General features: G+C 54.8%; 17 protein-coding genes across 59 annotated transcripts; 7 read left to right on the top strand and 10 right to left on the bottom strand.

The window, feature by feature from the left end:
* Positions 1-19,665: 19,665 nt before the first annotated feature.
* On the bottom strand, positions 19,666-27,153 carry CYP21A2 (cytochrome P450 family 21 subfamily A member 2). Of its 7 annotated transcripts, XM_085080551.1 has the most exons (10): positions 26,890-27,141; positions 26,497-26,586; positions 25,741-25,892; positions 25,194-25,289; positions 24,810-24,917; positions 23,748-23,834; positions 23,213-23,398; positions 22,240-22,400; positions 21,004-21,107; positions 19,666-20,381 (listed from the first exon to the last, which is right to left on the bottom strand). In XM_085080551.1, exons 1-10 carry the CDS (start codon positions 27,074-27,076, stop codon positions 20,134-20,136), a joined length of 1,419 nt encoding a protein of 472 aa, XP_084936677.1. In that variant the 5' UTR covers positions 27,077-27,141; the 3' UTR covers positions 19,666-20,133. The 7 variants fall into 7 exon arrangements, with proteins under 7 accessions (XP_084936677.1, XP_084936673.1, XP_084936674.1 ...); XM_085080547.1 differs by having other exon boundaries at positions 23,748-23,849; positions 26,497-27,145; XM_085080548.1 differs by lacking the exon at positions 23,213-23,398 and having other exon boundaries at positions 26,497-27,146.
* A 51,063-nt stretch (positions 27,154-78,216) lies between these two features.
* On the bottom strand, positions 78,217-88,425 carry LOC146428158 (peptidyl-prolyl cis-trans isomerase A). Of its 7 annotated transcripts, XM_085080883.1 has the most exons (21): positions 86,714-86,895; positions 86,386-86,500; positions 86,092-86,294; positions 85,817-86,009; positions 85,479-85,733; positions 85,229-85,402; positions 85,073-85,138; positions 84,827-84,998; positions 84,095-84,239; positions 83,434-83,644; positions 83,251-83,356; positions 82,933-83,090; positions 82,779-82,846; positions 82,529-82,597; positions 82,169-82,413; positions 81,922-82,088; positions 81,592-81,804; positions 79,173-79,203; positions 78,978-79,066; positions 78,624-78,796; positions 78,217-78,518 (listed from the first exon to the last, which is right to left on the bottom strand). In XM_085080883.1, exons 1-21 carry the CDS (start codon positions 86,761-86,763, stop codon positions 78,383-78,385), a joined length of 3,039 nt encoding a protein of 1,012 aa, XP_084937009.1. In that variant the 5' UTR covers positions 86,764-86,895; the 3' UTR covers positions 78,217-78,382. The 7 variants fall into 7 exon arrangements, with proteins under 7 accessions (XP_084937009.1, XP_084937008.1, XP_084937005.1 ...); XM_085080879.1 differs by lacking the exons at positions 78,217-78,518; positions 78,624-78,796; positions 78,978-79,066; positions 79,173-79,203 and adding exons at positions 81,018-81,478; positions 87,511-87,602 and having other exon boundaries at positions 86,714-86,835; XM_085080878.1 differs by lacking the exons at positions 78,217-78,518; positions 78,624-78,796; positions 78,978-79,066; positions 79,173-79,203; positions 86,714-86,895 and adding exons at positions 81,018-81,478; positions 87,511-88,425 and having other exon boundaries at positions 84,827-84,979; positions 85,057-85,138.
* A 312-nt stretch (positions 88,426-88,737) lies between these two features.
* OGDH (oxoglutarate dehydrogenase) lies at positions 88,738-117,178 on the bottom strand. Of its 4 annotated transcripts, none has more exons than XM_085080676.1 (23): positions 116,957-117,178; positions 110,652-110,840; positions 106,990-107,080; positions 102,155-102,199; positions 99,695-99,810; positions 98,424-98,578; positions 97,863-98,009; positions 97,313-97,403; positions 96,247-96,426; positions 95,083-95,211; positions 94,353-94,532; positions 94,032-94,184; positions 93,229-93,331; positions 92,892-93,020; positions 91,810-91,960; positions 91,587-91,714; positions 91,322-91,500; positions 91,099-91,170; positions 90,490-90,612; positions 89,879-89,951; positions 89,279-89,442; positions 89,027-89,181; positions 88,738-88,943 (listed from the first exon to the last, which is right to left on the bottom strand). In XM_085080676.1, the coding sequence occupies exons 1-23, from the start codon at positions 117,176-117,178 to the stop codon at positions 88,823-88,825; spliced, it is 3,096 nt and encodes a 1,031-aa protein (XP_084936802.1). In that variant the 3' UTR covers positions 88,738-88,822. The 4 variants fall into 4 exon arrangements, with proteins under 4 accessions (XP_084936802.1, XP_084936805.1, XP_084936804.1 ...); XM_085080679.1 differs by lacking the exon at positions 106,990-107,080 and adding an exon at positions 106,769-106,871; XM_085080678.1 differs by lacking the exon at positions 102,155-102,199.
* A 3,512-nt stretch (positions 117,179-120,690) lies between these two features.
* On the top strand, positions 120,691-123,598 carry LOC146428156 (interleukin-1 beta-like). The gene is made up of 7 exons (XM_085080649.1): positions 120,691-120,817; positions 121,913-122,104; positions 122,190-122,238; positions 122,321-122,510; positions 122,615-122,785; positions 122,895-123,040; positions 123,127-123,598. The coding sequence occupies exons 2-7, from the start codon at positions 122,064-122,066 to the stop codon at positions 123,337-123,339; spliced, it is 810 nt and encodes a 269-aa protein (XP_084936775.1). The 5' UTR covers positions 120,691-120,817; positions 121,913-122,063; the 3' UTR covers positions 123,340-123,598.
* Positions 123,599-124,127: 529 nt separating this feature from the next.
* Positions 124,128-134,549, top strand: CKAP2L (cytoskeleton associated protein 2L). Its single transcript, XM_085080488.1, has 9 exons — positions 124,128-124,446; positions 125,418-125,484; positions 126,708-126,774; positions 127,987-129,098; positions 129,537-129,729; positions 130,305-130,460; positions 130,820-130,922; positions 131,193-131,340; positions 131,432-134,549. The coding sequence occupies exons 1-9, from the start codon at positions 124,128-124,130 to the stop codon at positions 131,673-131,675; spliced, it is 2,409 nt and encodes an 802-aa protein (XP_084936614.1). The 3' UTR covers positions 131,676-134,549.
* LOC146428154 (cytosolic purine 5'-nucleotidase-like) lies at positions 133,111-137,432 on the bottom strand. 5 transcript variants are annotated; one of them, XM_085080668.1, is made up of 18 exons: positions 137,084-137,239; positions 136,536-136,609; positions 136,331-136,448; positions 136,157-136,252; positions 135,981-136,072; positions 135,833-135,890; positions 135,623-135,716; positions 135,459-135,512; positions 135,271-135,354; positions 135,092-135,133; positions 134,898-135,005; positions 134,674-134,740; positions 134,416-134,586; positions 134,188-134,239; positions 134,036-134,096; positions 133,750-133,926; positions 133,517-133,618; positions 133,111-133,416 (listed from the first exon to the last, which is right to left on the bottom strand). In XM_085080668.1, the coding sequence occupies exons 1-18, from the start codon at positions 137,170-137,172 to the stop codon at positions 133,369-133,371; spliced, it is 1,587 nt and encodes a 528-aa protein (XP_084936794.1). In that variant the 5' UTR covers positions 137,173-137,239; the 3' UTR covers positions 133,111-133,368. The 5 variants fall into 5 exon arrangements, with proteins under 5 accessions (XP_084936794.1, XP_084936791.1, XP_084936792.1 ...); XM_085080665.1 differs by lacking the exon at positions 136,536-136,609 and having other exon boundaries at positions 137,084-137,432; XM_085080666.1 differs by lacking the exons at positions 135,833-135,890; positions 135,981-136,072; positions 136,536-136,609 and having other exon boundaries at positions 137,084-137,432.
* Positions 137,433-138,182: 750 nt separating this feature from the next.
* Positions 138,183-146,606, bottom strand: SLC20A1 (solute carrier family 20 member 1). Of its 2 annotated transcripts, XM_085080663.1 has the most exons (11): positions 146,432-146,604; positions 145,826-146,286; positions 145,598-145,738; positions 145,413-145,498; positions 144,124-144,220; positions 142,429-142,548; positions 140,691-140,939; positions 140,049-140,598; positions 139,624-139,809; positions 139,286-139,370; positions 138,183-138,835 (listed from the first exon to the last, which is right to left on the bottom strand). In XM_085080663.1, the coding sequence occupies exons 2-11, from the start codon at positions 146,133-146,135 to the stop codon at positions 138,674-138,676; spliced, it is 1,986 nt and encodes a 661-aa protein (XP_084936789.1). In that variant the 5' UTR covers positions 146,136-146,286; positions 146,432-146,604; the 3' UTR covers positions 138,183-138,673. The 2 variants fall into 2 exon arrangements, with proteins under 2 accessions (XP_084936789.1, XP_084936790.1); XM_085080664.1 differs by lacking the exons at positions 138,183-138,835; positions 139,286-139,370 and having other exon boundaries at positions 139,792-139,911; positions 146,432-146,606.
* A 4,496-nt stretch (positions 146,607-151,102) lies between these two features.
* Positions 151,103-154,368, bottom strand: LOC146428152 (uncharacterized). Of its 2 annotated transcripts, XM_085080648.1 has the most exons (5): positions 153,858-154,168; positions 153,660-153,764; positions 152,259-152,351; positions 151,465-151,714; positions 151,103-151,200 (listed from the first exon to the last, which is right to left on the bottom strand). In XM_085080648.1, the coding sequence occupies exons 1-5, from the start codon at positions 153,952-153,954 to the stop codon at positions 151,173-151,175; spliced, it is 573 nt and encodes a 190-aa protein (XP_084936774.1). In that variant the 5' UTR covers positions 153,955-154,168; the 3' UTR covers positions 151,103-151,172. The 2 variants fall into 2 exon arrangements, with proteins under 2 accessions (XP_084936774.1, XP_084936773.1); XM_085080647.1 differs by having other exon boundaries at positions 153,660-154,368.
* A 4,897-nt stretch (positions 154,369-159,265) lies between these two features.
* NUDCD3 (NudC domain containing 3) lies at positions 159,266-190,147 on the top strand. 2 transcript variants are annotated; one of them, XM_085080453.1, is made up of 7 exons: positions 159,266-159,295; positions 159,388-159,453; positions 162,353-162,645; positions 177,804-177,936; positions 182,151-182,294; positions 188,298-188,486; positions 189,060-190,147. In XM_085080453.1, the coding sequence occupies exons 1-7, from the start codon at positions 159,281-159,283 to the stop codon at positions 189,168-189,170; spliced, it is 951 nt and encodes a 316-aa protein (XP_084936579.1). In that variant the 5' UTR covers positions 159,266-159,280; the 3' UTR covers positions 189,171-190,147. The 2 variants fall into 2 exon arrangements, with proteins under 2 accessions (XP_084936579.1, XP_084936577.1); XM_085080451.1 differs by lacking the exons at positions 159,266-159,295; positions 159,388-159,453 and adding an exon at positions 159,905-160,236.
* Positions 190,148-191,649: 1,502 nt separating this feature from the next.
* CAMK2B (calcium/calmodulin dependent protein kinase II beta) lies at positions 191,650-212,223 on the top strand. 10 transcript variants are annotated; one of them, XM_085080441.1, is made up of 21 exons: positions 191,650-191,807; positions 194,506-194,600; positions 196,493-196,552; positions 196,931-196,985; positions 197,085-197,150; positions 199,331-199,403; positions 200,065-200,167; positions 200,508-200,591; positions 201,054-201,148; positions 201,372-201,494; positions 201,580-201,663; positions 202,283-202,325; positions 202,772-202,846; positions 204,925-204,962; positions 205,050-205,121; positions 206,667-206,711; positions 206,952-207,000; positions 209,893-209,968; positions 210,047-210,141; positions 210,491-210,725; positions 210,795-212,223. In XM_085080441.1, exons 1-20 carry the CDS (start codon positions 191,743-191,745, stop codon positions 210,721-210,723), a joined length of 1,629 nt encoding a protein of 542 aa, XP_084936567.1. In that variant the 5' UTR covers positions 191,650-191,742; the 3' UTR covers positions 210,724-210,725; positions 210,795-212,223. The 10 variants fall into 10 exon arrangements, with proteins under 10 accessions (XP_084936567.1, XP_084936566.1, XP_084936570.1 ...); XM_085080440.1 differs by having other exon boundaries at positions 204,922-204,962; XM_085080444.1 differs by lacking the exon at positions 202,772-202,846 and having other exon boundaries at positions 204,922-204,962.
* Positions 212,224-212,336: 113 nt separating this feature from the next.
* On the bottom strand, positions 212,337-222,500 carry YKT6 (YKT6 vesicular SNARE protein). 2 transcript variants are annotated; one of them, XM_085080454.1, is made up of 8 exons: positions 222,357-222,500; positions 221,805-221,926; positions 216,474-216,556; positions 215,685-215,785; positions 214,234-214,338; positions 213,984-214,049; positions 213,458-213,559; positions 212,337-213,057 (listed from the first exon to the last, which is right to left on the bottom strand). In XM_085080454.1, exons 2-8 carry the CDS (start codon positions 221,906-221,908, stop codon positions 213,022-213,024), a joined length of 597 nt encoding a protein of 198 aa, XP_084936580.1. In that variant the 5' UTR covers positions 221,909-221,926; positions 222,357-222,500; the 3' UTR covers positions 212,337-213,021. The 2 variants fall into 2 exon arrangements, with proteins under 2 accessions (XP_084936580.1, XP_084936581.1); XM_085080455.1 differs by having other exon boundaries at positions 222,361-222,489.
* A 206-nt stretch (positions 222,501-222,706) lies between these two features.
* GCK (glucokinase) lies at positions 222,707-231,448 on the top strand. The gene is made up of 10 exons (XM_085080450.1): positions 222,707-224,231; positions 226,621-226,783; positions 226,904-227,058; positions 227,273-227,392; positions 227,495-227,590; positions 227,926-228,025; positions 229,669-229,852; positions 230,068-230,223; positions 230,857-231,090; positions 231,191-231,448. The coding sequence occupies exons 1-10, from the start codon at positions 224,187-224,189 to the stop codon at positions 231,333-231,335; spliced, it is 1,398 nt and encodes a 465-aa protein (XP_084936576.1). The 5' UTR covers positions 222,707-224,186; the 3' UTR covers positions 231,336-231,448.
* A 2,611-nt stretch (positions 231,449-234,059) lies between these two features.
* On the bottom strand, positions 234,060-236,682 carry GNLY (granulysin). Its single transcript, XM_085080823.1, has 5 exons — positions 236,043-236,682; positions 235,379-235,503; positions 235,155-235,301; positions 234,904-235,076; positions 234,060-234,172 (listed from the first exon to the last, which is right to left on the bottom strand). Exons 1-4 carry the CDS (start codon positions 236,527-236,529, stop codon positions 234,909-234,911), a joined length of 927 nt encoding a protein of 308 aa, XP_084936949.1. The 5' UTR covers positions 236,530-236,682; the 3' UTR covers positions 234,060-234,172; positions 234,904-234,908.
* Positions 236,683-236,733: 51 nt separating this feature from the next.
* POLD2 (DNA polymerase delta 2, accessory subunit) lies at positions 236,734-243,401 on the top strand. Of its 3 annotated transcripts, XM_085080822.1 has the most exons (12): positions 236,734-236,864; positions 237,488-237,737; positions 238,218-238,332; positions 240,272-240,393; positions 241,257-241,380; positions 241,458-241,572; positions 241,738-241,936; positions 242,029-242,109; positions 242,417-242,574; positions 242,691-242,818; positions 242,896-242,997; positions 243,096-243,401. In XM_085080822.1, exons 2-12 carry the CDS (start codon positions 237,666-237,668, stop codon positions 243,251-243,253), a joined length of 1,374 nt encoding a protein of 457 aa, XP_084936948.1. In that variant the 5' UTR covers positions 236,734-236,864; positions 237,488-237,665; the 3' UTR covers positions 243,254-243,401. The 3 variants fall into 3 exon arrangements, with proteins under 3 accessions (XP_084936948.1, XP_084936945.1, XP_084936947.1); XM_085080819.1 differs by lacking the exon at positions 238,218-238,332 and having other exon boundaries at positions 236,735-236,864; XM_085080821.1 differs by lacking the exons at positions 236,734-236,864; positions 238,218-238,332 and adding an exon at positions 236,892-236,937.
* Positions 243,364-251,817, bottom strand: AEBP1 (AE binding protein 1). 8 transcript variants are annotated; one of them, XM_085080811.1, is made up of 21 exons: positions 250,689-251,817; positions 250,187-250,561; positions 249,860-249,931; positions 249,285-249,371; positions 249,094-249,180; positions 248,376-248,492; positions 248,182-248,271; positions 247,624-247,698; positions 247,474-247,548; positions 247,271-247,380; positions 247,056-247,210; positions 246,881-246,965; positions 246,662-246,809; positions 246,495-246,583; positions 245,936-246,059; positions 245,660-245,856; positions 245,144-245,323; positions 244,717-245,056; positions 244,488-244,627; positions 244,315-244,414; positions 243,364-244,234 (listed from the first exon to the last, which is right to left on the bottom strand). In XM_085080811.1, the coding sequence occupies exons 1-21, from the start codon at positions 251,368-251,370 to the stop codon at positions 243,684-243,686; spliced, it is 3,879 nt and encodes a 1,292-aa protein (XP_084936937.1). In that variant the 5' UTR covers positions 251,371-251,817; the 3' UTR covers positions 243,364-243,683. The 8 variants fall into 8 exon arrangements, with proteins under 8 accessions (XP_084936937.1, XP_084936938.1, XP_084936939.1 ...); XM_085080812.1 differs by having other exon boundaries at positions 246,662-246,806; positions 250,689-251,816; XM_085080813.1 differs by having other exon boundaries at positions 247,056-247,195; positions 250,689-251,816.
* A 2,705-nt stretch (positions 251,818-254,522) lies between these two features.
* On the top strand, positions 254,523-258,340 carry CAPG (capping actin protein, gelsolin like). The gene is given in 9 exon segments (XM_085080487.1): positions 254,523-254,674; positions 254,676-254,761; positions 254,846-255,032; positions 255,396-255,539; positions 255,960-256,113; positions 256,457-256,549; positions 256,990-257,122; positions 257,198-257,296; positions 257,379-258,340. Coding segments are annotated over 9 exon segments (1,113 nt in total). The 3' UTR covers positions 257,444-258,340.
* A 678-nt stretch (positions 258,341-259,018) lies between these two features.
* On the bottom strand, positions 259,019-270,884 carry DBNL (drebrin like). 2 transcript variants are annotated; one of them, XM_085080739.1, is made up of 14 exons: positions 270,731-270,884; positions 270,087-270,142; positions 268,116-268,228; positions 267,796-267,870; positions 267,369-267,515; positions 266,694-266,771; positions 265,928-266,112; positions 265,199-265,253; positions 264,556-264,630; positions 264,346-264,448; positions 262,995-263,105; positions 261,508-261,611; positions 260,402-260,507; positions 259,019-260,084 (listed from the first exon to the last, which is right to left on the bottom strand). In XM_085080739.1, exons 1-14 carry the CDS (start codon positions 270,811-270,813, stop codon positions 259,945-259,947), a joined length of 1,431 nt encoding a protein of 476 aa, XP_084936865.1. In that variant the 5' UTR covers positions 270,814-270,884; the 3' UTR covers positions 259,019-259,944. The 2 variants fall into 2 exon arrangements, with proteins under 2 accessions (XP_084936865.1, XP_084936867.1); XM_085080741.1 differs by having other exon boundaries at positions 265,928-266,079.
* Between the last annotated feature and the right edge of the window lie 2,972 nt (positions 270,885-273,856).

Below are 273,856 nucleotides of genomic sequence, written 5' to 3'. Positions count from 1 at the left end.
TGTGGTAGGAGCAACTGCCATTGGCTTAGACTTCCGCCCCTCTGGCTGCACCTGCAGCCCTACAGTATCTAGTACTATCTGATCAGCATTAGCCAGGGCCCAGCATATTGCAATGAGCATCTTCTCAGCAGAGTTGCCATTGCAGTTCTCTTTCAGACATTTCCTCACCTCAGCTGGGTTCTGAATTTGTTCAGAGGAAAGGTCCAAGCTATCAGGGAAGAGAATTCCTTCAGAGTTTGGCCTATGTTCTCCCATACTCCATACCACTCAAACTTTTCCACGACTGGGTCAGGTGTCTCCTTCTGCCCAGCCCTTCTGGACATCTCAGCCCTCATTCTGGACAAGCTGAAGGCCGTATAAAGAAAACCTATCAGATTAAACACCAGGAAAGTGGTCTCTTTAACATCCAGGGGAAACTCAACATTCTCAAAAGGTGACATGCCTGGTTCAAAGGAGAAGAGATAAAGGGCTGGGAAACACCATCCTCTGGTTCTTCCCTAACAGACTGGGTGTCATTACTAACAAAACCGCAAAGCAGGCTATTGAGATTAAGATGGAAAAACAAAAGAACATGCACATTTTTAATAGTTTCCAGTACCTCGGTGTCCTAGGTTGCAATATAGATGTATTTAAGTATTCTATTACTACCAGCTGTGGGCCGTTAGCTGCTATCACCTGCTAATGACCCACTCCTGATGACAGACAATGGGCCATCAGGGACCCACCACATGACTCATGGATTTACCTCATCCCATTGTGAGATGCTCTGCCCAGGAGGGAGGAGCATATAACCTGGCCTTGGAACTGCCTGAGCTAGCCCTGTCTACTGGGTTCCCAGAGGACAAGAGCTACTGCTGGACCTTCAGCTGGAGACCAGACCTTCACAGGATCACCGCTTCAACTGAACTACTTGAGTTGGACTGCTACCACCACCCTAACCAGGTGTCAGGTTGTATCTGACTTTGTCAGCGCTTTTCCTTGTATTATTTCACTTATTTTTAATTTCAATCTGGACTTGTGATCTCCCACTGGTTTGTTTTCAAACCAACACACTCGGTTACCTTTTTGTAAATCCCTGCTATCAGACCTGCCAGTATCACAAGCCTGTTTAGGGTGCCCGCCCAGTAAAAGTTCCATACCAGGGACAAACTTGCCCCATCTTTGGATAGTTGAACAAGCTTTGAGACCAGAGACACAGTATTATAATACACAGCATAGTGACCGCTGACTGCTGTAACCCAGTACAAAGTGTCTAAACCCAAAATGTAATTATTAGGTCTTTTTTTCACTTTCTCTAGCTCCACAAAAGGTGGGCACCAAATTTTGTTGAGCCTATTTAAGTTGAGCACCAGATCTTGTCTCAGATTAGAGACAAGTCTAAGAGGAAAGTGCTCTTAACAGCTTCTCACCGCTGCCACTGGAACAGGACCCAGGAGTGTGTGTCTCGTAGTCTGGTTACTAACTGTGCAGAGAACAGGCACAAAAAGAACCATTTAAATCGCATTATCCTGATTTGGATCAGTCTGTTTCCCAGTTGTTTCAGGAGCAAAGGTTTTCTAAACTGTGGAGCAGTGAATTCCGGGTTCTCTGCTAGGAACTTTGGCTTTGGTGAGGATAATTAGGACTTGGAATGGTCCTTTTCACTTAGTTTGTAAAGTCACTGTTTCTTCATTTAGCATAGATCCAGCCTCCAGGCTGGAACAGATGGGCTGGTGCGTCTGGAAAATGTGACGAATCCCCGGAGCTTCTGCAAAGTGGAACTTCGAAGTTGTTAAATATCTCTGCAAGTCAATTTACTTCTTCATATCTGAATTTCTCCTGTAATATATACAATTTTATATGGCCTGCTGTGCAATATTTCATAAGGACTTCTGTTGTCTCTCCACCTTGGTTGTATACAGATTCTCAGGAAGGCTATAGGCAAGGCCTGAACCAACATCCTGGATGTTTCTGACAAATTGGACTCATCTGTGTTTTGAGGGTTCCATTCACACATTCAGCCATACCACTTGTCTGGGGTGTGTAGGGAATTGACAGATCTCAAGCAATTCCCACAAGTTGATGAACTTTTCTGATCACTTGGGGACCAAGCCCAAACTTTGGAATGATATGATTGAGCAAAACTTTCAGCACCCCGCTTGCTGCATCAGTGTGACAGGGGTGAGCTTCAGACCATCTACTAAAATTGTCGAGCTGACACCAGTACATACCTGTATTTTTTTTACATGGTAACTGAGCAGAATCTATTTGCCAATAAACTCTGGGAAGATCCCCTACCTCTGTTATTTCAAATGCAACTCTTTTGCCCATGTCTTGGTTGTTTCTATAGTAGGTGTCACATTTGCTTGTTATAGACTATGCAATATCAATAATTTCCCTTTCTGTTACTACCTTCTTCAGATGTTCCAAAGGTTTTTCTGTTCCCTTACGCGTGCCTTCATATTCCTGCTGAGGTGGGACTACAATTTGTCCCTCTGGTGTAATTGTCCATTCACCTTTTTTGGTGTCAGTCTTTGTGCCAGAAAATTTATGGTCTTTCTGAACACACCTGGTGGCAAACTTTGACAAATTGATTTCTTTTTGCGGCACCACTGTTAAGATGCCCTTTTTTTGCAGCCTTTTTTGATATTTTATCAGCAAGATGATTCTCTAATTTGGGAGCTGTTTCTCTGTTTCTATGAGTTTTGAAATGCAAAAAAGTTGATTCTCTAGACTCTCAGATATATAGCAGTGAATGGATTTGTTCAGTGTGTTCAATTTCATTACTCTGAATAGTTGCCAGTCCTCTTTCCCTCCAGATGACTTTGCTCAGTTCAAGGTTTTTCACTGGTATAATCAGTTCAGCTCTCTGCAATGATGCATCTAATAGCAAGGCTTTTGCTTGGCTTACCTGGTTTGTAGTTGTCACTGCATAACCTGTCATCTGTTTGCCATCTTTTATGAAGCTGCTCTTGTTGGCATACAGCTCCCAGTCTGGATCTTCTGGAGGCATGTCCAGGACTGGTCTGCTGGAATAGGCTTCTTTCATGGTCTGCAAACAGTCACACTTAAAAACATTATCAGTTAGTGTCAAGAACAGAGACATACCAGGATTGGCAACAAACATTTTCAGAGTAACATTACCCTGTTCCAATAAGATGGCATGAGGTACCTCTTGTCGGTGTTGACAGAAAAACTTACGGTGAGGCAACACTTACATGAAGCAATCCTTGGCTTCTGGTTGAATGCAGCAATTCTCAGTTGCTGGTTGGATGCAGCAATTCTTAGCTGCTGCCTTCTCCAGTTTCACAGTTCCTTTGCCAGCTATTTCTGGATATAGTTGGGCTGTTCTTTAGATTCTTAGATAAGACTGTCTCAGCAACACAGTCTCCTTTTCCTTGTTTTAGAATTCTTCCACTGAACAGCAAAGGTTCCTTGGCCTTTCTTATTCACAGGGATGCAGGAGAGGGTATTTTTAGAATTTAATTCAGTAAACCATCTTAAACTATCTGCTATTTTCTTTTTTTGCAAAATTTCAATGGATCTTTCTTAGGAGAATTTGGCAAATAGACAAACTGATGAATCACCCAGTGTTTTCCCAATCTGTACTTCAAAGGCTGGAAGAAAGGTCTTATTTCTCTTATCCCTGTGGCACTTAGGTCTTACAATAGTTCTTTGACTCAATTATCCTTCTACGGTGTTTATTAAAACAGTACTCAGTTTGCTTATAGCCTGTTTTAAAGGAGCCTGGAAAATGGCTCTTTTTTCTCATGTGTTTCCTTGTTGGGTAGCGAAGAGGAGAGGGGCAGTTAGAGCAGCCCCACTCCCGACCCGCATGGCAGGGTGGGAGATACGCACAGCCGAGGATACCCCCAGCGAAAGCACTGAGCCGTGCTGGACCCATGCTGGCCCCTTGCCAACTGCTCACAGCCATTTTTGTTTCAGTGTCACTCCAAAACTTGTTACTATCAAAACCACCATGGAGCTGCCAGTAGAAGCTGTGTTCCTGCCTGCACAGGTGACATGAGCTTCTCCGAGTGGCTCAACCCCACCTCTGCCCTTGCCCACTGCAGTGGCAGAAGTGGCGCTGGCTAGGGTGATGATGTCACCACCCTTGGGTCCTGCACCCCCTGCCCCTTCTGGGCCAGAGCAAGTGGGCAGACTCAGACACTCAAACCCAGTGGTGGTGGGGAGGCCGGGCCATGGCCATGCAGTGGTGGAGGCCCCCTCAGCTGCCCAGTGGCGAGCTGCCATGGCAGCCCTGGCCCCTTGCTGGGGCCCAATGCCATCACCACTCTGGTGCTTCTCCCGGCCATCACCAGGGTGATGGCCAGGACCACCTTAGCTGCAGCTGTTATGGCGGCTGTTCGCCTCCCTCCATCACCGGGGGTGCAACCTCCCACTTCTCGGTGCCAGCATGGCCGTTCAGGAGCCACCTCTGCTCCAAACTTTAGGATAGAAGGCCACAAAATCCCTTCCTTGCTCACAGCAACACTGGGTCCTTCTCTGAACTGGTGCACTTCAACCTCCCAAAGTCCAAGACCTCACTGTCCACAGATGGAATGTAGGAAGTGGGGTCCATCCCCCATCTCCCACCATGACACGATTGGTAGCTCTGTGGAACCTGTAGGAAGTGGGGTCCTCTCCACTCACTTCTCCCATGGAGGAGCCATGCCCAGGTGTCCCCAGGGGAATGCCCCATTCAAAGCCTGTGTGTGTTAAACATGAAAGAAAATTTTGCATTGTGATTTGCTTTCCTCCACCAATGAGCTGGTGGCACACACACACCCCACCTCCCCCACAGCTGCGCTAAAGATGGCTGGAAAAGCTGCAGAGAAAAAACTTTGAGAAATTACTCCAAAAGCAGTCTCTCCCCCTCTCACCACGCCGGGTTTTCTTGGGACTAACAATTACCGACCTTACACAGACACAATACACAACAGACACACAATATACAAGACACACTAAACACTATACAATGAAAATAGTTACCTTTATATTACCTCCTGCGGGGTCTTGGAACTATGGCTTCCTTACCCCTCAGGCAGTTAGAGGAATTCTTAGGACTTCCAGCTGGAAAAATTCCTAGCAGGATGTCTCAGGTCCTGTCCAGAGGCAAGCTACCAGGTGCCTTTGTCCCATCTGAGTCACCAGAATGTAACTGTTGCCTTTTTCAGCCTAGAAATGAAACTTGAGATCATTTTAGTCTAGGAGGTAACATAAAAGTGGATCTTTATTAAAGCTCCAAAGGCAGTTATGGACAAATATCCACAAAAGACCACCCCAACAGGGGCTCCTCCCAAATTTGCCCTGCCCAGATGACACAAGCCAGGACACAGGCTGGGAGCGGGGAGAGGGGCTGGCTCACCCTTGATCTTGCCTCTGCATGCCATGAGAGAGCACAAAATGCGCCTGCAACCCATGCAAGGAGGGAGCCATCCTGGAGCACAGCCATTCCCCAGGCAAGCTGTGAGCCCCTGGCAAGCCAGCACATGGGCAGGATCCTGCCAGGACCTGTGCAAGCCAGGAGAGAGGAGCCCGCCTGGAGCAGGTTACTGCTAGCATGCGTGCTCCCACAAGGCTCTCCCAGCTTGCAAAAGGCCCCCCAGTGTCCTTCTGTTTCCTTTTTCTGCTAGTATGTGGGCTCCCACAAGGCTCTCCCGGCTTGCAAAAGGCACCCCTGTGTCCTTCTGTTGCCTTTTTCAGCCTAGAAATGAAACTCAAGATCATTTGAGTTGAGGAGGTGATAGAAAAGTGGATCTTTCTTGGAGCTCCAGGGGCACTTCTGGAAGAACAGCCACAAAATCTCACCCCCACAGGCCTGAATACAGTCTTCTACGTTTTAGGAAAAAACTAGGAGAATTGATCAAAAGTACCAATTTGGAGGACAAGTGGTGATGCAATTCCCTCCAAGTTAAGCCACTTCTCTGGAGCCCCTCCCCCCCCATCCTTGGTACTAGTTGGACTTGTTGATGACAATGTATCTTGAAGATTTTGCTCGTAACCTTGGTTCCTGGGAAGAAGTAAGATAAGAGAGGGCCCTCATGGCCCCAGGGCTTGGAGCTCTGCAATGGCTTTGGTCTTTCTAGCTAGGGAAAAGGGTAGGAAAAAGTACTGGCAAGGTTACAAAAGGAAAAAAGGAAAAAGGCAAAACTCACTCGGGCGTCAGTCTGGTCCCTCAGTTCCACCAGTTTCTGTAGCTTGCCAGTGGTGCCCTAGCTTCTGTCAGCTTGCCTACTGTTAGCACCCTGTCTCCAGGGTGCCTGCCACAGGGTGACAATGCACCATGGCTTGCGGGTGGCCCCACTGTTGTGTCACAATGCCCCCTGGTTTGCATGGGTCCCAGTTGGCCCTTGGCTGCAGGAGCAGGTGGCTGGGAGCTCCTGCCCAGCCGGTGGCTGGAGGAGAAGTGGCAGGGCCATTGCGCACACAGTGCCATGGTCCCTTCCTGATGTGCCTATGAGGCCTGAGCCTGGCCCTGTGTCCTAAGTTACACTATAGATGTATTTAAGTATTCCATTACCACCAGCTGTGGGCCATTAGCTGTTATTACCTGCTAATGACCCACCCCTGATAACAGACAATAGGCCCTCAAGAAACCACCACATGACTCATGGACTTATCCTATATAACCTGGCATTGGAACTGCCTAAGTTAGCCCTGTCTACTGGATTCCCAGAGGACAAGAGCTACCACTGGATCTTTCAGCTGGAGACAAGACCTTCCCCAGGACACCGCTTCAACTGAACCACTTCCTTTGGACTGCTACCACCACCCTAACAGGGTGTCAGGTTGTATCTGACTTTGTCAGTGCTTTTCCTCGTATTATTTCACTTATTTTTAATTTTTCCTATTAAATTTTAATCCTGACTTGCAATCTCCCACTGGTTTGTTTTCAAACCAATACATATTTTGGCACCCAATGTGGGGCTCGACCTGAGGGAAAATCAGAAATATAACTTTTCATTACAGAAATCTTATCACCATGATGCTCAGCCTCTCTATGTGGGTACTATATCTTGCTCTCTGTATTTTTCCACAAATGGGAAACTATCTGCCTGTTGTACTGCTCCTGTTGCAACCAGGGAATGGCATGAGAATTGCTTTATTGGTTTACCATGCCTATTGCATGATAACCTGTGAGGCAATGAATGCCATTCGGAACATATACTCAATTTTGTCTCCCTGGCCTAATCTGAGCTGCTACGTCCCATGCACCCTGCCACAGGTGTGGAACGCAAGGCCTTTGGGGCATTCCACATGCCAAGGGAAGGGGAACGGGAAGGTTAATCAAAGCAAAGCAAGTGAGAGGTAGGAAAGGCAAGGCAAGGGAGACATAGCCAGTGCAAGGAATGGAAGAGGTCCGCAAGGGAAGGGAAGGCTAGGCGAAGCAAAGCAATTGAGAGATAGGCAAGACAAGGTAAGGCGGAGTAGGAGAGGCAAGGCAAGGGAGGGAGAGGCATGGAAAGGCAAGGGATTGGGAGGCAAGGCAAGACAAGGTGGGTAGTCAAAGGAAGGCAGGGCAAGTGAGAGGTAGGCAAAGCAAAGGAGGGGACAGCAAGGCAAGGGAGGGGTAGGCAAGGCAAGGCAGAGGTGGAGTAAATAAGGTAAGGAGAAAAAAGATGCAGTCAAGGAAAGGGAAGGTAGGTAAGGCAAAGCAAGGAAGTCCTGAGCTAGGAAAGGCAAGGGAGTAGACAATGCAAGGAAAGGCAAGGCAGTGGTAGGCAAGACAAGGGAAGGGGAGGGCTGACACTGTGAGGCAAGACAAAGTAGGAGCCATCAAGGAAACAAAAGGCAAGGGAGACAGGCAAGGCAAATGAGGGGTAGGCAAGGCAAGAGAAGAGAGGGAAGCTAAGGCAAGGGAATTGAAGGGCAGGCAAGGCAAGACAAGGCAAGGGAGAGGTAGGCAAGGGAAGGTAGGTCTTGGCAATGCAAGGTGTGGGATGGGTAGGCAAAGCAAGGAAAGGCAATGGAGGGGCAAGCAAGGCAAGGCAAGGAAGTGAGGGGTAAGAACGGCAAGGCAAGTGTTGGTAAGGCAAAGAAGAGGTCCAAAATTCAAGTCTCAGGGGAGTGGTAGGCAAAGCAAGGAGGGGGAGCGGTAGGTTAGACAAGGAGAGAGAAGTCAAGGCTAGTAAGGGGTAGGCAATGGCATGGCAAGGGAGGGGTTGGCATGGTATGGAAAGAGGAATGGCAGGCAAGGCAAGAAAAAGGAGAAGCAGGCAAGGTAAGGCAACAGAGTGATACTCATGGCAAGGGAGTGGTAGCCAAGGCAAGGTAAAGGACAGATAGGCAGGGCAGGTGAAGGGAAAAGCACAGGAAGGCAAGGCAAAGGAATGGAGTTATTGGTAAAACAGAGGGGAGAAGGGGTAAACAAGGTAAATCAAGGCAAGTAAGGGGCAGGCAATGGAAGACAAGACAAGTGTGAGGCAGGCAGAGAGACAAGGAAGTGGTAGGAAGGAGAAGGCAAGGAATGGGGTAGGGAAAGCAAGGAAAGGGTAGGCAAGGCAAGGAAGCAGTCAACAAGGCAAGTCATGGAAGGAAGGGGTTATGGAAAGCAAGGCAAGGGAGGTGTAGGCAAGGCAAAGGGAACAGTGGTTAAGGCAAGGGAAGTGATGGGCAGGCAAGGCAGGGCAATGGAGTTGTTGGTAAGACAAAGGAAGGGTATGGGGCAGCAAGGAAAGCCAGGGGAGGAGTAGTTAAGGCAAAGGATGTGAAGGGCAGGCACAGCAAGGCAACGAAGGCATAGGCAAGGAGCAGCAAGGAAGTGGTATGCAAGACAAACTAAGGGAAGAAAGATCTTGCCAATGCAAGGCAAGGAAGTCTACACACTGGGTGGTTCAGAGAGTGTCTTAGTGAACTTAATTTCTTTTTGTAGTATACGGAACTAATGGTTAGAGCTGTTGAACTGCTACATTGAGAATGTAAAAACCAAGCTATTTAGCTTTTTGTCCTGGTACCTTTAGTTCCTGACTAAGCAATTTCTCCCTTACAAATGGTCATAGAACAAAAAGCCAGGGCTGATTTTGGATTTCCCCTTGCAACTTCTAAACTGAACAATACCATAAACCATAAACAGTATGCTCTTTCCTGTGGTGGTGCATGATACCACCTCAGGAACTGCTGGGGAGCCAAGTGGTTCCAGTTCAGCAGGGCTTCACTGGTGGGAAACATCCTAGTCCGAATAACATAAGTCCCTCCCCAAATTATGTAAATCCCCCTGGCTGTAACCTAACCCCTGACTCCATCCCTCCCTTCTCCCATTGGTTGTGGTGTTCCCCCCACCTCCTCTCCCCCGATCCCAGGTGATCCCTATATCTAGGGACACGTGGGGTTATTCATTCTCTTTCACCCTGGAACCCTCTGGAATAAACTTCTGGAATGTCCGGCTGATTGAGCCTCTGGATTCTTTGTCTCTGGTAACGCATGAGCTATCCGGCTCTCTGGGTGAGTGAGAATCTGTGCCTTACACCGGCACGGGTGTGAGAAGGGTCTTTCTGTACAGCACCAGAGCAGTGCTGGCTGGAGTGATCTCTCGATAGCCTTAGAGACACTTTTGGTAAATGCAGAGGCCTGATTTCCACCCCTCCTCCCCCCCGCCTTACTTTCCTGCTCCTGTGTACCTGCATACACTTTCAGTCATGAAAAAAACAGGCATAAAACTAAAAACATTCAGTATCTGAGCCCACAGAAGGTTCTAAAGAAAGAGCCAGCACTGAACTTGATCTTTCTTTTATGCCTAAAACTATGCTGCCAACAATGAGACAATTTGCCTTCCTTCCCAGGTATATGCAGGATCACGTTCTTTCAGTCTTGCAAAGCTGGGACCCAAAACTGAATCCCTACACTAGCTGCTCATGCACTAATGATGCCCAGACAAAAAGTTCTTGATGGCTTATACCGTCGCACTGTCACCGTTCATAAACACCACACGATGGCAGTATAGATTTGGAAAAGAAGTAAATGCACCTCGCCCATCACAGCGCAGCTGCAAATTGCAAAATGTCTAGTCACTACTCTCAAACAAAATGTGTCATGACAAAGATTTTGCTGACCTTCCTGTTTCATTTGAAAACTTTGATTTGCATCACACTTAAGCAGTAACATGACCTCCTTCTCAATTATATGTATTAATAAATTCACTCTTGCAGGGTTCCAGCTACAAAGTAGAAAACATCTGGCAAAAACATAGCTCACAAAAGTACAAAGTGAGAAAGCTCTTGCTGTCTTCACCTCCAACTGCACCCATTGAACTGCAACACACACCCTGGTATCTTCACTTTCCTTCTCAACTCTATGTACCATCATAACCCTTTAGTGTCACAGAATGAGAATCCAAAACTGAACATCACCACTCACACCCTAAATGTACCAGGACAAAAAGCTCAACAGCTTGGCTTTTGCATTCCCAATGTAGCACTTCTACAGCTCTAACCAATAGCATTGTATAATAGGAAAAGAAATTAAATTCACTAAGATACTCTCTAAAACACCCAAGGTGTGGATCCAAAATTGCTTACCTTGCCAAAGAGAAGAGCTATGACCCCATCTCAAAAGAAATGTGATCTCCATCTCCAAAACAGAATATATGTCAGGATTGTTCTCATACAAATGTGCCAGATTACTCTCACTGAGCACTACCTCCCCATAGCAGTATATCATCTGCACGCCAAGACTCGGGACAGCTGCCCCAAAAAAAGTGTATTGCCAAAAATTTCAAAAGAGCATCTCTGAAAGGTGGAGATGACATGCCAAACTGAATACAGTGGCAGGTTGCTACTACACAAAAGGTACCAGATAAAAGAAATGGTTGCTGTCCCTTTCATTCCCTGGGCACCTGCATATTTGCAGCACAAATACTAGGACTATGTGCTTTCGTTCTTAAGAAATAGTGCCATCATCCCTTTTTGGAAGGTTACCTCCAAAATTTGGATAGCAAATCAATAATTGCAAATGTCAGGGGATTGCTCCCACAGAAAATGTGCCAGGATAAAAACTGCTCCTGGTTTCTGTGGCCTATAATCTCTACCTGAAGCATTGGGCCTAGCTGCATTCCTTCCCATGTAAAAGCACTGTCACATGATTTCAGGAACCCACAACTGAAAATTGGATACCACCTCAAATATTGAATGTGTCCAAGGATTGCTGCCACACAAAAAGTGCCAGGGGAGAAAGGTTTTTCTGGCTTTTACCTTCTCTGAGCAGGTGATCATCTGTAGTAGTAGCACTAGATGTTTCCCTTTCCAAGGAAAAGTACTAATGCATAGTCAGGATCACAGCTCTTACATTTAGAGAAGCGCTCAAAACTTTAATATGTCCCCGGATTGCTCCAGGACAAGAGGTGCCCAGAGAGAAACATGTCACTGTCCTTTATATCCCTTGGGCAGCCTATCATCTGGACCTGAAACAGCAGCACCAGGTGCTTTTCTTCCAATTTAAAAACACTGACAACACCTTTGGGGAGCCCAACACTTCAATTTGGATGCCACCTCCAATACTGAATACATAAAAGGATTCCTCTCACATAAAAGTTTTCAGAACAAAAGACTCTTGCTGGCTTCAACTCTGCTCCTCCCTTGCCTTGTCTTGTCTACTCTCCCCTGCTTTGCCAAACTTGCCCCTCCCTTGTTATGCATTGTCTTGCCTACCCCTCCCTTACCTTACCTTACCTTACCTTTCCTAGTTGTTAAGATCCAATTAATGAGAGATGCCTCTGCCCAAATTAAGATGCAAATGAGAGCATATGCCGAAGTCAATAGTAACAATTTTTCTCTTATTCTATTGGTTAAATTATTCCCTTGCTTCCAATTCTTATTAGCTCTTTTGAGTCGGTGTGTTTCTTGTTTTGAGTCGGTAGGTTGTGGTCTTGCCTGCCAGAAATACATTTTACCCAGTCAGAGCTGATTTTCAGCACAGTTGCTGAGTTGGTTTTCTTTGTGGATTATCAGTGATACATTCTCCTGCCAAGACTTTGTTTGCCTCATTCTAGGCCTGAGGTAACACTCAGACAACAGTATCAACTTTATCTTATCTCAAGGTCCCATCAGGTGGCTTAAATTACAGTCCAAGTTCTAGGAATCCACGGAGGCATGTGGTCATTGGTGGTCACAGATGCCATCTGTCGCATAACTCGGAGTGCTTTGTTTGATCAGTGATATGCATATGGGCCCCTCCACATCGTGAGAATCCTTGTTTGGGTGCATTGTCAGGGATGTGCCAGCCAGACCTTGCCATGTCTGGAGCCAGTGGCATCCTGCCATTCCATTCTATATTTGTCTTATGGCAAAAACCTTCTGTGATCTTCACAGAGTTTGACACAAGCAAGGGTGAAGTCCTTACACTAGCCCTCCATTTCCTTGCCTCATCTCACCTTCCACTCCCTTGCCTTGCTTGCCTTCCATTGTCTTGCTTAGCTTGTCCTTGCCAACATCTGCCTTGCCTTTTCTTGCCTTGCCTTCCCCTCCCTTATCTTGCTTTGCCTTCTCTTCCTCTGCCTTGCCTTTGTGTTCCTACCTCTCCTTTGACTTGCCTTGTCTTTATTGCCCTTCCCTTGCTTAGCCTTGCCTACCTCTCCCTTGCCTTGTTTTCCCTACCTTTGACTTCCCTTGCCTTGCTTTTCCTTCCTCTCCCATGCCTTGTCTTGCCTGGTAGTATTTGGAGAAGTCCATCCTCATTGTCCATGGCAGTTAAGGTGAACACCGGCAGTGTCATTCAGTAACCAATGTTATACAATTCAACATTACAGACTGTTCTCACCCAAAAAGGGTGTTTAACCCTTGAGGGACACATCGTATTTCCATGTCCCTCTGCATTACCCACCAAGTGTACCCAGGTTCTAGACCAAAACAATCCCACAAATGGGTTTGCCTTTGCTTGAGGCAGGACTAGTCCAAACTGTCTTCCCTGACACATTCCTCATATGCACCACAGGGTCTTTTACCCCTCCTATGAAAAAACTCTGTGGAGGTTTTGATTGGGCAGGGCCAGCTCGATTGCTAGGACCTTGGGTGTTAGCTGACTTGGTGGCCCTCACTAGATGTAGATCCCAATGTTTGAAGATCCCACTACCCATTGATTTCAATGTGTTTTTTAACAGACTACTGTACTGTTCAACTTTCCCAGAGGCTGGTGCGTGGCAGGTAATATGGTACACCCACTCAATCCCATGTTCTTTGGTCCAGGTGTCCATGAGGCTGTTTTTGAAATGAGTCCCACTGTCTGACTCAGTTCATTCTGAGGTGCCATGTCGCCACAGGACTCACTTTTCAAGGCCCAAGATGATGCTCTGGGCAGAACATCTCCAGCCATTCAGAGGTTGTTTTCCCCCATTGTGAGCAAGTAGCACTTGCCTTGATGGGTTTGCAACAGTAATTGCCTCAACAAAAAAATTAAAGTCTGCGGATGTAATTGATCTGCCAGGCCTCCGCATATTTATATTTTGACCGTTGTCCACCAGATTGCAGCACATGTTTCACAGTTATCCATAACTGTGTCCAGTTATGGACACCAGGGAAATGGTGTCCATAGTAAAGTCCACCCCCTTATCACAAGCCCATTCATATGTAGCATCTCTTCACTGATGATCTGAGGTGTCATGGGCCCAATGAGCCAGAAGTAATTCACCCTTATATTGCTCAGTCCAGATCCACTGGAGACATTTTAGTCTTGGCTGCTCGATCCACCTGTCCATTGTTGTGATGTTCTTCGTTAGCCTAACATTCAGGTACATTTGCATCTACACAATGGACTTTTACAACCAACTTCTCTACCCTGGCCGCGATGTCCTGCCACAGTCCAGCAGCCCAGATGATTCTCCCTCTGTGCTGTCAATTGGTCTCTATCCCTGGGTCTAGCCACTCCCACAGAGCATTTGCCAGCATCCACGAGTCAGTGTAGAGGTAGAGGGTTGGCCATTTTTCTCATTCACCAATATCCAAAGATGGATGGCTTTCAGTTCTGCAACCTGACTGGATTCACATTGTTCCTTGGCATCTTCTGCAACTCGCTGTGTAAGGCTCCATACAGCACCTTTCCATTTTTGATGTAGCCCTACAATCCAGCAGGAACTGTCAGTAAAGAGAGGGATTCCTTTTCTTTCTCTGGTAGTTGATTCTTCAGTAGGGCCTCCTCAGCACATCACCTTTTCCTCACTGGATGATGATGACAGTCTGAAATGTTGGCCTTTGGGCCAGTTCATTGTGACTTTCAAGATCCCTGGGCGATTGGGTATCCTAAATGAGGTTGCTGTGTGATTAGCGTGACCCACTTACTCCATGCAGCATTAGTGGCATGATGTGTGGAAGGGACTTTCCCTCTGAACATCCAGCCTGGCACTGGCAGTTGGAGTACCAGAAAAAGCTGTGTTTCAGTGCCAATAACTTTGGAAGCATCTTGAATCCCTTCACAAGCTGCCAGTATCTCTTTTTCAATTGGGCATAACAGGCCTCGATACTTTGTATCCCCATCTCCAGAACCCCAAAGGTTGCCCTTGAGTTTCCCTGGGTAATTTTTGCCAGGGACTCAAGGAAGGACCATTCTCCCCAGATGCTGTATAGAGCACATTTTTCACATCTTATCCTGTCCTGACTGTCGCAAGGGCTGCTGCATGAACAATCTCCTCATTAATTTGTTCAAAACCTTATTGTTGTTCAGGACCCTGCTTGAAATCACTCTTCTTCCAGGTCACATGATAGAGGGAGCTGACAACATGGCTGTACTTTGGAATACACATCCTCCAAAAAAACCCAGTGCCTAGGAAAGCCTTTGTTTCCTTCTTCCTGGTTGATGGGGACATAGCTGCTATATTCTTGAGCATATCCATTGGAATCTGATTACATCCCTCTTGCGATTTTACTCCTAAAAACGGAATTTCCCATGCAGGTCCCTTGACCTTACTTTGTTTTATGACAAAACCACCCCTCAAGAGGATTTGGACTAGATTCTTCCCTTTCTCAGCTTCCTCTGCTCTGTTGCCCCACATGATGACGTCACCGATGAATTGCCAAGTGTTCCGGAGCCTCACCCTTTTCCAGTGTCGTCTGGATTTGAACACGGCAAATGGTGGGACTATGTTTCCTCCCCTGGGGCAGTCAGTTCCAGGTTTATTGCATGTCCCTCCAGGTGAAAGCAAACTATGGCCTACACTCTTCTGCCAGAGGAAAGGAGAAAAATGCATTTGCAATGTTGATGGTCAGCATGACTGCCTTGGCCTCCAGATTGTATTGAAGTTCCAGCATGTCTGGCACAGCAGCACTCGGTGGTGTGACCTCATTCAGGCCACAACAGTCCACTGTCACTGTCGTGGTTTGACCCTGGCCATATGCCAGGCACTTACGACATCTGCTATCTCCACTCTCTCCTGCCACAGTTGTGCAGAAGAGAGGAAAAAGAACTAACACATACTCACACCAGACTCATGAGTTGAGATAAGGAATTGGTGGGAGGACACACTGAGAAAGGGCAAAAACAGGCTCAAAACTTAAAAGATGCAAAGTGATTTATTAACTGAACAGAGTCGAAGCATAAATGAGAAGTAAAAATAAGCTCTTAAGACACCATTCCTTCACTCACCCCCCCTCCCTCTTAAGATGCCGTTTCTCCACTCACCGCTGCTCCCTCCTTCCAACCAACAGCTTGGGGGGAAGGGGGGCTGTTGGGCTGTTGGGTGAGTTTGGGGTTTTTTCTTTGGTCAGTCCATCACCAAGATTTCAGAGATCTTCTTCTGCTCCTCAGGGAGAGGGGTCATCCTCTGTGTAGCCAGGGGTCCCTCCCACAAGAGACAGTCCTCTGCGAACTTCTTTGGAGTGGGTCCAATCTCACAAGTAGCATCCCATCCAAATTTCTGGTGCAACACAAGATTTTGTCCATAGAGTGCAGACTTCCAAGCCAAGGCCAGGCTGCTTCCATCCCAGGAGCAAGGCCTTTCTCTCTCTTGCAAGGCCTTTGCAACTTCATCTCTCCATATGTGACTCCCACTGGATCACAGCTTCCTCTAGGCATCCACCTGCTCCTGTGGCGTGGGTACCTCGCCACAGGCTGTGGGTGGATCCCTGCACCCCCGTGGACTCCATGGGCTGCAGAAGGACCACCTGCTCCCCTCCTCAGGTTACATTGTGGCCAGCATCAACTAAAGCCTTACACTCTTGTGGGTCTGGTGTGCCAGGCCACAAATCCACGCAGTCCAATATATCAGATTGTCCCTTTCCTCCAGCTGGCTGGAGCCAGGGCCCTTCTACTTCTGGTCCTAGTACTCATTGCTCACTTCTTGTACATATGAACTGCTGGTCCCTTCAAGAGGATTGGAAGTAACATCAGTCTTTCTATTCTGTCTGCTGGACCTGCCCACTGGAAACTGGAGTGCCATTTATTCTCGAAGAATTTCCTGCAGTGGCTGTTCTTCCTCTCAACTCATGTACCTGTGCTGCCAAGGCAGAGGTGGATTTTCCATCCTGCTTCCTCATGTCCTCTCCATGGTCATACAGTTAAAACCACAGGTTACCTGGTGGAGTGCACCCTCTCTCTTGAGCAGAGGGGTGCCTGTTCCCAATAGCAGAGATTCTGGTCCATCCTGCTGGGACATGGGACACTTCTTTATATTGCAGGTCTTCATCTGTAAAGTACTGGAGCTCTTTGGACAGTCTTTGCATGGATAAGATGCAGGCCCACAGGGTAGGGAAATACACTTTCTTCATATAGCTGGAGTTCGGCAAACAAATTATCCACTCTTTGTTCTTCTTCTTTCTAGGACAAGACTGTCAATATGGCTATGGTATGCTCCATAGGAACTTCCACCACATGGTTTGCATACATTGGACTTTATCTTGATTTTTAAGGGATTGCTTGCCATTTTAGTCCTTATGGAATACCTCCAGCACAGATAGTTCTCTCAGGTACTGGATACCTTGCTCTAGGTGTTCCACTTGTCTAGGCACATAAACAAAACATCCTTGAAAAGATACCTTTACCTCACACTTGATAGGAGTCACCTCCAGAGGCTGAGAATTTCTGTCTTTTTCCCATTCCCTTTGCCAGTGCTGCATCTCAGGACAGAGACTCTAGTTTCTTGGCTTCACTAACAGTTTATGGATTCCCAGAGGTTGCACTTGAGGTAGGGGGAATAGAGCAGCACTAAAAACACATCCCAAATGACCCTCATTGCCCTTGATATTACCATGTCCCAAGATGATATCCCACAGTACAGCATCAAAGCAATCCTGATTCCCCGACAATTCTGGAACACTCCTCTGCCATGCTACCCTGACTCAGAAGCAAGACTTTCCCCCATCCCTGGAAAATTACACGAGGTGATATAGAATAACCTCTGTGTCATAGCCATGCTCCCTTCTGGCTACTGCAAAAATTAACCCTGTCCTAGCCAGAACCAGGACACCTGACCTTGGCTTTCCTTGCCCTGCTTTACTTTGCATTGCCTACCACTCCTTTACCTTGCCTTGTTTCCTAGGTTGGCTTGAAGGGGGTAAGAACCTAGAGTTATGTGGGCACAGCTAGGTTGCTATTCTATATCATGCACATCATCACTGGGGGAATGTTTTTTTGGGGGGAAGAAAAACCCCAAATGCAAAAAACAAAAAACAGGTGCACCACTTTTTGTTCCATTTATTCCTTGGGGAAACTTCTAGTACCAGCACTGAGGACTCTTCCACTGCTGCCCATCTCTTCCCATCCCTCTGAGATGTGGCTCTGAAAAAGCAGTGAACACTGGCTAGAGGCAGCTCCAGAAGTGATGAACACAGCTGAAACACAGCTCCAGAGCAGTGATATATTGGAAGCAGCTGTGAGTAAAGGAGCAGCAGCCAAATCAAGTTGAAAGGAGCCAAGCCTAAGCTGAGCTGAGAGAAGCCAAACACAGCCAAGCCCAGTGATCCAGAAGTGGGCGATGCAGCACAGACAATCCAGTTTTTGGGTGTTTATCTGTCATTGGTTTTTGTTGTCTTGGGCTCGGGAATGGGGAATGCCAGCTGCTATCATGTCTTTGTCTCAGGGGGGCCACGTGGCGCTAGCCACAGGAATGTCCACCATCTTGTCTTCTTCTCAGCAGCCACACAGAACTGAGTTGAGGTGGTGAGCCCCTTTCTTGTGTGTAAATCCCCCTCTCTTTCGTTTACTTTTGTTATTAATATTGTTGCTGCTACCATTCTTTTCTCATCCTATGCCTGTTTCTTTTCAGTAAATCATTACCTCAGCCCATAGTTTCTGCCTTCCTTCCTCACCAGAAGGGGCGGGGGGAAGGGGAGCAGCTTACTTGAAGTTTAATTCTCAGCTGGTGTTAATCCACCACACCATACATTGCCTTGCCTTTACCTCCCCCTCCTTTCCTTGCTTTCCCAACCATGCCTTGCCTTTACTGTCCCTCCCTTGCTTTGCCTACTCCTCCATTAACTTTCTCTGCCTGGTCCTCTCTTAATTCCCTTTCCTTGCCTTACCTTGCTTCGCCTATCCATCCCTTACCTTGTATCGCCTACCCTGCCCTTGTCTTGCCTATCCATTCCTTGCCTTGCTCTGCCTGCCCTTTCCCTGGCTTGCCTTTTCTCTCCTTCCTACCCCAGTCTTGAATTGCTGTGACTTGCCCTCCCCTGTCTTGACTTGCATTGTCTTGCTTACCTCCACCTGACCTCCGTTTGTCAACCCCTCCGTTTCCTTGCACTGCCTTGCCTGGCCTACCCCTCAATTTCCTTGCCTTACATTGCTTTCTGCTGCCTCCCCTCCTCTTGCCTTTCTTTTCCTTGTCTGCCCCTTCCTTTCCTTGCATTGCCTTTACCACCCCTCCCTTGCCTTGTCTTGCCTACTCTTCCCTTGTCTTGTCTTCCCTGACCTTGCCTTCCCCTCTGTTGATTTGCCTTTTCTAACCCTCCCTTGCCTAGCCTTTCTTACCCTTCCCTTTCCTTGCCTTACCTACCCCTCCCTTGCTTTGCCTTGTATTGCTGGCCCCTTGTATTGCCTACCCCTCCCTTGCCTTTCCTCACCGACCAACCCTTCCCTTTCCTTGCCTACCCCTCCCTTGCCGTTGTCCACATTTGGACATAAGGCTCGGGGGCCGGGCGTATCCCTTCCCCTCCTTGCTGCTCTGTCCCTCGGGTGGTCGCGTCGGGAGGAGCGCTCCTCGCCTCCTGCTCCTTGATATGGTGGTTCGGGGTGGGCACTCTCCCCTCCAACCTTCACCAATTCTCCGCTCCTCGCATCCTTCTCCCTCGGAGGATTGCTCTGCGGACGGCGCTCGACTCCCCTCCCGCCCTCGACAGCTCTAAGCTAATCAGAAGTATCGGGTGCCAGGCACACCGGGCCTTGGCCAATCAGGGCGCTTCGTGCTGTAAGTCATCTGTTGCCGGGCAGACCAGCAGAATCCGGCGCCTTCCACGGCAGCCAGCCAATCAGAGTGCGTTCCACTGATGACTCATCCGTTGCCGGCCCGCCCAGCGCTCCGCGCGGCACAGACGAACAGGCCGCGCCGTGTCTCGCAGGGCTGCGACCCCAGCCTGGAGTCCAGTCCCCTCCGGAAGGGCTTTGCGGAGGGGGGAGGTGGAGATCGCCCAGATCGGAATCCCCCAGTGCTGTCCCGAGGGTTGCGGCTGTGGCGGGTGCCGAGTGTGGCCAGTCACGGTAGGGGCGGGGCTCGGCTTCGGGGGTTCCCGAGGTTTTGGGGCGTCCGTGGAAGAGCCGGGACTTCCGGGATGGGGTCAAAAGTATAAATTTTATTGGGAGGAGGTAAATGCCCTCCACCCCCCTTCCCCGCATTGACCCTGGCCTCGGGGGGAGACCCAGGCACCCAGGGGTCAGGCAGGGACAGGTAGGATCAGGTGGAGTCAGGCGTGGTTAGTAAGGGTCAAGTTAGTTTGGGATGGAGTCATGCAGGGTTCAAGCAGGGTCAGATGGGGTTAGGTGGGGTCACAGCCGGGGTCATAGCCATTGTCCAGGTGAGGCATAGGGCTGGCAGGGGTCAGGCCGAGGTCAAGTGGGGTCAGTCAGGGGTTCAAGGTCAGCTAGGTTCAGGCAGTGTCACACACAGTGTCAGGTGTGTTCAGGAAAGGTCAGACAGGGTCAGCTGAAGTCAAGTATATTCAGGAAGAGTCAGAAAGAGTCACGTGAGTCACAGAGTGTTCAGGAAAAGTAATAAAGTGGTCAGGTGGAGTCAGGCCAAAGTCACAGTGAGCCCAGAGGCTGGCAGGGCACCATGCGCAGGCGAAAGGGGGGGCAGCGCAGCACGGTGCCCGGCGACCCTTTCAGCCCTGGCAGTCCCTCCGGGCCCGGCTCCAGACGGAATTCTCGCAGGATCAGCCCCAGGAACACGAAGAGCTCGGCCCGCGCCAGCCCCTCCCCCGGGCACGATCGCGCCCCGCAGCCGAACGGCAGCAGCGACCGCGAGGGGGCGCCCGGGGCCAGGAACCGCTCTGGGGGTCGACGGGTCAGGTTTGAGGGGGTTCCACGGGGATAGGGGGACCCACAGGCTTTCGGGGGGAGCCGGGGCGATGGGGGGATCCAGGATTTTGGGGTGAACCCGCAAGTTTGGAGGGAACCCGGGGGTTTCAGGTTGCACCCTGGAGTTCAGAAGGGAGACATAGGGGTCTGGGGCTTGGGCTTGAGACCCAGGAGCTTGGGGGGACCCTGAGGTTCGGGGTGACCCCAGGGCGTCGGAGGGGATCCACATGTTTGGGGAGAGTTCACACACCCGAGGGGGCTCCCAGGGGTTTTGGGGGGAGGGGAATAGGAGGGGAGGAACAGAGAGACCAACAGGTTTTGGGGGGTAACCAGATGTTTGGGGTGCTCAGGAGGTGGAGGGGGACCAATAGGGGGGGAAAACCTCAGGTTTGGGGGAGGGGGTGTGGGTTTGGGGTGACTCAGGCATTGGGGGGGGGGCATCCATAACACCAAAGTGTTCCCAGGACACCCAAGCATCAGGGGAAACCCCACAATAGGGGGAACCCACCATTTGATGCTTGAGGAGACACCAGGATTTGGGGGTGACCCCAGGGGTTATGGGGGGACCGACAGGGTGCAGGAGTACCCGCATACCAGGCAGGAAGGCCTCGGGATGCTGCCAGATGTCAGGGTCCTGTTGGGCTGCCAGCAGGTTGGGGACCAGGACAGTGCCGGCCACCACAGGTAGCCCCCCAAGACTGGAAGGGGATAGGGGACACTGAGATGGACTGGGGTCTGCTGAGGACTACTGAGAGCTACAGAGGCCATACCAGGACATACTGAGGCCATACAGGGGCACTCCGGGAGCTACTGGGTACTACTGGATGTCTATTTGGATCTGCAGGGTTCATACTGGGATCTGGTAGGTACTACTGGGAGTTATTGAGTTGGAGTCTGCTGGGGCCATACTGGGGCTCTCTGGGGTTGTCTGGTATCTACTGGGTGCCTGTTGGGGTTTTACTGATGCCATACTGGGATCTACTAGAGCCACACTGTGACCTACTAGAATGTAGTGAGGGTCTACCGGCATACTGGGTGGGATCTACTGGTGCCACACTGGGATCTGCTATGACCTACTGGGTGTTGATTAGTGTTTATTGGAGCCATGCTGGGATCTGCTGGAGTCCTACTAGGGCCATACTGGGGCTCTCTGGTACCTACTGGGTGCCTGCTGACATCTACTGGAGCCATACTTGGGTCTACCGGAGCCATACTTGGGTCTACCGGGAACAGCTACAGCCATACTGAGCTTTTCTGAGGGCTACTGGATGTCTATTAGGGCTTAGTGGGGCCACAGTGGGACTTACTGGGACCTCATGCTAGGATCTTCTGGGCTCTGCTGGGGCCTGCTGGGGCTATCATGGGGTTTACTGGGATCTACTGGGTGTCTATTAGGGTCTACTGGGGTCATTCCAGGACCTGTTGGGGCCTAGTGAGATGTCCTGGGCCCTACTGGGGATCTGTTGGGGTCTACTGGGACCTGATGGGTCTTACTGGGATTTACTGGGGTCTGTTGAGGCCTACTGGGTCCTACAGGGATTTACTGGGCTGTACTGGTCTGTTGGGGTCTTCTGGGATTTACTGCCACCTACTGGTCTATTGGGGTCTTTGTAGGGCCATACTGGGACCTGATGGGTCTTAGTGACACTCACTGGCATCTAATGGACTCTGCTGCATTCTCCTGGACCCTACTGATGATACCAACTAGTCCCTGCGGCTCTGTAGTGGTTGCTCTCAGTTCCCCCTCACCTGTACTGGTCCAGACTGGTCCATAGGGGTTCCTCCTAGCATCCCTCCCCCACAATGGCCTGTACTGGTCTGTCTCAGTACCTGGTATGGCGCAGGGCGCAGTGGGGCAGCCCCAGGGGCGCAGGGGGCCGCAGCCGCAGGGTCTCGCTGATGGTGGCCTGGAGGAGGGGCAAGCGCCCTATGTCCCCTGGCCCAGGGGGGCCTTGTGCCCCCGCCAGCTCTGCCTGCAGACGTACCTGCAGCTGCACGGGTGGGGCACAGGTGTGTCATATCTGTCATGGGGTATCAGGGGAGGGGTTGCATCCCAGGGAGCACACAGTGGGAATGGGATGACAGAGGGACCCCCCCCAGAACCCCAGACCCTCCCAAACTCACAAACTTGACCCTGGGACCCCAAACCTGGCCCTCTCCCTTGGGGATCCCCATGAGCCCCCCGATTATTCCAAACCCCCAAACCTGCCCTGGGACCCTAATCCCCCTCCTGCCCCAGACCTGCCCCTCCCTCCTTCTTTGGGACACCCCTGAGCCCCCAGACCTGTCTCTTGGGACCCTCTGTCCGCACACCCTGAGCCACCTCTCCATGGAAAACCCAAACCGAGACACGTGGGGACACAGACACAGCCCTGATGTGTCTGTTACATCCATGTGGCACCTCAGGGCAGGGTGAGGTCATTGGTGGCCACAGGGGATGCATGGGACATGGATGGGGGACATGGGACCCCCCTGGGGAACACATGCAGGGACATGAGACCTTTCCAGAAACATGTGTGGGGACTTGGACATGGCTGTGACATGCCTGTGGCACCTCAGGGTGGTGCAGGGGGATGGTGCCAGCCATGGGGAGGAGGACACGGGGCACATGTAGGACACAGGTGGGACACAGGACCCCAGGGACACACATGGAGACACATGATGCCACACATGTCATCTGGGGCCAGAGAAGTAGGAAGTCCATGGAGAATGGAACATGGGGGACATATAGAACATGGGACCTCTGGGGACATACAGGACCCTCCAGTGCTGCATGGACAACATGGAGGGACATGTGTGTCACCTCAGGGCGGTGCAGCAAGAAGGCCACAGCCCAGGCTAGTGCAGCCGCTGTGGTCTCGGTGCCCCCAATGAACAGGTCGACCAGTGCCATGTGCAGCCGGGGAGGGCTCAGCGGGCCCCCCTGCACCCCGGGATCACGCCCCAGCAGCACGCCCAAAACTGTGTTGGGGGGAGGGGAGGGGCACTCCTGGTGAAGGAATGACACATATTGGAGGGTTCCCCTGATGCCAGGTTGCCCCCAAACATGGGAGTCCCTTCCAAACCCCTGAGTCCACCCAAACCGCTGCTTCCTCCCCTTGCCCTCATATCTCCCCAACCCCGCATCCCTCCCAGCCCCTCAGGTCCTCCCATCCCCTTGGGTCCCCCCAAAATATGTGGGTCCCCCCAGCCCCTTGGTACCCCCCAAACTCCTGGTTTCCCCCCAGCACCTGGGTCCCTCCAGACCCTCAGGTATCTTCTAAACACCTGGGTCTCCCCTGACCCTCTGTTGCCACCAGACCCCTCCTGGCCCCTGGCTGCCCCCCAGGACTCTGCACCTGGTGCCGCCGGATCTGGGCCTCCACAAAGGCGTCACGGTGCTGGACGAGCTGCAGCAGCTTTCTCAATCCTGGGTTGGGCAGGGCCTGGGCATAGGGACTCTGTAGGGACCCCCAACCTCCAAGGAACCCTTGACCTCAAAGAGCCCCTCCCCCAGAGGTGTGGCTAGCACAGGTCTTTCCCATGAGAAATCCTTTTGTGTTTTATAAATAAAGATAAGGTTTGGATGTTATTAAAAACAGTGTCCCAAGACTTGGACGGTGCAGACCTGGCCAATCAGGCCTAGGGGGAGGTTTTTGACTGACCAATCTGGGTGACTTTTGAAAACTCTATATATATGATGAAATCAAAACAATAAAGGCCTTTTCCTTCTTGCCACTGAGAACTGACTTCCTTACTCTGCTAGCTGCTCAACAGCGACACAGAGGTGCCCAAGAAATCTCCTCAGCCCCAGAGAAAGCCTATGGCTGCCTCCCCATGGCCATACTGACCCTGTAGGTGCCCTCTTTGACCATACAGACCCTTCCGATGTCCCATAGGCACCCTCAGCTTCACAGAGATACTTTACCCCATGTAGACACCCCGACCCTACAGAGCCCCCAAAACTGCCCCTCCTAGGCCCATAGAGCTCCCTAACACCATATAGACCCTGTAACACTCCCCCTAGCCCCATATAGGCACTATAACCCATGTCCAGTCCCACAGAGACCCTATAAATCCCCTCCTAGGGTTACACAGCCCCTTCCCAGACCCATAGAGACCACCCAAGCCCCATATGTACCCTATAAGCCCCCGGTCAGCCCCACATACCCTTCCCCAGCCACATACAGACCATATAATCTCCCTCCCAACCCCATATAAGCCCCCAAGCCCCATAGCCCTCCCCAGCCCCATAGCCCCCCTGAGCCTCATAGCCCTTCCCAGGGCCCTATAGCCCCCCAGCAGCCCCCCATAGTTCCCTCATTACCCCCACAGGGCTCTATAGCCCCAGGTTCCATAGACCCTCATGCAGCAAGAAGGCCATGGCCCCATAGGCCCCCCAGAGGCCCCACCATGCTTACCCGCAGTGGAGGCAGCAGGTCAAGAGCCCGTACACTGCTGCGCCCCCAGACCTGCAGCAACTCCCCCAGGCAGTGGGAGAAGGCCCGGAGCTCCCCTGTGGGGGGCACCTGGGGGAGGACACACCTCGGTACTGTCCATTACTCGAGTTCCCTCTGGATCACCCCAGAACACTCCCACCACAGTTTCAGACACTTGTATCCCCTCAAACTCCTTTGTGCTCCGAAACCCCTGCCACCCCCCCCCGCAAATTGCTCAGTCCCCCCACACACCTGGGTGTCCCCTCCACAAACTCCTGGGTCACCCCCAAACCCCTGGGCCACTGTAGAAACCGGGGTACTCCCCCAAACTCCTGTCTCCATACTGGGGTCCCCCCAAATTCCCACCAGGTCCCCGAAGAGGAGGCGTGCAATGGTGCTGCAGGTATGGAAGGTGAACACCTCAAAAGGGTCCAGGGGGGCCCCCGCATGGGAACGCAGCTCCTGGGGGAAAACAGAGGTTAAGGGGAGCCCTGGGGGAAACAAGAGGGTACTCTAAGGGTGGTTTAGGGGGTTGCAGGGGAGAAGTGGAGAGCTCTAAGGGAGATCTGGGGACTCACAGGGATAATGCCCTTTTGGGAGGCAGAGGGTGGGGTTTGGGTGGGGTCAGTTTTGAGGGACAGGGAGTGTGGCATGGGTGCAGTGTTTGGGGATCAGGTTTGGGATGCAGGGGGGTTGGGGGGAGCAGTTTTCAGATGCAGGGGGCATGGTTAAGGTGCATGGGTGGGGTTTGGGTGAAAGGAAGTTTAAAATACCAGTTTTGGGGTGCATGGGGCAGGGTTTTGCTGGTCAGTATTGTGTGGGGACCTGTTTTGTAATGCAAGGAGGATCAGTTTTGGGGGTGTCAGTGTTGCAGGGGGAGCGGGTTGGGGAGAAGTTGGTTTCAGGGTCTCACCTCACACAACTCCTGGCCCTGCAGCCAAAGGAGGGGCCCGAGATGCCCCCCAGCCCGTGCCAGTGCCCCCCGTGCTGCTCCCCGCTGCTGCCGCCAGCTGGGGCAGGGGCCTCCCAGTGCCAGGTCCTGGCCCCCCTGTGACACTATCGACCCTGGTGTTGGGCAGAGAGGGTCAGGGACCCCCAGAGACCCCCCCCAGACTCTATAGGGACCCACCTCCATCACACCAGGCGTGTTCTTCAGGGCCCCTGATAAAGCCTCCTTCATTATCACAGCCACATCCTCCACAGGACCCCCCCCTATTCCCACCAGGGACCATGGGGGTTGAAGGGCATGTCTGGTGGGGCAGAGACCCCCAGAGACTGCCCTAGCCCCTAAAGACAACCCACCCCTCCAGAACTGTCCCACCCCCTCCCAGCACCTGTGTCCCCAACCCCATAGGGGAGCCCCTTCCAAATCCCATAACAACCCCCCCAATCTCATAGGGACCCTTTCAAACCCTATAGGGACTCACCATCCCACAGCCCCTTCCCCAAGCCCCTAGAGACCCCCTAAGCCCCACAGAGAACTTCACAAACTCCATAGTGACTCCCTTCAAATCCCCCATAGGGCTTCCCTGCACACACTCCACAGTGACCCCCCCAAACCTCACAGGGACACTGCCAGCTCCCACAGCGGCTCCCCAAACACCACAGGAACCCCTCCAACACCTCCCGCCCCCCCTAGAGCCCACCTGGCCTCCCCTGCCCCCCATACCCAGATAACTGGTGGGGCGCCCCAGCCAGTCCCCCCAGTGCCGAACCAGCGCCTCACGTATGGTCCCCACTGAGCTCAGCACCAGCACGTCTGGAGGGAAGAGAAGGGGCTGGGGGTAGGGGGAAACTGGGGGTGGTTCCCAAACCAAAGGACGAGTCCTGGGGTGGGATTTTGGGGGTAGCATCGGGGGTTTGGGGTCCCAGGGAAGGTTTGGGGGGTGTGAGGAGAGGTCTGGAGTTTGGGGGGTACACACAGCAGGGGTAAAGGGCAGGTTTGGGAGTTCGGAGAGTCCCCAAGGACAGGGAAGAGGAAGGTTTGGGGGAGATTTTGGGTCCCAGGGCAGGTTTGGGGGAGGTTGGGTAGGGGTCCGTTCCGGGGAGCCCCCCCACTCACCGCGCCCCCCCAGGCGCAGGCGTAGCACGGGTCCGCGCCGCCGCGCGAGGCGGCTAAGGTGCAGCGCCCCCTGCGGGTGCAGCAGGTGCAGCGCCCCCAAGCGCGGGCCGTGCCCATCGCCCCGCCGCAGCAGCAGCGCCAGCGGCAACAGCAGTAATAGACACAGCAGCAGCGCCACACACGCCATGGCCCACGGTGGGCGTCCGGAGAGCCCCTATATTGGGGAATCACGAAACCACGCCCCGTGGAGCTCCACCCCTTAAATCCTGCCCCTCGCAGGCGGCTCACTCCCTTGTCCCCCAGGCCCCCGCCATTCCCCCCGCCCTGTGCCACCATAAAAGTGGGCCCAAGCCCCGCCCCATAAAGGAGGTCCCTTAAAACCTCGCCCCTTGAGGCTCGGCCCTTAAATGGGGGATCTGGAATTCTCGTTTGTCATTAAGTCCCACCCCTCACTGGTCGCTCAGCCTGTATAAAGGGGAACCCTGACCCCGCCCCTGCAGAAAGCCCCTCATCCTCTATAAAAAGGCCCTGCCTTGAGAATCCACCCCCGCTGATGCATTGACTCCTCCCATAAAGCAAATCCCTAATCCCTGCCCCCAGGTGACCCCCACCACTATAACTGCGGCCCCTTAGGTAGGTCCCGCCCCTCAAACACCACCCCATAAAGCGGTCATTTTAAGCCTTGCCACTTCGAGGCTTCACCTGCAATTATGGGGGTTCACCCCTGAACCCATCAACTCCCCAAGTGGCCCCACTCATTCCTCCCCCTTGGGGACCCCCTGAACCCCCTGTGGGTGCCCCCTGACTGAAATTTCCCCAGTAGCACCCACCCTGGGGATGCCCCACCACTCAAATCCTGTCCCCTGGATGTCCTCCATCCCAATACCCTCAGCCTTCCTGGGTATGCTTAAGTGCTGTGGCTAGCACAGGTCTTTCCCATGAGAAATCCTTTTGTGTTTTATAAATAAAGATAAGGTTTGGATGTTATTAAAAACAGTGTCCCAAGACTTGGACGGTGCAGACCTGGCCAATCAGGCCTAGGGGGAGGTTTCTGACTGACCAATCTGGGTGACCTTTGAAAACTCTATATACATGATGAAATCAAAACAATAAAGGCCTTTTCCTTCTTGCCACTGAGAACTGGATTCTTCTCTCTGCTAGCGGCTCAACAGTGACAAAGTCCCCTTACCCAGAGCCTCCTCCATGGGTGTCTGCCCCCAATTCCCCCCACTCTGGCAGCAGCATTTGAGGATCAGAGACTTTTACTGGGGTGCAGCAGCACTGGAGGAGGTCCCAAATAGAGTGTGAGTCCTGGGCGGGTCGCCTTGGTGGGTGGCATTCCAGCGAGTGTGTCCTGGGAGGATCATAGGTGAGGACCCACAATAATCTGAGGGGTGCTGAAGTCAGGAAGGGGACCCCCACTCTGGGATGTGTTGCTGGGGAAGTTGCTGGGGACTCCAGGGGTGGGGTCCTAGTGGGGGTCCTTGGGAGGGGTATTAGGGAAGGTGGGCCCATGGGGGGTGTCTCAATGTGGGGATCCCATAGGGTCCCCGAAAAGATTAGGGGTGTGAAGGTGTCAGGAGAGGGGGCCCAGGGTAGTGGTCCCTGTGGCAGAGTACCAGGGGTTGGGTCACAGTGCAGGGATCCCAGGGGTGTCCCCCTTCAGATGCTCCCCCCCAGAGCCACTGCAGGTGTCAAGCCAATTGCAGGTCCTCGGGGTACAAGATGATGCAGTGGGCAGTGAGTACAGGTATGTGTCCTCCAGTAGCCACACAGTGAATGCCTCCATCACCTGCACTCTGAAGCCCCTCAACACCCCCTGACCCCTTCACAGCATCTCCTGGTGTAGCAATCCCCAAAACACATTCTCAGGGCACAGGGTCCTTTCAAATCCAACCACAGGCAACTCAAACACCCTGTGCCCCTAAAAGTGGAGGCTGGGCCCCAATGCCCAGTGACCATTCCCCCATACCCTGACAGACCTTCCCCCAGGGGAAGGGTGCCCCCCGTAGAACTCCCCCCCTCACCCCCCATCCATGGAGGCCATAGACTCCCTGCTCAGGTCCCATAAGACTCCCTCCACAAACATCTCAGCCCTCATGGGCTCTCCCTTAGCCCACATATCCTCTTAGCACCCATAGAGAACCACCTAGACCTCCCTAATCCCCCAGAACCCATAGAATCCACCACAGCCCCTCTGGAACATCCCCCCTTTCCCCCCCAGTACCCACAGGATAGAGAATCTCCCTTGGACCACCCTTGTCCCCCCTGGCCCTCACTGGCCCTCCTGCAGCACTGGCAGGGCCATGCCAACAGTAAGGGGCCGCCTGGGTGGAGAGCAGGCAGAGTTCCTGCACCTGGGACAAGGGAAGGGAGCAGGGGATGTAGGGGGACTGGGGGACATGGGGAATGTTGGGGGACATAGGCGAATATGGGGTATGTGAGGACATGGGAAGCCATGGGAGGACATGGGAAGCCATGGGGGGCCATGGGGACATGGAGACATCAGGGGTCATGGAGTGCACAGGGAGTGGGGATGACATGAGGGGACATAGCAGATATGGAGGGGGTCTATGGAGGGGGTCTATGGAGGGCATCAGGATACGGGAAGACATGGGGACATCCTGGTCTGGGGCCATCACCCTGAGGACACTTTGGGGACACCCCAGGGACAGGAACACACTTGATGGGGACACCTTGGGGACACCCTGGAGGATGGGGATGTGGGGATACCATGAAGATGTCCTCCCAGGTAGGGGGACAAGGGGGTAGTAACACCCTGGGGACATCTTGGGGATATCCTGGGCGTGGAGATATGGAAGGCATCTCCCTGGGGACACCCTCTGTGGGGACAGAGGACACAATGACATCCTGAGGCCATAACGACAGCCCTCTAGGGACATTTTAATGGGGACAGAGAAACAGTGCCACCACAGGGGAAGTGGCACAGGGGATGTCCAGTCTGGGAGGCCCCTGGGGGATGGGTGGACACAAGGACATCAGGAGGCACACAAGGACGCTGAGGGAGGACAAGGCCACCACGTGATAGGGGGAGAGCAAGGACATAGTGGTGCTGGAACAGTGTGGAGGGGGGAGGTCTTTGGGGGGGGGGTGGTCCCAGGGGGTTCAAGAGAGTCCCGGGATGGATTTGGGGGGCGTCCCAGGGGGTTACCAGCAGGTGTTTGGGTGTCCCAGGGTGGATTTGGGGGATCCAGAGGGGGATGAGGGACCCCAGAGGGTCCTGGGAGTGTTTGGGAGGATCCTGGGGTGGATTTGGGGGCATGTGATTGGGGTTAGAGGGTCCCAGGGGGGTGCCCAGGCACTCTGGGATGTTCAAGGGTGGATTAGAGGGTCTGGAGGGGGTTGGAGAGTTCTGAAGGGTGTTTGTGGGGATTTTGAGGGTGGAATTTGGTGTTTCAGAGTGGATTGGGGGCGGGGAGGAGGGCAGTCTGGAGGGGTTTGGAGGGTCCCAGTAGGTGCTTGGGGGAGTCCTGGGGATGGGCGGGGGGGGAGGGGAGGAGGTTTCCAGGTTCAATTTGTGGGTTGCCTGAGGGGTCCCAGGGAGTAGAGGGTGTCAGGGGCGGGTTGTTGGTTCTTGTCGTGAATTTGAGCGGTCAGGATGTCTTTGAGTGGATTTGGAGTGTCCCTGTGGGGACTGTGTCTTGGATTGATGTTATGATAATCCTTTATCCCCTATCGTTGGCTTATATGCCCAAGAAAGAAAAAATGTGTAAAAATTGTGTGGTCCTGTCTCTTTAACTACACCCAGCCGCAGAGAGAAACGCGGGTTGTTTTGAAAACATTTTCCCCAAGCCTCGCTCCGGGGGAGGATTCATCGCCCGGCAGAGACTGCGTGCTGGACGGGGGTCGGAGTGAGCTCTGTTCCCGTTTTTTTCCCCATTTTTTCTTTTTCCTCGTTTGGACCCCTTCTCTTCGATCTGCTTTGCCACCCGGAGACCCAGGAGGGCCAGAGGACAGCAGAGCTCTCCAGGGAGCTCCACCCGGCCCCGGGGGGAGGCGAGGAGGAGAGGGGCTGCGTCTGAGAAAAGGACTTTTTAATCAGGTTGAATAACTCCTTTTCACCTTGGTTTTCCCCTTCCCCTGTGCCTTGCAGAGCACTCTGCGTGGTTTTGTCAAATAAATAGTTTTTTCTTCACTTCCATCTAAGAGGTTCTGTTGTGGGTGGGGGAGGGGGTGTCGGGGCCCTTCGCTCTCGGAGGAGAGAGAGTCTTATCATTAACCCGGGACAGTATTTGGCGCCCAACTTAGGGGGCCTTGATTACTTGTTCTACACATTTTGTGGGGTTAGAGAAAGTGAAGAAAAAACCCTAATAATTGCATTCTGGTTTTAAACACTTGGTATTGAATTACAGCCATCAGTAGTCACTATGCTGTTTGATGGGAGGTTGTTTGATGTAATACTGTCTGTTTGGCACATAGGTTTGTTTCCCTACCAACAGGTAGGGGCAATCTTGTCCCTAATGTATAATTTCCACCAATCAGGGACACGACTCTGGCTTGTTATAGTAATGTGTGTGATACTGACGATCTGTAAGAAGGTATGGGACACAGTTAAAGATGTACATGCTCTGTTGGTTTCCTCCTCTAGTTTTAGTAACCTGTTTTGGAGTTTTGTTAGTAATATTACCCAACCTGTTAGAGAAGTAGAGGGTGAAGCTTCCTGGCTCCTCACCCATCTCTTTCCCTTTAAATCTGGTATATCATCTTTTGCGAATATTCAGTTTCCCCTGGATGTTAAAGAGACCATTAACTTGGTTGTACAGGTGCTTTACCTAGGAGGTTCCATGTATATGATGTTTAGTTTTACCAGAATGAGGGCTGAGAAGTCCAGAGGGGCTGAGCAGGAGCAGGCACCTAATCCAGATGTGAGGAAATTTGAATGGTGTGGAGTATGGGAGGACATAGGTAAAACTTTAAATAAATTCTCTGACCCAATAGACTGGGAATTTCCCCCTGGACAAATCCCGAGACCATCTGAGGTGGGAAGTATCTGAAAGAGAAGTGCAGAGACAACTGCAGTGCAATATGTTGGGCCCTGGCATATGCTTATCGTACACTGTCGGATATTATAGAACAGGAAGTAAGGGAGCCTAAGCCAGTGGCAGTTGCTCCTATTACAAGGAGCAGGAAAGCCCAATTTAAGACTGATCGCCCAGATGACAGTGGGGAGGGACCCTCAAGGTCAGCAACTGAGTCAGAGGTCATTGTTGAATCCATGAATGTGAGAGACCTTCACAGCCTAAGAAAAGATTATGTCCAACGAGATGATGAATCTGTGATTAGTTGGTTAGTCCGTCTTTGGGATGCTGCAGGCGATGTTACACTCCTAGATCCTACTGAGGCAAGGCATTTAGGGACTGTGTCACGTGACCCAGATATCAACCAAACTATACGAGATGGGCCTGACTGCAGCAGCCTCTGGAGACGAGCTATCAGAGCTGCGAGGGAAAGATACCTACATCCCGACGATCTCTATTCGCAACAAACCCAGTGGAGAACCATAGAACAAGGGATTCAACGCTTGAGAGAAATGGCGGTGGTAGAAATTGTCTTCTCAGAGGACATAGCAAACCCATATCCGATTATAGACCCAGATAGGATAGAATGTACACCTGTGATGTGGCGGAAACTCCTAAAGCTTGGGCCATCAGGGTATGCTTCTGCTTTAGCCATTATGAAGCAAGATGACGGGCATGAGACTGTGCATGATATGACAAGGAAACTCCGAGCATATGCAGATGTCGTGCATAGCCCAATGAATGCAAGAATCTCAGCTGTGGAAACAAATCTGCAGAAACTAGAAAATAAGATAGAGAAGAATCATGAGAAACTCAGTAAAGAGATTAAAGACAGCCTTCTCCAAATCTCAGCAGTACAGACCAGAGGTTCTGCTACCCCACGTAGACGCTCCTCAGCTATGAGAACTGGATATATCCCTCGACATGAGTTGTGGTATTTCCTGTGTGACAGTGGAGAAAACATGAACAGGTGGGATGGACAACCCACTGCTGTCCTGGCACGACGAGTGCGTGAATTGAAGGAGGGCAAGACTCAGAGAAGGAACTCCACCAGAAGGGAAGTAGCTCTACTCAATATGTCTGATTCCGTTGAAGGAACCTCTAACACAAATACCCACCATGGTTGGAGAGGCCCTGCCTCTAGCCAGGTAGAGGCCAGGGAAAACCAAATTTTTTGGACAGTGTGGATTCGGTGGCCTGGCACATCAGAGCCACAAGAATACGAGCCTTTAGTTGACACTGGTGCACAATGCACGATAATCCCATCGAGACATGTGGGGACTGAACCTATTTCTATTTCCGGCGTTACAGGAGGATCACAAGACTTGACCCTGGTGAAAGCTGAGGTGAGCCTGACTGGAAGAGAGTGGAAAGAACATTCCATTGTGACTGGCCCAGAGGCTCCATGTATTTTGGGTATAGACTTCCTCCGAAATGGATATTTCAAAGACCCAAAGGGACTCAAGTGGGCATTTGGGATAGCTGCTGTAGAGACAGAGGGCATAAAACAATTGAACACCTTGCCTGGACTGTCAGAGAACCCATCTGCAGTAGGACTCCTGAAAGGGGAAGAGCAACAAGTCCCAATTGCAACCTCGATTGTGCACCGCCGACAGTACCGGACAACTCGTGATGCCGTGATTCCCATTCACAAACTAATCCGTGAGCTGGAGAGCCAAGGGGTGGTCAGCAGGACCCACTCATCCTTTAACAGTCCCATCTGGCCTGTGCGAAAATCTGAAGGAGAATGGAGATTGACTGTGGGCTATCGTGCCTTGAATGAGGTGACTTCACCTCTGAGTGCTGCTGTGCCAGACATGCTGGAGCTCCAGTATGAGCTAGAGTCCAAGGCAGCAAAGTGGTACGCCACTATTGACATTGCAAATGCGTTTTTCTCCATTCCTCTGGCAGCAGAGTGCAGACCTCAGTTTGCTTTCACTTGGAGGGGCGTGCAGTACACATGGAACCGACTGCCCCAGGGGTGGAAACACAGTCCCACCATTTGTCATGGACTGATCCAGGCTGCATTGGAAAAGGGTGGGGCTCCAGAACATTTGCAATACATTGATGACATCATTGTGTGGGGGGACACAGCAGAAGAAGTATTTGAGAAAGGAAAGGAAATCATCCAGATTCTCCTGGAAGCCGGTTTCGCTATAAAAAAGAGCAAAGTCAAAGGGCCTGCCAAAGAGATCCAGTTCCTAGGAGTGAAGTGGCAAGATGGACGGCGTCAGATTCCTACTGAGATTATCAATAAAATCATCACAATGTCCCCCCCAACCAACAAGAAGGAGACGCAAGCTTTCCTGGGAGCTATAGACTTTTGGAGAATGCACATCCCTGAGTACAGCCAGATTGTGAGTCCTCTCTACCTGGTTACCCGTAAGAAAAATGATTTCCACTGGGGCCCTGAACAGCAGCAAGCTTTCACCCAGATCAAGCAGGAGATTGCTCATGCAGTAGCCCTTGGCCCAGTCAGGACAGGGCCAGAAGTAAAGAATGTGCTTTACTCTGCAGCTGGGAGCCATGGCCTGTCCTGGAGCCTTTGGCAGAAGGTGCCTGGTGAGACTCGAGGCCGACCACTGGGATTTTGGAGCCGAAGTTACAGAGGGTCTGAAGCCAACTACACCCCAACAGAGAAAGAAATCCTAGCAGCATACGAAGGAGTCCAAGCTGCCTCAGAGGTAATTGGCACAGAAGCACAACTCCTCCTGGCACCTCGACTACCGGTGCTGGGGTGGATGTTTAAAGCAGAGGTTCCCTATACTCATCATGCCACCAATGGCACATGGAGCAAATGGATTGCCCTTATCACACAGCGCGCCCGTATGGGAAATCTGAATCGCCCTGGGATTTTGGAAATAATTACAAATTGGCCTGAAGGTGAAAATTTTAGTCTGATTGAGGAAGAGGAGCTGGAACAGGTGACCCGTGCAGAGGAAGCCCCACCATACAACCAACTGCCAGCAGACGAAACACGCTACGCTCTTTTCACAGATGGTTCCTGTCATCTTGTAGGGACAAAACGAAAATGGAAAGCAGCTGTGTGGACCCCTACACGACGGGTTGCAGAAGCTAGGGAAGAAGAGGGTGGATCGAGCCAATTCGCTGAGCTCAAAGCCGTTCAGTTAGCCCTGGACATTGCTGAAAGGGAGAAATGGCCAAAGCTCTACCTTTATACTGATTCATGGATGGTAGCCAATGCTCTGTGGGGTTGGCTGGAAAAGTGGAAGGAGGCTGGTTGGCAGCGTAGGGGAAAACCAATTTGGGCAGCTGAAGAGTGGAAAGACATCGCTAGCCGAGCAGAGAGACTACCTGTGAAGGTCCGCCATGTAGACGCCCATGTCCCCAAGAGTCGAGCTAATGAGGAACACCGAAACAACGAACAGGTAGATCAGGCTGCAAAGATAAAGGTGTCCCAGGCAGACTTGGATTGGCAGCATAAAGGAGATTTATTCCTAGCTCGATGGGCCCATGATGCCTCAGGCCATCAGGGCAGAGATGCCACCTATAAGTGGGCACGAGACCGAGGGGTGGATCTAACCATGGACTGTATCTCTCAAGTTATCCATGACTGTGAAACGTGTGCTGCCATCAAGCAAGCCAAGCGGGTGAAACCTCTGTGGTATGGTGGAAGGTGGTCTAAATATAAGTATGGAGAGGCCTGGCAGATTGATTACATCACACTGCCTCAAACCCGCCATGGCAAGCGCTATGTGCTCAAAATGGTAGAAGCCACCACGGGGTGGCTGGAAACCTACCCTGTGCCTCATGCCACTGCTCGTAACACCATCCTGGGCCTTGAAAACCAAGTCCTGTGGAGGCATGGTACCCCTGAGAGAATTGAGTCAGATAACGGAACTCATTTTAAAAATAGCCTCATAAACAACTGGGCTAGGGAACATGGCATTGAGTGGGTGTACCACATTCCCTATCATGCACCAGACGCTGGCAAAGTGGAACGGTATAATGGACTGTTAAAAACCACCCTAAAGGCATTGATGGGGGAACTTATAAGAATTGGGAGCGACATTTAGCAGAGGCCACCTGGTTAGTCAATACCCGAGGCTCCATCAACCGAGCAGGTCCTGCCCAATCTGAGCTTCTACATACAGTGGATGGAGATAAGGTCCCAGCAGTACATGCCAGAGGCTTGTTAGGGAAAACTGTCTGGATTGATTCTGCCACACATGAAGACAAACCCATCCGTGGGGTTGTCTTTGCTCAGGGACCAGGGTGTACTTGGTGGATAATGCAGGAAGATGGAAAAACACGATGTGTCCCTCAGGGAAATTTAATTTTGGGTGAAGGCCACATGTAAGGTTGGGATGGCAACATACCACCTTTCACCGAATGACATTGGTACATAGTTATGTGTATATATGTATATGTGTATATATGTATATGTGTATATATGTATATATGTATGTGTGTATGTATGTATATATGTGTATATATATGTGTGTGTGTTTAAAGTTGGAAGATGTTAGGGTGGGCCTTAAGCCAACGCTATGGAATAAGGGGTGGAATGTCTTGGATTGATGTTATGATAATCCTTTATCCCCTATCGTTGGCTTATATGCCCAAGAAAGAAAAAAAAATGTGTAAAAATGTGTGGTCCTGTCTCTTTAACTGCACCCAGCCGCAGAGAGAAACGCGGGTTGTTTTGAAAACATTTTCCCCAAGCCTCGCTCCGGGGGAGGATTCGTCGCTCGGCAGAGACTGCGTGCTGGACGGGGGTCGGAGTGAGCTCTGTTCCCGTTTTTTCCATTCTTCTTCTTTTTTTCCTCGTTCGGACCCCTTCTCTTCGATCTGCTTTGCCACCCGGAGACCCAGGAGGGCCAGAGGACAGCAGAGCTCTCCAGGGAGCTCCACCCGGCCCCGGGTGGGGGGCGAGGAGGAGAGGGACTGCGTCTGAGAAAAGGACTTTTTAATCAGGTTGAATAACTCCTTTTCACCTTGGTTTTCCCCTTCCCCTGTGCCTTGCAGGGCACTCTGCGTGGTTTTGTCAAATAAATAGTTTTTTCTTCACTTCCATCTAAGAGGTTCTGTTGTGGGTGGGGGAGGGGGTGTCGGGGCCCTTCGCTCTCGGAGGAGAGAGAGTCTTATCATTAACCCGGGACACACAGGTTGTTTGTGAATATCCCAGGGCTGATTTAGGGGGTGCAGGGTGGATTTGGGGGTCAAGGGGAGGTGCAGTGTCCCAGGGGATGTTGGGGGTGTGGGGGGATTTGGGGTTTCCAAGGCTGACTTGGAGGAACCCTGGGTAGATTTGGGGGGCCTGGGAGGATGCCAGGGGTTGACTTGGTGGGGAGGGCCTGATGGATGTTGGGGGTCCTGAGATGAATTTGAGGGACTCTGGAGGGGCTGTTGGAGGCTACCAAGGCATCCCTATGGGACTGGGGAGATCCAAAGGCATCCTGGGGAACACTGGGAGTCCTGGGGTGGATTTGGGAGGGTCCCAGGGGCAGTTTGGGAGGGTTCTGGGGGTATTAGGGGGATCTGGGGGGTTCCCAGGGTGGATTTAGGGAAGTTGTTAGAAGATCTGTGGAGTGCCAGGGGAATTTGGGAGTTTCTGGAGGATATTAGGGGGTTCCAGGATAGAGGAGGAAAGAAAGGGAGGTGTCACAACCCACCGGTCAGGAGTGCAATGCTCATTGTAAATTCTCATCGGGCTGAAAAAGACCCCAGACGTGTCAAGGAACTTCCGTGCTTTATTGTGCAGTCACCTTCGCTTTGGCAATCAGACACTGTTTAGACTCAAAAGATGTTGGCCAACAAGCCCTTAAATTTTACAGTACAATCAATAAGCTCCCAAACCCCCAAAACACCACATCTCAAAGGTCCTGGCTACCAAGCTCAACACACTTCTCACAACAAAATTCCCATACAGAGTAAGCAGTGGAATATGATAGCTGCACTTTGCCCAAACAAAGCAAGGGAGGAGAAAACAAAGGCAGAAGAGAGGGAGAGAACAAAGATCGCCAGTCTTCAGACCCTGCATTGGTCTTTCTGCATCAATTGTCCGAAGCTGCAGTGGTGAGACAAAGCGAAAAAGAGGAAAAAGAGAAAAGAGGGGAACTGATCCACTTCCTTAATCTGGCATATGCCTCTTATGTAAACTAGATTTTTTGCTGTTTTGTTCAGGCATGAACAGCCAGCCCTTTGAGCCCTGCAGGACATGAGTCAGGGAGAACTGAGACTCCGTCTTAAGGTGGAGCAGGCAGCTGGGTCATCACAGCACAGCCCCGCCTCTATGGGACCCTTTCTTGCAATCACAACTTTCTTGTCTCAGCAGTTAGAATGTTTAAGACTAAACAGGTGTATGTCTGGTGCTCCACACCCATCCATGGCTCAAACATTCCTTACAGTTGGCTGGACACAGGGGCTCATTTATTGCTGCAGTGGTCCTTATGCAGTAGGCAGAGGGAGGGAACTGGGAGGAAGCAGAACACAGCAAGCAGCTATATACAGCAGTCATATACAGCAAGTAGTGGCCACATCCATCATTTAAATTGAATCTGACCAATGCCACACTCCCAGTTTGGGACAACCACTTTCCCCACCCTGAGAGTCCCAAGAATTTCAAAAGAGAAGAAATCTGTGGTCCAAGGTACAATTCATTGAATCAATCTTTTGGTTGCATTGATGAGAGTAGTTCAGCTGTCTGGGCAGCAACTTCCTTCATCTTTGCTTGGCCATCTGTATGCAGGCCAATTCCTTTCATGGGGTACCACACTGAGAAAAATATAAGGTGTTGAAGACATTACCATTACAGCAAGTACACATAATTTTATTCAAAGTTCTATTACCAAATATAATCCATGTCTCAGGCAGGGTGTCCTCAAGTTGAATGTTGCAAGTAATAAACATCAGAGCAGACAAATTTACAGGCAGCAGAAAGAATCTTATTCCTTCCTGTGCAAACTGGGGCACGGTAAGGCAAAGCCCTTGGCTGTGAGATCCCCATATTCTTGCAAATCTTTGCACTAGCTCTCAACCTAAGTTTGGAGTCTTATTACAATAGTTCACATCTAACAGGAGGAAGGCACAAATGAAACATTACCAAAACATCTTGATCAATAGTGATAGGTACAAATTATAAAACAACCAGGCAAAAAATAGCGACACACAGTCAAAATTCCTGACATCAATATCAATCTACAGTACAAGGTTAATTGCTCCATTGTTGGTCCTGCAGGAGAAGAGAAAGGGAAAAGGCCCAGTCCTAAACTGGTGCTGTCTTGGCTTGAAAGACAGATGTCTGTTAAGGAAGGTGAGAACCTCCCTTAGAATAGAGAGTATGACCCCCCTTCCCACTGAATTATTATAACTTTGAAATCAAGGGCTTTCAGGCAAAGATTTGGGAAAAGGAATAACAGTTCTTTACTAGTATCTATAATGAGGCAAACAAGCAGCAACAACAAACAAAAACCAGAAAACTCGGTGGCAGCTTTCTCTGGGCTGCCAGGCACTTTCCCCTTTGGTGCAGTTACAGTCACAGCCAGCAGGGGTGCTGTTGGGCACCCAGCCAGTTAGGGCATGTGTAATGACTCCCAAGCAGCTGTAGGGGGCGCTGTGGCGCGAGGCAGGGTGCGACTCCTTCAGGCAGTAACAACAGAGGAGCTAGACTTCGGGAGTGGGGGGGGGCAGCGCGGGACGATGAGCTGCAGCAGGAGACTTCTGAGCAACAGGCTGGAACAGCAGAGCTGGTTCACCCGGGGTAGCAAGCAAGAGGTGGTAGAAACTCTTCAGCTGTGGCAGGAGCTGCAGTGTGTCTGGGTAGGCAGGGGGATATGGAGCCCCAGTGTAGCAGAAAAAGACCTGAGTCAGCGGCAGGAAAGCCGCAGGGCTAGGGAGTGGCAGCTTCCGTAGGGGGAAGGGCCCCCGGGTTTGCCCTGAGGCACCCAAGTGCATGGTGACAGGAAAATTAATCCACAAACGCCAGAGGTTTATGTCCAAAAAGGAGACAGAGGAGTCCTGTGATTTTATTCATGAATAAAAGGAGAGGTCATGGGCATTTCCCATGGGGTGTCTCTCAAATTGCTAGAGGATGCAGCCTCTTCTATCCTAATTCCCAGCTGCAGTTGCCCTCTCTCCTTCCCCATTGGCTGAGGTACTCGAGAGGTGCAGACTTCCCGGAACGCCTACTTAATTTACATCCCCCCCCAAATACAGACACCCCCAATACACATTCCCCTTTTCTTCTGATACAAGGGAATTAGAAGTTAAGGAATAACTTGTTAGAAACTGCTTGCTGAACAATGCATTGCTTACTTAACATTCATTGTGTTTGCCAAACAAGGACTGTGACCCAGTTGGCACTCATGGAATCTCCACGCTGGCAAAAATCAGACCGGTTGTTTTGACTTTTGGACAGAGACTCAGAACGCATGCGTAAAACAGAAAGGTGAAAAGGTCAGTGAAGAGGACCTCCTGTCCTTTTTCAAAAAAGACCCCTGAAACCCCCCCCACCAATGGGAACTACACAGGTGCAAGGATATGGAAATTACTTTTAAACTCATCATAATACAAAGTGGGGATAAATTAGGCATACCTATAAGCGGATTGAGAAACTCTATGAACGTGTAACATGTAACTGCATATATACCGAGCTATACGGGACTGGCGTGCATGTCTTTGGAGGGCTACCTCCCACATGCCTAGCACTGTAATAAACATACTGGCTTTACAACTTAAAATTATACAGGTTGTGAAGTCTTGCCTCTTTTTCCGTAAACCACTTCTTCTTGTGTTCTTGTAGTTTATTAACACAGTCTTGGGTAAGTCAAATTAGGGAAATTCCTACGAAAATCCTACCCATTGTTTCTTCCATCTCTCAATATCAATGTTATCTTACCAGCAGACTCAGGTCTTATCTTTACCAGTCATTAGTTTGTAAAGACACTCCCTTATTCCTTTCAATGGTAAAGGTCCTCCCCAGTCAAATTTGGTGTTAATAAGGTCCCAGTTTTAAATGGCTGCTCTTACAAACAAAAGCTTACCCAGTAAGGAAGAAATGCCAAGCTGCTCTTTGGCGGTCACAGAGAACCCTCTCCTAGCTGTGGAAGTTTGGTTGCCTCCCCCAGTGCCCCAGAAGCAGGAAGAAGCAGGGGCTGCCCCCAACTCTTTTTCTTAGCCCAGGTCCTCCTGATATTTCTCCTCCCCCTAGAGAAACCCTGGGATATGAGGAGTGCAGCCAGGTGCCCTCCTCTCCTGAGCCTGGTAACTTCTTTGGTCTCTTAAATACCAAGAGTCAAGGTGTTTTAGCAACAGATGGGACAAAAATTCCCGAAGAGAAAGAAAACAAAAGGAACAAATCCTACCCTCCAACAGGTAGTTAAAAAGAAGGCACTATCCATTTGATGTGGATATGATGCTCTTTATCATGGGCATCAGAAGCTACCCACAAATAACTGCTCAAAGACACTGCTCCAATAGTGAATAAATCCACTAACACTGGTCCTAGGTGTTGCTTAAGCTTAACGGGATCTTTACTTTCCCTTTGTCGGAGGTTGGGGGGCATTGGGATTTTTTATCCATCCCTGTTACTAAGCACCATATATCTGGGTGATTAGGGCCATCAAATCTTTTGTAAGAGACAAAAGGGTGTGCTGGGTGGGGCAAGGGGAGAGGCAGACAGCCGTTGGAACTGGCACTCATTCGTGGGACACCTGGGGAAAACTGACTGCTCTTTGCTTCTGTCTGCGACCGCTGGAGATCCAACTGTGCTCTGCCATTTCCTCCTGGCTGGGTGAGCTTTGATTCAACCTCTTTCCCACTGGGAGTGCACGCTTTCCCAGCTGCGTTTTTTGCAGCAGCTGCGGGGGAGTCCGGCTGTCCCTGCCGCCCACCTCGCTTTTCGCCGCACGAGACTGTGGCGTCTGCTGTGACTGCAGAATCCTTGCTACTTCTCTGGCTAGCCTGGGAGAGAGCCAGCCCCTGCCCCCCTGCTGCCCCACTTTGCCACTCTGAGCTGCCTGCCTGCCTGCTTCTCAGCCCGCCTGCCACTACCAGCTGCATGAGGCTGACCTGACCCTGCACCACAGCGCCAACCGGCAGCCGCTCAGCAGTCATCGCACCTGCCCTGCCCGGCCAGGAGCTCAACAGCGCCCCTGCTGCTTTCAACCATAATTACACCACCCGGGAAAGTGCTCACCAGCTCAAAGGACATCTGTTACTGGTTTTTCTCTGGTTCAATTTGTTGTTGTTATTCTTGTTATTGCTTGTTTACTCTGCTGTAGATACTAGTAAAGAACTGTTACTCCTTTTCCCATACCTCTGCCTGAAAGGCCTTGATTTCAAAATTAAAATAATTTGGAGGGAAGGGAGATCACATTCTCTGTTCTAAGGGAGGGTTCCACCTCTCTTAGCAGGCACCTGTCTTTCAAACCAAGACACTTTTTTGTGAAAGATCCAATTAATCCCTTCTCCCCTGGCCAACACCTTTACCTCCCCAGCAGTGAAGCAGTTGCCATTGGAGCTGGATGAAAGTGGGCTTGGATAAATAACCGAATGACCTTTTTAAAACTCTTTGTGTGTTTTCACCTGTGGCTGGACTAACAGACTCTGCTTGGGTTAGTCCAGACACAATCTTCACATTCAAGGTGGAAATACTTATAGGGTCTTCCCTCTCCTCAGTTAACTGATCCTGCAATAACTTTGATATCTCAGTCACAGTATAAGGCACTGTTTTGGTAGCAATTTGCTGACCCTGATCATCATCTCTGGTTTCAGTTTTAATTAGGGGTCCAGATTCTACATCCTGCAATTGCTCATGTAAGATTCTCTCTCTCATACACATCCCAAAGCTCCACCAGAAGCTTCCTATTATTGCACTCAGCAGCAAGCAGCCACTCTGCCTGCAGCCTCTTTTCCTTTTCCTTTTCCTTTGCAATACCTTCTCCTGAAGCCTGCTCTCTCTCTCCAGGAGATCTAATCCCCCAACCAATAGGCAGCCTTCTGGGTGAGAAACAAGGGTTCATGAAAACCATTTACCCTTAGGCAAACAGCTGGATCCCATTATCCCTGGGCCTCCTCTTTTCAGCTTCTTTCTGTTCCACAGCAGCTGCTGCCTGCCTTTCTACAGCCTCTACCTTTTCCACAGCTGCCTCTTTTTCTGGTGCTTCAGCTGCCTGCTCTCCTGTCTCTCTGTTCCACAAGTACTGCTTTGCCCTCTTGTCCAACACTCCTGTTTCTCTCTCTTTCTCCTCATCCTCATTCCCTACTGCTTTCACTTCCCCCGCTGGGTATATAATTTTCTTCATTTCTAAAAGTTTAGAAGCCTGATTGGTCCTCTTCCTTTCACATGCTGAGTAGCTGACCTTAATCTGAGTAGCTGTCTTAAGTCGTACTCCCACTGCTACTCCTCCACTAGCTTCTCATTCCTGCCAGGGTACCCAATGCCTCTCTCAATGTATTCTCCCACTCCTCAGGCTTGCAAAATTCAAGGTGCATTTGTTTGGTATGATCTTTCTATATGCAGCAAAGATTCCAATCTCTTTTGCTCTCCATCTATGCATTTTTTGTAGAAATGTGTCTCCCTCATTTTGCTCTCTATACAAACATTTTAGTAAGGAGTCCTTTTATCCTTATGTGTTACCATAAGCATGACACAATACTTGACATATTAAGACAGATGGGCATACAAAGAGGATGGGGCAAGCATGGTCCATATGGGGAGAGCAGCCAAGGCTTGGAATTTTCTGGGCTTGCTCCTTCCCATCCCAGATCCATCCAGTTCCCCAGATGAGGATGGAGAGATCTTTATCCCTATAAGTAGCTAAAGAGCTCTTTGGACCCTCTCAGACTTACAAGAACTCTGTCCATGTGCCAATTTATTGTTACAACCACTTAGTAGGGATCATGATGTTATAAATTCTCATTAGGCCCTTCAAAGACAGTGGACATGTGGATGCTGCATCTCAACAGTCAGATGTAGTCAGCAATTCATCCAGAGACTCACAGAGAATGAGAAAGCAGTGGGCAAACAGGGTCCTGCCTTATCGGTGAAACAAGCCTTATATCTTAAAGGAGGGACCCTGAATGAAGGACCACGGGGCTTTTATCCATAGTCAGGGGTCTTCCTGTCAAGCTGTCAGATACTGCTGGGTCACTTAGCTGTCTCTTGTCTCCTGCTGTGTCTCTTGTCACTTGGCTGTCACCACAGGTCCCTGTGTGTTGCGGTTTTAGAGGAGGTTACAGCAGACTTTACCCTAGAGCTTCTCTACCCAGCCCGGTTCAGCGCCTCAGTGCTCCAAACCCTCTGTCCCAGGGCTGGACACTGCGCTCTCACTGGCCGGGGAGCCATAAGGCTAGCTCTGGTTTGTCTGCTTCCACAACCGGCGGTGATAAAGGAGACGAGGAGTGTCTACACGTTGTGTCCATGGAAGATGTTTATTCGCACGGTGCAGCAGAGGCCAACGACCTCCCCGAGACAGAGATGCCTTGAGGGCGAAGGCCTCACATGCACAGCCACATGTGGAGCATAAACACACGTGGAGCATAGACAGCAAGATCGAGGGGGGTAAGGGGTTTTATAGGGAAACAGAGAGGGGCAGGGACAGCACACAGGCCCAGTGACCTCTGGGTACAGGGGAGGTACAGGGGCGGAGTTAGGAGTACAGGAACCAATAGGGGAAACATGAGGGAGTGGCCAGGGACACGTGGGGTTAGGGTACAGGAACCAATAGGGAAAACTGGGGGCGTGGCTAGGACTACATGGGGTGGGGAAGGCAGGACAATAGGTGAGAAGTACAGTCATTAAGAAAGGGGGGTGGGGAACTTGCAGCTATTATCACAATACCTGTGCACTTAGTAATGCAAGGGATCAGTGCCAGTTCATGGCCTCTTGATCAAAACCTCCACAGAGTTTTTTTGTAGGAGGGATTAAAGACCCTATGGTGTATACGAGGAATGTGTCAGGGAAGACAGTTTGGACTGGTCCTGCCTCAAGCAAAGGCAAACCCATTTGTGGGATTGTTTTTGGTCTAGAACCTGGGTACACTTGGTGGGTAATGCAGAGGGACATGGAAATATGATGTGTCCCTCAAGGGTTAAACACCCTTTTTGGGTGAGAACAGTCTGTAATGCTGAATTGTATAACATTGGTTACTGAATGACACTGCCGGTGTTCACCTTAACTGCCATGGACAATGAGGATGGACTTCTCCAAATACTACCAGGCAAGACAAGGCATGGGAGAGGAAGGAAAAGCAAGGCAAGGGAAGTCAAAGGTAGGGAAAACAAGGCAAGGGAGAGGTAGGCAAGGCTAAGCAAGGGAAGGGCAATAAAGACAAGGCAAGTCAAGGGAGAGGTAGGAACACAAAGGCAAGGCAGAGGAAGAGAAGGCAAAGCAAGATAAGGGAGGGGAAGGCAAGGCAAGAAAAGGCAAGGCAGATGGCAAGGACAAGCTACTTGCACTTGATCACAATTTAAGATTGGCGGACCACTCAAAAGATTCTTCAACATAACTCCTAGTTGCAGTTAAACTGAGGAATGAAAAAGTACAATTTTTAGTAGACACAGGAACAACCTGGTACTGAATATGTGTAAAGGAGTATTAAGCAAGCAAACCATGCCCATAATTGGAGCTACAGAGCAAAAGGAAGTAAGGACATTCTTCCAGCCCCTAAAATTTGGATTTGGAAAGAGAGTTTTAACTCACAAATTTTTGTATAAACCTGAATGTCCAGTGCCATTATTAGGTAAAGACATACTAAGTAAATTAAATATACAAATAACATTTGGGAAAGGACAGATTCAAGTATACATACCTAAAGAAAAAGCCTTGAAAGTGCAAGTGTTTCTGTTACAGGAACAAGACTCAGATTAAATAGCTGAAAAAGTGGAAAATTCTGTAACTCCTTTGTTATGGCCTACTGGCTTTCCTGGAAGATCACAGGAAGCAGAACTGGTAGCAATTCAGTTAAAACCAGATGCCAGACCAGTAAGGTGAAAACAATACCCCAATAAATTAGAAGCCATAAAAGGATTAGAGAAAATAACTGAGAAATTTATAAATTTTTGATTACTTTGAGAAATGTCAGTCCAAGTATAACACTCCAGTTCTACAAGTTAAAAAGCCACTCAGATGATTACTGGCTAGTCCAGGACCTAAGAGCCATAACTCAAACAGTACAGGATGTGCATCCAGTGGTTGCCAGTGCATACACTCTTTTAAATACTCTAATGGGAAATGACAAATTGTTTACTGTATTGGACCTAAAGGATGCTTTTTTTGCATCCCACTGAACTCTGGAAGCCAGGAGCTGTTTGCATTTGAATGGGAAAACCCTAGAAAAGGATGAAAAACTCAATTATGTTTGTTTTACTATAGGGATTTAAGAATAGCCCTAACAGTTTTGGAAACCAGCTAGCCAAGGAACTGAAGTACTGGCAGAAAGAAAATATTAAGACCACCCTGCACCAGTATGTAGACAACATTCTACTGGCAGCTGAGACTCAGGAGGAGGCAATCTCTCTGATCATGAGCGTTCTGAACTTCTTGGGACAAGCTGGGTACAGGGTACCTAGAAGCAAGATTCAAATAGCCTGACAAGAGTAACGCATCTGGAATTCACTATCATCCAGGGGCAGCAAAGCCTGGGAATAGAAAGAAAGGAAGTGATTTGCCAGATACCAGAACCTCAGTCTACACAAACTCTATGCCTTTCTCAGAATAGCTGGATGGTGTGGCCTTTGGACCGTGAACTTTGGATTGCTGGCTAAATCTGTATGAAGCAGTGCACGGTGCAGGAGAACTTGTGATATGGACTCAGGTATGCACAGAAGCCTTTTCTAAATTGAAGCAAATATTAATGAGGGCTCCTGTATTAGGGCTCACAAATTTAGAAAAACCATTTGACTTATTTGTTTATGAAAGAAAACATACAGAATTAGGAGTATTGATATAACAGCTTGAATGCTGGAAAAGATCAGTGCAACTGGATCTAAAAGATCTAAAAGATCTAAGCAACTGGACCAGGTCAACCTGCATATTTGAGGGCAGCAGCAGCCACTGTACTCCTTCTACAGGAGGCTCAGAAGTTAACACTGGGAGAAAAATAATGTCCAGGTGCCCCGTGCAGTAACAATTGTCTTGGAACAAAAAAGGGGCCATTGGTTATCATCCAGTAGGATGATGAAATACCAGCAGTGCTGTTGGAACAAGATGATATCATAGAATCTGTAGAGTTGGCAGGGACCCATCAGGATCATTGAGTCCAACTCCCTGCACAGGACACCCCAACAATCCCACCATGTGCCTGAGAGCATTGTCCAAACACTTCTTAAACTCAGACAGGTTTGGTGCTGTGACCGCTGCCCTGGGGAGATTGTTCCAGTGCTCAAACACAATCTGAGTGAAAAACTTCTTCCTGATACCCAACCTAAACCTCCCTGACTCAGCTCCAGCCATTTCCTCGAGTCCTATCACTGGTCACAAAGAGCAGAGATCAGTATCTACCCCTCCACTGCCCCTCAGGATGATGTTGAAGATGGCAGTGAGGTCTCCCCAGTCTCCTCCAGGCTGAATACACCAAGTGCCTTCAGCCACTCCTCATATGACTCCTCCAGACCCTTCACCACCCTCATGGCCCTCCTTTGGCTCTCCAATTGCTTAATGTCTTTTTTACATTGTGGTGCCCAAAACTGCACACAGTACTCAAGGTTAGGCTGCACCAGTGCAGGTGCAGAGAGGGACAATCACCTCTTTTGACTGGCTGGAAATGCTGTGCCTAATCCAACCCCAGGCTGGCCCTCAGCTAATTACAGGCCTGAATTCTGCGACTCTCCTACCTAGGTCAGGGGAAGCAGAACTGACACACAACTGCCTGAAGACAATCAAACGAGTATTGTCCAGATGAGACCATTTGAAAGACACTCCTTTTAATGATGCTGATTTAAATATTTTTCCCTATTGCAGTAGTTCTATGGTCACTGGAGAGTGAAAAAGCAGGATATATCATAGTGACTCCAGAAGTGGAACTGGAAGCTGCAGCATTGCCTCCCAACAGCTCAGCCCAGAAGGCTGAGGTGATAGCTTTGATTTGCGCTCTACAGCTAGCTGGAGGAGAAACTGTCAACATAGGGACAGACTCCAAATTTGGTGTTTTGAATAGTGCAGGCTCATGGGGCCATTTGGAAAGACAGAGTATTGCTAACCTCGTAACTGTCACCTGTTAAGGATGGAGAACTGATACAAAAACTATTGCAAGTTATGGATTTACCAAAATAGGTGGCAGTAATGCACCGTAAGGCACATCAGTCTGGCAATAGTCCAGCAGTCACCGGAAATTGATTGGCTGATCAAGCAGCAAAAAGAACAGCCAAAAGTAAAGTCTTATTAGCAAGCCCAGAGAGATACTAGGAATTAGAAAAAGCAGTAAAGAAGACAATCATCTAGCAAAATTACTAGAAGCTCACAAAAATTACGAAGGATGGTGGGTAAAGTTGTAATACAATTGTGGTGCCCAAATCAGTCCTAAAGGAAGTAACAGAACAAGAACATAGGAGCACCCCTTGGGGTGCTGAGGCACTAGTAGATGACATAAAATTACCTATCCTTGGTATTGGAATGGGGGGCATTGCAAAATGCATAGTAAAAAAATGTGAATTTTGTCAGAAGAATAATCCACAGATCCAGCCTTGGTCTCCTCCCAGGACAAACCAAAAAGGGGAACACACCAGGAGACTACTGGCAAATAGATTTCTCTGAATTACCATGACAAAATGGATATCAATACTTATTGGTGCTAGTGGATACATTTTCTGGATGGCCTGATGCTTTTCCCTGTTGAATGAACCAGGCTAGAGAAACAGGCAAAATACTATTAAAAGAACAATTCCAAGGTATGGGATACATATAGGTATGTCATCAGACAGAGGGCCTCACTTCACAGCCAATATCATAAAAGAACTGTCAAGGACATTGTCAGTTATGTGGGATCTGCAGACACCATGGTGACCACAGTCTAGTGGAAAGGTAGAGCAAATAATCCATAAAGAGACAATTAAACAAATTTGCCAAGAGATTCAGCAGAACAACCTGTAAGATTAATCAAGTAGTGAAATCCAGTAGAGATTTAAAGACTGCAGTGGAAGGCGGGTGGTTAAATAAACTTGTGGAAAGATAGCTAGGGGTAAAATTAGAGGAAACTGAAAATTTATATTCACATCCCAACAGAAGTTATAACAGTATGGAAATTAAAGGGTAAAATACACTTGCTGCTCCCTGGATGGAATGCAGTTGGCATGCTTGCGACCACGATGACTCTCCATAATCTGCAACCATAGGACCTGCCAAGTGGGATGGAATAGAGGGCTGAGCAGAGTGGAGACACTGCAGCCAGGCTCTGATGAAATCCTTGCAGAGAGGGGAACTCAAAGATATTTTGCAGCTGAGAAACTGCATTCCACCTGTCAACAAGAGTATATAGGGGAAGATGTCCTGCTGCTGAGCCAGCAACTGCAGTGAAATCCCTCTCCTCCAATGAACTTGGTTCGTTATAGCCTGTCGCTGTTGAGCCGCTAGCAGAGTAAGAAAGCCCGGGTTCAAAAGGTGGCATCCAGAAGAAAATTTTATTATTTAATTCCATTTTATATAGACTTTTCAAAGGTCACCTGGATTGGTCAGTTTGAAGCCTCCCCCTAGGCCTGATTGGCCAGGCCTGAACTGTCCATATCCGACAAACTGTTTTTAATAACATCCAAACTTTATCTTTGTTTATAAAACACAAGAAGAAAAAAGTTCCCATGGGAAAGGTCTGTGCTAGCCACAATAGCCTAATTGTAATGTTAACGCACACCTCCATCCCAAAGTTACCTGCCACCGAGGTACAAGCCCCCCTTGCTGGGCATGAGCTCTCTGTTTTGACTGTATCTTTAGAAATGAAGCAAGAGAATTTTACACCTATCACTAACAAAGTCGTGTCTGACTCTAGTCACTCAAGCTCCACTGAAAAGCAAAGAAATAGTATAAAAGTAAGTTGAGAATGGGGTAAAAGTTAGGGAAGACTCCATCATAACTTCTGGGATCAGTCGAGGGGCTGAACCTGTCTTCTTCCCCCGCAAGGATGTCTATTGGGTAACACTCATACTCTGTGTGCACTGAACAGTTTATTAGGAATTAGAACTTGTCTCTGTATTCCTTTAAGTACTATTTGCAGTCAGACACTATCACCAACAGGCTTTGAACACGAACATGTCACAATTTCATATTAATAAAGAGTGTTATTGCATAAACTGTCAGTGTGAATCCTTCATGGGTGCTGACAGTCACCAGCAGTGGGGAACACACTCAGATAAAGGAGAGGAGCTGCTGAGGGGTCTCTTTGTGCTGTTGGTGTTTCCATGGCTAAGCCAAACACTCCCTGATCCAGCAGGGCAGCTCAGTGAAGGGTCCCCCTAACGAGACACTAACAAACTGGCATAAGGTCAGGCACAAGGGTCTTGGCTTTCCTGGGGTGCTGACAGACAAACACTAAGAGTCAAGTAAACCTCCCCATGCTAAGAGTCAAGGAAGCCTTACTTTTTGACATGAAAACACCTACAAGGTTTTGGATTCTCCTTAACAGGCTGGCATTGCAGTCTGCTTCAACGTGTGGGTTATGTATTAATTATTATAGTGATTTTGTGCTTTATTTTAAGCTATGTTAAACAATTGATTGTGTGCACAAGTAAAAAAATACTTTATTTTAGAATCTACATTAATCAGCAACATCAGGGAACTCTTTATAATTGCTTGCATAGTCACCTTAACTCCAGCAACTAGCTGACTAATTTCATTGCCAATTTTAGGAATTCTCAAACATGGACAGTCAGGTTTAGAAAGGAGACATTGTTTATTCTGTGCAGGGTGCAAGATGGAAATTTTCCACAAATCAGGCACCCCAATGCTAAAATATATCTACAGTGTAAAGTTTTGAGAAAACAAAGAAATTACAATTCATTGGCTCCTAGTTACCTAGTTCTCTTATTTATTACCTTCTATTAGTGAAATGATTCTCTCGCTTCCTATGTAATTAGCCCACATATTCAGTCTTTCTCTTTTTGTTAGTCAATGGGTTTCTTGATTCAGTGGCCACCAGCTCCCACTGTCAGACTCAAGAGGCCATGAACTGACATTGATCCCTTGCATAACAAAGGGCACTGGGACCTGTGGTGACAGCCAAGCTGATGCCTAAAACAGGCTACTTGAAACAGAGGCCAAGACAAATTAGGAGTATAACAAGCGGACAAATTTATTCGAGGTCTTCTTGGGCAAGCAAAGTCCCCCTCGAGGGACTATGCCCAAAATGGACACCGACTAACAAGCTCTTCACCTTTTATAAGTTTTGTCGTATTAGCATATTGGTCTCTAATTTTCCAATCACACCTTCCGGTGATGATATTGACCACCTCAGGCCCTGCTTCCCCTTTGCACCATTGTTTACATATTTTTGGGCCCCAGGGTAATGAATGCGTCCTTGAGTCTCTATCCAGAGAGCTTTGTTTTGGCTAAATGTGTTGGGAACAGAGGTTTTCAGCATTCTGTAAGAAGCACAGAACTACACCAAGTTACAAATACATGAAGAGAAAAACCCCCCAAAATTATTAAGGCATCAAAGTGACAAGAAATACAGCAGGAGCTGACAATTTAACAGAAAGACCCCTGACAAACAAGGACTTCCCTTGTTTGAAGGTTAGAGGGTGGAGGACCCCAAACTGGAGATGGAGGATCCCAAAGTGAAGAAAGACATCCGAAGTGGAAGGCAGAGATGCAAAATGGGAAGAGGACTCCAAAGATGAAGGGAAAACAATCAAATTTGATAGAAGACATCCTAAGATAGAGAGGGAAGATCCAAAATCAGGATGGAGCCTCAAAATGGGAGTGGAGGGACCCTAAAAGGGACAGGAAATCTTAAAATTAGGGAAGGGACACCCAAAAGAGAGAGGGGAGAACCACACAAAAATGAACAAGGGGCAGGACCCCAAAGTTAAGGGGGAGACACCCCAGTATCAAGGAGGATGACCCCAAAATGGAAGGACAGAAATTAAAAACTGAGGGGGGACAACATAAAAAAGAATGTGGAGACTTCCCAGAATAGGGAGAAACCACCAGGAAAGGCATCAGGGAAGTCAGCTGCTTTTATCTTCAGTGCCCTTGTTTTAAATAAGGGTCCTGATAAACTCATAGGTCACTGCTAAATCCAGATTACAGCCCTGGTTGTTTGCATTAAATATGCATTTCCCTGTTTGGTTCATGGTGAGGTTGGTCTTAGGCTACATCACCCTAGAAAGACAAGAGCTCATTATGGCACAAGGTCCAACAATGCATACATTAGAATGCTTCTTCACACCATCCTGCTCCAACAGATGAGCTCCCCAATACTCCATTTCTTCCCCTTTTCATTTGAAAAACTTTATAGATATTTAATTTTGCAGAAGAGCAGCATCTCACCCTCCACCCCACCCCCCTTCCCCCGCAAGCTTATCTATTGTTTGTTAACCAGTCAGGTAGCTCAAACAGGACAAGCTGTCTTGTAGTGAAGTTATTTTGGTGCTGTGGGGTTAACACTGATCTGGCATGTCCCAACTGCCAATAAATATCTTACTGTTGAAGTGAGATCTGACAAGATAAACTGGTTTTCTGACTGACAGACACCTCACTTTATGACTATAAAAGCAACACCAAACTTTCACAAAGCAGAAATCTTCTATACATTTCCCTGGAAATGTGTGGAGTTTCTCCTGGAGTAGGGACACCTATTTCCTGGTTACTCCTCAGGAGTTAAATGAAGGAACCTGTGTACATAATCATTCTTTCAGTAGGAGGTTACACTTGCCTCCTAATCACTACTATTTCTTTTGCTAGCTTTAATACAAGTACCTTGATATAGTGTTCCAATTTATGGTGTGCTATAATCTACTAGTAGTTGTTTCGTTTTATATTCTGTAGTAAGTAACTCTGATTAAAATCTTTCATCTGTTATCTTTTGTCTGTCAGGGTTTGACCCTGACTAAATGCCAGGCACCTCGACTCTCTTTTGCTGCAACAAAAAAGCCCTGCAAAAATACACACTAAACTCGTGAATTAAATGAGATAGGACACTGGTAGGAGGACGCATGGAAGAAAAAAAGAGGGCAAACAGGCTCCAAACTTAAAGTTGCAAAAAAGTGATTTAATTACCTAACAGAGTTGGAGGATAAAATGCAAGGCAAAAATAAACTTTTCATATACTATTTTGTTCACTCACCCCCCCCTCCCTCTTATGAACACATTTTATTCACCCCCTTTCCTTTTTTTAACTAACAAGCCCGGGTAGGGAGGCAGGGTGTAGGGTATTCTCTCAGTCTACAGAGCAAGTCCATAAATTTATTCATCACCACGATTTTTCTACTACAAATACTCTTTATCTCTACTTATTTCTCCCTCTCCAGACAGTTTTTCTGCTCTCACCCCCCACCCTCTTAAGAAGCAGTCTCTGCACTCACCCCCCTTCCCTCTTTCCAAACCAGCAACACAGACAGGGAGCAGGGTGAGGGGTTTTCTGGTCAGTCCAATCAGGGAGAGAAGTTCTCTACTTAGCCACGGGGTCCCTCCCACGAGAGACAGTCCTCTGAGAACTTCTTTGGCGTGGGTCCAATTTCATGAGCAACATCCCACCCGAATTCTGCTGCAACATGAGTCTCTTTGTCCATAAGGTGCTGTGCAGACTCTCCCAAGCTGAGGCCAGGCTGCTTCCGTCCCAGGAGCAAGGCCTTTCTCTCCCTTGCAAGGCCATTGCAGTTTTAACTCTTCGATGAGACTCCCACTAGTTCACAGTCTTTTCCAGGCATCCACCTGCTCTTCTGGCATGGGCTGTTGGTGAATTTCTGCACTACTGTGGACTCCATGGGCTGCAGGGGGACTTCCTGCTCCCCCCATGGCCTTCACCACAGCTAGCAGAAGATTTTCAGCTCCGGCACCTGGAGCACCTCCTCCCCAGCCTTCTTCACTGACCTTGGCGTCTCCATGCTGTTCTCCCTTCACCTATTTTTACTTCTACCTCTGTGGCTAGCACAGGCTTTTCCCACGAGAATTCTTCTTGTGTTTTATAAATAAAGATAAAGTTTGGATGTTATTGGAACAGTGTCCCAGAACTTTGACGGTGCAGGCCTGGCAAATCAAGCCTGGGGGAAGGCTTCTGACCAACCAATCTGGGTGACTTTTGAAAACTCTATATATATGATGAAATCAAAACAATAAAGGTCATTCCTTCTTGCCACTGAGAACTGGTGCTTTCATTACTCTGCTAGCTGCTCAACAGCGACATACCTCCTCCTCCTCTAGCTACAAAGTGTGTGCTTACCTTGTTTTAGTTTCTTCTTAAATATGTTTTCACAGATGTGTAACTAGCACCTCTAATTGGCTCAAACTTGGCCAGCAGCATGTCTATCACTCTCAGAGCCATCAGAGATTAGCTCTGCTGGACTTGATGTAAAAACTTCCAGAACTTTCATTCAAGACACACAAGAGCCATCTTTGTGCCACTCCCCACCCCTCAGACACTTCCCCAGGCCTACCACAACAGCTTCTGAGGGGTCCAAATTTCTCTTAAATGTTAAAAAATACTTTACTGATGTTTTGGGCCAATCAAAACCACCACACTGTTTAATAAAGAATTCATTTTTATAAATAGATATGATTTGCCATCATTAGAACTAGAGGGCAAGAGTGATTCCTTAAATTTAAACTCTTGTCAAACTTCGAGGCTAAGGCAGGGCTTGCCTGAAGCTTCCACTCCTCCCATGACAAATTTCAAAGTCCACACAAAAAAAAAAATTAAGCATAAACAACAAAAAATCTGCCTTTCTGGTTAGCTCAGCAGGCCCAGAGCTGGGTCTCCAGTGGTGGTGGTGGGAAGAGGGGGGAAATCAGCCTCTTTTCACTCAAGAGCAGCTCACCAGCATCCCATCAGGAGCTCGGACAGCAGATTGCTTGGCACCACAGGTGCGCAGCCCTCACTTCTGAAGCACAGCCAGCAGCTGTGCCTCACAGCCCTCCTGCAGCGCCACCATCGTTCCAGCCCCACCAACGGAGCCTCTGGGAGCACCTCAGCCTTCCCCTGCGCCAGCCTCACGCAGTTATGAATCCCTGAGTGCGCTCTGATTGGCTGCCGGCTCCCCAGCGCCGCACCCCATTGGTTCCTCCTCCTGCACCAGCCCCAGCCGTGACCATCGGCAGGAGCAGAGCTAAGGGAGGACTGCAGGTCGTCTGCCAGCGCGGGGATGTTAAACAATTTAACAATTTAAGTGAAAAAAGTGGACTTTGAAACCAGACTTGTAACAATTCAGGTTAATAATTGCCAGGTGTTCATAAAAATTGGGCTCAAAAGGCACTTTTTAAAACCACCAGCTTATTATATACAAGAAACACCAATTTGGGTGTATTTTGCCTGAAACACAGGTCTGGTGCAAACCAAGGGGTGTCAGGATTTTTAATACTCAGTTTTTAAGGACATTTGTCCTATTTGGGGCATTTTTCCCCAAGGGTGCAGCCAGTGTGCTGGAAAATGGGAATTTTTAATCTCAGAATGGTGCCCACAGGGAAGAAAATTCCAAACTGGGGAGAAATTGCTCAAGAAAAGGGGGGTGCCTGCACTTGTGCCTTGAGGAGAAAGTGCTGATAAACCCCCTGTTTGGGTTTGAAAGACAGGTGTCTGCTAAGAGAGGTTGAACCCTCCCTTAGGACAGAGAATGTGATTTCCCCTTCCTCCAAATTATTTTAATTTTGAAGTCAAGGGCTTTCAGGCAAAGGTATGGGAAAAGGAATAACAGTTCTTTACTAGTGTCTATAAACAAGCAATAACAATAATAGCAACCACAAACAGAACCAGAAGCCAGTAGCAGATGACTTTTGAGCTGGTGAGCCCTTTCCCATGTGGTGTAATGACGGTTGAAAGCAGCAGGGGCGCTGTTGAGCTCCCAGTCAGGCTGGGCAGGTGCGATGACTGCTGAGTGGCTGCAGGTGGCGCTGTCGAGCTCCTGGCCGGGCAGGGCAGGTGAGATGACTCCTGAGCAGCTGCAGGTGGTGCTGTGGCGCAGGGTCAGGTCAGCCTCAGGCAGCTAGTAATGGCGGAGAGCTGAGAAGCAGGCAAGGCTGCTCGGAGCAGCAAAGCAGGGCAGCAGGGGCAGGGGCTGGCTTTCCCCAGCTAGCCAGAGAGGTAGCAAGGATTCTGCAGTCACGGCAGACGCCGCGGTCTCGTGCGGTGAAAAGCGGGGTGGGCAGCAGGGACAGCCGGACTCCCTGGCAGCTGCTGCGAAAAACGCAGCTGGGCAAAAGTGCACTCCCAATGGGAAAGAGGTTGAATCAAAGCTCACCCAGCCAGTAGGAGAAGGCAGTGGATCTCCAGCGGTTGCAGCCAGAAGCAAAGAGCAGTCCATTTCCTCCCGGTGTCTGACGGACAGAGAGAGTGCCAGTTCCAACAGCCGGCTGCCTCATACCCTCACCCCACCCAGCACACCCTTTTGTCTCTTACAAAAGACTTGAAGCTCTAATCACCCAGACATTTGTTGCTTAGCAACAGGGATGGAGAAAAAATTCCAATGCCTCCCAACCTGCAACACCCCTCTACCCATTTTGGTGAGAGGGGGAGGTTGTTGAGTAGACTGTCCTCTTTAAAGTGAAAATGAAAAGATTTGGTGTTCTCAGCACTAGCAATGGAGTTCCAAAAATATCCCTAAACCCACCTAGAATTAACCCAAATCCTGCTTGACAGGGCCATAAATAGCTCCCAGTATCACCAGTTTGCCCAGGTCCCTGCTCTGCTGGCCTTTCCCCCTCTTTTTATATAAGTCATCAGATTAAACAGTTTCATTTGCGATTTCATTTAATTTCTTCTGTTTCATAACTGCCCTTGCTCAGAAAAGATGCTTTTTCTCCCCAAATCAAAGCCAAGCAGGATATTTCTCTCCTCAAAACTTTTCATTGCCCTGCAAAAGCCCCCAAAGTGTAAGATTTAATTCTGCAGGATTTGGTTATGAGGATGGAATGGAGAAGAGAGATCTCTGAAGTCAGATCTTAGAGCATGGGGTTTTTTGTGAAAAGGTGTGGGTGTAGGAGACCTGCCAGGGGCTGCCACGCAGCCCAAAGCAGGTCAGGGAAGCAAGAGAGAGAGAGAGAAAAAAAGAGAGATTGATACCAAGAGGGCGAGCTGCCATTTACAATACCATAAATCATCTTCTGTGTTGAGTATTCTAATTCTCATTAACCAATCTAGAACAAGCTACAAATCCTACAACATTTACATACAACCTGTAAGAATTATCGCATTACCATATGGCGTTATATTTTCAACCCTAAAAACTGCTTTTTGGACCCTCTGCCAAGCGGGCAGGGTCTGCTTTGACCCTTGAACCTGGCTGCAGGCAGAGGGTATCGTTTCATCAAGAAGGGGGATTACCTTCAGTCGACTGTACCATTGTTTTCTAGTTGTTCAGTAACTGGGGTTGGTAACTCAAAGCTCATCTTCATTTCAATCTCCATATTCTCAGCATCTTTTGCCAGATAATCATATTTATAAGGCTTTCCTATTTCATCTTCCCCAACACAAAGAGCCACATCTGAGGGTTTATGTAAGCTAAGAGGGGCCTTTTTTAGTAGCTGAATATAGGGGATGAGACCCTATAGAGCATTATAAGGCCTGGGCAGTGTGGAGGGAGCTTGCAGCTGGGCTTAGCAAAACAAATCAGAATTCTGAGGGATTTTTAGGAACTTCTTTTCCTTTTATTCTCAAAAATAATTTCTCCATTCAAACACACTTTAGACCTGAACTTCCCCCATGATGGCACTAGAGCCACAGCATGCAAGTGGTGCTTCGCTGCTTTCCAAATCCTCCTCATGAAAACACACCAATCCCAGAAAATTACGAAAATCCGGAGAAATCCCCCCAAAATCACTATGAGCGGAACGAAGGCAGCTGCTACCTCCTGGTGGGATTATAACCCATCTAGTCCAAGGGAGATGCAAGGCAAACGTGCCACCCACAGTAGACAAAGCTGACCATGATCTGGTAGCCAGCACAGGTGATGCCAGACTTGAGGTCATCCATCAGCCCCGAGGCCTTGGCAGAGGCTTTAAAGGAGTCATAGCCATTGTATTGCACCCATACGGTGCCCAGCTCCTGCTCTCAGTTACCCAGGAGCTCTTCCACCCTCATTTCCCATGCTGTGTAAACTGTGGGGCAGAACGAAATTTCATACTCTTTCTTTTTGAGGAAAAGCATGGGAAGGGCTCTAGATGAGTCTGGGCTTAGGTCTAGTCATGGTTCTGGTTGTGGTCCTGGCCCTGATCTTCATGCCAGTCCTAGTTCTGGTCCTGGTAATGACCATGGCTTACCAGTCCTTGGGGGATGAGTGGAGCATATTTAGCAGGGCAATGAGTAACAGAGTGCTCTATTCTCTATTCTAATTTATGGAACTGCTCACTTACACCCCTTCGAGGTCTCTGTTGCTTTTCTTCTTTGGTGCGGGTGGCGCACCACCTCGCAGGTCTGGCGGCGCCTGGATCTCGCTTATACGGTCGTCTGGTGCGCTTCTGCGCTGCTTTGACTTTCTTGGGTGTCCGGAGCCAAGTGCTGGGGTTTTTGGCCGTGGTTGCACCTCTACCTGAGCGGGGAGCGGGACCTATCACGTCGGGGTCACTATTTGCTGAGATAAGGAAGATTTGATAGCTTAATATGAGTTTGCAATAGGCTTCGTTTATTGGAGTTTTAGTATACATACTTATAGTGTGGTTAATTAGATAATGCATATTCTGTAACTGTGTATTATTATTGGTTATTTGTTTTAACACCCTAAGTTTGGCTGCTTGCTCTAAGAATAGATACATATTAACTTTATGTTTGGTTTTCTGCATTCTTGCTGGCTATTCTGCATTCTTTTCTACTACAGTTATCTTAATGTTGCAGCAAGGGCATCATGTCTTTGCTGCTAATTGGGCGTAGGGTTGCTTATTCGGATAATAGTTAACTGCTGAGTTAGTTACACTAGCTGAGTACGACTGTTGCTAAGAGACAGCCTGTCTAAGTCTACATGTTCCTTTTCTATTAGCCATTCTTCAACAATTCCCCCGTTTTCTTTACGGGTCTGCGCAAGCCAAAGTTGATTTACTGTCTGTGATAACGATTTTTTTAAGCATAGCAAAGCGCAAGGTAAGATGACAGCTATGCCAACAAAAATAAGTAAGGTTACTAATCTTATTTGCATAATATAGCGAAGCTATCTTGTGATACTTTAGTCACCTTAGGGAATTTCAAATAGGCCATCGTTGTCTTGCACGGTCATCTTTGTTGTATGTTCTTTAAGCTATTGTAGCTGTCTATGTATTGACTCACTATGATTGCTGAGGTTAAAGCAACACATGCCTTCAAATTCATCACAGCTATGCCCCTGGGCAAGGAGCAGAAAATCTATGGCAGCACGATTCTGCAGTATGGAATGCTTTAAGCTATCTATGTCTGGGGATAGCTTTTCTATTATTTTTGTGGTAACATTTGATTGTTTGCTTACCTAGCAGGCCAACTTCCCTATGGTATTTAATGCATGTGCGACTCCGACGTGTGGTATAATGGACGCAAAGACTCGAGACGTTGGATTCTACAATTCTACTTCGTCTTTGCAGTTTGCGTCTAAAGTAAGACTGCGTCTCTTTTTGGAGTGTGCTAAGTTGGCTGCGATGGTTTTGTTCATGGCAAGTAAGGTGAGTTTGCCCAAGTAACATGGTCTTCCGTGAGCACCTTTCCGGATTCCTTGCCATGCACGGTCTCTACAAATGAGAAATATACCCGGGGGAAGGGCAAGGGCGCTTTTATTAGCTCAAATCTGTACATGACTGCTGCCCCAGCTATAGCTTCTATGTTGGCCACATTGGACAGAGATGTTGGCAAATATTGTTGTATGGGGAGTTAGCTAGGTGCTGTTAAAAATTACTGTGGAGCTACCAAATGATATGCAGTCCGTTTCATTGCTACTTACATTAAGGGCTCGGCTTCCCAAGATATCTAGCTCTTGAGGGTCTTATGGCAGCGATGTGTTGAGACCAGACAGCAAAAGAGCAGTACAATGGCTAACATTGACAGCTTGCGAGCAGTTGTTAGTTGAGTACTGTGTAAAACTAGTATTGTCAAAGCTTGGGATACCGATTAAGCATGTGTGAAAGGGGTTAGTAGCTGATGCAAGCGCAAGGCAAAAAGCACCAGTATGTGTCTGATGTGCTCAAGTAACTCACAAATTTTTTTGGGCTCGATTGAATGGAGGGGGCCGCTAACGGTGGCAATGGTGGCATCTGTTAGAACGACTTCTAGAGTGCACAGGAGAGTGCACAGGAGCAAAACGCCTTTTGGTGCGCTCTTAATTATTTTCCTCAATAAGCTAATACTTTGGGATCTTTGCCAAAGGTGATTGAGAAGGGGAGCACACTGCTCTCAAAATTTGGGACTTAGAATTTGATATAGCTTAATCTACAGCTTGTTGGGCCTCCCAACGTATCTAGGCTACAATTTTTTGCTCCTCAGCTTCAAATAATTGATAGCCTTGCCAGTCAGGCAGCTCTGTAAATGCAGCTAAAGCTCGTTGTAGTCCAATAGGTGACCAATTAATTTGGGCTGTCCGTGTATGGACACAATGCATACAACAAATAGTGTACACCTCCTGATGGACTCACCAACGTTTTTTACAAATACCACACTTAATAAGTAACCACGCTTGACACCACGGTCTAGTACAGCTTTTGCAAGGGGATTTGGTCGGGGTTGGTAGAGTGCCTAGTTTGTTTATGAGTTGTACCAACTCCAGCAAGGTTTGCCAAGGTCTGACTCGAATCCCAGCTCGCTGCAAGATTGGATCGATAGCACAATGTAGAAGTCGGAGCAGTCGTGGCGTCTCAACGAGCAGTGGTATCGGGGGCAGCGGTATCTGTGCCAGGTTGATCAAGTGCAGGCTTCACCCAGCGGCTAGGAACCCAAAGGGGGCCTGTAGAAGAGGACACACAAAAATAACCTCTGCCAGAATATATGAATATATGACCTCTACTGGACCCTCCCATATTCCTGTCTTGGGGTCCTTATACAGGACCTTCATGCGTGGTACTGGTGGCTGCACCACTCCCTGGTAATGCATTGAGAAGGCTCGCCACGCCCATATGAACTTCCATCAGAACGCAAAGGGTCTCCATCAGGGTTTTGGAATCGCACTGGCAAAAGCCAAGGCCATCGTGCGAGCCTGCCCTATCTGTAGCTTCCATAAACAGAGTGTTGGCTTAGGCATGAGAGTAAACCCCAAAGGGTTACAAGCTAATAAGCTATGGCAAATAGATGTAATCATGTCTTTGATCTCATGGCATCATGCCTTTGCCGCTGATTGGGCGTAAAGTTGCTTATTCGAATAATAGTTAACTGCTGAGTTAGTTACACTAGCTGAGTACGACTGTTGCTAAGAGACAGCCTGTCTAAGTCTACATGTTCCTTTTCTATTAACCATTCTTCAACAACAGAGTACAGTTCTCATTAATTAATAGAGCAATTAGGGAAGGCCAGTTGGGACACTGAATGAGCTTTCACCTGTCCCTCATTTTGCAGGCACATGGGCCTAGCAGAAGGTGACAGTGACGATGCAGCCCATGGAACAACTGGGTGCCAGTGGCAGAGGAGAGATTTAAATCAGCATTTCACTGATTTCACACTTTAAACAATGTGTTTTTAAATCAAAGCAGGAACTCAATGCCTGAACACCCATATTTCTATTTTTATTGGGGGTGCTGAGAGTCAGGGTGCCATTGGTTTGGGACACCCCAGGCCCTGCTCACACCACTTCCCCAGGAGTGATGGGTGCCTCCACTCTGTCTCATGCATGGGTGTTCTCCCTCTACAACCTCTGCTTTTGGTGCTCAGATTATATTTTTGGGGTGCCTTGGCACCTCCCCTGGTGGTGACACCACATGGCACACCTTCCCCTCATGCCACTGAGGTCATGGTAGTCCCTTGGGTGATGGGTACCTCTCCCCCCATCACTCCCCCTACCCAACCACATTGTTTGGGGCTCATCATACCTTTTTGAGGCCCACCTGCCCCTTTGGGAGTGTACTCAGATGCACAGTGCAGGAAGCAGTGAGAGGATGCATTGGGGATACACAAGTGCTGTCTCGTCAGTGCCCCCTGTGCTTTGCAGGCTGTCACTGCCAGGTAAGGTGGACAGGAGCCAATTGCAGTCATGACAGTGTGGGGGACCCTGCCTAGACCTCACAGAGGGTTTCCTCTGCTCCTGCCTCCTGCTGGCACTCTGGAGATGGGGAGGAAGGAGGTGCCCTTGTGTGTGTGGGTGATACTGGTGAGGGTTCCCCTGTGTCCCCATATCCCCACCCCAGGGTGCCTGCAGTCAGGGTTTCAACCCCAAGGTGACACTGATCACACCCCCACAGTGGACATGGGCAGGATCCCCACCTCATAGTAAGGCCCAGTAGTGTACCCCCAACACAGTAGCACCCACCAGAGTCCCCACCCCAATAGAAGTTCATGTCTGCTCTGCTTCCTTCTGCAGCCCCTCACCTTTGGGAGAGACATGAATCCCTCTCTCAACTCCCTGTCATCTTAACACCTCTCCTGGGCTACCCATAATTCTGGCTGAGCCTGTGGTTGCTGCTGCTGTACCCTCCTTTCAGGGAGTTGTAGAGAGTGATAAGGTCACCCCTGAGTCTCCTCTTCTCCAGGCTAAACAATCCCATCTCCCTCAGATTCTCCTCACAGGACATGCACTCCAGATGCTTCACCAGCTCCATTCCCTTCTCTGAACCTGCTACAGGACCTCAATATCCTTTCTGAATTGAAAGGTCCAGTACTGGACACAGTACTCAAGGTAGGGCCTCACTAGTGTTGAGTGGAAGAGAAAAATCACTTTCCTAATTGTGATGATGACACTATTCCTGATACAGGCCAGGATATTATTGGCCTTCTTGGCCATGTGGACACACTGCTTGCTCATGTATCACTGCAGGTGGTTGTGATTCACCCAAGCGGAGACACTTCAGAGACAAAATCAGGGAAGTGGGTATTTGCTTTTATTCGGTGCACCAGGTGTGGGGGAATTCACTCCTCCAAACACACACACCTCGGTACCTCCAAAGACACAGTGTTATAGGTAGAATTCATGAATAATCATCACATTCCCCAGGATGGGAGTGGTTATACAAATAATTTCTTGGAAGTCATTAATATCACTAGCATGTGCATCACACATGCTCTGTATGTCCCAGTGGTCTTTGGAGACCCCTGAAGATAAAGACCCCAAAATGTCTTCATCACAATGCAATTTTCATCTTTCTGCAGCATGCATAGTCCTTCACGGGATGATTCAGCGATTTCTTGTGCTGGCTTCAAACGGATTCTTTTGTCCTTCTTATCTTGATAAGATTAAGGGAATCCTGTTTTTCTAGGTTTTAGAATTCACGTATTCGGTCTCCCAGTAATTAATTTGAATTACCTATTGACTACTCCCTTCGCAGTTGTTGTGGCCAAAGTGTAGGATCTGGCACCTGGTCTGGTTGAAGCTCATACTGTTGGTCTCGGCCAGTCTAACCAGCCTGTCCAGGTCTGCAGGGCCTTCCTGCCCTCCAGCAGATCAACACTCCAACCCAACTTGGTGTCTGTGAAAGACTGAAAAAATTGTCGGCTCAAAACATTTTGGGTACATGTGGGGGAAGGGGCAGGTTGGGCTTTGCCCTGGTGAGGTGATGACCTGCTACACACATCCCACACCCCTGGGTCTGTAGCCCAGCCCCACAGTGGCCACCAGTCACAGGCACATCAGAAGCAATGCTCCACACCCCAACCACAGAGGTCCTGACTTAGAAGTCACACCTGGGAGAAGCGTACTTAACCCAGGACATGAAGCAAGCACGTGTCTTGACCCTACCTCCCTTAGATTTTCTATCTGTTGAACACAGCTGGAACCACTAGTAGCTATATCCATTCTTCCATACTTTTTGTCTCTGTCTTTCTCTTTCTTCCCCTTCTAATTCCCTCTTCTTGGAGCTTTGAGTAACTTAAATTTGGGCTTGGAGTTTGCCATGTTGAATGGGCTAAGTTAATGCTTTGTGAACTCATTTATGTTGATTGAATGCTGCTCTAAACTTTCGCCAAAGTTGTCTGATTTTCTGAATTTGCCAGTGAATTTTTTTGTTGTTTTGACCTTTTATCTAGTTGGTATTTCTCCTGTGCATCTAACTCAGCATACATAAAAATCTGTAGGCCTCTTAAAAGAGAGTCTTGTCAAGTGAGTTTTGTGGGGTCTTACAGTGTCATCTGCAAATTTGCTAATGTTAGACTCAAAACCCTTATCCAGATCATCAATAACGATATTAAACAGGACTGGGTCCAACACTAACTCCTTGGAGACACCACTAGTGACCAGACACCAACACGATGCAGCACTGTTCACCACCACTCTCTGGGTCCAGCCATCAGCCAGTTCTTAACCCAACAAAGATGCACCTGTCCAAGTCGTGGGCTGACAGATTTTCCGGGAGATGCCATGGGAGACAGCGTCAAAGGCTTTGCTGAAGTTGTCAGAGGTTGAGGGACATTGGAATTTTTTCTCCATCCCTGTTGCTAAGCAACAAATGTCTGGGTGATTAGAGCCATCACCTCTTTTGTAAGAGACAAAAGGGTGTGCTAGGTGGGGCAGGGGAAGGAGGCAGCCGGCCGTTTTGGGACTAGCACTCTCGTCGTCAGACACCAGGAGGAGAGGCGGCTCTTTGCTTCTGGCTGGGACCACAGGAGATCCAACTGTGCTCTGCCTTCTCCTCTTGGCTGGGTGAGCTTTGATTCAACCTCTTTCCCATTGGGAGTGCACGCTTTCCCCGGCTGCGTTTTTCGCAGCAGCTGCCGGGGAATCCGGCTGTCCCTGCCACCCACCCTGCTTTGCCGCACAAGACCGCAGCGTCTGCTGTGACTGCAGAATCCTTGCTACCTCACTGACTAGCCGGGGAAAGCCAGCCCTTGCCCCCCTGCTGCCCTGCTCATCGCTCCAAGCTGCCCTGCCTGCTTCTCAGCCTGTCTGCCATCACCAGCTGCCTGAGGCTGACCTGACCCTGCGCCACAGCACCACCTGCAGCTGCTCGGGAGTCATCTCACCTGCCCTGCTCAGCTGGGAGCTCGACAGCGCCACCTGCAGCCACTCAGCAGTCATCGCACCTGCCCAGCCTGACTGGGAGCTCAACAGCGCCCCTGCTGCTTTCAACCGTCATTACACCACATGGGAAAGGGCTCACCAGCTCAAAAGTCATCTGCTATTGGTTTCTGGGTCTATTTGTGGTTGCTATTATTGTTATTGCTTGTTTACAGATACTAGTAAAGAATTGTTATTCCTTTTCCCATACCTTTGCCTGAAAGCCCTTGACTTCAAAACTAAAATAATTCGGAGGGAGGGGAAATCACATTCTCTGTCCTAAGGGAGGGTTCAACCTCTCTTAGCAGACACCTGTCTTTCAAACCAAGACAGAAGTCCAGGTAAACACATCCACTGCCTTAATTAGGCAGGTCACTTGGTCATAAAAGGAGATCAGGTTGGTCAGGCAGGACCTGCCTTTCCTAAACCTGTGCTGGCTGGGTCTGATCCCTTGGTTGTCCTGTATGTGCCATGTGTTTACACTCAGGATGATCTCCTCCATAACCTTGTTGGGCACCAAGGTCAGGTTGATAGACCTGTAGTTTCCTTGGATCCTCCTTCCAGGCCTTCTTGTGGATGGGCATCACACTGGCACCTTCAGTCATCTGGAACATCTCAGCGAGCCAGGACTGATGATAAAAGATAGAGACCAGCCTGGCGAGCTTGTCCACCAGCTCCCTCATCCCCCTAGGATGGGTCCCATCTGATCCCAGAGACTTGTGAGCATATAAGAGGCTCAGTAGGATACCAACTACTTCCTCCTGGATTACAGGGGATCTATTCTGCTCCCTGTCCCTGTCTACCAGCTCAGGAGGCCACTTGTCTTGAGGATGACCTGTCTTATCGTTGAAAACAGAGGCAAAGAAGGAGTTAAGTACTCAGTCTATCCTTCATCTTTGGTGACTGTATTACCCCTCATATCCAATAAAGAATTGAGGTTTTCTTTCCCCCTCATTTTGCTATTAATATATTTATAAAAACATTTTTTATTAGCTTTTACAGAAGTGGCCAGATCAAATTCTAACTGAGCTTTCACCTCTCTAATATCCATTCTGTGTGACCTAACAGTGTCCTTAAACACTTACTGAGTTTCCTGACACTTTTTCCAAAGGTAATACACTCTATTTCCCTAAGGTCCTGTGAAATCTCTTTGTTTAGGCAGGCAGATCTTCTTCCCTGCTCACTCATCTTTCAGTACACACAAACAGGCTGCTCCTGTGCCTTCAAGATTTCTTTTTTAAAATAGGTCCAGCCTTCCTGAGCCCCTTTGTTTTTAAGGGCTGCTTCCCAAGGAACTTTCTAACCCAGTGTCCTGAATAAGCCAAAGTCTGCCCTCCAGAAGACCAGGGCAGAAGTTTTGTTGATGTCCCTCCTGACTTCACTAAATATTGAAACCTCTATCATTTCATGGTCACTGTACCCCAGACAGCCTATCTATGATCACCACATCTCCCACCAAGGCTTCCTCTGTTTGTAAACAGCAAGTCCAGCAGGGCCCCACCCATGGTAGACTTGCTCACCAGCTGTGCCAGGAAGTTCTTCTACATACTCCAGGAACCTCCCAAACTGTCTCCTCTCTCCTGTGTTGAGTTCACAGCAGACATTTGGCAGGTTAAAATCTCTCACAAGAACAAGGGCTTGCAATTAAGACACATCAGCCAGACACAGAATAATTCATCTACCTTCTTCATCCTGATTGGGTGATCTCTAACAGACTCCCACCAGGGTGTCACCCTTGCTAGCCTTCCCCAGTTTTCACCTGCAGGCACTCAACCTTATCATCACTATCCTCAGGCTCTAGACAGTCAAAAGATTCCCTAACATACAGAGCCACCCCACCACCTCTCCATCCTTGCCTGTCTCTTCTGAAGAGCTTGGGGCCATCCATTGCAGCACTCCAGTCATGGAGCCACTCTACCATGCTTCCATGACAGCAACTATGTCAGAGCATTCTTCCTGCACTACGGCCTCCAACTCTTCCTGTGTGTTACCCACACAGCTGCATTGGTGTAGATGCGCTCCTGCTGAACTGCCAATTTTGCCCCTAATTCTGGCTTGCCACCCCCACATTTATCTCTAGTGAGCCTGGTCTCATCCCCTTCCTCCTTCAAATTGAGTTTAAAGCCCTCTCAATCAGCTCTGCTAACTCATGAGCTGGAATCTTTTAGTCCTTGCCAGAGAGGTGAACACTGTCTCCAGCAGGCCTGGTGCTGTATGAACTGCCCCAGGATCTAAACACCCAAAATTCCACTCATGGCATCAGTCTTTACGCCACTTATTGATAACATGGGTTTTCCTGTCCCTTTCAGCATTCATCCCAGCTATTGAAGGAATCAAGAATACCACATGTGCTTCTGTCCTTTCAACCAGGCAACCCAGTGCCTTGAAGTCCTTGAGGTTTAAGGAGGCTCACAGGGTTTTAAGGGGGCTCAAAGGTGCTTAAGGGGATTTAAAGCATGCCTCCTTTCCTGCTGGGACAGACCCCAGGGCAGCGTGTGGGGTGAGGCCCCAGTTGGGGGTTGGGGCAGAGGGAAGGGGCCGGTTTCCAAACAGCCCTGCCTGCCCACACACAAGGGGTAAATCTAGAACAAACAGTAACTCCTTGTTCCTGCTGGGTGATTCCCGTTGACATCCCGTGTCTCTTCCTATCAGGAAGATCTCACCACAGAGGCAACTAAAACCCCGTGGAAACAGAACCACTTGAATGGGTCAAGATCTTTATTCTCCCCCTTTTTTCATTCCCACAGACTCCACACTCCCTCCTAGTTCTGTGCACTGTGCCTTGTATCCCACAGCCAGGTCAAAACCCTTGCTGCAGAATGTGGCTCTGGCGGCTCCATCCCAGCTGGGATGGATCCTGCTGTGCAGGCCCAGGTGGTACTTCCACAGTAAGCAAAGAAGTGACAGGATTTATTGTATTTTTACAGATGTTACTATTCCTGATGCAATCAAAGTCTGTTTCTGCCTTTATGTTTTGTTTGGGGTCTTTTTTGTTTTTTTCTGGTTTAATCCACATTTTTGCTGGCTCCTGCTCGATCCACGCTCCTCTACAGTGCTACCAAGCTCCTCTGCTCCCTAAAATCTAGGTGTCCCCTGTCCTATTTAAACAGTGACTCTGCATCCCCCCCAAACCTCCAGGCTCACACCATATAGTAACTGTTGATTTTTAATTTTCCAATGGGAATGTAAAGCTTACCTTTAATATTTTTTCCTAGACTTTTCTGCTCTTTTCCTGCAATAACACAATATTTAAAGAGAATATTTAAGGGGAAAAATAAATGGTCAAACTTGGATTGTGAGTTAAAGGGTGTTAAATCCCCCCACAGTGAATTCCTCATGGTGGGGACCCCAATTCCCACAAAAACAGCTAAGGGAGGGCTGGAAAAGTAGGTTTTCTCCAAAAGCTGACCTGACAGGAGGGTTGGGGGGGGGGGGGGGGAGATTCTACCCCTTTATACCCAAAAAAATGCTTTTAAAGGGCTGTTTTCCAGGTGTCACCATGCCACTCATGCAGATGAGGAGCTGGAGGTGGGACACAGAGCATTCTCTGTCACAGGAGGCACTGAGGGCCCCAGAGAGAGACACTGGAGCTGTTGCTTTGTTTGGACTTCAATAAAACACTGAAATTTGGATTAAATTTACTTTACAGCAGGAATTTCTCATGCAGGGAGGGGACACAAAGGGTAGGACTATAACCCAAAAGCTGCACTGGAAGCGTCTGAAGCTCATGCTGCCAAGTGGGAAGCATGGGGAGAAAAGGTCTTATTACCTCTAATGAGGCTGCATTTGGCAGATGAAGCCCCTGGCCCCCATTTGGCTTTTCCAGCTCCCTTTGTGTCAGTGGCAACCTCAACCTCTTCCCTCCATCTGCTAGTTGCAAGGTGCCAGGAGCAGGATGGTTGCAGTCAACCAAATCCCTGGGAACCACTGCAAGGCTCTCAGGAATGTCTCACAGGGATTTGGGGGGTTTTCTGAGCCCCTCGGGGAGGTTTTTGTATTTAAGACTATTCAGTGGAGTAAAGAAGCAGAGGAAAACCTTCTAGCATGGAGCAGAGCAACAGACCCAGCAGGATGGAGCCCACGTCCACGAGATACTCCAGGAAGCATTGACAGGTTACTGAGATGCTCATTCTCCTCTCCCATAATTATCAAGATGCACCTAATCCCTGTGACAGTGAAGCCACCTCTCCTGGAAGCTGATGGACAGGGCTTGGCCCTGCGGCATTACTGGACTCTCCAACAGCTCAAAGGGAAGAGAAAATCTAGCAACAGCACACAAAAAGTCTGGGTTTTGGTGCTGCCAGGCTGGGAATTGTCAGGTTGGGGTGCAACACCAGGGGGAGGGTCATGAAACTATCACTCTGTGGTCCTCGAGTAGTTGAGGCACAGCAGGACCTCAACTGTTGTACTGAGGAAAGTTGGTACTGCTGTTGGTACTGAGGAAAGCTTCTAAAGCTGGAAGAACACAGGAGTGGGGTCAGAGCCATGGCCTGACCACTCTGGACATACTTATCGTTGTTCCAGGGGCTGCAAGGCTCTCCTTCACCCCAGTCACTCACTCCAGGCGCTTTTCCCACTGCTCTGGTCCCCCATTTGCCCCACACTTCTATTTTCCTTCCCCCAGGGCTGCTGTGGGGCTTGAATTTGCCACCACAAGGTCTCTGCAGAACAGGGACACCCCAACATAGGCTGTTCCACCCAGATATGGTGCTGGGGGGACAATGTGCCAGCAAATCAACAAGGCAGCCCAGAGTAGGACAAAGCCCCCATTCACCTCGTATTTCCCCAGGTTCTATGCTCCTTGAACCCAAAAAATTTCGGAAGGCTCTCAGGTCCCCAAAACCCATCAGATTTGTCCATGGCCATTGGTACCTTGTACTCACAGGAGAGCCTCAGCCAATGCTCCAGCCACACTCTGCACTCATCCATGCCGGGTTGAGTAGAGTTCAGCTCACACAGGTAACACACCTGGGAGAAGAGAAACAGACAGTCATGGATAGGCACTCTGGGTCACATGAAACACAGGGATGGCCCAGGATCCTTCTCAAGTATGAGGAGGGGCTGAATGATGGTGAACTGTGCTCCAGCATGGTCCTGGCTGGGAAAACACCTTCCCAGAGGAGAGTGACCACAACCTGCCTGGAGGTGGGTCTGGGGAAATCTGCCATACCTCACACCACTCTGTTAACATGACCACAGAGGACAGGTGTGCTGAGCTGTCCTCACCACTCTGAGCTCCTCTTTAGGGTGCTGCCCCAAGTGCAGCATGGCACAGTCCAGGTGCTGGATCTCCAGGACGTGGCTCTGCAAGCAATACTTCAGGAAAAAGGATGGTAAACTGGGGGGTCAGGAGCAGAACTTGGCTCAGGACTCTCTGAGGAAGAAAAGGGACACCACTGGTATATCCAACCCCTCCAAAGAGGGGTGTCCAACTGATTCAAGCACCACTTAAACTGTAAGTCTCCCGTTTCAGACATTACCCATATTTTGATCCATTTTAATTACCCTGTCCATGCAAGGAACTGCCCCTGGCACTTCTTGTTATATCCAGCCTGGCTGCCCAGCCCAGTGCAGAGCTGGTAGCAGCAGTCCTGTGACAGGAGCTCCATGTTGGACTGGACATGGTGTGCAGGTGAGTTCAGTTGTGTGGGACAGCTCAGATGTGGCTGATTGTGCCACCACGTCAGGGACAGACAGCCATTTGGCAGCTGTTTTCATAGAACCACCAGATGGTTCGGGTTGGAAAGGACCTTACAGATCATCCAGTTGCACCACACTGCCATGAGCAGGGACACCTTCCAACAGACGAGGTTGCTGTAAGTCCCATCCAACCTGGCCTTGAACACTTCCAGTAATGGCACAGTCACAACTTCTCTGGGAAACCTGTGCCAAGGCCTTACTACCCTCATAAGGAAGAATTCCTTCCCAATATCCTATCTAACCCTGCCCTCTGGAAGTGGGAAACTATTCCCCCTTGTCCAAAGTCTCTCTCTAGCTCTCTTGGAGCCCCTTTATGTACTAGAAGGGACTCTAAGATCTCCCTGAAGCCTTCTCTTCTCCAGGCTGGACACCACCATCTCTCCCAGCCTGGTTCCAGAGCAGAGAGGTTCCAGCCCTCGGAGCATCTTTGTGGCCTCCTCTGGACTTGTTCCAGCAGCTCCACATTCTCATTATGCTGGGGGTCCCAATTCTGGACATAGCACTGTAGGTAGGGTCTCACCTTAGCAGAACAGAGGGGCACAATCCCACCCCATCACTCTGCTGGTACACCTCTGATGCAGTTCAAGACACAGGTAGATTTGGGGTCTACCAGTGCACATGGCTGAGTCACGTCCAACCTCTCATCCACCCCCAGCACCCCCAGGTCTGTCTCAGCAGGGCTACTCTCCACCCCTTCATCCCAGCCTGGATCCATCCAGGTGTGGCCCCAGCTCTAGTGCAGGTGATCCCACAGAGCAGTACTGGCACAGCCTCAAGGGTTGTTATGTCCCTCACCTGCCCCACCAGCAGGAGAGAGCTGGAGCTGGGGACTGGAGCTGGAGCTGGAGCAGCCAGGACTCCAACTATCCCCCAGGATGTCCCAGACCACAAGACTTCATACTCACTAATGAAGCCCTGGGGAGAAAGAGTCTGCCGGGACTGACAGGAGCTGAGCAGTTTTTTTATTGTATCCCCTGGGTTCTTGGGTTTGTTTTTTTCATTGTTTCTTCCTTTTTTCTCCCCACCCATATATCCTCAGATTCCAGGCATCTGGCATATATTGAGAGTGTCCTGTGGATTCTCTCCAGCCAGGGTGGGCACAAGGAGCTGTGTCCACCCCAACCTAGACCCCACGGGCAGCCCTGGTGGGCCAGATGACCCAGAGGAGCAGGGCTGGGGTCTGGAATCACAGTGATCACCCTGCCCCCCTCCTTAAATCCTTGCTGGGGTGCATTATGTCAGGGGGCTTTGCTAACAAGGCCAGGAGGGGTGCGGGAGGCATAGTTTAGCATGGGTCAACACAGCTTATCCAAGTGTTGCACAGTGTGAGTCCCTGGAATGTTCATAAAGTACATGTGATGCCAGGGATGGCTGTGCAAGTGGAGAATCCATGGGGTGCCTTCATTCCCACATAGCCCCACTAGCATACCCCAAGTACAGGGGGATTGGGCACCCCTTCAGTGCACCCCAGATGGGGGAGAATTGAGTGTGTGTGTGTGAGGGCACACAGGGGGGAGGGTTGAGGGTACAAGGGGGGGGGGTTGTGTGTGTGCGAGAGCAGACAGGGTGGGGGCAGGGTGAGGATACACAGAGTGGGGGGTGTGAGGGCTGAACATGGGGCCTTGCTGGATAATGGCTGCAATAAAGCAGCTCTCAGAAAGCATTGCCCAGCATGGCCCCAGGTTCAGAACTGCACCATATCAGGGGCTGTTTGCTTTTAGAAAAGGGGCGCAATATCCTCCTGCACCCCAGCTCTGCAGCCAGACATGGTTTAACCTACCATCTGACCAGCCAGGTCATCCTTATTGTCCCAGAGATTGTAGGCTCCTCCAAGGTGGAACATGGGCCTCTGAAAAATCACAATGTTGTTCCCCACCTGGATCTGTGTGGGGACCACCTTAAAGGAGCTTAGAGTGTGAATTCAGACCCCTGGAGCAGAAGGAAATGGCGCAAGTGTGAGGAGATGAGTGAGCAGTCAGCTTGCCTGAAAAAATCTCTGATAGCAGAGCACCTGGCAGCTGGACTGTTGGGGCTGACATGCTTCCCACTGTGACAGAGGGGTCACCTGCACCAACACGGAGAAGGCAAGACAAGTATTCTCATCAGACTAGCTCAGAACCAACCTAACTCATAAGTGCATGAGGAAATGGGTCTTTGGGGACTTAAAAGAAGGCTTTGAGCCCTCCAAATTGCAGACTGAATCCCAGAAAGGGGCCTTTAGTCCCCGGCAGATGGCTGTGGAAACTAAAAAGAAACATTTGGGACCAAAACCAAGTATTTGGACACTCAAAAGGATTCAGACTCTACAAATGAGGCTCTGGACCCACCAGATGAGACTTTGGGTGATACCAAAATTGGCTGGAATAAACTTTCTAACACATTGGCCTCTTTATTTGTTTCTTCACTCGTTCCAGCTATGTTTATTGTCCTGCATGCATACCTTTGGATCCTTTTATCTTTTTTGCCAGTGAGTCTTTAAGCTTTATTCAGGGGAGCCAAAAATTTTCATTCTCTATGTTATTTATCAAGGGCCTTAAAAATTATGGTCTTGGCCCTCTCAATTACGCTTGGAACTTGTACGTGTGGTTTTGTAACCCAAAAATTGCACATTTGGACCTAAAATTTACCCTGCTCTCTCTAATGTGGGCTTTGGGGATTTAAACTTATGCGGGATCTGCTGCACCAGATGGCTCCCTGTACGTCCATGCGGCTTGATGGCTAGACATCTAGAGCTCACAAGCCGCTGTCGCGCCACTTCCGCTGCCGAGGGCGGCGGCTAGGCCCTGGCGCCACCTGGAGGTTCGGAGCAGGTTCTGCAGCCGCGCCCCCGCCCTCCTCCGCTGCGGAAGAGCCGGGAATGGCGAAGGAAGGGAACATGGGGGGAAGGGGAAGGGGATGGAGGGGACAGCATGGAGTGGGGCCGGGCGATGCTGGTGACAATGCCAGGGTGCGGGTCTCAAGACGGAGGAGCTTCCCAGCCGCGAGAGCCTGAAGGACCCCATAGCCCCCCCAAGCCTGGGTGGGTGGAGAAGTGGATGCCAGTTCCCCCAGGGCATCCTCCCACTGCTGGGGGCAGAACCCAGGTCATGGATGTCTGTCCCAGCAAGCTGGGTGTGGAACAGTCCCCGTCAGGGGTGATGGTGGGGCGGCTGAGGAGGCAAACTTGCTATGCTCCACAAGGACCCTCTGCTGGGACCACACAGAGCCAGGCCAAAAAGCAGCCCCATGTCCCCTCCACTGTCTGCAGTGGGGCTGAGTTTACCAGGGGATGCCACAGTGGGCTAAGGATCACACTGCCACTCTTGGGGGGCTGGGAATCCCCAGGGTACTCCAGCACAGGCAAGGGGTCACTGATGCCACTGGGGTCCGGGGGTCCCCTGGGAACTGAAGTGGGGAGCGACATTTGGTGCCATTGGTGGACTGGCGATCCCCCACTGGTACTTTGGGGGGCCTGGGGATCCCGTGGGTACTGGAGGCGAACAGGGGGCTATCAAGTGACAAGGGCTGAGTTTGGTCGTTCCTTTGGTGATGACATCTGGAGAGTGCTAGTCCCAGCTGGAGATGGGCGTGCCCAGGGAGAAGCCATCCTGCATTTCCTTGGCTTTCCTAAGGCTCTTGGGGATGGATTGGCTCAGATGATCTTTGATGGAGCCAAAGATCTCAGGGAAGACTGCTGCGTCTGGAGCAGTTCGAGTCACTGGAACAGTGACTATTGTCCTGCTCTCACCATGGGCAAGCACTCCCTGAGAGACACAGCCAGGTGGTCTAGAAAAACGCAGCCCCTTTCCCACAGGCACAGCAGCTCCCTGATAACAAGACACACACAGACAGGAGCTGAAACTTCCCCTTTTCCACGAACTCTGGAAGCATGAGGATTTTCCTGGTTCAAGTGATTTTGCAGGCAGCAAGTCCTGGGTGATGTCAACAATGCTCTGAAAGCTGCATCTACCAGGCAGGTGGTGGTGGGTCTCCACTCCTGGTATGGCAGGATTTGGTGTCAGGAGAATGAGCCACGCAAGGGCCAGAAGGGGGTGCTGTCCCTGGAGCAGAGAAGCAGCTGCACAAAGTGCTGGGATGGGACTGTCCCAGGATGCTGGGACACCTTTCACTAGACCAGGTTGCTCCAAACCCCATCCAGCCTGGCCTTGAACACTTCTGGGGATAGGGCAGCCACATCTTCTCCGGGAAGCCTGTGTGTTTCACCACCCTCAGTGTAAAAAATCTCTTCTTTATATCTGAATGTAGATGTCTGCCATATATCTGTATTTCTGAATCTTCCCTCTTTCAGTTTAATACCATCACCCCCTGTCCTATCACTAAGGCAGTCCCCTCTCTGTCCTGCTGCTAATGTTGCTGGGGATGAGCCAAGGACAGACCCTGTAGCTGAAACAGAGACCCAGCCCATGCCATGACCTGTCACCCCCAGATGCAAGAAGAAATGGACACACGTCAGCCCATTTAGGAAAGGAGGACAAGGAGTCTGAAGCAGGGTCATCACAGGAACAGGAGGAACAGGCAGACCAAGAGGTAACCACTTAACCCCAGTACGTGAGTGAGCTGTGGAATATGTGAAAAGATTTCAGCTGTCATCCAGGTGGGCTCATTATCACCTGGCTGCTCAAATTCTGGGATAACCAAGTTAGTATTCTGAAATTAGACTAGGGAAGCCAAGCAGCTGGGATCACTTTCTAGGGAAGGCATTATTGACAAGGCCTTGGCATTGGCATTGGAAGAGGGACACAATCTCTGGAGGCAACTCCCACCAAATGTGAAGAAAAGGTATTCCTTCAATGGAGATGTGGTATGTTGGACCCTGATGGAAACAGGTATCCAGTATCTGAGGGAATTGGCTGTGCTTGACATAGTTTATGATGACCTGAATGATGCACAGTTACCCACAGATTCAGACAAAGCTCAATGCATATGACCCATGTGAAGGAACTTTATACAGAGCATACCTCTGCTTACCAGTTCACTGGCAGTAATGTCTGGAGAGAAAGAGGGGCACTGAGGGTGGATGAAGTGGCTCACCAGTTCCAGGAGTACAGACAATCTCTCTTGCTCCCTTGTATTGGTTGTGGAGAAACTATCCTGGGAGTTCCAGCAATTCAGCATCCCAGCATTCCAGAAGAATGTCCCACCCCCACCCATTTGGACCAGACTCAGCTATCAACAACCATCCTTTCTTCCTCAAGGGAGTATGGAGAAGGTGCAAACCACGGGGTACCAGTCTGACACCAGCAGCCATCCCTCGAACCTGAGCAGCTAGGCTGCTTGCCCTAGCACCTCTAAGAGCTGGACCACAAACCAACAGCCATTACCTGTGCCTGGAAAACCAGTCCATCTCTCACAGAGTACCAGGGAACTGGCCCCTCCCAGCCTAGGTAGATACCTAGCATATCTGCCTCCACCTGCTCCCTACGGCTGCCCAACTCAACAAGATACGCACTGCAGGACCAGACAGAGCCCTTTAGCCCACAGAGGAAGAGAATCCACTCATAGACAGTTTCAGGTGGCAATTAGCGGTTTCAGAATAAAGGCAGAATGATAAACACAAACCAGGAGCACAACCGTCTGAGGGTTGTAACAGCAGGAAACCCAGGAACGCACCTGGTTCCTGTGTGAGGTGGGGGATGCGGATACTGGGAGTGATGGTAGCACTGTGTGGGGCATGAAATAATACTGTTCCTGGACACACTGGTATGAGGATGAGACTGGGGGCCAGGCAGGCTGAGGGACCACAGGCTAAGGAGGAGGTAGTGCTCTGTGTTCACCTCCACTTAAGCTGAAGGCCATACTATGGCCTTGGCCCAACAACTTGAGTTTCTGGGCACATTTTGCAGCACTTTGTCCCAGTCTCAGGTTTTCACGCATTTAATGCTGCCACTCAACATTCTTTCCCACAGTCTCCATCCAAAGGAGAGCTGTTCACCTCATGAAGAACATGTAGGAGCAGAAGAACTGGGCCTGAATGTGGATCCAATGGCCACGACTCACTGCTATGGGCCAGAGGTCACTCTTTGTCTTGCTGCTGGGGAGGCAAAGCTCCCTGACGTTCACATGCCCCTTCCCAGGGAACAGCAGCATGGCTGTGCCAGAGATCTATCCCAGGATGTGAAGTGTTGTGGGGCAACAGGTGGGTGTCCCCTGTGGGGGCTGCCAGCACAAGGGAGATGCCAGTGGAGAGGAAGAGCTGGGGGGAGCCTTCCCTACGCTCCAGGTCAGCCAGGGTGCAATGTCCTCAAGGGGTGTCTGGACCCCAAGGGTCAAGGGCTCCTGAGGCAGGAGCTAGAGGGAGGCACTGGGCACGGGGCCATGGAGGGATGGCACCCCGGACACCATGGGGAACGGGGCACGTCTGCCTGGTGCATCACAGAAAAGCTTGCCCCACGCTGCCTCGCAGAAAAATCTCCCCCACCTTGTCTCAGTGTGTCACTGAAAGGCCTCCTTACACCTCCTCTACTCTGCAGTCCAGGGCCAGGATGCCCCTCCACCACCGCAAGCCCAGAGGACACCACCCCACCCTGTTGGCTCCCAGGCAGGGGGGGTGACAGAACAAAAGCTGCTGCTGGCTTCATCTTCCCCTCGGATCCTGTGTGCTGTACTGCCAGCAGTTGGGGTCACCTCATCCACACCAGGGTCTCATCCAAGGCAGATCCCACAGGTGGGTTGTGGTGCAGCTCCAGGTGCAGGGGATGGGAGTTTAGTGCCCTTCAAGTACTGCAGGTACACTGTAAAAGAGGGTAGGGGGCCAGACCTTGCCTTGCTTGACCCACAGGGTCCAGGAGTTTATTCCCACCCCGGCACCCGCAAACCAGAAGCACTGGAATGACCCTGGAGCTGTGCACCCAGCCTTAAAGTGGGCACATCAACCACCCCATTGTCAACTGGGACTGTGGCAAGCCTAGAATTTTAACAGAGCTGGGCACCCCCAAGCTGGGACCACCATCCCCCAGTAAGGACCACTGGGATCCCTGTGAGAGAATCACCTCCAAACCAGGTTGTCTTAACAGGTCCCAGACTGGAACTCTCCCTTACTGGAAGTGGGATGTTTTTCTTCCCAGGACAGTCCACACTGGCTCTGCCAAATGTCACCTGCTGAAACGGACCCGCATGGCACCCCAAGGTGCAGGTCACTGCCCCTCCCATACTTGCTACAGCCCCACACACGCAGGGCAGTGGGTAGAATAGAACCTTTCCCCAACTGAAGCACTGAGGATAATCCCCATGAGTCAGCTCAGTGCCAAGACCAGCTAAATCTGTTCACTCTGGACCCTACTGGGCACCTGGTGTAACCATCCCACTGGCAGGGGTCCTCCTGCCCCCTTGACACCCTCTTTTTCCTCCTCCACCAGCTCCACATCCTGCCCTCCCCAGCTGGGGGACAGAAGGGGACTGCTATGGTGTATGTAGTTTAACTCGTTTTATTTCGACTTGAAAGTAACTGCGGCCCAGTGGGACCGTGACCCAGTAGAAACGCAGCAGTACATCAGGAGTGGGGTGGGAGCGGGTGAGCTGCAGCAGGGTGTGGTGCCCGGGCTGCCCAAGGAATGGTCAGTTGGTGAGAGAAGGGTTTACGAGAGCTGCCCGCAGTCAGTGATGGTGATCTTCTTGCTTGTTTTGCCATCTTTGGAGCCACAGCGCTCCATGGCCTCCACCACATTCATCCCCTCCTTAACGCGGCCAAAGACAACATGCTTGCCATCCAACCTGCCAGAGAAGCACCAGTCACAGCTGGTCCCCGATGTCTCCCCAACAGAGGACATCTCCCAGCTAGAGATCCCCAAGCTTCTCCTCCCACAGCCCACAACTCACCACTCGGTCTTGGCAGTGCAGATGAAAAACTGAGAGCCATTTGTGTTGGGGCCAGCATTGGCCATCGACAGAATACCAGGGCCTGTGTGCTTCAGGATGAAGTTCTCATCAGGGAACTTCTCCCCATAGATGGATTTACCTCCAGTGCCATTGTGGCGCGTGAAGTCACCACCCTGTGAAAAAGCAGCATTTCAGGTCATGGGTGCAGGAGAACACTCTGGAACTGGGTGCAGGTAAGAGGCAGAACCAACCTCTCCCCCTAAATCTGCCAGCATCCAACTCCAAAACCCACAGGAGTGCCAGATCGCCTCACCCACCCACCCACCCACCCGCTCCAGCAGGAGAACCACGCACCTGACACATGAACCCAGGAATGATTCTGTGGAAGCACGACCCCTTGTAGCCAAATCCTTTTTCACCAGTGCTCAGAGCACGGAAATTTTCTGCAAAGGAAATAAAACCCCACCATGTACAGCTTTATTTGTCCAGAATTCAGGACACTACTAGGACTTGGTAGAGTTGCAGTGGAGCCAAAGTTGCTTTACCAACCTGCTGTCTTAGGGACCTTGTCTGCAAACAGCTGTGAAAGGAGGAAAGACATTTGTTAGTCTGGGCTGGTGACTGGCTGCAGACCCCCAACTCCCCAAACCACGGCAATCCTCCCAGGCACTGCTTGGAGCCCAGTGACCCCCTCTGGGTAGCAACTTCTCGGCCATGCCAGCAGATCTAGAGCCCTCCCCGCCTCACACCATTATCTGGAAGCTCTGAACTAACAGCTGCAGCACCGCACGTCTCACCAGCGGGGTAGAGGAGCATTCGTTCCACTGGCCTGAATTAAATTAAACATTACTATGCCTGAAGCCTTCCTGGGCGGGGCGCGCGCGCCACCTCCCAGCGCTTCAGGAGGATTTTAGGCTCGATGCGCCACCCCTGCGGGAGCGTGGCCCCGAATCTACAGCAGCCGTGGCGCCCGGAGCCGGCTCAGCCGTGCCAGGGATGCTCCGCGCCCCGGGCGGGGTGACAAATGCTTTGCCCTCCAGCGACAATCCCGCGGTGATCGGGCTGCCGGCGCTCTCCGCCGGCATCCCCAGACCCGGGCAGCATCGTCCGGGAGTTCGACACGGCTCATCCCGATGCTCCGGGGGCCCCGCGATAAAATGGCGGCGAGGCAGCCACGACCGCGACCCGCAGTGGGGGGAGCTGCCGCGCCCCCCCCCGGCGCCGGGGCGGAGCGGAGCCGCGGCGGGAACACAGTGGCGGCGAGGCCAGCGGGGGCCAGCGGTAACCTGGGAACCAGCGGTACCCAGGCCAGGTACAGAAGGACTCCCATGGGCGATGGCGCGCCCTGGGCTGCCAGCGCGCCGCCGCTCTTCGAGCTCCCCGAGCGCGACACTGCGGGGCCGGCGGGGCCCTTTGTTCGCCCCGCCGGGCCAGGAGCGCCGCAGCTCCGCAGCCACACCAACGCGCCCCCGTCGCGCACGCGCGGCGTCTGCTGGCCCCCCACCTGCCCCGCGCGCCCGGCAAGGAAATGGCAGCGGCGCCCCCCGCCCCTCCCCAGTCGCCATCCGCGCCCACCTCGAAGGTAACACGACCCAGGGGCTCGCCATTGGCAGCGATGTCGAAGAAGACGACGGGGTTGGCCATGGCGTGACACGAGCAGGGCACTAGGCACTCCTCCGGGCGGCGGGCGCGGCGCAGCAGAAGGAAGGCAGCGCCCCGCCGCCCGTTATATAGGGTCGAGGAGGACCCACCTCCCCCGCAGCGCCGGCCAACGACCGCTGGTGGAGTGGCGGACTGACAGAGCAGACAACCAATCGGCGGGGCCGCGTTTGAAAGAGGGGGGAAGGGGAAAACAGCGCGGGCGGGGTGGGGGCCGCGGCCCGGCGCTGGGCTGGGCGCGGCGCGCATGCGCTGTGCGGAGAGCAAGGGAAGGCGGGATGGGGCGAGGGGGGAGGGGGATAGGATGGGGCGGGCGCGGGACAGGGATGGGGTAAGCGGGTGCGGTTCTGGGTGGCCGTGCGGGGCAGTTTCGGGGGGCAACAGGGAAGCGGCGGCACCAGGGCGTGTGGAGCCTGGAGCTGCGGCCCAGTTCTGGCAGCCTTGCGCCCGACATGGGGAAACACCCGATTTCCCTCCTCCGCCGTCGGACTGCAGCACCGCCCGACCGGCTCCGGTTAATGATTGACGCCACAGGTCTGGTTCACCGCCCGGCCGGGCCGCCGCTGCTCGGAGATAGGGCAGGATTTCCTTGCTACTCGGTATACCCCCTCCCTCCTCTGCTCGAAGAGAGGGCTAGACCCCCCCCAGCACTCCAGGATCTCCCCTGCTTGCCCGGAGAGGGGTCGCGAGGCCAGCCCCCCAGGGGGATGACAAAAGATGGGGGGACACGCGTGACCCTGTAGAAGGATCCTTTAATAGCCATCGGGGACATACAGGGCAACTTGGTGAGGGGGCAGTGGGAGCTGAGCCCCGCACCAGACCCCTGCGGTGCAAGGGGCAGCAGCATTTGCACATTGATTGGGGGGCACGGGCAGCCCCGCAATGACGCACTTGCCTTTAAATATGGGGGGGGTCTCAGGGGAGCAGTAGTGCTTCTACACTATATACAGTCTTGTGCTTCTGGGGGGGCTCAGCCCTTCTGTCCCATCGCAGCCCTTTGAGAAAGCCCCCGCAGTGGGGGGTCCCAGCTCTGCAGCGGGCAGGGGCACACAGTGCTGCCCCCCAGCCCCGGGGGGGCCGAGGATGGCTTAGTTATTCTCGAAGAGGGAGAGGAGGTCATCGTTGCTGCTGCTGGGGAGGTCGGGGGGCCCCAGGTAGGAGAGCAGCTCGTCGGGATTCGTCAGCTCGGGCAGGAGCTGGGGGCGGCAGTGTGTGATGAGCAGTTCCCCACAGCTTCTGCCCACCCTCCTACCACAGCTGGGGTCCTGAGCCAGCAGCAGAACCCTTGGCCACCCCCCTGAGTACTCACGTCGAGGGTAGGCTCGGAGCCATCACCCGGTGTGGCCATGCTGGATGTTGGGGGGAAGACAAGGTCAGCAGTGTGGGCCGGGGGTCCCAGGGGTTGCCGTGCCACTGCGCTCCGGGAGTGTAGCGTGGGGGCCGGCTGGCTGCCCGAGGGAGTGTTGTGCAGCCCTGTCTGCACTGTAGGGTGGGATGGCTCCATCCGTCCTGGCGGGGGAAGCTGGGCAGTGGGGGGAAAGAGCACAGCTATGAGACCCTCCCTCCCCAGAATCCCCAGCCCTGCCACAGTGAGACCTGGGGGCCTGGGGCGAGTCCCCCCACCCTGAGCTCAGCTGACCTGTACGGACAGAGGGGGCACAGGAGGCTTCTCAGGGGCCAGAAGGCCACCTGGGATGTTGGGCTGGTAGGAGATGGATGGGGCACCTGGAGTGAAGTCACTCAGTGCTGAGGTGCCAGGGGCAGCAAAAGGCTCTGGGAAGCCCCCAGGTCCCAGAAAGCTGGAACCTGTGAGAGGAAATGCGGCAATTGGGGGACACACACACAGGGATGAGGTCCAGTCCTGTCCCCCATGGATCCCCCCGTACCCGGGGTGCTGTAGTCAGTGGGAGCCCCCACTGGAGGTTGTGACAATGCCGGGAAGGGCACAGAGCCAGGCCCCAGGGCTGCGATCATCTCCATGATGTTGGGCAGCACCATGTGTGCAGGACTGAGTGTCCGGCACCGCTTCAGCGCTGGCCCCTCCGGCTCCTCCTTGATGTGGACATCAGGTTTGATTGGGACGGGTTTCCAGCTGCAGGTTGGGTCAATGGTGATCTCCTCATGCTCTGAACTAGGGGCAGCAGGAAGGCAGGGGAGGTGAGGCTGGGGGCATTGGCTGTACAGCCCCCCAGGGGTAGCACAGGACCAGACATGGATGTTCACACAGTCCAAGTGAGGGCACTTACTTCTGGATGTAGATCAAGATGCCCAGCATGTACTGGTCCACCTCCAACCCCTCCAGCAAGGCTGTTTTACTGCAGGCAGGGTAAAGGCACAGTGAGATAAAGGAACACCCACCAGACAGGAACCTCCCCCCAAGGCAAGAACCACCCTTCTCCCAGGGCAGGAAATACATCCCCCGTATGTAGTGAAACACATGCTGCTGCCCTGCACACAGGGACACCTGGACATGGCCCCATTGTGGCCCCCACTTACTTGCAGACAGGACACCGCCATGTCCCCCTCTCACAGTTGAGCTGCAAGTATGACTCCAGGTCGAAGCACTGTGGGGGAGGGCAGCAGCAGAGATGGAGGGAGGCAACATATTGGGTGGGGGACACCCTCAGCACCCTGCTATCACCACTGCTACCTGTATGTGCCGGCAGTCATGACCCCTGGCTGGAAGCTGGATCCTCCGGAAAGTGATAGGGCACTTGAGGGACACCTTGATGGCCGTCTGCTCCACACCGTCCTCACCATTGGGCCCTGGTGTCCCTGGAATGGTCCCACTGCTGAAGTTACGCTTGACTGGAGAGGTGGGGGCGAGGAGTACCAAGGTCAGAACGAGGACACCGGGATGGGGGTGGCACCGTGGTGGCACCTGGGCAATATTGCACCATTACCCCCATCCTGCTGTGGCTGCCCTGCCACAGCGCATCCTCCCAACCTTCAGGACCCAGGTGCTCACTTTTGGTGATGCAGTGCTCAGCAGGGAGCAGGCGTTTCTTGATGAGCCCCTGCAGCACTGAGCGCACTGAGGGCCGATGCACCAGCTGCAGGACGAACAGATGGGACTACGGGAGAGATGGGGAGGCTGAGCTGCAGCCTCAGCCACTACCCTCCCTCTCCTGGTACCCTCCCCGTGACTCACACAGCAGCAGGCGGTGACAGTGATCTGGATAGTGTTCCTGCCTGGCTGGCAGACGTGCTTCAGGTAGAGTGGCTTGTGGGAGGTCTTGTTGTCACCACGCTCAATGGTGAGTGGCGTGGCGTTGACGCTCACCTGCACGGAGGCTGGCCAGTTGGTATTCATCTGCCGGTCCTCATGGTGGTAGCACTTGAACTGCAGCTCTAGGTCAGGCCTGGGGGCAAGGCAGGGTGTGGGCAGGGGGTGTGTCCACACAGGAGCCACTGCACCAGGTGTCACCATACTAAACTGCTCCAAGCCATGTAAAACCACACAGTGCTAAGCCATTCCAAGTTACACTGTGTGATATGACACTGTGACAAACCCCAACAGTACCACAGCATAATGCTTAGCCAGGCCACACAAAATCCCGCCATGCTGCGCCATGCTACGCCATGCCCCAAATCACCACGCTGTGCCACAAGATGCCAAACACCGTGACACCATGTTGAACCATGGTAAGTACAGCTGCATCAAGCCACACTTCGCACCGTGACACAGGATAGCATCATGTCAAGCCATACCAGGCCACACAGCAACATGTGGTGCTCAGCTCAGCCCCATGTCATACCACATGGTGCCATACAGCACCCCCCGAGCAGCACTGGTGCCCCAGTACCCCCACCTCATCATGAGGGTCTTGTAGACAGAGTCACGGAGCTGGAAGACATGGTTGCTGACAGCCAGGTTGTGCTGCAGGCGGAAGGGCTCCAAAACCACGCCATCCCGCACCGGGAAGGTCAGTCGCAACTCCTCGCCAGGGGCCGGACCTGCGAAGTGCTGCCATCAGGGAAACCGACACACTCCCCCAATCCCGGCCATGCCCCAGCCGCGCCCCGCTCACTTCACAAGGATCCACCTCGCAGGGAGCCCCACCTCCACTAAGCGGCCCTGCCCACCCCGGAAACCGCAGCCCCGGTAGGAAGTACCTCCCACCCAAAGTGGCCCCACCCCTGGGGGTGGGCACGGAGGAAGCCCATCCCACCGAAGATTCCTCCCATTGGCTCTGGAAAACCCCACCCAATCCAACGCCCTCCCAGTTCAGATGGCCCCAACCTAAAAACATTAGCCCCCCACCAAAACCACCACTCCTGATAAAGCCCCTCCCCCGAGGCCACACCCTTTTAGCAGGCCCCTCCCACTACCCTGCCCCACCCTCACAGGAAGCCCTACTCCCCTGCTGCAATCAGCCCCCAAACCCTGGCAGTAGTCACGCCCCCTTCTTTGAAGTTCTTCCCACCCTTCATTTTAAAGGAGCAAATGCCACAGGGCTGCCAGAAGAGGCCCACACCAGGCTGCTGGGGCATGGGGGTGATATCTGTGAAGTGCCTTCCTCACCCCCACCAGGGACACCTACCCGAAGGGGATGGGTGGAGGGGGGCAACGCTGGGCTTCATGTCTGCCAGGAAGGGTGACTTGACATCCTGACCAGGGGACGCATAGGTGGGGATGCCGCTGCCTGGCGTCACGGGTGGTGTGGGGTTCCTGGCCAGTGGCGAACTGGGGTACCCTGGCAGCGACCGGCCCGGCTGTAGAGGCACCATGCACTCTCAGCGTCCAGCCAGGCCAACACAGCCCCCACCCTACCTGCTGCCAGATTTACCCCATTGATGGCTGCTTGGCTGTAGGAGCTGAAGCTGGTGCTCTGCCCATTGAACTGGTCAGCTGGCTGCAGGAGGAGGAAAGGCTCCAGGGTCTGGCCCTGGGCGATGGCAGACACCCAGACTCCCCCCCTTGCCCACCATTCCCCCTGTGGTACCTTGTAATAGGGTCCGGCATTGCCTGAAGCGGAGAGGTACTGGCCCATGCTCTGCTGCAGTCTGTGGCCAGGGTATGAGGGGGACGGAGCGGAGGACTGGGGGGCGCTGGGGGCATACTGGGCACCAGCTGCAGCATACTGCCCACCCTGGAGGTACTGCTGGGCTGGGTACCCCTGTGGGGCCAGGGAGTCAGCACCAGGGGGAAAGTGGGTCCCCATAAGCCATAGCCTTTGCCAACACAGCACTCACCTCATGGGAGTATGCCCTTTTGAGGCCCTGGCGGGACAGTTGCTGGCTCTGGGCAGGGCCAGGGTAGGTGTGCTGAGGCATTCGCTGTCCACCATAGAGGGGGCCAGTCCCAGCTGCCCGCACCGGGCTCATGCTCACAGGGGAGACACCAGAGGGGGCCACAACACCTGCCATGCCAGCCGGGCTCATGCTGGTGGGGCCACGGGGCCCAGCATGGGGCAGGAACTGGCTGCTGAAAGACTGCCCCGTGCCCATCTGCAGCAAGAAAGAGAGGGGGAGGTCATGGCAGGGCAGGGGTGGCTGTCAGCTCCCCAGTTCTGCCACAGCCTGGCTCTTACCGTGCTGTACTGGCTCAGCTCCTGGCTCTGCTTCTCCTGCAGTGCTGCCACTGTCGCCGTGGCTGTGGCCGTGGCTGTAGCAGCAGCTGCAGCCACGGCAGCAGCAGCTGCTGCTTGGGTGAAGTCAGCAGTGGCCCGGCTGGCATGCGAGGGCAGCCCCATCCCTCCAGGGCCGCTCGGGGCACCATTGTAGCTGGAGAACAGAGGAGGAAGGGGCATGCAGTGGCCCTGCAGCAGAGCATATACCAGGCCATGGGGCACAGGACTGGCCTTACCTGGCAGTGAAGCCCGGCCCACTGGTGTAGGCATTGCGGCCATAGACACTTGGCTGCACATACCCCTTCCCTGGTGCCCCCTCAGCGAAGGGCTGCTGTGGCAGGAATGGCGGCGAGCTCATGCCTGAGCCAGTGCCTGCCACGCCAGGCAGCAGCGGGGTGCTGGAGCTGCTCCCCCCAGGCCCCATGGGGCTGCCAAAAACCTGGGGGGTGCAGTGGGAGGCAGCGGGTCAGGCAGGGGCATTGGCATCCAGGTGCAGGAGGGGGTCTCTGCGGGGGCTATGCTGCTGGTACCTGGCTCTGGGAGGGGCTGCTGACACCCCAGACAGTGGTTACCACGGAGAGGGATCCCGGTGGCTGATTGGTGCTTGGTTGCCAAGGAACAGCCTCATATGCAAATGAACCATCACTAGAAAGAAAAACAAATTAATGAAGATGAAGGACAGAAGGATGGAGGGACAGAGGGGTCTGGGGGATGGAGGGATTGAGGAAATGGAGAGATGAAGAATGGAGGGGATGGAGGAACAAACAGACAGGGGAGTGTATGAGTGGTTGGATGGATGGATGGATGATGGACGGGTGGGTGGATGGGTGGATGGAGGGACGCTGCCCCGACGCCCACCCGTGGGGCGCAGGCGGCAGCGAGGGTTTCATGGGGTTCATGGAGCTCATCAGCGGGTGCGGGCTGGGTCTTCCGAGGCCGCGGCGGGCACTGCGGGACAGCGGCACCGTCTGTCACTGGGGCTGCGGGAAGCAGTGGAGCGGCGGGTGAGGGGCGGCCGCCCCCGGAGGGACCGGGGCGGGGGGGGGGGGGAGGCAGCCGGTAGGCTTCATGACCCCCCCAACCTCCACGGCCGGGACTTGGCGTCCGGCCCGGGACTGGCACGGGGCGCCGGCCGGCACGCGCCGCCCCCGCTCCGGGCCGCCCCCCCGCGCCCGCCACCGCGGCGTCAGACCCCCCCGGGGGCGGCGGACTCCGGGGGCTTCCCCCGCGCCTGCGGACGGGGGAAACCACGGGGACTTCCCGGGGAAAGGACGCGGTCCCCCGCCCGGCATTGCACCCCGCTGCCAGGGGTATTTCCAGCCGGGCCCGGCAGCAGGGGCCCGCGGGGTCAGCGGCGCTTTCGGTTCCTCCCGGCGCGGCGGGAGGGCGGCGGAGACGGGGTCACCGCGAAGAAAGACACGGAGTGGGGGACACACTCGCGGTGGGCCTGCCCCGGCTGCCGGGAGCCGCCACCACGGAGACACCGGTGACAGCCCCATCCGCTCCTTCCCCGGCGACACCGCAGGGCCAGGCCCCCCCCGTTGCCATAGCAACTGCCCCCACCGCCCCCGGCACGGAGGGAGGGGGCCCGCGGGGGCACCGCCAGCCCCGCCCGTCCTTCCCCTCATCCCCCCGCCCAGCGCTCCCGCTCTCACCGCGGCGGCGGCCCAAGATGGCCCTGGCGGCGCGGGGAGCGCGCGGCTGCGCGGAGGCTGCGCGGGATCTTCAGCCGCGCGCGGCCGCGGCTCCGCGGGGGGCGGGGCCGGGGGGCAGGGCTAGGCCGCCGCCGCTGCCGCGCACAATGGGGCCGCGCGCTCATCAGGATGCAGGCCCCGCCCCCGCTCCGCCAGGCGCTGGTAGCCGAGCGCCGAAGAAGGGTCTGGGCTGCGAGGGGAGCTGGGAGGGGCAGGGGAGTAGAGGGGTGCGCCCCCGTGTGCGGGGCGCCGGGGACAACACGCGTGTGGCAGCATGACGGGCGCTGTGACTGCAGCGGCAGGACAGCGAGACGCGCGTGCGTGTGGCACCGTGCACGTGAGCGCGCGTGTGATCGGGTCGCACGAGACGCGGACCCGCGCGCGCTGCACGGACAGTGTGCGGTGACACGATGTGCAAGTCGGTGTGTGACAGCACAGCCACGGTAAGGAGCGGAGGTGTGGCATGCGTTCCCCTCCGACCTCGCTCCTGCAGCTGAAGGACCCACGTCCTTCAGTGGCCCCCGAAACGCCGAGGTGGGTTCTGGGGACACTGAGAGTGAGCCCCAGCTGCGGTCACCCCCCTCGCCCCTACTCCACAAGGACCTCCCATGGGGGGATGTCGTGGGCTCTGGAGATGCCAACAATGAGCCACATCCGGGAGATCGCCTCCCTCGACCCCCACTCAGGATCTCCCAGGAGAGGACACATCACCCAGCACCAGCTCTGTGCCCACGGAGACTCAGAGCTGGAGGATGGTGCAGATGCAGGGGGAAAAGATGCTACCCAAGGACAGGTAAAACAGACGGGCCCAGCACTCTCACACTTGCCTGGACCCTCAGGGCACGCAGATGCCTAGCTCCCTCCTCCAAGAGACAGCAGCTGGGAGTTCCTCCCGAGAACTCGGAGTTCCTCCCTGAGAACTGGGAGTTCCTCCCTCAAGTTCCTCCTGAGACTGGGAGGAACTTGACTCATTGCACTGGACACCCCCATAGAAGAGCCCTGGGGACCAGCCCCTGTTGGGGGGTATGGGACATCCCCAGAGAAGAGCCCCAGGGGCCAGTCCTTCTAGGGGTCTGGGGGGCCATGGGTCTCACCCAGCATGGCAGTGGGCAGACCCCCTCTTGCTCCCAGGGTGGCTGCACTGGTGCCACCCTGGCATGATGCAGACAAGGACTCCAGCCACCAGTGTGGGATTGACAAGGTCTGTAGTTGGGGGGGAGGCGAGCGAAGGACAGACAGACAGACAGAGGAGCATGCTGCGCCGTGCCAGCGCTCAGGCCAGGTCCTTGAAGGCATCGAGGTTGAAGGCCGTGTCAAGGAGCCGCTGCAGCTCTGTCAGGTGAGTTTTCTTATTGCCAGTGGCAGGGGCAGCTGCTGGCTCCCGCCCTGCATACCTGCCAGAGAGAAGGTGGGGCATGAGAAGAGTCTGTACCGACCAACTCACTCCCAGCCTCACAGCCACCCCCCGCATCCTTACCAGACAGGCTTGGCGCGATTGATGGTGGTGCGGAGCCGGGGTTTGACGTAGTCATAGTAGCCCTGGTTCTTGTGCTCCTCCTGGCACCACACCAGCTCAGCAGCTGGGTATTTCTGGGCTTCCCGCTGGAGGAGGTCAAAGGGGAACGGGGAGAGCTGCAGGGAACACAGAGCAGTGTCACAGGGGACAGGGGGCAGTGTCCCAGGGGCTGCAGGCCCATCGCAGGCATGGTGGTGGCAGGACCCTGCTCACCTGTTCCACCCTGGTGATGGCCACGTCCGCCTCCATCTGCCGGGCCTTGCGCTCACGGGTCAGGTCGTAGTACACCTTGCCAGTGCAGAACAGCACCCGCTTCACCTGCTCAGGATTCTGGGCTGCAGGGCCACTGTCAGGGATGACACGGAGGAAGTGGGTGCCTGCCAAGGAAGACAATTGCACCCTGAGCCACAGCACTTCACAGCACTGTGCCACCAAGTCACTACACTCACATTCCATGCCAGCCCGTCTGGGACCCTGAGAGGCAGTCAGGCCTCTCAGATAGTCAGTTGAAGCAGGTACAGGTACAACTCCCACTACAAACCATCAACACATGTCACTTGGGGCTGCCAAATACCAGCAGCACGTGGCTGCTGATGGAGGAAACACCTCTGAGCCACATCTCCCGAGGGTGCCAGGCTTGGCCTTGATGAAGGGGGGCTCCTGTGTGCCAAGGAGATGGCCCTGGCCTCACTCAGCCACTCTCCAGAATGGGGAGGCTCCTGCCAGGTGGACTTTACCCAAGGCCACAGACTCCTGCCCTTCACCCTGTGGAGCAGCGCCGGGCGAACACAGGCAGCTCTGTGTTGTTTGTACCTGGCAGCATGTCGTCGAAGCTGGAGCGGGCTTCGGGGTGGCGGAGCAGTGACTTTGGAGTGAAGATTATCAGCTGGAGTGGGGGATAAGAGGCAGAGCAAGGTGGTCAGCCCTGCCAGAAACACCTCCCCTGCAAGCCAGTGCTGGAGCAGCAACCTGCCTGCCCTCCCCCACCCATCCTGCCTGAGCACAGGAGCAGCTGCAAGAGCTTTGCTTCTCAGTTGCGGTGCTCTGCCAGATTGGGCACCCATTCGTGACATCCCAGTCGGGGTGTCCCCTGGGGAGAAGGTTGAGGGGCTACCAGGGACCTGCCTGTCCCATGGTTGGAGCTGACTGGAAGTGGCTAAATTAGGTTATGTGTCAGTGTCTACTGGCTCCAACAGCCCTGACCTCCCTGTGGAGTTTGGGAAGGGGTCACAGTCCCAGCAGCCCACATGAGCCAGCAGCTGCACATCAAGTGCCAAGCCAGTCCTGAGCACCATGAGGTCCTTGGCCAGGCAGAGGCCAACTGCCTGTGTTTGAGGTGCAGGAACAAGCTGCCCCTAGCCCCATCCCAGGGACGCAGTGCCCTGCCTGGGCACCAAGCTGGGCACGGAGCTGCTGGCACTGACCGGTTTGCGGAAGGGCAGGAGGATCTGGCGCCGGAGGACATGGAAGAAGTTGGCTGGAGTGGAGCAGTTCACAACGATCCAGTTGCACTCATAGAGCTGACGCACATCAAAGTCATCCAGCTTCTGCCTCGGCCAGCACAGGGAAGGAGAGTTCAGGAAACACAAGGTGCCTCTTGGCCTCACGGTTCCAGCAGCATGGAGAGGAGCGGTCCCTAGACCTCCCTCCCTCCCCTTCCTTCCCTCTTCTGACCCTCTCCACCCTCTCCAGAGCACACAGAGACCCACAGAGACCTGGGAGAGGCTTCAAGGCTGTGCCCTCCACCTTGGTCTGGCCATAGGGGTACCCAGCAATCCCCCCTCATGCCACTTTCAGGGCCATCTCTGCCTCAGACTATGCCGCAGCCCCAGGATCAGTGGAGGTGCAGCCTGGGCACCAGGTTCAGGCCCTTTCCCCAAACCCTCCAGGCAGCATGAGCCTGGGGCATCCCATGCCTCCTGCCATCGGCTCCCACTGTGCTAAGCCCACATGGGTGTTGTGCCCCTCCACCCAGCCCAATCCAGGGCACAGGAAGGCCAGGCTGAGCACCACACATGGGGGCCACCACTCACAGGGAAGACATCGGGATCGTCGTTGCACATCTGCAGGAATCGCTCCGGGCGGGCAGAGGAGTGCTCTGGACCCTACGGGCAGCAAGCAGGGGGATGGTCATTGTAGAGCAAGGCAGGCATGAGAACCTGATGTCAGGCACTGCCATGCCATAAGCAGTGCTCCTCCATCCATGCCACTGCTGTCCAGGGCTCTGCCTCTAGGGTGAGCCAGGAGAGTCCTTACCATGCCCTCCATGCCATGGGGAAGCAGCAGGACAATGCCATTTTGCCTGACCCACTTGGCCTGCCCGGGACAGATGAACTGGTCGATGATGCACTGAGCAGTGTTGTGGAAATCCCCAAACTGTGCTTCCCAAAGCACCAGGGCATTGGGACTGGCCATGGCAAAGCCCAGCTCGAATCCTGAGGGATGAAGAGCAGTGAGGAGGTTGGGTTACCCTCCCAGAGTGGCCTCACCCTGGGCAGTGAGCACAGACCCAATCACTCACCCAAGACACCGTACTCTGACAGGGAGCTGTTGCAGACAGTGTACGGAGCCTGGTTGGGCCAGAGGTGGTTCATGGGAATACAGGTCCTCTTGTCCACATTCTGATCATGCAGGACATGGTGGCGATGGCTGGGAAAGGGGGAAGAGTTACTTCATCATCAGCCTTTGGATCCCTTCCATAAGGGCTGGAATTGCCTCTGAAGCCTCCAAAAGCAGGGCTTTACCTAAATGTCCCCCTCTCAACATCCTGGCCACTCAGGCGGATGTGGATTCCCTCTTTGAGCAGGGAGCCGAATGCCATATACTCTGCCAGGGCCCAGTCAACCGTCCGGTTCTTCACCATCTCTCCACGGGTTTTCAGAATGCGGCTCAAACCTGCCAGGACAGGAGCCAGTTCACAGCCAGAATGGGACAGAGCTCCAGTGACACTAGTTTTGTTCCACAACCAGCCCACAAACTGACAGACTGCAAGTGCAATGGGCAGAGGAATGGATTCACCTCTACTGGAGAGCTGAACCATGGATGAGGAATCAGGACTACAGGAAAGGATCAGCTCCAAGGAAGAGTTATTCCTTGGTTCACTTCACTTACCCACAGCTCCCTCGTAAACAAGCTCTTATAGAGTCAGTGTCTGGGTGAGAAGGAAACTTAAAGATCATCCAGCCCAACCCCTGCCATAGGGGTTTCTTCCACTAGAATGGACACCTTCCACTAGACCAGGTTACTTCAAGTCCTGTCCAACCTGGCATTAAACACTTCCAGGGATAGGGCAGCCACAACTTCTCTGGGAAATATGTGCCAGGGCCTCACCATCCTCACAGGGTGAGGAAGAATTCCTTCCCAATATCCCATCTAACGCTGCCCTCTGGCAGCGGGAAGCCATTCCCCCTTGTCCTGTCACTCTGTGCCCTGGTGCAAAGTCCCTCTCCACCTCTCTGGAAGCCCCTTTAGGTACTGGAAGCGTCTGTAAGGCCTCCCTCAAGCCTTCTTTCTTTCAGGCTGGACACTCAGTTCTCTTGGAGTTCCTGCAGAGGGGCTCCAGTGCTGGGATCATTTTCAAGGCCTCCTCTCGACCTGCTCTAACAGGTCCAGGTTTTGCCTGTGCTGGGGCCCCCAGAGCTGGACATGTGCTCCAGGCAAGGTCTCAACAGTGTGGCATAGAGGGGGAGGATCCCCACCCTTGACCTGCTGCCCACACATATTGAAGCAGTACAATAAGTCCCTTCCTTCCAGACCACATCCCAGCCTTATCTCACACCTCTGTGGAACAAATGTCTAGTCTGGCACAGCTTCCACAAGCTCCTACCTCCATGGATAGTGAAATCCTCCACTGGCACTGAGCTGGCCACTTGACCAATGTGTGTCAGGTCCTCTTCATTGAGGCCAGTGGAAGGGCAGGTCATGCTCCGGGGCTGCCCATCCAAAGTGAAGAAACCTGTTGGAGAAGGAGAGACACCATGCTGCAGGAGCCATGCCAGATTCATGGGGAGAGCTCAGGCCACAGATACACTCAAGCAAAGGTGGGGACACCAGGAATGGGGAGAGCACTTCTCCTCCGGGGTGGTTTACTACAAAATCTCTGCCATGGCTCTAGAGAGGCCAGCTGCTTTGCTATTGCCTCCAAATTGCTCCTAGTGCCTTACCTGGCCAGGGTGAGTCCAGCCAGTGCTTGATGTGCAAGATCTTCTCATCCTTGGATCTGGCATGGGCCTCCTCACAGATCTTATCGTATTTGGCAATTTCCTCCTGAAAGGCAAGACCAGGGGGCAGAAAAACATTAACAGGGAATCTCCAAACAAGAGTGTTGAGCCTCAGGACCTGAGCCTTGCAAGCGTAAGCTTGCAAGGGTGCTGGAGGGCAGACGTGATCCCCACAGCAGGGGAGCCCCAAAGCTGTGCAGTTCACCCTCAGAGAGCACAGCCACAGCTGAAACCCCTGTTCCCCAAGAGACAGTCCTACTACACTCAGAGCTGACATCTCGTGTTCAACCCTAGTGATGCTGGAAGGTGGTGCCAGGGCAAGCAGGGCTGGCAGAGCCTCTGCGTTGTGAGCTACCCAAGCAGCAGAAAGAGGACAGGACCTGCCCCAGATACCCATAGCCACAGCGATCCTTAGCAATAGGACCCATCTGCCCTGCAGAGGCCCAGAGCTGCATGGCCTGTTCCACACTGATCACAAGGCAATCCTTGAACTAGATGTTCCTGCGCTTTTCAGAGCTAGCACAGTCCAAGGATGAGCCTTGGCTCCGAACTCAATCGCTGCCAGGTCTGCAGTGCTCGCCCAACTCCAGCACAGCTCAGCCACCTTTAGGTTACAAGCACAAGCACATAGTTCCTGTGGGCTCATGTGGGCCCTTCACATGGTTCACACCCAGGTCTGAACCACACAAGTAGTTTTCCCTGGAGATGCCACCTGCAGTTTTCCTTTCAGGCCCCACAGATGGTACCTCATACTCTGGCTGATTTACCACCCCCTGGGAAATCAGCAGCTCTGCGTATTTCTGCAGCACTGGCTTCTGCTTCCGAATCTGTTTGTACATCAAGGGTTGTGTGAACATGGGTTCATCCATCTCATTGTGCCCGTTGCGCCTGTAACAAACCTGACAGGAAAGGAAAGAGCCTTTGAATGCAGCTGCCTGTGACCTACCACTCCAAAACCACTCAGGGGCTACCTGAGTCATGTGAGGGAGGGTCCCGAACAGCCCAGGAGAGACCCAAGCACTCCCTGGCAGAGTAGCAGCTTCAGGGACTTGTGCCACATTCCTTACCAAATCCACCACCACGTCCTTGTGGAAGGTGCTTCGCCATTCTGCTGCCACGTTGCACACATAGACAACAGCCTCAGGGTCATCTGCATTGACATGGAAGATCGGAGCGTTGACCACACGGGCAACGTCGGTCGGGTACGGGGAGGAGCGAGCCATCCGGGGGTCTGTTGTGAAGCCAATCTGTAGCAGGTGAGGGGGAAACAGGATGAGCACAGTGTTACCAGCTGGACTTGGGACACAGCTTTGCTATGCAGCCCCTTCTTTGGACACTGATGTCACAGCTGGCTCGGCTTGAGACAGCTGCACTTTGCTGGCCCAGGAAACTGTCCACACAGCTCCAAGGGCAGGTCAACTGCTGCAGCTAAGCTGTGGATGCACAACCTGCTCATCTCCTGTGTCTGGACACAGTGGCACATCCTGGTACCTGTTGCACCTGTGGGGAAAGGCTGGTCCCAGCGAAATGCCTCTGGTTTCTGTGGCAGCAGACAGGATCAGCCCTGTCCGACCTTGCACACTGAGCATTAGGTTGTATCACCTCTGCACCAGACTGGGCTCAAAAGCTACTGTTGTTGAGCAGCTGGGCGAGAACTCCCTGCTGACCCCAGGTTAGGGCTCCTGCCAGGAACACTGGCAGGGAAACAGCTGCTGCTGGTTCCAGCTACTCCCTGGCCCAGAGCCTGCAGAGACAGCTCTGCCAGGGACCCACAAGCACAGGGGATATGCTCCTCACCTGGTTGTTGACCACAACATGGACAGTGCCGTGAGTGGTGTAGGAGGGAAGGTCGCTCAGGTGAAATGTCTCATACACAATGCCCTGCCCTGCAAATGCAGCATCTCCATGCAGTAGGATGGACATCACCTGGGAGGGGGGAAGCCATGGCAGTCATCAGGGACAGCGAGCAGGGCACCACCAGGAAAGGGCCCAGCTCTCCTCCCCATGAGCTTTAAGCATCCTGGAAAGGATATAGAGCAGCTCATCAACACATCCAATGCTTTCCCAGGGGCTGGGAGTGGAGTCAGCCATGGCTAACACACTGCTGGGTAGAGGCTGTGGCCACCAGCCCTACCCCAGCAAGGGCAGCACCCGTGGGGCACCCTGAGCAGACAGCAAAACAACACCTGGTTTGCCCCAGCTGGGCAGCAAGTCCCATTCCCAAACACATAAATCCCAAAGCAAAGCCCTTTTTTCACTGGGAGAAGAGAAGAAAACCCTGCTTCCTCACACTTTCAGGCCAGAAGCCCCATAGGCAGGAGCAGGCCCAGGAGCTTCAGCACTACCAACGTTGGCACCATCCCAGGGTCTGGCTGAGGACACCACCTGCCAGGCGAGGACAGGATCTGTCTATTTATATCCAGCCCTTGGGATGTAGGAGGGAGGGAAGCACTTTGGATCTCACTCTTCCACTTCTTGGGGATGGAGACAGGTCTGCAATGAATCACACAGCAAATAGCTCCCCACAGCCCCTTCCCACTGGGGTGTGGAGAGCTGCCTCCTGTTGCCAGCTCCAGTTTTCCCAATCCTGGGAGTGGTTATGTCTGGTCACATTGAGACCCTACTGCCAAGACCCTCAAGATGTAGTGCTTGGATTGCTTTGGAGTGCCCCTCATGTCCCTGTCTTCCAATCAGGGGTTGTGCAACTACTGTGCCTACAGCCCAGCTTAGTCAGTTCAGAGATGAAAAAAGCAGCAATGGGAGCTTAGGGTGGGTAAGCCCCTCCTGAAGTTATCTCCAAAGATGGAGGGGAAGGATGGGGGAGCAAAGACAGGGTGACAGCAGGGGAGGGGGCACATCAAACAAACACCAGACAAGTTACTTCATTTTCCCACCAGCCTGTCCCCACCAAAATCCATCCAGCCTAGGCCGCTTTACTGCACACACTTGAGCATCACTCACCTTCTTCCCCTCCGTGTCCCCACAGTAAAACTGCTCTGCCTTAGTCTTGCCTTGAACAACAGGATCAGCTGCTTCCAAATGAGAAGGATTTGCCACCAAGGAAAGGGTAATGTTCCTGTCAGTAACACGGTTAATCCGCCGGTGGTACATTCCCAGGTGGTATTTCACGTCACCGGAGCCCTGGTGGAGGGGAGAAGAGAATCATCCCCAGGAGCATGAATGGCTTTTGGGGCGTGGAAGGATACAGAGGAGTGCTGATCCCAAGGCTGGAAGACAGGGGCATTTTTTGGAGGTACTGTCACAACACAACAGGCACTCACTGCAGGAGCTGAACTGGTAGCCAGGAACGCCTGTCCCAGGTGCCAAACCACCACCAACTTCAGACATGCATCTAGCCCATCTAAATAGAGCTGAAGGTACAGGGGATGATGCAAGTGTGGTGGGTTGGGCAAACACCCTGGATAACAGGTAACTCCCATCTGAGCTCTACCCACACTGAAGCAGCATGGCCATCCATGGCACCATTCCCAATATGTTGCCAGGTACCCCGTCAGGGCACCTCAAGGCCCCAGGCTGCTGCTTTCTCACCTTGAAATTCTACTGAAGATCATGGCAGAATCAAGCCAGCCCAGCTTCCCAAAAGCCAAATCACCCCAGCTTATGATGCTAAAGTTTTGGAGCATGAATTTTTTGCAGCAACAGGGCTTTTGGAGCTGCTTTAGAACCCCAGATGGGGATGCCCAGGGACACAAATTAACTTCTGCTCCTGGCTGCTTTCCCCTCATCTCAGCATCCACTCCAAGGCTGCTTCATACCCTGGAGAGCTGCCAACAGCCCAGCCTGTGCTGGAGACACCTGCAGCAGCCAGGGCACACCTCACCCCCAGGACAGGCAAGGGCAGACCAGCACTGGCACCTTTACAAAGGCTCCCATCACCCAGGAGTGCTTGCAACATGGAAATCCTTTCAACACCAGTGCCACTGAGTGGCACCAGAAGCAGTGGCACAATCCAGCCACAGCCTCCTAGGGATTCCTCCTGCCTGCTGCAGTCAGGGAAGAAGCTCACCTCATCAGCAGCCTCCAGCTTGGAGTCAAACTGGCAGAAGATCTGCTCCAGCTCTTTCCTGATCACATTGGCAAGAACATTCAGGCGTCCCCTGGAGAAGCAAGACCATTGCTGGCAGCCAGTGAGTGCTGACAGTGGTCTACAACCCCCACTGCCACACCCCCCGCCTCCTGCAATGGCTGTAGGGTCACCCAGAGATGGGGGCTCCCCAGAAGGAGCCTGAAGATCCCTCAGCACAGGGATGGTTTGGCCAACGCCACATCCTACATACCTGTTGAGATGCCCCAGAGTGGGAAGGTGCTGGGATTCCAGTGTGATTCCAGCTCTGCCCTCAAGCCACCACCCCTCTCCACATGAATTTATTAACAAGCTGAAAAGACCCTGATGAGCAGAGAGCAGCTAAGGCCTGAGCTCTCCAGCTGAGGTTCATCACCAACCAAAACCAGTTAGGTGATGGCAGAAACCAGTGTGCCCTCCAGTACCAAACCCTGGCAGCATCCCCCCACCTGCTCCCTGCACCAAGCAGTACCACGGCTTGAGGCAAGGTTACCTGTGGGGCATCCCCATGATCACATAATCCACTCCCTTCTCACTTGACTTATCAATAATGGTCTTTAAGGCTGGGATCAGCACTTCACATCCCTCCAGACCAAAACGCTTCTCTGAAGACCACTTCCGATGGAGGAACTCCTCAAACCTGGAAGGCAAAGGGAGGGAGGGATCAATGCCAGGGCTACAGCTGAGGGTAGAAACCAGAGAACGGACAGGGGCTGCACCAAAGGAGCCACAGCACCAACTGATGCTCAAGCTAGTACCATGCAGCACACAGCAGTCACTTCAGTGTCTTCCCACAGAGCTCAGCTGGCCATTTTCCCCCACTCCAACATCGTGCTGCATTTAATCCTTATTTTTAGACCTTTTTTTTCAGGATCATCCACATTTTTGGGTTGTTTGACAGCACCTGAGTCTGCCAGGCTGTGACATCAACCTGCTCATTAAGCTGATGGCAACAGATGATGTCAAGATGTGACTCAGCTGGTGACTGCATTGCTCTGACTGGGAGCAAACCTCCTGGGGAAGATATGGAGAAGGTGAAGCCTCCCCAGGGTACCTGGTAGAGCGGACCAGCCTCGCCAGCAGCGTGCGCTTCTCTTCATTGGTGAACTGCATGATGCCTGGGGTCTCAAATTTCTGCCGGATCCACTGACACTGCTCCAGGTCATTGATGAACATGAACTCCACGCCAATGTGCTGGCAGTATGCCATCTGCTCCAATGGGAAATGAGTGCCCATCAGACAACAGCCAGGGCTTCAGCACCTCAAGCCCCCAAAGGATGGGCACTTGCAGCACCCAGTTGGATCACAGGATCAGGGGCTCTTCATTCCCCCCTTTACCCTTTCAACCAAAGAGCCCTTCTATGCCAGCAGAGACACTGACCCTCATGCCTGGCAGCTGGAGGGGGATCCTGGGGGGACCCCAGCTGCCAGCCCCGCCAGCTCCTCTTTAGAAGCCTTGTTTGAGTTGTATTCCCAGGAAAAGGGACGTGGCAGGGCATGTTCCAGGATGCTGCAGGGCAGCTCAGACCATGCACATGGTTAAACAGCATCAAGCTGTTTAACTCCCCTTCCTTGAGGGGCCCACAATCAGCCCCTCAAATCTTTTACATCCACCTCAGAGGAGAGATTTTCCTTATTGGTGACATCACCTGTGAGCAGTCCAAAATCCCACGTCACAGGGCAGAGGAGAATCAGAAGCAGCTCCTCCCACAACACGTGAGGCGCCTATTCCTGCAGCTGAACTAAGCCCAGTTTTGCTTCTTCCCAGGTCAACCAGTCTCAGCAGAGACCATCTGAGCAGCCTGCAGTGTGCCTGAGAGCTGCCTGTGCTGAGTCCAAGCACAGGAGGGGATAAAATTTTGAAGAAAAGGGGAACTGCCTGCGTGAGTTGGAAGCCTCAGCCCCAGGGGTCTCAAACCAGCACCAAGACCCTCTGACAGACCCCTATGCAGCACAGCAACACTGCTGAAGAGCCTGGAGAGGGGATCACTGGCCTCTAGCCCACTCCTGTGCTCTGCCAACACCAGCTGCTGCTTCAAACTGGAAAGCATGGCTGGAGAGGTTTCAAAAAAGTATCTAGTTGCCTGGGGTTTGCTCCACCTTGGGCAAACCAAGTGTGTTGCTGCAATGCAGCAGAAAGGTAGAGGCAACCAGAGCTGTGCAGGTTACTCAGGGTAGCTCTTGTGAGTGGGGCAAGTGCTGCGAAGCAGTTCCCAAACTGAAAGTCCTGTAACGTGCAGGTTGACCCAGGACTTTCCAAAGACAACTGCTCTGCCTCTGGCCCTGGCTGCACATAGGTCTGGCATAGACCCCCACCCTCCTCACCTCCAGCCGACGGATGATTTCCCGGAGTGGAAGAGCCGATTCATTTCCACCGATGAAAGTGGTTGTGGGCAAGTGGAAAACCTTGTCGAGGTCAGATTCATCCAGACCATAAAATCCTACAGGATTTGTTATGGGTGGGACAAGCAAGAGAAAAAAGGAAGGAAGAGGGATGGGGATGCCATTACATAGGGATTGGGTGCATTTGGGAGAGGTGGGGAAAGGACAAAAAAAAGCAACATAAAAAAAAATAAAGCATGAAGGAGGCTTATATGGATCAAAACCAAGCCATAATTAAACAAGAAGACATTAAGCACAGAACAATGAGTTATTATGGAAGGCACCACAGGAAATTAACCACAAAGCAATGTATATGCATGGAAATGGGCAATTAAAATCCAAGGTGAGTCAGGGAGTTTGGAGCCCCAAGAACACAAAATATACACCACGAATTATAACAGAAGGGAGAGAAAAGAAACAGGAATTGAGGAGTCACTGAGCACACCGGAGGTATTGGCACACGGCAGGAATTAAAAATGGAGAGTCAACACAGAGGAGAAAACGGTTATAACAGACAAAACCAAACAGACCCCAAGAAGGGAGAGACAGAGAAGGAATAAAGAGAAAAGGCAACAGGGCTCTGACGGACTCTCCTGAATAGCTCAGACCAGGAGCAGGGTGGCCAGCAGCCACTCAGGGGTTTGACTGCCCAAGAACCCCCTTTCACCACAATCAACAGCTTTTTAATTAGAGCTTTTGCCTAGCCCTGCTCAGCAAACCTCCTCCCTTTGGCACTGGCAGCTGATGGTTTGGAGGCAGCTCCTACTCATGGCATGGGGACTATGGGGAGCTGGGTGAGGCCTGGAGAGGGGTTGAGCAGGCCCCAACAGCTGGAGGTTGGTATTTAGGGCGGCAGGTGAGTCCCACTGTACACCAAAGCCATCAGAGGTGCCTCACTACTCACTGAACCTCATGGTTGTCTTTGAGGCACAGAGGAGGAGTAACAGTGCTGACCTCACTAAACTGATGCAGACAGAAGCAGAGCCAGGAACTGGGGAGTCCCAGGACCCTTGTGAAGCAGGAGCTTGGATGAAGGAGTGGGTCTACAGCACCAACACCTCTCTCAGGCTGCCTCCCACACTCCCAACAAAGCCTGGTCCCAAGGTGTTTCCTAACCCCAGGGGAGCAGCTGCACAACTCCTCTCAGCTTCCTCCAAACCTGCCTAGGACCCCAGCTGGGGGTTCTTTCCAAGAGGGGATGGGGAACACTGTCTAAACACTGGAAGGCAGTGTAACCCACCCTCCTCAGGGCAATGGGATGCAAAAACTGGCCCCTCCTGAGCTGGCTCCCTCCTTGAACTTCATCTTAAAAGTCTATCCCTACCTGTCTGGTCAGGAATGGATGGTGAGCTGTAGACAACCCAACCCCTGGAAGTGTTCAAGGCCAGGTTGGATGGGGCTTGGAGCAACCTGGTCTAGTGGACAGTATAAAAGGCCCCTTCCAGCCTAAGCCAGTCTGTGATTCCATGATGACAGGGCTGGTCACGGCTCATCCCTGTGCATCCTTGAGGGGCAGTTTCAGAGACTGGGAACACTCCAGTCAGCCTGCAGTGGACACATTCTTGGCTCCTACTGCTGTCCATCCCATCTGCTGCTCACATCACCCTCCTGAATACTGGAGTCCCAGGAGAGGGAATGAAACCAGGCCCCAGCAGCTCTGCTCTGGAGCTATGCCTAGGAACACTGAACCAGACAGAAGTTGAGGGTTTGGCCCCATGTCTCTGGGGCTTGTCTTTGGTTCCCATTTAAACACAAATCCTGGAGAGAGGCAGCATTAGCAGGGAGCATCCCAGACAAACTGCCTGTTGAAGTGTTTCACGGAATCCTCAGTAATTTGCTGAGGCTTCCAGCCTTGCAGCACAGGGCTTTGGCTTGTTGTGCTGTGATGCTTTGAAGACACTCTGGCAGTATCAGGTTTTAAAAGGAGTTTTAGGACATCTAAGCATCTTTGCTTCTGCTTTGCTGCAGCCTGCCAGCTCTGACAACACTCAGTATTTATAGGCAGCAACACCATCAGATGGAGGAAGACAAGGGATAAGCTGCCAAATTTTCCCTGCGAGAAAACCAGAAGAAGGCTTGGATTTTTAGGATCCTTGAACCAACGAGGGAGATTGAGGCCTTGTAAAATTAATGTTCACAACAAAACACGTACTCTAGCAAGCCAGGCATGCAAACATGGTACAGAAAAAGCCAGCAAGGCTCAAACTGAGGATTTCTACAAGGCAAAGTGTCACTAAGCACACACCTATATCAAGACTTTGAGAACAAATTAAAACATATCACAAAACTCAGAACTGGTGGGAGATGGGAGGGGTCCACTTTACCAGCTCAGTTCATGCCCAGAATAACCTATTCAAAGAGAGTCCTGCACTCCAGAGGGTTAAGGGCTTATTAATTGCATACCTCCTACTGTTAACACTCTCAGCCGCTCCTTGAACACTGCGAGGTCTGGGGCGGGGCAAGGAGGGGGGTGCAGAAAGGGAGAAGATAGAGAGACGCAGTCAAAGTTAGTAAAAAACACCTCGAACCGTGAAAACTAGTCATGGAAAGCACAAGTCAAAAAAATACAGTATTTAAAATACAGTCAAAACCCATCAGAGGCAAAAGGGCTGGGATGGAGGATGACTACACACTAGGCAGAAGAGAAATCTTGGTGGGAAGTCTGATGAGAGAATGGAGGAGGAGGGGAAGGGGGGCATCAGACACTGGGGAGCAGTTGAGCTGCATGGTTTGAGATCTCCTCTCACACCTTGATGGGAGAGGGGGTGGCCTGGCATCTTCGTTTGCCATGACCAAAAGCATCCTGCCAAGCTGCATAACAGGAAGTGGGACCCTCTGCAGAGCAGGGAGCTGCCTCCCACCAACACCTGCTCCAGAAGGTTTCCTTTGCTCATGCTACTGGGAGGATTTCAAGGTAAACACAAGAAGGCAAGGGTGCTGCCTTGCACAGAGGAGGATTGGGGTGTTAACAAGCAGTTAGTTAACAAGCAGTTCATGAGGAAGACAGCGATGAGGGTGGTGAGGCAATCATGCACAGCTGTCTCTTCTGGAGCATGCTTGGTGCAGGCAGGAGCACCACCACACTGGAGCAGTGGGCAAGCATGCAGCACCAGAGCTGCCTGCCTAAGCTAGGTGAGGTGACTCAAGTGCCTCAATCTCACCTGGGTTACAAAAAAGGCCTTAGAAACACTTGTCCTTTGGGTCAGGAGGGAAAATCAGACACTTCCCCAAAGTGAGCAAAAGGAAGGTGGGAGCACTTCAAGCCCAGCTCCCCACAGGGGCTCGCCAGACTTCCTGAGCTGGAGGAGGATTTCCATCAATTCCCCTTGGCATGAGGCAGAGGCAGCTGCCTTCCACAGGCAGAAAAACAGACAGACAGACACTTAGACACACACAGCCTTCCACATACCACCCAGACCTCAGTGTGCTAAGGTACTTTTTCTTTCTTTCTATTTTCAGGGTCACACTGAGTTCCTGTAGTCATCCTCTCCTTGTTTTACACACTTACCATGCCAGACCAGCTGCAGTGGAAGACCAGGATGAGATTACTTTGTTTTTTAAACAGAAAAGACAAGAGAAAGGGGAATTTGGTGGCTCCAGCCCCACCACTCCTCAGACTGCGTAGCCCTGGGCAGGTTTTCTGCCTCTGACATTTTCCCCAAAGATTGCAGTGCTTAATCCAAAGATAGCTTCCAAACCAGAACCAAACCAGTTGCTAAACAAAAGGCAGTTGAAAAGAATGATCAATTTCTGAGATTAACCATCCAACTCCTTTAAATCACAGCACTGCCACTTAAACTGTTGGCAACAGTGCTCACACCACAAAAGCTGACCTTTAAAGGACTTCACTGTTCAGAAAGAGGAAACAAGATTGTTTCCAAGCTTCAAAACCAATCCTGCTGTTAATCACCCTGTCAAGTGCTACATATTCTTTCAAAGCAAAAAAACCCCAGCAGGATCTGCTTAGAAATTGGTTTTCTCTGCCATTAGCAGGCAACATCCAACCTTAGGCCCAGCCAGAGTTCTGTGTTCTGCACTACCACTGCTCCTTCCCCACTTCCTGAACACTATTTGCAAGCTAAGTTCAGCTGGTTACAGCTAGGATTGACCAGATGAGGTTTTTTAATATGAAAGCCACAAAAGAACAGAAATTAAGCTTAAGGGCTTGCTCAGAATTAGAGAACCCATGCTGAGATGCCCTTCCAGCCCATGCCTATGGACTGGCCTCGCCCAAATGCTTCCCACCACAGTGAGCCACACTGCGACACACTGCTTGGCTTGTGGCCACTCACCCTGGGGAGGCAGGAAAAATGGAGCCTGGACTGCTTCCCCCAGATGTTGTTACAGCTGCAATGCTGCCACCAGCCCAGCAGGCCGGCTGGTGCTGCCAGGGAGGACTTGCTCTTGGATCACATTGGGCTCTGCATCCCCTGAAGCCAGGACACGGCTGGAACACAGCTGTCTCCTGAGGAACCAGCAGACTCAGCAGCCCTCTGAGCTGACTCTCCCTCTGAACTGACCTTCACCTGAAGCAGATCCGTGAGTTTAATGTACAAGTGGAGAGCAGCCAGGAGCATTGTCTCTCAAGGGCCTCTATAGGGACCAGTAGGGTTTAATTGCTCCATCAATGACACGGACAGTGGAATGATGGGCACCCTCAGCCAGGTGACACCACTGAGTGTTAAAGTGACATGCTGGAGGGACAGGATGCCATCCAGAGGGACTTGGACAGGCTGGAAGAGAGGAACTGTGTGATCTCCATGAAGTTCAACAATGCCAAATGCAAGGGTTGGGGCAATCCCCAGTCCCAGCACAGACTAGGGAATGGATGGATGGATGGATGGAGAGCAGCTCTGTAAAGAAGGACTTTGAGGTCCTGGTGGATGAGAAGCTGACCATGAGCCAGCCATGTGCACTGACAACCCAGAAATCAATACATGTCATGGGCTGCACCAGAAGTGTGACCAGCAGGCTGAGGGGGGCATTCTACCCTTCTGCCTCACTCAGGTGAGACCCCACCAGTGCTGCCTCAAGCACTGGGGTCCCCAGGGCAAGACAGATGTGGGCCTGCTGGAGCAAGTCCAGAACAGGCCACGGAGATGCTTCAAGGCCTAGAGCCCCTCTGCTATGGAGATAGGCTGGGAAAGCTGAGAATGTCCAGCCTGGAAGAGAGAAAGCTCTGGGAGATCCTGCTGTGACCTTTCAGTGTACAAAGGGACTTATGGGAAAGGAGCAGACTTTTTACCAGAGTCTGCAGTGCCAGGACCAGGGACAAGGGTTGCACACTGACAAAGGGCGGGGTTAGATCAGACATAAGGAAGAAATTCTTCCCTGAAAGGGTGGTAAAGCCCTGGTACAGGTTGCCCAGAGAAGCTGTGGCTGCCCCATCCCTGGAAGTGTTCAAGGACAGGTTGGACAGGGCTTGAAGCAACCTGGTCTAGTGGAAAGTGTCCCTGCTTGTGGCAGTGGAGTTAGACTAGGTGACTTCTTAAGTCTTCCAACCCACACCATTCTGTGAGTCTACGACTTCCTGAGCAGCACGGTAACTCCGTTCCTCACACCTGGCTCCCTTTCCTGCCGAGGGACAGTTGTCACTGCCACCACTCACAGCTGACTTGCTCTAGGTTTCATCCAGACCCTGCTCTACTCTCAAAAGGGATACACATCCACCAGGCACAAGGCTTCAGGACTCTCCTCTCCTGCTCTGCTTCAGAATTGTAGTGCCCACAGCAGAGGCCAAAAACCCTGAGCTGGAAAAGCCTTTTCTCATCCTCTCCACTACCCAGCCACGGTGAATGGCTTCAAGGTCCCCTAAGAAGTCTTTCTGCTTTCCTCGCAGTGCTGACTATGAGCACGTGTGTCTTCTCTCACACCTGGGTTCACAGCCATCATCTCCCCACCTCCTGCCATCAAAATATCTCAGGCACAGGACATGCTCCAGTCTGGAGCTGGACAGCTCCTGAGGTTCAGCCAAAGCTTGGTCCTCCAGAGAAGCATGTCAGAGTCCAGAGTGTGGGATGAAGCAGCTTCCTCATCCTCCAGTGAACTGGTCCAACCAAAACCTACTCCCTTCCCTACTGTTCCTGGTACAAGTAAATCCTCTCGGAAAGTCCAGCAGGTCCACGGCTGGTGTCCTTGTGCTGGTAGATGAACAAGGAATCAAGGTGGTTTACATGCACCATGCGTTCTGATCGGCTGTTTTGATTGGCAAGGTTAGTAATCATCACTGCTGCTCTACTCTACGTTAGGAGCATGAGCATGCCTCTGGAGCATTCAGAGTACCAAGGAACCACCCTGGGAAGTACCAGTGAGGTAACAGCAATCTCATCCTGTCTAGGAGAATGGTAGCAAACTACAAAAATCAGCTCTGAAGCACATGGAGAGGTGCTGGGTTTAAGCACTTTCAGAATTTCAAGTCCTGGGCACCACACACACTTCTGTACAACATTCATGCAGCTCTCACTCAAACGCATTGGGATTTCCACCTCTCTACTTGGCCAGGAATGCATCCCAAAGCTTCCTTGTTATGATCACCATCAGGAACTCATAAGTCAGTCTTGGAAAAAGGGTAATTAAAGGATTTACAGATGCTGGGGCAAGCTAGAAGTTCAGGAGGGCAGCCTCAGCCCTGCAGGGATGAACCCAGTACATTCATCCCCAGCTTTGAGGGTCCCCAAGCGCAGCAAGAGGAGCTGAGAGAACAGACTTCCAGCTCTCACCAACACAAAACCTCTCTGCTTTGCATTTCCAGAAGATGCAATTGCTTCCAGCCCTGGGTGAGCAAGATCCGTGAGATCACTGATTGGCACTGGTTGAGTACAGTACATGAGCTGAGTACAGGGGTGACAGCCGGAGGGTGGCAGGACTGTGCTGCTGCTGCTGCCGGCAACTACAATTTTAGAGTGATCATTACTAAGGAAACTTCAGACCCCCAACCTGTGAAGCAATCTACCTACGAAGCTGTGAAAGAGAGGGGAGCTCAAGCAATGCAGCACTAACTGCTCTCAAAGCCCTCACCCAGTTTGTCTGTGGATGTGATAATATCAGCTGGAAGGGAGGAGTCCAGATCTGCATCCAAGATGCCCAGTGGATCGAGTTGTGCTACATGATGCCCTCGAATCTATGAAATGCACCAGGAATGGAAAGGAGAACAGGAACCAAAAGGGAGAGAAAAACAAAAGAGGGGAGGGGTAAAAAAGTTAAATTACATTAGAATTAATTTGCAGAGTAATTCTCACCGACGTTTGGAGAAACAGTTACTGGCGCATCATCAAAATTTACACAACTAATGCCGAGAGGATCAAGCTTTGCAATGTGGTGACCCCTGACCTGGAAGCAACAACACAGATTAGTAATTAGAACAAGTTAATTGAAGAGACATTCCCTAAAAAAAACCACAAGTTAGAAAATTTCTTTCAGAGTTTCCCTCTTTACATTTTCTGCAGAGGCACCCCAATTCTAGCTGCAGCTGAAGCCTGGAGAAGTTGAGTTTACTGTCACCTACAGCACACAGGAGAGTGCCAGCAGCCATCAGGACTGCTCTGCTCTACCTGACACCAAGTTTGGCAGGGGTGCAGGGGGATGGCAAACTCCTTCACAGCAGAGACAGGGTCTAAGGGTCCCCTGATGTTCTCCCAGTGTCCAACTCAAGCAGCTCCTCTCTACAGATGCAGTACCTTCACACTGATGGTCTCCTCCTAAGCATCACAAGCACATGAAGAGGCAATTTGTCCAGAGAAGCTGTGGCTGCCCCATCCCTGTCAGTGTTCAGTGTTCAGGTTGGATGGGGCTTGGAAGATTGTAGTAGGTGTCTCTGCCCGTGGCAAGGGGGCAGCAGGGTGGAATAAGATGAGCTTTAAGGACCCTCAGGGATTATATGAATTTTCCAGATTTTGGCAGATACAGGTGTCAAACAGAGCAGAGAAAACAGGCATTACCAGCAGCAGCAGTAGCTCCTGAAAAGCCAAGGAATGCATCTGAGGAACATTCGCTCTGCTGTGCAGCAGATCACAGCATCCCTCCGGAGAGAGGAGCCCACAGCAGAACCTGGAGCACTCTCCTGTGAAGGGCCAGGTGTGGAAGTAACAAAGGGCTTTTGCACCAAGGGAGTCCTGACAGCTCCTGGCAGCAGCAGTCAGGCCAGGAATTCCTGTGCTGGGTCTGAATCCACATTGGGTGCCACAGAGAACAACAGAAGGTGATGAGGAGTTCTGGGTTTTTGCTGCCACAGGAGTAGGTACCCATGGACAGATCCCAGCACACCTCACTGGGCTAACTCAGCTCATCTTGGAGCCCAGGACTCTCCAACTGGTGAGCCACAGGTTATTCCTTGACAGCTTCAGGTTTAGCGATGCTGGGAATGGGGCAGGAAATACAACTGCCATGGTATGGGATGCAGAGCCCTTCTTGAAGCAATACCCTGGGCATCAAACCTGCTACCAGTTTGGAAAAGCACTCCAATATAAGTGGATTACTAAACGTCTTGTACAAACCAGACACACTGATCTGACCTTATTTACCACAAGGCATTCCTATTGAGAGCATCCCATGGGGATTTTAGGATGGGAATTGTATGGTTTCACCAGCCAAGGAGTCTGAAATCAGCCATCAGCATTAAGGCAAACTGTGAAGAAAGCACCATTACCCGCTGCTCTCTGCATGGCCAGGTGGCACTGTAGCCCTGAGCACTGATGGCTACAGGAATGTTCCTCTGGGCCAGCTGTGTCTGTGAACTATTTGCTTGTCCATCTTGCAGCAAACCACAGGGGTGAGCCCATCACATACCAGTTAGCAGGATGGAAGCTCACCATGCTGCTCCCCATGGCCAGGACACTCTCAGTGGGACCAGGAGGCTACTTAGTCCAGCAAAACAGCTTTGAGCTGAGGACACCTGGTGGCTTTCAGATTACCTCAGCAGTTTGCAGGCATGCAGAAAACCCTCAAATCAGTGTGAGAGCAAAGAAAGCACCTCTTTCTCCACAGGAGCCATGCTGCTTCTTAGTGTCCATATGCAACACAAGCCAAAACAAGGAACAAGAAAGATGCTCCAAGGGATGGAGCCCCTCTGCCCTGGAGTCAGGCTGAGAGAGCTGGAGGCGTTCAGCCTGGAGAAGAGACAGCTTCAGGGAGATCTCAGAGCCCATTCCAGTGCCTAAAGAGAGCTGGAGAGGGCCTTTGGACAAGGGTGTGGAGGAACAGGACATGTGGGAATGGGTTCTTACTGCCAGAGGGCAAGGTTAGATGGGATATTGGGAAGAAATTCTTCCCTGTGAGTGTGGTGAGGCCCTGGCACAGGCTGCCCAGAGGAGCTGTGGCTGCCCCATCCCTGGAAGTGCTGAAGGCCAGGCTGGTCCAGGCTTGGGGAAACCTGGGATAGTTGAAGGTGTCCCTGCCCATGCCAGGGGTGTTGGAACAAGATGGTCTGTAAGGTCTCTGCCACGCCAAACCACTCTACAACTCAAAATTAGTAATGACTTGGCCGTGCAAACACAATTGCAATTAAGGAGCCATCACTGATGCCACAGCAGTGTAGTCATTGCTCACCTACAATTACAGGGAAAACCAAGCTTGATCCAAGTAAGAATTGAATTGTGTGGTGTTTTAAGTAGGTTACCAATCACATGCAGGCCTTCCTTCACCTACTCTTTCATACCTCCATATACTGTCCTGAACCTCCCCACCTGGACATCCCACTGCAGCTACAGTCCTGACACCAGGGCAGGGAGGGAGGTGAATTTCTCACTACAGACAGCTTAGGAAAATACATCCAAGAGCCACTGTCTTCCTGTGCTGCCATTCAGAACCTGAAGAAGAGCTGAAGAGATTACAGATTTTGTGTTCAAATCACCGAGTTCGAGCTTCTGCCTTCAACTACATCAGCCACCACATGTTCAAACTTGGCTTCTGCCCGCTTGTTCCACTGGCAGGAGCTGCCCAAGACCTGATAGGGTGGTCATCTTCCATGGAATCAGCCATGCAGGTCCTCACAAACAGGTCCCAATGCTGACATCAGCAATGCAGTTGCAGAGGCAGGCAGGGCAAAGGCACTACCTTGGAGCCAGAGTGTAGGGCCAAGGCTGGGCAGACCTTTGGACTTACCCAGTGCTACATTTCCCGCCTTAACTCATAGCCTTTTATGTTAGATTTTCCCCATACCTCAGCAGGAACACAACTACACAGCACTGCAAATGCTTCATCACAGGAACAGGTGAGAAGCTCACAGTCACAACTGCACAGCATCTTGGGTTCATTAACTTCTCACCACAGCCATAACTACAGCCCCCATACTTGATAAACCAGAGCACGACCAAAAGTAAAAGGATAACAGATGTAGAAACACAGTTAAATGTTCTCCTGAGTTAAAACTCGCTGGCCTTCCCCCAGCCAGAGGATGTTTCCCTCCTGCTCCAAACTCGTTTCTCCCGGAAGGCTGACTTGGCAGCACTGGTCTGAGCTGCAGGTCATTAGCACCGCAGGCCTCTTCCAGGTTGCAAATCAGATGGAAATGTTTCCTAAGCTTTTATTTTGGGACCTCAGAAGTTCTGTCAGCAACAGGGGGGAAGCAGAATGGATGCTCCATACCACTGATAAGCATGGCAGAAGCCCATGGCACAGAGCAGCATTCCAGAAGGCAGCAAACCACCCCGTGTGGAGAAGACCTCCCCCTGCCTGCCACCCTGTTTGGATGACAACAGCTTTAATCTTCCTATTGTTCAGCAAAGCATCAGCTGAGCTTCTGCCCCAACAGATCAGCTGCTCCTATTCCAAATCAGGCAGCCCAGTTCATATCTTGCATGCTCTCCATGCAAACACATGCATCATTCACATTACCTCCAGCCCACCTCAGCCACTGCAAGCCCCTCTACAAAGCACACGACCCTCTTTGGCACAGTCTCCTTACCTGATAAGCCCTGATGAGAGATTGCACTGCAAGATGGTCCTCCACCAGTTTATCCACGTTAGGCTGTGCCTGAACCAGGAACTGGGCTTGGGACAGGGTGGAGAGGCTGGTAGTCAATGGAGGAGGGCTTTGGTAAGCAGTGCCTGGAGCAGCTCCGGCATTGGCATTGCGAAAAAAGATGTCCCATGACTAGGAAAAAGGAAAGAAGATATGTGACCAGGGTCATCACTTGCAGCCCAAATACCTCCTCAATCAAGGTTACAAAGGTCTCAGCTCTAGTGCCAATGCAGGGACAGAGCTGCCTCCTCCCCTGTACCTCAGTTCCATGCAGCTGCTGCTGAAGGCACCCACCTGCCTTGAATAGAAGAGCACTAAAGCTCTCCCACTATTCCAGCTACATCACAATCCCACTTCCCATCAATCTGGGTTGTTTCTTTTGGCATGAGGCAAACCCCAAAGCCACCCCTCCCTTGGCAGTGGCACCCAGGACAGCACACAGTGATACGCCATGCCTTGGCTCTGCTCTCGGAACCGCCACTCTGAGCAACAGGCCTCAGCCTGGACTTCCAGCTCCTTTCCTTCTCCCCAGGGGAAGCCACTGCCCTCTAAATATCGCCAATATTTTCTAAAAAACATGTTTGCCCTGTAATTAAATACACCTCTTACTCTTTCTATGGTCTGAGACCTAAATCCCAGCATAAGCTGTGTTGTTCAGCCCTCAACCAGTTTTTCTATCTCTTCTTCAAATTTTCCCCATCCTTTTGGTGACACCAATACCAGAACTCCAGTACTCTCAACCAGCTCTCCCATGCCCAGAATGAGGCAGCTGCCACTTCTGCTCCTATTCCCTCTGCAGACAGGCATTTCTAGGTGTTAAGAAAACAAATTGAAACACTGGGAAAAAGCCCTTGAGAGACTTGGTGTACTGTCATACTTTTCCAGCACTGTCTGAAAAACCTGGAAGTGTCCCAGGCCAAACCCAAGTTAACCTGTCTCCTTGTAGAGGCACCAACAGATTTGGGGGAGAGGCTGGCCAAACAAAGTCCAAGCCACATCCTCCCGTCACGCTTGTTCCTTGTCCTACGTGCCACCAAGTGATGGCAAAGGTGAGGGCACTGCAGAACAGCAGCTGTGTGCCAGCACAGATGCAGGAAGCTAGCTAAACAAATCCCGTGGGATCTGCATGCTGGTTTCAGCCCAAAGGTCTCTCCACCGACTGGGGAGCTTGGCATCCTGCACCTTGGGAACACCAAATACAGCCTTGGTGATTGGAGATGGGCAAAGCCCAGCCATCAGAGTGTTTCAATCAAGTAGAAAAGTGCCCTCAAAGCAGGGGTTCTTTGCAGCAGAAAACAGTTTTTGTCCCCTGGACGCAGGGTGGAGAGGACTGAAAACCTGCCCTTTACTGGAGTCGCCCCAGCTCAGCTGTCTCCTCTGGAGCTCCTCCAGTTGCAGCACCCATCACATGCCCCAGGAAGGTATTTCCAGCCCCAATTTACCCAAACACCCCATTGCCCTATCACATGACTACATGAGGTGAGTAACTTTAGAAACAGGTCATGCTGAAGGAACATAAATAAAATCTGGAACATTTTGACACTGTAACTGATCAACAATCACGTCCCGAAGGGGAAAAAAAAGGGAAGACAGGAAACACCCAACCCTGTTCTGACTGCTAAACGAAATTTCAGTAGGAAAAGAGGGAGAGCTGCTTTCATTTCCATCTCTGCTCTTCCCTTCTCCAGGCTCACAGAGCCTCCTGTGTGCCCCCAAAGCCACAGCTTCTTCGAACAGAAGGACAAGTACCCAGGGATGGGCTCTGTGCCCTTGGGATGGAGAGGAACCCGGCTGGCTGCTTTGCTCCATGGTTTAAGGTTGTTTAATGTACTGGCAAATAAAGACAGGTAAGAGAAAAGGAGCAGCTGTCAATCCGGGAGGGGGCTGGGGACAGAGCCAGAGGTGTTGCCTTTATAACCTCCTCCCGTCTGCCATTCACACCTCTTGGGAGTAGCAATTTGCTTCTGCTTTGAAAGAAAAAGTTCGCTTTAAACCCTGCAAACAACAGGTGTGGCACCGGCTGGGTCATCTTACGCACTTTCACTGACTGCTTTATTGCTCCACAAAATGATGTCCGGATGGCACAGGGCAGGCTAAGGCCCTGGTAATTGCCATAAAAACATCGACTTTCAACCTGCAGATGTGGTTTCGAATTCAAGAGTATCCAAGGTCACCCCATGGGTTTCTGGAGAGGCACAGAGGTGCCTCTAGAGCTCATATCTCCCATGGGAGAGGCTGAACAGCCCCATCAGTTATCCTGCTTTATCACAGGAGGGAGAACCTTACCTTAATCCAGCACTTGCCAAAGTTAACAGTAGTGATAAACTCATGGGGTTATTACCCTCTGACTTCTCTGTGCCCGTGGCAGTTCTGTGAGTGGTCCACTCACTTATATACCCTGTATAGATGCATACAGGATATGATACATAGATATATACATTTTGGGTACAAGAGAGCTCAGATTCAAGGCATTTTTAGACAGTGCCACAGCCACAACACAAAGCATTAGCCTGGGTTGGCTTTCCCAGCGCTCCTCCATGCACCAGCAAAGGGGGATTGGTGATCAGCTACCTGCCACACACCAGGACAGTTCAAGCTTTAGAGGGATCCTGAACTCAGTTCTGTGAGTTGAGCTCAGGGCAGGCTCCTCTATTTGGAACAGCCCCAAACCAGCTCACCAAGCCAAACCAGCACCTGCTACCAGACTCAGCTCCTGAAGAACGGTGTGGGTTCATACTGTCATGTCCCAGTTTCCCAGCTTGGAGGTCAGGCATGCACAGCAAGGGGAGAGGGGTGACATTTCCTATCCACCGCAGGCATTGAGGGTGCTTCAGGCTAGGAGGCGCATAAGGGACACAGAGCATCCATCTCCAGCTCAGGCTGCTTCCTGCTCCTTCCCCTGCATGGGCTCCAGAAGCACCAACCCTGCTTGGCATGGTCCGCAAGTCTGGCAGCATTCCCTGCTCCAGCAGGGAAAAGAGGACAAACATCAGAACTTAAGGCTGCAGGAGGAGGAGGAGTAGCCTGAACCAAATTTAGGGCAGGTAATCTTTGCTGAGAGCAGGCAGTCAAGCAGCAAAGCAATGGGTTCATGCTATGCACATTGCTGTGTCCCTTATCAACCTAGACAAGGACCTTCAGTTTTCCAAGGTGTGATGGGGTCATCAAATCCCTTTCAATTTAAAATCCCAAACACTGGCATGTTAAGGAGTCTGTGTTAAGGGCTCTTTCATGTACAGATCCATGGGGAGAGCTGCATCCCCTTCCCCCGGTTCAACCCAAATTCCAGGGCTGCTGCTTAGGGAGGCTGAACCTACCCCAGGTGTATGCAGCTACCACCCACCTGCAGCCACAGCTCTTTGCCCACCTTCCCTGAAGCACCCATGATGCTGCTTAAGGCATGCAGAGACAGTGTGGACCGTGCCAAGCACCCAAGCTGGCCAAATGGAGGGCAGGAGGATGGTGTCCCCACTTCTGGGTTATGCGGTCCTAGAAGCAAGCAGCACTGACCCCGTGGCAGCCCACTGGCACTCATCCCCCATGCCCTTGCCTCCTCTTTCTCCCATTTTGCTCTAATTTTTATTATTCTATTGCTATTATTATCCAACTCTGCTCATCAGACTTTAAAAACTGGAGTTCAGCCAAAGGATTCCATTCAGAAAACTCTCTAAAATAACCTATTTTTTAGCTTCCCTGTTTTAAATAAGCACTAAAACTTGTCCTGCAGTTTAAACCCCTGGTGTCTACGTGGAGGAAATGGATTCACTGTGCTCAGCTAGGACCATTGCACCAGCTGGAAGCCTCAGAGGTTTTTAGTGACAACAGCAAAGACACCCCAGCTCTTCCTAGTTGAATGTATCCCTCCCTAGTGGGACACAGCACAGCGAGGAGCAGCTGGTCTCTGTGCTACACAGGGACAGATAAACCTCAGCCAGGTCCCTCTGACAGCCTGACTCCTTCCAAGAGCTCTGCCCTAGCATCTGACCCCTCTATCTGGCAGGATGGAGGCCAACACTTATCAAGGACCGGAATGGCACTTTACTCCCCCAGGAGGGGACACAGGCTGATGAAGACTGCAAGCCAACAAGATCAGAGACGGCTGCAAGCCCAGCCCAAACACAGTGGCTCAACATCCCAACAGGAACAGGGGACCCATGAAAAAGTGCAGAGAGGACAAAGGACTCCAGAGAGGAGCCAGAAAGCCAGGAGCTGGATTTTGTAGGATCACAGAATGGTTTAGGTTAGAAGGGACACACAAAAGTCATACAGTCCCATCTCCCTGCTCCAATCCCCTTCTGCCAAGCAGGACTCCAGCTTGGTTTTGTCAGAAAAGCAGTACCTAACACTTGCTTTTTCCATCACAAGTCTCAGGGTTGCTTCCTGGAAATGGCAAGACCCCATTTCATTGCATTTCATACACTGATATTCCTCCTGTCACAAAAGAGTCCCAGCCATGCAGGAGGAAAAATCCTATGTCAATTCCTGCACTGCTCTCTGAGCACTGGAAGTACTTCCAGAGATGTTGACTTCCAGGGGTCAGTCACCCAGAAATCACACATTTGCAATTCTTCACCATAAACACTGGACTGGGAGCCTGGAGAGGTGGAGAAAGCTCCACCCTTATAGGGGCTCCACCCTTATAGATTGCACAGGGCCCCAGGTGACCTGGTCTAGCCATGAAGGTGGATGTCATCTGCAAGCTAGAGGCCACCTCCAAGCTGGATGCCAGGGCAGAGGCTTCAGAGTCTCCTTCCAACCTAAATTCTGCTCCAACTTCTTCAGCCAAGTGTGCACATGCCCTGCCTACCTACAGACAGGCTGATGAGCCAAATTAACGAGTCAAGACCAGAAGCAAACCAGAGGTCTGGCCACAGGACCCAAACTCACTTCCCAGCCAGCATCTGTGGTCAGTCCTGACCTTTACTCTCACATCTGCTCAGAGTGATTTTCAAGACTGTCCAGAGTCTGGAATCAATGAGCTGGTATCACACCATGACTCTGCCAAAGACATGACTGTACCTGTAGCTGGAACAAGGTGGTGTAACCCTCACTTGTTTTTAAATCAAGCTACAGTATTTAAGCTCATGGCTTTTAATTCAATATCCCACCTCTGAAGGAGGGGTTGTATGATATGCTTGGGCAGCTTTCAAGTCACGATTTGGAAAAGCGCACAACCCAAACTAAGATGTTTTGTGATTTCCAAGTCTGTAGTTTGGCTCAGCTGCCTGTTTCCCTGCAAAGAAGCATAAAGTCAACATTTTTGTGAAAATCCTACATTAACAACTTTCTAGCACCTTCATTTTGGATGGGTGGGATCAGTGCCATTGAAAACACATCAGTGCTGCCACGAGTGCTGGGGCATCGGATTCCTTATACGCCTGATGGCTCATTCACTCATTCTACCCTGGTCTGCACATGGCTCATGAATAAAGTAAATCCCTGCTCCACATCAGGACATGTTTAAAACTGTCCTAAAAATCCCCTGGGTAATGCTGAGACTTAGTCACTAGAGGAACATTTTCCTTGTGAAACATTGGGGATGGGGGAAAATGCTGTCAGGTTTCAGAACTCCTCCTCCCAGCTGAGCCCTCAACTGCTGGGCTCAGCCTTGCTGGAAGAGCTTCAGGGATCCAAATCAGGACAGACCTCTGCACACAACTGCCCACAGTTGGACTGTTTCCCCAGTTTTGAGTTCAGGAGCACCTGATGGGAATCCCTCTAGTCACCAGACCCTATACCCCTTCCCATCTGTAGATCAGCACTCTGGCTTTACACACACAAGCTCAAAGCCAAGCTTAGCTTCATCTGCCCCAACACAGAACACCAGCTGTGCCTGAGACAAAAAGGAAACCAGTCATGATGTGGAGAATACCCTCCTTGCCCCTTTTCCCCATCCTCCACTCCAGAATAAACCCTCTTGATGAGCCATCAGAGATGGAAAAAATACAGCATAGGGAACTTGCTACAGGTGGATTCCCAGAAGCCATTCCTTGTATCCCCTTGTGATCCAGGATGGTGCCCATGTCCCAGGCCCACGGCGTTCTCTCTTGAACAGAAAAAGCTCTTCTTGGCTCTTGCTCAAGGAATCACTGCTGTTTCTTTTGGACAAAGTGAGGCAGAAGGACAGTCCACAAACATCCAGCCCCTACAGATGAATTCACTCCTCCTCAAGAGGTGGCACTTACCCGCACCCACTGCTCAGACACACAGAGAAGCAAAGGTGACATCCTGGCAAGGTTGATCCTTACCTTATGTACACTTTTGGGATTTTCCAGCCAAGCATAATACATTTCCTCCACATAGTTTGAACTAGTCCCACTCAGAAATGGCTCAGCAGCCACTGGTGCACTGTAGCACCTGAGCTGCTGGAACGTCCTGGGTGCTGCCAGTCTGTGTTGGGAAATTGTCTTTACAGTCTGCGAGGCTGAGAACGGCCTCAGCTTTGCTGCACAAGTCCTTAAGTTAAGCATTTCTGTCCTGTTGCCTCACACAAGTTCCTGTTGGGAGAGAACAGAAAAGTGGGTTAGGAATTACTGCAGGAGAGCACTGAACAGAGACCACCCCCTCCCCCAAGCATGGAGAAGTGAGCTTAGGATCAGTTTTTAATTTGGATTAATCCATCCACCCTGTCCCAGAGGAGCATCCCTGATGGCTTAGAAATGCAGTTTTTGCTCAGGACACTTGGTGTGGACAGGTCTGCCTCTCCCATCCCTGGCAGCATGGCATTGTCATCTCCCCTGTCACGACAGTGCAAAGCAAATTTGCTTGGCAGGCACACAACACCGGCCTCAAATGAGCTGCTGCACACCAAAGCCACCCACATCTGTTGACTTCAGCTTCTTCTATCACTCTCCCTCCCAGGCAGATCTGGGCTTCAATTTCTGTGAGCACTCTGCTTGTCGGAGGTTTTCTTCTTCTTGGTTTGTTGTGACATGCACCAGGATAAAGCTGGGAAAAAAACATCTACAGGGAAAATCACTTGCAAAGTAGGAGTACAGTAGTGCAAAGTACTTGAGAGGCGGGTTTCAGGACAGACTGCTTCTCCTCAAAAGCCCAGACCCAAGAATGTCAATGCAAATGCTATACCCAGAGAGGTGCGCTGCCATGCTCAGACAACCTAGAAAAGAACCCAGAACTGGTGTGGGACCTTTGAGAGGTCCCACCATGCAGTAGAGCATGTACTGGGAGGCCTGAGGTTAGCCAGGAGGCTGGCCACAGGGTCAGCCATTGGGTTTACACTCATCCAAGCAACCACCACAGCCCAAGGAAAGCACTGGAGCATGATCATCCCGAAGGAAGAGCAGGCACTTGGAGCAGCTCTTCTTGGAGCTGCCCTTTTCACCCAGCTCCTCCTGCAAGAGGCAGGACCCAAGGCTGGAGGTGACCCAGCTGGCTGGTTTCCATATCCCAGACCAGTTTAACGAGCAGCAGCCCAATGTCAAATCAGTTATTGTGTGTTCACCAGATTAAAATGAAATTTCACAAAGGACTAGAGAAAACAACACATTCATGGCCAGTGTTTTGCTAGCCAGCCTTCCAGATTTGTCTTGCTGAATCTAGTTCAGACACTGATCTCTGTAGTGATCAGTGATGGGACTCAAGGGTTGTGTCAGGGAGGTTTAGGTTGGATATCAGAAAAAGGTTCTTCACCCAGAGTGTTTGGACACTGGAAGGGTCCCCAGGCAAGTGGTCAAAGCACCGAGCCTGACAGAGCTCAAGAAGTGTTTTGACAATGCTCTCAGGCACAGGGTGTGACTCTTGGGGATGGTCCTGTGCAGGGCCAGGAGTTGAAGTTGATCCCTGAGGGTCCCTTCCAACTGAGCATATTCTGTGATTCTGTAGTTCTGGCTTCCTGGCACGACAGGGGCTACACTTCCCATCACAAACCGTAAGATTTTGGTTCAAAGAGCCTGAGGAAAACCCAGAGCCACCTGAAATCAGCCGAAGTGTTTCACAGATTTACCTACAGGATAAAGAGAACCACTTGCCCTTTCCACCCTGCCTACCATCACACCTGGCAAGAAAGGCCAGCAGGTGCAGGACCATGAGTGCCACAGCACTGGGGATTCTCCCAGTTCACCCTCTTCAGATCTATACAGCAAAACATGGATATTTATCTGAAAGCCTGAGAAAGTTAGAGATGTACAGCATAGAGAAGAGGAAACTCCAGGAAGACCTTAGAGACCCTCCCAGTCCCTAAGGGACTCCAAGACAGCTGGGGAGGGACTTTAGACAAGGGCCTGGAGGGACAAGACATGAGGGAATGGCTTCCCACTGACTGAGGACAGGGTTAGATGGGATACTGGGAGGAAATTCTTCCCTGGGAGGGTGGTGACACACTGGCACAGGCTGCCCAGAGAAGCTGTGACTACCCCATCCTTGGAAGTTCAAGGCCAGTTTGGATGGGACTTGGAGCAACCTGGGTGTCTCTGCCCATGGTAGAGGGATGAAACTGGATGATCTTTAAGGTCTCGTCCCAGTCAAAGCATTCCATGATTCTGTGATATTTCAGAGAGTCAACTGAACCACTGAACCAGTTGCCAGAGCACTGGCATGCATACAGTAGGGAAAAAGCTTTAGGACAGAAGCAGCAGCATCTTCTTCAGTTTGGTGTCCCATTTTGGTGCTATCACTCAGCAGCATCCAGTGACTTCTCTGGAAAACAGGGAGGCTAATGCTGGAGTTTGATTTAAAGTGAGTTGAACTAGCTGTTCTTTGTGGATCTCTTGTAGGAAGGGTTAGCTATGAGCCTGGACAGAGACAAGGCAAGCTTGGAGCCGAGATGATTTCAAGTTGGATCAAAATAGAGAACCAGGAGCAAGGACGTAGAGTCTGAGATAAGGTTTATCAGGGTCACACAGGAATGCAAAGGTCATACTGGGAGTGACGACTGAGGAGAGTACAGAGGGGCAGCCAGTCACAGCCCAAACCTCACCAAAAGGTCAAACCACAGGAACACCCACAACAGATGACGGTCCAGAGCACGCCCATAAGCAGATTAAAGTGCTAAATGTGACCCATCCGCAGCCAGGATAGGGACGTCAGCGTAGATGGCGGGTACTTGGGAATGACCTAGGACTTGGAAATACTTTCTAGGTTAAAAGCATCACAAATTCCACTTTCTAGGAAGCGGCGGGGCCAGAGCCACCGGCTGCAGCCACAGTTAATCCAGCACCGGGCACCTTCGGGCCCGCGGCAGGCGAGGGGAGAGGGGCGGGCGGGAGCCAGAGCAGACCCTCTGTGGCCTCTACACCGCTGACCCCAGCCCACCAGAGCTCACCAGACGTCTCCGTGGGGAGCCGCGGGCTCGGACGGCACTACCCGAGCGGGCAAACGGGACGAAGCGGCCCCGCGGGGGGGCACGTGGGGCGCGTGGGCGTTCCGCGTGCCGGCGGGCGCGGGAAGGGACAGTGGGACCCCCGCCCCGCCCCCGAGAGCGCGCCAAGCCCGCCCCCGCCCCGGCCCCCCAATCACCGCCAGTCTCCGCCGCCAGGCCATGGCGCCCCTCGCCGTCTATAGGACCGATGCGAGCAGCTAAGCCTTCCCATTGGCTGCAGGGCTGCCCATCTTGCCACAGGCCCGCCCCCCTCGCCCCCCTGCTCCCAGGCGCCCGGGCGGCGCCAAGGACACCGGGGCGCGACCGCGGGCCCCCGGCCCGGGGCGACCCCCGGCGCGTCTCCCGCCCCGCTCCGACCCCGGCTTCCCCGCCAGCCTTCCGGCCCGGCTGGGTGCGGCCCCACCGTCCGGCCCTGCTGCAGAACCCACCGGCGCGTCCGTACACCCCGCTCGTGGCCCCGGCTCTGACAGCGGCCCCGACCACCGGTCCCGCCCCGCACCGCCCCTGCGTCAATACGTCACGTCTCCCCGCCCCTTTTCCACGCCCTTCCATCCTGGGCCAATGCGACTGCGCTGTCAGGCGTGAAACAGCGGAACGGGGGCGGAGCATAGGGCGGGGCAGGGCGGGGCACTGGGGTGGCCTGGGGTCCACTGTACGGTCTTGGGACCCCCACCATTACCACAGAACTTTCACCATTACCTGGAAACCCTTGGTATGGCCTGAGGACTCCCGCCATGGCCAGACAGCTCTCACCACGGCCCAGAGATCCTTGGTATGGCTTGGGGACACCCACCGTGGTCCATGGCCCACAACCCTCATTGTGGCTTGGTGACCCTCGCCATGGCTTGAAGATCCCAACCGTGGCCTGGGAACCTCTGCCATGGCCTGGGGACCTCTACTGTGGCGTGGAGGACCCCTTGCCCTGGGTGGTGTCAGGCCTTTGGGAATATCCCTACATGTGTGACAGCCAGCGGATATTCAGCAGGCCACAGGAGGTGCTTGGGGAGCTCTGGGTTTCTGGCAATTTCCTGACAGTGAGTCATGGTGGTGCCAGTCTCAGCCACAGGAGCTGTGCAGGGCCAGATGGCACTTTCAGGAAGTGAAACCAGTGCCAGGAAAACACCCCAACAGCCCGAGTCCACGCAAGCCCAGCCACGCACATCCCTGGCCCTCCCAGCATGGTGCAATCTCTGGCACACCGGATGGACATGAGGATGAGAAGTGTCCCCAAAGGCTATGTCTCTGAAGGCCATGTCTCCAGAGTGGCATGAGTGGGCACAAGAAACCCAGGGGACAGCAGGGTCCTGCACCCACAGGTGTTGGGGCAGTGGGGACAGGGGGCAAAGTTGGCCACGGTACCATGGGTCTGAGCAGTGCAGGCAGAAGCTATGGGGAAATGGTGGAGTGGCAAGCACTTGCACCACCGACCCCTTCCACGGCAGCCACAATCCCTGACCCTGACAAGGGTGAGTGTCATCACAGCTGGGCTGGGACTGGGGCTGGGATTGGGACTGGGGCTGGAGCTGTGGCTGGGTGAGTCCAACTCTCTGCTAGGTCAACTGAATGGCAGGCTGGCACATGGTCACAGGCCCCACACATCAATCCCAAACATCCCCTCTGCTCTCTGCCCCACATACTGGCCCTGGAGCATCCTTCTGCTCTGCTCCATGCCCCAGCTCTGGATCATCCCTGCTCTGCCCCACACTCTGGTCCCGGAGCATCCCCTGCTCTGCTCCATGGTCCGCTTCCCCATTGCATTGCTCAGGGGCAACCAACTTCCCCCAGCCCTCCAGTCTCAATAGAGGAATTGGACAAAACTGAGTGTTGCGAAACCGGGAAATCCCACTCTGACGGTGCTTCCTTCTAGAAACTCTTGAAAACCAGCCACACTGACACCAGGCTCAGAGAGCAGCCAAACAACACCGTAGGCAGGACAGGCAGGAGCAGGCAGCCAAGTGCCTCAGCAGTTTGCGAGTACTGTGAAGTTTCTGCCCAGGCCTCTGCAATCAGTGGCGGCAATGGCATTCGTCCCTGATTTGGACACACTGGAGAGCAGCAGGTAAGAATAGACATGTGGGAGAGGACTTTGGGGGTGTGATACTGCATTCCTGACCCTGACTTCACCATCTCCCTTTGCCTTTCAGCCTGACTGAGGAGACGTTGTATGGCCCCAACTGCCTCTGCCTGCAGAAGGTAACACTGAGGTGGTGGGAGCAGTGGGGGACCATGTGGTATGAAAGCCAGGCTCTCATCCTGCGTCCCCTTTCTTTGCCAGAAGCCTCAACTGGATTTGGAGGTGACATCACCTGGGGTGGGCATCCAGGTGACAGTGACAAAGGGACACCTTTCCAGGACCTTTCGCCAGGCTGCTGTCCTGGTGGTTGCTGTGACCAAGATCCTAAAGCAGCCATCGCACAAGGACTTTGCTGATAGTGACCTTGGCAGCTTCTTGGATGATATTTTTGGTATGAGGGTGATGTCAGGGGTGTCACCCCAGCCACCATACTCTTGGGGAATACTCTTGGACTGGGGAGCATCAGCATCCCCCTGACTCTCTTGTTCCCCACAGAGCCCATCTCCTTCCAGTGCATCAAGGGCAGTTATACCGGGGCACCCGTTTTCCGGTACACTCGCTCCCAGTCTTTCGACATCCTGGACATTGACCACAAGTGCTTTGTACTAGAGTCACGTACCCAGCTGGTGGCCCTGCACTTGCAGGGACCCTCTGCTGGCCGGAAAGGTGAGAGCATGTGGTCCCATCCCAATGTCCCTGTCCCCAAACTCAGGACCATGCAGGAGCCACCCCACAGCCCCAGGACCACCCATTTACCTGTCCCTTCTCTCTGCAGTGAAGCTCAACATCGCTCTGTACCGTCCCCGGTCATCTCAGGGTGGCCCAGAGTCTGGAAGGGTGCCAGTGGCGTTGGGTATCAAGGGCTACCAGCTCTACATGTCATGTGTGATGAGTGGCACCAAGCCCGTGCTGCAGCTGGAGGTGAGCTGGGTGTCCCACCAGTCTGTCCTCTCTGGGGCTGGAGGCTGCATTCCACCTTGACCCTTATTTCACCACCCTGGCTATAGGAAGCTGACATCAGGAGGGATATTGAAAGCATGGAGCTGACCCGCTTCATCTTCTACCGCCTGGACAGCCCAGCTGAGGGGACCACCCGCTTTGAGTCGGCTGCCTTCCCTGGCTGGTTCATCTGCACATCCCTGCAGCCTCGCCAGCCTGTTGGCATCACCAACACCCCGGACCAGGTGAACATTGCTACTTATGAGCTGAGCGGGCGCTGAGGACCCTGCATCAACCCAACCGGCAGTCACCGGTTTTCAGGCTGTATGTACCAAGTACAACCCCCTGTGATACAACCCCTCTCCCCATCTATTCCATGAGAAATAGCAGCTCTGGGCCCCATGGGCTTGAGCCACCCCAATCTGTGTTTATTTATTGCGTTTGCCCAGTACTTTTGTATTTATTTATTGTGCTCCATTATTTATTGTTGCTCTTAACTTGTATGTAGATGGAGGTGAAAATTAAAGCTTTTCTAGGACAGCATTGCTCAGCTCATTGCTCTCATGGGGGATGGGGTTATGGATGGGAAAATCCTTCTGCTTTGGCTGCTTTTTGGGGGAAAACTCAGGGGGTGGGGGGCTACCCCGCAGCCCAGGGACCACCCTGACTTGGTCAGACCCATGCCAGACCCTCCACCACCCTGTCTCCATGCCCACACCACATCTGGGAGGTGACTGGGGTGGGCACCCCATAGCAGATTCCTGGCACACCCAACAGCTGCCTGGAGCTGTCACCTCTGCCCCAGCTGCCCGAGCTGGTGCCAGCACATAGCATGGTGGGCCACAGCGCAGCAGTGCAATGAGTGGAGTGCCGTGGCATCACACAGTGCAGCACAATATCACATAGTATGGTGTGGTGTACCACATCACACAATTTTACACCACACCGTGCCTTACCATGTGGCACAGAATGGTGCAGCATAGCGCAGCATAGCATGGTGTGGCATAGCATTGCATAATATTGCACAGCATTGCATGGCCTGGTATGGCATTATGTGGCATTGCATTGCATGGCATGGCGTGACGTTGCGTGGCCAGACGTGGCACGCCATCGCACACATGGCACAGCGCGTCACGACACGACTTGTCACGGCGCGGTAACGCGTCTCATTGCAGAGACTCACCCCGCCCCGGTCGCTGCGGCCGCCAGAGGGGACGCGTTGTCACCGCCTCCTACCCCCTCAGCCAATAACAGAGCCAAAACCGGCGTTTGGCTCTCTCCATTGGTCGGTTTGAAGAAGACGGTGGCAAATAAAGGTGGCGCGGCGGCTGTTGGGAGTGCTGGTGGTCTTGCTGAGGCAGCCGCGATTGAGTGGGCAGGAGTAACCGGTGAGCGGCCGGGGTGGCCGGAAGCTGGGTCTGTAGGGGTGCCGGTACTGGGGGGTGGGTGGGTGTGTATACTGCCCTGGGGGGGCGAGGAGGAACGGAGCTATTCAGGCCCTGAAGTGAGGGGGTGCTGCGGCCTGCGGATGCCGTGGGGCGGGTACCCTGCGTGGAGGCCGCGAGTTCTGTGGGAGTGTTGGACTGGAGGCGGGCAAAGACGGGTCTGTGGGGAGGGTGTCAAGGGCGGCCTGGGGGCTACTGAGGTCTTGGGAGGGAGCCTGGGGAGTGGGGCGGGGGTCGGTGTGGGTGAGGGTGTGCGGGAGGTGCCCAGAGACGCGGTTTGGGAGAAGGCAGGGTGGGAGGATTGGGGGTGTGTTGGGGGCCGTGCTGCTCTCGGGGCTCAGTGGAAGCCCTGGGGAGTAGAGGGCGGCGGGGGGGGGCTTGACATGTTCCTAAAGCCCAGGGCGAGATGCGGATGAGTGGGTGAGTGTTAGGAACAGGAGCCCTGAAGATGGGGTGATGCTGAACTCTGGCTGTGAGATGCCCCAGTGCTGCAGCCAAACTGGGGGTGTTGAAAGCATCCTCTCTCCTCCTGTTGAGATGTTCTTTGCTTTCCCCTCTTACTTGTGGTAGAAAAGGGGTTGGCTGCTTGTGGGTGCAGGCCTGCAGGATACACAGCTGAAATGAAATCATGGGCAACATCTCCCCTTTCCTTCTGCAAATTGAGCCCTGCACAACTGAGGGGCTGAGCGACATCACACTGTGCAGATCGGGGAGGTTAAGTGCCAATGAGCCTCTGGGCAATATCATATGCATGGGAATTTCTGGGCACAGCATTTCCAGGCTCCCCAGGCAGGGAGGTCAAGAGATGTGCAATGCAGTGTTTGAGAGCAACAGAAATCCATTGTCATGGGTACTCGTTCTTCGAGTATGGAGACCGTGTTGTGTGCACTGCATTTCCTGTCATTTCTCTGCAGAGCAGCGGAGGAGCCAGCTGCAGGACTGCCAAGCAGCCAAGGAAAGGCTGAAATGCCCAAGTGCAGAGTAAGTTAGGAGGATGTTGGGTTTGCATGAGATGATCTGTAAAGGTCTGAGGTATAGCTGACTCTCCCCACTGCCCGGTGTCTACCTTCTCTGGCCTGTGTACAAAGAACCATCTCTTGCCAGGGCCTTGCTGTCTGGGCTCTGCCCCTACAGCACTCTGGCACCAGTCTATAGTTACTGGCAGCAGGAGCAAAGGGATGGTTTGAATGCTGACATTTCCCAATGGCTGATGGTGTCTCTTCTGCATATTTTATGAGTCTCTGTGAAACTTTCTCATCTCAGCTCCTGGCTCTGGCAGAACAAGCCTTGCTGCTAACAACTCAGATTTGGAATGAGATCTCAAGGAAAGGGTGATTAAAGTCTCACCACTGGTTTTTAATGGCAGCTTCCAGTGGCCTTTGGGATAGGTTAATATCAGGAAGGGACATTTTCAATGCACCTGGCAGGAAAATATGAAGAGAAGAAGCAGGATCAAAGAGCACAAAAAGCAAACCAGTCCCTGTCACCAGGCTCTGGGAAACACCACTAACATAATAGAAATGAGAGAAGATTTTTGACCTTTCTTTTAGGCATAGTGCAGCATTTGGGCAGAACAGAGGATGGTCCCCTCACTCTCTAGGCTCTTTCTTACAGAAAAATACTTGCACAGGCATTAATCTTCCAGGTGGCTGAGCAGAAGGGTGGGAGAACTCTGCAGCTGACTGCTGTCAGAGGGGTCTAGTTCCCTGAGAAGGAGGAGGGGAGGACAAGTACTGCCTACTGCCCCACCTTCCTGCTTAGCTGCCAGTGCCTGGACAGCTGTAGGGCTTGTGGATCAGCCACACTGCAGTGAACTCTGGTCAGGACACACCGAGTCACCGCTGTGACCTGCAGCATGGCAGCAGCATGACCTCAGCTGTCTGTGGCACACAGGGCAGTTTGGGAGCCTCCAAACCCCTTATCTGCCAGACCACCACCTGCAGGAATCATTTTGGTTAGTTTTGTGGTCCATGGAAGTTTTGTGACAACCTTGGATGTTAATGGTTTGTGTTGCTTTTCTGTTGGCCACACAAAAAAGAGAAAAAATTAATAGTTTGTGGTAATGTTCCTTAACAGGTTTTTGTTTTCTAAAAGCTACTCCTAAGCTCCTGTGTCTGACACAACCAGCAGTGGGTTAGATATTTAACTATTTCTGCTTTGCTTGTGGCTGATATATAACCTGATAACTTGTTTGACTTTTACAGACCCTTTTTAAAGGACTGGACTAATCACCTGAATCCACCTTTGGAACCAGTTTCTAAACTCAAGCATGTAAGTAGGAAGCTTTTGAGTCTTTCATGCTTTAAGTGAGTCTGGGCAGAAGGCGTCCCATTGTGAATGAGTGTTTTATGGTTGCTTAAAGAATCACCAGTGAAGGTATCAGCAAAAGCAAGTTTAATGTAAAAGCGAAAGCACAACAAAGTTCATTGTCAAGGTTCACTTTACTACTTACTGGATGGTTAAAGCACATAGAGAAAAAGCAAGCTAAAATCAATCAACCTAAAATCAAAATCAACCCAGAAATTGTCTATATGGAGGCTGGGGGTGTGGGGCAGGGGAAGGGAAGGGTAAGAATAGAAAGGAATAAGGAAGGTCCATTGAGTCACAAGATTCAGAGGAGACCACCTTGCTAGTCTGAGCACTGGACTTGAGCAACAGTTTAGGCCTGAAGGTTTTAACAACAGTTAATAAATAGGTTAAGTTAAACAATTTAACAAAGGATTTATATAGAATTTACTGTAGCACTACAGTAACTTGCTTCCAGGCCTGACTTAAAAATCCAAAGTACTTAAGAACCAAGGAAAGCCACATTCATAGTACCTTTGCTGTAGCATACTTATATACATATAGACCTAAAGAGTTTCTACAAGGTATTTACCTGTGAAAATCTCCCTTCAAATTCAGTGAAGGACTCATGTTGGTGCCTTTGTATCTTCTCAACAGGCAAAGGGTTGAGCCTTGGGGAGAAGGCTCAGAGCCTGTCAGCCCAAGCTCTGTTGGCATCATTTGCTCTTCTCCAAGTACAGCAAACGTGACATCTCAGGCTCTGAGATGCCCCAGTCAGAGGGATTTCATCAAAGCCCACAGCAGTCCAAGAGAGCTCAAAGGGTCTCTCTCAGAACCGCTGCTTATAGGGTCACAAGAGAATGTACTTTAGTTGTAATAATTTTTCATCCTGGCTGCAATTTGGATCTTTTAGCTGCCTTGAAAACCACATGCCCCAAGTCTGGGTTGTGAGTTCCTGGCTCCAAATGGGGGGCATACAACAGATTGCTAAATAGCTAGCAATGAGTCAACTAGGTATTTTTCAAAGGAGTTTAGCTTAGTTAGGCATTTCAGTCTGGGAGACTGATCCTTTGCCCATGTCCTGGTGGGTGTTCTGTTATTGTTCTGTTGACAGCTGCTTTGTCATGTGACTGTCCCCTGTCAGTGTCTGACCAAGCTGCATTTTCTGTGGAGCTGAAGGCTGTTTTGTCTCTCCAGATTGACAGGAACAAGAATGATGTTCTTGGAAATGTGATGGAGGGTGCTCAAGGCAATCTTGGAGCCAAATCCACACAGCATGCTGGCCACACTGCTCAGCAGAAGCCTGCAGATACATCCCAGAGAGCAGCAGGGATGCATCCAGTGCAGCCAGGGAAGAATGTGAAGCTTCCCACTCCTGCACAGATCAGGGGCTGGCTCTCACCTTCAAGCTCTGGTCATCTAAATCCAGCAAGAAACCAGAAATCTGCACAGGAGACTGTCACTGCAGCAGCACCTCAGGTGGGAAGTGACCACCCAGCTCCTGGAGCACCTTGCTGCCTGAATGAGGAGCTGCAGGGCAGGCTGGTTGGCTACAAGGAAAACATCAGTCCACGAGTTTCCACAGCCCCAGAGCTGACCAGAACTTTCCAATCTGATGGAAACAGTCTCGGGAAGAAGAGAGTCTTGGCCCACAGGCAAAGCTCAGCCATAATGTCAAAGCCTGTTCTGGGTCCAAAAAACAGAATTAGTAACCACCAGGCTAAGGAAGAACCAGTTCTGCATAAATTCAGGAAAACCCTGCCAGACTCAAAGAGTGTATCTCAAAAAATAAGTATCAGAACTCAGCTGTTGCAGCCCTCTCAGTTCCCTCCTGCTTCTGCTAATTTGCTGTGTAAAAACCCAGGGACAAACCAGGGAAAAACTACTACGGTGAGGCAACTTGTAGGAAAGCCACCTGGCACAGCTCCAGGGGGAAGTCTTGAGCACCACAGCAAACCTCTTGCAGTGAGAAGATTTCCCACCAAGCCTCCCACCTTGGGCAAGCCCCAGGAGACCACAAACCTGAAATCCAGCCTGAACCCAGGTGTTACTGTTCCATGGCCAAGGCCCATGGTTAAAAAGGGGATGGACAGGAAGGACATGAAGGTGGTGCCTCCTGGACACACAGCAGCATCCCAAGGGACAGGCCACCCAAACCAGTCTCACAACATACACAACTCCAAAACTCATGTTCAATCACTTGGGGGTGATTTGAGGAGTAGGAGAGATCAACTTAAACCAGAGCTGCGGAAGGCAGGTGGCATGCAAGCTAGACGCATTCCTAAGATCCCGTCAGCTGCAGATCGTAAGTAAGTGGCAGCTCTGGCCGCCTGGGTCCTGCCTTTAGGAAACAGCAGAGTTTAAAGGGTCTGACTGGGTGAGCCAGCACCATCCTGCTGAAAATGGAGTCTAAAGTCTTGCCAGTGAAAGCTTATTCGGAGGTTGATGCCCTGAAAAAGAAGGGGTTGGGGATGATGTTGGGTGGCACCCTGGGTTCCTCTCCCACCAGTTCAGTAAGTGGAAGGAGAGGGTGTGGCCACTCTCCTGTTTTAGCCTCAAGACTTACGCTTGAGAGTGTTTTCCTTTCCCAGCCTAGAGCTCAGACCTGGATGTATTTCTGAGATAGATATACTGATTCTTTTTGAGCAGCTGAAGTTGGCTAAAGGGGGATTCCAAGGAAAGCAGCCAGTTCTTGCCAAGCTGCTGTCTGCTGGGGTGGTAACTGTGATCTCTCGATCCTTGGACAGGAAACAGCTGGAGGAGTGGTTGGCATCCAAAGGCAAGAAATACAAGCGGCCGCCGATGACGCTGCTTCAGAAGCAGGCAGTGAAGCCATCCTGCAGAAAGGTCAAAGCGAAAGACAAACAAGAGAATCCAGAGCAGTGCTACCAAGCGAAGATCAACAACATATTAACTGAGTGTCTGAAGCTCATTGAGGAGGTGGGAATGGGAAAGGAGCTGCTTGAATGTGCTTTTTCTCTCCTGGAGCATGCCAGGGGATGAGGGCCATGTACATCCAGTAGCTAAGAGGGGTTGGGAGCAAGTGTTCAGTTGCCATAGAGGAAACATAGGAAAATAAAAGTCCTCATGACTTACGGGTAGGCTAAAGGCATGCGGTGAGCTGTGCTGACTGGGAGAATGCAGAGGTACACTGTGAAAAAGGACCGTTATGGTGGGTGTCACAGCTTGAGGTATGGCCCTGGTGGGAAACAGTTTCTGGGAGCACTGAGCACTAGCCCTTTTCCAGAGTTTACTAGCTTCAATTAATACCAGCACTGGACTCTATCCCTTGACACCCCTCTGGAATACTAGATTCACTTATCCAAGGGAAAGATAAGAGTCAGGACAGCTTTTATCTGCCCACTGTTATGAAGGAGACTTGGAAACCCAGACTTTTAAGACCCTCTTCCTGGAGAGTGTTGGGAGTTGTGGTCAGGCACAGACTGCTTTCCTGGTGCACACACTGGTCCATGCCATGGACACCTTTCTCGAGGCCCTTACCCTTCCCATTGCAGGGTGTCCATGCAGAGGAGCTCTCAGCAGTGCTGTCCCTTGTACCCCAGCCAGAGAAATTTGCCAAATTCTGGATCTGCCAAGCAAAGCTGCTGGCCCGGAGTGGCCCCTTTGATGTGTTGCAGCTGTACAGAGAAGCAGTCAGTGCTGGGGCTGAGGTGAGTGGGGCACACCAGCTCCCTGTGTTCCCCTGTGTTCTGCATTGGAGGGCTTCCTCGAGACCGAGGGGCCATGTTTTGGAATAAGTTTAGCAGCACTAGTCACTGGTGAAAAAGTCCTTTAGAGCTGCCAGTCCCATTCCATGCTTCAGGATGTGCCCATGCAGGGTGGGCACCTGGCCAGCTGTGCTGGATACTGATGGATCCCACTGGGCAAAGGGGAATCCTGCAGCCCCTTCCTGCTGTCCTCAGCACAGGGTGTTGCGATGCAGCAAAAGCCTTTCCTCCTGTTCTGCTGTAACTCTGCTCTCCATTCCCATGCCACACCTGCCCTGATCCATGTTCTGCTTTTCCTACAGCCAGTCGAGGAGCTCAGGGAAACTGCTCTCAATATTTTGAAGGATGCAGGCCAAATATTGGAAGGTAACCAGAGCGCTGGAGGACCAAGTGGAGCATGGGCAGGTGGGGGTTCCCTGGTGTTGCCAGCTGGGAAGCAACATGGTTTACAGTCTGTCCCAGCACCTCACATCCCTCTTGACTTTGATGCAGACTGAGTGTTAGGAAAGTCTGAAATCCTTATCTCAAAAATGTCATTCCGCCAGGGCTGGGGAGGGTCCTGGCCTGGCAAGCCTCTGCAGCCAGGTGCCCTGGCCCATGTCCAGAGTGTCGAGGTGTAATCCCTCCCCAGATGCCACTCTCTGCAACTGCATTGCCCTTTTCTTCTCCTTCCAGGAGAAAAGGCAGAGGAACCCATTCCTTGGGAGCCTGTGACGCCTTGTCCAGGTAAGAGACAGCCCATAGGATCGACTCCAGGCCTAGTGGAGAGGCCCCTGACCTCCCTTCCCCTCTCAGTCAAGTTACAGATTACATCTGCATCCAGGTAAGGCTGAACCTCCTGCTCCTGGTAGCACACACCCTCCATGCCAGTGCTCCTCTATAGGGTTTACCCAAGGCTCTTGTCCTCTCCATAGAGGAAGGGAGTTCCTGGAAGGCCCAGAATTGAAATTTCTGACACCTGTGCGGCGCTCACTACGTATTGAGCAGGCTGGGAGTCACTACCCACAGATGCTGAAGGACCATGACCCTGTGGTGTCATCCCTCAGTGAAATCCTGGATGCTGAGGAGGAGACTTGCTTCTTCTTCCGGAAGAACATGGCTTTGCCAGAAGTGACAGAGCTGGAGGGTTTGAGTTCATACCCACTCAAGAGCTCCTGAGGGTTCTCAGCAGAGGCAGGCTGCCTGCCTACTGTGTTGCCTCATACATGTTCCACTGACTGCTCTTGCTTGCCCTCAGATGTGGGGGGGCGGGGATGGCACAGAATAAGCCTGTTTCAAATATCTAAATCCTTGTTTAAATACATTAAATTTTGCAGTAGAGATGTGTGTGGCCAGTGAGTGGTGTGGATACACCAGCTGTGTCTCCTGGGATTGTGTCCCCCACGACTGCTCTGAGCTCCTCTGCCATGATACATGTTCCAGTTTTCTTGCTGTAAAATGGTGTCAGTTGGACTTCAATGTTCCAGGCACCTCCCAATGTTTGGAAGCAATGTCTTGAGGGATTTACTCTGAAGCTGCCTTGTGCCCTACCTGGACAGCATCTGTATTTCCTATACTGAGAGGCATATGCAGACCCAGTTATCTGGAGGCACAAGTGGTGGCACTGGCTCTGCCTGAGGGGCTGGGAGACTTGCAGCACCCCAGCAGCTTCTCTGCAGGCCCTGAGACTGACTGCAGCACCAAGGGTTGCAGAGGACCTGCTGCCTACAGAGTCCAGACAGAGCCTAGCTGGGTGCTTACCACCGGAGTAGACAGGGTGCAACAGGCCAGACCCCCAGCTCCTGGTCATAGTTGGGGTCTGGGGACACATGAATCCTGTCTCTGCACTTGGAACAGGCAGTGGCAAAAGGTACCAGGCAAGACACTCATGAGGGGATTGGCAGGTGGTCTCTGCTGGGGACAGTGACTGTACGGCAGCTACGGAAGGTGGGGGAGCCCCGTTGTCATCCATTCAGGCCCAGCAAGCAGTGGTCCTCGCCCTGTCATGCTCTTTTGCCTCCTCTCTCCCTCATGATGCACCCAACCCTAGCCATGGCTCAGCATCTCTACTGAGTCATGGATACTGGAAGAAGTCTTGGAGCAGTGTGCTGGAGTTCTGGCATGGGGTTGGCACCACTCGCTGGAGCACTGCTGGTCTGGTTCCCTCTGTAGTGGTGGGGATAACTCAGGGCTGCCACCTTCTGCCCAGGGGCTTGCGCTTGTCCCAGCTGCTGAACAAGGATGTGGGGACTGCCCTTTGCCCAGACCTCCCAGGTGCAGGGACAAAGCAGTTTTCCTTTAAAACAGCCAGTTTTATGTCTCTGCAGTGCCTGGAGTTTTGAGTACATTTTATAAATAGAAAAGGGTAGAAAAAAGAAGAGGAGAACAGCAGGTGAAGGGTGTTCCCACGGCGCAGCTGTCATCTCCAGGGCCCCACCCTCTTCAGCCAGCACTGCAGTGCTCATGGTGAGGTGCAGAGGCTAAAGGGGCAGAACTGCCAGGACCCCGACTGTTGAAGTGGGGCTTCCAGTGGTACTGGGAGCAGTGGCACTGCCTGTTCACCCTGGTGTTGGGTGGTCCCAGGCTGGCATTGAGCTGGTGGGAGAGATAGGAGTTAAAGGGGCATGAGCTGGCAGGCTTGGGGGGAGGAGGGGGGATCGTCTCTCCTGGCTCTAAGCAGAGTCAGGAGAAGGTCCCAGCTGCCCAGGGACAGGTGTGATAGGGTGCATGGGTCAGGGTCACCAGCCATCCTCTAGCCCCCAGAGGTGGCAGCTGACCACAAGTGGCTTTGATCTGGCAGTGCAAGTGGTCCAGGGCCACCGGATGCCCTCCCATGAGGCTGGCACCTGCCATAGCAGCAGCTGGGGTGTGCTCAGGCTTCTCCATCATCTTCCTCCTCCCCACTTGAGTCCTGGAGGACCTGAGACAGTGCACAAGGGGCTCAGTGGGCACAGGATCCCAAGGGCATAGGGGTGGCAGGATGCTCATATCCTTCTGCCCCTCTGTTCCCTGCCACCCACCTGCTGGCCAGAGTTGCCATACTGGGCCAGCCAGGGAGGAAGGGCAGTGACTGCATCCCCTGAGTCCAGGCGACAGTGCTCCACTGTTGACTCATGGGCCATCTGTGGAAGGGGTAGACAAGGCTCCCAGAGAGAGGCTGGCATCAGCCACCTCTATCAGCCCCATGCCTTGCTCAGGCAGGAAGGGAAACTGAGGCACAGTGGGTGAGCAGCAGGGGCTGGGAGCTCCATACCAGGACAGGGGGTGCCCGGAACAGGTAGCTGAAGGGGTAATAGAGGAAGTTGATGAAGGAGGCAGCATAGAGGTCTGCATAGCGCATCAGCTGGTTCGCAAAGAGCGTCTGACGTGAGCCACAGCGGAAGAGGCTGCCCATCTTCCCATAGCACATGTCCATCTCATGTGTGACTTTCTGTGGGTACAGCAGGACAGTCAGGGCACCCAACACCCCCCACTGAGGAAGTTGTGGTGGTGGTGTGAGCTGAGCTGTGTATCAGCTGGAACAGTGCCCTGGGCATCACCTGGATCCGACGCTTGATGGAGCTGATGTCTGGGCACTCACTGCTACCACTGTCCAAGTGCCTGGAGTGTAACAGACCCAGCTGAGGGCTCACCTGGAGGGTTCCCCACAGGTGCTCCTACCCCTGCATGTCTCCCACGCCAACCAACTCACTGGTACAGCTCAGCCAGGAAGAGATCCAGGCTCCGCAGCTCCTCAAACAGTTCTGCAAGGGCAACGGGGCCACCTCAGTGCAGGAGCACCACCCACTGCCCAGGACGACTGACAAAGAGGGTCAGGGCATGGCCCACCGAGGCAGTTTTGCCTGTGAGGGATGGAGGAGACTCCAGGTCACCTCCCCTCAAATGGCAAAGTCTGTGTCCCCAACCAGGCACTGCTCACCACTCTTCTCTGTCCAGACCTGCAGCTCACGGGCCAGCTCAGGCACCACCAGAAAGGTGCGCCAGCCCTGCCGCTTCTTGGATTTGAGGATGTCCCCAAAGATGTGGTCCCCTATGTAGAGGATGTCTTTGCCCTTCACACCCAGGAGGTCACACACCACATCTGAGGAGCCTGTGACAGCCGAGGGTCAAGGTGGGGGATGGGCATGTCCCCCTGTGCTGCTCACAGAGTCCAGACAGAGCCCAGCTGGGCGCTTACCACCGGAGTAGACGGCGCAGTGCTGGAGGGGTCCGGTATATGTCCCAATGCGCAGCTTCCCCGTGTCCTGCAGGACAAGAGGACCCCAGGATGGGAACACTGTTACCTGTGCCTGCTTGGTGCCCAACCAACTATGAATCTATGCTCCTGTGCCCACAGGAGCCCCCTCAGTGCCTCAGTTCCCACCACCCCAACTGGCCCCGCAACAGGAGAGGGGTCCCCACCGTGTCGACTTGGCGCAGGACGGTGCCCTCAGCAAAGAAGAGCGGCTTGCGGGTGTCCACCACAATCAGGTCGAAATAGGACCTCCAGGGGCGCTGTGGGACATCAGCCTGTGGATGCCGGGGAGGGAGTCAACAAGAGCATGCTGATGGCGCCCTGCACCCCCCCACCCACCCCACAATGGGGACAGACTCACCTTGTCCCCATTGCTGAAGTCAAACAAGTAGGACATGATGGCCTGCAAGGACATCTGGCATCATCACTGCTGCCCCCAGGGAAGGCAGACCCTGCCTGTGCTTCAACACATCCCCTCTGCTTCCCCCATCCAGGGCATGCTGGACCTGATGGTGGGGGACATGGACACCCCCTACTCACATCAGTGTAGGTGTAGTCACTGTTGGTGGCCAGGAAGACCTTCCCCACCTCCTTCATGCGGCTCAGCAGCAGAGGCACACGGGGCTGGTAAGGGGCAAGTCAGTGGGGGGGGAGCCCGGGGGGACCATGAGGAATTGACCGAGGAGAGCAGAGTAGGGAGGGGTCCGTGGGGAGTCTGCAACACTCACATCCTTCACCACGTATTTCTCCAGTTTCTCTAGCGTCTTCTCCTTGAGGCAGCCCTGCAGAAGGGATGGTGTGGGGTTGGCCACAACTTCCCAGGGTGAGTGTGTGGGGAAGCCCCAGCACTCTCAGCACCCACCACCACCAGCCCTCTGCCCATTGCACCCACAGAGAGGTGGACATGGTCCATGGCCTCGCGCACATCCTGGAACATGCTGCGGAAGGACATGAAGAGGTTTCCATGCTTGTAGCCGGTGTCACAGCTGCAACAGTCAGGAATGGAGGGGGTGAAGTGGCTGCCCTGCCAAGGGAAGCTCCCACCAAGATTTATCCCCTGTCCAATCCAATACCAAGTCCCCACCCACAATCTCCTTCTCACTTGACATATCTGGAGCAGTTAGTGAAGAAATCCACGAGACAGGCATAGAGGTGGGCCTCTGTGGGGGAAGGGACTGTGAGAGGTAGTGCGGGGCAAGACAGCACCCCAAGATGGTGGGAGGGGCAGGACGATGGGGGTTCTCACTCACCCGTTAGGTTGAAGAGGGTGTTGAGGATGTGGAAGCGCTTCATGTCATCCCGCTGGATGAACTTGTTGGGGTAATAGTGGAGGATTTCGGCTCTGGGGAGGGAGCATGGAGCTGCACTCCACCCTGAGGGACCCCCAATTCCCCCTGCCCCTAGTGTGGGGGATTCCCAGACTCACCCCTTGAGGAAGCGGAAGCCATGGGCACAGACCAGCAGGTTCCCGTGGGAATCCACCTTCAGCAGGTTCCCGTAAAGGGCATCAAACACCAGCCCCCTGTGCCACACAGCTGTCAGTGAGTAGGGGGCTCACTTCCCCTCCCCTCCCGACTCTGGGACCCCACCACAAACTCACCGGGTAGGGAAGGTGGGGTCATACTTGTAGGCAAGGATCTCAGGAGGGTACCCAATGGCCACAAGGTGCTCTACCAACAGGGCAAAGGCCAGCTCCTCGTAGTCGGGGGACTTGTACACTGCAGGGGGGCAGGGGGGACATGGGCAGGGGCTGAGGGGATCCCACCACCACCCCACCGTGTCTTAGGGCCCTCCTCAAAACGCACTGGCCAAGGTGTAGTCCATGTCAAATCCAAAGCACTTGATCTTCTCCAGTGCCAGGCTCCGGTTGACGAAGATCCTGGGGGTGACCAGGGGGTGAGTTATGGGGTGAGGGGAGGTTTAGGGCTGGGGGTGGCACAGCGGAAGAGATGCAGTCGTGTTTCCCTATCCCAATCCCTGGTTAGTGCTCTGGGAGGGTCGTGTGGTCATCCCAACGCAGGGCCCCCACAGCAAGTTATTGGAGCAGAAAAATAGGCTCGAAATTGAGCTGGGGGGGCGGGGGGTGGGCGGCCGGAGGGTGTGCAGCGCAGGGAGGGGGGACAGTGAGCCCTGTTTGGACCTGTCCCCACCCCGACACATCTACATTACGCCCAGAGCCTCTGCCCCCTCCCGATACGCCAAGGGTGTTCTCCCGTACCTGAACCCCAGGGCCCTTCCTTCGGGTCCTGCTCCCCTCCCCAAGCACCGTTCCCATCTGTCCTCCCTCAAGCCCCGTATCCCCAAGTCCTGCTGCCCCCATCGCCCGTCAGTCCCCCGCCAGTCCCCAGCCCACCGGTGCTGGCAGTCCCTTCGCAGGGCCCGCGGGTCGCCCTGGCCCGGGCCCCGGGCCGCCGCTGGGCCCCGCTGCCCCTCGCTGCCCATCGCCACCGCCTCCGGATACCGCCTCCGGCCGCCGCCGCTTTAACGGGGCCCTGCGGAACCGCCCCGCCCCGGCCACCGGCCGAGCCCGGCCCCACCCCGGGCAGCACAGCCAGGACAGACCCGGGGCACCTGGAGGCACTGACCCCCAAATGGGCCAGTGATCCCCCCGTGCTCCCCCATGGTGTACTGACACCTCCCCACGCGTGGGCACCGCACACGGGGAGTGCTCCCCGGTTCCCGGCCATGCCACCGCGCTGCCCCCACCCCCCCTCCCCGGGCCCGGTGCCCCGGGCCGCTGTTTGCCCAGCGGCACCCCTGGCAGCGGCAAGCGCTCGGCAGCGAATCATTAACCGGGGTCAGGGACTGGCCTCGCCGCCGCCCCAAAGCCGCCCCGATGGGGGCCGCGGCCGGGGGCGGGGCCGGGGCAGATACGCCCAAGCCTCACACCGTGGGGAGAGTGGGAGAGGATGGAGCACGCAGAGCCCGTGGGACCCAGCGACCCCTACGCCACGGGGCTGTGTTGTTTGCGTCCCCACTCAGCACATAAGCACCTCTCGAACACCACATCTATCCCCCAGCGTGGGCCGTCCCCCCTCCCTCTGCACATCCGGCTGCTCCCACCATGGTTCTTGCGACACCCCGGGCTCGCTGACATGGGGCCCCAAGACCAGCCTTGACCCAAGCAGGAGGGAAGCATCCGTGGGCACATGGAGGGGGCAGTGGAGCAGCTGTGGGCCCAGGACGGACGCACGACCGGACACAAACACGCTCACCCAGAGCCCGGGGGTGGGGCTGGTGACAGGGTCAGGAGACGCCCCCAAGTGGGGGGCCCCGATAACCCTTGTGCAGGGCTGTTTACAGCCCATCCCATGACCCAGGGGGCATGTGGGGCTCTTATCTTCACCGCCAGCTCCTTCCTGGGGCACAGGGCCAAGGGAGGGAGGGTTATGGGGCAGCACCTGGGGCTCCCACACTATCCCAAATCCCCAAAACCACAGGCAGCACTGGCATACGAAGGAAATCTTTATTGAGTCCGAGGTAGCAGCAGTGACAGGGGGCCGGAGGCCAGGCCCCAGGGCCCCCCGAGCAGGATGGTGTCCACACCACTACAGCAATGGAGGCAAAGCTGAACACTGCAGAGCCTGCAAGAGGGATACCCCACAACTTCCCAGCCCTTTGTTCCTGGGCAGGCAAGGACCAACCTCTGTCCTTCCCCCAAGAAATCATGTCCGGGAAATCATTGGAAGTGAGAAAGTGGCCTCCAGTAACTGCTTATCTACAGCTACAGCAGATCAGGGGGGGTTACCTGGGGGCAGATGCAGCCATGGCAGTGCACCCCCCACAATGTTAGCGCCAAGACAGTTATATTAAAAAAAAAAGATACTTCAGTGACAGCACTATGCGCAGATTGGCACAGCCCCAACCCCACAGCAGGCAGCCTCAGTGGCTCCTCAAGGGAGAGCAGCAGTGGGAAGCAGGACCAGTGGGAGCCCTGGTGCCCTCACACCTTCAGGACAGCAAACTTGAAGACAGCCATGATAGCAGCGCTAATGAGGCCAGAGATGGGGACGGTGACAAACCATGCCATGAAGATGTTTCGGAAGAGGCGCCAGTCCACTGCCTTCCTGGAGCGCAGCCAGCCCACTGAGACCACTGAGCCCACCTGTACAAGGAGTGAGGACCTGTCTCAGCATTAGAGCAGGCATCTACACCCCACCACTATGCATTCCTTCACCCCCAGCTCAGAGCCCTGGGTCCTGCTCCAGCTTCTGGGGAGCTCACAGCACGGGCAGGGAGGAGCAAGGAGCTGCCACCCGAGTGGTGACAGGAACAGGACCCTGAAGCACATGGGTTCCCATGCCCTCTTGGCAAAGGCCCAGGGACCATGAAAGGGGTTTTGTTCTCCCATGATCTCCTGAGTGCCCCAGGGACCCACCCCAAGCCTGGGCAGCTGCTGCCACCTCACATTGAAATGCAAGTAGCAGAGCTGGGAGCTGACAGTGGCCAGCAGCCCAGAGTTGGGCCTCCCACACAGCTCAACCCAACAAGCATCAAGATTCAGGAATGCTGAGCTCACACCAAGCCACAGCCATCGCCTTGCCACCCTTCCTACCTTGCAGTGGGTAGTGCTGATGGGGAGGCCGACATTGGAGGCAATGACCACCGTCAGTGCTGATGCCAGCTCAATGCTGAAGCCACTGCAGGGACAGAGGTGCAGATCAGAAAAGGGGCACTGGATACCCCAAAACACCCAGTGGGTTCAGCTCAAGGCAGCACAGCTTGACTCTCCAGATGAACCCGCCAGGATGCAGCAAGGTGTTGGAGCCACACACACCCCAGATCCACCACTGACCGCCCCCCCCGCCCTTAGAGAGAAGGGAGGTGCTCCTGGAACAGAATGTAGCTCTCAGGCTGCCTGGAGCCTCCCCTCTCCTCCATGGCAGCCCTTACCTGGATGGTGTGATGGGAGTCAGGTCCTTCCCCATTGTCTGGATGACTCTCCTTCCCCAGACCCACAAGCCGATGCAAATCCCTGCACCCCCATAGAGCAGCAGCCAGATGGGAGTTGCCACCTTGGTAGCCACATCGCCCGTCTGATAGACCAGGAAGAGTGCGACCAGAGGCCCAATGGCATTGCTGGAAGAGAAAGGGGATCTGGTCTAGAGGGCCAGAGGCTCTTGGCAAGATGGAATATCCCTGGAAGTGCTCAGGGCCTGGCTGGATGGGGCATGGAACAACCTGGTCAGGAGGAACAGGTCCATGGCAGAGGTTGGAACAAGATGGTATTTAAGGTCCCTTCCAACGCAAACTAGTCTGTGATTCTATGATTCTCTGAGCACCAGCCCCAGCTAACAGCACCCCCTGACTCCACTGACCTGACATCATTGCCACCATGAGCGAAGGAGCCAAAGCAGGCCGTGAGGATCTGCAGGAACTGGAAGAGCAGGGACACCTCAGGCTTGTCCTGGTCATGCCACTCTTCCAGGGAGCTGCTGCTGCCCTTGTGGTCACTGGCACCCAGCTCTGCCTGGGCAGTGTTCAGGTCCACATCTGCAGCCGGGTGGGCATCCGCCACTGCGTTGCAGTAGCTTGTGTAGCTGTCCATGCGGACCCTCTTCTTAGTGTCCACCACAGACCAGCTAAGCTTCTCCCCCTCCTCACTATCCCTGGCACGCAGCGAGTCCAGGGGCATGCCACAGATGGCCATGGTGTAGGAGGTGTAGCTGTTATTGCGCCGCAGGGGCTTGTCCCCCGAGTCCCCCATGCAGTCCCCCATCTTGGCCAGGTGCAGCTTGTGCAGCAGTTCCTTGTAGAGGCCGGAGTCCTTGTGCACAGTGTGGTACTGGTATTGCCCGCCTGAGCCCAGCTGGTGGCCCACTGCCTGGCTCAGGTGAACCAGGTTGCCATTGGGCAGCCGCACAGCTCCTGCCAGTGGGGACAGCAGGTGGAGGGGTTAGCACCAAGGGGTGTCTGGGGTTGGGGAACTCTTACCACCTGTATCACCCCCTGCTACTCACCACTGTCAATGCTTGTTTCCTTCAAGTCAAGGCTGGGGAGCCTCTCCTGCTCCGGGGCCTCCTCCAGCTCCCCCAGGTTGAAGGAGACCATCCTCTCCTCCACCACTGCTCGAGGCGGGACAGCTGACCCTGCATCAGCAGCGGGGCCCTTGACATCGCCCAGGGGCACCTTGGCCTCCTCTTGCTCCTCCTTTGGGCCAACATTCTTCTCCATCAAGGGGCTTTCAGAAGGACTTGATTTTATCTCTCCTGTGAAGGGGAGCAGCTGCCATCAAACCCCTTCCCACCACTGCACCCAATGCCAGCAGCAAGCACACACCCCCCTTGCCACTCAGATTTATGGCAGCCAAATAAAATTTACAGCTCCCCCCATCTTGAACTTTGGAAACTGCTGGGCAGTCACACCTTGTCCTGGGCACAACAGCCAAACCATCTAAACCAGCTCATTCCCTATTTTTAGACACACCCACCCACACGGGGTGTGGTGAGCACCATTATGGGGCTTTTATGTCAGTTATGTCTAGTGTAGAGGTTCCTCTTTGGGCCATGTTTGTCCCACCCCTGTGGGCAGTGGGATGCTCTAGACCCACTTCTGGAGTTGCTGTGACCCTTGAAGCTGACAGAAAGGCACCCAGAAGAGACCAGCTCCTCTGCCAGCCCAGTAGCTCCAGCCTGGGCTCCTCTCCAGCTTCCACTGGTGGGTTACAAACCCAAACAGGAGCTGGTCTCCACCTCCCAAAGGCAGCCTGGTTTCCTGTCCACCCTGAGGAGCCAAGCCAGCAGCACCCAGCCCTGGAAGCTGAGGCTGTTCCTCTGCCTCTACTAGGAAAAGCATGTTTTTTCCAGGTGAAAACATGAAGTCAGCTCCTTCAGACAACAACCAAAACCACCTTTTTGTGACAGACATGACCATTTCCCTGTCACTTTGCTTCATGGGCTGGGCTGTGGCATCAACCCTTCATCCCGGCATCCAGTCCCAGCAGAACTGTCTCCTTCTGCATGCCCACCTCCTCCCACGGATGCTGTGGGCAGGCAGGGAGCCTGTCTGGCACCTCACCTCACAGGCAGGAGTTAAGCTGAACAGCTGTAAGATTGTCAAGAGCAGCCATAAAGCTGTTAGTCACACCCCAATTACACCAGCACAAGGACATCCCCTCATCACCAACTCCTGAAGGCCCAGCTTGCACACACAATTGATATTCAGGACCACATGCAGTTCCAGGCACTGCTCTGGAGGCAGAGCCCAGGGCTGCTCCTTTGGATGCCTTTCAATAGAGTATTTTGGGTATTTTTTGCTACAGGAAAAGGATTTCATCAGCTTTAAACTTGTGATCTGCATCAGCCAGGCCAAGGATTGCTCAGCAGGTATGAGAAGATTAAAGGTTACAACAGGCACATTGTCTCTTGCCTTTTCTCTCCTCTATTACAGTGAGACCAGCTGTCTGATACTGCCCACAGCTCCAGGAGAGATCACCCTGCAGATCAGTCAGGCCCAGATACTGCTCAGCAGCACAATAGCTGCTCCTGGAGTGGGGGGCAGTTCAGGCACCTGGGTTGGGAGCAGGCAGAGCCCAGTGTGGTGAGTGCCCTAGTGACTCAGAGCAGGTTTAATCCCTGAGTGAAGATGAGGATTCTGCTAATAACAGCCCCACAGCTAATGGGATCTCCCACTGGGAAGAGAAGTCGGTTAGCCAAAGCGTGCCCTTCCCCGAGGACTGCAGAGGGATATGGTACTTACGGTCAATTTTCTTCTTCATTCTTGGACATACAAAGAACCAGACGACAAGAGCACAGACAACAGCACTCCCCGCCGAAATTAGGAGGATACCCCACAGAGGAAGTTTGTCAAAGCCCAGCACTAGGAAATAAAACAATGGATCTTTGAAAACCTCTGGGTAAAATCCTCCTCAACATATGACTTTGGTTTTCCCAGGCACAGGACTCAATCACCTGCAATAGTCCTGAGCTAATCCACTTGCCAGTGAGAAACACTGCTGCGAAGGTGTCACTGACCACGCAGAGAGCCCAGGCATACCCTCTAAGCAGCGCCATGGGTCACATCCCCATCAGCAGCTGACCCTTCCCAATCCCTTCCCCCAGCCAAACCCTGTAGGGAGTGGTGCATGCCCCAGGCTCCACACAGCTCTTGTCTCCTCATTTGCTGCAATGTCAAAAGAAAAAAAACACCTCCCAGCGTGGCTGCTGCAGCAACGGTGCTGCTTCCCTGCCTGCTCTGGAGAGCACACAGAAGCTTGGGCTGCTCCCACTGGCGCTCACCAGCCCCTCCGGCTGCTGGGGAGAGCAGCTCTTCTGCTCCAGGAGTCAATGGGGATTTAGGCTTCATGGCATCTGAGGTGATACATGACCCACTTAGAAGCATTCTCACAGGCAGCCTGACTTTGAGCAGAGGACTGGCATCACACAACCCCAGGCAGGGCATAAGGTGCTGGTGACTATCTGAATCCTGCATTTGCTGCTGCAGACAGTGACTTACTGCTCCTGAAACAGCCCAGACACCTCACGCAGGCACAGGTCTGCCTGCAAACCCAGCACTCAAGTAACCTAGAGCTCACTCAGCAGTTCAGGGCTCAGGATAAACACAGATCCACTTTGGACATGCCAAGTGATCAAGTGATTTTGGAGCAGCCCCAGTGCCCCCAGTAGTACCACTGAAGGCCTGTCTTCTTCCCCATGTTGGAGAGCCCGGCGAAGGGGAAGCTGACATCCCTTCAAAAGTTTTTCCAGCCACTGTTTACGGAGCAAACCCTGCCAGAGCCAGCACTGCCTGCCCACATCCCACCTCCAGTGGCTCTTCCACAACAGGAAACCCACACTCACACCGAAAAACAGCTCAGGCCGAGTCATCCTGGCAAATAACGGAGGGGACAGAGCCTCTGGCTCGACGGGCAAATCCGCCTGTCCCTGCTGAGCCCTCTCCTAGTCCTGCTCGTGACCTGTCCCCTGCAACACAGCATCTTAGTTCGGCTTTTCCAACTGAAGCTCAGACTCTGCAGCACAGGGGCCAGCTCTTCTTGACAGGAGTAATTAGCTTGTTTTTAGGGACAAGATGAATCAGGAGGCACAGCCCCCATCCCTGCTCCTAGCCCCACTACTGGCAGCCCTTCAGCAGCCAGCAGGTACCTGAGTTTTAGCACAGGTAAGAGAAGGGAAGGGGTAGTCATGCTATTGGCCAGTCCTGGGAAGTCTAAGGAGAAAGGTCTGGAGGAGTTTAGTTTGAGCAGGTCGCTTTGGCTGGGCAACTACCTAGCCCAGACAGTGCAGGCTAGCCTGCCGCCTTCTGTAACCGGCACAGGCCAGCCGCCTTCTAGGAGATCTCAGCCCTGTAAAGCAAAAAAGGGGTAAATCGTGCATTTAATGGAGGCTTTAGAAAGAGTTTCAAAATTCAGGTTCAAGCATTCTGCTTTTCACTTACAGGGCGCTCCAGTGTACATGATGGAGAAGAGGTTGATTCCCACAGTGCAAGCATAGAAGATGGGCAAAGCTCGCAGGCCATTGGGAACAGGATCTGCCTGGAAAACACGTCAGTGCTGTAGAGAGGTAGACTGGGGGGCTGTGCAGCAGCCAAGGAGCAGCTTAGCAACAGATCCTTTCCAGAAGGGGTTTGCACCCTCAGTCACCTACAGATAGCAGCTCCCAATAGCCTTTAGTGAACAACCCACAGTCAAATGTCCCCTGGCTGGAAGGGCAGGAGGTAGCCCAACACCTGGGTCCCATGAGGCTCCCCAGAGAGCCAGGACAGGTGTAGCCAAGGGTTCCAGCACTCCCAAGCCTGGAACAACTCATCTCTACCTGGCTTCTGAACTCTTTCCCTCGCTCCCCAAACTGCCATCTCCACTTAAGATTTTCTTTCAACTCCCCAGGAACTTTCAAAGATTTTGCCTCTTTCCAGCTGGCTTGGACAAAATAAAAAGTCCCTTACTCATAAAGGAGCTTATTTGACCACATACCTGGCAGCAAGGCCCTCACCCCAGCAGCAGGAGCATTAATCCCCACTGCTGCCCAGCAATTCAGATTTTGCATCAGGACAAAGACACCAAGCCTTCCTGAATGCCAAGCAGCACGGAGCAACCGGACTGTTCAGCACCGGAATAAAGCATGACGGGGCCAGCCCCACTTTGGGAGGCTGGTTACACAAGGTTACTATGACAGTGGTGACGCTGAGCTGTTTTAAAGGGCTGCCAATGATAAGATCTTAACGTTTCTTGAATTGCTAGAGGTAAAACCTAAAGGAATTTAGCCTCAGATATGCAGAAGAAAATGCTGGAGTTTCTCTGCATAGCTGGGGTCCCAGGTAGAAGGAATGTCGTTCCCAGCTGAGGATCACCACCTTCACGTGCAGCCTACCCCAAGGAAAAAGGTCCTTACACCAGGATTTTGGAAGAGCCCAACTGACAGCTCAGGTCTTATCAATTCTAGCCTACTTCACTACTGGGAAACAGGGTTGCTCCTACTGAGGCCAGGCAAGACAACTCCCATGTTTCAGAAGGGAGGCAATGCCCCAAAACCCTCCAGGTCCACTCTGCAGAGTGGCCACAGGCCCCGTTTTCTCACCTCTTCAGCTCCCAAAGGGCTCCCCTGGTGCCAACACACATACTCAGGGATGTGCCAGGAGAAGCCCTGGTGACCATAATCCAACCAACAAGTCCATTGGGATCAGCCAAGAGCCCTAAAGTGTCAGAACACAGGGCAGATAGCCCTTACCTTACAGAGGATGAGCCTCTGGACGAGGAAGAACAGGATAGCAGACATGATGCCCGAAAGAAGGGGTGAGATGAACCAGGACAACACTAGAAAGGGGGAGGCACAATCAGCATCCTGCTGCTGAAAATGGAAGCCCAGGGACATATGGGGGCCACAGCTGGGGTGGTCCTTCCAGCTGGACTTACCAATCTTCAGCAACTCAGACCACTTGACACCTTCTTGCCCTTGGGCCACCAGTGAGAAGCCAATGGTCGCTCCAACGATGCAGTGGGTACCAGAAATGGGGAGCTTCAAGAATGAAGCCATCAGCTGCCACACAGCAGATCCTGGAGAAGAAGCAGCCTACTAAGAAAGCCATCACCAGGGCACCCTGGGACATACTGCGCCTACATTGTGACCTCCCTGCTACTTACCAGACATAGCACTGATTGAACCTGCCATCAGCAGTGTGGAGTTGTACATCTCTACATCGATCAGCCCCTTCCGGATGGTCTCACTGACCTTGGCTCCCAGCAGAACAGAGCCCACCGTCTCAAAGATGCTGGCCAGGATGCAGGCCTGCCGCAGGGTCACCACCCCCGAGCCCACAGCAGTGCCAAAGGAGTTAGCTACATCGTTGGCACCAACAGAGAAGGCCAGCACGAAGGCAATGATGAAGCCCAGGACCAGCATCCAGAGGAAGTCAGCCATGGGGGCGGTGGGTACCGCGGGGGTCGGTTCCATAGCGGGGGTGGGGTGATGGATTAATAAATTAGGTACAAAATTAAATAGAGAGATCGCTATAGGGCCCGGGGGGGCTGCGACGCCCTAAGGGCACATCGGTCGCAGGGGCTGGAGGCTGAGTGCCGCGCCATGGTCTGCGCCGCTCTTCATCCTGCGGGAAAGACAGAGCTTAGCGGGGTCAGCACCAGATACTGGCCCTTCCCGCCGCCGGTAACGGCCGCTCCCGCGCGCGCCACCGCCCCCTCCCGCCGCCATGTGTGTGTGTGTGTCCGCCCCTGCCCGTCACCTCCACTCACCGGCTGGGCTGGGCCGGGGCGCACTGACTAAGAAGCCCCAACTGCAGTCCCGCTTCGCCGCCGTTCTAGCCTCGCTCCACTCACGGCCGGTCCCAGCCAGTCCCGTCCGCCTCCACAGCCCAGACTGACGCGGACACAGCGCCCGGCACGCTTTAAGACCGCCCTCCACCTCCCACGTGACTGCAACCCCGCCCCTCCCGCCAGGGCCCGGCACCGCCCTCGCTGGCTATTGGCCCGCTCGCCGAAGGAAGGGGAGGGGCTGCGCCGCCATTGGGTAGCTCCGAGGACCGAGCCCGAGCCCAGCCCCGCTCCTCCGCGCGGGTACCGCGCCTGGGAACCACGTGCGCGCTCAGCGGCCCCGCGGGGTGTAGGTACGGCGGTACAGGCGCTGCCCGGCACCGGCACCGACACCGGCACCAGGCCCGCCCGGCACACATCGGCACCGGCACAGAGCGGCACCGGGGACAGCCCAGCCCGGCAGTGGGCTGGCTCTACACTCGCACGGCCCAGCACCGGTATGGCTCACCCTGACGCGAATGTGTGCTCTGCCCTGGCACCGTCTGGGTAGGCCTGCACGGGTGTGGCCTTGAGTGGGTTTGGGCACGTCTGGCACGGCCCAACACCGATGTGGGCTCTGCTCCGGTGTGGCACGGGCACAGCCCAGCACGTGTGAGGGCTCAAGCTGGGCTCCAGGGCAGCCCGAGACAGTTGGGCACGGGTGTGGATCCGTGTGGGTCTGGCCCACATGTGGCACGGCTCTGCTCAGCTCCACCATGACCAGCCTGTGCTATGCACAACAACGGTGCCGCACCAGCCCAGGCGGGCACTGAGCTGCTGACCACTGTTCTGGCTCTCCAGTGTGGCTCAGTCCCACTCCAGCTCTGGACTGACATCACACGTGGGCCTTGTGCCTGCACTGGTTGAGCCCAGCAACAGCACCAGCCCAGTAGTACCCACTGGCCTCAGCAAAGGCCACACATGGGGACTGAAACCAGTCCCCACCTGGACCAACTATGGCACCAGCATCCACAGCTGAGTAGTGACAGCTTAGGGGACCCTGCAGGGTCCCAGGAGGTTCCCAGGAAGTCCTGCTGGGCATCCCCCATCACCTCCAGCCTGGATGACACAGGTGGGGGTGAACCCCTGCATGCAGCTAGTGTGCTGCCCTCTGTGAATACACATACACACACAGCCCCCACGTGTGCATGCACATGCTGGGGGCACGTGTGCTCTGGGGGGATGAGCACCAGTGCCCATTCCCATTTTGGGGTGATCATTGCCCAGCAGGAACCATGGCTCAGTGGGCAAAGGCCACAGGCAGTCTCAGGGCAGCAGGTCAGCCGGTACGGGAAGCTGGGGTGTCTGGCCAGGGCTTGTGCCACCGTACGGGTCAGCAGCTGGGGGCCGGCCATGGCTGGGCCATCGCAGGCCATCGCGTCATGGGGACACTAGTGACAAGGGGTTGCAGATGGCACCTGGTGGGGGGGGGAAGTGGCCAGGGTGCCCCAGCCCTGCTGCATCGCTGCCCCTGTGTCACCTGGCCAGAGTCCGTCCTGTGTCCCCATGGGCCCTGTGTCCCAGGCCACGTGCAGCACTGGGTGTGCAGAGCCACATCATAGCCCAGGCTGGGCCTGGGGGATGAGGAGGGATGTGTACCTGGAGCCTGGAGACCCCTTGCCACTCTCATCTCACCAAAGCAGTAGCAGGGGATGACCCCACACCCTTACCCTGTCCCCACCCCACATTCCTGTCAGCACTGGGTGTCCCCATCTGCCCTAGATGCGTGAACTGGGGAGGAAACTGAGGCAGGAGTGCCTGGATGAAGCTGGGAGGAGATCCATGTCCTGGGCCCCCAGGTCCCATAACCTCAGCTTCGCCAAAACTGAGAAGGGATCCAGGTGTGTCTACACCCCTGCAGAGGTAGAGACAGGTGTGGGGAGCAGTACTGGGCATACAGTGTGCAACAACAAGCACATGGGGTGCAGCACTGAGTATGTGGGATGCAGCACCAAACAAGGGGCACAGCACAAAGTGTGTGACCAAGTGTGGAAGGGCGTAGCACTGAGCAAAAGGGTGTACAGAGCCTTGCACATGGGGAGCAGCATTGATCACATGGGTGCAGCAACTGAATGGATGGGGTGCAGGGCCAAGGATGTGCTGGGAAGGAGCAGTCTGGGGGGCCCTTCAAGATGCCCCCAGGCCAATATGTTGCAGGTTCCCAGCACAGGGAGGGGATCCTTAGACCTTTGTCAGTTCCACTCTTACCGTTCCCACTCAACAGTGGGACTGTGACACTGGAGGCACTTAAAGCAGTCAGGCAGCAGTCTGGGAGCTGCTGGGAAACACTCCAGCCTGTGGCCATCTCACATACAGACCCAGAGGCTACACCCCCCTGCCCCAGTAAGTCTGTAACTCCCGCATTGGGAGCCTTTGATGAATGCTGATCCTGCCCCAAAATCCACCTGCTTGGTATCAGCACTCCCAGTCCTCACGCTGGCTTTGATCTGCAGGTCTTTGCGCATGCTCTGGTGTTCAACAGCATCACTGGGCATCCCGACACTCACTGGCACACTGTGAACCTCTTAAGTGTCACCAGCAGTCTCTGGAAAGCCCCAGCACCCCAGCAGTTGGCCACCTTGCCTACCCTGGCTCCAGTCCTGACTGATCCTCTTATTTCATGTTGTCCTACTCTGTTGTTAATTGGTAATAAATTAAAACTAATTTTCCTGAGTCAAGTATTTTCCCATGACTTAACTGCTGAATGATCTCTCTCTCCTTACCTCACCCCTGCCTCATGTGCCCACATTGCCCCTCCTTGCGCACCCAGAGCACACCACTTCCCCTCCAATATTACTCTGGCCCCCCAAACAGCTTGCAGCTCCCTCTTTCCCCAGTGCCTATTCACACCTCTTTCCTCTGCCCTCCATGTCCACTCTGACCCTCCATTTCTCCTTTGCTCATGCCCAGATGACTTTTATTCATCAGTCTGGATCACTCTTGTCTCCTCCTTTTCTTCTTGGGATGCTCAGAGTCCCTTCCTTCTCTTGTGTGCATATGGACATCTCCTCCACAGATCCCCACCTGAGCCAAGGGGTCTCTGCTTGCCCCTGTGCCAACCTTGTTAAAATCCCCTCAGGCATGGGGACCCCACCAAACAATGTCCTCAGATCAGAGGCTTCCCCACAAGCCCAATGGACACCCTAAGGCACCTATGTGCACACAGTGGAGGATGAGATGTACTGCCACCTTCTGCAAGTCCCATTACTGGCAGAGGAACCATGGCTCGAAGGGGTGGGCTCTCCAGGGTGGGAGGGCGGGGCCAGACGACACATTCCTCCACCTTCCCTGGCAGTTCTGTGTGTCTCCAGCCTTGCCAGAACCTCTCGTGCTTCTGGTGGCAAGAAGATATGAGGGTTGTGAAGGATTTCTTCTGGGCCCTGGCTGAGGCCCAGCCTCCACCCAGGGACTTCTGCAGCCCTGCATGGCATCACCCAGATGTCTCTTTGGCACTGCCAAAGCAGGATGGCTGGGTGCACAGGCATAAGGAGGGCAGGTCAGGGATGTCACAACAAGCAATGCCAATCTAAGGGCTCTGGAGCCTTCTGGTACCACTGCCACCATCCACTGGCAAGTGTTAAGAAATTTGGCAGAAAACAAACCCCTTTGTGTTCCAGCTGGTCCTGAGAGATCAGAAGGGCTGTGGGCAGCTGGGCTAAATTTCAGAGTATCACCAGTTAGGCACTGTAAGTGCAGTGACATTCCATGAGAACTTACATGATCCAGATTAAGGAATACTTTGGTTTATTGGAGCAATAAGAAAGCAAGTTCAGAATAAATGCATGAACTACAGAGTGTTAATATGTCATGACAGAAGGTATCAAACAGAAATCAATATATATATAAAATATTCCTGGGTCTATGTTGCTGGAGGCCTGGAAGCATTAAGTGCCCATTCTGGACAGCAGCCAGACATAGGGTCCCTGTGGCAGAGCTCCACAGGGGATGCCTGCACAGGCACCTTTTCCTGGTGTTCCAGTAAGCTGGGATGAAAAAAGCACAGACAAGATCTGCCCTAGCTCACTCATCTGGCTCCTTTCCTCACCATGCATTTCTCCAGGAGATGGTGCCCAAGCATATGAAGAAAGCTCACTGGGTGCCTTCTCTCCATGGGAGACCCCTTCCACTTGCTGCTTGCTGGTGAATCACTGGCAAAGGTATTAGTGCAAATAAACTTGAATCACGTTGTGGATAAAGTTGAAAAGGACAAAAGTGTGGTCATCTGGTCCCATCTCCCTCCTCAAGCACGATCATCCAGAGCAGATTGCACAGGATTGTGTCCAGACAGTTCTGGAATATCACAAGTAGGGGAGACTCCACAACCTGGGCAATCTGTTCTAGAGTGCAGTCACCTGCACAGAAAATTCTTCCTCATATTCAGGTGGAATTAATATGAATTTGCAAAAACACAACAAAGTGTGATGTCTGGGGTCACTGTATTGCTTGCAGCATGGATAATACTTACAGTGAAAATCAAATTAGAATCAACTAGAATCAATGGCAAGTTAGATTCAGTGGCATCATGGGGCTCCCCACACCTCCTCAGTACCCAGGGGACCCTACAGGCCCTGCAGTGGCATCCATGGGAGCTTGCTGCCAGTACAACCCAGCTGATTGTGCTGCAGATCTTTATTTATATTCCTGCAAATATTCTGCTGGCTTCTGTCCGGCTGTCCGGGTGCTCTTAACTGGTTCTGGAAGCTGCAAGGCGCCTGCAGAGAGAGGAAGCTGGTGAGGCCCAGCGGGGGCACAGGGCGGCTGTGAGGGTGTGGAGCAGTGCCGGGCGCCCTGTGGGCTGTGGGCACCCAGCTGCACATGGGAGCTGTGGGCACAGAGAGCTCTAGGCAGAGCACAGGGTGCCAGCTCACAGCACCAATCTCCACAGTGACTTACTGGACACCCAGAGCACTGGAGCTTGAAATACCTCATGCTACCCAGTACTGGTTTGGCAACTCCCCACCACCCCACCAACTCACTTTCTCCTCTTCCTCCACACATGGAGCACACAACACAGCACCATTCCCAGCAGCATCGAGCCAAGGACTGCCACAATGCCTTCTATGCAGTACGTCTGGAAAGTATTAGCATCCACAGCATTTGGGTCTGCCCTGCCCACCACAGCATTTGGGTCTGCCCTGTCATCCACAGTGTTTGGGTCTGCTCCGTCATCCACAGTGCTGGTGGATCTCCTGCTGACAGCGCTGTTGAGGCTCAAGCTGTTCACACCTGAAGGAACAATTGTGCATATTAGTGTGTCCTGCACACCTCTGGCAATCTCCCGGAAGGGCTGACATTGCCAGCAAATGTTCTTTCCCACTTCGTTATCATCTCTGAACAAGGGAATATCCTGTGGTGGCAACATTTCTGTGGCTTCAGTAGAAACCAAGAGAACTCCCAAAGACCTTGCAAGTTTGTGTTCTTTGGACCCTCTCTCTCCTCTCAGCTTTGCTTACATTTTGGAGTGGCCAGAGTCCAGTTCTTCCAGTGTCTGGCTTTGCTCCCTGTTCCTGGGGATCCTTCACATTTACCCACAATCTCTCTTGTGCTCTGACCAGGGATGACGTGCCTGGGGCAAACACAGTCCCTGGGACTCAGCTGTAGATACAACTGGCAGTAGAGGCTCTGGAGCTCACCAGTACCCACAGGGCATGACATGGAGGGTCCCTACAGTTAGGGTCTGAGGTGTGGGTGGGGGGGCTATGGTGTGCTCCTACATGCACCTGAAACCTCTACTGCCCCATTGTGCTAGTTAGGAGTGACCTGTACCCACCTCCTAGTATCATCTTCAGCTCCCTCAGGATTTCATGTAGCACTTTGGATGTCTCCAGGGAAGATTGCTCCCTTCCATCTTGATACTCTGGACCTTGATAAAAAATAAAGTTGCATTTTTCTCCCAGCAAACCCTGGAAGCAGCACTCAGGCTGTGAAGTCAGTCAAGGACTGACCAGTGACTCCTGCAATGCCAGGGAAGTTCCAGGACAGGGTCCAGCTGAGAAGCTGGGAAAGCTTTCCCTGTGCCCACAGCTGCAACCAGACCCCCCACAAGGAACTCACATCATACCCTCGAGCACCACCTGTCCTGACGGAACAACAGAACAGGGGAGAGGATCACGGAAGAACACAGCACACCCAGGCTTTGCTCCCTGTTCCTGGGGATCCTTCACATTTGCCCACAATTTCTCTTGCACATGTCCATCTTCCCTTTTGAGGCTTGGTGGGTGCTGCCATGGATGGAGACTCTGATGCTGAAGGATATTGCTGTCCCCCTGGAGAGGACTTGGGGGGCTGGACAGATAGCATGGGGGGAGTGCAGCTGTTTGACCAATCAGTCCTTGGAGTGAGATGGACAAAATCCATCCCCGTGTCATGGAGATCCACCTCCAGCTCTCCCTCCCCAGCCCAGCACCCATACCCCAAGGGGATGCAGTCAGGCCCTCTAGGGAGACATCTGAACTTTGCTTTCCTTTGTTGCCTTTTCTCCAGTAAGGGTATTTGCCTGCCCCCAGTTTTCAGGACTCGTCTCCCACTTACAACCCCTGGCAGGACTGCCCAGTGCCTGGATAATTTTGAAAGCATTCCTATATCCTGGCATGGGGGCCTTCCCCGGGATTGGCCAGCACTGTCAAGGACAGGGAAAAGTAAAGCCTCAGCATGGCTCAGGCACAGAGTTTGCAGGAGGATGATGTTGGGTCCCCCTAGGCCATGCTGGATCTGAGAGTACATCCCTTTGGACCCCAGTTCTGAGGATGGATCCCCCTCTGTTGTGTCAGAGCCTCCAGGGTCTCATTGCAAGGTCTGGGATGCAGGTGCTGGGGGAGGGACATTACATCCATTACATCACATTTCCCATCATTTGCTGAGGGGGGTCCAGGTGGCCTCATTCCCAAAAGAGCAAAGTTCTGAAATCCCTGAGAACAAAGTGTGAGAGGCAGAGAGCATCTCACTGCATCCACAGAGCATCTGAGTGTGTGTCCCTCACAAAGCAACAGCAACAACCTCCACCCCCAAGGTGACAGCCATCCCGGAGTTGCTCCTGGCTGCTGGCAGAGCACTGGCTCTGCACTGACAGTTTGGCTGCTGCTGCAAGGAGCAGCAGCAGGACCAGGGCAGAGCCTGCAGACACCTGGGGATCTCAGCAGATGCTGCTGAATGGGCAAAGGACAGCGATTACCTGACACATCTGTTGTGTGAAAGGCCCTGGTGTTTTCCCCAGGGACTGGCACTGCCTGACGGACTTCCTGAGGTGCTTCCTCCTGTGCAGCCTCACGCTCCAGCACTTTAGTGAGAAAGTGTGTCAGCTGAATTCCAAGTCCCTGTTGCTCATCGGGATCTGTCAGAGCTGGGTGCTGGCCCCGACCTGCCCACCTACCCACTGCCTGGGCTCGCCACGGAGCAGCCCTAACATCCTGGGCTGGGAGGGCCACGAGTAGGAGGATGAGAGTCAGGGTCCACCGTGCCTGCACCATAATGCAGCTGCTGCTGCCGCTGCTCCTGCCACCGCTGCTATAGCCCGTGACACCCAACCTACACTGCACACCAGGGCCTGGCTTTGCAACTCCACAGGGAGCTTTGTGACCTCACAGTGGGCTTCTACCAGCAACATTCTGCCACCTCCACAGGGGGCTCAAATATTCCCCACCTGCTGGTGACAGGTCAAGCAGAGCCACCAGGCTCAGCCCTTCCCCAGCATACGTAGGGTTCTCTGGGGACCTGCTCTAGAAAACTCTGTAGAGACTACCCGGGACTTCACCTGCCTTCAGAGCAAATCCCAGTGCTCCTGGAAGTGCCTGGGGATGTCAGGCAGCTGCTGGCATGGACCATGAACATGGATCAAACACTTCCTGGAGCTCCCTTGGAGGACTCAGAAGCTGGCACCTGGGAATTATCTCAAACCCTTCATGGCCCACATCAGTTATCAAAAAGGAACGTCAGCTGGCAACCGAGCACCGTGAAGCTGTTTACCCACTTTGCCCCTGACAGAATAAGTAGCATACTCAGGAATGCAAAATAGAACTTGTGGGCTGAGACAAAAGCAGTTTAATAATTTAAATGCAGCTTAATAATAATAATAATAATAATAATAATAATAGTGAGATGCTGAGAGGAAGAGAACACACAAGAAAACAAGTGATGCATATTACAACTGCTCTCCACCTGCTAACCAATGCCAAACCAGTCCCCAGATCCCAATCAGCCCTTTGTTCTGGGTAACTCCCCCATACTGGGCATTATGTTCTATGGGACAGAGTATCCCCTTGGCCAGTTCAGGACAGCTGTCCCAGCCATTCTCCCTTCCAGATTTTAGTGCACCTCCTCCCTGGCAGAGCATGAGACACAGAAAAGTCCTTGGCTCAGGGCAAGCAGCTCCTTGGGGCTGTGGCTAGCACAGGTTTTTCCCATGAGAAATTTTCTTGTGTTTTATAAATAAAGATAAAGTTTGGATGTTGTTGGAACAGTGTCCCAGAACTTGGGCAGTGCAGGCCTGGCCAATCAGGCCTGGGGGAAGGCTTCTGACTGACCAATCTGGGTGACTTTTGAGAACTCTATATATGTGATGAAATCAAAACAATAAAGGTCATTCCTTCTTGCCACTGAGAACTGATGCATTCATTACTCTGCTAGGTGCTCAACAGCGACATGGGGCCACCTCTCCTGTCTCCTGCCTGATCTGCTGTGGCAGCACAGAAACCTTTCCCACGGGAATTTTCTCTTCTTCTTCTATGTTTTATAAATAAAATAAAGTTTCATGTTATTGAAACAGCCTTTGGATACAGGCGGTCAAATGCCTGGGCCAATCAATCCCTGGGGGGCAGATGACTGTTGGCCCAATCCAAACAGCATTTCTGATGTGTATATAAATCTGTTAATTATTTAATGAAGTAGTTCTTTTAGCACTCTGAAAGGACTCATCTCTTCACTCCAACAGCTAATGGTCCAACAGCGACAATCTGCCGCCCATCCCACTGGCCCACCCACTGCAGGATTGCCCTGGCCACCAGCTCCCCATATGCCTGGCACAGAGCTGGGAGATGTCAGCAATGGAGTACAGCTTGGCAAGTACCCCTGAGGTTCCCCTGCCCAGGTCTGTGAGGGCACCATGCAGCTGTTTCTTCACCTCCCAGAGCTTCTGTCTCCAGCGGACCAGCACCAACCCACCTTTGCTGGCCACCTCTATGCTGGGCCATACTGCCACTGCTCTGGGGCAGCCTGGGGGATGCCCAGAAAAGAGGGGCCCATCACAACACCTCACCACCTACCAAAGGAGTGCAAAGAAGTCCAGTGGCCCGCATACCTGGAGACTTTGCTGGCACCAACAAAGAGGAACAGAGGTGGCCCCAGCCCCCATGGTGCTGCTGATAACCATCATAGCCACCACTGTGGGGGCATCCCCCAGCAGCCACATATCCCAGGGCATCCCAGCCACCAGCCACATCCTCCCCAAGGCACTGCCCAAGGAGATCTTTTGGGACTGCTCCCTGGTCAGAAAGGATGATCCCAGCAGCATCCCCATGCCTTGGGGCCCCAGAGCCATCCCCCACAGAGATGCTGGTTTGGTCTCACTGCCAGCAGACTTGCTCAGCCCCATTGCAGTGTCTCCAAGAGCACCAACTGTCTTGAATCTGGAGCAACTCACCACTGGCAGAATGGAGCCCCGGGAGCTGTGCTGGGGTGCAGGGAAGGACCCACCACTACCTTGGCCTGCCATGTCCCAGCTTGGCACAAGGGACATGAAAAGTGGGAGGAGAAGCAGAAGAGCAGCGGGCGAAATCCCACCCCCGGCAAATGCTGGGCTCTGGCAGCCAGCACTGCTGTGGGAGTCGTGGGTATATTTGAGCGTGGAATGGTGATAGATTGTAATATTTTGAGACATTTACTCTTGGGTGTGTTCCATTAAAAGCTGATTTTCCAAACTGCTTTGTGTGGGAGCGGGGAGGAGTACTGGGGGCACTGGAGAACAGCACTCAAGAGGTGCAGCAGCTGTGCTAAGCCCCAAATGAGAACCAGCCCTGATAGGTACTGAGCTGCCCCCAGGGCTGAGGCACGGCCAGCTGGGACGACAGAGGCGGGGGTGACTGCCCTGTCCCCGTCCTTGGGGGAAGTAGCCAGATCTGACGAGTCTGTGCAGGACTCTACAGCCACAGCCTCTTGCAGAAAGCAGCACAGAATCCCTGGGACAAGGGAACAGAGCCAGGGATGGACAAACACAAGGGATACAGCACCTTCATCTTAAGCACGAGCAGTGTTCCCTGCAGTGGGGACAGGGATGGGTGCAAAACCCTTCAAAGCCTCACAGCAATGTGCCCTGCCTGGTGTCCCCTGCACTCGGCTCTGCAGCTTGGCTGTGCCTCACTGCTGCAGCCAAATCACCCCAAGAGTGGCAAGGGATCAGCTGCAGGCCAGGCAGGGACCCTCCTCCCCCGGTTTGGCTGAACTTGTGGGAAGTAGGAGAATAAGATGAAAAAAATCCTAGCACTGATCAGACAGTGCCTGGAATCTTCATCTCTCGTTATTGCCCATTTCCTATCCAAACCCTGGACCCCATCCAAGGTGTGGACCCTGGGAAGGTGCAGTCCCATTTAGCATCAGCCTTGGTCACTCGCTGCCCTGCCATGAGCCTTGTCCTTGCTCCAGGGCTCCTGTCCCTGTACCAGCTGCACTGCCACTGCCCACCACCCTCGGGGCCACAAGGGTCCTCTGTCTGAAAGACAGAGTGAAAGAGGAAAAGCCCAGAACTTCTGGGCTGGGCAAAAGTAGCATGTGCTGCCAAAGTGCATCTTGGAGCTCTGAGGGAACTGGCTGATGGAGTCACAGGCCTCTCTCTCTGTGCTATTGGAAAAGTCACAGCCATCAAGTGAAGCCCTGGGTGATGGGGAAGGGCAACTCCACTTTCCCAAGATAAATTTAAGATTATGTGTTTTATTCCCATATGTAGATCAACAATGTGTCCAGCCCCAAACTGAGAATTCAGATTTAACGGAAGCTAATGCACGATTGCCAGGTAGATGGGTTTTTGATAAAAATCTTTACTACTTTCAGTTTGTTCCTTAGACAACTGTCTTAGTTACCCGGAAGGTGTAACCAAAAAGCATGTATTCTATTACTATCTTCATAAGGTGTTAAAAACAGGTGGGGTAGTGTTCTTTAACTTCAGCATGACTCAGTCCTGATAACACCAGTCAGGGGGGCCATCTCCACTGAGGGCCATCAAGGTCTCCAGGAATGACTCATAAGATTACATCATTCATTGTGAGATGCCCTGTCCAGAGGGGAGGAACTGAACGTTCCTACCTGCATATAAGCTGAGACTCTGGGACACTACTACACCTTTTCCACTGGATCTCCAGAGGTGGACCAGACCTTTCTTCAGGATCACCACTTCAACCAGACCACATCCATCAGTCCAACGGGACTGCAGCCACCATTTAACTAGACTGCTACCACCACCCTGAACAACAGGGGGGCAGGTTGTATTCTGACTTTGTCAGAACCGTTGTTTTCTGACTTTGTCTGAACTGTTGTTTTCTGTTTATTTCTGTATAATTGCCTTGTTATAAATACTAGTAAAGAACCACTTTTCCTTTTTCCATATCTTTTGCCTGAAAGCACCTTGATTTCAAAGTGATAATAATTCAGAGAGAAGGGGGGTCATATTCTCTATTCTAAGGCAGGTTCCTGCCTTCCTCAGCAGACACTTGTCATTCAAACCAAGAAAACAACTTATAAATAACCTGAAAGGTATCTGCTGAGTTGTAAACATGTTTAAAAACACAGAGCAAAGTATGTTGTTCCAGTGTTACTATAGACATAAAAATGTTCATGAATGGGATCTATGTCTGTTTGAAAAGAAATACCTAGACTCTGGGAACTACCAAGTCCTCAGCCTCAGCTCTGTGCCCAGGAAGATTACGGAACTTGTAATATATGCAGGTATGATTTGTGTGAAGAAATAAAGCATCTCAAGCCTTCAAAACAATTAGCAACAAAGACTTCTATGAAGAGTGAGGTTGTCCTTATAAGAAATAAACCGAGACTCAAAGACAGGATTTTCCTTATAGGGCATGGAAAGATACCAGACTGCATTGGTACTTTTTAGAAAATAAAGTTTCTGTAGTTGAGTTATAGAAATTGTGCTGTAACTGCTTTTTAGCCCACCCCCCTTTTTCCTAGCTTTTGCTTGCTTTGTAGTTTTTAGGACCCCTAGTAACAGCAAGACGCAAGCGCAAAGGACCATCCCCGTTATGACCCCCAGCAATAGACCCCAGCAAGAGCAGAACACAAGCACGGGAGACAGAGCATGATGTGAAAACTGGGAACTCAGGGGAGTGGGAATTTCTGAGAAACGAAACTAAAGAATGTATAAAAAGGAAAAGTTTAGACCGAAGTTGTTGTTGTATGTGGAGCAGAGACTCCCAGGCACACCCAGCACTGTTTTGCTTATTGCCTCCAGCCTTATATTCTAAATTCTGAATTTTAATTAATGTATATAACCATTGCTATCTTGTAATCTGCTTTATATAAAAATTTTGCTGCTAAATTTCGATTGACTCGTTTTCAGTTATAACAAACTGATCCTCCTGGGAGCTGTGCTGAGGCCCATGGAGCGCAGGAAGTCATTCAGGCCAGCCAGCACGGCTTCACCAAAGGCAAGTCCTGCCTGACCAACCTTCTGCGATGGAGCAACTCCACCCGGGGACAAAGGGTGGACTACAGATGGCACTTCTCTGGGCTGTTGACATGGCACCTGTAACACTCTTCTCTCCCCCGGACAGGTGAATTTGCAGGCAGTGTTGGATGAGTGTCTGGTGGGTGAGTTCATTGGATGGTCACAGTCTTGCTCAAGTCAATCAAGGGGAGCAGCTGACGAAATCGCTTTGGATTTCTATATGGTTTTGATACAGTTTTGTCCCGGGACCTTTCTGGACCAAACGTCCCGCACACGGCTGGATAAACCTATCCTGCGACAGGTGAGGAACAGGCCGAGGGGTGACAGTGGCCGGGGTGGCACCAGGCTGGAGACCGGGGGGAAGAAGCGAGGGGACGGCTCTGGGAGCTCCCCCAGTCCTGAACGCAGGCGGGCTCCAGACACGGTCGGTGGCTGCCGGCGGGAGCAACGCTGGAACCCACCGAGCCGCACCCGCCCGCCACAACGGACCCGGGCTGGCGCCACTTCAGCTCCCACCACTCGGTCCTGGCCCCGCCCGGCGCAGTGGCGGCGGGGCCTTGGCGCCACCTAGAGGTTCGGAGCCGGTCCTGCAGCCCCGCCCCCTCGTCGCGGGGGCTGAGCAGGGAATGGCGAAGGAATGGGGAGGCCGGGGACATGGGGGACATGGAGGGTATGGGGAGGGGTACACTGGAGACATGGGGGCGCGGGGTCTGGGCATCCCCTTGGACTGGGAGGCGACAGGAGGTCCCAGCGGTGCCACTGGGGGGCCGGGAACCCGCAGTGGGGCTGTAGTGGCCTCCGGGGAGGCCGGAATGCATATACGCGGGGCGGGTTCCGGGCGGACCGGAAGCGGGGCTGAACCCGTTGCCGTGACAGCGGGCCCTGGGCCGCCATGGAGGCCGCGCTCACCGACATGTACGACCAAGCGCTGCTGGGCATCCTGCAGCATGTCGGCAACGTGGAGGAGTTCCTACGCATCCTCTTCGGCTTCCTCTACCGCAAGACCGACTTCTATCGGCTCCTCCTGAGGCCCGGGGACCGCCTGGGCTTCCCGCCCGGCGCGGCGCAGGCCATGGCCTTGCAGGTACCGGCGGGTCCCGGGGGATGACGCAGCCTGGCTGTGCTGGCGGCCAGCGCGGTCCCTGCCGGCGAGCCGAGCCGAGCCGAGCCGAACGGGCCATGTCTCCCGGGCCGGGCGGTGTCTGTGTCAGGCCGGCGGTGGGGTTAGGTCCGGGCAGGGCGGGGGATCCAGGGCGATGGTCGGGCAACACAGCAGCCCCCCGGGGCACCGGCGCTGCATGGAGAAGCGCAGAGGAAGGCAGGAGAGGCCCCTTGAAGCGGGGGCGAAGCGTCACCCTCGTGAGAAAAAGAGGAGACCCGGAGGCAGGCGAGGATTGCGAGACCCCGGTGGGAAGAGTCGGGGTGCGACATCCACTCGGAGCTTGGCTCTGGGAGCACCGGGCCAGGGTGGACTCAGGGAGCTGCCGCCAGGAGCCGTGGGAGCAGAGAACCCAGAGAGCGTCAGGAGGCAGATGAGGACCCGGGAGTCGTGGGGGGAAGCAGGTCTGGGTTCCGCTCAGCGAGAGCTTGTGCCCGGCATTGTGCTGGTCCGGCTCCTAGACGGGAGGGGGAAAAAGCCCCGGCCTGCCTGGTTCGGTGTTGGAGCAGCTTTGACTTGGGGCTTCTCTGGTCTGTTATTAACTTTCATTGACAAGGAGCAAACGAGTTCGTAAAACTTAGGATGAGGCTGGCTTTAGGGTATTTGTCTGCTCGGACTGGATGAGTTTTCCTTCCCAGGCGCATCAGGCCTGGTGTGTTATGGGTGAGAGGGACAGGGGTCTTGTCCCTCCCTGCAATGCCTCGTGGCACCTGGGGGTCCTCTTCACCCCCCGGGGTAGCCCTTGCTGGCATCTGTGGATTAGGGGGGACCCCAGAGGGGGCTCAGGCTGCAGAGGAACAGCATGCAGCTCAAAATACTGGGCAGAGGGGCAGTGCTGATGGGGTTCCTGTCTTGTGTCCCCCCCGGGGCTGTTTGGGGCTGGGCACAAGGAAGGAGGTGCAGTGTTTACGCCATGGGAAGGTGTTAGTTAGGGTGGCCTCATGGCTGCAACCAAAGGTACCCAGAGCATAGGAATAGTGTGGAAGGGGTTTGTTCCTCCTCATCCTGACTCAACTGCAGTCCAGGGGACACCGTTCTGAGGTGTTGCTTTGCATGATCCACGTAGGGCTGGCACTCACCTCTTCCACCTCCTCCCCTCTGCTCACTGCCTGGGGAGGAAGGCTGGGGTGAGTGGCACAAGCATCTGTCCTGTTGTGATTGTACTGGCAGGAGCCCTCCCTTGGCCATGTCCTTTGTCTTGCACCTCTAGGTCCCCGAGGAAGACTCGAATCGAGCAGGTGTGCCAGTCCACTGCTGGAAGCATTAAATCTGCCTCCAAAATATACCTGGGGAGCAAAGGAGGGCCGTGTTTGATGCTTGCAAACTTTTCAGAATGTGTTTACAGTGCCAATGCCCTGGCACTCAGGTGGGAGAAGTTGCAGCCCTTTCAAGAAGCAGGTGCAGGTTCTGAGTCGCAATCATCCCTTGCTGCAGATGCAGTTGCGGGCTTCACTTCTGACTTCCAGCCTGGACAGGCATGGCCAGGAGCCAGGTGCAGGGTAGGATTACATCTCTTGGAATCACGTCTCCTGCACCTGTCCATTTGGTCACAACCAGCACCAGGTCAGCTGTTCTGCAGCTTCTCCTGGGGCAGCTCATCCTCTTTGCCCGTTGGAGGCTTTGTCTGAGTCCAGGCTTGTAAATGATCTTTGGGTGAGCCCTGGAATATGGGGTAAGGGGAGGCTCCCTTGGAGCCCCCTCCCAGACAAGAGCTGGATCTCACCACTCTGCTTTTCCCTGGAGTAATCAGCCCTCTTCCCAGGCTGGGGTGAGGTTGGCTGCCAGAACACAATCCTAGAAACAATTCCAAAATGCTCCCAGGAGTTTCTGAGGTGTGCTTGACATGGCCATGGGACTTTTCAAAGAGTCAACGGCTGTTTTTGTTGGTGACTGAAGCAGCTTGGGGTAGGTATATGATGTGGAAAGAGGAAGGGCAGGAAGGAGTAAGTGCCTCAAGTGTGTGATGCTGCTCCTATCCTTCTCTCAGCGTCCCAGGCAGAGCTGGTGATGCTGCTCACTCGGTTTGCTCTTTCTCTCCCAGGCATTCCGAGTGTTTGAGCGGATGGCCAGGCAGGATGATGAGAAGAGGCACCGGGAGCTGGAGGCGAAGCTGAGGAAGAAGGAGGAGGAGGAGGAGGCAGCTGCAGCTGCTGAGAGGGTGAAGCTGTGCCCTGCGGCTCAGGAGATTGAGGTGGAGACAACAGAGCACATCCCAGCACCAGATGCCGAAGGAGCTGCAGACACACAGGAATCAGCCGCAGCCCAGGGAGCCACAGCCCCCAGCCATGTGTCAGTGGAGCCTCTGGGAGCTGCTGCCCAAGCAGAGCTGCCAACGTAAGGGTCTCTTTACTTTCTTCATGCTCTTGGCAGGGGGGGAGGCAAAACCATGGACAGGACGTCCACCTTTTCCTGCACAGCGCCTTTTGGGTTTTGACCTTCCTCTGCAGGTACTTGGCCCTTTGGGAGGCTGTGAGGATTTCCCTTGCAGGCTTTCATGGCCAGAGGCATTCTGTAACTCCCCACAGGAGGGCAGGAGTTGTCCTGTGGGTGGTACAGGGTTTCCCACTCTGTTCTGGGCAGGGGAGGTGGCATATCCTGTATATGGCCCCACAAAGCTGGGCTTGGCCACGCAACTCCTCCACAAACTGGCTGTGGTGAGCAGTGTCCCTTTTCTGGCACTGGCTAAGGCTCACATGGAAGTTCTGGCACCAGCCTGCGACCTTTTTGTTAGTGCTGGACTCTGTAGCGTGCTGGGAGATATCCCAGCAGCCATCTGGGAGTGCACAGATACCTGCAATACCTACAAGTTGGTGCTGGCAGGCCTGGCTGTGTGACAGGCGGCTGCAGCAGCAGATGGTTTTGGAGTCCTCTGCAGGTCTCTGGCCCAGCCCTTCGTTCGGGGCAGGGCCAGCTTTGAAAATCAAGCAAGTGCTGCAGAGTTTTCTCTTTAGCCAGGCTTGGTGGCTTTCCAGCAATGCCAAGCAGCCTCCATTTGTGCAGAAATGTCCTTGTGTCAAAGTCCTTCCACGGCTTCGGGGACACTTCCAGCCAGACTCTGTCTGCTGAGCAGCAAGAGGTGAGCTCCAGAGGGCCAGCGTCGCCTGTGAACCATGTACCTGAATGCAGGTCCTGTTTAGGGTTCACCCTGGGCATCACCTTGACCCTGAGCCAAGGCAGAGCTGCCCAACCCTTGCTCAGGGCCTCATGCCCCATTGAGGTTCAAGTTCCTGTGCTTCTTTGCTGACCCAGTCAGGGGAGTGATGCTGTGAGCTGGCTGTGCAGACCATGTCTCCTCCTCCCCTCCCTAGTCTTTAGACCCCATGTGATGGCTGCGCTGCCCCTCTCAGATCACCACGACTGTCCTGGCCATACGTGGGACTTTGCTGTGGCCTGTCCCTGCCGTCCCTCTGGTGCTTGGTGAGGAGGGAAGCTTGGGCTGGTTATCCCTGTCCTCCCAGCCAGTTTTGGTCATGTCACTGGGAAGAGCAAGCTGCCAGAAGGAGGTGGGCCACTGGAAGAACCCCAAATCCTGGAAGGACTGGGATGGCCAACGTCTGTGAGGGGCAGAGAGAATTCTGAGCTCAGACTTGGGGGCTGTTGGCCCTTGTCATATGTAAGGGACAGTCTCAGGACCAAAATCTTGGGAACAGTGGAATGGTAACTGACAGGACTGCAACGGTTTGGTTCTTTCCCCAGGGGGTGATTAGGCACTGGGACAGGCACTGGGACAGGCTCCTTGGTCATGGCTCCAAGGCTGCCAAACTCAAGGAGCATTTGAACAGTGCTTTCGGGTAAATGGTGGGATTGTTGATGTTGTCTTGTGTAAGGCCAGGAGTTGGATTTGGTGATCCTTGTGGGTGCTTTCCAGCTCAGGATATTCTGTGATTCCCTTATTTTAGGACAATGATGGAGTTAAGGTCTGCAGCCTCGGCTGCAGGCCGTGGGGAAGAGCCTGAGCGTGGTGGCCTTTGGGGGAGGACGGGGGTAAAGGGGACCGGCAAGGTGCCTGGTGAGTCACTTGGTCTGATGGGAGGAGGAGAAAGTACTTAAGTGTAACTTGTGTGCATCCCACAAGATAAAAAGCCAGAAGCCAAAAATGAAATCAGCTGCAGTGCTTGTGCTGGAGCTCTCCTGCTAAAGGAGGATTGTCCCTGGGGCTGCCAGTCTGGCACCAATCCCCAGACAAAATAGCAAGTCAAAAAAAAGCCCTGCCAGAGTGCACAGCAGTGGCCTGGGTGTGTCCAGCCCAGCTTTCTCCCAGTGGAGAAGAGAGGGAGAAACTGAAGGCCCGGTGAAGCTGTGAGCAGAGGGAGTTGGGCTGGGCTGAGTGCCAGCTGCTTGTGCTCCTGTGCAGGCCACATTTGTTGTGGTTTGCCTTGTGAAGTTTCACATCAGAACTTTTGTTGTGGGGCAGCAGCTGGTGTGAGGAGAGTTCAGCTGCCTGAAAACAAATGTCAGGGCTGCAGGAAGGAAACTGGAGGGATCAGGAAGGAAGGTGAGGGCCCATGTGGGAGCAGGATGGGTCTGTCAGCCAGTGTGTTGGAGCCAACAGGGATGGTTTCTGCTGTGTGTGGTGAGAGCCTGGTTAAAACTCAGTCCTCACATGTGCCACCCTCTGAGTGTGTTCTGGCACTGCTGGAGAGTGGCCCATCAGACCTCAGACATTCAGGTGCTGTTTTGCAGCCTGCAGCTGTGGCATTAAACAGTAAGCCCTGCGTGGCAGCTCTCCCCTGGGTGTAGCCATGAAAAGAAGGTGCTTTCAGCTGAATACAGCTGCCACTGCAACTTCTGCCCTCCCCAATGGCCTCTTCTCCCTCTTCTCTTACTGCTTCTACCACCCCAAACACACTGGGGTGGAACACCTGCAGCCCCCTTGGCATCTGCTCAGTTTAAACACGTGGTGGGTGAGATCAGGTGCCAGAGGCCCTGTCCCAGTCCCGGGACTCTAGTGGTTTGCAGGCCAGGAGAATGGGGTGTCTGCGAGCTTGAAGTAGGGCAGAGCAGCCTACAGGTTTGTCACAGGGCTGTAATTGGTTTCGATGCCTCTGGGGGGCACTGGAGCCCCCTGAAAGGCAGCGGGGGCCAGGCAGGCACCCCCCGACAGACTATTAATAATTTAACTGTTTGCTTAATTCTCCACAGCCCCCTTCCTTTTGAGCAAAACCCAGAGCTACCAGCCTGGGTACGAGGGGTGCATGAGTAATGCACAACCCTGGCAGTAGGAATGCAGAAAAGAGCTTAAACAAAATATTTTCCATCCCCCTCCCTTATCCCCCCCCCCCCCCCCAGCCACTGGTGAAGAAAACCGCTGCCACCAAAATCTATATAAAAACTTGCTCATTCTGTCACCCTGACGGCTCTGGAAATGTAGGGCAGGTACCATCCTAGATCTGCCAGCTCCCATCAGAGCCTTGCACTGTGCTCAGATGCTGGGGTGCTGGTTTGGAACATCTTGATAAGCACAGTGAGATGGTAGCAGCCTTTTCAGGGTCGATCCAGATGAATCAAGCCGGTTTTGCAGGTGTGGAGATTTTCAGGGCTCAGTTTGGGGCTCAGCCAGTCTCCCCAAGTTACTCACCTTCCCCTCTTGTGAAAGACATGTGAATCAATTCCTCTTTGCTGTCCTGTAAAAACACTGAGGACTGAGGTGTCTTTGTGGTGACACTTGTGCTAGGAGCTGTGCCAAGGGGGACAGAGGTCTCTGTGCCACAGAGAAAGCTAGGCTCCTCTTGCAGCTGCCCCAAGTGTTCCAGCCATCCTTCCCTGACTGTCCCAGCTCTCTTGCTGTCCCTACGTTGCTAGGAGGGTAGCTGGGTACGGCCCTCCTCACACCTCACCATAGGGTTGTTTTTCCTGGCATTGCAGCTGCATAGTCCCAGCTCTGGCTTTTCTCCCATCTGCACCCAGAAGCCATCCTTGCCTGAGCTCAGCTCCTAATTTTGAACACCTCTGCTGCCCAGCACCCTCCCCTTCCCCCAGCTTGGATTCCATCCTGCATATATTTGCCACACAGCATTTAAAATAGAGCCTGGCAGCCCACGTGTGGCACTGCACAGCCTGGCCTCTGCTTGTGTTTTATGGCTTTGGTTCCTGGCTTCCCTCTGCTCCGTGTTTTCTCCCAGTATGAACTGGGGGCGAAGCTCTAATCTCCCTGTCCTGTGAGTCCCTTTTCTACTCCATGTATTGGCAAGAGGTAGTGGCAGGAGGCTGGGAAGGGCAGTCCTGGAAGCCTGTGCATGATGGTAAATTCTCACCTTTATGTGTTTCTCCTTCCAGCTTTTGTGTCTCTCCCAGGTGCTCCAACCAGGATGGGGCATCTCTGGTCTGTACCTCAGAGATCATCTGGGCAGGTGAGGTCTCTGAGAGGAGGATCTTTGGGTGTGGACCGCACAGTCAGGGTTAGAAACAGGGCCAGTGGGACACAGAACACCGTGCCAGGTGGGCCCAGGAGGATGTGCAGCACCTCACTCCTGAGGAAGGCTTTGACTGCTGCTGGGTGATCTGGCACACTTACATGCAGAGCAGAACGAAACCCTGGGGTCTCTGTGGCCTCGGCCATTCGCCTTCTGTGGCATGGGGAGGGAAGAGACAGGCATAATAGTGGGCTGAGGTGAGGAGGGGGCCCTTCATGGCTCCACCACTGCTTTGTGGGGCCTTGAAGGAGGCCCTTCAGGTGTTTTTGAGTTCGTGACTGGGGACGGGACTCTATTCACCCTATGCACACAGTGCCATTGTGCCAAGGAAGGGGGCAAACAGGCTGCTGGTGAGCAGCAGAGCCCTGGTCACCCTGACCACCCTGGTCACCTGGTCCAGGTGAGCCCTGCCATTGGGCTGGTCTCACTGATATTGCTCTGCTGTCCCTGGGAGTGGGTGTTGGGGCTCAGCAGTGACCTACAAAAATCGTTGGTGTACTCCCTGGCTTGCTGGCTATCGAGAAGCAGAGTAGAATTGAACTGAAATGCATTTATCTGGTGAGCTGACTCCCAACATTCTAGCCCTCTCCTTAGATCCACCACTCCCATTCCCGGAGCCCCTGGTGACTCGGGGGTTAACCCTTTGTGAGACACACTGGGAGCATCCCTAGGATGACATAGCAGTGCTCTGGGAAATTTCCATGAGGTGCCTGTGTGAATATAACTCGACTTAGCAACGACTTGGCTTTACTGGAAGCCCAGATGGCGTTTTGTTGCGAGGTGCCTGCAGGATGGGCTTCCTGGCATGGCTGCATCCTCCTTGGGATGCTAGGGACAGGAATTTTGCTGCTGGTCACCCTCCATGGGGAAGCAGGGCTGTGAAGAGGAGCTATTGCTGCACACTGGTGACTTCGAGGCTAGTTTTGTTTGACTCAGAGACTGCATTGTACCCAGCTTTTTCCTCTCACGCCTTTTCCGTCAGAAGGGAGGGGGAACCCTTAGGTGATCAGCAGTTTTGTCTGGGACTGTCCAGGCCAGAAGTCAGTTAAACCAGTTTCCTTCCCTACTGCCCCTGTGGACTTTCCTGATGAGCTCACCTCAGAGTCCGTGTTTTTCCAGCCTGACCCAGAAAGCAGCTGATCTTGATCCATATTTAAGGAGAGTCTGTCCTGGTTCTGATTCCTCTTATGCACGTGGGGCTGTGTACAGGGAATTCCTCTGGCACGGCCAAAGCCTGTCATGTGCAAGAGTAAGACAGAGCTCAGAGAACGGCCTGACCTGATACAGCTGAGCTCCGTCTGGCCCCATATCCTGTCTCCATCAGCAGCAGATGCTGGGAGGAGAAGAACAGAATGAACGTTCAGTGGTACTTCCTCTGTGCTTTCACCCTGCCCTGGTACATAGTGGCTCAGCGGCTCTGTAAGCACTTGGTCTTTCAGCTGTTTGGGGGGATTATTTTCCCTTTTCTCTCTGAATTTCAGCCCTCCCATGCCTGGAGGCTCTGCAACAACATCCTGTAGCAGGTCCCTGCCACGCAGCACTGCCATATGTGGCTGTTTTCTCCTTGCGGGTGAAGAGGCATTGAGTGAGTTCCCCAGTCCCCTTCTCTGCCTTTTGTGGGCTTCTGTCCATGTCCATTTACCCATTTCAGCCTGGTTTTAAGCTGAAGAGTCATCATTTCCATGGTTGTTTCTCACTTGAGCATCCTTGTGCTCCTGGTCTTACACCATCCTCCAGTGTTCTGAGGGCCATCCCCACGCTCATGTGTGGACCCACTGGTGTTCTCTGCCCATTTCTTTGCTCCTTGGCTGTCCTGCTTTTGCAATGAGGCCAGGAAATCCTCTTCCAGCCACATGGTACCCCCTGCAGTAAAGTGGTATCACCCCAACCCCTTTCCCTCCCCTCCCAGCTCTCCCCAAAGCTGACAGCTTTCTTAGGTGAGAGCAAGAGCTTCACAGGAGCTCTATGTTGGTGACACCTTCTGCCAACATGTCCCAGTGTGTCCTTGGCTCCTTAGGTGGCATTAAGGCTTTTGGCCCTCAGGGTCTGCAGCACTGCACTCACAGTGCTGTCGTGTTTGGTTTCTGGGAGGAATGTGTCCAGGTAATACTGAGGGAAGCAGGGAAATGTAACTTAAATCATCTTTGCTAAATGTAGTCTTTCTTGCAATGGAGAGAGGCCATGCTTCCTGCTGGGAGAATTATTTTAATTCATGCAGCTTCTCCCATAGTGGTGGGAGCTCAACTACTCAGGAAGCATCCTTTCAAAGGGCTGAAACACTCAAGCTGAGGGTGAAATCCCTTAGCCCTTTCTGGTGCAGCCCTTTTCACTCTCAAGCCTTTTATAGATGATGACGAGCTAGTCAGGGTCCAATTTTCCAGCATTTTCATGGAGAACCAGGCTACTCTGGTTGGGTAGCTGAGATCAGCAGCAGAGTGCCAGTTTCCCTGTCCTGCACTGAGCTGCTAAGGCTTTTGGTTGCCCTACCAAGGTACTGAGCTCCAAAATTAGGTCCTGGGACCAAAAATAGCTGAATTAAAACCTATAAATTTTTCTTTCAACAAGCAGAAAATCCCAGGGCTGGAAACCAAGGGACAGCATGTGCCCAATTCTTAGATAAAAAAGCAATCACTGTTTGCTTAGTTTCATATTGCAGTATTCACCAAAAGGGGCCTAATGTAGAAAACTACCTGGATTTGGCCAGGTTTTGTTGGTGGTGCAGGGGTCTGAGAGGCGAGCTTGTCCTCTGTTCCCACAGCTCAATCCCATTGGATTCCTTTTGCCTTATCCCCCTTTCCCGTGGAAGCCTGGTTGGCTGCCTGTAGGTCTCCCTCTCAGGAGACCTCTGAAGCCCAAGGTTGTGCAAGTTCTGTGCAAACAATAAAGATCTCAGGGGTCTTTTCCAGTCTTGTCCTGCTGTCCTTGACCTAAATATCCCAGCAGTAGTGAAATTTAGCCCTCTGGTGCCAGCATTCCAGCACTCTTCTGCAAGCTGGTGGTGGCATTTCAACTTGCCTAATATCAGTAAGTTGGCGCTGTTGAACAGCTCTGTAAATAACTCGGGATGGCTAAAAAAAAAAAAAAAAAGGCGGCTAAGAGCTCTCCTGAACAGAGTGAGCTTGGAAAAGAACAAGATTCTTCCTCAGCAGGGAGAGGGGCAGAGCATCTCGGTGGGGCTGGTGGAGCTCCAGCTGCAGAGGAGGGGGATGGATTTGTTGGTTGACTGCTGGGTCAAGCTGCAAAGGCATCATGTGGGTGGTGTCTTGAACACCTGATACCTGAGAGCCTTGACCCCTTCCCATCACCCTCACCATCATCGTGGTGACACAATGGGATATAGGGGAATGTGTCTTGATGGGCTTGATTTTTGGTTGTTGGTCCCATCCTGGTGGTAAGTCAAATCTCTGAGGCTTCCTGGAGGTGAGGAGACCTTTGAAGTACAAGTCATATGAGGAACAGCTGAGGGAGCTGGAGGGGTTTACCCTGGAGAAAAGGAGGCTCAGAGGGGACCTCACTCTTGACAAGTCTCTGACAGGAGAGTGGAGCCAGGTGGGGATCTGGCTCTGCTCCTAGGGAGCAACTGATAGGACAAAAAGAAACAGCCTGAAGTAGTGCCAGGGGAGGTTTAGATTGGATATTGGGAAGATTCCTTCATGGAAAGGTCTGCCCACCCCTGGCTGAGGCTCCCCAGGGCAATGATGGAGTACTCATCCCTGGGTGGATTTAACAAATCTGCGGATTTGACACATGGGTACATGATTTAGTGGTGGCCTTGACAGTGCTGGGGAAACAGTTGGATTTGATGGTCTCAGAGGGTTTTTCAAACCAAAATAATTCCATGATTCCATGATCCTTATAATGCTGGTGGTGGGCACTGCAGGCTTGAGCCTAGGCTGCACTGCCTGGCTGGGCCATACCTCAGGTTTCAGGGTGATGGGGAAGGCACTGGCTTGCATATTTCACTTTTTGTTTTTGAGAGCTGGACCACCAAGCTGCACAGTGCAGTCCTGGAGGTGTGTGCTCTGGAGCTTAGGCATAGTGGACCATGGGGAACCACTGTCAGACTTCTGCCCACTTTGGGGGTGAACAAGACTTTTTCTGACACTGGATTTGGGTTGTCCTCCAGCAAACCAAACACACCTGGGCTGGAAGAAATCATGAGAATTGGGAGGGCCCTGGACCACTGCTGTGCTGAGGGCTAGAGCTTGCTGCCAGCCAAGGAGCATTGGAGAGGATCGGGATGGATCAGAGAGGATCCTGAGGCTTATTGACTGCAGTGCGACTCAAACTGTAAAGGAAAGGATTTGGCATTCAGCTTGCTTAGTGCTGTGCCAGAGCCCTCATTAGTTGAAGTGCTGGTACAAAGAAACCTTTGTGGAGCCCTGAGTGCCTCCTGGACCTCAGCGAAGGTCTGGGAGCCACAGTCTATGTTCTTCTACCATGGCACGTCCCAAGCAGAACCCAGAGACAGAAAGTGCAACCATCCTGATGTTTTGATGCCAAAAGATGTTAAATCTGGAGGTGGGGGGGAGGCTCCTTCTCAGCTTGCTTGCAGAAGGAGCACAAAGCTGGGATTTTCCATGCACACAATCCCTGCAGCTTTGAGAATGCAGCTTTCTGAAGAGGTTAAACCTCTGGCTTCCCTACCTGTTGCTACCGTACCCACATAGGAGCCCTGAGGAACGGAGGGCACACTTGACCCTCTTCAAACTCAAGTATCTTAGAAGCTGTTTTTTTTAGCTTTGACTGTTGCCCAGCTCTAGCTGAAGTTTGACAGCAGCTTTTTGGGGTGCACTTACCATCCTCTGGCTTGAGGCACTTTGGGTTCTTCTCTGGAAAGCTAGTAGGCAGAAGTTCTAGAAATCCATATTCCAGTAAATCTGTATTCTGGTGCGTGTGCTGGTGTCTTTGGGTGATCTTGGCCTTTCTGCAGCGATGCAGAATGGCCTCTGCCATTCCCCCGCCCACTGCCTGCCTGCCTAGCTGGCACTGCTGGATGGTTTCTGCCCTGCTGGGCAGGATGCAGATGTGGTGCAAGGTGCTTCCCCAGGAGGGAGCGGGGATTTGTGATAGTGTGAAGGCCTGGAGGCTGCCAGGGGTCTGACAGGCCACCCTAGGTGCGTGACCCAAGTGTTGTCACGGCAGGAGGATAGTGGCTGCTGACATGGTGCTGGTTCCCAGCAGCCCTGTGCTACCTGCAAGCAGCAGTTTCAGGGGGACAGACTGTGGGCTGCTCCTCTCATCCTTCCTCAGTATCACCCTTCCTGCTCTCTGGGGAGCCCAGTGAGGTGCTTTGAGTCGAGCAAAGCTGGCTGTGAGCTACAGGCAGATCTAAATGGGACCATGGTGGGGCCAGAGCTTGCCAGGGATAGGGACTATCTCCCACCAGGCCTCGGGCCCTGGCACTGCTGGCACTGGAAGCTACAGGAAGGCTTTGGAGCCCCCAACCCAAGGGCAACATTCCCAGCTGAGCAGGGGGGACCAGCCCTTGCTGCAGTGTGGCCAGGTGCCCCTGGCAAATATGTGCCAGCAGCAGCTTCTCTTCATGAATGTGTTGATGTCTCTCTGAGTCCTCACAGTGCTGGAGCCATAGGATTTATGGTGCTGATGGATGCCACGTGCTCTCAGCTGCAGTTAGGGAGCAGTAACCTGGATCCAAATGTCTGCTTGTTTCAGTAAATGCTGGCTGGATTGATGGCATGCAGAGCGTCTCCTGGCAGGCCCTGCTTGCTGCATGTGCATTTGGGTAAGGCATGCGGAGTGTCTGATTTTTTTCTTTTCCTACTTGCTCGGAGCTTCATTGGTACTTGATGAGATCTTTCCACTCTTGGCAACCTCTTGAGCTTGAAGATGGTTTCATGTATCACACTGGGCCTCTGACAGTGGTTAAACATGGATCTGGGGTGTTCATCCTTATCTGTCTGCTGCCAGGATGCCTCTGTTCCCTGTTGCCTCTGCTTCCCCACTCAAATGGCAGAAGGTCTCGTGGAAGTGAGAGGCTGTCTCTAGTGGTTAGGATGTGCCTGTGGGATTTGTGGGATGTGTCGTGATGGCAAAGTGCGGGTAGAATGGGGCTGTTGGAAATAACCTCCCTCAGGGGCAGCTTTGCATAAGGGAGCGGGTCTGGGTCTCCATTTCTGACAGTGCTAGCTTGGTTGCTTCAAAAGGTTGGTTGCTAGCCCAGCTTTCTCTCCACATCATCTCCTTTGGCATCAGCCAGTCCTGCTGCCCAGCTTCAGCTGTGGCGGTTGTTTCTTTTCTCACCCACCTCCACATCTGGCTTGACATGTTTTCCTTAAAGCTGCCTAAATAATTCACCTTGACTAAGAGCGAGCAGCAGTGCCAGCTCTGGAGGAAGCTTTCTGGGAATGCTGGTGAGTGGGGAGTGTCTGCTGTACTGAGCCATGGCATCCTTGACTGCTAGATGCAGGTATCTTGGATTTCCCTTCCTGAGAGGGCAAGGATCCTGCCTTGGAAAGCTGAGCTGCTCCAGGCTGAGAGGATCACTTTCATTAAGTTGTTCTGAAAATCCTTGGAATTTTTTCCTTCTTTTGGGGAAAATAAAGGTTCTTTAGGATTATGCCTGTATCAGTTCCCACCCATGACACTTTCCCACCTCTGCTTCTCCTCAGCCTCGGACTGAAGAATGGCTGCTCCCATGCTGCTGTGTCTTTTCCTCAGCTTTGCAGTCTTGCACTGAAACTCTTAATTGAAAATGAACTCAGTGAGCTGCCCTGCTTCTTCTCAGCTCAAACATTAACCAGATCCTTTGGTGTGTTTGTTTCCTGCTCTTGTTTGTGTCCAGTGCTGCTTTCATGGAGCTCGTGGTGCAGCTGTTGAGTTCCAAGGACAGAAACATGTTCAGCTGAGTGTCCACAGAGCAAGGATCGCTGTTGCCATTCCACGTTGCTCAGCTCATTGTGCGTCACCAACCCATGGAGCTGGGAATCCCAGAGTAAAAAATGCCCAGAAATCTGTGTATGGGGCTTGGCATGTGACTCAACCCTCAGACATCCAGCGTGACCACCAGGGACAGCGCTGCCACCTCTCAGGGGGTCTTGTCCCCTTGTGCTGCTGTTGAGGGTTTCACCCCGGATGTAGGGAGTGGCTCCAGTCCCAGGGACAGCACAGCCGTGCTGTGCCATGTAGCTCTGAGGAGTGGGAAACAGTTCGGCTCCTTCTCTATGGTGCATTGTTAAAGGTTTCACCTCCCCCAAAATGACACATTGCGAGCAAAAATAGAACAAGACAGAACACATAGACCCACCCCCACCATCCCCACCACCCGGCAGCCAAGTGCATGCAGTGCCAAACCCTTGGGTTTAAAAGCTGGTGCTTTGTCACCCTCCCTTCCCTCAGCCCTGCCACCACCTGCCCCAGCCCAGGAGGCATTCTAGCAGTCTGATGAGTGAGCATTGCACCAGGAGCAGCCATACTGCTGGGACAGTTGCCACCCAACCCACGCTGTGTGCTAGATCTGGCCTCCCTCTTCACCTGGTGGGTCTGGGGATGGGGGCAGGAGTTGGTGCAGAAGGTGCTCTTGCCTGCTGCATGATGGTGCTCTTGAGGCAACATGAGGGATGCCTTTGGCCAGGAGAGCCACCTCCAGCGTGGCAGCATGGTTTGGCCCAGCATGCTGTGAACCAGAGCTGTCTCCTGGGAGTGGTGAGGGAAGCTGCCTCCCAGCCAAGGAGCAGGGTCCAATTCTGGAGTGCCACTGGCGTGTGCTAAGCACAGTTAAACCAGGCAGTGATCTGGTTGGAAAACCTCCAGGATAGGAAGAGTTGCTCCCGGAGGTGGTAGAGCTGTCAGCCGTTTGTCAGCAGTGCCTAACAAGGCTGTGGCCTGCCAGAGCTGGCAGTTACACTGGCTGGAAAATAATCCAGGCTTTGTGAGTCCCCTGATGAGCCTATTCCGGGGTACAAAGCCCATTAGTTTCACATGCATGGATTTTCAACATTGGAAACAAAGCTGAAGCAGAGGCTGGTGGTGTCTTGGGAAAACAGCTGGAGAGATTTGGACTGGATGTTGGGGAGGAGAGGAGTGGAGAAGTGATGGCACCAGAATTCACACCCCAGGATGGGCAGCCATGGCCGGAGGGAGGTTTAGGCACAAGGGGGAACTTCTTCCCCTGAAACTGGATGAGCAAGGCTGGGGCTGCAAGGCCAAGGCAGTGGGGCTGAGCTTGACCAATGAGCTGCATGTGGAGGCAGAGGTGGCTGTGATATGTCCCTCCATCACCCAGCCATGCTTCAGTTACGGCACAGTAACAGCTTTGGAGGATGACAGAGCTGTTCCACAGGGACAGTTGGGCTGCCATCACCTGCACAGTACCTATGCTGTGTAAAGAGACATTGGACTGCAGGGCAAGTCCAGCAGTTTCCCTGTCACACGGGTAACACTGGCTGTGGGGCTGATGAATCTGCTCATGCCCTCGTAGGCAGTGAGATTGTGCTCGGTAAGCTCTGAGTACGGCTGCAACATCCAGAACTGCCTGACTGGGATCTGCTCAGCCCCAGTGCTCTTCTGAGGGAGAGGAGGCACATCCAGGATAGATGTGATGGCTTTGTGACAGCAACTGACTGCTGTATTTATCCATGCTGAGGCTGTGTGGTATTTGCAGCTGGCATCTCACCATGTGTGCCTTGGTAGTGGTGGATTTCTCCCATCTTTGATGATCTGCATCTGTTCTCACAAGCCTTGGTGTCTCCTCCTGCTCCCTTTTGAGTTTTTCCCAGGAAACGCCCAGAGGGGAACAGCCCAGGGGAAACAGCCATTTCTTGTCTGGTTCTTGTCTGGTTCTTTCATGACTGCAGGGAGCCACAGACACTTAGAATGGCAACTCCCAGCTTCCCCCTGGTGTCTTCCTGGTAGGTTTGGGAGGAGCCAGCTGGGGCTCTGCCTTGGGCAGCATGGCCACTGAGCCAGAAAGCTGGGCTTCTTGTGGAGGGAGGCTGCAGAGAACCAAAGGGTGCTGCAGCAAGGACTGTGGGGTGTTGAAACCCCCTCCATGCTGCTACCCCTGAAGGTCACAGAAGAACATAAAGGGCCCCACACTGCTTAGAAGGAAACACTCTCTTAGGAGGAGAAAAGCCCAGCTGGGTTTAAAATCAGGTCAGATGTGTCCTCTGGTTTGCCCTGCGGCCTCATGGCCAGCCTGCGGTGGGGGCGCAGGAGTCCCATGAAGCTGTGCTGTGCCTGGGCAGATCCCACAGCATGGGTACATGTCCTGCAAGGGCATTTAACCAGCCGAGCCGTCCCAGGCAGTACACAGACCCTCCTCCCTGTTGGGGGCTGATGTAGAGTGGTCTCTAAGACAGCTGTGCCTTGTGAGCCAAGCTGCGTGCCACCACTGGGCTGTTCCTAGGTGGAGACCAGAGGACACAAGACAATGCCTGGGGACATGCTGCTGCATTTCAGCACATTTGCTTCCCATGGGGGCAAGCATAGGGCCCTGAAAACCCTGTCACCACAGCCCCTGGTCACCTACACCATTTGCCTTCCACCCTCCAGCCTGTTTGACTCCTACAATCCGGGGGTGGTTGGGAAGCGACAGCTGGAGCCAACGCACCAGCCCGGTGCGCGCTGCCATGCCAACCCTGTTTCCATGGCAATGGGCACCCAATGGGCGACTGCCAGGCAAGGCCAAGATGCCCGAAAAATTATGCGATGCCCCCTGAAATGGTCAGCTGAGACTGGGAGCCTGTGAACACTGCCAGTCCTGATGCTGCCATTGGTGCCTGGGAGTGGATCAGAATCACCCCAGACCACAGGTGTAACAGGGCAGGTGAAACCCTTGGTCCACCCAGTGAAACCATAGAGAAAAAAAAATGAGGAGGTGTGCACAGCCACATTGAGAAGCCCCTCTGACTGTCTTACAGCCTAATTTAATTTAAATGGGTGGATCTTACATAACCCTCAGGGCACCATGCTGCTGGAGCCAAGCCCACCCCATACTGTGAGGGCTCCCCAGAGTGAGGGTGCCAGGAAGGCAGCGGGACACAGAATATGCTCCCCGGGGCTGTCTGTGCCTTGGGGCTGCTCTTCATGAGCCCCCCCCTTTACGTAAGTCACTGAGCCCCATGTTTATCCAGCTTTACGTTGAAGCCTAGGTGAGTATCAAAACATTTTAAAATAACTCTGCCTTTTGTTAGCACCACAGCTATCTTTAGAAGAGATTTGATTTTATTTGAAAGCCCTCTCTGTGAGGGTTCGGTGGAATAGATCCAGCCCAGCATTTTAAAGGGATATGGATGTGGTGGTCTCCTTTCTTGGCTGGAAACACTGTATTGACTATTGTTTATCAATCTGATAAACCCCATTTTACCCCTGCAACTGTCTCCTCAGCTTTTCTGACATTTTCACAGCTGGAAGGGGCAGTGTTGTGTTCAGAGTATTGCTCATGATTCATTTGTCCAGGCACCCTGGGATGGCTCTTCAGGCATCCTGCTTTGCAGCTTCATCACTTCCACATCGCCAACTGTCCTGGTCATAACAGCTGGTGGTCTTCCCAAACATTAAAATCAGGGTGAGGGGAGCCAATGCTGTGTTTTCATGGTGAACTCAGGTCACAACCATGGGCCACCACCTCTACAGCCATGACATTTGTTTGGGGGACAGCTCACACCCAGCATGTGTGAGTATCCCTGCTCCAGCTGTGATGGGAAGTGGAGGGAATAAGGAACTCTGAGGTGGAGTAGAGGTGGCCAGGAAGGCACCCTGAGCCCTCTGGGGGCCAACTCTGCACCTTTTGGGCAGCCAAACTATCATGTGTCTCACCAGTTGTCTTTTTGACAGCCTGACTGCACCACTGGGGAGAGGGTACTATGAGTCACCCACGGTGGGCAAGGTGGCTGTGGTCCCTCTGCCCTGTGGCTGCCAACTTAGACCTGTTCCCTGTCATAGAGCCAGCAGTGAGGGAGAGAATGGGCTGGAGCCCAGTGTTAGAAATGCCATAGGAGGGCTGAGCAGAGGCTATGCTCTCCCTTTTGGTTTCTTGCATCCTGCTCTCAGATTTCTTGCTCTCTCCATGCTCTGATCTTTCTGACATTTAACATCACCCCTTTCTCTCCCTACCAGGAGACAGGAGCAGTTCCAGACAAACCCTGACAGCTACAATGGAGCTGTGCGAGAGAATTACACCTGGTCCCAAGACTACAGTGACCTGGAAATTAAAGTGCCTGTGCCCAAGCATATCATCAAAGGCAAACAGGTGAAGTGGTGTTAGTGGTGTGTCTTTAGCATTTGCCTTTCCATTGGGAAACTGTGCTTTCCTGGGAAACTATGTTTGGAGTGGGAAGGCTCCTTGTCCTTTACTGAAGGACTGGAATGTTGTTGTGCCTTTTTCTCCAGTGTGTGTCTGGTGGGGACTGAGATCCCAGCCTGTCTGTGTTCCTGTTGTGCTGCAGTGTCCTCTGCTCTATCCCAGCTAGGTTCTCTGGCACTACCTCGCCCTTTCTGTGCTTCTCTCTGCGCTTCTCTCTGCTTCCACTACCTGCATACTCACGCATGGGTTTTGGAGCCTGGTTGGGGATGGATGCCCTTCCTCAGTTGTTCCTCTGGCTCTAAGTGTCTTCTGCCTTCTGTTTGGAAGCAGGAGCTGCTGGAATGGCTCCTCTGGCACTGGGGAACTGGATCAGGCACAGCCCCTGTGTGGCTTGACCTGCTCTAGATGGAAGGCAGCCGGCCTGGGGTGAAGGCTGAGGGCCAGCCCCCCTGCAGCTGGCTTCATGCACAGAGAGGTCTCACCTCTCTTTGGCTCAGTTGGGAACTTCCCTGTTCTGCTTGTGATCACATTGTTTTTCCTGCAACGCTTCTGTTCCCTTCTGGTCAGGGACCTAGAAGGAGTGTGCCCATGGCTGGCCTTAGTCGGACCTAGAAGTTTGAACTCTTTCCCAAGTGCTGCCCTTCCCTCTGTATTTTTCCATTTGGGAAGCCTGCACTCCCACACCTCCTGCTCTCCTCTGCTTCCAGGGCGGCTGAAAGGAGCATGCTGGAGTTTGTCACTGACTTCAGCCTACACAGCTCCTCACCATGCCAAGGAATGTCACTGGCAGCAGCAGCAACCCGGGCCAGAGGGGTGAAGGGCCACACGGCTGCCACAGGCAGAGCAGGGCACCAGGAAAATGCATCTCTCCCAGAGGGTCTCTAAAACAAACCCAGGCTGTTTCTTGGAAGGATTCTGGAGTGTCCCAACAGATATCCCTCCATATCATACTTTGATCACGATTTCTCTCCCTGCCAAGGGGATTTTCCTCCATGCCAGAGAAGTGTGTCCTTGCCAAAAACCCCACATAGGGTTCTGTCTGCTCCATCATTGGCCATGGAGTGGTTCAGGAGCCTGCAGGAGACACAGGAGTGAAGACAGGACAGATTTCCTGACCTTTCCCCTTTCCTTGGTTCAAGACTATGCCGTCGCTGTGGAAGAGTTCCTGCACCTCAGAGGGGGCAAAAGAGGTTTTGAGATACCCCATTCCCATGCCAGTGCACATGGCATGGCTCTGCCTACCCTTGCCCTGGTATCTGCCCATGCTGGCTTCTTGGAGCAATTGGTTGTTTGCATGCTGGGCTTCCCTTCTCCTTGCACTCTTGTACTTTGTTCATCCATCCCTCTTGGGGCTCCTCTTGGCAGGTGAGTTTCCATTTCCAAATGATTCCATATATTCCCAGCCTTGGGGGAATGGGAGCAGACAGGCTGGGTCTTGAGCCAGAGCAGGAGGACTCAGAGGAATTTAAAAGCTCCATGGACTTTGCACATGTTGTTCATGAGCAAAGTTCCCCTGCTTTCACACAGCTTCATATTTTAAAAAAATTACCAGGTTTGAAATTACCTGCCTGCCAAGATGAGATTAAAAATCTCTCCATTTGGTCTCTGGGCTCAGAGTGCACCCAACTCTAATGCTGCTCACAGTCTTCCTTATGACACCTTTTGGTATTCAGGCTGTTGCTGTGGCACATTTTTGCTCTGGTGAGCTTGAGATTTCCTTGCATGGAGCTCAGGTATCCTTGGAGCAGGAATGGGTGATTGGGTAGGTGGGAGCATCTTCCTCCATGGTCCCCACTTCTCTGATCTACTTATCGGTGCAATAGAGGCCCACAGATCTGAGCACTTAAATAGAGACAATGACTCCAGGGCTCTTTCTTTGCTGGACTCAACAGGAGACAAGCTCAATTCCTCTCTCAGTTTGTATTTGCTTGTTTGAGCTGTGTGAGTAGGCGTGGACATTCAGTGTGCACAGAAATCACTGTGGTGAAAAGGCCACAGCACACAGATGAGAACTGGCTTTCCTTGGGAGCAGCCAAGTGTATTGGGGAGCAGAGGTGCTCACAGGGAGCACATGGGAGGGACAAGCAGCTTCAGAGCTGCTGGGGCGCTGCGAGTTGCTCTTGGCCTTCCCCAGGTGTGGACTGTCCACAGGTACCACCTTGAGCCCATGAGTCCTCTCAGACATGTCCCTCCATGCACGGCGGGGCAGGGCTCTCCAGTGGGGCATGCTGTGTCTCTGTCCCTACTCCTGGGGGGCTGGTTTGCTGGGTGGGACCTTCTTACTAGGTGCAGGTAGAAGCAGGTGATGCAATTGCTTCTCATGCTGGCTGCTTGCACATCAGAGTGGCCAGGTGAAGGCTTCCCAGTTTGGATCTCTTCTTCCATTTGGGTTTCTCTGCTCCTTCTCCCAATGTTTGGCTGGTCCAGAGCCACCTAAAAGGTGTCCCTTGGTCCCACCAGATATCTTGTGCAGCCACCTGTGAATAAAACCCCTCTTATCACATTTGGTTTTTCTTGTCCATGTAGATCCCACAGAAACAATGCTGCACCTGTGCCTTCCATGTCTCCAGCTTCCCTGGCCCTCCATACCCCAAAGAATTTCCCCCCAAAATGTGACTTGGGAGTCACCTTGTTTTTTTTCCCCTTGGTCCTTTCTGGGCAGGCCCTGCATTGTGCTGAGAGCCCAGCATCAGTAGCTCTGTCCCTGCCCCCAGAACGGATGGTGGTAGTGGAGGGCGGAGCCTCGTCCCCATGCCTCTCTCTGCAGAGAGAGGCCTCAGCACTGGACTGGAGGGAGCTGCTCCATGGAGGGAGCATCTCCTCTGGAGGTGTTTTCATCCCAGGGCAGCTGCTCTTGTAGAGGCTGTCCACGGCCACATGCCAGTTGACGGCCAGTTGTCCTCTCCCATCCTCATGTCCCTTCCCTGATTCCCTGTGAGAGTGGTCCTGGCTCCCAGCCATCACACTGGAGCTTAGTCCCATGTCACCCTGTGCTGTTTGTGCTGGGCCTCCTCTGCTCCTGCCGGACCACACAGCAGGTTTGGGAGCTGTACCCAGGTGACAGCAGTCAGACACAGCTGCAGAAGCAGCTCTGCCTGTCTTCTGCCTGTGTGGAGCTAGTGAGCTGCTGGAAGTCTCCTAGGTAATGGATAATGTAATAACATTTCAAATGAGATCTGCAGAGCGGGAGGAAGATCTGGGGGAACTCTGGGAGAGAATGCAGGCAAATCTCACTGCAGTCTCCTCCTCTCGGGCCAGTGCTGGGGGCCACAGTCGTGCCACTTCCCAGCCAGGTCCTTCCTTTCATCCCCTGGCGTGGCACAGGCTCTGCTGATGGCACCTCAGGGCCAGAGGGGACAAGAGAGAACATATGGTCTCTCCGGAGACTAAGGGTACTGCATGCCTGTCACAGCCTGCCTCTGTCTCCCCAGGGGACAGCCATGTCACCTGTATGGCAGGTCAGAGCAGGGGTCCCCATATGGCTGCTGTGGGCGGGAACTGGCCCTGTTCCTGGGGACAGAGCTGCCCCTGTGGCCGGGAGCTGGCAAACCGTGCCACAGCATTCCTCCTGCACACGGCCTCTCCTTGCACACCCGACGGGAGGCCTGAGCTGAGCCCAGTGCTGGCTCCAGCAGCGGAAACAGAGCCAAGGAGTGTGCTTTCAGCATGGTGCAGCAAAGAGGGGATGACCTGCTGCAGCCCTAGTGTAGGAACCCCCAAACTGCCCCTGCTCAGCTATCAGGAAGACACACACTCATGCCCAGCTTGTCACAGTGATGGACAGGCACAACCCTAAAGAGCTCTCTCACAGCAAGTAGGTGCCCAACCTTTGAGTGCTGTGTGGAGGCCTGTAGCATTACTGGTCTACTTTGTGGGGAAACTGAGGCACCGGGTAGAACCACCTGCCTTGAATCCTTCAAGTGTCGCCCCAGTTGCTGGGCTGTGTTGCTTTTCCTTCCCTGGAGAGGTTCCCTGTCTCCTCCAAACTGTCACTGTTTGCTGTGAGACAACAGCGGGATTCCCACCCTGCTGCTACAGGCAGGGCTGGAAGCTCTTCTCTCTCTCATCCCCTGCGAGTGCACTTGACCCCAAAGCCTGGCTCTATCAGTGAGATGGCAAGCAGGAACCTCCCAGTTTATTGTCTCTCTCTTTGTTTCCAGGTGTCTGTGGATATCAGCAGCAATGCGATTCGTGTAGCAGTACTGGAGGGAAGCAGCCAACATGTCCTCATGGAAGGGAAACTTACCCACAAGATCAACATGGAGAGTTCCCTCTGGAGCCTGGAGCCTGGGAAGTGTGTTTTGGTAAGGGTGGTCTACACCAGCTGTGTCTGCTTGGCCTGCAGCTCTGCTGTGCTTGACCTAGGAAACTGGAGCAACTGAAAGTCTGGCCCAGCTCTGGATGTGTCTGGCTTGGCCTGTCCAATGTCTGGCTCATTCTACCCTTGTCTGTGTGCCGTGCCTTGCCTCCTGCTCCTGAGTTGCCTATCTGGGTGCTGGTCGGGAAGCACGTCAATCAGGCTGGGCAAGGGGGTCCCCAGCTCCAGCTGCAGCAGGGCAGTACAGCCATTTACTTGGGGGTGGTCTCTGTCCTCAGTCCCAGCATGTGGCCCTGCACTGTGGTGCTAGCCCTGCACACCTGGCCTTGCTGACTTTGCATTCCAGCTCTCCTGTCCCTGCTCCAACCCCAGCATCTTGGCAGGTGCCTGTTCCCTGCCATTTCTTTCTGTCCTGCCATGGGATTCCTACTTACCCTGTTAGATGTGGACACTGTGGTTCCTCCTCTGCCTCCAGCAGGCCTGTGGTTTGCTGTATGCCTGCTGTCCCAAATCATCCCTGTCAAGGTGGTCTGAGGGCTGCTGGTGCCCAGCTGTGTATTACTGGTAGGTTCCCAGCCCCAAACCTAACTTCTGATGTGCTCCAGATGTACAGTCTGAGGGCGTGAGTTCAGCTGTGTTCACAGGTGGAGCTGTTGTGGGAGTTCTGCCCATCACCCTGGGAGCTCGAGTGTCAGTTTCCAAACTTCTGTGCCAGTTCGGGGGCCAGTATTGTGCTAGGAGTGGGATTTTGCCACCTGTGACCATCTTGGCCCTATTCTTTTCCACCCAGAGGTTTTTCCAGGAGAGTTTCAGGAATCCCAAAGGCTGTTGTGAGACCCAGGAAGGGACACATGCTGTCCCGGGGAGGGAGGGAGCTGGCTCCAAGCCTTTCCCCCTGTGGCACAAGGGTGGCAGCAGATGAGCACCCAAATTCAAGCCCCCACAGTGGGAAATGGAGTGGAAATGTGCTGCCAGAGTTAGGAATCCTGTGGATGGTGTGTGGGGAGGCTGCACAGTGCAACTTGACTACTGCTGATCCGCAGGGATGTACCCTGAGTGACAGGCTAGTGCCAAAAGGGTGAGTGACGTCCCTGCAAGGGAGAGGAGCTTCTCTGACACTGCTAGGCCATTGAAGGGATGTGGTAGTGGTATCCTTAAACCTGCATTTTGTAAATATTCATAAACATCTGGAAAATTAGCTTATCTGGGAAAAGAAACTATCCTGGAAAGGCATAAACCCATTGAAGAGGAGGTGGCCCAATGGGTGGCTGCTCCACAGCATGGATGGAAGTCCCCAGTGGGTGTTCCCAGGATCAGCAAGGGAGGCAGTGTCTCTTCAGTACCTGTCAGAGGCTGGGAATGGTGCGGGTGGAGTGAGACGCGGTACCTCCTGGACTGGCTGTGGGCAGCGTGGGGAGTGGAGTGGGCCTGTCACCCCCAGCCCCAGAGCTGGGTCTTTCCTTGAATAGCATGAGCCCAGGCTTGTGAAGATCTCCAGCTGGCTGCCAGCATATTTATGGTGGGATATTTATGGTGGGATGAGATCTCCCTTGAAGAATTGTAAGGTAACTGGAGCAGAGTGAGTAATTCTCGCCCAAGAGCATCTCCTTTTTCCATGCGCTGAGTAGCCAGGAATGGTTTGTGCCTCCTCCTGATTCATTCATCAGGGGACACCCACCCTTGTGGGAATGCATTGCTTCATTCAGTGCCTGTATGGGGCCACTGAGGTTTGTTTGGAGCTTATGAGGCATATGGACCCTTTCTGTGCCCCAATTTGTGCATCACTCTGTGTGAGCTCCAAATGCAGCAGTTGGGCTGTCTCCCTTCTGCAAGGTGCTGCAAGGTGCTGCCTGGCTTCCCTCTCTGGGACCCAGGGATGGCGCTCCCGGGCAGGGTGTGGATGTAGCCAAAACTGAACTCACCTAGTGCCAGCACCAGGGTTGTCTGAGGAGATCTTGCCTGCCTTGAGGACTGCTTGGGGCACCTTGGTGGCCCTGTCCATGGTGCGTGTTAATGGTCTGTGAATTGAGGCAATCCCTGCAGCAGAACTTGGTCTGTGTGCCAAGAAGGTGAACTCTCTCTTGCTTGGTCCTGTCCATCTGAAAAGGTCTCAGTTCTGTGCAGAGAGGCCATTGAGTCCCATATGCTCTTGCAGGACATGTCAGGGATCATAAAGATCCCCAGATTCTTCAGGAGGCTGCTGTAACAACTTTTTCACTGTCCTCAGTCTCCCCAGCCTCCTCCTGGCTCCATTCTGGGATGCCATTCATAGGCGCGCCATGAGCAGACTCCCTTCTGCTCCAGCCTTTATCCTGGGGAGATTATTTTGCCTTACAGCCCCTCCTAGCTCTGCTTGCCCCATCCTGCCTGGTGTCCTAATTCATGTATCCTCTTCATTACGTCACTTGCACCCCAGCAGCCCCAGAACTCCCCTCACCAGCATTCAGAGACCACTCTGCCTTCCCCCTCCTGTTCCATGGAGTTCACCTAGCTGGAGCCCAGCCTGACACCAACATGTTTCTCATATCATTCTTTAGCACACCCGTGTGCATGGCAGCAGAATCCAGCTGCCGTCACTCTGCAGTGGAGTGCTCTGCTGATGTGGGGTGGGAGCCTGTCCATACCTCCTGGTCAGGATTATGTCCCAAGATCGTGCCTCTGCCTGTGGCGTGCCCCACTGTACCCTGGTCCTCGGTGTCATCCCTGTGCTCTCCCTTCCCTTCTCTGTCACACCCGCTTGCTTGTTGAAAGCGAGATTAAAATAACCTCGCTGTTTTTAGCAGTCCCTACTGGGTGTTGTGCACAACTCCTTTTGGTATTATTTTCATTGTGGAGGATTTTTCTCCCATTCCCTCTCTTTTTCTCTTCTCTTAGCCTTTGTTTTCCACGCTTGGGCTTTTGTCAGCAAGTCCTGCCTTGAACATTTATTACAGTCCTGGCTTGTCATCCTGTGAGCCATGAGTCTGAGGGGACACAACTCAGTGGTGCTCAGCCCTGCCCTCCATGTCCTGCTGCGTATGGCATTGCTGCCTCCTCTGTCCCCCTAAATACCTCCTGATGACTTTTGAGGTGACTTTGGCTGCTGTGGTTCCAACAGGAAAGCAGGCAGGGGGAGGTTGTTTTCTCAAGACCTACTTTTACCACTTGGCAGCATCTCTCCAGCTTTGACAAGGTATTTGGGATCAGAGAGGAAACCTTGTGCTACTGTGAAGCCCAGCACTGACAGTGAGAGGTTGCGACCTTCCCAGTAGGGTGTGGAGATGGGACATGACACTGTGTCCATGCCTGTGAGGCCTGTCACCTGCTGAAGGGTCTCTCTTGGTGAGTGTCCCGTTGTTCCTGCAGCAATCCTCATTCCTTGCAATCCATCATTACCCTGGTGCTTTTCCAGGGAACGGCCTATCCCAATGTGGCTGAGAGTTCATATCTTGGACGCTGGCTGTGGGAAGTGAGTGCTTCGGCATGGGGTCACTGTGAGCTTCAGATAGAGCATTGGGGTATGACTCCTACAAGCCTCCCTCTCCTGAGGCCAGCATTGCAGAGGCTGTTCCTGGCTGCCTGTGCACCCCAAAAGACTCAGCTGGGCTTTTACCCCACTGGGACCCACCAGGCAGAGCTGAAATCTGGCTGAGGGCGTGGGCACACTGCAGGGACCTCATCCTTCCTCTGGCAGGTGGCTCTCAGCACCTCTGGGGCCCTGGGGGGTCAGCCAGAGCTGTTGGCTGAAAACTGAGCAGCAGTGTCAAATGCAGGTAAAGCTTTGCCTTGTCTCAAAGTGAGAAATACTCAGGTCGGGGTTTGTCCTTGTGGAAGAAGCCATGTTCCCTTCTGGAGGCCCCCTGTTTCCGGAGCTCTCCCCAAGGGTGCCCACATCCTTGCAGGGGCCTGTCAGCTGAGTGCCAGAGCCTCCTCCATGGGTGGGTGGGCGGGTGGGTGAGGGCTGGTGTGTGTGGGGAAACACCAAGAAACCTGCCTTGGCCTCTCAGCTTTCCCGTACCTTCCAGGACCCAAAGTACTTGCGGGGGAACCAGCTGCATCTCCATCAGAACCAGCTCTCATAACCCAGATGCTCAGCCAAGCAGGGGCTGGATCCACGGAGGACATTGGCAGAACCTGTCCAGGAAATTGACCTATATCTGTGTCCCCCATACTGGAGGTGGGACCTGTCTGCAGCAAGTCCTCCAGCACCACCTTGAACCATGAAACTGCAAACTCACAGGGATAGAGCGATCTTTGCCCTGGCGCATGGGCATTGCATTTTAAAAACTGGGGCTCCTACATTGGAGTGAGTCCCAGTGACAGCTCTCCCCTGGAGTAAAGAGGGATGAGCAGACTGCCACAGGCAGGCTGCAGAGGTGCGCAGGTGGTGGCAGGATGCTAGCAGAGGAAAGGGGTTTTGTAGGGAAGGGAGGGGAGGATGGGTTTCCATCCCAGGTGTTCCAGGATGGATTTTCCATCCCACAGTGTTCTGCGATGGAACTGGGGTGTTGCCTGAACTCCTCCAGCACTTGTCCATCCCTCTGCCAGCAGACTGGCTCTGGTAGGGATGTACCAAGCCATGTGTGCTTCACAGCAATGCCATGGGAGCATGGTTTGTGCTGGATCCCTCACTAGAGATGCTCACACCTTGCGAGCAGCACCGTGGGGACATCCCTCATGTTCCAGACCCTGAGGAGCCTGAAGGGTGCTCCTGCTAGAGGTGTGGGACAGTTGGGGCTGCTGCCCCTCCACTTTGCTTTGTGTCTGAGGCAAATGTTCTGGGGGCTCCCCCATTCCCCCACCTGCCCACCCAGGGTTGGAAAGCCCAGGAGCAATCTCTCAGTAGTTCTCCCTTCCCTCTGAAGTGGAACTGTGCAATTAAATGGAGAACAAGCATGCCTGTCTAGCTGAAAAAACTTAATGCCTTCCCCAAGATGGAATATTTTACCGGCTCTGCTCTCCCAGAACGATTAAACCCCAGCCACCCCCTCCTGTATTAATGGGTTCCTTTTCTTCACACCGTAGAGAAGCCTGGCTCCGTAACAGGAATGGCTGTCCGTGTTCTCCCCTCTGGAGCCATTGAGCTTCCAGGGAGGTTTGAGCAAATTGTATTGTCTGCCTTTATTGATGATTTTGCAGAGGCCGACGAATGCCATAAATCTGCCCTGCTGCTGGGATTAGTGTGGAAATAACATGGGAGGAAGCAGCCCACTCTTCCTGGGAAAACAAAAAGCAAGCTGGAGTTCCTGGTGCAGGATGCCCCATGCTGGCCCCAGCATAGCTTCATTGGCCAGCTGGCTCTGTTCAAGGCATTGCCATCAAGGATGCCTCTGTGACTACAGCTGGTGGCTTTTCCCAGTGAGGATGTTGGCTGGACCAAGGAGATATCCCCTTTCTTTGTCCATCCCTCCTGGGCTGCTGGTGAGATGCAGTGCCGTGGGAAGCAGGTGCTGGCAGTCAGCAGGAGTGGCACAGAGCAGCAGGTGATATCCTTGCCTCCTTTGCTACCATTGTTGCCCACCGAGCCAGGGCCAGGGTAGATGTGGCCAAGGTTCCTTCTGGGTTAGGGAAAGGCAAGATGGCTTCAATACCGTATCTGGAGCCCTGGCCCCACACTCCACCAGACATGGCGTCCTCATCTGACAGTCCTGGCCTCTGTCACTGCTGCTGTGTCAGCCATGCAGCCCCAAGCCAGTGTCACCCCTAAACAGGCACTGCGGGGGGCCACTAGTCCTGGCTTGGAGCCATAGCATGGGCTGAGATTTCAGCCCCGGGACCTGAGCTGGGGCTGTGGGGGCCCACAGCAGGGTTGTGCAAAGCCTTTGGCTGCTGAGGGAGGGAGTCCCTCCCCCTCTGCCACCTGTGAGGCTGGATTGGCATGAGTTTGACTTCCACTCGTGGGCAAGCCCCATGCTGCTGTCAGCACTGCCAAGTTCTGCATCACTGCTATGGAGCTGTGAGGTGGGCAGGGGTTTCTCTCCGCATTTGTTGACCCACACCTTGTCCCCAGATCAGCCTGAACAAGGGAGACGAATACTGGTGGAATGCCATCCTAGAGGGCGAGGAGCAGATCGACATTGACAAGATCAACAAGGAGCGCTCCATGGCCACGGTGGACGAGGAGGAGCATGCTGTGCTTGACCGCCTCACCTTTGACTACCACCAGAAGCTGCAGGGCAAGCCTCAGAGCCATGAGCTGGTAGGTGCTGGCTACCCTGTGCCACCAGCCCAGTCTGGCCCTCCCACCTGCCCTTCAAGGGTCCCATCCCCAGGAAAACGGGTCCCATGGCTCTGCTCCATCTCACAGCTTCTCCTCGCACAATGTCCCCCCACATTAACATTTGGGGGGTTTGAGGTTCTATGATCTGTCTTTTGCTGTGCACTCCTGTCTTCCCTTTCCTGGCACCTTGGCAAGTGCCTGTGAGCCCAGATCCCCTGTACCAGGAACGGGCCTGATCTTTCCCAAGCTGGCCCTGCTCAGGGATGGATCCACATGGGTCTGGGCTTGCCCCACCCCAGGAACTGCCCGGTGCGGCCCTCAGTGCTGTCTGCCGTTTCCCAGGCAGCGAGGGGGAGCACAGAATTGGTGTGTGCCCTTTGCAATGGCTGCTGCCAGCCAGGGAGGAGGGGGGCTGCTGCCCATACCCCTTCCCATGGGTCAGATGACCACACAGCCCCAGCACCTGTGAGATGAGTGGCAGGGGAGAGCAAGGGGTGTGGGGAACAGTGTGGGGTCACCCCCGGCTGATGGAAGCCTGCGGCCTCTTTGCAGAAGGTCCATGAGATGTTAAAGAAGGGCTGGGACACCGAGGGCTCACCATTCCGCGGCCAGAAATTCGACCCCTCCATGTTCAACATCTCTCCCGGTGCCGTGCAGTTTTGACAGTGGCAAAAACTGAAAAATAAAGCAGGGAGAGGAGACCTCCTCCACCTTGGACGCCACCAGGACCCTTGTACCCAGCGCCAGTGCTAGGACTCACTGATCCATGCTGCCAGCACCCATCCATGCTGTGTGGGAAAGCCTGAGGAAGCAGGAAAATTTTACATCCTGTCACCACAGCAACCTGGGCACCAGGACCCAACCCCTCCCCTCCCCTCCCCTCCCCTTCCCTTTCCTCCCCTCCCCTCCCCTCCCTTCCCCTCCCCTCAGTGCTGCCGTGTTTTTCTGGAAGAGAGGGAGCGCCTTGGGTCGCGTTGGGTGACATAATTATTATTTTTGGTGGATGAGGATACTGCTTTTGGGGTTTCTGGGGATGCAGAGCCCTCCCTGCCCCAACACTGGGCAGCTTTGCTTCTGACAGGTGGAGACGGATACAGACAGCAGGGATGGGGGAGCCTACCCCTGCCTGCTTCTGCCAGCACCCTGCCCACCTGGCCCCACAAATCCCCTTGCCAGCCCTGCTCCAGGGTATCCCAGGGGGCCTGTGCTGCCCCTGCCCTCTACCCAGCCCCGTGGGAGGCTTCCTCCTGGCTTCCCCCTCCTTCACCTCCTCACTGGAGGGTTGTCAGGTCACCCGAGGGTGGGCAGAGAACACATCCATCTGCCAAGGTTTGCCCCCCCTTCGTCAGGGAGCAGCAGGGGTGTTTGCCACAGTTCTGGTGTTTGGGTGGGGCTACAGGCCCATCCCTCATAGCCAGCAGCTGGGCAGGAGCATCAAAAGCATACGGGTTTCCCTGGCGTGGTACTTTGGGGTCTGAGAGTGGAGACTACCTAGGAGAATAGGCCCCACCTAGGCGCAGCCTGGCTTTCTCAGCTTCCCACCAGCTCTCCATCCTGGGGTGTGTGGTCTGGGGGACCCCAGTCATTGCCTTGTCCGGTTCTCCCCCCCACAGTTTGCAATAAACATGTCTCTCCGTGTGGCCTATGAGTGATTCGGTGCCACCCCTGGGGAGATGAGTGTGCCCGATGATGAGTGTGCCCTATTCCCCACCATCACCTTGCATATGGGACAAGGACAGGGACACCCAAGCGGGATGCCTGGGGTGTCTGTCTGCCAGCATGGGCTCCAGACATTGGAGTGAATGTTGGGGTGGATGTGGGATTACTGGGGGAGAACAGAATTTGGGGTCCCTTAAGGGTGTGGATTTGGGATTCCTGAGGGCAGAGGGAGTGGATTTTGAGATTCCTGGGAGGGGCTAGATATAGGATACCCCGAGGAGGGCTGGATTTATGGGTTACTTGGGCATGGGGATGTTGGAATGGGATCCTGGGTGGGGGGCTGGATTTTGGAGTCGTTGGGGTGTGGTATGAGATCTCTGAGGAGAGGTGCTGGAGTTTTGTGTTCTTGGGGCAGGGGAGTGGATATGGTATCCCCTAAGGCTGCTGTGGGTGGTGGGTGCTTTGGGGGTACATGGTGGGTGCTTTGGGGGTACCATGAGGTGTCACCCACCACTCTCCCCGTCTACCCCTCAGCCAGTGCCGGCATCTCCTGGTGCTGATGCGCGCACTGGGCCCGCGGCACCCCCCCCTCCCCCCCCGGCCGCCTACGGTTCCCATGGCAACAGCAGCGCCAGCCGCCCGCCGCCCACCCTCGCCGGGGGGGGGCGCGCCCACCCGCCCCTCCGGGTGGGGGAGACCTCCCGCTGTCCCCAGGCCCTGGGGCTACTGGTAGCCTTCAGAGTGGCCTTTTGTGTGTCCCCCGCACCAAAATCCAGCCCCCCGCATTATGCTGCTGACACTGGGGGGCTTCAAGGTGCCCTTGGGGGACGCAGGGGGGTGACTCCCCGCCCCACCGCCCTGTCCCGGGTGTTTTGATTATGGAGGGGTTCGAACCTGGAAGGGTTGTTTGGGGTGACATTGGCGCGGGAGGAGGGGGCTCAGTATTGAGAGGAATAAGAGGGAAGTTCCCAAAGGGGGGGGGAATACATGGCATGGATGTGGGGTCTTTGAGCGTGCTATCTGGATATTGGGGTCTTTTAGGGGGAGAATGTGGGATCCGGAGGGGGTGCTGGCTTGGGGTCCTTTGGAGGGAGGGTTTGTGAGATTCTTGGGAGGGGTTTGGATGTGGGTTCTTTCGTGGGGGGTGTGGATGTAAGTCTGGATTTGGGGTCCTGGGGGGGGATCCGTCAGATGGAGCCTGGAGACAGGGCTACTTAGAGGGGGAATCCCAGGAAGGGGCATCTGGATATGGGGTCTTTAGGGGTGGGGGCTTGGTCCCCCACTCCCGGGGGTAATTTGGGATAAAGGAGTCTTGGGGTTGGGGGTCTGGTTACGGGGCCCTTGTGGAGACAAGGGGGATCCCCCCGGTGTGCGGGGGCAGGTCCGAGTTGGGGGTTGCCTCGGGGAGGCGGTTGGGGGGTATTCCAGGCGTGGGGGGGGGGGAAGCGGCGGGGGCTGTCCCGGGCTGGAGCCTCCCCCGGCCCGGCACCACCCCCCGCCCCCCCGCGCCGGGCGGAGCCGGAGCCGAGCGGAGCCGGTGCCGGGGCGGCTCATTGCGGCGCGGCGCGGCGGCAGCATGGCCACCACCGTGCCCTGCACCCGTTTCACCGACGAGTACCAGCTCTACGAGGAGATCGGCAAGTAAGGGCGGCGGCCCCGGCCCCGGCCCCGGCCCCGGCCCCGGCCCCGGCCCCGGCCCCGAGGCGCGGCGTGGGCGGGGGGCGCTGCCCGGGGCTCGGGAAGCCGCTCGGTGCAGACGTGACGCATCCCCCCCCCCTCCCCCCCGGGATGGGACACCCGCGACTGGCCCCCCCTAGCCCCCCTGGGACCGGCCCCCCCAGCCCACCCCCCCGGAACCGGCCCTGCCCAGCCCCCCCCCCCTCCCCCGTTACTGCCCTTCCCCCGGTATTGGCCCTGCCCCCCCCTCCCCACTGGCCCCCACCCCTTATACCGCCCCCCTCCTGGGGCCTTCCAGCCCTCCCTGGCGGCCCGGACCCCTCAGCTCCTCCGGGCACCCCCTCCCCATAGCCCTCCCTAGTCCCTGCAGCCCCCTTGTTCTACAGGGTTCCCCCATCCTTATGGATCCTCATTTTTACAGACTGTCCTGATCTGTCCTCATCTCCCCAGCCGTGGTCACCCCAGATCCCTCCGCCATCCCTCCAGGTCCCCTGCAGTCCCCAGTCGCCTGTCCCTAGAGACCCCCCACTCAGTCCATATAAGCTGCCCTTGACCCTATGGACCCTCCATCTTTACAGACCCCCCAATTCCTCCTTAACCCCCCCGATCTTCACAGATCTCCCAGCACTCCTAATCCTGGCTTCTGCAGACCCCCTCAGTTTTTAAAGCCCCCTTGTTCCAACAGAACCCCCATTCTCACAGACCCCTAATTCCCACAGACCCTCTGCATCCCTACAGACCACCCTCCTCCACATTCCCTGGTCCTTAAAGACCCCCAGCCCTTCAGATCCCCCCAAAGCTCCTACAAATCCCCAGCCCTTATAGCCCCACTGGTCCCTGCAGCCCTCCCAAACCCTCCACCCCTTCCCCCAATCCTGATTGACATCCTCCTCCCTAGTCTGTACAGCCCCCCTATAGAGACCCTCCATTTTTCAGACCATCCTTGAGTATTTATAGGCACCTGCTTCTTTTAGACTTCCTCCCCTTTCAGGACCCCTTTGTCCCTCACCCTGATGGATTTCCCCATCCCTGCAGCCCTCCCCATCTCCATAGACTCCCCCCCATCCCTCTCCCCTCTGGTCCTTATACACCATCCTTCCCCCATTCCCTATGAGACCCTTTTGGGCCTTATATAACTCCCCAAATCCACTCCCCCTTTGGGTCCTTATAGACTCCAACCTTCCTGGGCCCCCCGGGCCTTAAAGACTCCCAGGTCCCCTCTGCCTCCCGAATCCTTCCAACCCCCCGGCTGTGCCCCCTGCATCATGACCCCCTCGGGTGGGTGTTGTGGGGAGCCGAAAAGGTGCTATTTCAGAGGGGGTTAATTTGCCCCCAAGGCCATGGGGGTTGCAGTTCCCCCCATCCATGGCCAGGGATTGGGGGGGAGTAAAATGAGGCAGGGGGGAGGAGGTCAGACCTCTTGTGAGGTCTTGTGAGGCACCAGCACTCCCCTATATCGGGGGAACATTTTGCAGGGGTAGCTGTGATCCCTTTGGGGGAACCAGTAGGGAGAACATGGTGCCATTGAGGGCTGTTCCTTTGGTCTGCCCAAAATCCAGCCCATCCTGGTTGCCATGGCAATGTGGTCCTGTTCCCCCCCCCTCCTATCTCTCAGTGTAGCCTTCCAGCCATCACGCATGTCCCCCCCCACCGGGATTGGGGGGGACATTGCTCTGGCCCAGGGGGAAAACATGCATGGCCAAGGCCATGACAGTGTGCCCCTCCTCAGGGGCTGGCACCCACTATGTCCCCTGTCCCGGGGGCCACATGGGGAAGGGAGGGGTCAGGGGTGCCAGGCCCTGGGAATCCCTGCTTGTCCCCTAGTGGAGAGAGGGTCCCCACTGTTGTGGCCAGCATGGCACCCTTGGTGTCTGGGGACATGGGGCGGTGGCAGAGGACAGCCAGGCCCTGTCCTCTACCCAGGGCACATGTCCCACATGGGATCCTCTCCGTGGCAGGACTGGGGTGCTGCTGGTCTCAGCCATGTCACCACTCTGTTGTGGGGATCCCTTCTGTGTGCCCTGACGCTGCCATGACCCCCCCACCAGGAGGGGCCTGTCGGGCAGGGGACAGGCAGGGGATGTGCAGGGACGTGGGTCCTGGAAGGAGGACAGGTGCTGATGGCACTTGGAGGGGCTGTAGGTGCTTCTGCCTGGCATGGGCATGACCATGGTTTTCTCATGGCTGTCCCTGTCCCTGGGGTGTTGGTGGCTGCCAGCTCCCTATACTCACAGCTGGGTCCTTTGCCCACTGCCACCATCACCACTTGCACCACTGTCACCATCATCACTGTCACCGCCACTACCATCATCACCATCACCGCCACCACCACGGCCACTGCTGCCATCCGGGCTACCCACTGTCCCCATGGCAACGAGCTGCCGGTGCTGGATCCTTCCTGCGACCCCCCCACCATGATGGCACCGAGCCCCTCCTCCAGCCTCTTCCCCCCAGCAACCCCCTAGTGCCCCCCCAGCGCACCCACGGCAGGGGCTCAGAATGTCAGGGCCCTCCCTCCCCACCCCCGGTGTTGGGGTTCACCCCCTGGTGCTGAGTCACTGCGGGTGCAGTCCCCCGGCCTCGGGTGCTGAGTCACGGGTGGCAACCACCCCCCACCCACCCCCAAGGTGCTTTGGGGCGTGCTGAGCCTGTCCCTTCCCAGGGGGGCTTTCTCGGTGGTCCGACGCTGCGTCAAGCTCTGCACTGGCCATGAGTACGCTGCCAAGATCATCAACACCAAAAAGCTCTCAGCCAGAGGTAGGATCCCCAGGAGCCCTGGGACTCCCCCAGACCCCTCTGGCACCCGAGGGGGCCAGTACCACACATCCCTGGTACCTGTGATAATCCCTGGTGCCTCTGGCACCTGTGACACCTCTGATACCCCTGGCTCCCGTGACAGCTGTGATACCAATGACCCCTGTGGTGCTGATGAGACCGGGTGCCGGTGGGGGAGGGTGTGAATGCTCCAGGGGGTGGGGTCTGGTCCTGCCCATCCCCATTATCCCCCCTGCTGCCTCCCCCAGGGCTCCTCAGAGCTTCCTCTGTCCCTGAGGTGTGTCCTGCAGATACAGAGGTGTGAGCAAGTGGCAGGGGGGAGGGGTGTGCACGCACAGGTGTGAGCTCCGTGTATGCATGTATGTGAGCTGTGTGTGCACAGGTGTGTGCAGTGTGTATCTGGGCAGGTGTGTGATGGTGGGTGTGTGCACACATGAGCAGTGGGGGGGTACCTGTGTGTGCACAGCTATGTATGTGTTCACGGTGCTTGCCCATATGTGTGTTCATGGAGTGGGTGTACACGTGCTGGTGTGCACACGCTTGCAAGCAGGGGGTGCCTGAGTGTGTGTGCAGAGGTGTGTGTGCTTGGTGTGCACGCAGGTGCGAGCAGAGTGTGTCAGCAGGGCTGCAGGTGTGCATGTGTCAATAGTGAGTGCCTGTGTGTGTGTGCATACACATGAGGATGGGCACTGCTGTGCGTGCGCACCTTTGAGCAGAGTGGGTGCCTGTGGGGTGGGGTGGGGTAGGGTGTGCTCTCAGCTCAGCAGTGGGGATGTGCAGATGTGTGCAGATGTGGGATGTGTGACAGTGGGGGGGGGATATAGGTGTTTAGGATGTGCACCTGGAGTGCAGCACAGAGTGGCACAGGGTGAGTGTGTGTTCTGTGTGTGCACACACATGTGTGTCTGTGGCCGTGGCTGTATGCATAGGTGTGAGCAATGAGTGGAGGGGTGCACACATGTGTGGGAACTGTGTGTGAGCTGTGTGTGTGTGCACACATACATGTGTGCAAAGAAGTGTGTGAGCAGGTGCACACACCTGTCTATGTGTCTGTGTGCTCTTGTATGCAGACACACCCAGAGGTGCAGCTGCACATGCAGGTACACTTGTGCATTCATACAGTGGCTGTTGCAGACACGTGTAGAATCACACACAGGCACAGCTGCACAGATGTACACGCCTGCACACACCTGCAGAGACAGGGACCACCACACACAGGACTATGCCTATGCCACACTCCACATCACACACAAACACAGGCACAGTGATGCACATGGGTGCAGCCACACACACTTGTACACCTGTGCACACAAGTACAACCACAGAGCTGTACAGCTGCACACACAGGTACACACAGATACAGCCACACACAGGCACAGCTACGCACAGGCACAGCCACGCACAGGCACAGCCATACACAGGCACACCCATGTGTGTGCATAATTGCAGGACATGGATACCCCTGCACACCCATCACATTTGCGCACCCACACACCTGTATATCCACACACAGGTACAGCCACAGGTGCTTGCACACATGTGTACACCCATCCATACTTCTGTAGGGATAAGCCTCACACATGGGCTCACACATAAACACATACACCTGTGCACACCTGCACAGTGTGTGCATGCCTGCCCAACCCGTGTGCACAAACATGCAAACCTGTAGACACTTGCGCATGTACACACCCAGACACACATGCACAGCCCACCCCTGCCCGCTGTGCATACCTGCACACCCCACAGAGCCACATGCACTCCCACATGAGCATCTATGGCTCCTCTTGCTGGGGTTGGGCTGGGGGCAGGTGATAGTTGGGGAGGGTGGAGGGGGCAGGGCAGGTACCCCCCTGACTGCTGCCCCCCACCAGACCACCAGAAGCTGGAGCGCGAGGCACGTATCTGCCGGCTGCTCAAGCACTCCAACATCGGTGAGTGACTGGGGACACCTGGGGGTTCTCACCACTGTGGACCTGCTTGGGGACACCCAGGGACACCTTGAATGACACCCTGGGGATACGCTGAGTGTCCCTCTGGGGATGTATGGTCCACCCTTGGGTCCTGCTGAAGGCCATGCTAGGGACACGCTAGTTGTCTCCAAAAGGGGACATGCTGGGTGTCACCCTGGTGACACATGGGGTCTTGCCCTGGGGTCCCTCTGGGTTCCACCTTTAGGACACTGGCTATCGGTGTGTGGGCTGCATGTGACACAGACCCACACAGGTGCCACATGTAGTGGCTGGGGGTGGGGCAGGGAGTACTTGGGGGCTGAGACTGAGCCTGTCCCTGTCCCTGTCTGGTTCCCACAGTGCGGCTCCATGACAGCATCTCTGAGGAGGGGTTCCATTACCTCGTCTTTGACCTGTGAGTGTGGCAGGAGGCTCCCAGAGCTTCAGGAGGGGCTCAGGGGTTCCTGGGGCTCCCGGGGGTCTCAAAGTGATGTGGTACCTGGCTGTGTTTCAGGGTGACGGGTGGCGAGCTCTTTGAGGACATCGTGGCACGGGAGTACTACAGTGAGGCTGATGCCAGGTGAGCCTTCACCCCCCCACCACACCCCCTAAAGTCCTGGACACCCCCAGCCACCTGGGCCCTGGGCCCTGGGAGGGCTGCAGGAATGGGGCAGCTCCAGCAAGGCAGGCAGAGGGCACCCAGTGGGAGGGGGGGGTGCACTCCCTCGGCCCCCGCATTATTGTAGCCCCTCCACTGGCGCCTTCCTGCTGCTGGGTGGGGTGGAGCCTCCCCATGTTCCACTTCCCACCCCATCCTCCTCTCTCTGTCGCTGAGTCCTGGCACTGTCATGACCTGTGCTGGGGGGGCTGGTGGCAAGTGGGGGCCCCCAGGCCCCCCCTCACCGTGCCGTCCTCAGCCTCCAGTGCCCTGTGTGCCACCGTGTGCCCCTCCCCGTGGTCTCTGGGCTTTCACAACATTGTTTCTCCCCCTCTCTCGTTCCCCCATCTCTGACCCCCCCGTCCCTGTCCCCCTTGTGCCCCTCACCTCCTCCATCCATTCCCCCATCCCTCTGTCCCTCTCGTCTCCCATCACACGTTGCTCGGGCTCTGTGCGTGTCCGTGTGTCCATCTGTGTGTCCGTCTGTCCCGTTGCTGCCCTCTGCTCGCTGCCCTCCCCAGCACCCTTCGCCCTCTGTTTTGCCTCCTACACCTGTCCTTGCCTCTGAACTGCCCCTGTATCTTCCTATGCCCCTCTCCTACCTCTTTCTCCCACCCTTTACCCCCAGCCTGTCCCAACACCCTGACCCCCACTTCTTGCATCCCCCCCTTTAACTCATCCCACCTTGCCAACCTGCCCCCCCACTCCCACCCCTTTTAACTCATCCTGCTCTCCCATCCAGCCCCTGTTTCCCACCCCTTACCCTTCCATCCTGCACCCCTTCACCCCATCCCACCCCCCTCCCACACCCTATGCCCTATCCTGCCCCCACCATCCTGACCCCTCTCCCACCCTAACCCTCCATCCGGCCCCCCCACCCCTGCCCCCCGTTCTGTTTTGCAGTCACTGTGTCCATGAGCTCTTTGCCCGCGTTCCTCCCACCCATCACTTTGCCCCTGAGCAAAGGGAGCCGCAGGTCAGTATCTGGGGGGGGCCGGGGGGGCTGTTTCCCCCTCGCTGCCCCCACCCGCCGCAGCCCCCGCTTCCCAGCCCCCTGCTCCGCTTGTCAGGACCCTGCTGCGGGGCTTTCTCCTCACTCTTTTTTCTCCCTGCCCCCCCTTTTTTTGCCCCCACCCCCTCACAGGGAGGTTGTCCCCACCAACACCCCTGCTCCCCCAGCTAGGCGGGGCCCCCCTTCACCCCCATTTCAGGCTCTCATCCCCTCGCTCCTTCCCTCTTTCTTTCTTGTCTTGTCTCCATCCGCCCCTCACCCCATCCCCCGTTCCCCCTCTTCCCCCGTGAGTCTTGTCTGGGGGATCTCAGTGTCCGGGCAGCAGCAGGGATGGGGGGGCTCCCATGGGGACAGGGGGTGGGCACAAAAGCACCATTGGGATGACCTCCATGGCTCTGTGCCAAGGTTGGAGCTCACCTGGTGGGCACTGAGAGGTGACCCCTAGGCAATGACCTCCCCAGGGATGAATTACCAGCCAGTCACCACCCAGGATGACCCCCAGCCAGTGACCTCCCCAGGGATGAACCCTCAGCCAATGACAGTCCCTGCACAGGGTGACCCCCTGCCAGCGACCCCCCAAGGCATGATCCCACGGGGCTGACCCTTAGTCAGTAACCCCCTTGGAGTGACAACCCTGGGATGACTCCCCAGAGGTGACCCCCAAGGGATGACCCCCAGACAATGACACCCTCCCAGGGGTGATGCCCCCCAGGAAGGAGTGACACCATCAGGGATAACACCCCCTCAAGCAGTGACATCCCCATAGGTGTCCCTCAGGTAGTGACTCACACCAGGTGGGACTCTCCCCAAGGGTAAGGTCTCTGGGTGACCTCCCCAGGTGGGGATCCCCCAGGAATCCCCCCAGGGGTGATGCTCCAGGGATGATCCCCCCAGCAGGCATACAGAGGGGTTGCCACGGACAGCACCCACAAATCCAAGGTCACCACTTGCTTTTGTCAGTTCCCCTCAGGGTGCAGCAGGGCCCCAGCAGTGGGGTGGGGGGGGGCAGTTTGGAGGTGCAGGTCCTGGGCAGGGGGTGTGGGAGGTGAGGGAGCAGCATTCCTCTGACCTCTCTCCCATTTGCACACAGCCACTGCATCCAGCAGATCCTGGAGGCTGTCCTGCACTGTCACCAGATGGGGGTGGTCCACAGGGACCTCAAGGTGAGTGTCCCCCCAAACCCCATCCATCCCTCTGCCCTGCTCCCTCTGCCCAGTTCTTGGGGTCCCTGCAGTCTGGGGAAGGTCCTGGCCCAGTGGGCTCTGGGGGGTCATTGAGGTCTTGCTGAACTTGGGGGATCCCCTCAGCTCTGAGCACTCCCAGCTTCCATCTCCCTTTTCTGGGGATGCACATGTGCCCTCCAGTTGTGGCATGGTTCTGCACTGCTGGGTGAGTCTCACTGCGACCCCGCCAGTCACCATTGCCCCAGGAGAAGTGTGCACTGGCTGGGATGGGGGGATGGGGGTGGGAGCAGCTGGAGCTTGGTTGGGGGTGGGGGTTGGGTCAGGGCAGGATGCAAGGTGGGACATGGAGGGGTGCTGGGATACAGGAGGATGCTGGGATATGGGGGGATGCTGGGATGAGGCCAGTGAGACATGGGATGACCCTGAGCTGGCCATGGGGCAGTGCTATCTGGGACCTTGGGCTACTGGCAGAGGGCACCCATGGCCACAGCCCCATGACACAGAGCCGGCTGACGGGCAGGACCTGGTCAATGGCAGCTTAAAGTCCCTCTGCTTTCCCCATCCCTCCTTTCCCTCCCCACCCATGTCTGTGCCCGGTGCTGTCCATGCCTGGTACTCCCTGTGCCCGGTGACCACGTAGCCGGAGAACCTGCTTCTGGCCAGCAAGTGCAAAGGGGCAGCAGTGAAGCTGGCAGATTTTGGCCTTGCCATTGAGGTGCAGGGGGATCAGCAGGCCTGGTTTGGTGAGTGCTGCTGCCACCCCTGCCCACCACAGCCCCAGCCCCTGCCCACTGTGTCCTGTGTACCTGTGCTGTGTCTGCGTGTCCCTCCATGTGCACTGAGTCCCTGCTCTGTTCCCACTGCATCTTCCCCATGCCCACCACAGCCCTATCCCATACCCACCATGTCCATGCATCTGTGCCCACAGAATCTTGCCCTGTGCCCACCATGTCTCCCCCTGCCCAGCCTACCCCTGCACTATGCCCATGTCCCAGTGCTGTGTCCTGCACTGTGTCCTGTCCTTGTCAACTCCTGTTGTGGCTCACCTGTCTCTCCTCACCCATCTCTCTGTCCCTGTTCCAGGATTTGCAGGCACGCCTGGCTACCTGTCCCCCGAGGTTCTGCGCAAAGAGGCCTATGGCAAACCAGTGGACATCTGGGCATGTGGTAAGAGCCAATCCCTGTCCAATCCCTCTCTCATCCCTGCCCCATCCCTACCTCAATCCCTGCCCTGATACCCGATCCCGGTCCAATGCCTGCCCAATCCCATCCTAATCTATGCCCCATCCCTGCACGGTCCCATTCTGATCCCATCCCACTCCCATTCTGGCACTTTCCTGGCTCCGTTCTAGTCTCATTCCATTCCTATCCTAGTCTCACTCTCTTTTCAATCCCATTTCTGTGCTGGTCGCATCCCAGTTCCTGTTCCAGCCCTGACCCCATCCTGGGGCCATCCTGTGCCATGTGCCCTGGCAGTGCTGCACTGTTCCCTGTGAGTGCCATTCTGGCAACACAGGGACAGGCCATGCTTGGGATAACTGCTGTGTCATGGGAACACCGTGGGGCCAGGGAGAGCCAGGGGTGGTTTGGGGTCCTTGCACCCCTCTAACCCCACTCTCCCTGGCTCAGGGGTCATCCTGTACATCCTGCTGGTGGGCTACCCGCCGTTCTGGGACGAGGACCAGCACAAACTCTATCAACAAATCAAGGCTGGGGCCTATGATGTAAGTCCCTGGTGCCAGGATCCCATGCCCTGTGGCAGCTGGCCCGTTAACTCTGGAACCTACTGAGGGATGCTACAGCTAATCTTCAGGAGGCAGAGCCTGGGGGTGGCTTTGGGCCATGTCTTTGGTGTCTGGTTGGGGATATGTAGGGATGTGGAGTGATACAGGTGCCATGGGGCTGCCCCTCCACAGCTGTCACCTCCGTGTCCCTGTACCCTCCCAGTTCCCTTCACCTGAGTGGGACACAGTCACCCCCGAAGCGAAAAACCTCATCAATCAGATGCTGACCATCAACCCCGCCAAGCGCATCACAGCCCATGAGGCCCTCAAGCACCCGTGGGTCTGCGTAAGTGCTTTGTGTCCCGCCAGCACCTGTCATCCCAGTTCCAGTAACTGCAGAAACCTGGTGCTGACCCCACTGTTCCCCACAGCAACGTTCTACCGTGGCTTCCATGATGCACAGGCAGGAAACAGTGGAGTGCTTGAAAAAGTTCAATGCCCGGAGGAAGCTCAAGGTGAGGGGGCTGGTGGGGAAGGTGTGGACTGGGGACAGTGCTCATCCTCCCAGCACCACCTTGCCTCTCCATGGGGCTCTCCTATGGGACCCTCCCCTGTCTGCCGTGGGACCCCTGCCCTGCCTGCTGTGGGACATTCCCCTTCCCACTGTGGGACCCATGCCCTGCCCACTCTGGCAGCACCCAGTACAGCACGTTCCCACCCCAGCACCCATCAGGGCCTTCCTCTGCCCTTCCATGGGGCACAGTCCCTTCCCAGTGGGTGTTGTGGTTCCCCTCTGGAGTGCCTGGTGCTCTGCTGTGGGCTTTGGCCCCATCCCAGCGACACGCAGTGCGGCACGGTGCCATCCTGCCCCTGCCCAGTATGTTGCCCCATGCCATGGCTCTAGCCTGCCACTCCCCCCACTGCCTGGTCCCATGACTCCATCCTGCCCCCTCAACCTGCAACCCCTCTCCCAATTCCCAGTCCCATGGGCCCCATCCTGTACCCCCGCATGCCATCACCCCATTTTTCCTCCTCCATCTCATTCTCTCCCATCACACCCCACCCTCCCAGGGCCCCATCCTGCCTGTCCCACCCCTGCACCCTCTCCCCAGCTCACCCTGCCCCTCCCCACAGGGTGCCATCCTCACCACCATGTTGGCCACCAGGAACTTCTCAGGTAAGGGGGGGCTCCCACTGGCCGGGGGGGCCGGGGGCCACAGCCCCCCCTCCATAGCTCCCCCCCGGGCCGGTGCCCCCCTCTCTCTATCGCTGTCTTTCTCTCTTTCTCCCCTCCCTGCCTTAACCCCCCACCATTTTTTCCCCATCGGTGAGGACGGGGCATGTGGTAGCCAAGGTGGGGGCAGGACCCGGCCCCCCCGCCCCACGCACACAGCAGCAGGTAGTGCCCGGTCCCCGTGTGTCCCCCCCCACTCCAGTGGCTGGTGGGGGGCGACACGGGGAGGGGGAGGGAACAGCACCAGCCACCCCAGGCCTGAGGCCAGGGTGATGGGCACCCCAAGAGTTCTTGTTGTGGGGGGGGAAGGTGGGGGTCCCAGCTGCAGCCCCTCCCTGCCCCCCCTAACAGGAGCTCTGCTCCCTCTCTCTCTCTCTCATGGCCCGCAGTGGGCAGACAGACCACCGCTCCTCCCACCATGTCAGCGGCCGCTGCCGGGGCCCCCCTGGGGCTGGTGGAACAAGGTAGACGCGTCTGCAAAGGGCCCCCCCGGCCCCCCCGGCCCCGCTTGGTCTCTGTGTGTCCCCAGATCCTTCATCCCCATGTCACCCTCTTCTCCCAACCATCCTCTTCCCTGCCTCCCACCTCCCCAGCGGGTTTCGGGTTCCCTCCTCGGAAATCGGAGCACATGCATGGCCCCTGGCACTGCCCCCCCAGAGACCTCCAGCCTCTCCCCCTCCCCACTGGCACCAAGAGATGCTGCTGTCCCCCCTGATGTCACCCCGCAACTGGCCCTGGGAGAGGGGTCTCTGCACCAGCCCCCACCCCCAAGGTGGGGCTGCTGAGTGCTTGACCCTGGGCCTGGGCCAGTGGTTCCTGGAGGGGGACACACTGGTGGCATCCCCAGGGTCCACATCTGGGTCAACAATGGGGATCTGGGAGTGGGGGGGGATAATTTTAGGGTGTGTCCCCGCACTGCTCCCACCCCATAGCACTGCCCCCGTCATGCACACAGGGGGGTACACCAGTGCGTGGAGGGGGGGCAAACGGGCTGCATGTCCTCTGTCCCCCTCGTGCCCCCCCTGCATCCCCACTCCGCATGTGCCCCCCCCTTGCATGTGTCTCCCCCCCCGCATGTGCCCCCCGGCATGTGCCCTCCAGCATGTGCCTCCCCAGCATGTGACCCCCCTGAGTTTCTGAGAGCTGCAGCCAGTGTTTGTGATGCCGCGAAACACTCGGTGGGTCTTAAACCATCCCCCACACTAAGGGCTACCACTGGCCCCCCTGCCACAGGTACCCCCCTCCCACCTCCCAGTTTGGCTCTGGTTTAAACCCCCACCTCTCAGCACTCGCCTGCTTTCAGAGGAGGGACAGGAACCTTTGGGGACACCCTGATAGGGACCCCTGAGGAGACATAGGTCCACAGGGGAGGGATATGTGGGTCATCTCCTCCTCCCCGCATCTGCCCACGCCCCCTCCTTTGGTGGTGATGGGTGCTACTCTGCTGTCACTGGACTTGTCATCGCACATGCCCCCTCAACTTGTGATGCCAGCCCGGGGTGGGTCTCTGAGTTTAAAGGAATGACAAGGATGCTCGAGGTGACACCCCCATCCTCCACCCCCCCCCCAACCACTTGTGCCCCACCATGTCCCCATCACCCCCTATCCCCTCACTGACCAGAGATCATGGTAGCAGTGACAGATCTTCATACCCGTGCCCATCCTTGTCGCCCTCCAGGGAGACGGTAGGGGCACAGGCAGCTGTCCCCACCCCCCGTACTCAACTCATCTTTTATGTTCTTTTTTTATGTTTTTCCCCTTTTCCTCCTTTTCCTGCCCTGTTTCTCTCTTGCTCCCTCCCAACTCCTCTCTCTTGCTTTCCTCTCTGCATTTCTCCAAGGTAAGCCAGCCCTGCCCCCCAACACGGGGGTCACCAGGATGGGGACCTCCCTCAGGCTGGGGACACCTCCTTCCCCCAGTCTGAGGACCCACTGAGTTTGGGAGCCCCCTCCTCCAGAAAGGGGACACCCTGCCTGGATGGGGGTCTCCACAGGTTGAGGACATCCCTCCCAGGATGGGTACAGCTCCCGCCAAGATGGGGACCCCCTTGAGTTTGGGAACCTCCCACTAGGATGGGGACACCCACCAGGATAGGGATGGCTCCACGAGGTTGGGGAAACCCCTTCCTGGATGGGGACACTCTCTTAGCCCAGGATGGGGACCTTCCTGAGGCTGGGGACCCCTCCAGCTTGGGGACACTTCTCCCAGCATGGAGAACCCCGCCAAAATGGGGATTCCCTAGGGTGGGGACACCCCACCCAGCATGGGGACTGCCCCCAGCATGGGACCCCCTCAGAATGGAGACCCCCTTAGAATGGGGACACCCCTCCCCACATGGGGGCCACCCCTCCAAAATGGGGACCTTCCCCAGGATGGGGACACCACCTTCCTAGCGTGTTCCCCCTTTCTGACACTGGGGTGGCAGGTGCTGCCAGCACCCAGCCTGGGATCAGATTGGGTGGCCGGGAAGGGTCTGGGTTTGGGGACATGCAGTGTCCCTTGTGCTGGGGGGGAGCACTGACACTCTCTCCCCTTGCAGCAGCTAAGAGCTTACTGAACAAGAAGGCAGATGGCGTGAAGGTGAGGGGCCAGGGGGGCCGAGGGGGGCTGGGGTGGGCTGCTTCCCCCGCCATGCCACTGAGCCCCTCCATCTCTCCCCTCCCACAGCCCCAGACCAACAGCACCAAAGGCAGTGCCGGCATCACCAGCCCCAAAGGGACCCTCCCGCCCACTGCTCTGGTAGGTGCCCCCTACCCTGCACCCCCCAAATCCCCCATCCCACTGGATCCATCCCACCAGCCCATCCCATCCATCACCATGTGCACCCCCTGACCGGCTGTTCCTGGGGTCGCTGGGGAGGGGGTGTCCCGAGGATGGAAAGGGGTGTGCAGGACATGGGCATAGGATGACCCCGCTGGACAGACAAGGTGGGTGAAGGGTGCAGGCACATGGACAGCCCCACATCTCCCTCAGCCCTGGGGACAGTGACATGGGTGTAGAACACAGTCATGCATGTGTCCACGGGGATGAGGTAGGTGCAGGACATGGACACAGAGATGTTCCTTCCATGGGGACAGCCAGGTGGGTGCAGGATATGGGCATGAGGATGTCCTGTGACATGGGGACTGAGGTGGGTACAGAACATGAGTATGGGGGTGCCCCACCATGAGAACAAGGTGGGTGCAGGGTATGGCCACAGATGCCCCATAATGGGGACAAGCCACAGGCAGGAGGATACTGGTGACACGGATGGCGAAGTGGGTGCAGGGTTGGGGGACAGGGACACCCTGTGATGCTAATGGCAAGGCATGTGCTGGGTCACAAGGATGGGGGTACTGACTGTGACCCTGCAGATTAGGTAAGTGCCTGATCCAGACACAGGACTGCCCAGCTGGCACAGGGAGTGCGGGACACAGGTAAAGGTGTGGCTGTCTGAAACAGCAGGTGCAGGATCTGGGGGTCCTCTGGCAATGCCAACAGCAAGGTAGGTGCAGAATGTGGGCACAGGGGTGCCCGTTGTGACCTTTGTGGCACAGGGGGTGCAGCACAAGGGCAGGGGCATGGTTCCATGAGAGCAGGATACAGGCAGGGTGATGCCCAGTTGGCACAGAGTGCTGTGCACTGGTGAAGGTGTGCCTGGCTGGTCAATGAGTGCAGGATATGGAGAAAGGGGTGAACACCCCACACAGTGAGGGTGGGATGCAGGCAGCGGGAAGCCGTGGATGAGGGGTGCTTGGAATCTTGGCAGCGGGATGGTCACGATACGGGTACAGGGATGGTCGGGATGCAAGCCAAGGGATGCTTGGGATGCAGGCAGTTGGATGGTTGGGATACAGGCACAGGGATGGTCTGGGTGCAAGCTGAGGGATGCCAAAGGATATGGGCCATGCTCGGGATGCAGGCAGCAGGATGGTTGGGATTCAGGCGCAGGGATGTCCGGGATGCTCAGACGTATGGTGAGTGGAGCCCCTGAGCACCGGCATGCAGGACATGGGCACAGAGCTGCCCCCCAGCCCAGCCCTCCTGGCCTCACTGCCTCTCTCCCCCAGCTCTGCCCACCCCTTTCCCCCCTTTCTTCCCTCTCCATGTCTGTGAATTAAACCATTCGGCTTCGCTAGACTAATGACTCTCTGCTTCTCTCCCCCCTCTGCCCTTCCCAAATCCGGTCTGGGTCTCTCCTCGCCCTTGTCCACGTGCTGCTCACTCCGTCGTCCCCCCTCGTTGTCCCCTCCGGGCTCTCGCTTCCCCCCACCCCCGCCTCTGTCTCTCTCCCTTCTCCTGTAGGAGCCTCAAACTACTGTAATTCATAACCCTGCGGACGGCACCAAGGTATCGCTGCCCCTGCTTTCCGCCTCCATCCTCCCCCCAGCATTAGCCATGTCGTGGGGAGGGTGATGTGGATGAGGAGTGCACACAGGGCATGGTGACAGCGGGGTCCCTCTATAGCGTCCAGCATCGTTGGGGTCCTGCCAAGCCCTGGATGGGCTTGTTCCCTCTCCCCATACCCCCAGGGCCAGGTCTGACCCCCCTGTTTGTGTCTCCCCTTCACCGCCGCCGTCCTGTGAGCAGGAGTCCTCCGACAGCACCAACACAACCATTGAGGACGAGGACACCAAAGGTGACGGGCGCAGGGGGCGGCAGGGTTGCACTGGGAGGGAACTGGGATGCACTGGGGTGGTGCTAGGATGCATTGGGTTGCACGGGAATGGCACTGGGATGCACTGGGAGGGTCTTGGAATGCACTGGGATAGTGCTAGGATGGCAGCGGTATGCATTGGTGTGCACTGGAATGGTACTGGGATGAACTGGGATGGCTTCAGGATGCGCTGGGATGGCACTGTGATGGACAGCTGTGGAATGCACCAGGATGGCACTAGGATGCATTGGGATGCAGTAGGAGTGTGCTAGAATGCACTGGGGTGGATTATACTAATGTGTTCGGATTATACTAAGATGCGTTGGGTTGCACTGGAATGGCACTGGGATGGCACTGGCATAGCACCAGAATACATTTGGTTCCCTGGGATGCACTGGAGCAGCAATGAAATGCACTGAGATGACACTGGAATGTACTGGGATGGCACCAGAATGCATTGGGGTCTCACTAGGATGCACTGAGAGTGTGCTGGATGGAATGCATTGGGTTGGCACTAGGATGCCTTGGATTCCACTGGCATTGCACTGGGGTGAACTGGGATTGAACTGGCATGGCATCAAGATGCAGTTGGTGCACTGTGATGTGCTGGGCCAGCCCTGGAATGCACTGGCTGGGATTTGGGATAGCCCTGGGATAGCGCTAGGATTCATTGGGTTGCACTGGAATGGCACAGGGGTGGCACCGGAATGCATTGGGGATTGTACTGGGACATTTCTGGAATGCACTGGGAGAGTGTTCAAATGCACTGGCATGGATCTGGGGTGTGCTAGGATGAAGCTGGGATGACACTAGGATTCATTGAGATGGCACCAGGATGCACTGGGAGTGTGCTGAGATGTACTGGGATGGTACTAGGATGCATAGGGGTGCAGTTGGATGGAAATGGTATAGACTGGGACATGCTGGAATGGCACTAGGACTCATTAAAACGGTGCTGGGGTGGCATTAGGATGCACTGCGATGATGCTGCGACACAGTGGGATGGTACCAAGAGGTGCCCTGGGTAGAACTAGCCTATACTGGGATGTATTGGATAGCAGTGAGACACAGTACATTGGCACTGAGACGTAGTGAGAAGTCACTGAGACAAAATGGAGTGTACTGTTATGCTCTGGAGTAGTACTAGGTCATAATGGGATGGAAACAGGCTGTGTTGAAATGCACTGGAGTGCAACTGGGATCCACCAGGAGGGCATAGGAGTGACACTGAGATGCACTGGAAGAAACTGGGATATAGTTGAGTGGCACTGAGGTGTTTGGAACACATTAGGGTGACAAAAGAATAGACTGGGGAGGACTGGGATACAGCGGAATGATACTATGATTAATTGAGATGCACTGGAGTGGCAATGAGTTGCACTGGATGGAACTGGGGTATATTGGAATACACTAGAATGGTACTGGGGTGCACTGAGAAGCAGTAGAATGGTACTGCAGTGCACTGAAATGGAACTGGGATGTATTGGAATACACTGAAATAACACCGGGACACAGGAGATTGGCATAGAGATGCAGTGAGATATTACTGGGATGCACCAGGGCAGATTGGAGTGTACTGGTGTGTTCTGGAATAGCACTGTGAGATACTGGGACGGAACTGGGCTGTGTTGAAGTGCATCGGAGTGGCACTGGGATGTGCTGAGATGAAACTGAGGTGACTGGGGTGGCATTAGGATGAAATGAGTCATTGGAATATAGTGGGGTGGGCTGCATTGGAAGGATACTGGCACACATTGCAATTGCAGTGGCACACACTGGAATTCAACAGCATGATGCTCAGATGCACTGGGATGGAACTGGGGTGAACTGGAATATACTGGAAGGGCACTGGGACACAGTAGGTTGGCACTGGGTTGCATTGAAATACAGTGGGATGGCTCTGAGATGTACTGATTTAAACTGGAGTGTATTGGGATGCCCTGGAAGGGTATTGGGGCATTCAGGGATGTAACTGAAACGTAGTGGAATGGCACTGGAGTGGCACGAGAGTGTATTGGGCTGTCACTGGAATGCAGTAGGATTGCACTAGGATGGAACTGGGGTGTATTGGAATGCACTGGGCTTGCACTGGGAAGCAATATGATGGCACTGCGATGCATCAGAGGGCACTGGAGAAGCTCTGGGATGCACTAGGATTGCACTGGGATTTATTAGGATGCACTTGCATGGAACTGGGAGGGTACTGGGATGCACTGGAATGGCACTGAGACAGTGGGATGGCACTGGGAAACACTGGTATGGAAGTGGCTGTTTTGGGATGTGCTGGGAATGGCACTGGGATCTTGCAGGAGTAACACTGGGATGCACTTGGCACTAATGGGACATGCTGAGCAGGCACTGGGATGCTTGAGCATGCTGGGAGGGCACTGGGATGGCACTGGGACATACAGGAGCGGCACTGGGAGATGCTGAGGTGGCACTGGGCTAGCAATGAGACATGCTGAGAGGATTATGCAAATACTGGTGTGGCAGAGCTGTGGGGGCCCTGGGAGCACAGTGGTGCCTATCTGTCCCCAAGGGCCTTCTGTCCCCAAGGGCTGTCTGTCTGTCCCTATGGTTTCTGTGTCTGTCCTCAAGGTCCCTGTGTCTGTCCCTGTGGTCTGTCTGCCTGCCCTCATGGTCGGTCTGTCTGTCCCCAAGGTCCTTGTGTTTGTCCCCATGGTCCATCCCCATGGTCTGTCTGCCTGTCCCCAAGGTTTTTCTGCCCCCAGGGTCTGTCTGTCTGTCCCTGTGTCTGTCCCCATGCCTCCCCTCCATGTCCCATGTCCATCCCAACATCCTGTCCACCCACCTCCACGGTGTCACCGGGGGGCTGGGGCGGTGGCAGTGGCGGTGACAGTGACGTGCCCCCAGCCCGCAAGCAGGAGATCATCAAGATCACGGAGCAGCTCATCGAGGCCGTCAATAACGGGGACTTCGAGGCCTATGCGTGAGTGGGGCGGGGACTGGTGGGACAGGGCCGGGCGGGGTGGGGCTGGGCGGGGCCACTCTCACTTGCTGCCTGCAGGAAGATCTGCGACCCGGGGCTCACCTCCTTTGAGCCCGAGGCACTGGGCAACCTGGTGGAGGGGATGGACTTCCACCGCTTCTACTTCGAGAACTGTAAGTACCTGACCTGCCCGTGCCACCTGCCCTGCCTGTGCCCTGCCCGTCTTGCCTGCCCTGCCCATCCTCTCCATGTCCTGCCCAACCCTCTCCGTCTTGTCTCCCTGCCTGTCTCTTTTGCTGTTCCCTGTCTCTTGCCCACTGCCTGCCCATCCTAGTCACCTCACCTACCTGTCCCCAGCCCTTTCCTGCTGGGCCATCCATCCGCCTGCATTGCCACCATCCCTGACCGTTCCCTGCCCCCATCCCCGCCCCTTCTCTTTCCAGTTCCTCACCCATCCCCTGCCCCCATCCATGCGCACCCCCCGTCCTGTGCCAGCCCCGCTGACCTCGGCCCCCCCCGCAGTGCTCTCCAAGAACAACAAGCCAATCCACACGACCATCTTGAACCCGCACGTGCACGTCATCGGGGAGGACGCGGCCTGCATTGCCTACATCCGCCTCACCCAGTACATCGACGCGCAGGGCCGGCCCCGCACCAGCCAGTCCGAGGAGACCCGTGTCTGGCACCGCCGCGATGGCAAGTGGCAGAACGTCCACTTCCACGGCTCGGGGGCCCCTGTTGCCCCACTGCAGTGAAGGTGAGGGTGGGATTAGGGCCCAGGGGGTCCAGGGAGCCCCAGGTCTGGCTCACTAGGGTGTCCCCACAGAGCTTGCGGTGGCTGTCCTGGTTCCAGCCCGACGGAGACGGCGATGGGAGCCGAGGCAGCAGCCGGAGCTGCGGCCCCCTGAAGCACGCGTCCGCATGCCTGTCCCCCCTTCCCTGGCCCCTGCTCCCCCCCTCCAGTGCCTGTGTTTGCAGAAAACAAAAAGACAAAAAAAAAAGCCAAAATTATGAAGACAACAAAAAATAGGAAAAAAAAAAAAAGAAGGAAAACCCAACCCAAACCCACTCACACCCCCAAACCCAACCCAGCCGCTCGGTCACAGGCGAGGGTGCTGGGGGGCTCAGCCCCCCACCTCGGCCAGTCTCTGCTGGGGGGGCAAGGGGGGTCCCAGCCCCCCCCCCGGCTGTGCTAGTGGCGTGTTGCTGTCGCTGGTGGTGGATGTTGTTCTTTGGGCTCCGCTTTGCTCTGTCCTGCCCTGGCCCCTGTACATAGAGAGAGCTCTTTATTTTTGAATTCCCACAGGGGTCCCCAGCCACAGGGGGCTGCCAGGGGGTGAGTGAGGTGGGGGGGACACACACAGAGACTCTCTCCCCCCCACCCCAGTCCAGTGCTTCCCCTGGGAGTGCTGCTTATGGGGGCCTAAGGCTGATCCTGGGCACTGCTGCGCAGGGAACACAGTGGGTGCCTTTGGAAGGGTCTACCCCTTGCACCCCTGTGTCCCCATCCCACTGATCCCCACACCAGCACCCAATGTTGCAGGTGCCAGCTCCAGGTGCTGGCAGGTTTTGGCAGGGGGGAGGTGGATGCAGTGTCAGAGGGCAGCTGGGGGGCATTGGGGTTTGGGGCGGGGGGCTCAGGACGATCCAGCCAGCACTGACGCAGCATCGAAAGCACTTTAGACTAAGAGAATGGGTCTCTTAGGGGGCACAGGCTGCTCCGCCAGGGTCCCCCCCAGCACAGGGGCACCGGCAGCAGATCCTGCACCCCCCCTCCCATGGCCAGCGCTCCGGGGGACCCTGTCACCCCCAATCCCCCATCCCTGGGGAGGCATCACTCCACTCCAGGCATTCCCCACGAGATTCCCCAGGGCATCCCCACCATGCTGAGGGCTGGTTTTGGCTGGAGGGGAGGGGGTGGGATGGGTGGGGGATATTAATTATTTTTTAATTATTCTGATGATTTCTCTGCATGCCCTTTGCGCGGGAGCAACCCTCGGGCGCTAACGCTGTATGTCGAGGAGCTGAGCTGTTCCTGTCCCATGAATGCTGGTGGATCGTTGCCAAATTTTTCTCTTTCTTCCCCTTTTCTCTCATTCTTTTTCTGTCTCCCCCTCCCCGGCATATCACCCCCATGCCCCTCCCCCAAAAAACCCTTTGTCTTTTCTTTCTGAGCCTTGTAAGTGTAAAAGATGACTCTGATTTCGTTTTTGTCTCGGGAAAACTGCAAATAAATTATAAGGAAAAAACAGTAATCATGAAAGTAAGAGGTGGATAGAGAAGGTCAAGTGCATCCATCCCTGCCGGGGTGCCCAGGACATGTTCATCTCAAATCCCACTCTGGGACGCAACAGAGAGTGAATAGAGCTACAACTGCCAAAGATGACTTTATCCCCCTGGCCAGTGCAGCCAGGGCATGAAAACAGCCACAGCACCGTGAGATACAGCCCAAACCCAACTTTTCCCCTCCCAAGGAGGAGGAAGAGGAGGCAGTGAGGGCTGCTGGGCCCTGGCAGGTGCTGAGCCCCCCCACCCTCGCTGGTGGGAGCAGGGGAGGGGCTCTGAGGTGCAGGGCAGGCTGGTGAGCTCCCCCCCTCCCCCAGCACTGGGACACAGCTCCAGGCTCACCAGAATAGGGAGAAGCTGCCCAGGGGGGCAGTGAACACCCCCCACTCAAGAAACCTCTTCTTTTTCCCTTCCTCCCTTCTCCCACCACCCAGCTTACCCTTAGGACACAAATACATAAAAGCTCCCCAACCCCCCAGACAGCAGTGGGGGGCCCCTCCAGGCTTCCTGGGGGGGGGTGTGAAGGCAGGGGGTTGCATGGCCAGGGGCCCTGTGGTCCAAGCTGTCCCAAGAACACCGAGGATGGAAAGTCTTTGGTGTGGACCTTCCACCACAGGTGCCGGCCTGGTGTCCCCTCAAGGGAGACAACAGTCACATCAGCCCAGGGGGCTGAGGAACCCCCAGCCCAGCCCCAGGAACACTCCTGGGGTGGCTGCAGAGGGGGGTGCAGGGCTGGTGGTCTGGAGGTGGAGACCATAGGCTCCACATCACATGATTTCACAGCAGGAATTCTGCTTTCGGGCCTAAGAAGAGAAGGAAAACCATCTGTAAAGCTCCCCATGGATTTGGAGATTCCAGGGCCACCCACCCGAGGTCCCACACAGCCCCTCTCCTGCCAGAGGAGGCCAGCATGGCACGAAGGCTGATGACAGGGAGGCTCCTCTCCTTTTGGCCAGAGCTGGTGCCAGCAACTGGGATGGGCATCACCTCCCACCCACTGCAGGGTGCAGGACACCCCCACTGAGGAGCTGGGGGGCTCTGCAGATGGAACTGGGGCACCCAGGTTGGCTCCAGGCCCAAAGCCTGTGACAACAGGGGTGATCCCTGCCTGGCACCCAGAGCTCTGCCCCCAGGTGACCCCTCAAAGATGACACTTCACCCATCCCCAGCTCCCGCAGGGAGGGGGCAACCCTCCACACCCACCGTTTTGTAGAAGGCTTTGGATTGTGCCCCCAGCACCTCTGATTTGGAGACCAGGTCATCCAGCTTCTCCCCACGCTCCAGCAGTGACTCCATAGTGTTGTGCTGCCAGAGAAATGTGTGCTGAGCCCCAGCACCAGCCTTCCCACACTCTGCAGCAGGAGATGGAGGTGCCACCATCCCCCATTCCTACAGCCCCCCAGCTCTGTAGCCCCAAGAGAGATGGGAATTTGGCTGGGGGCAGGAGCAGCAGAGCTCCCACAGGGTCACAGGACAGAGAAGAGACTAGCATTTGGAGGAGGGGCACAGAGGAGAGGTCAGAGCCCTGGTGCTTGTGTATGGCCAGCTGGGAAAAGCCCAAGGAGAAAAAAAGGGGGAAGAGAAACAGGGGAAGAGACAAAGAAGCTCCCACACCAGGGAGCTCTCCAGGGATTGGCCTGGGGCGACTCTACCCCTGCCCCACAATGTGCCCCTAGGGCCCACTGGCTTGAGCAGGCAGGGGCATCCGGCCATGGCCCTGCAGCCTCACCAGGATGATTTTGGTCTCGTCCAGCTCCGCCTGCACTCGGGTCATTGGGTCGGCGTCACGGGGGTTCTGGGGAGAAACAACACGGCGCTGGCACCACCGTGGGGACACCAGGGTCCCCATGACACATCCTCAGAGCACCAGAATCCCAGCATGCTCCAGAGTGTTGCCCACCTCCCTAGCCATTTTCAAGGCTGCACAGAACAGAGGAACCCTCTGCCCTGGTATCCTGCAGGGTCCTGGGGGTCTGTACCTGGTATTTGCTGAGGTATCCATCCAAGGCAGAGTAGCTGATGGTGGCAGGTGACCCTGAGGGCCAGTCCATCTTGCTGACCTGCCTGGCGAACTCATCTAGCACCTGCCAAGCAAGGAAGCAGCAGTTACCAACCAGGAGCTGCAGCTGTGGGGTCACAGTGGCTGGAGGGGTTTTGCTCAAAATAGAAGACCTGGAGATTATTGGGAAGGGACCTTGAAGCTCATCCACACCCCTGCCATGGGCAGGGACACCTTCCACTAGACCAGGTTGCTCCAAGCCCTGTCCAATCTGGCCTTGAATACTTCCAGGGATGGGGCAGCCCCAGCTTTTTTGGGAAACCTGTGTTAGTCCCTACCATCCTACAGGGAAGGACTTCTTCCCAATGTCCCGTCTAACGCTGCCCTCTGGCAGTGGGTAGCCATTGCCCCTTGTCCTGTCACTCCAGGTGCTTGTCTAAACTCCCTCTCCAGCTCTCTTGGAGCCCCTTTAGGTACTGGAAAGGGGTCTGGTGTCTCCCTGAAGCTTTCTCTTCTCCAGGCTGGACACCCCAGCTCTCCCAGTTTGTCTCCCTGGCAGTGGCTAGAAAACTGCTGGTGGAGAAGGACCTGGCGGTGCTGGTGACAGTGGCTGGACATGAGTCCAGGTGTGCAAGGAGGCCCCTGACCTGTACCAGCCATAGTGCGGCCACAGGCCCAAGGCAGTGACCATCCCGTGCTGGCACCGCTGAGGCCCCTTGAGTGCTGTGTCCACCTCTGGGCCCCTCATAGCAAGAAGGACGTTGGGGGGCTGGACCACATCCAGAGACAGGAAGGGAGCTCAGGAAGGGGCTGGAGCACCAGGAGCAGCTGAGGGAGCTGGGGGGCTCAGCCTGGAGAAAAGAAGGCTCATGGGGGACCTTCTGGCTGTCAACAACTCCCTGACAGGAAGGGACAGTTAGGTGGGGGTCAGGCTCTGCTCCCAGGGAACCAGGGACAGGACAAAAAGAAATGGCCTCAAGCTGTGCCATGGGAGGTTCAGGCTGGATATTGGGAAAATTCCTTCATGGAAAGGGCTGTCTAGCCCTGACACAGGCTGCCCAGGCCAGTGGTAGAATGCCCATCCCTGGAAGCATTCAAAAAAACATGTGAATGTGGTACCTGGGGACATGGCTTAGTGGTGCCCTTGGCCATGCTGGGGGAATAGTTGGACTCAGTGGTCTTGGAAGGCTTTTCTAACCAAAACAATTCCACAAGTGCTCCTGCCCTCTGACCACTTTGATGACCCTCCTCCTCCTCCATCCCTTTTGAATGATCTGAGAGCAGAGGCACGAACAAACAGTCTTACCACACAAGGACCAGAGCAATGCCCAGGCTGAGGTGGCTGGCCCTGACTATCCACAAAGCTCTGCATGTGCAAGGGTGGGGAGACTGAAGGAGCCTGCTGGAGCAGCTCCCAGCATGTGCCCTCACCTTGTCCAGCAAGGTGAAACAAACCCGCTGTGGATACTCATTGTCTGCAATCACCACTCCGGCCAGCCCATCGTTCCGGACGTACACGTGGCACAGGTACTCTGGGAAGAAAATTCTTGTCAGAGGGGCAGCAAAGGTCCCGAGTCTCCCCCAGCCTTCCACCCAGCCTCCACACCACCCTGGAAGGTGTCAGCAGCACCTGCATTTTCCATTACTTCATTAGAAAAGCAGGAAAGGCTTAGAATTTGAGGCTCAGTCCCAAACTCTGTTGTGGCAGGGGACCACTCCCATGCCATGCACTGTGGGACATGAAACTGACATCCCAGGGTAGGCAGAGGTAAATAAAAAACAAAGAAGGAAGAGCTCAACCTGATTTTAACTAAGTTTAATTAATAACAAGGCTGGGGTGTCATTAAAAGGGCTCCAGCAGCCAAATCCAGGCTGCACCCCACATGTCCTGGGGCTTGGGAGGCATGTGAAGCAGGACAGGGAGGCTGGAATGAGGCAAGAACTGGGGATATGGAGCCTGGACTTGCATGGCAAAGCCGGGACAGCCACTCTGTGGTGGGGGGACTGCAACCCAACAGCTCTGGGGGTCCTAAGGGAGACAGGGAGAGCACAGACACTGGAGTAGGTCCCTGCTCCCTCCAAAACCTCTGTAGTACTGGGCTGGGCTCACACCTGGCTCAGCACCTCACGCCATCAGTGCTCCTCAGCCAGACTCTGGGTTGGGTCTGACTTTTCCCAGGAATGGGGCCCGAGGGAAGTGGATGTGCAGGCTGCTCTCACCTTGCTCCTTGATGGAGGCCCTGCTGCCCAGCGCCGAGCGCTCCGCAATCAGCTGGCTCGTGAACATCATGAACTCCTGCACGCTGTGGGGACAGAGCATCAGGCCAGAGGGCAGTGCTGGCAGGAAACAGCTGTCTCACAACTCCCCAGTGTGTTGGGGTAACAAACCCTTCCCCCACCATCCCCCAAGAGCAGACTGGGGGGCTGCAGCTGAGTGGTGGGTTTTCCTTTGGGAAGAGGCTGGATCCTGCACCTCTGCAGAGTGGCAACCCCCAAACAAACACCTCCAGCCACCAACCAGATCCCTCTAGATCTTCCCCAGACCCAGGGGAGCACCCTGATCCCTCTGGCTGCAGTGACAGACTTGTGTCCTTGGACTGAACTTGCTTTCTGGAGATTTAGCACAAAGCAAAAAAGCCATTGAACCCGGGTCTGCCCGGCCAAAACCTGATGACCAGCTGCATCATGGAATCTTTGGGTTGGAAGGGACCTTAAAGACCATCCAGTTCCACCCGCTGCTGACACCTTCCACTAGAATCACAGAACCATAAAGTAAGCTGAGTTGGAAGGGACCCATCAGGATCATCAAGTCCAACCTCTGGCTCTGCACAGAGCACCCCAACCATCCCACCCTGGCCTTATGAGCATTGTCCAAATGCATCTTGAACTTAGACTTGGTGCTGTGACCACTGCCCTGAGGAGCCTGCTCAGTGCCTAAACACCCATGAAGGAAAAGCCTTTTCCTGATATCCATCCTAAACCTCCCCTGACTCAGCTCCAGCCATTCCCTTGAGTCCTACCACTGGTCACAGAAAGCAGAGATCAGAACTGCTTCTCCACTGCCCCTCAGGAGGATGTTGAAGATGTTGAAGAGCACAATGTTCCCTCAGTCTCCTTCAGCAGAATATACCTAGTGCCCTCGGACACTCCTCATATGGCCCTCCAGACCTTTCCCCATCCTTGTGGCCTCCTTTGAACTCTCCAATGGCTTCATGTCTTTTTTATATTGTTGTGCCCAAAACTGCCCCAGGACTCGAGGTGAGGCCACCTCAGCGCAGAGCACAGCAGGACAATCCCTCCCTGGCCAATGCCAGGACAGGGATGTCCCTCCTGGCTGCCAGGGCACTGCTGACTCAGATCCAGCTGGCCATGGACCAGGACTCCCAGGGCCCTTCCTGCAGCTGCTCTCCAGCTTCTCATTCCTCAGTCCATACACACACTCCATCCCAGGTCCAGAATCCAGCACCTTCCCTTGTTAAACTTCACACAACTCCACCAATCAGTTGGTGATTGCCCATCTCTCTGATTTGTCGAGGTCTCTCTGCAGGGCTTCTCTGCTCTCAAGGGATTCAACAGCTCCTCCCAACCTCGTGTCATCAGCAAACTTACTTAGTATTCAAGTCCTCAGTCCAGGTCATTAATGAAGACATTGAAGACCAGAGGACTGAGGATGGAACCCTGTAGAACCCCACGAGTGACCAGTGCCAGTCTGATGTCACCCCAGTCACAATCACTTTTTGTGCCTGACCCGTGAGCCATCCCATGATGTGTTTATCCAGCTGGGGGCTGGACAGTTTGTCCAGAAGGATCCTGGGAGAGATAGTATCAAAAGCTATGGCTGAAATCCAAAAAGATTCCATCAAGTGGTTTTCCTGGATCAACCAGGTGGGTATTAGGAGAAAATCAAGTTCAAGAAGCAAGACTTTCACCTCCTGAAGCCGTAATGGCTGATGACTGAATCATCCTCCAGGTGTTTTTCAATACCTCTCAGAATAACCTTTTCCATTATTTTATCAGGCAGTGAAGTGAAACTGATAGGCCTGTAATTTCCACGGTCCTCCTTACTGCCTTTCTTGAAGACCAGAATAACATGACAAATTGCTCCAAGCCCCAACCAACCTGGCCTTGAACAATTCCAGGGATTCAGCATCCACAGCCTCTTCTCTGGGCAAACAGTGCCAGGGCCTCACCACCCTTAAAGGAAAGAATTTCTTCTCAATGTCCAACCTAACCCTGATCTCTGTCCATGGGATATTTGTCCATTCCTCCTTGTCATGTCATAGAATCACAGAATCATTTAAGTTGAAAAAGATGGCCAGGATCATCAAATCCAACCTGGCCACCCAGACCAGAGCACTGAGTGCCACATCCAGTCACTCCTTGTAAACACCTCCAGGGATGGTGTCTCCACCACCTCCCTGAGCAGTCCATTCTAGTGTCTGACCACTCCCTCTATGGAAAAAATCCTCCTGATGTCCAGCCTGTACTTCCCATGGCACAATTTGAGGCTGTTTCCTCTCATCCTGTCCCTTGTTCCCTGGGAGCAGAGCCTGACCCCCACCTAACTGTCCCCTCCTGTCAGGGAGATGTGGAGAGCCAGAAGGTCCCCCATGAGCCTTCTTTTCTCCAGGCTGAGCCCCTCCAGCTGCTCCTGGTGCCCCAGCCCCTTCCTGAGCTCCCTTCCTGTCTCTGGACACGGTCCAGCTCCCCAACGTCCTTCTTGCTATGAGGGGCCCAGAGGTGGACACAGCACTCAAGGGGCCTCAGCAGTGCCAGCACAGGGGATGGTCACTGCCTTGGGCCTGTGGCCACACCATGGCTGGTACAGACTAGGTGCCATTGGCCTCCTTGCGCACCTGGGCTCATGTCCAGCCACTGTCAATCAGGAGCTGCAGGTTATTTTCCAGCTCTCCAGCCACTCTGCTCCCAGCCTGAAGCACCACCTGCAGTTGTTGTGGCCCAAGACTAGGACTTGGCACTTGGCCTTGTTGATTCTCACAGTGCTGGCATTTGCCCATCAATCCAGCCTGTCACTCCATGCCTGTATCCAAAGTCCCTCTCCAGCTCTTTTGGAGCCCCTTTAGGCACTGGAAGGTACTCTAAGGTGTCCCCACATCCTTCTCTTCTCCAGGTGAGTACCCCCAGCTCTCCCAGCCTGGCCCCAGAGCAGGGAGGCTCTGGCCCTCAGAGCATCTTCACAGCTTCCTCTGAACTTGTTCTAGCAGCTCCACATCCCTCTGATGTCAGGTACCAGAGCCTGAGGCAGCTCTGCAGGTGAGGTCTCACCTGAGCTGGTCACAGGGGCAGAACTCCCCCTGCTCACACTGGGGATGAGCCCAGGACAGGGATACCCTCCCCATCCCCGGGTGGATGTTTGACCCCACAGGCACCCAGCCACCACTGTGAGTCAAAGTTAAGGAATATCCTTAAGCCAGACTTGCTCTAAGTTTAAGAAACATTCCTGAGCCCAGGCTCAGGCCTGTCCAACAGCCTTCTCAGTGATCCCTCCTCACCCCACAGCAAAGGAAAAGAGGCCAAAAACAATGAGCAAGAGTAAAATAAACCTGGGCATGCTGGGATTACAAAACACCACATCCTGGGCATGCTGGGATTAACCAATGTGAGGCAACATATCCCCCAATTCAGCTGGAAAATCCCAGGAATGGATATTTGTCAGGGATCAGGTTACAGAGTTTGCCAAATACCAAGGAGTGGGACAGCTCCTGCTTGGGAGGTGACGTGGTGCCAAGGAAATGTCACCGGACACAGACATTGGCATGTCAAAGACCATGGTTTCTTGAGCCTTCCACCACTGGAAGCAATTGCAGAGGGGAAAATGCCTTTCACAGTTTACACGTGCCTTAGAGGGGTCTGAATTCCTCCCAGCCCAGACACCAGCTCCACAGAGAGACTCTGGACTGTCAGGGTTTTGGGCACTGCAGAGAAAAGTCCAGCCCAAGGATTCTTGAACATCCTGAACATATCTGCTTTGGCAGAGAGGGAGCATGGACACCTTCCTCCTAGTCTAGGGATCTGCTGCCACAGCCCCCACCATGATCCCAGGATTTCATATTTAGGTTGGAAAAGACATTTAAGATGACTGAGTCCAACCATATGTCAGTTAGACCCCAATATGTATCTTCTTCAAGGACAACTCTTCCACTGAGAATACAGCTTTTATTCTCCAGTATTCCTAAAGAAACTGCCCACTGAAGACTTCACTCTGCCTTCCTGACCCTGCCAAATTCCTTGGTAGATGTTCAGCAGAGATGCGGCACTGGCACAGCCCAGCCCTGTGCTCCTGCCCAGCAGGTTCCACAGCTCCCAGGAGCCACAGCTTTGTTTATCCCAGATCCAACCCTTCAACTCAACTCTCTGGGAACTCCACAGCCTCAAAAAAATGGTTATGAAGCATTTTAACCCAAACTTCAGCTAAACACACCTTAAACATCACACCTGGGACAAGCATCAGATCCTGGGAAGAGCTCCAAGACTTACATGCACAGACCATCCTCCCCCTCCAAACATCATTGCTCTTCCCAAAATCCCAGACTTTCCTTTAAGCAAAGACACAGCCCACTACCGGGGAAGCCCACAGTATAACCACACAGGGAATTTCCTCAGGATTTGGGTAAACAAGAGCTGCAGCTACAGAGTGTTTTGAGATTGGAGCTGATGTCACACACCAGCACTGCTCCGTATCCCACTTGCACATTTGGCTAAGAGCTTTTTAAGACAGTCTTACTTCAGCCTTTCCCCTTTATCCCTGGAATTACATAATTAAATGTTCCTGAGGCTCCATAAAACCTTGGCATGGAAAATTTGGGTCCCAGAAAAATTTCCTAACTCCTTCACCATTTGAAGCAGGCACCTATTCCACAGCAAGGAAACCTTGGCTATTCCACAGCATGTTCCTGCTTTTACTGCTTCAGGAACTTCTTGGGAGCTGCCATGACCTCCCTGATCCCTGTATGCCTGCAGTGGGCAGCGGAACACTGGAAGCCTGGACTGGCATCCAGAGCTCAACCAGCCCACCTGAAGCCATTGGAATAACCTGAGCAAGGTTTTGTGGGCTGGGAAAAGCTTTACATGACTCCAAACAACCCATGGGCACCAGGATCCAGGTAAGTCCTGTCAGCCCAACACAGCTGGGCCTCCTCTCAACCCACCTGAGGGGGAAGAGTTGACCCCACTCCCAGGGCATTCCCTGCACTCAGATTTCATTGCTTGGCTGCGCTGGAGGATTTGTGGCGTCAGGCCTGATCTACTGCTGGCCGGGGCTCCAGGACTTTCACTCCATTCCTGAGGCTGACCCATCACTTCAAGCGCTGCAGCATGTCACAGCTCCCCAAGGAATGGCTCTGGGGGTATCACCCCTTAAGAAAAGCCTTTCACTGCTGCCTCTGCAGCCCCAGTGGAGCAGAAAGCCTCCCAAAAGCTTCTGCTTCCCCTCCTCAAGGTCCTGCCTGAGACATGTGCCAGCCTCCAGCACACAGGAGCAACTCCCCCTCCCCAGTTTCCCTCCAAAGGTTCCAGCCACCTGACACCCACCTGGATCTCTGAAAGAAGTTGAAGGTGGACACATCGTAGGCAGCTTTGAGCAAATGCACTTTGGGGTCACCTTTGTAAAGGACACTTAGGCTGTAGAGCCTCATCACAGCGGCTCCGTGGGTCTGGGGGGAAAGGAAGGGTTGAAGCTGAGGTCATGCAGGGGCCAGGACACCCCCAGACCTCCCTATGCCACCACTGTGCCTGGGGCTCCCCCCAACCTTCCTTCCGTCCTTTAAATGCTATCCCAGGCAGCCAGACCCCCATAGCCCAGCCTGACACTGCATCCCGACCCCCGCCCAGCCAGGCCTCCCCAGTCCAGCCCAATCAACCCCCGCCCTCAACTTTCCCAGCTGTCTCAATATAACCCAGCCCTCACCCCCGTATAACCCAGTAAAACCCAGTCCCTCCACCCAGTGTAACCCGGCCACTCTTCAGTATAACCCACTACAACCCAGCCCTCGGCCCCCAGTAAATCCAGATAGCCCAGCCCCGCCTTCCCCTGTACAGCCCGTAATGACTCAGTATAGCCCAGTCCCCCGCCCGCCCCGGTACCGACGCTGCGGTCGCAGCTCAACGCAAGCAGCTGCCGAAAGACCGATGGGTGCAACCCGGAAGTGGAACCGCGCCTGCCCCGGGCCCGGACAGTGCCACGGGACTCTTCCTGCTCTGCGCACGCGCTGCTCACTTCGACACCTCAGCCTTCTGACCAATCATCACCCGCCTCCCCTCCTTCCGGCCTCGTCCAATCAGCGCCGCAGTGGCGTCGTGGGGCAGCGCTCATTCCTCAGGGCGGCCAGCAGGGGGTGCTGTGCCGGACCGACAGGGCGACGGGGGCGGGGCCTGTTCCCTTCTCCCGCTGTGGGCTAGGGACGCCTGGAGGGACAGGGTCCGTAGGCTGGGACCCCTCTGTGGGGCGGGGGTCCCTCTGTGGGGTGTGACCCCCACTGTGTGGGGGCCTCTCATTATGGTGTGGTTACTCTCTCTGAGGAGGGTCCCCTGGGGGGAAACAGCCTTCCCCGGGTGCTGGGGGATGCCCTGGGGTGTGGGGACCCTTCCATGGGGCTGTTCTGCCCCTGGGTGGAGACCCCTCCATGGTGGGATTGTACTGACAAGACGTGGGTGAACCCCCAAGGGTTTTGAACCCCTCTGAGGGGTAAGGACCCCTCTATGGGTGGGCACCAGCATAGGAGCAGGGCTGCGAGAGCCCTCCTGTTCCCCCAGGTACCCCGTGTGCAGATGAGGTACTGTGGGATGGCCCTGTATCCCCTAGGCCCTGCTCTGACACCCACAAACCCTCTGCCTTCCCCAGAGACCCCTCAGTCCCCCATGGACCTCCTTGGGCCCCTGTGTGGTGTCACCCATGGCGACCCCAAACCCTCTGTCTTCCCCAGAGCCCCTCAGTCCCCCATGGCGCCATCACCCCTGACATCAATCCAGGCTTCTTGGGACCCTCCCCAGCTCTGTGTCTGAGGAAATGCTGCCACAGATCAACACCAGGAGGTTTTGGGGTCCACCCATGATCAAGGGTGCTCCTTGTACCATTCGGACCTCCATAGTCCCTTATTGCCACAACACTTGATGGATAACACAGCTCCAGGGATAATGGGGGTCGCCACATCCCTGTCCTCAAGTCCAGCACACATCACCAATCTGTTACGATGCCTGGTGTCAATCCCAGCACCGCTGGATCCTTTCCCATCCTGGGAGCTCAGAGCACTTCCCAGTCACCCTCACCCCTCTGCGGGTGTCCGTAGGCCGTGCTGTGTCTGCGGTCTCCATGGGAGCATGCCGGTTGCCAAGCTGGCCGGTGGAGTGCTTGCCACCACCATCGAGCCGTTGGTATGACAACGGGGACACGGGTGACCCGGGGCGTGGTGCTTCTCGTGACGGGGCCAGCGGCCCCTGCAGGGAGGGTCCTGGCCGAGCCTCACCAACGAACCAGGGGGTTCCCACGGGCTGCCATAACCCACTGCACTGGGCTGAGACCCCCACGCCAACACCAGCCTGGGAATTTATTGACACATTAAGGAAGCAGGCAGGAGAGTGTGTGCGGAAACACCTTGGAGCGAAGGATGTGGGGTGACAGGGCTGATCGCACCAGAGCCCCAGGCCCTGCTCCCTGCCCCTCCGCTTGAGGCCTGGGGGCATCGGAACGCCCTCGGTGGATGCTGGACTGGGGTGTCAGATGAGATAACGCAGCGAAAGTGGAGCATCCGCGTGTGGAGCGAGGGACAGAGCAAAGGACGGAGCAGCCCAGCGCCTGCCAGACACTCTCCAGGACACAGCAGAGGGCTCCCCAAGGCCAGGCACCACGGTGGGGGCACAGGGGCTGAGGGGGGCACGGCTTGGCCCGCAGCCCACCCTACCCCACCAGCTGCCCCCATGCTGGATCACCGAGCCAGGATGGAGAGCAGCAGGAAGGAGAAGGTGAGGCTGCTGCCAGGGCAATGCTGGGGGGCTGGGGGTGCCTAGTGGGTGTGGGAAACAGTGCAGATCCTCACCGGGGTTCCATCCTTGCCTGGAGTGAGCAGCCAGGTGCTCCCAGCATCTCCCAAGGTTGCAACAGAGATAGCCAGGAGGATAGCTGGCGGGGAGGACACCAGCTCCTGGGCAACCTGGGGGCAGCCCAGTATGCCCCAGGGGGTCCCCATTCCTGGGGTCACCCCTCAGGACAGCACAGGCCCCACAGCACTGAGGGCTCATGATAGAGCTGGGAGCATTAGTGGTATGCTCTGCTGGGGTGGGATGCTCCCACCATCCCAACATCACCCTGGGCATCTTGCAGCCACGCAGCTGCATTCACAGGATAAGATGGGGCCCGTCACCGCCTTCAGCTGGTTGTCATTGTTGTCACCAAGACACCTAGCAGGATGGCACACAGCTCATCCCCAGTCAAACACGAGTTTATGGAAAGCATTCTCTCCCAGATGGATTGAGCTCATGGGGTGATGGGTGAGGACAGTGGAGACATTCCCTGCTGCCAGCTGGGACACCAAGGGGACACCAAGAAGACACTGAGGGGACTCGACATGTTCTGGACCAGCAGAGACGGGTGTTACCAGCCACTGCAGCCAGCAGCCACATGGTTCCCAGCTCCATCTCTTTTGTGGGATGCACTGGAGCACACCGTTTCCATGGGAAGCTGAGAGCCAGATAACATCATATGGGAAGAGCCAAATCCTGCCAGGGAAAAGCCAAACCCATTGTTTTGAAGGCGAGTGAAGAGATGAGAGGGACATGTGGTGCTGAGATGGAAAAAACATTGGGGAAATAAAATTCGGACTCCCTGGTAACAGCCTTGGGACAGGAACCCTCCAGCTGTGGCAGATCTGGTGTTCCCATACCAAGTGGCACTGTGGGATGGATTAGCACTGAATACCTTCAGCCAACAACCCAAGAGAGATGACCAAATCCAACTCCATGCTTTTCCTGGCAGGATTTTTCCAATCCTGGGCCAAACACATTCTGGATCATGGCAAACCTCACCACAGTGCTGCCGTGGGTGACCAGCTCTGTTCTGGGGTGTCCGGCAATGTCCCTGACCCCGTGGGGTCTGTGCTGCAGCCATATATCTTGGGGTCTTGTCTCCCAGCACCTGGGGGTCCAGGGCTAATGGAGCCCCCAGTACTGAGGACCAGGATGGAGTGGGGAGGTGCCAGGATGCCAGAATCCTGCCAGGGCGCCAGGTTCCCACCCAGCTGCGGGTGATGGCTGAGGCCACAGAAGCTCTGCAGGGCCTCAGATATTTGGGCTGAGCCCCCACTTGGGGGATTGGAGGCCAAGGGACGGCACTGGGGGCCGGATGATGTGCCATGATGGAGGGCAGTTGGACTGAGCCAAGGCAAAGGGTGCCCCCAATGTTGGGATGCTGCAAATCACACCCCAAATGCTTTACTGAGCCACCTACCCCAAAACCTGTCAGGAAACAGCAGCAGTCTTGAGGCAAATATCTATGAGCCAGTGAGAGCATTGGAGCCTACCTGGAGCCCAGTGACTAATGACCCCTAATGCTGCCGACTGCAGCTGGCAGAGGAGTGCCGGCTCCAGCTCCATCTGACAGCCAGGGCACCTGGCCCCAGCCCTGCCGTCTAATGGAGGCTGCGCCAAGCCCGGGGTTGCTACGGAAAGGATAAACACGGATCCTGCTTGCCAGGTGCTTCCCTGGAGTGGGCCCTGCGGCTCTCCCTGGCAGCAAGGCAAGGCAGCAATCCCCAAGAATATTCCTGCCTGCCTGCCCTCTGCCCATATTAGCCCCACATTTGATGGGTGAAAAATGATACCCATGATTCCCAGTGGGATAAAAGGAGAGGGATGCTCCCAGGGGAACAAGGAAGACACACCACCATCTTTATCATAAAAGAATCCCATATCCTTCATGGGAGATGCTGTGCTCCTCAATGGCATGGCCAGAAGTGCTCCTTGCTGGGAATGACCCTGGGATTCATCAGGATGGGATGTCCCCGCTCATTGCTGGAATGGTGCCGGCTTCTACACAACCATCAAAAAAATTCGGCTGAGTGACAGGGACAGCAGAACCCCAGTGCCAACCTTGTCCCCAGGGACCCCAGAGCTGCCTGTGTCATCCTGCAGGCAGCACCAGAAGGGGACTTGGTGCCTTGTGATGGTCCTTTGGATTCCCTGGTGCATCTCTTCAGCTGGAGGAGAATAGCAGAGCGATGGAATAATGCATTTCAGGGTGTCCATGTGCCAATGGGGAAACCTAGGGCTGGGGGAAGGAAAATTTGGCTATTTCTTGCAGTTCAGGCCCCTTGCATCCCATACCCCTTGTCCCTGGCTGATACTGTGTTGTGTGCAGGTGGAGCAGATCCTGTCGGAGTTCCAGCTGAAGGAGGAGGACCTGAAGAAGGTGATGTACCGGATGCAGAAGGAGATGGACCGAGGGCTCAAGCTGGAGACACATGAGGAAGCCTCTGTCAAAATGCTGCCCACCTATGTCCGCTCCACCCCTGAGGGCTCTGGTACAGTGTCACTCCTAGTCTCTTGTGTGTCACCCCCTCCTCAGACCCCATCAAGCTCCATGTGGAAGGCTGAGCCTACTTAGAGCCCATCACGTTCTCCCCCTCTCCCTGGCTTTGCAGAGGTGGGAGATTTCCTGTCACTGGACTTGGGCGGCACCAATTTTCGTGTGATGCTAGTGAAGGTGGGCGAGGGGGAAGAGGGGCAGTGGAAGGTGAAGACGAAGCACCAGATGTATTCCATCCCGGAGGATGCCATGACTGGGACAGCTGAGATGGTCAGTGGAGCACACGGGGCATCCCATCCCCTCCCAGTCCCTTCCATTGTGTGTGTTTCAGTGGAGACACTGGAGGGGACACCCTCATCCCTCCAGCCAGCAGAAACCGGGGGTTGGCCAGGCCTGGGGAACCCATGGTGGGGACAGTGTCCATCCAAGGGCAGTGGGAGGGTGGGAACATCCCTTGGCAAAGGCTGGACCTCCTGTCTTCCAGCTCTTTGACTACATCTCTGAGTGCATCTCTGATTTCCTGGACAAGCACCAGATGAAGCACAAAAAGCTGCCCCTGGGCTTCACTTTCTCCTTCCCCGTGCGGCACGAGGACATTGACAAGGTGAGGGGGTGGCCAGGCAGCACAAGGGCTTAGGGGTCCCCAAGTCTCAGCTACACCCACAGCCCCTGGCTGACCCCCATTTCGGTCTGACCCCCAATCCAGGGCATCCTCCTGAACTGGACGAAGGGCTTCAAAGCGTCTGGTGCAGAAGGGAACAACGTGGTGGGGCTGCTGAGGGATGCAATCAAACGGCGAGGGGTGAGAGGATCAGACAGCTGTGCTGGTACCGCTGTGGTGCGGAGACCCCAGCACCCCCAGCCGTCCCTGCAATGGGCTCACTGAAGCCTGGCTGTGCCTGCAACAGGGCCACTGGAGCCTGGTGTATCCCCAGGAAGGGACCACTGGAGCATAGTTGTCCCCATGATGGGGCCACTGGAGCCAAGTGTGTCTCTGGGCAGGGCTGTTCCATGCATGTGTGCACACCTGTGCATGACACATGGCCAGGTCCTCACCCTTGGGGACCATCCACCCCAAAACCTCCTGTTGTGGGACAGCCTGACTCCCCATGAGCCCACAGTGGTCCCTGTCCTCAGGACTTCGAGATGGATGTGGTGGCGATGGTGAATGACACGGTGGCCACGATGATCTCCTGCTACTATGAAGATCACCGGTGTGAGGTTGGGATGATTGTGGGTAAGATGCCCCTTCTTCAGGGACAAGTGGCTGAGGACAGGGAACCATCCCATGGTCCCGGCTCTCCTGATGCTTCCCCTGTCCTTTTGGGGGGACACACAGAGGACAGGGAGGTGGCAGTGGCACCCTGCTGAGGTGTCTGGTGGTTGGGAAATCCAATGGCATTGTCTGGCCCCAGCATGGTGGTTGGGGCACTTTGGGAGTAGAAAGGGGTTGGTCCCTACAGGGCTGCCCTCCCCCCAGGTTGTTGGTGGCTCTGACACTTCATCATAGAGATAGGGACCCATGGAAGGCAGCTGGTGTCAAAGAGCCAGGTGGTGGGCATAAGTTTGAACCCTGCTGGCTTCATGCCCTACTCCCAGCAGGGAGCAGCCCCCACCCCCCAGCCCCTCACTATCTTTAGTGCCATCAGCCATGTGTCAATGTGCCATCTGGGCTCTGCGTCCCCTCACCTGGGTAAACACATGCTGGAATGTTTATCAGCTTCTTGGGGCTGGGCTGGCCTCAGCACAGTGCCCAGAGCCCCCAGGACCCTGCCATGGGGACAAGTGGCCAGCCAGGGCTGTGGGAACACTGCGGGGGTGGGGAGCAGAGGATCACTGCAGGACAAGGATGTGCAACTCCAAGTGCAGCACTCAGCGATGATCTCAGTCACTGACTCCTGGTGCTCATGGAGCAGCAGGCACTGGCTGTTCAGTCAGTTCTTTTACTCTGAAATGAGGTCTAGCATGGAATTATGGAATTGTTTGAGTTGGAAAAGGTCATCAAGTCCAAATGTTCCCCTGGCACTGTCAAGACCACCACTAACCCATGTCCCCAAGTGCCACATCCACATGGTTGTTCAATCCCCCCAAGGACAGGGACTTCACCACTGCCCTGGGCAGTCTGTGCCAGGGCTGAACAGCCCTTTCCATGAAGGAATTTTCCCAATATCCAACAGAAACCTCCCCTGGTGCAACTTGAGACTCTTTCCCTTCTATCCTTGGAACAACCTGGCCTAGTCAAAGTCTCCCCAGGGCAGGGTGGTTGAATGAGATGAACTTTCAGGTCCCTTCAAACTCTGATGATTCCATGATTCTATTGCATCCCAGTTCCGGGTGGAGTAGGGATACAGATTTGGGACCTCTGTAGTAAGTTCCCAACCATCCTTGGTTCCAGCTTTCATGAAATCACAGAATGGTTTGGGTTGGAAAGGACCTTAAGAATTATCCAGTTCCATGTTATGGGCAGGGGCAGCTTCCACTAAACTAGGTTGTCGAACCTGGCTTGGAACACTTCCACAGATGGAGCAGCCATAGCTTCTCTGGGAAACCTGTATTAGTCCCTACCACCCTCACACTGAAGGATTTCTTCCCTGTATCCAATCTGAATTTCCCCTCTTTTAGTCTAGAACCTTCCCCCCATGTTCTGGAGCTACCCTTGAAGTAGTTGTATACCATGGTGCCAGTCACCAGGCTGAGGAATGTCCCTCAGACTCCATATGGGTCCCAACTCCTGTCCTGACATACATCTGGACCCTCTCCAGTTCTTCCCCATTGCTCCACAAGACTATTCCAGCTTTATCCCAGTTGGGATGGGAGGGCTGAGGCGGAGGGTGTCACTGCTGCCGCCCGCCGCCCAGACCCATCCCCAGTTCCTGGCAGGGACGGGCTGTAACGCCTGCTACATGGAGGAGATGCACAACGTGGAGCTGGTGGAGGGCGATGAAGGGCGCATGTGCGTGAACACGGAGTGGGGGGCCTTTGGTGCCTCTGGGGAGCTGGACGAGTTCCTCCTGGAGTACGACCGTGTGGTGGACGAGACCTCACTTAACCCCGGTCAGCAACTGTAAGGAATAGGAGAGATCCAGTTCCTCTGGGCATCCCTCCCATCCCCTGTGCCATGCTGGGCTCAGCTCCCCAGCACGGGTGTCCTTCACTCTGGGCTGTGCCCATGCACGAGAACACATCCATCAAGGAGGGGGGAAGGAAAGAGGAGGTGCTGTGGGATGTGGCCCCTCAAATCCCAGTGCTGATGCCACCCCTTCGCCTATGCCCTCCCAGGTACGAGAAGATCATTGGGGGGAAGTACATGGGCGAGATTGTGCGGCTGGTGCTGCTGAAGCTGGTGGATGAGAACCTGCTCTTCAATGGGGAGGCCTCTGAGAAGCTCAAGACCCGTGGAACCTTTGAGACCCGCTTCATGTCTCAGATCGAGAGGTACAAGGCTGGGGGGTGACACCCCCAAACTGGCCTCCCAGTCTGCAGTGCACTGGGAGGTCTGTTCTCTCACTCCCCACTGGTCCAGGCATACTGAGCAGTCTGTGCACTCACTCTGCACAGGGCTGACCCACATGGGGATCCCCCTATTCCATCATCCCATACCAGTATGCTTTGACTTCATCGTATTGGGGTCCTTTATCCTGTTACCCCATACCAGTCTGCTCTGACTGTCCATCTTGGAGTCCCCACATCCTGCCACCCAAACCACAATGTCCCGTGTCATGAGTCCATCAGGATGAGACATCATGATCCCATCATCCCATACCTGACTGCTCTGTCCCACATTGGGGCCCCATGTCCCATCACCCCATATTAGGGGGGCCCACTTCCAGGTCCCTCCATCACCCCACACCAGCCCTCTACAGCAGCCCCATGTTGGGGTCCCCCATCCCATCACCCCACACCAACCTGCTCTGACTGACCCAACTGGGGTTCCCCATCCTGTCCCCCCATACACCTGTGCCATGTGAGGTTCCCCCATCCCATCACTGCCCCATCCCTCTCCAGCTGCCTCGCCCAGGATCCCCACTCCCCAGCCCTTGCTGATCCCCTTCTCTCCCCTCTCCCCAGTGATTCTGATGACCGCAAGCAGATCTACAACATCCTGTCAGCCTTTGAGCTGCTGCCATCTCGGACGGACTGTGAGATCGTGCGCCGGGTGTGTGAGAGTGTGTCCACACGTGCCGCCCAGATGTGCTCGGCTGGGCTGGCCGGTGTCATCAACCGCATGCGGGAGAGCCGCAGTCAGGACACCCTCAAGATCACTGTTGGTGTCGACGGCTCTGTCTACAAGCTCCACCCCAGGTGGGGATCCCCAGACCCTTCCCCCCACCATCATCCCTATCCTCTTCCTTCATCCCCCAAGCCTGGACCCCATTTATGACCCCGTTTTCCCACTCCCCAGCTTCAAGGACCACTTCCACGCCACAGTGCGGCAGCTGACACCCGGCTGTGACATCACCTTCATCCAGTCAGAGGAAGGCAGTGGGCGTGGGGCTGCCCTCATCTCGGCTGTGGCCTGCAAGATGGCCTGCATGATGGGGCAGTGAGCTGGACTCGGCGGGGGGATGGCAGGGGCTGGTGCTCCCGCTCAGAGTGCTGTGGGAACAGACACAGATGCGGGAAGGAGGCGGCTCTGGTCCCCCGAATAAATGGGGTGTGTGTGGACTTCTCTGGGGCCAGGCCAGTGCTCCTTGTGCCTCTCCCTCCATGCTGGCAGGGAGAACCCCATGGGGCTGCCCCACACATATGGGGTGGCCAAGGAACTTCTCTTGCCTACACCCCCCTACACATCCTCAATAAGGAGGGCTCCAGTGCGCCCCAGCCCCATTGCTGGGGGAAAGCCACCCCAAGGGGGTTGGCCTAGAGATAAGGGGCTCTTTGGGTGTACTTGGCGGGATGTCAGGGTGGAGGAGCTCCTCACCAGTGAGCTCTGGGGTGCAGAGACTGACCAGAGTGCACTAGAAATGAGCCAGATGGAGGGGGGCATTTTGGGGAGATCCCCTCCAGCCATGTCCCCACAGTGGGACAGGGTGGGGAGCAGGGTGTCCTGACTCCCCCAGACTGGGCATGGACCCACATCAAGGGCTAAATCCTGCTTCCACCAGCACCCCAAAACCCAGAGGGTCCCACCCACCCCAAACAGGGGGACACATAGGTTACCTCCAGAGCTGTTCCATGCTCCAGGGTGACACTGCTCAGACCCTTCCCTGTTTCACAGAATCACAGAATCATCCAGGTTGGAAAAGACCTCTGAGATCATCAAGTCCAGCCTGTGACCTAACACCACCTTGTCAACTAGACCATGGCACTGAGTGCCACATCCAGTCTTTTCTTAAACACCTCCAGGGACAGTGACTCTACCACTTCCCTGGGCAGCCAATTTCAGTGCCCAATCACCCTTTTGTGAAGAAATTCTTCCCAGCATCCAACCTAAACCTCTGCCGGCACAGCTTAAGACTGTGTCCTCTTGCCTATTCCAGCTGGGAGAAGAGACCAACACCCACCTGGCTACAATCTCCTTTCAGGGAGTTGTAGAGAGTGATGAGGTTTCCTCTGAGCCTCCTCTTCTCCAGACTAAACAACCCCAACTCCCTCAGCTGCTCCTCACAGGGCTTGTGTTCCAGACCCTCCATCAGCCTTGTTGGCCTTCTCTGGACACACTCCAGCATCTCAAAGTCTTTCCTAAATGGGGGGCCTAGAACTGGACACAGCACTCAAGGTGTGGCTTAATCAGTGCCAAGTACAGGGGAAGAATCACTTCCCTTATCCTGCTGGCCACACTATTCCTGATGCACCTTGGGTTAATAAAGAGGGGATAAACATCAGGGTCTTGGGCAGGGTTTCAGGGTCGCTCTGGGGCACCCCAGAGATTTGAGCTCTCCAGAGGGTCTGGAGCAGAATATTGGGGTCCCTCTGGGGGTCATGGGCACCCCAGGGTGTTGAGGTCCCTCTAATGATCTGGAAGTACTGCACCATACTGTGGTTCCCTGAAGGCTCTGGAGGCAACACAGGGTTTTGGGTCACTCTGAGGGTCTGGAGCACCCCAGGGGTGGAGGGTCTTCCTGGGACACCAGTGTGTTGGGCTCCCTTCGGAGGTTTGGGGCACCCCAGGTTCTGGGCCCTACTCAGGGTATTGGGGTCAGCCCTGGAGGTGTGGGGCCACCCCATGGTATGGGCCATCTTGGGGGTCTGGGGTTATATCTGGGATATTTGGGGCCAATGCAGAGGTCTGGGGTGACCCTGGGACATGGGGGCACCCAGGATCTAGGGACATCTCAGGGGGCTGGGGTAACTCTTGGGCATCTGGGACCACCTGGGGGTACTGGATCACCACGAGGTGTAGGGCCAACATGGGGGGCTGGGACTACCAAGAGGTCTTGGTATCCTCACAGAGCACAGGGCCACCCCACGGCTGGGGGGTGCACATTGAGGGGCTGAGGACACTGGGGGGATCTGTGCCACCCCAAGGAACAAAGCCAGCAGTGCTGCTCCTGAAGCCCCCGGACCCACAGGCGGCACTGGGATCCCCATAGCTCATTGCAGGTGGAGAAGGGGATCCTTCTGCTCTGCTTGGCTGCAGCCCTCAGCCTGCAGGATTCCATTAATTTTGATTGGCTGCAGCCAGCAGCACCAGGGCTTCCTGTAGTCATTGGCCATGGCCAAAAGTGGATTCTTTGTGCTCCGACTGGCCACAGCCCTCAGCCAGCAGGATTCCCTGTGCTCTGACTGGTTGGCACCAGAAAGACATCCTTGAGCTCTGATTGGCAGCAGCCCACAGAGACTGGCAGTCTTTCTATTCCGATTGGCCAGGGGCAAACAGAAGAGATTCCCTGCACTCCAATTGGCTGGAATTTAAAAAAAAAAAGGGGGTTTCCCTGTGCTCTGATTGGCTGGGACTAAAAAAGGGATTCCCTGTGCTCAGCAGGGACAGTGCCAATGCCATGTGTTGGGGACAGTGAGGATGATCCCAAGCCCATGGAAGCGCCAGGGGCAAGTGAGTGACCAGTTACAGTACCAAGTGCAGGGATAAATGCAGCGTCAGCCAAGGGATGTGCTGGTGCACAGTGAGAGAACAGTAACAGCCAGGGCCATCCGGGTGTGTGGAGAGAACTGCTCACTCCAACCCACATGGCACATGTCCCCACGCTACCGCTGGGTGTCACCTTGGCCGTGCTGGGGGCAGGCCAGGGCCAGATTGTCCCCTGCCAGTGCCTGGTGCCATATGCCCTTGTCACAGTGTCCCCCCAGGGCAGACAAACGAGACACGTGGAGCCAGAGAAGGGACTTTATTGGGGGGGGGCAGTGGTGAGAGGGAGGATGGCTGGGCATCGAAGGCATCGGGGCTGGAGGGGCATCAGGGTTTGGGAGGCACTCAGGGCTGCATCTGTGGGGACAGGAAAGGGCAGGGGGTGAGTTGGGGGCCAGCAGAAGCAGCTCCTCCAGCCTTCCCCTGCTCAATAATGCACTTTGGGGTGACCTGGCTCACCCCCACCCTACAGAGCTGCAGCAGGGAAGGTTCAGGAACCCCAAGCATGCTCCCACCTCTCAGGCAGGTGTGGGGTGCAGGATGTGGGGTGCAAAGTGTGGGATGCAGGGTGGGGGATGTGGGGTGCAGGACATAGGGTTCAGGATCAGGATGTAGGGTGCAGGATTAGGATGTGGGGTGCAGGATGCACCGTCAGGACACGGTGCAGGACTGGGACACGGGGTGCAGGATATTCGGTGCAGGATCAGGTATAGGGTGCAGGATGTGGGCTCAGGATCAGGGTGTAGGATGCAGGACATGGTGCAGAACAAGGGGCGTGGGACTGGGATGCAGGGTGCAGGACACAGTGCAGGACTGGGTCACGATGCAGGATATTCAGTGCAGGATCAGGATGTGGGGTGCAGGATGGGGGTTCAGGATCAGAGTATAGAATGAAGGACAGAGATTGCAACGCAGGTTGCAGGACATGGTGCAGGATGCAGGATGTAGGATTGGGATGTAGGGTGCAGGACACAGGGTGCAGGACATGGGGTATGGGATCAGAATGCAGGATGTGGGAAGCAGGACACAGGATGCAGACTGCAGGATGAGCCCATGGGATGCAGGATGAGGTACAGGCAGACACTGACCATGCTCAGGACCGGCAGATACCCATGGCAGAGCAGATGTCTCGGGGCATGTCCCCATTCTGCAGCCCCTCGGTGATCCGGTCCTGGTACTTGTTCACCAGCCACTGGCACAGCTTGCCCATGACCCGGCCCAGCGCCCGGCAGCCCTTCTGCAGTGCTGCTGCCACCGCCGCCTGCGAAAGCCACCACAGGTCAGGGGGCTGCAGGGAGATGGTCCCCAGCCCAGACCCCAGACCCTCATCGCCCCTCACCTCATCGGGGTTGTCACCTGCCAGCGCCTGTATCTTCTTCAGGACCCTGGTGCACAGGCTGCACTTAATCCCCCGGCCCTGTGCCACGCCATCTGCATCAGCCACATCATCCCTGTCAGCCATGTTGTCCCCTTTGGCCACATTTCCCTGTGGGGACACAAAGACCTTCAGTGCTGCCTGGATGCCTGGGTGGCCCTGGCAGAAGCTGGGGATGGGGTGCTCACCTGGGCCAGGCTGTCCCAGAGGTCCTGGCACTGCTGCTCCCAGCCACAGCGTGTGGCCATGGCCATGTCCCAACACCAGGACATAGGGTCACCCTGGCAAGGCGAAGGGGCCGCGGCCTGTGTTGCTGCATGGGGACAGGATGGTGAGCATGGCCACAGGTTGGGTGCCCATCACTGAGGTCCCCGGGGACCCTGGAGGTGCCCAGACCCCTAAACCACCAGCCACAGGTACTCAGCCCCATCCCACCATCCCTCCTGCCTGTACGCACATCTTTCTGTTCCCACCATTCCTAGGTCCCCGTGCAGACCCTGTCCCCAAACATCCCCATGTGCCGATCCCAACACGGGCACCATCCCCATCATCCCTGGATCCTCAGGCAGACCACATCCCTGCCACCCCCAGCTGCTTGTTCTCATGAGACCCCATCCAGGCAACCCCTGGGCCCCCATCATCCCTCTTGCCTGTCCCTTTGTCCTCTTTCCTACATCCCTGAGTGCCTGTCCCCACACAGACCCCATCCCTGTCACTCCCAGGTCCCCACGCAGACCACAGCCCACCCAACCTCAGTCATCCAGGCTGCCATCCCCATTGTCCCCATGTGTCCCCCCTCCCCTCCACCTCGGGGTGACCATCCTGCCTGGGAGGCAGGAGGGTCCCCATTACCTCCCACCACCAGCAGCACCAGGAGGAAGGTGGCAGCCATGGTGAGCCCACTGAGCCGGTGACAGCAGATAACTGACAGTGGGTGACAGCCTGCATCCTGACGTCTTTTATAGTGGGGCCGTGGACTGTAGGGGTGGGGGACAAAAACCCCAAAACGCCTTAAAACCGAACGCCGCTCCCCAGGGCACTTCCTGCCTCGCACCTCCACCCCCGCAGGAAGGGGACACGGAGGGGGGCTCGAGGGGGACATGAGGAAGCTCCGCAGCCCCCAAGCTCCCCAGCCTCGTCCCCCCAAGGAATCTGCCCGTAAGTCTCCCAAAGTGTAGGGCGGGGCAGTGAGCGGCCAGACCCCCGAGGGCTGGAACCCTGGATCGGGGAGGTCTATCCCGGGGTCCCCTTTGGTCTCCTCCGGGCTCTGGGGAGTCCAAGCCCTTGGGCTCAGTGCCCCCCCTGGGTCAGTCCTGGTGTCCTCTCTGGGGTCGGTCATGGTGCCCCCCAGGGTTTAGTCCCAGTGTCCCCTTCACCCCATGGGTTCCATGGGGCCCCGGGGTCGATCCCGATGTCTCCTTATCCCTGTCCCCTTCCCGCCGGGGTCGATTCCCGCCCCCTCCATGCTCCCCGGCGCGAGACTATGCCCGCTTTGCAGTAACCTCACACCGCCCCCGGCTCACAGCGGTTGCCGCGGCGACTTGATCGTCACTTCCGCCGCGCGGTCACAAAACTTCCGGATTTTGGGGCGTTCGCGCCTTTTCCCGCCACCGCCCCACCCCCATGGCGGGTCCCGGTGTCGGCGGCGACGCTCGTCCTCTGACCTGTCACCCCGTACGTGACCTGCGGGAACCCCGGGCGGGGGCCGAGGGCGTGTGCCCATTTGGGAGCGGCGGAGACCCAGATTGTGAGGGGGGTGGGGGACCCCTGTGAGGCCCCGTAGCCTGAGGGGGGCTGGGGCGTTGGGGTTGGGGGTTTGGGGAGGGGCTGTTGTGTCCTCGGGAGGTTCCTGGTGCCAGGGAGGTGTCCGAGGGGTCCGGTGCCGCGGAGAAGAGGATTGTGCCAGAAGTAGTGTGGTTGGGGGGGGGGCACTGGTGCCTGCGGGTGTCCATGGGGCTATACGGGGCCCAGGGTCCATTTGGGAGAAGGGGGTTCTGGGAGAATCCAGTGGCCAAGGTATATTTTGAGGGGAGCTCAGGCGTCCTGCCCTGGGGTGGGAGTTTAGGAGAAGGTGGGATGGTCCTGTCACCAGGATGAGTTTGGGTATACCGTGGGTTGGGAGAAGAGGGGAGGAAGAGAGGCTGGAGGGGTGCAGTGTGCAGAGGGCAGGTCAGACCCAGACATGGTTTGTATTTTGGGGGTGGGGAAGATTTTTTTCAGGGAGACTGTTGTGTCTTGGGGTGCCAGTGATGGTTGAGTGGGAACCAGGATCCTTAATTCACCAATTTATTTTCCAGACTCATCGTTAGAATCCCATGTCCCACACCATGTTTTCAGAGCAGGCAGCTCCCATGGCAGAGGGGCTGTTGGCCCCCCCCTCAGCCGAGCCCCCCACCTTCTCCAGGGTGCCTGTATCAGGATACTTGGACTGCTCCCAGCCCTTCCAGCTGGGTGAGCGCAGCTTTTCCCGGCAGTATGCCCACATCTATGCTGTGCGCCTCGCTGGGATGCGGCCGGGACTGGAGCAGCGCGCACGGAGCCGATGGGGTGAGCCTGGGGGGATCCCCCCTTTATCAGGGCCCTGCCCCAGGAAAAATACTGGGGGGCTGGAGCATGTGCAGGGGTAGGACAGAGCTGGGGAAGGGGCTGGAGCACCAGAAGAGGCTGGAGGGGCAGAGGCTGGAGAAAAAGAGGCTCAGGGAGGACCTTCTCACTCTCCACAACTCCATGGCAGGAGGGTGCAGCCAGCAGGGGGTTTGGGTTCTGCTCCCAGGGAACAGGGACAGGACAAGAGGACACGGCCTCAAGTTGCACCAGGAGAGGTTCAGGTTGGATACTGGGAAAATTCCTTCATGGAAGGGGCTGTCCAGCCCTGGCACAGACTGCCCAGGGCAGTGCTGCTGCTGTCCCCATCCCTGTGTGGAATTAACAGCCATGGGGATGTGGCACTTGGGGACGTGTTTGTGATGGCCTTGGCAACAAGCATCTGTGGAGCTGCCTTAGGATTTCATCTCCTTGTTTGACCAGATTTATACCTGGAGTCCAGAAGTGAGTGAGTGTTCCCATCCTCAGGCTGGATGTACCCTGCAGGCATCCCTGGAGGCAGGATCCATCCCTACTGGGGAGGAATCCACCCCTACAGGTATGGGGTTCATCCCTGCCAGGCTGGGATCCACCCACAACCTTCCTGCAAGCTGAGCAGCTCCAGTGTACCCAGTTGTCCCAGTGGTGTTTTACACCCTTGACAGGGAACATGCAGCAGAGCCCACCCAAAAGAGCTCAGCCCCCCCAGCCGTGGGATTCATAGTGATGATGGGATAATCCATTTGCAGCTGGATTATGTGGTAATCCTGCGGCAGTTCCCACCTGGAGTTCTGACCTTGGGACAAATTGCATTCCTCATTGTAGATAGAAGGCAGATGTGGGCAGGGAGAACATGATTGTCTTTTAGTCACATCGCTCCACACAATTTTGGGAGCAGGAGTTGAGTGTGAGGTTTGTCAGGGTGGTGCTGGGGAGTCCTGGCCAGGAAGTGGGGTACAGGAGGGTGCAGGGGGGTGAGAGGTGCTGGTTGTGCTGGGGGATGGCTGTTTCCTGGCTGGTGGAGTTTGTGGTTGGGGGGTGGGACCCTTAGGCTCAGAGTTTCCATCCGCAGGCTGAAGCAATGCCAGTGCTGCTGGGGCTCTGCCCCCCCAGCCTGGGCATGGCCTGTGATTGAATTTCCTTCGGCTTTTTGCCCTTCTATGGGCAAAAACCCTTTCAGTGGAAGCTTTTGGGCCAGACGCCTGTTCTTGTGCTCTCCCCAGCCCCATGGGCTGTGTGGAAGCAAAGCCAGTGCTAGTCCCACAGCAGATGTCATTCCTTGGTTGGCGACCCTGGACTTTGCCAAGTGTGACAGGACCCAAGGGTTTTAAAGTTCCACCTCCTGCAATGCTGGGATGGGACCAGATTTCAGGGTTTGTCTCCCAGCAGGAAGCGCCTGCAGGCAAAATTCTGGAGAGCACAGCCCCCTCCCCCCAAACACACATTTTGGGGAGTTTGAGCCAAAAATAAGAAACTTCAACAGGATTGTTTTTGTTCTGACTCAGAGTGTTTGCATTCCTGGGCTTGGGAATCCATGTTTCCAGCATGGGGTGCCAGGGATGGCAGTGGGGTGCTCTCCCTGGGACAACAGTCACGTTCAGCAGCGCGTGATGAGCAAAGGGAGATTTTTGGGAGGAGAAATGTCATCCAGAAAGGACGAGGAGCTGGCACAGGCAGTGTTGTTTTAGGAGAGGAGACTGGGAGCAAGCTCCTTGCTCCTCTCCAGTGCCTGAGGCTTGGGATGGACTTCACAGGCTGCTGTAAACAGGGAATGACAGTCCCACAGCCACGTACTGGATGGGAGGACACAAACAGGATGGGGCTGGAGTATCTCTCGGTCCCCAGGGGTGGGGTAAGAAGTTTTGGACTCACCTTGTGGTAAGGGAGATTTTTACTCCTCAGCCACAAAGTGGATGCAGCTGGGGCTGTGATGCTCCTTGCAGCTCCCAAGATTCTCCCAGCCCGTTTTCCCTGTGGATCCCCGCCTAAAGCCCAGGGACCTGTCAGCATGCCAGGATCTTCTCTGGATGTGATGGGGATCCTGAATTCCAGTGGGGATCTGGGGCAGAGCATCTGGCCCTGGCAGAGATCAGGTTCGGGGTGTTGAATGATCTCCTGCCTGTCAGCTCTGAGTAGGATCTTTGGGTCATCATCTTGATGAAGAGCAGGAACAGCAGCCCCCCATGCCCAAGGGCAGGAAATTGCATCCTGGAGCCTTTCCGGGCAGAGCTGTTTACTGGGAGCTAAACACACCACCATGACCCAGCTATCCTCCCAGCACAGAGGAAATGCCTGCAGGCTTGCAGGCTCTGGAATGCTCCTCAGCATCTGGCCCACACATGTCCGTTAGGCACTGTGCCTCGAGGAAAAGCAGGAGGTTTCCCGATATTCCCCAACGCCTCTTGCTGGCCTCAATGCTGGGGCCCTTCAGCTGCTCCTGCCAGCCCTGCACCGTGCCCCCATCACCCTGAGGCCACTGACACCCTGTCTCTCTGCAGGGAATGACATTGCACTGCGGAAGCTCTCAGAGCTGCAAGCAGGAGAGAAGTGCTGCGTGGTGGGGACACTCTTCAAAGCCATGCAGCTCCAGCCCTCCATCCTGCAGGAGATCAGTGAGGAGGTAATCAGCACACCCCGTACTCCTCTGCACAGCTCGGGGGAGTTGTACCAGCACACCTGAGAGCTCAGCTGGATTTCCATGGCTTCCCTGTGCTCGTTGTAGCTAAGGAACTGGCAGGGATTTGAGCTGGGCTTGTGCCACAGGATGGCCTGTGCCTGCCCTGTGCCTGGTGACACGTCTTGGTGCTAGTGTGTGTCTGTGTGTGCTCCTTATGAAATCATGGAAACACGGAATGGGTTGGGTTGGAAGAGACCTTAAAGCTCATCCATGGGCAGGGACACCTTCCACTGGACCAGGTTGCTCCAAGCCCCATCCAAGTGTTCAAGTGGCCTTGAACACTTGCAGGGATGGAGCAGCCACAGCTTCTCTGGGCAACTTGTGGCAGTGCCTCACCACCCTCACCCCACCCCATCCCATATCCAATCTAAACCCATTGTCCATCTGAAGCTATTCCCCCCCGCTTGCCACCACTCTTGCTCAGTGATGCTTTTCCAACTGTTGGAGGGTTTGAATCCAGGGGGTTGGCAGTGCTGAACCCCTTTCCCTGCTTAGGGGAATGAGGCGGGTGAGGGAGGTGTCAGGGAAGCTCTGCCATCCCCATGTGGGCCTAGAGCCCATCTGCTCCCAGCCAGATCATGTTGGAAAGTTTGAAGTCTGAGCCACTTCCTCCTTGGATGGGGCTTGTGTCTGGGGTGCTGCAGGGAAGCACTAAGTGAAACCAGACCATCCAGGGGGGTTCTAGCTGCCAGGGCCTCCAGCTGGTGTGTTGGCTGTACCAGTGATGGGGGCCTGGGGTTCGGAAGTGTCCTTGGGAGCTGCTGGTCCTCGCTGAGGTGGTCAGAGCTGTCCCTGCGCCCTTGCAGCACAACCTGGTGCCTCAGCCACCCCTGCCCAAGTACATCCAGCCCTCTGATGAGCTGATCCTGGAAGATGAGCTGCAGCGGATCAAGCTGGAAGGAGCCATTGATGTGCAGAGGCTGGTGACAGGTAAGGGACAGCAGTGGCTCTGTGGTGGCATCCACTCTGTGGGTGCTGGCCAGGGCTGACCACCTGCTCTACCTAAGGGACCATCCTGGCCATGTATGGCTCCGAGCAGGACGACGGCACATTCCTGGTGGAGGATCACTGCTTCGCTGACCTGCCACCACCGCTGCCCTGGAACGGGCCCACCTCTGACCGGTGAGTCAGCAGTAGCAGGAGCAGGGCTGGCGCTACTGTGTCGCTGCTGTGTCCCTGAGCCCCTTGTGCCAAGAAGATGGGCAGAGGGGGCTGTGCCCCCTGCCCGGGCTCTCTTAAGCCCCTTGGTTTGGGTGTGTGGCACACTGAGCCTCTTCATCCATCCAGGTTCGTGCTACTGGCCTCAGGGCTGGGGCTGGGCAGCGTGAGTGGGGAGGCCCTGCTGAGCACTCAGCTGCTGGTGGATGTGGTGACAGGGCAGCTGGGTGCCGAGGGCGAGCAGAGTTGTGCTGCCCACATTGCCCGTGTCATTCTGGCTGGGAATCTGCTGAGCCAGAACACGCAGAGCCGAGACACCATCAACAAGGTACAACAGCGAGGGGGGCTGTGGCCTCAGGGTGCTCCTGGGGTGCTGGGAGAGTGTGCGGGGTTGTCCCTCATGTCTTCCTGCTCACCCAGGCCAAGTACTTGACCAAGAAGACACAGGCTGCAAGTGTGGAGGCTGTGAAGATGCTGGATGAGATCCTGCTGCAGCTCTGTGTGAGTGCTCACGGTTGGCTGGGGAATCAGTTTCCTTTAGGGGAATGAGCCTGGTTCCTGAGGCGAGGGAGCAGTCCAGGATGCATGGTGGCAAAGCCCCCTTCCCCAGCACCCAACTTCCCTTTGAGCACCCCATATAGGGAGGCAGCTCACAGCCCAGTTCCAGATCCTTCTCCTGCAGTCTGGCCTCCGTGGTGAAGCCAAGCAGGGTGTCCTGGGGAAAAGGAGCAGCAGTGACACCAGGGCTTTGCTCTGAGCCCTGTTGGAGGCCTGTTGGCCACCCAGTTGATCCCCGTTCTGCCTACAGACTTCCGTGCCTGTGGACGTGATGCCTGGGGAGTTTGACCCCACCAACTACACGCTGCCGCAGCAGCCCCTGCACCGCTGTATGCTGCCCCTGGCCAGTGCGTACGCCACACTGCACCTTGTCACCAACCCCTACCAGGCTGACCTGGATGGTGTCAGGTAAACAGACCTGGTGTTCTACCAGTTCCGGTGACAACTGTCAGTGGCGTGGGACCATGGGACATGTCCCAGCATGTTCAGCATCTAAAGCTCCCCTTCTTTCCCCCATAATGTAGGTTTTTGGGGACGTCAGGACAAAACATCAGTGATATCTTCAAATACAGCAGCATGGACGACTACCTGGAGATCCTGGAGTGGACATTGCTGGCAGGACACATCAGCCCCACAGCCCCAGATACCCTGGGTATGGTGAGGGTGGGGGGGGCAGTTGAATGGGGAGTCTTTGCCAGGGGCTCCCTTCCTAATTCCCAACCTCCCCAGGCTGTTACCCGTTCTACAAATCTGACCCATTTATCCTCACCGAGTGCCCTCATGTCTACTTCTGTGGCAACACACCGCATTTCCAGTCCAAGCTGCTCCAAGGTGGGTCTTGCAGCACACCCAGATCCTCGTGGGCACTGGGAACCTGCGCCGGGGGCTGCTGGGGGGCTCCTCTGCTTGACACCCACCTGTGTTTACAGGGAAGGAGGGGCAGCGGGTGCTGCTGTTGACAGTGCCCGACTTCAGCTCCACGCAGACTGCCTGCCTCGTCAACCTGCGTGACCTCACCTGCCAGCCCATCACCTTCTCCAGTTTTGGGGCTGATGATGAGGATGGGGACATGGAATTTGGGCACTGACCACAGTGGGTGCACAGACTCTACAAGTCCACACCCCTCAAAGGGTCCTGGCACCCACTGCCCTTGTCTGTCATCTGGTAGGGTGGGGAAGCACCAGATGGACAAGGTGCTCATACCAATATAACTCGATTTATTTGTGTAACAAAAACGGTGTGGAGGGTAGAAAGGCTGTGCCTGCCTCCATGGGCCCTGCCCAGGAGAGCAGTGCCACCCCTGCCACCCCACTGGGACACGGACAGTGGGCTGGCACTGCCCAGCTCCAAGGGATGGGGTAGCATGTCCCTGACAGCACTCAGCTGTTGGTGACAATGCCCACAGTCCTTGGAAGCTGTGGCACCTGGATCAGCTGCCTGGGCTGAAGGAAGATGTTGGAAGTGGATGCTAAAGCGTCCAACCATGGCTTGAAGCAAGGGTGAGGGGTCAAGTGTCCCTAGTCCCCGAAGTTCACGGTGTAGGTTTCAGCCGTGGTGAGGGGCTGCACCGTCCCTGTGTGCAACTCCCAGCCCTCCGTCTCTGTCATCAGCTCAGTGACCACCTCTGTTTCAGTGTCCATCTCCCAGGTGCCAGCAGTGGGTGGCTCCTGGCTCCAGGGCATGTAGGTCGTGCTGCTGAAGGGGAAGGGCAGGGCTGTGGTGGATGGTGGGGCTGTGGGGCTGCTGGTGGTCATGGTGGCATTGAGGCGCCGCAGCCGCATCTGCTCCCTCAGCCGCATGCGGTGTCGGAGGCGCATCCGCAGGCGCAGGCGCTCACGGGGTGTCATGGGTCGGCCAGGTACCACGCGGCGGATTGGCCTGTTCCCATTCATGGCCATGATCTCCCGGATGCGCTTCCAGTTGGAGCGGGACAAGACAAAATTGCACTGGGTGGCCCCGATGTCGTAGAGGACATGGCAAGTCTTGACACTGGGGTTGTAGCCCTCAGCCCGTGCCAACACACGGTACTCGCCTGGGTTCAGGATGCGCCAGTAGTCCCCACTGCTGGCTGTGGATACGAGAGGCAGCATGGTGGGATGGAGGTGGCACGGTGCTGCCAGCACCCTGCCAGCACCTCATAGTACCTACCTGTTCTGATGTTGTGGTTGATGCCGCCCACCACAATGGTGGCATTTGCAATGGGCTCTCCCTGCTGGTCTGTCACTACGCCCTTGATTCCCCGATGGATCTGGGTGAGGAAAAGGGATGAGTGGAACCGTGTGGGACAGGTGGGGCAGATGTGGCCATGTCCCAGTGCACACCTGCTCCATGAAGGTGAGCAGCGACTCCTTGTTGTTCTCCCACTCCTGCTGCAGCTCACTCTCATGGGGGAACTTGTCACAGCCCAGATAAAGGGAGAGCTCCAGGCAGTTGGTGTGCAGGTAGCTGAAGTCATTCATACCTGCAAGAGCATAGACAAGTCCACCCAGCTGCTTGCTCACCTGCTGGTGGCCAGGTTATGGGGCAGCCATGCCACTGGCCACAACTCACTGCCAGGCCGGGGGTGCCACTTGGCACCCTGCACGATGCCCATGGTGTCAGTCACATCCTGTGCATGGCAGCCCCCATGGAAGGTCTCCGTCATGGTGAGGTGTGCTGAAGCATAGGAGATGGCAAGCCAGCGGAACACGGCATGGTCAGGAGTCTCCTGCAGCTCGGAGTGCTCGTCCTCATAGTCCAGTGGATGAGGGGCAGCTGTCGGCGTTGTGGGGCTGGGCCGGGCTGTGTCGAAGGGGAAGGACACCAGCTTCTCCCCGCCTTGCAGGTTGGCTCCCAATACGAAGGGGTTCTTATCCATCCACGCCATGACAGCCCGTGTCTCCACTGCCACCTGTGAAGGGGGCACAGGGCATGATGTGTCCCCCCCACCACCCTCTCCCCACCCCCATCCTGCCCCTGTGCCCCATGGCGCACTCACCGCTGCATCCTCGGACAGGTAGTGCTCTGGGATGGGGATGTGGTGGTTGGGGAACTGGTGGGGCACCAGCCGCCTCTCTTCAGCTGCCCACAGCGCTGAGGCCAGGTCAGGGAAGTTCTCAAATAGGTCAAAGCCTTCCTCTGTCCAATGGCCCAGTGCCCAGTTGCCCAGTTCAGAGCCCTGTGGGCAGCCCAAGACAGTGGTGAGTCCAGGGGGGCTGCATTTTACCACCCATGTCTCATACCACCACTCCCAAGTCCTGGCCCCTGCCCCACCATCCCATCCCACCACCCTGCCTTCCCATCCCATCCCCTTCTCTGACATTTCAGGTGCCCAGCTTGGAGCCCTGTGACCAGCCCAGGGCAGGGGTGAGCTGTGAGGAGGGGGCTGCATCCTACTACTTTGCCATCCCATCCCACTGCCCCACAGCCCATCCCAGCACACCACATCCTACCCCACAGCTCCACTGTCCTATCTCACTGCCTCATGGCCCATCCCACCCCACCACCCCCTCACCGCCTCATGGGCCAGCTCGTAGCCATCAGGGTTGAGGGATGGGACGAGGTGGATGCGAGTATCGGTGACCAGGCTCCGCACACGGGGATTCCCGTCCTGGTACTCCTTGCACAGGAACTGCATCAGCAGCAGCAGCAGCTCCCGGCCCAATGCCTCGTTCCCGTGCAGCCCCGCCGTGTACCGGAACTCGGGCTCACCTGGAGGCGGGGGCCAAGCAGGGTCAGCAAACACCAGGGACCACGGCTGGAGGCCCCCAATCCCTCACAGTTCGTTCACCTGTCTCGTGTTCGCCCGGGTTGTCAGAGACCTCCATGGCGTAGATCTTCAGCCCCCGTGAGCTCTTGCCAATGTTGTAGATGCGGGTGATGGTGGGACACTCCTCATTCACCACCTTCATCAGCTGCAGGATGGGGAGAGATGGGGGGAGTGCTTGGGGGGATGAGCCCATGCTCTGCAGAGAATCCCTCCCCCATGGAGGATCCCACCCTATGGAGATGCCCACCACGATGGAAGTGCTCACAACCACAGAGAATGCCATGCTCCCAAAGATGTGCTCACCACTACAGAGGTATCCACTCCTCATGGAGGATCCCACCCCACAGAGGATCCCATCACCATGGAATATCCCATTCCCCACAAAGCTGCTCATCCCTAAGGAGGTGCCCACCCCCATGGAGGATCCAACTCCCCACCCCCAGGGTCTCACCACCATTAAGGATCTCACAATCATGGGCATTCCAACCTCACAGAGGATTTGTTCACAGAGTCTCCTGTGATCCTCTGATCTACAGAGGATCCCAGCCCCCACCAGATCTGCCTCCCCAGCAGTGCCCACCTGCCTCATGTCCTTGTAGGAGTGGTGTCTGAAGTCCAGGTTGTCCGTGGAAGTCACCTCGTTCTGCTGGGTGTAGTAGTTGCTGACAGCTGTGGAGGGGACAGTGGGGGGTGGCTGGAGAGATCCCACCCCCCATGGCCCCCAGGCTGCTTTGGGGTGACTATTACCGGAGAGGGGGCACCCCAGGACTTCAAGGCGCAGGCAGAGGCTCCCATTCCAGCGCTGGGGGTAAATGCGGATATACCGGGCCACCACTGGCTCAGGGAACTCACTCAGCACCGGCGTGTCCTTGTCCACATTGCCGTAAAACATCTGCTGAGAAGGGGGAGTTGTACCCAAGAGGGTCCCTGTTGTTCCCATGTCAGCTGCCCTGAACAGGTGCTCACCATCTCCTCGTAGCCATTGCTGTACATCATCCAGTGCTGGCTGTCATTGCTGAAGCCCACATAGAAGCTGGTGACAAAGTCATCGCTGTGGGAGGACAGGGACAGGTTGGTTCAGAGGTCCTCACTCTGCCCCGCCCCAGCCCCTTGTCCCCAGCTCCACCCCCATATCACATACTGGATCTGGGAGTCGCGTCCCTGGGTGATGACACCAGTGAACATGGTGATGCGGCGGGTGTCCACCTCGAGCCAGTGCGCCCGGCTGTCATCCTCGGCACACCATGCCCCATCAAAGAAATCATCCTCATTGGTGCCCGCCTGGGGAGCAGTGAGCTGGATGTGGGTGAGGGTGTCACCATGATCCGTGGGGTGGGCACAGGGTGTGACCCTCACCTGCATGTTGAGGCGGCCGCGCTGGGCACCCAGCCCATGGCGCAGCATGGAGGAGGCCAGGATCTGGTCATCTTCGATGCGGTGGGACTCCAGCCCAATTGGGGGACACCCTGGGGACAGCAGGAGATAGGCGGTGATGGGCTTCACCCCCCCGCCCCCCCAGCAGGGTGTCCCTGTCACACCCCCTGGAATGGGACACTCACTTTTCTTCTCTGCTGGAGGGGCCCATTCCTCCTCATCTGGATCCCACTTCTTTCCTCCTGGCTTTTTGGGTTTTCCTGAGAAAGGGGCACAGTGAGGGGGGCAGGGATGGAGATAGATGTGAGGGGACAGGGATGGGGGCTGGCACCCACCTTTGCGGTCCTGGCCCTTCTCCTCTACCCAGCGCTCCTCCTCCTCCTCCTCCTCCTCCTCTTTCTTGGGCTTCACTGTTGGTGAGGTGACATCCACCCCAGGGATGTGACACCAGTCCAGAAACATGCCACCCACCCCAAGAATGTGAGTGATGCTGGGGGTGTGACACCCACTCCAGGAACATGCCACCTCCCCGGGGATATGACACCCACCATGCAGACATGTCACTCACCCCAGAGGCATGCCCCTCACTCCAGGGATGTACCACCATCCCTAAAGATGACACCCACCCTGTTGATGTGACATCCACTCCAGGGATGTGATGCTCACCATGCAGACATGTCACCTATTCCAGGGACATGCCACTGACCTGGGGACATGCAACCCACCCTATTGATGTGCCACCCACCATGGGGATTTGACACCCAGCCCAGGGACACGCCACCCTCACTGTGGCTCTGCCATCAAGCCTGGGGCACACATACCCACCATGGGGACATGCTCCACACCCTGCCAGACCCTGCCCACCCTGCCCAGCCCCCTCCAACCCCTCTCACAGGGTCTGATTTTCTCCTCGTCTGTCTCCATCCTGTCCCCTTTGTCCGGGTGTTTGTGGGGCTTCGGTGGGGGGGGCAGCCCATAGGTCCCTGGAGAGCACAGGGTGGGGGGCTGGGACAACCTTCTGGAGAAGGGCAGAACAGGGATGATGGGGGGTCCTGGGGTGCCCCATCCTTTCTGGTTCATCACTCACAGTCATCGTAGTCCGGTGGCTCAAAGCCCTCACCATAGTCCCCTTCAGTCACCAGGCCAGGCAAGGGGGGCTGCGGGAGGGGCTGTGGGGAGGGCTGCGGGGATGGCTCCTCTGGCTCTGCTTGGGGAAGGGGGGAGGAAGGGGCTGTGCTGGAGATAGGGAAGCAGTGAAGGTCCCCATCTCCCTGCAGGGTGCCCTATGTCCCCTATGGGGTCCCCATGGAGTCAGCATGCCCCTCTGCAACCTGCATTTCCCTTTGGGGTTCTCACGTACCATGAGGTTCCCATGTCCCCACCAGATCCCTCTATATCCCACTGGGATGTCCATGCCCCAAGAGATCCCCACACCCCTATATGGTCCCCACACCTCTAGTGTCCCCCCAGTGCTCTGATGGGAACTCCATGTCCCTACAGGGTTCTCCATGCCCCCACAGGGTCCCCATGTCCCTGCAGGGCTCCCTGTGTCCCCATGGAGTCCTCGTGTTCCTTTGGGATTCCTGTGTCCCTGCAGAACACCTCTATATTGCCACAGGACCCCCATGCCACCAAGAAATCCCCACACCCCTACAGGGTCCCTGCACCCATTATGCTGTCCCCATGCCCACCCCAGCTTCAGGCTGCCCCAAAATGCTGCTTCCTGGGGTTCCCAAGGCTGGGGACTGTCCCCCAACCTCACCCCGAGCAGCGCCAGCCCCCCATGCCTGCATCCTCCCACGTACGTGTTTCCTTGGGCTTGGGCCAGACCCGCTCAGTTCTCCTCCTGCCTGGGGGCTTGGGGGGCTTCTGCTGCCGCCGGATGTATTCAACTGGGGATACAGAGGGTGGCACTGGCTTTGTGGTGCAAGGCACAGGGGGACACCCCCTCCATCCCTCCCTGAAGGCCAGGGGCCCCAGTAATCCCATCACCCACACCCCAGCACCATACAGTCCTCGTAGTCCTCCCGCTCTAACTGCTCGTTGTAGTCCAGAGTCGGGGGTTCTGGCTCCTCGGGGACCTCTGTGGAGAAGGGACACATGGAGAAGGGGCACAGGGTAGCACTGGGGTGCAGGAAGGGGACAGCAGGGTGCAGGGAGGTGGAACTTGAGAATAGGAGAGAAGCACTGAGGTAAAGGTGGTGGCCCTGAGGCACATAGGAGGTGACACTTGGGAGCAGAGAGATAGTCCAGAGTGCAGTGGGGTGCAGGGAAGTGACAGTGGGAAGGAGGGAGGTGGCCCTGGTGTGCAAGGTGATGACACTGGGATGCAGGGAGATGGTGCTGGGAAACAGGAAGGAGACGTAAGGGTGCACGAGGGTGGCGTTTGGGAACAAGAAGGTGGTCCGTGTTGCAGAAGCATGGCGCTGGGGAGCTGGGACATAGCATTGGGGTGCACAGATGTGACATTTGGAGACAGGGATGTGGCCCCAAGACACAAGGAGATGGACCCAGGGTGCAGAGGAGTGGCCCCAAGAGATAGGGTGGTGGCCCTGGGGACTGGGTACTCACCTGGCTGGGGCTCAGGGTCCCAGTCCTTCTTGCCCAGCCCCCAGCGCTCATTTGGCTGCTCTTCTAGCTCTCCTGGGACAGGGACAGAGCAAGGGGCTGGTGTGGCCTCCCCAGGCCCCTGTCCTGGCCCCCCTAGCCCCCAGTCAGAAGAAAATCCCATGGAGGGGAAAGCCAGGGAGACAGAGAGGGGAAACCCAAGGGGACAAAGCCCAGACAGCTGTAGGGTGCCACCAGGGCAGCTGAGCAGGACGAAGGGTGACACTCTGCTGTGCTGAAACCTCCCACACCAACCCCACTAGTGGGAAGATGGACGTCCCCAAAACTCACCTCGGACACCTCCATCCTCCTCCTCCTCCTTGTACTGTGAAGGCTTTAGAAATTCGGGTTTCTCTTCATTATCCTTGACCTGTGGGGGCTGCAGAGTAGTGGGAGGTTCAGTAGGGGGACTTGGTGGCACTGGTGGCTTCTTGCCAGAGGGTTTGGTGGCCTTGGGTGGCTTCTCCTTGGACTTTTTGGAGCCTTTTGGGGGGTTTTCAGGGCCTTTCGGTGGCTTCTCCTTGGATTTCTTGGGGGTTTTGTTCTTGCCACGGTCCTTGTCCTTATCCTTCTTGGGGCCCCGGGGTCTGTCCTTGGGCTTCTTGGGGGGTTTTTCCTTCTTCCCCTTCCTGGGTTTCTCAGGCTCCGTCAGCGACCCTGTGGAGCCTGAGGGGACAGAAGCGGGGTGGGGCAGCCACCCGGAGGCAGGGTGAGTGTAGCAGGGCAGGGCTGGTGGAGTCCCCCCTGTCCCGCCACCCCCGTTGTCCGTGGGATCCTGGTGCCGATCGCTCACCGATGCCGGTGCCGATGCTGAGGTCGGTGCCGAAGCCCAGCTCAGTACCGTCCCCTTCCCGGTCCCTGTCCTGGTCCCCGCCGTCCCTGGGTCCAAGGAAGCCCCGCAGAAACTCCTCGATCTCGGCGTCGGTGAGCGCGGGGGGGGCCGGGGCTGTCCCCGGTGCCGGTGCCGGTACGGGCAGCAGCTGCAGCAGCGCGGCCGTCAGCAGGAAGCAGGAGCGAGGCGGCACAGCCCAGACCATCGCGCTCCGCACCGGCCCCGCGCCCCGAGAGCCCCGAAAGCCCCGGGCGGGCGGGCTGGGGGCGGTGCTGCGGCCGGGGGCGGCACCGAGCGGCGGCGGCCCCCCGCGGGATCCGCTCGACACTGGGGTGGCACTGTCCTCTAACGGGACCGGGATGGCACTGAAGGGATGGTCACCGACACTGTTATTGTCGCCGACACGGTACTGGCACTGCACCGGGGCCGGGACTGCCCGGGACGCGCACTGAACCCGCACTGGCACCGCGTGGGATGTGTGCTGACTGGCAGCGGGACTAGCACCGACACTGCCGGGGACCCGCGCTGCGGTGGCACCGGCACCGGCAACCGGCAGTGACACTGGCGCCGGAACTGCCAGGGACTCGCGCTGCACTGGCACCAGCACTGGCACCGACACTGGCACTAGCACTGGCATTGGCATTGGCACTGGCACTGACACTGCCGGGGACCCACGATGCACTGGTACCAGCACTGGCACTGGTACCAACACTGGCGCTGGCACTGGCACCGGCACCGGAACTGCCGGGGGCTCGCGCTGTGCTGGCACCGGGACTGCCTGGGACTGGTACTTAGCCCATACTGGGACTGGCTGGGGCCCAGCACTACAGTGGTGCTGTGCGGGGCCTGGATTGCAGGGGCTGGCTCTGCATCAGCACTTGCACGGCGTGGGGACCAGCACGACACTGGCACTGGCCCTGTGCCACCACAGCAGCCCCACGCACTGTGGCCCCACGTGCCGTGTACGGGCCTGGCCCCAGGGCTGGCGCTGGGCCGGGCACTGGTGCTGCACCTGCAGCAGCGCCACCAACACTGCGCTTCCAGCATGGGCAGGCACACAGCACACAGCTGTACCCTCAGCACCCCCTATACCCCTTGTACCCCCAGCACCTCCTGTACCCCCCAGCATCCCCAGTACCCCCGGCACCACCACAGGTGGTGCACATACAGGCACAGGACCTCACACACCAGTGCTGCACCTGCACGGGGACTGCGCACACATCCACTGCATCCATGATGCTGAAGGTACAGCACACAGGAACCCCATCACCCAGAGCAGCACATGCACACGCTGCACAGGTTAGGGCACTGAATGTGGGACACGCACAGCACACGGAACACGCACCGCATGTGCACACAGAACACTCATGGTACACACACACTCTGCACACGACACCAAGCACATGGAACACACACTGCACATGAGACCTGGCACACAGAACACACAGGGTACACACACACTGCACATGAGATCTGACACACGGAACACACACTGCACATGAGATTGTGCACATGTGTGGCAGTGCCTTGGGCTCCCTCCACATGCACCACACATGGAGAAAGCACGCATAGGGGATGCAGTGCACATGCTCTGCAAGTAATGCACATGCATTACTCATATGTGACCCCCCCCGAGCCTCCCTGCTTGCAGGGTTGAGGTTCAGGCTGGCGTGTGCACCCCCATGGTGCCTTCTGGGGCACTGGGGGGTGTAGGCTGCGATTCTGGGGGGTGCACTGGGTGCCCCCCACCCGCTTGGGCCCTGCAGGCTCCCTGGGCCACGGTGGCGGCCGGGCCACGTGGCAGCTCAGGCAGCCCTCAATCGTCACATGCGTGACCCCCCCTCGTCGTCACACACGTGGCCCCCCCAGCCATGACTCACTGTCCAGAAATGCTGGGGCCTGCCGGGAGCTGGGGGGCCCCACCTGCACCTCCCAGTGCCTCCCAGTGCAGCCCAGTAAGTCTCTGCTGCAGCTCCTACTGCACCTCATGCAGCCCCCAGAAATGCCCCCCTTCCACTTCCACTCCCACTCCCACTACAGCCTCCCCAGCCTGTTACGGCTCCCCCAGCACAACCCTGAGTACAATACCCCTCCCTCCCCCCACTACAGTCTTCCCGCAGTACAGCCTTCCTATTCCCAGTGCAAATCCCCCCACCAGTAACAGCTCCCACTACACCTCCCCCCATCCCAGCCTCGTGTAGACCACTTAGTACAATCCCCCACCCACCACAGTCCCCTTCCAGTCCAGCCCCACCTCCATACGGCCCACCCACTACAGCTGCCAGTACAGTCTTCACAACCAGTACAGCCCCTTCTTCCCAGTACAGATTGCACACCCCCCGGACCCCCAGAGCTGCTCCAGCCCCTGGCAGGGGGGCAGAGGCCTGAGACCCTCCGAGGTGGCACTTGGTGCCCTGGCGGGGTGGGGGTCTTGGGAAGGGTGGTTGGTTCTGGAAAGGGAAGGGTCCCGGTAGGATGGGGTTGGGTGTCATCAGGGTGGGGAGTTCCTGGCAGGATGGGGATCTCAGAGTGGGTCCAGGAGGATGGGGGTCCCAGCAATGAGGTGGGGGGGGGTCCCATGAGAGTGTGGTGGTCCAGCAGCATTGAGGAGGGGTTCCGGAGGAGGGGGCTCCTCAGGAGGATCCACAGAATGGTGGGGGGTCCAGCAGTGTGAAGAAGGATCCCAGTGGGGTGGGTGGTCCCATGAAGACGTGGAGGCAGGGAGGGTGTCCCTTGTAGAAGGGGTCCCCATGAGGGTGGGGGTCCCAGCGGGAAGGGGAAGCCTATTGGGGTAGGGGCTCCCAGCAGAGTGGAGGTCTCAGGGTACAGTACCTCCCCCACTGCGAGAGGCGCCACCCGAGGCCACACTGTCCCCCCGGAGAGGCCCAGCTATGACTGGGCCATCCTCCTGCCACTCCCCTCTCTCACTCCCCTCCCTCGTCCCCACCCTTTCCTGCGCCTGAGTCATTCCCAGCGCCTTCCGAGTGTTGGGGTGTCCGTCGTGCTCGGTCGCAGCGTCGTGCAGAGCCGGGTCCGTCCGTCTGTCCCATGGGGGGCGCTGTCGGGTGGTCCGTCTGTCCGTCATGGGATGTACTCCTCGGGGGTCTCTGTCTGTCCTGAGGGCATCCCACCCCCGTGGGGTCTGTCTGCCGGGATGTCCATCTGTCCTTCCACCTGTGTATGTCAGGACACCTCTAGCTGTTAGAGTGTCTGTCCATCTTCCTGCACGTCCATTTATTGGGTTGTCTGTGTGTCCATGGAAGTCTGCCCCTACCAATAGAGGCTTCCATCTCTATGTAGGGGTATCTGTCCATCCTCTGGGTGTCTGTCTGTCCATTGGGGTGTCCATCTATGCATTGGAGTGTCCCTCTGTCCTTCTGGGTGTCCGTCTGGGCATCCAGTTGCCCTTCTGGATGTCACTTGGCATATCTGTCTGTCCTGGGTGTCTGTTGGGGTGCCTGTCTGCTTCTGAGTGTCCATCTGGGTATCCATCTGTCCTGGGTGTCTGTTGGGATGTCCCTCTGTCCTGTGTACCAGTCCAGATGTCTGTCTGTCCTTTTGGGTGTCTGTCTAGCAGGGTGTCCACTTGTCCTGGGTGTCTGTTGGGGCATCCGTCTGTCCTTATGGGTATTTGTCTTACTGGAGTGTTCTTGACCTCCTTCTTAGAAGGTCAAGAAGGGCCTCCTCCATCTTTTGCATCCATCTCATGGTGTCCCCCCATCCACAGGTCCATCTGTCTGTCCATCCATCCAGCCACAAGCCCATCCATCCATCTGTCCCCACTGCCCCAACGCCATGTACACCAATGCTCCCCAAAAGGTACACCCCCTCCCCACTCCTCTCACTCCCCCGATTACCCCCATCTCATCCTGCCTCCTGCCCCACAGTGATTCCCCTTGTGGCCCTTGTGCCACCTGCCCGGGGCTGCACATTCAGCGGGTGGAGCAGTCCCCTGGGCGTTTTCTTCTTGGAGGATGCATACCTGGTGCTGTACAACAGGCCAGAGGAGCAGGCCCACCTCCACCTGTGGACGGGTGAGCACCACCCCAGGGAGAGGCGGAGGGCTTGTGTGATGGCCTGGGGACAGACGGGGTCAGGTGCTTACCTGGTTCCCACAGGCCGGGACTCCTCTCAGGACGAGTGAGGTGCCTGCGCTCTCCTCTCCACCCAGCTGAGCTCACTGCTGGGCAAACACACAGTCACCCACCACGAGGTGCAGGGCAACGAGTCCAACCTCTTCATGGAGTACTTCCCCTGTGGCCTCACCAGGTGTGGGGATCCCCAGGGGTGTTCAGGGTGCTCCCAGTACTCAGCATTTTGAGCAGGCTCCCAGCACCCCAGATGGGTACCCAGAGTCACCACTGGGCTCTCTGCACCCTCAGCACTCTCCTTCATCCTTGCTGAGCATGATGAACCCCCCAGGGTGCTGGGCACCCCCAGAATGTGCTCAGCATCCCTGCTGGGTGCTCATTTCTTTGCTGGGTGCTTGTCGACACCACTGGGTGCTTGGCACTGCACCGAGTGCTCAGCACCCCTGTTAGATGTTGGGCACTCCCACCAAACACTCAGCACTTCCACTGGGTGCTGGGTGCCCCATCAAGGGCTCAGTACCCCCATGGGGTGCTCAGTATCCATGCTGGGTGGTTGTCACCCCCATTTGTTGCTGAGCCCCTCCCCCTACACCGGCAGGAGGGTGGTGTGGACTCGGTGTTTAAGTGCATCCAAACTCTACCAGGTGAAGATCTGGGCGAGCCAGCAGGACCGGGCCTGCGCCATCTTCTACACTGGCAACTGCTTCCTCCTCGACCTGGGACAGATGGGTGGAGGGCATGCGCCCCTACTGTCCCAGTCCCTGTCCGTGCTGTCACACTCCCTGGCCCCCAGACCTTTCTCACCAAGTGTGAGGCAAAGTGCAACGTGTCCTGGGTGCTCCTCTGTCCTCTGGGGTGTCCATCAGATCGATGGTATGTCCCACTTTGTCCCTCCATAGGACTGGCTGTTTGTCCTTCTGTTGAGGTGTCTGTCCATTCAGTGGCCACTGGGGCATTTCCCTGTCCATAGGGAATGCTTGATGGTTGGAGTGTCCATCCATCCATTCGACTGTCCCTCAGCCCATCATAGCATCTTCCTGGAACAGCTTCAACCCCAGCAGGTGCTTCAGTCCCAGCCTAGGTGAGGTGGGTTGAGGGCCACCATTGGGCAGTTCCATCACCACTGTCCCCCTCCCTGTTCCCAGACCCTCTTCATCTGGTGTGGGGCCTGGAGCAATGTCCTGGAGCACAACAGGGCACAGGAGCTGACCAACGCCATCTCAGACGGTGAGCAGGGTGGCAAAACACACCTGGAGATTGTGGCCGACGGCAAGGAACTGCCTGAGATGGTTCAGGTACATCCCTACTGGGTGGGGATGTGTGGCTAGCACAGGTTTTTTCCACGAGAATTCTTCTTGTGTTTTATAAATAAAGTTTGGATGTTATTGGAACAGTGTCCCAGAACTTGGACAGTGCAGGCCTGGCCAATCAGGCCTGGGGGAAGGCTTCTGACTGACCAATCTGGGTGACTTTTGAGAACTCTATATATGTGATGAAATCAAAACAATAAAGGTCATTCCTTCTTGCCACTGAGAACTGATGCATTCATTACTCTGCTAGCTGCTCAACAGCAACAGGGATGGGGATCTGTGTGTCCCTGGGGTGGCTCTGTGACCCCCCCATCTCATCCCCTGGCAGGTCCTGGGCCCCAAGCCCCCCTTGCAAGGGAGCAGCCCTGAGAAGGACATGGTGGCTGACCAGAGCAACATCGGAGAAGTTGTCCTCTGCAAGGCAAGGACATGGCGGGACACCATGGTGGCACCAGTGCTGGGCATGCCTGAGTGTCACCATGGTGGGCACAGGGGTGGAGATTGTCAGGGGCCCCAAAGTGATTCCAGGGTTGGCGTGGCCAGGGAACAGTGCAGTGGCCCTATGAGACACAGTGCTGGGCAACGTGGGGGGACACCATGGTGGCCCCAGGAGGTACATGAGTCTGGGCATAACCAGGGGACACCATGATGGCCACCAAGAACACATGAGGTTGGACATGGCCCAGGGACACACTGGTGACCCCTAGGAAAGCCACATGGAGCTGAGCATGGCCAGAGGACACCATGGAGGCCCTGGAGCAGGCAGGGGTGGGGAATGCCAGAGTGGCTGGGTGGTAGGGAGATGACACTGGGCTGGAGAGGCCCCAGGTGACCCCACAGTGGCATCCCCCCCACAGGCAGGTGTTGGATGTGACAGGGCGCATGGACCTGACCCAGGTCGCCATCAGCAGCCCTTTCAGCCAGAGCCTGTTCTGCCCTGATGACTGCTTTGCGCTGGACAACAGCTCTGGGAGGATGATCTACATCTGGAAAGGTGCCCAGGGATGGGGACACAGGGTGACATGGAGATAGGGAGCATCCACAGTGCAGCTGATATCCCCCTCTGCAGGGCACAAGGCCAACGAGTGGAAGGGCCAGGTGACTCTGAGGGTGGCCAAGGAGGTCATTGCCTGCATGGGCCACCCACCCCAGACACACGTGGGCGCAGGTGGTGAGGGGTGCCCAGGGGCTGGCATGGGAGGCATCACTCCCTCCCAACCCCTGTCCCGACCCTGTCCCTGTCACAACAGGTGGAAATCTGCCCCAGGGCCAAGAGACCACCTTCTTTAAGCAGTTCTTCACCAGCTGGAAATAAGCAGCAGATGCCCATGGGGCAGTGCCTGGCCCAGTGTGTTACCAGGCTTGTGCTGGCTGTGCCAGATCCCAGCAATGCCTGTGCTCTGCTCAGCTGTCTCTGTCACCATGCCATCCCTGTCCCTGTGCTTTTGCCTATCACATCCCCATGCCGTTGGCATTCACATCCTTGTGCATCACATCCTTGATATCCCATACCAAGCATCTCTACTGCTGTGATATCCCTGTGCCTTTGCCCACACTATGCCCATGCCAAGCCCATCTCCATGCCCATGCCAAGCCCACATCATCCCTACCTCTGTGCCATTCCCATGCCCACACCATCCTCAAGCCCCTGCCATTTTCATCTCCATGCCAGTCATTCACATACTTGTGCCATGCCCATGTCCACCCCATCCCCAAGCCTATGTCATGCCTGCCCCTGTGCATGACAGTGCCCTGGCATCCCCATGCCTTTTGCCCACCCCATGCCCACATCATCCCTGTCTGTCTCTTTGCCATTCCCTTGCCCATGGCACTTCCTTCCCCATTCCCATGCCTACCCTGTGCCATGCCCAAGCCTTCTCCAAGCCCGTGCCATGTCCTTTTTGTGACAACCCCATCCCCATGCCATCCCAAACTCCACACCATACCCAAACCCATCATCCCTGCCCTTGTGCCATCCCTATTCCTTTGTCATCCCTATTCCTTTGCCCACCCCATGCTTATCTCCAGCCCCAACCCTACACCATCCCAAGCCCATGCCATGTCCACACCTCCCTGACACCCTGCTGCCATAGCTCTGCCACCTGCATGCCCTTGCCACCTTCTTGCATGTGGCTGTGCCACGTTGTGCCCATGCTGTGCCCACCCCATGCCCATGCTGCCCATGCCCACATGTCTAGCCCTGCACCCAGATCCTGGGAATAAAGGGACATGTCCTGTGTCTGGCTGCTCTGGGCATGGTACCAGCCCTGGGGATGGGGAGACATGAGGGGACTCAGGACAGGGCAATGGCAGTGCAGGGCATGAAGTGTCTCCAGCACCCTGGTGTGGTGCCACCCCACATGGCATGCTGCAGGGCCACCTGTTGTCACCAGGGCACCAGTTCTCTGCCCCAGGGGGGGATGGCAACGACCACACAATGTCCCCAGGTCCTTGCATGAGCATCTGACCCTGTGTGTTTGAGAAGTGTGGGAGATGGCCCATGTCCCCCATCTGGCTGCCACTATCCCCCATGTCCCCAAATCCCTCATGTCTCCAAATCTCCACTGTACCTCCATGTCCACATCCTTAATGTCCCACCCTCTGCTCTCTCCGAAGGGTACCCCAAATATCCCCAGTGTTCTTAAACCACCAGTGCCACCAACCACACCCCCAAAGCCCTTTTCCACTCTGGGGCCATCCAGACACCTGGACCCCAATCACTACAGGCTGTTTCCTCTCTCATTAGACCCAGATAATTAGTGTTGAGACTAATTATGTCCCCAGTTACCTCTCCCTTGGCCCCTGCTCACAACAACCTGGTGTGATATGTCTGGCACTACAGACACCAACGCGCTGGCATTCCTCTCCCACCAGAATCCTGCCACATCCATCACCAAAGAAAAGCCCTTTTATTGTAGCTGGGGAGGGCCTGGGGGGAGCAAGGAGAAAAAGGAGCTCAGGGAGGGACTCAGAGGAGACATCACATCCCCCAGTAGCTGCAGGAGGAGTGGGTGAGCTGGGACCCCCCCTGACACCCCAACCCTGTTCTCTCCTTCTATTCCTAAAGTGACACCAAGGCGGGAAACTCAGTGTGGGGGAGGGGCTGGGTCGGGCTGGGCTTTTCCTTGTTCACAGTGAGTTTGGGGGGTGGGGAGAGGGGTCCCACACACTTGGCCAGGCTGGATCTGCACTGCAGGGGAGGTTATTCACTCCCAATTTAAATCCCTGGAGCATATTTGGGGAAGGGAACGGTGGGCAGAGCAGGGAGGAAAACACAGGATCACGCATGATGAGCTCAGTGTGCTCAGGGTTGGGGGGGAACAGAGCCAGGATTCAGCTCTCTCCTGGTCATGTCAGACCCTGAAGGATTCCAAAATTATTTTGATGAGCTTTTCCAATGAAATAAAATTGGGAAAGTGGCTTCTCCAGTATGGCTGCAGCAGGTCCAAGGTCACAGGGTGGGAGGAAGCACAGGGGGGAGGTAATTTGTTCCCTGAAAATTCCTGTGAGGGATTTGTCATGCCCTCCTTCCCACTCCAAAGCTGAGGGAGGAGGGAGAGACCAGCACTGTGGGCTCAGGGTGGGATGGAACCCCTCCTTCACCCACCAAAGGGCATCTATGGGGGACATGGGGGCAGTGCCTGGGGGGTCCCCACGGCTGAGGGACTGGGGAATGGCACTTCACGGAGAGAGAGAAACAAAGGAGAAAAAGCCACATGTCATTTGGAAGAATCAGGCATGAGCTGAGTGGTCCTGGGGGTCTGGAGCAGTCCCAGTGGTCTGGAGACGCCCATCAGCCCCTCCACACCAGTCCCTCTACTCTATCAGTTCCACGTAGTTGGCAGGAAACATGCCAAAGTGGCCGTCGGGGCCGTAGCCACGCCACCAGCCCTCATCGATCATCTCAATGTTGGTGATGATGTTCTCAGGATCAAAGGAGATCTCAGTGTCATCAGCTGGAACGGGACAGAGAGAGGGGAGGGGGGTCAGACCACCTGAACTACCCCAGCTCTGGGGTTCCCAAGATAAGAGGGATGTGGAGCTGCTGCAACAAGGCAGAGGAGGCTCCAGAGGAGGCCACGAAGATGCTCCAAAGGCTAGAGCTCCTGGAGACAGGCTAGGAGAACTGGGAATATCCAGCCTGGAGAAGAGAAGCTCCAGGGAGACCTTAGAGCCCCTTTGAGTGCCTAAAGGGGCTCCAAGAGAGCTGGAAAAGGAGTTTGGACTAGGGCATGGAAGGACAGGACAAGGGGAATGGCTCTGTGCATCTCACCAGCCTGGTAGTCATAGAGTGCCCGGGCACAGAGCCCCTTCCCTGCCAGGTCTGGCGGCTCCTGGTACTCCACCCTGTAGTCATATCTGACATCGTCAACTTGTTCCTTCAGGAGGGAGAGAAGGAGAGCAGGAATTACCAGGACAACAGTGGGAAGGAAAAGAACAACAATGTTCAGTGCCCAGAAATGCACATCAGCTCCCCCAAGGCTTGGAGACCTGTGTGCTGGAGGTCCTGGGTGCCCTCCTAGAGAAGTTGTGCCACATGTCTGCCACAGGATCCACGAGACACAGGAGCAAACCAGCTCTTAGCCAAAGAGCCAAGGTGGCCACCTCTCCACCTGGCTCAACACCTCTCCACCTGCCTCAACCCAACAAAACCAGCAGAGACCAGTGGTAGACAACTCCTCTGATCCCTTGGGATCCCTGCTGCAGACAGAGGCTCATCCCCCAGCTGATAAGCTCCAGCTTCCGAAGCATTTCTGCCAGAACCTGAGCTGGCTGTGGTTTGCTTTCCTCAGGAAAGGCTAAGGGGATCATTGGGCCCATCTCCTTTGGAATCCTTTGGAACCTGCTTAACACTTCCAGAATGAGAAAATGATGTTTCGAATGTCAACAGTTTGGTGAGCAGAGAAGAAACCAAAGTGGCCCCACATCTCCAAGGGAAACACAGCAGCATAGCACAGCCTCGCAATCAGCCACTGGAGCATCTTGGAGTGCACTAGGAATAGCTGGGATTGCCAACTCCACTGGGTTCAGATGCACAGAGGAGCAGGAGGAGGAGAAAGGGCTTTGGAAGAGGCTGATGGATCCTCTCCCCTCACTGGTTCTGGGAATGTGGCACTGACAACAAGAAGAGCGGCCCTGGGGTGCAGGACGGATGCCAGGGACTCAGTACCAGTGTCTCCCACTGGGAGCATTGGGAAGGGACATAGCAGCACCCCTTTGCCGCATGGGTGCATCCTGAGTACACCTGAGCTCTGGGGTTTCTCTGTTTCCTACAAATTTAGCTCAGGAAAGTGTTCCAGGCTCATCCTAAGGATGGGACAAGCCATGCCCTCCCACACAGATCTAGCCCTGAAGGGGTACTCTCCCCCACAAACTCACCTGGGGCGGCTCCTCATAGATGGCCGAGGGCTCCGGAGGCTCCTCATACAGATTCTCTTCCATCTGGGACACTGGGACACTGGAATTGTATCCAGAGTCTCGTCCTGAGGAAAAACAAGGGATCTGTCACCAAAACAATGCCTTGTCCCCTCGTCTGGCTCCTGCCCCAGGCTGGAGTGACACCACATTCCTGGTATGAGCTGGGTGTCCCCCAGGTCTCCTGTCCAGCTGGGGAATGGAGCACACACAGACCATGGGATGGAGCAGGCAGAAAGCATGGGACAGAGCAAGCAAGGTTTTAGGGAGCAATGAAAAGGACAAAGGAACCATCTATCTCTGATAGACAAGGGATAAAGAGAGGGAAGGGATAAACTCGCTCAAGATGAAAAAATTCCCATGGAGGGGAAGGGCTGGAGTGGAGGTCCTAGCCAAGAGCAGCATCTAGTGGTGACAATGCCTGGGGACATTGGAGCTGGACCCCAGACCCAGCACATCCCTGTTCTCCACCTTGTCCCTGGCCCCTTCCTCGTCTCTGGCCCTCAGCCCGCCCCTGTCCCTCACCTCATCCCTGGCCCCTAGTTCACTCCTGGCTCCACAGCTTGTCCCTGAACCCCAGTTCATCCCCGGTCCCTACTTTGTTGTCCCTAAACGCCACCTCATCCCTGGCTCCCGCCTTGTCCCTGCCCATGGCAGGAGAGGTGGAACTAGATGATCTCTCATATCCCTTCCAAACCAATCTGTGATTCCATGACTCAGGGACAAGGCCAGCCTTCAGTGCCACCTATAGCACATGGGGAGACCTCTGGGCACAGCCAGCCCTTCTCTGGAATCACTTCCTCCCCCAAACCACTGGGAAGTGGTTGGGCAGGGACACCTTTCACTGTCCCAGGTCGCTCCAAGCCCCGTCCAACCTGGCCTTGGACACTTTCAGCAATGGGGCAGCCACAGCTTCTCTGGGAAACCTGTGCCAGGGCCTCAACCCCCTCACAGGGAACAATTCCTTTCCAATATCCCACCTAACCCTGCCCTCTGGCAATGGGAAAGCCAGTCCCTGTCACTCTATGCCCGTGTACTTTACTGGGACAAGGAGTCTAATTCTGGAGCAGGAAAAGCCCCTGCAAAGGGGTGGAGCCACCTGAGCTGGGCCTTGGGGCATTTTGGAGAAGTAGAAGCATGACTCTGAAAGCCTCTGTGGCAGGTCTGGAGGAAGGCTGGGGGTGCACAGAGCCAAATTCCAGCTTGAATTCCTGCAGGAGATATCCTCATCCCCCAGGCCCTGAGCCTTCAGCTGAAGACAAGCAGGAATCATCCTCATCCTCAGCATCACACTCAGCCCTGGCTGGAGATAAACATGGGGGTTCCTAGCCCATGGAATGGGAAAACCAAATGGAATCTCTAAGCCCGGCCTCAAAATACCCAATTTTGTGAGATGTAGTTGGAAAGATGAGGAGAAAAGCTTTGGGGAATGGAGGGAGCCAAGTACAGACCTGCTGCAGGTACTGAGGAGGCTGGCGGTGACCCCCAAACATCCCGGGTGGGGGAGGCAGGACTGGGCACAGAGTTCACATCCTTCTGCAGGAATGGACTACGGAGTTTCCCTGGAAAAGGAGTTGAAGGGGCTTCAGGAGCTGGTCAGGCGGTGGGCGCTCCCAGCCAGACTGTGCACCCTCGGGTACTGCTGGGTCACTCTCCCAAGCAGGACTTTCCAGCTCTAATCCTGGTTGTAGAAAACAAGTTTGGCAACTGGTTACAGCAGCAACCAAGGGAAATTTTTTTTTTTAAAAGGATTTTTGGGGAGGAGGAAGAGCTAGAGGACCCTGCCTCTGGCTCTCCATGGTGACTTTTGGAGCGCCCTGAACTACAGAGACATCAGACTGGGATCACGCAAGCTCCCAGTGTATTTCTTGTGGAAGGAGGTAACTGCACTGGTATCTTCTCATCTCCACCTCCAAACCAAACCAAAGATGAGGAGAATTACCAGACAAACCCTACCAGCACCAAGACTGCAGCCTACCCTCACCCCTGGGTCTGATCAATCCCAGGGCATTTTATCTCCCTTTCCTCCATGAAAACCATCAAATCCTAACAAAATACCTCAAAGTCACTCTCTCCCCATGATGTCTAACCATCAAAAAAGACATTTTTCCAGCGTGGCATTTGCTCCTCTCCTACCCATGGCTTGCCTGCCCAAGGAAGTAGGGATTCATGCTCCTATCACCAAGTGAAAGTGGTTATTCTGAATCAATATAAGGTGCTTTGGAGGGGGTTGGGCTGAGAAGGACGAGGAGGATGAGGATGAGGAGGAGGTGGCAGCATTGGTGGTGGCAGTGGAGGTGGAAGCAGCAGTTGTCATGCGCTCGCCACAGTGACTTCCTCAGCCACTCTCAGCTCTGGTTCGCGAATTTCCTGATTTCTATCTGAGAGATTGGATCAGGCTCTTCTAACCGCACAAGATTCTGCTTGGCTGGGGCAGTGCAAAAATTTGGGTGAAATTTCATGCAGTCAGGATAGATCACAACAGTGGTGTTTTCCTGGTTTTAATACACTGAAATTTAATTAAAAAAAAAAAGTTTAAGGCTCAGAAGGGGAATCAGAGTAAGTAAAACTTCTGTCTTTGTGATTAAAACTTGACTAGAGATGCATGCTAGATAATGGCAAGAGCCAGGTGTGGGACACAGCACCACAGAGAACATCCGTGTGATGAGAGCTGCCTGTTGTCAGCTTGAACTGCAGCCTCACGATATCACTACCCCACAGGGACCCCTCCAAGTGCAGAGAGACCCAGTGGGGGACTGGGACTGGCTCCCCGGCAGCCTCCCCATGTCCCCCGGGCTGTACCTGGCTGTGCTGGCATGCCTGCGTCCCCTGGCCCCGCTCTCTCCCTCTGCTTGAAGATGTCCCGGGGGTTCACGGCTCTCTGCGCAATCAGCGTTGCGGCCTCCTGCCCAGGGAGGGCCCACAGCGCGGTTAAGGCCCTGAGCACCACAGTGGGGGCAGAGTCAAGGCAGCCCCCTGTTTCCCCAGGGGTTCAGGGTCCCAGTTGGGCACCTGAGCTTTCTCCACTGACTCGCTTCTCTTGAAGCCCTTCCGCTGCCGTGCCTCGTACTCCTCGGCCTGCTCCTTCTGCAGCACAGGAGAGCATCTGGTTGCTGAGCCACCCCCTCCAGACCTGTCCAGCCCTCCTGCCCCATCCAGCCCCCTAATGCCCCATCCAATTCCTTCCAGAACCATCCTGCCCCCTTGGGTCCCTTCTGCTCCCTTCAGCCCCCTGCAGACCCAAGGAACTGACATGGCAACGGAGGGTGAATGAGGAGGAAACCCTGCATTTGGGAGGGGGACACAGGAGTTCTGGGCTGAGAATAGGGATTTGTTGTAATGAAATGATTTAGGTTGGAAAAACCCTCTGAGAGCATCAAGTCCAGCTATTCCCCAGCACAGCCAAGGCCACCACTAACCCATGTTCCCAAGTGCTACTTCCACACGACTGTTAAATCCCCCCAAGGATGGGGTCGCCAGCACTGCCCTGGGCAGCCTATGCCAGAGCTGGACAACCCTTTCCATGAAGGAATTTTACCAATATTCAACCTGAACCTCCCCTGTGCAACTTCAGGCCATTTCCACTTGCCCTGTCCCAGGTCCCTGTCCCCTCCACCATGGATAAACCTCTCCTGGGGCCAACACTGGAGCTCACCCATTGCTGCTGCTCCCTGTCCCTGTTCTCAGCCTCCTGTTGCTGCCGGAGTCTCCTGTAGGGACAAACTGGGGTTAAAACTGAGGATCTGAGACCCCACCTGCAGGCCCCTCAGAATAGCACAGGAAGACCATCCCTCACTGTGGTAATGTCCCACTCACTTCAGGGCCAGACAAGGAGTTACAAGTCACCCTTGAAGAGAGGAGCATGGTGGGGGGGGGGGCGCTGCTCCAAATAGTGGGATCATTACAAGGAAATCTCTTCCTTGGGGATACAGACATGAGCAACTTGATATGGGAGCTGGGCAGATTTCCCTGGAGTTGTCCCTGTGGGGCTTAGAGCCCCCTGGACTTCTGACACTCCAAAAATAGGGGCCATGGTTGTCAGGGAAGAGTTTGGGAAGCAAAAGGGGGAGTAGTCCTGGAGCACGATCCGTGGGCAGTGAGACCCAGGGATGATGGTGGAGGAGCAGCCTTGGGGGTTAGCCAGAGAGATACTCCTTCCACAGCTGGAGCAAGATCCCCTCATATCTATTCTATTAAAGGAGATTTCCTGGGATTGCAGGAATTCCAGCAGTGGGGAATGTACGGACATGATCCATCATTTCCGAAGAAATAAACTTTGCTGGAGTCAGGGCAGCCCAGAGAGGTAGCAACAGGGATACCTGGCACCACAGAGATCCCAGAGAGCAGGATGGGCTCTGGGAATCATTCCCAACACCCCACTCACTTCTGAGCTTCGATTTCACTGGATCTGGCTTTAAACATCTGCTCCCGCCCTACTGCTTCCTGCAGCTCCCGCTCCTGCCGCTCCTGCTCCAGCCGCTGCCGCTCTTCCTCCGCCCTCCTCTTCTCCTCCAGCCGACGGTTCTCCTCATCCTTCTGAGGGAAGATGGGCACAGAGGCTTGGGGTTCCTGGGCTCGGAGGTGGGGGGATCACACTGCTGGAGCTTGGAAACCCTGGCCCTCTGCATCTTGAGGCACACAGCAGGTCCCACACACACCCAGGGCATCTGGCAGGTCCCAAGGGAATACACTGCATATCCCAGAGTACACAGCGGATCCTGGGGCTCGTAGTGGATCCCGGGGCACTTATCCATTCAGAAGGTTCACACGTTATTGTTTAACCTCGTAAAATCCAATGTGAAGGGGAAGAAAACAGGGAGCAGCCTTTGGAGAGGTCAAAAATCAGTTTCCTCATCCAAATGGTGTTTGTTGGGAGCTGGGATGCAGCCCAGCCATCTGCCAGGAGAACCAGGATGCATCCCAGCCCTCTTTCCCTGAGCCCACCTCAGAAGCCCCGAGCCAAATTCAGATGAGATAAAGGAGCACCTTCCCCTTCAAGACTCAGCCCCTCCTCTCTGAGCTTCCCTGAGCTCTGGTTCCCTGATTCCAGGCAGGATTCCCCAGTTCCCAGAAAAGGAATAAACATACGGAGAATAAAATCCAAACACTAAATCCAAACACTCTGTGCTCTGAGGCATGCATTCACTCACCTCCGCTTTGGCCCAGAAATTATCCTTATTGACCCGCTTGATTTCGGACATTGCGTTAGTCTTCTGGTACACAGAGCCCTGTGGAAGACACAGAGAAATCACCTTTTTTGCATTTTTGGTCAAAAATCAGCCAGAATCAGTACAGTCTGGGACTTCTCTTAGAAATTCCTATAACCTGATGCTTTGCCCCAAAATCTAAAGAAGGGCTGGGCAAGGCCAATGATGTGCATATTGCCAAAAATGGGTAACTGCTGGCCCTGGCACAGATTACTGCCCCATCCCTGGAAGTGTCCAAGGCCAGGCTGGACAGGGCTTGCAGCAACCTGGTCTAGAGGAAGGTGTCCCTCCCCATGGCAGGGGGTGGGACCAGATGGGCTTTAAGGTCCCTCCAACCCAACCCATGATTCCATGCTTCAAACCTGCCCTCTGGCAGTGGGAAGCCATTCCCCTTTGCCCTGTCACTCTGTGCCCTGGTGCAAAGTCCCTCTCCAGTTCTCTTGGAGCCCTTTTAGGCACTGTAAGGGGCTCTAAGTTCTCCCTAGAACCTTCCCTTCTCCACACTGAACATTCCACAGATATGTCAATGACCAGGGGACCCTTTCCATCATAGGATGATAGGGGTTCCAGACATACCCTCACCCAGAGGGCCCAAAAGCCCTCACTGATTCAACTCACCACGGGAGCCTGAGGCCCCAAGTCCTGGAACTTGCTGCTCTCCTTGTGGAAGCTGTAGTTGGCCCCAGAGGCCTTGGCCACCTTCTCCATGATGAGTTCAGGCTCCACGTCCTCCTCAGCACGCGCATTGATGGTGACGTGAGCCCCCTAAGCAGGAGGAACCAGGATGAGGGTGAGGGCGTCACTCTGGGAGCTCCCAAACGCACCACCCTGCTCTGGTGGGTCCTGTTTGTGCTCTGGAGCTCCCAAGGGAAAGAAAAGGGTTCTGGTGAGAAGGAGAAAATATCCACAGGTGTTTTTCAGGCAAGCTGGTCTACTGGAAGGTGTCCCTGACCATAGCAGGGGGGTAGAAGTGGATGGTCTACAAGGTCCCTCCAATCCAAACCATTCAATGACTTCCCGAGGGAGAACATGAGGAGGATCAAACCTTTAGGAAGTTGGCTACGGTGCTGACATGGTTGGCGCAGGCTCCTTTCCGCACATCATTGACACCTTCACCCGTCTGCAACGAGACACCATCGGCACTGGCTCACCTGAACCCATCTGGGGTGGATTCATGGCAGCAGCACCTGGATCTGAGCCTGAGTGCCTCTCCAGCTCTCCTGGAGCCCCTACAGGCTCTGCAAGGGGCTCTTAGGTCTCCCCAGAACCTCCTCCAGGCTGGACACTCCTGGCTCTCCTAGCCTGGCTCCAAGGCAGAAGGGGTCCAGCTCCCTCCCAGTTAAGCCAAGGTCTGTCCCCACTCACCCAGTTGACGAGGACATATTTGGGCAGCCCAGAGTTGGGATCCTTCACACGGCAGAAGCCATACATCACCTTCCCACTGTTGAGCTCCTCCACCATCTCTTCCAGCCCCCCATCTGTCCCAGGAGAAAGAAGAGGGGGTGAGTCCAGCCCATTCCATACATGTGGTGGGAACAGCCAAACCGATGGAGGCTGCAGCCTCCCAGCTCCATATTCCCTGGAGATTATCCCCATTAGATTTGGGGTTGTCATACCTCATGAGTATCTCAGACCCCTGTGTTTACTCTGTAAATATATAACCTGATCACTTATCATCCACGTGATTATCTGGGAGCCAAGCCCCAGCCTTTTCTCACCCACTCCCATCCCCAGCAGCCTTCATCACCCAGTTCCTCTTCCTCAGGCCTTCACAAACCCCACACGGAAAGATCCTGGATCTGCAACCAAGTGCAGGCATGACAGACAAGGGGAAGGAGCTGCTCACACTCCCTAATCAATTAGAAGCTTTAATGAGAGCAGGCAGCTGCCAATTTTACCCACAGGTTCCTGCACAAAATCATGCTCAGGGAGCACCAGCATGGCCAGAAAACACCTCAGTGAGGGTGGGAATGGTGCTGAGAAGTGATGGAGGAACTGGCTTAGCCTTGTTCCTGCTTTGTCAGATAGGAAGTAGAGAAGGAACCAAAAGGGTAACATGGAGTAATGCCCTGCTCGTCCACCATGGGGAAGCTCCTGCCTCAATGCTTGCCTTGCTGTTACACCCACCCAGAGCGATCCCAGTGCCGGTTTGGGGACTTGGGAGTGAATGCCAGAAGGAAAATCCCACACAGGGCTCTGGCAGGGGCAATGGGAAGGGAACAGTATCACTCCCACCACAACAAAAACTACAAGGAAAGGAGGAAAAACACCAAAAATGCACACTCTCATCTCAAAAATATTCCTCCAAATCACAATTCGTCCTGTGCTGGAGGAAGCCCTGAGGTCTGAAAAGTGAGAAAAGAACCATTGGTCCTTATCACCCCTGGCAGGACCAACACAGCCCAACACAGCTCACTCCACTCTTCAACATCACCTGGATCATTTCCTTCTCCCTATTAAGTATTTATGGCTTGGCTCTAAATTTGGCTCCAAACCCGGCAAGGAAGTTGAAGGTTGGAGGTCTGAAGTTGGTCGGTGAGCTGGCATGGAAGGACATCACAGGAATGCTGAGGGAAGCAGGAATCTGCAGGGAGCTCAGGGTACACCCTGTGCAGCTCCCCAAAACTCTTTTTTGTGACTCAACAGGAGTTTTCCTCAACAGAATTCCCCAGCACCAAACCCCAGGCTCCATGGGCTCCACCAGACCCCGTGGAGCATCCGAGAAACTTCCACAGAGCTCCACAGGCTGAGAAAAACACTTGGAAATTAAGGAACAGGCTGGGAAGGGATGAGAGGATGCAAATCCCGAGCATGGGGAAACACAGCTGGATCCACTGCTTCCCAAAGGCTTCAGCTTCCCAGCCAGTAGTGTTTGGATGGGAATCAGCAGCCAAATAAAAAAAAGGTAAAGAAGAATTGCAGGAAGAAGGGAATTGGACATGAGGGGCTTTAGGAGCATTGAGCAGGGAGACCTGGCTGAGTGAGTGGCTTTAGAGTACCACGTGGTCCTGCCTAAATCCAGGATCTCAAATACTTCAGGGATGCAAAGAGCATCCAGGATCAAAACTTTGGATGATGAAAAGAAAGGAGAAGCAGAGCTGCCAGTGAGGCTCTGCTCCATATTCCTCACTCCAAAATCTGACTTGACATCCCAACACAGCTCCTACAGCTCCCACCCTTGTCCCACCACCAAGGGTACCCCCAAAACACTCTCAGGGGTTAAACCCCGCCCCGACATCTCAGGCAGGTACAGTGAGATGAGCTCTGGAAGTCTCCCAGACCCTTGGAAGGCCCTGGAGCTGCAGGAACAGGGGGACGGTCCCCCATCATGCTCACCTCCAGAGCCAGCCACTCGCAGGTCATTGCTGTTGCCTTCATAGGTGAACAGAACCCTGAAATTAAGGCAGAAATTGGATTTTTAGCCACCACAGTGGTCATCTGGGGTGTTCACACACCCCAGACACCTTCTGAAATGCAGAGACCCACAGGGACCCCCACTCCACGCACTGCCCACCCCACAGCCCAGGGACTTACTGATCCTCCCAGACACCCTCTCAGTCCCCTGATCCCCTCATACACCCCATCATCCCCCAGTTCCCCCTATACACCCTCACCTACCCCACACCCCCGAGTCCCTCTATACACCCCACATTCCCCCCAAACACCCCTACGCTCTGATCCCTGTCACCCCATGTCCCCCCAAGCCACTGACCGTAATTTTTTTCCCAAACCCCCCAACCCACCCATCCCTGTTTCACTTCTACCCCTCCATGCCCTCCTCACCCCCTCAGATTCCCCCGACACCCATATTTCCCACCCCAAACAACCTCATCCGTCCTAAACACCCACATCCCTCCAAACATTTCACACCGCCCCCACCTCCAGCTCCTCATCCACCCCCATCACCCATCCCCCATTCCCATCCTCCCCAGCCCCGTCCCCCCTTACCGACTGCAAGCCCCCCGCCGCCCTCCCCTCACCAGTCCGTGGAGCTCCCCGCCGCCACCACGCTCCTGTAGGCCTCCTGCAGCGCCCGCCCGTTCTTGGACAGGTTCAGCGCCATGGCCGCGCCCGCTCCGCCCGCCGGCACCGCCGGCACGGCCCCGCCTGTGCTACCGGTACCGCCCCCCGGCACCGCCCCCGGGCACCGCCCCCACCCCCGCCGCCGTTCCCGGTACCGCCCCCGCCTCACGGGAGACCCCGCCCCGGAAGCGCCAGGCCCCTCCCCGGCCAACCTCCCCCAGTCCCCGGGCCGCCAGGCCCCGCCCGGAGCGCCCTAACAGCTTCTCTCGGCCTCCAGACCGCACCCCCGAGGCGCTACACCGCCCCCCGATAGAGAGACCACTCCCGACAGAGAGAACACCGCCTTAAATGACAGACCACGCCCTCGAATAATATAGACCTCGATAGGGAGATCACCCCTCCGAAAGACAGGCCGCGCCCCTGACCCACCAGGCCGCGCCCTCCCAGCATGGTTCTTGAGGATCCAGTTCCCGGGCAGTTCCGCGGTCCCCTGTCCCAGACCAATTTTCGGGGACTCCCATCCAGTGGGGGTCCTCAGGGTCACCCACCCCAAGGGCAGTTCTCAGGGACCCCCATTCAGGGCTGTACTGGGAGACCCGGTCCCAGGTGGTTCCCGGGGTTCTCTGTCCCAGTGCAGCCCCGACAGTCTCCACATCCCACACAGCCCTCCCTGGCCCCCGTCACCCCTAATGCAGCCCCCGGGTGGAGAAAACCGGCATTTCCGGGGATTTCCCTCATTTCCCAACCTGAGGGGGGGAACATCAGGGGTACTTGCGGGTAGCGAAGCAGTTCTGAGCCTGGAGCTCTTCGGGGTGTAAATGCAATTCGGTCTCAATTTTACCCCAAATCATAAAAATTCTGCCCCCCATCCCATTCCCCCGTGGCGATGACTCTCCCGAAGAGGTGTCCTTGCGGGGCAGGAGGTGACCTGGGGGGACGCAGGAGGTGACCTTAGATGTAGGTATAGGTGCGGGGGAGGGTCAGAGGGGTGGGCCCTCGCTCAGGGGCGTCCCCAGCATGTGCTAATGCGACATTAGTAGCTCATTGTTCCCCCAGCCCAGCCCTCTCCTGCTGCCAACATCTGGCTGGAACCGCGCTGCCACCGCGTGGGGAGGGGTTGCTCGGGAGATTTCGAGGTGGCCCTCCATCGGGTCCCCTTTCCCTCACCCGAGCCTTCCTCCATATTCGGGGTCACTCTACAGCTGGGAGAGCAGGAGAGACGCGGAGATGAGGGGATTTCCCCAAAACTCCTGCGGCGTCTCACCCCCACCCCTGCGGGTTCGGGGGCCACGTGGGTGGGGAGCAGGATGGGGAGCAACCCACGCATGAGCCACCACTGTCACGCACGGGGAAAACAACGGGGCCCGAGCTCTCCCTGCCCTGGGAAGTTGAGGTGGGGTTTGACGAGCCCCGCCAGGCCCCCAGTTTGTCCCCAGAGGTAGTGATCACAGGTTCTGATGCTATGTCGGGATTTGTCTCCTTGGGGCTTCAGGCTTCGGTTGAGAGGGGTGGAGGGGGGTGGGAATACCCTTGTGCCCCCGGTCCCCGGGGAAAAAGGAGGGGAGTGGGAGGGGGTGGAAGATGGTGAATGGGGTGATGGAGGGTCCTGGTGTGTCCAAGGGTCCTGGGGTGGTTGAGAGCCCTTGGGTGTGCAAAGATCCTGGGATGTTCAAGGGTCCCAGAGTGGCCAGAGGTCCTGAGGTGGGTGTTGGGTCCTGGGGTATCTAAAGGTCCCAGGGCATCCAGGCTTCCTGGGGTGACTAAGGGTGAACGAACAGTGGAGGGCCCTGGGGTAGTTGAGGGTCCCCATGGTGGCTGAAGATCCTGGGGTGTCTGATGGTCCCAACTTACATCCAATGGATTCCCCATCCATTCATCCGGTCATCACCCCCAGAACACCAGATGTCACCTCCCAGTGGATGAAACCCATTGTAGAAGTTCTCCTCTTGTTTGTAGGACCCACAAAAATGTTGGGAAACACCCCAAAATTGCTGGGCTGCCAGTGCCTTTTTTATGACTTGGGAGGTCCTAAGAGTGCAAAGTTGGGGAGCACCTGGGGAGTGGTGGATTTCAAGGGACATTCACCCTCCACATGTCCCATGCTGGGGACCAGCCACGTACTCAAGCCTCAAGTATTCATTCATATTTTTGTCCACATTTCCCATGTTATTTATGGGAAATACAGGCAAAAATAATGCATAAGGCGATTATTTATATTTTTTAACATTCTGGCACTTACACAGTCCCCTAGACATATCCATACCCCCTCTATGCCAAAACAAGGAGCTGTCTGGGAAGAAGGGGCAGATGTGAGCTCCCCACCCAGGACGTGGCTGGAAATGTTAATTAAACACAGAGTAATAAAACATCTGGAGGGCTGGGAATGGGGAAGGGCCAGCCGGCACGACCCCCCACAGCTGCCTCCTGCTTTTGCTTGGGAATCTTGGGCAGGGGGGACTGGGGTCACCAGAGCTTTCGATGGTACAAAAGCCTTTTCATGAAGTATTTCAGGCAAAGCAACTGAAGAACCTTTGTGGAGCAGAGCAAGGGGCTGCCGGTGGGTGGTGGAGTCTGGTGGCCCCAGGGGTTTGGGGACTGGAGATGGTTGAAGATTGGGGTTCACGGTCAGGCTGTGGGTGATGGGATGGAACAAAGACAATGGTTTGGAGATGCTGGATTAAGCCCCATTTAGTGCCACCCCACCAGCCCCGCAAGTGCCTATCCTGGGGGAATGAGCCCACCCTGTAAAAAAAAGGGGGAAAAAGGTTTTTTGGATGACTCTGTCCTGCAGGCTGGCTCGTCCTACCACTGGCAGGACCCTGCTCCCAGTGTGGAGAGGGATGGGCATCTCCTCTGAGCATTCCCTAGGTTAGGGGACAGGGGCGTCACTCTGGTATGGTGAAACACATGGGTGGGATGGGGACACCGTGGCAGGCCAGGGTTTCCCTAGGTTTCCCATGTGGGCTCTCAACACATGGAGGCACACAAATGGGATACATGCACCCTGGCAGGACACGAATGGTGGAATGAGGGGTACCCTGGGTGGGATGGGGGCACTCAGGGAGGGTGGAGGCAACTGAATA

This window comes from Lichenostomus cassidix, chromosome 22, assembly GCF_008360975.1.
Source record: "Lichenostomus cassidix isolate B80296 chromosome 22, HeHo_3.0, whole genome shotgun sequence".
Taxonomy (NCBI): domain Eukaryota; kingdom Metazoa; phylum Chordata; class Aves; order Passeriformes; family Meliphagidae; genus Lichenostomus; species Lichenostomus cassidix.
Note: the sequence above shows the minus strand (reverse complement) of the source record. Positions and strands in the feature narration are given on the sequence as shown.

Coding starts and splice junctions, on each gene's coding strand:
- YKT6 (XM_085080454.1), bottom strand. CDS start 221,908: ATGAGGCTCTACAGCCTAAGTGTCCTTTACAAAGGTGACCCCAAAGTG. Junction 216,557..221,804: donor AACTTCTTTCAGAGATCCAG/GTGGGTGTCAGG, acceptor CTGTCCCCACAG/CGTGCAGGAGTTCATGATGT. Junction 214,050..214,233: donor GATACCTCAGCAAATACCAG/GTACAGACCCCC, acceptor GTTTCTCCCCAG/AACCCCCGTGACGCCGACCC.
- NUDCD3 (XM_085080451.1), top strand. CDS start 160,045: ATGGAGGCCGCGCTCACCGACATGTACGACCAAGCGCTGCTGGGCATC. Junction 160,237..162,352: donor CGCAGGCCATGGCCTTGCAG/GTACCGGCGGGT, acceptor TTTCTCTCCCAG/GCATTCCGAGTGTTTGAGCG. Junction 188,487..189,059: donor AGCCTCAGAGCCATGAGCTG/GTAGGTGCTGGC, acceptor GCCTCTTTGCAG/AAGGTCCATGAGATGTTAAA.
- LOC146428156 (XM_085080649.1), top strand. CDS start 122,064: ATGGCATTCGTCCCTGATTTGGACACACTGGAGAGCAGCAG. Junction 122,105..122,189: donor GACACACTGGAGAGCAGCAG/GTAAGAATAGAC, acceptor TTTGCCTTTCAG/CCTGACTGAGGAGACGTTGT. Junction 122,511..122,614: donor CTTCTTGGATGATATTTTTG/GTATGAGGGTGA, acceptor TGTTCCCCACAG/AGCCCATCTCCTTCCAGTGC.
- GCK (XM_085080450.1), top strand. CDS start 224,187: ATGCTGGATCACCGAGCCAGGATGGAGAGCAGCAGGAAGGAGAAG. Junction 226,784..226,903: donor CTCCACCCCTGAGGGCTCTG/GTACAGTGTCAC, acceptor CTGGCTTTGCAG/AGGTGGGAGATTTCCTGTCA. Junction 227,059..227,272: donor TGACTGGGACAGCTGAGATG/GTCAGTGGAGCA, acceptor CCTGTCTTCCAG/CTCTTTGACTACATCTCTGA.
- POLD2 (XM_085080819.1), top strand. CDS start 237,506: ATGTCCCACACCATGTTTTCAGAGCAGGCAGCTCCCATGGCAGAGGGG. Junction 240,394..241,256: donor TGCAGGAGATCAGTGAGGAG/GTAATCAGCACA, acceptor GCGCCCTTGCAG/CACAACCTGGTGCCTCAGCC. Junction 241,937..242,028: donor GCCGAGACACCATCAACAAG/GTACAACAGCGA, acceptor CTGCTCACCCAG/GCCAAGTACTTGACCAAGAA.
- LOC146428152 (XM_085080647.1), bottom strand. CDS start 153,954: ATGGTGCAGGCACGGTGGACCCTGACTCTCATCCTCCTACTCGTGGCC. Junction 152,352..153,659: donor TCACACAACAGATGTGTCAG/GTAATCGCTGTC, acceptor TTTTTTATCAAG/GTCCAGAGTATCAAGATGGA. Junction 151,201..151,464: donor GTGTGGAGGAAGAGGAGAAA/GTGAGTTGGTGG, acceptor CTCTCTCTGCAG/GCGCCTTGCAGCTTCCAGAA.
- CYP21A2 (XM_085080545.1), bottom strand. CDS start 27,076: ATGGCGTGTGTGGCGCTGCTGCTGTGTCTATTACTGCTGTTGCCGCTG. Junction 25,893..26,496: donor GCGCCCCACCAGTTATCTGG/GTATGGGGGGCA, acceptor GCCCAACACCAG/GGTCGATAGTGTCACAGGGG. Junction 25,290..25,740: donor AGGGCCAGGAGTTGTGTGAG/GTGAGACCCTGA, acceptor GTTTTCCCCCAG/GAGCTGCGTTCCCATGCGGG.
- LOC146428154 (XM_085080665.1), bottom strand. CDS start 137,417: ATGGCCGGGAACCGGGGAGCACTCCCCGTGTGCGGTGCCCACGCGTGG. Junction 134,587..134,673: donor CTGCGCCGTCTACTCCGGTG/GTAAGCGCCCAG, acceptor CGGCTGTCACAG/GCTCCTCAGATGTGGTGTGT. Junction 133,417..133,516: donor ATGGCAACTCTGGCCAGCAG/GTGGGTGGCAGG, acceptor GCACTGTCTCAG/GTCCTCCAGGACTCAAGTGG.
- CAMK2B (XM_085080440.1), top strand. CDS start 191,743: ATGGCCACCACCGTGCCCTGCACCCGTTTCACCGACGAGTACCAGCTC. Junction 200,592..201,053: donor AGTGGACATCTGGGCATGTG/GTAAGAGCCAAT, acceptor TCCCTGGCTCAG/GGGTCATCCTGTACATCCTG. Junction 206,712..206,951: donor ACCCTGCGGACGGCACCAAG/GTATCGCTGCCC, acceptor TCCTGTGAGCAG/GAGTCCTCCGACAGCACCAA.
- CKAP2L (XM_085080488.1), top strand. CDS start 124,128: ATGGCATGGCGTGACGTTGCGTGGCCAGACGTGGCACGCCATCGCACA. Junction 126,775..127,986: donor CAGTTTCTAAACTCAAGCAT/GTAAGTAGGAAG, acceptor TTGTCTCTCCAG/ATTGACAGGAACAAGAATGA. Junction 130,461..130,819: donor CAGTCAGTGCTGGGGCTGAG/GTGAGTGGGGCA, acceptor CTTTTCCTACAG/CCAGTCGAGGAGCTCAGGGA.
- AEBP1 (XM_085080811.1), bottom strand. CDS start 251,370: ATGCCAATGCCAGTGCTAGTGCCAGTGTCGGTGCCAGTGCTGGTGCCA. Junction 246,966..247,055: donor GGACGCGACTCCCAGATCCA/GTATGTGATATG, acceptor GTCCTCCCACAG/CGATGACTTTGTCACCAGCT. Junction 245,057..245,143: donor ACCTGTCCGAGGATGCAGCG/GTGAGTGCGCCA, acceptor CCCCCTTCACAG/GTGGCAGTGGAGACACGGGC.
- GNLY (XM_085080823.1), bottom strand. CDS start 236,529: ATGACCGACCCCAGAGAGGACACCAGGACTGACCCAGGGGGGGCACTG. Junction 235,302..235,378: donor TCTGGGACAGCCTGGCCCAG/GTGAGCACCCCA, acceptor GTGTCCCCACAG/GGAAATGTGGCCAAAGGGGA. Junction 235,077..235,154: donor CAGGTGACAACCCCGATGAG/GTGAGGGGCGAT, acceptor TGGCTTTCGCAG/GCGGCGGTGGCAGCAGCACT.
- LOC146428158 (XM_085080883.1), bottom strand. CDS start 86,763: ATGAGCTCCATGAACCCCATGAAACCCTCGCTGCCGCCTGCGCCCCAC. Junction 84,999..85,072: donor GCCAAGCAGCCATCAATGGG/GTAAATCTGGCA, acceptor GTGCCTCTACAG/CCGGGCCGGTCGCTGCCAGG. Junction 79,204..81,591: donor GCTCCGAGCCTACCCTCGAC/GTGAGTACTCAG, acceptor CTCCTTTCACAG/CTGTTTGCAGACAAGGTCCC.
- DBNL (XM_085080739.1), bottom strand. CDS start 270,813: ATGGCGCTGAACCTGTCCAAGAACGGGCGGGCGCTGCAGGAGGCCTAC. Junction 267,516..267,795: donor CCGTAGCCAACTTCCTAAAG/GTTTGATCCTCC, acceptor CCTCCTGCTTAG/GGGGCTCACGTCACCATCAA. Junction 265,254..265,927: donor AGTGAAATCGAAGCTCAGAA/GTGAGTGGGGTG, acceptor TTGTCCCTACAG/GAGACTCCGGCAGCAACAGG.
- SLC20A1 (XM_085080663.1), bottom strand. CDS start 146,135: ATGGAACCGACCCCCGCGGTACCCACCGCCCCCATGGCTGACTTCCTC. Junction 140,599..140,690: donor GGAAACAAGCATTGACAGTG/GTGAGTAGCAGG, acceptor CCCCACTGGCAG/GAGCTGTGCGGCTGCCCAAT. Junction 139,371..139,623: donor ACTCCCATCACACCATCCAG/GTAAGGGCTGCC, acceptor CTGTCCCTGCAG/TGGCTTCAGCATTGAGCTGG.
- OGDH (XM_085080679.1), bottom strand. CDS start 117,178: ATGCTTAACTTAAGGACTTGTGCAGCAAAGCTGAGGCCGTTCTCAGCC. Junction 106,872..110,651: donor CTCTCATCAGGGCTTATCAG/GTAAGGAGACTG, acceptor TGCATTTCATAG/ATTCGAGGGCATCATGTAGC. Junction 91,715..91,809: donor GTTGAGAGGGGGACATTTAG/GTAAAGCCCTGC, acceptor CCCCTTTCCCAG/CCATCGCCACCATGTCCTGC.